This window comes from Lepisosteus oculatus, chromosome 11, assembly GCF_040954835.1.
Source record: "Lepisosteus oculatus isolate fLepOcu1 chromosome 11, fLepOcu1.hap2, whole genome shotgun sequence".
In the NCBI taxonomy this organism is placed as follows: Eukaryota; Metazoa; Chordata; class Actinopteri; order Semionotiformes; family Lepisosteidae; genus Lepisosteus; species Lepisosteus oculatus.
In genome coordinates this window covers 11,341,131-11,629,488 of record NC_090706.1, presented here as the reverse complement: position 1 = coordinate 11,629,488, position 288,358 = coordinate 11,341,131, and the positions used below count along the sequence as shown (strand labels likewise).

General features: G+C 40.6%; 1 protein-coding gene across 1 annotated transcript; it reads right to left on the bottom strand.

Moving 5' to 3' along the window:
* Nucleotides 1–63,191: 63,191 nt before the first annotated feature.
* Nucleotides 63,192–276,991, bottom strand: LOC102687632 (mannosyl-oligosaccharide 1,2-alpha-mannosidase IA). The gene is made up of 12 exons (XM_069195584.1): nt 275,315–276,991; nt 183,140–183,236; nt 147,333–147,448; nt 122,095–122,175; nt 89,404–89,498; nt 82,985–83,108; nt 80,520–80,613; nt 79,250–79,365; nt 76,588–76,807; nt 70,877–71,049; nt 68,360–68,475; nt 63,192–64,585 (listed from the first exon to the last, which is right to left on the bottom strand). Exons 1-12 carry the CDS (start codon nt 275,909–275,911, stop codon nt 64,426–64,428), a joined length of 1,989 nt encoding a protein of 662 aa, XP_069051685.1. The 5' UTR covers nt 275,912–276,991; the 3' UTR covers nt 63,192–64,425.
* Between the last annotated feature and the right edge of the window lie 11,367 nt (nt 276,992–288,358).

Below are 288,358 nucleotides of genomic sequence, written 5' to 3'. Positions count from 1 at the left end.
TAAAACAGTTAGAAAATGGATGGGTAAATGGATGTTTCCAAATCCTGGATCAGCTAGGAAAGCCTCTACACTCTAATAACTACAATGTAGGTACATGTATCTTTTAGTTTGTTTGGAAGTGGTGCAATAACAGTGAAGCCAGGAGCTGACCTTGGAGCTTCTATATGAGCTGTGTTTCTTGTCTGTAGGTCTGCCATTGCTTATCATGGACCAGGGACCTGTCACAGGTGCCAATCCAATCTGTAGAAATCCTGTGCTAGGATTCCTTTAACAATTCAGCTTGATACAGTAACAGAACCAGATTGTTGAAAAATAACAAGCTCTGAGTGGTTGAATGGCCATTTCTCATCATAAAATAGTTTTGCAGCTATGTGCATATTTTTTGTTCTTTCCAAGCATTTAAAATTGGCAAGCTGGTCAACACCACCTTTCTGCTTTTTTCTACCAGTCACTGACATATTTGAATAAAAAGAAGCATTATTAAATTCCTGTTCCTCATGTACACACAAAAGCTTTCAGAAATCTCACCAAACAATGCCTTCTCTTCCATTAAAATTCAAAGTATCAGTTTAATAAATGATATTACATTGCCCGCAGTACAAATAGATATGCCATTAGCAGATAGGCTTTATCCTTGATCTTAATGTGATACACTAAACCATTCTGAGAATCCAGCAGAAATTTAAAAGATTGGGGGTGTTGAGTGAACCTTAATGGATTTAATAACAAAGCCCATTTATTACAGGTAGAGCTTGTCCTAATACTAGGCTTTTCTTTCTAGGTCCCAGGCCCGAGATTGTCTCTTTCACAGCATCCACATTTAGAATATACTGCCCCTATCCTGGATATCACTTTCAAATGAAAATAGCCTTTCCAAAATGAAAGGGTGAAAAAGAAAAGGATGGGAAAGGGGTACATTCCCCATGCATCAAGGTTAGAAGACCTTGGTAGAAATGAGCTTCCCCCAAAGTCATGTTCTAAGTTTGTCCCCTCACAATGTCCCTAAGGACGTTTTAGAGGACGTAAAAGATCCAGCATTCACAATCCATTGAATTGATTATTTCTGCACACTTCACTGTGTTCCAAAGACATGAAGTCTGCTGCATAATAATAAATCTTACCAAAGGAGGCTATTTAGCCCATCTGGTGGGTGGTACTTAATTGATCCCAAGATCCCATCCAGCTGTTTTGTGAAAGAAGTCAGGATATGAGCTTTAGCATCATTGTTGGGAAGTTTATCTCAGACTCCGACAAGCCCAAGCTGGGCATTTTATTAGATCAATCCGTGTAAAGCTCCTTGTCCAGGGGATATAACCCACAAATGCTCCAACCAGCATTTGAACCCACAACCTCCCAGTTATGAGACTAGAACACCAACCATTACCGCACACTGCTGCCATAATGTCAGGACTGAGATTTGAACCCACCTAAGACCTGGAGCAAATGACTTAAACTTTTCAGCCATTGTGTTGAAAAGGGCCAAACTGTTTTTGACAAAATGTACATTACTGTACATTGTTATGCACCAAGAAAATCTTTCCTCTTCCAAAGAGAAGAAAATAACTTATTCAGAATCATGTGGAAGGACAGAGAGTTTAACTTTAAATATTTCTTCACTCACACATAAGGAATAAGTATATATAGTATTTTGTGTACTAATTCTCACTATTTTGACTATTGCGAACTGTAGAAACTCAACATGACTACAATAACCAAAAATAAATCCTTCCACCAGTTTTTTAGCATGGTATTCAATATTGTCTTAATAAAGGTTATAAGGAGTTTAGGCCAGAAAGCTGTAGGCCCTGAAACAAAGTGTTGCGTGCTACAGTATATTCTGCAACACTGTTACTTGTGTGGCACAACATCTATCCTAAGGCATTTCACCCCAGCCTAGAGACAGGCATCCTGGGAGGAGGACGCTGTTGCACTGGCACAGATTCTGCAGGGTGCAGCAGCTTGGGCCTCTCTCAGAGCAGCGCTCAAACCCAACGGGATACTGCGACACTCCTTCCATCTACCGCACTGGCAGTCAGTCCTTCAATCCACAGGAGCTCCCTGATCACTTCTCATTCACAGCTCTTACAGCTGTGCCCACAGCAAACACCAAGCACTAATTAAAGGAGAGCCATTCTGCTCTCCTGAAGGCCCCCCTAGCAATTCATTAACAGACGTGGGAATTGTCCTGTCTCCCTCTGTGCAGGTTGAAAAGGAATTTTGAGGCGTGCACCGCTCCAAAAATGAACACCCCACGACACAGAAATGGCCTGATTGCCTCACAGCATGTATGTGGAACAAAGTAAGTACAAGTGGACTAAAGGCTGCCACAGACAAGGTCAGGCTAAGACAGAAGGATGTTGTTGCGTGTTCTGTGCCTTGCTGCGCTTGTATTGCTACAGCTTTCTAATCGGGTTAGATCTCATGTAATGTTGTAGACCTTGTAGAGAGTTGTGCACACAAGCAGGAGGACTTTCTCTTATGCTGTTGCAGAACATTTGCTTATACCCGCGCTGTCAGTCACAAGCCATGTTCCAGTCAGCTCTGTTAAAGAAAAAACACGTTGCGTGCCACCTTTCAAATAATGTAGTTCCCCATCGCCTAGTGTATTCAAAACATAATTACTGAAGTCCCAATTCTCGAGACCAGAAAAACAATGCCTGTGCCATTGTTTTCCTTCATGCCTGGGTTATTTCAAGCGCACACGCCTCCTTTCTAAAGAAATGTCCTAAACAGTGAAACAGAAATGACTTAGCAGTTTAACAACTGCTTCACAGTTCCCACTGCAGGACTGATTTTTGTACCTTCCTTATGCTTGCAAAGTGTGGGAAAGATGTCTGGAACAAGGCAATATTTCTTGATTAATATGTCAGGCATTGCAATCCAAACTAAAGGAAATACTGTGAGTCACAGGCTGTCACCATCCACAACAATGGCTACCCCTCATCACACTGGAATAGCCGTAAGACTTCATTAACAGTGCAGTGAAAGACAGCAGCATCTAATGAATCCAGTCAGACATACTGTATCTCAAGGAAAAACTGACAAGAGATGAACAATGAGAAAGTACTAATTTCGCTTCTCTTTAATTGAGATAACAATATCAATCTGCTCCATCCAGTGCACCATAGCCTAGCTTGTTCACAGGTATCTGTGGCTCCTCCAGAAGTTTCCTGTTAGTATAGTGCACTGCAAGTTTCCCCACCTCTCATATAGGAGACAGGGGGTTTGAATCTCTGACGGGGAGATATTTGATTTTTCATTTAAAAAATGAAATATCTTCCCATCAGGGATCCAAACCCTATTTTGGGTCACCACCAAACATAAAAGGATTATGGGGCTCCCAGGAATGCATTTTCAGTCCCAAGAAAATGCATTCCTGGGAACTGTCTCACACATTATTGTAAAGCTAAAAGAACTGAACCTTTTCAGTTTTGAGGAGTGAGCACTACAAAGGGACCCGATTCAAATATTTGAAATCTTTATGGGCCTTTTAAAGTCAACCCAGTGGACTACTTTAGATTCACCAGTGAAACATTAACCAGGGAACACAAGTGGAAATGTGGCACAGAAATGGTTAGCATGGCTGTCTCACAGCCCTGGGGCCATGGGTTCGGTTTCTGGGTGCTATCTGCATGGCGTTTACATGTTCACCTAGCTTTCACATGGGTTTCCTCTGGGTGCTCTGGTTTCCTCCCACAGTCCAAAAACATACTGATACTGCAGGCTAAATAGTTCCTGAGGTGAGTGTGCACAAGTCTGTGTTCATGTCTGTGTATGCCCCTGTGAAGGCATTGTGAGTACATTGTTTTGCACCCAATGCTTAATAGGATAGGTCAACTCCCCCATGACCCTAAACGGATAAACGTATATTTAAAACTGAGAAAAGGAGATACTGTGCCTTACACAAAGGTGTGAGAGTATGGACCCAGCCATGTTGTTGAAGTCTTATAAGTGGCATCTTTAAAAAAAATTCAGAACAATCCTTGGATCAATTAGCTCCTAAAAACCAAATAGGCCAGATTGGCTTCCTCTCTTTAGCAGCCTTTATTTCTAAATCTACTTTTTGAAATACAGAAGCCTTACCTCTGAAGCAAGTTTGACAACCACGTGTGTGTTTATCCACACTTCATTCTTCACCTCCAGTTTCCAACCGCTGGAGTCCCATGTGATCAAATCTGAGGGGTGGGGTGTAATATTACTGGAAGCCTATGGACACACAAATCAAAAAGACAGATGACAATTCTGATATAAACAGAAGCCCACATGCACACACACGAAAACAGAAAATTGTCTGCTCTCAGACTGTGACTATTAAATATTTAAAGCCCAGCCTGGAAAACCTCAGGGCTTCTGAACGTCAGTGCACTCAACATAATGATAATAAGAAGCACTAAAAATTGTAAGTTCTATATGCGTGCTTGTCTGACCTCCAGGATTTCTGTGAAATTACAATGACAGTAACATGAACGTAAAAGTTCCCTCAAAGTGGCCTGGAAATTTAAAAGACATTGCCTTGAAGGACTTTTAACTACAAAGTATAAACCACTTCTATCTAATGTATTAAGAAAGCTGTACTGTTGCTTAAGCACAAGTTTTTGTTAACATATTTTTTTATTTTATACTTACCTAATGCGGAATTCCCAAATGTTTCTTTCTATCTTTATTGAACTTGAACTTTATTGCCATATGTAACCGGTACTGGTACAATGGAATTCTTACTTACAGAAAGTCTCTCGATTGTAAAACAAGTGTAAAAAAACAAAACAAAGTGCAAACAGTGCATCAAGACAATATACAAACAAACAGTAGACAATGTGCAAGGAAACATGTAGACAGTTTGAATGTAAACAATACAGAAGTGTAAACAATTACTGGAGATGTGCAATAGATAAGAAATCATAAAGAGGTAGATGGTGATGGTGTAGGTGTGGTCCGAGGGGGATGGCTAAATGTGTTCGCCAATCTCACTGCTTGTGGATAGAAGCTATCGAAGAATCTAGTGGTAAGTGTCCGTATGCTCTTATATCTCTTGCCTGAGGGCAGTGGGGTGAAGAGCTCATGCCCAGGGTGGTGACTGTCCTCTGTGATGGCCAGAATTCTACCACGCAGCGGTCCTCATAGAGCTGTTTAATCTCGGTGAGACCGCAGCCGATGATCTTCTGGGCCATATTGACCATTCTCTGCAGTGCCTTTCTTTCTCACGAAGACGTGTTGCCATACCACACGGTGATCCTGTTGGTGAGGACGCTCTCGATAGTGCAGCGGTAGAAGTTCACCAACACATGTATTGGCATTCCCCATCGCTTGAGGCACCTCAAGAAATAAAGGTGCTGCTGAGCCTTCTTCATGATAGAGTCAGTGTTCACAGTCCAGGTTAGATCTTTAGAGATGTGAATTCCCAGAAACCTAAAGCTGGTGACTGTTTCCACTTCCGTTCCATCAATACTGAGTGGGCTGTGAGTGTGTGGCCTGTGTCTCCGAAAGTCCACTATTAGCTCTTTCGTTTTCTTTACGTTCAAGTCCAGGTTATTGCTATGACACCACCTAAGCAGCTGTACGACTTCATCCCTGTAAGTGGACTCATCATCATCACATGATCAGTCCTATTATAGTGGTGTCATCTGCAAACTTAATGATGCGGTTGTTGCTGTGTCTGAGTGAACAGGGAGTACGACCTTGGACTCAGACAGCAGCCTTGTGGGGTTCCAGTGCTCAGGGTGAGTGGTGTTGATGTTTTATTGCCTATCCGCACCACCTGTTGTCTTTCGATAAGAAAGTGCACGTTTGTGTCTTTTTTTGTCATAGCAACTCCTTCAACAGTTCGGGAAGTTGAGAATGGGCTGATGATCTCCTCTGAGCCACCTACTCCTTAAGCAGTTTGTCTTTCAACATCCTGTAAGCTCTACAGCTTCTTCCAGTCTACTTAAAACTCAGAGAATGTCTGCACACTGAACAAGACAGCCGTCCATCACAGGATACAAAGGTTTTTGGTTCTATTGTATTGTTTTACTTGAGGTTATTGTGTGATTGCAATGCAATGAAATGATTTTCCTAAAAATACATTAAATTTTTGTGATCATTTGTTTAATCATAAAACAAATTAGACAAACTGAATTCAACAAATGAGGATGATTAATCTCTGATAACAAGATTTTTTTTAATAATTGGAAATTATAAGCCATTTTGTTTAGTCAAAAGAATTGTTTAGTCAAAAAAATAGTCAAGGTCATAGACAATTATTGTCCTCATATCTGATTTCTGTTAGCTTGAAAAAAAGAAAAGCTTACATTTACTTACATTGAAAAAATTGGGTTTTGATTTCACCCATAAATTCCACAGAGTGAAATATTGTGCCTTTGCATATTTGAGGAAAATCTAAAGCACAAAAATGGAACTAAGTGGTTTTCATTCTGCCTCAATCATTGAACTGCAGACAAATTGTAAGCTCAAATAACCATAAAGCTGTCAGTGATATCTGTAGTTCCAAGGGGACAGTGATATTGTTTATGCTCTGTCTAAACAATCAGCCATCTGTATGCAATCTGTCACAGGAGCAGACATGCAGTATGTTAAAATCATGCTCTTTATGGGCAGCGTCAATCAGGCATGGGTAAGGTACTAAACTGGCATAAAAATGACCACTTAAACTTTGTTGTACCAAGGTCAACACCCATATCTGATTTATCACTGACCAAAAGCCAGAGTTAGCATACAGTATCTGACAAAACGAAATCCTATTTAATAATACATGTGATAGGAATCTGATATATAAGAATGTCATTTACAAAACATTGAAGCAAGCCAAAAGTCAGCTGATTGAATACCAGTATTTTGGCATTTGAAGTGTAAACACAGAAATGCATTAACAAGCTCCAGTGTCAGTTTACAGAACAGATATACAAGCTGTTTGTTTTTCCTGCCTCTTTGATGGTGCAACAGCACATAGTTGCCAAACATAACAAAATGGACTTTTATAAGCCCAGCAATGAATTGTTCCTTGTCCTTAAAGGTATTTCACAACACAGGTTGGCGAAAGGTACTCAGGCTACTCTGTCCTGACAGAGCGGAGGAGCATGTTGTTCAAGTCATTAGGTTGAGGTATTGTACATTTGGCAAGGCACCAGTACGGTCCACCAATTGGACAACTTCACATGCCAGTCCAGGGTGGAGTGGAAATCATAATAATGGGGAAAAAAGAAGCAGACAAATATTTAAGACCATTTAATAAGGTATATTGAATAGACTGCCCAGTCACGCTTTTGAGTTATTGGGTAAACACTCCATTTACAGCCAAATTAAACATTAGTATACCTGTCAAATATGATTTCTATCTGTGCTGGGAAGCTGTCCTGAAGTCCCAGAGTTGTGCAGTGATTAGGGTTAAAGCTTTGGTTTCATCCCATCTTAAGTTGAAGGACACCAGGAATGTAAGAACTCCCAGTTACTGTACAATGTTAAAAGTTTACGATTTCTTGCTTAATGGCCTTTTCTTGCATATAACCTTTGTGCTTTTCTGTCACTAGTAACGTCTCAACTATTATAAGAGCAATTTTACTCCAGAAGCTGGGGAAAACAAGTTCACGGAATTGCCTTCAGTATTTTTTTTGTTCCACATCTGTCTTCATTTAATGCAAAGTTACTGATCTCCAATATCTGAGAGGATTCCTCCGAGACCAACCGCATAAAGTATCCTAATATCATCTTTAAATGCCTCAACAAATAACATAAATAAGTTCCCCTGCACCCACAAATCACTACACCCTCTCTCCACCAAATCGTTTTGTCAAAATAGTCTCTTAATATGTCATATTTATGGATCATAGACATTCATGGTTTTCGGGTAGCAGCAACAAATTATTAATTTCTCTTTTTTACGGCAGGGCCCCAGGGATTTCAGTATGAATTTTGATTATGTGCTTACTAATGAAAAACTCTATCTTCTGGCAGGTGAATGAATCAAAGAGCAAATTTGATCAGAAACACAGAAAGCAAGATTAAAAAGTGAAAGATTAAAGTCTGATTATAGATTTATGTGTTGCTTATTTTTGTTACTGCAAGGAGGTTGATGGCTCCAGTCTTGAATATGAAGTAATCTTTTAGATTAACACAAGAGATCGTAAACCTTTAGCACTGTAACTGGGACTCCATATAGTACTAATGTCCTTCAACTAAAGATGGGGTTAAATCAAAGCTTTAACCCTAATCACTACAAAACTTCCCAGCATAGATAGAAATCCTATTTGACAGGTATGTGAATGTTTTCAACTAATCCTGGACTAATTTGCAGAATTAAGAAAACTTTACATTGAAACAAGGAACATTTTGAATGGTGAAGTATGTTAATTCTGTTTTCTTAAACAAATGCATTCATCATTTTAGCCTTGAATTGAATTTGCCTTTTTTGGGTCTCAGTGTTCATCAGGCCTATCTGGGACTCCTATCTGCACTGGGCTTTACATCACTCACCTACTGAACAGCTCAATCAAGTACAAGTCATTCAAAATCATTATTGTACTGTTAATGCATTTCTAACCGCTTCTTCCAACCCAGTGTCTTGGGGGAGCCAGAGCCTATCCTGGCAAGCAACCGGCGCAACATGGGACACGCCCTGGAAGGGATGTCACTCCATCGCAAGGCAGACAAAAACACAGACACAACAGGGCCAGCTTTACCAAAAACCAATGAACCTACATGTTTTTGGACTGTAGGAGGAAACTTACACAAACAGAGGAAGAATACAGGAACTCCACACAGAGATCAGCGCAGGTTCAGAATTTAACCCAGGGCCCCAATTACTTAGCCACCACGCTGCCCTGTTATTATACAGCTTTAGAAAACATCTGTTACAACAGAATATGCATATTTCGAAGTATACATTTCCTTCTCAGTATGCCGCATTTTATCACAGTATTACGATGAGTAATAATGCCCAAAGCTGTTGAATTTAAAGGTTATGATTCCATCTTGCCCATACAGAAGGTGAAATCAATTCGGTTAACTTTTCATATCTAAGATGTTCTAAAAATTATTTTAATGTGCTTATCTATAATTTTAGAAGGTGTTTGAATATGGTATCTGCACAATAGATAATTTTTTATAGTCTATAGACTTTAAGTATGTGTGGAAAATGCAGATTTGACCAAGAGTAACACTACAGTGTGGCTGCAGGTTGAATAACACTTGTGCCAACAGCAAACTTGTAATAGTTTGCACTGGACTGTTGTTTAGCTCAGTGAAGTGTTTCACATTCCAGTGGTGAATATCCCAACTTCCTAATATTTTGATGGTTGGACAAAAAAAATACCCGAGACCACTTGAAACAGGGAAATTTGTGCAATTATTTCCCTTAAACATGAGAGAATAAGAAAGATTCCAACATGAGGTGGCCATTTAGGCCATCTAGCCTGGTTGTAACTTAGTGAGTTGATCCAACGTTTTCTTAAAAAAAGCAAGAGCATCACCTTGGTGAAGATCTTCAACAACATGGCTGGATAGCTTGTTCCAGGCTCCCTCACCCCTTAAACATTAATGTCACTGGCAACACAGGGGCTGATTTTTCCCTTATGTGTAGAAAAATGTCCTGTGTTGAAAATATCCTGTCCAATCACAAAGCAGATCTGGTGTCACAGAGATGTTCACAATGCAGGTCTTCTGCAGACTGGGATAAAGCATCTTCTCAAATCAGACAGCTGCACTGTTTGGGCAGGGAGGTGCTCATTTATTCATTTAGTCTACAACACTCAAACTGTTAGCAGCACCACACCCTTGACTTCTTGACTTGAAGTTATAATGTAAGCAGGTTTAGCCCTTGGCATAACACAAAAGCCTTTTGGAAATATCAAGAAGCAAATTTAAGTGAAGCGATGAAGAAACTTTTCCCACATTGTGGGTAATATATCTGTGAATTCAGGCAAAAATTAATCCCAGCAAATTGGAAAAAAATGCATTGTTTGTCTCTGCGTTTCTGCGTTTTGTCCTTTACTGTGCTGTGAATCCTTAAACAAGATTACCAGTGCCATGTTGTCACGCTTTTGAGTTAACTTTAATTAAGGATTGCGCCACCTCATGCTTTGGCAGACCAGGAGGGCTTTCAAGGCTGTGATACATTTATGCATTCTTGACATTATAATAATATTATTCTCCTTGCCATACAGATTTAATGAAAAGTGGAATTAGCAAACAATGCATCCAGCCAAAAGACAGCTGCTGAGGGGAAAAAAGATTAATTACAGTTCCCGAGCCTCCTGTGACACTGGCACTGAAGCTCCTGGGTGCACAATATTTAAACAGTGACGCCAGAATGAACTATACATATACAGTCTGTTTGGCATCCAGGCATCCTTCAGTGGGCACAAAAACCGTCACAGCCTGACAGCTTACACAGCCTCCTGTCCTGCAGCAAGATGCCACTCAGGTACAGTACCATGCCGAATATTTATACACCAGTTCATATCCGTAATCCTTTGATTACGAAATGTCAGATCTTTGAGGTGAGAGTGGATCCCAAACCAGTAACCAAACCTAAGCTCCATCTACATAGGAAAACCTGGGCTGAAAGCTCTTTCTCCTCTCCTTCTTTTGCTGCACTGCATTTTTTCATCGCCGCCCTTGTGGTGACCTCTTCACTGACCACTGTTGTCATGCAGGCCGAGCCGATATTCTGTCTACATGGTCAGAGTGTCCTTCAGGTAAGCGGATTCATGCTGAGACGTATCGCTGGGTGAATCTATGCACAACTATACTAATTCAAAGTGTTTGAACTGAGTTTCAATTATTTCAATAAAATATTTTAGACCACTGATGACTGTGCTCCATACCCAGTCATCGAGTCTTATGTGTTGTCCTGTATTGGCTGTGTTGCCCCAACCCAACCCTATGTCAATCTGATCCAGTGGTTTGCCTGCATGACGACAGTGGTCAGTGAAGAGTTACAGTGACAGCTCCAGTCTTCCACTGCACTTCTGGTTCTGCCCATTGAACGGATTGGAACTTTGTAAACGTAATTAGTTGCCTTTCTTCATCCATTCTGGATTAACTCAAGGGTTAAGAAAAAGACATGGCACAACACGGACTAAGAAGTGACTGTAGTGCTTTGCTAGAAACTTTAGCACTGCAGCACGGATTGTATAACACACTGTGAACCGTGTTTTTGGCAGTAACGTGCAGCAGTGAGATTCTAGGAGGCTGGATTTGGGGTTGATAATATGATTTAAGAGACAGCCTATCATGCATTTTATCAAAGTTTTTCATTACGAGAATAAAAACAATGAATAAATGGCTGTTCCTGGGGAAATGCCTGAAAGCACCTCAGAAGAGACTCTTCCGTTGGTTGTCTCTAAGGTCATGTTTAATTCATAGCAGATGAAACAGACTAAAAGCACATGAGAAGGGAAGTCATGGAAAGTTCAAAATAATACTTTCAGGCTGGAAAAGGCTGTCCATGCCAAAGAATTTTGGTTTGGTTATGAGATATTTAAAGCTACAACAAGACACACTGATTTCTAGGAAAATCCTTTTCATTTCCACTTCAAATTTATAAGTAAATACATAACACAAAGAATTTACCAGTTTGGTTACATTTTTTAAACTGGGCATCACTGGGGAGTGCTGAAAAAAGAGTAACCAGTTTGCTCTAGGTGCCAAATCTCTGCTGAACACAGAGATATTATCAAGAAGTTATAAATGGAGTTTGAAATAGAGATTGCATGGGCAGCTGATACGAGCATTTGAAATCCTGGAAGGTGCTGATGAAGTAAAGTCAGTGTATCGCTTCAGGTTTGACTGTGAACCAACAGAGAAAGAGACACAGACAAAAATAAAAGGAAGTTATTGTCAGAAAACTTACGACAGTAATTTACTGCCAGCCAAGCCAACAAAATGAATGGAAGTCCCTTTTGCTCAGGAGTAAATTTTCATTTGTTTTAATGTAAAATGTATCACCTTAGTTCTAAACATAATGTACATTTCTACAAAGACTTCAAAGAAATTAAGAGTTACTAGAATAGTACCTTTTTTCTATAATGGCATGCCTCTCCTCTGTAAGAAATCAAGTGCGAAGCTTTTCTGGCTGCATCTGAAGTGGAGAAAGTCTCATCATACTTTAGTATACTGTATATATAAATTATAAATATATCCCATTTTCCCCCACTGGGATAAGTGGATTGAAAATGGATGGATGGATTGATTTTTCTTATGTTTCTAACATGATTTTAGGGAAGGAGGATTTAAATTAGTTTTCCAATATGGGTTCATCATTCTGAAGTGATCCAGGGCTTGAAGTCTTTCTCAAGGAACCCTGTAAAAAGACTGAATATTCACAAATAGGATCTCATTTACCTCTTTGTATGGGTTTGTGAAGGGCTGCTGTGCTTATGTGAATTTCTCTGTAGCTCTCAACAACTAAGGGGAAGCGCTTTTAAAATCAAGCCCAGAAGACACTCTTATACACAAAGGGTCATGAGAGTTTTGAACAAGCCAACCAGCCATGTTGTTGAAGGCAATGCCCTGGCCTCCTTTAAGAAATGGCCTTCCACTTCTTTAGGCTCTTTGTTTTTCCATCTGTTTAAAAAATAATTCAGAAATTTTGACCCATCTGAATTTAATCAAGTATATGAAAGGCACCTTTGAATTGGCTTGAGGACTGGAAGGAATGGATTCTGTCAGCCTGTGGTCATGCCGGTGACCCTTTCAAATCTATAGTTACTAGTGGCAGTAAGGGTAAGACTATAAGGTCCAGGAGAGAAGGGAAGTCTGGCGGAGAGAAAAGGTCATAAAAATAATTCCTTACACATATATAACGCTTTTCTGGACATTCCATTCAAAGCGCTTTACAGGTAATGGGGACTCCCCTCCACCACCACCAATATGCAGCTCCACTTGGGTGATGCGACGGCAGCCATAGTGTGCCAAAAAGCTCACCACACACCAGCTATCAGTGGGGAGGAGAGCAGAGTAATGAAGCCAATTCAGAAATGTAGGATTAGTAGGAGCCCATGATTGGTAAGGGCCAATGGGAAATTTGGCCAGGAAACCAGGGTAACACCTCTATTGTTTTCGAGAAACACCCTGAGGTTTTTAATGACCACAGGGAATCAGGACCTCGGTTTTATTTTTCATCTGAAGGATGGCACCTTTTTACAGTTTATTGTCCCCCTCACTATTCTGGGGCATTAGGACTCACACTGACTGCAGGGTGAGCGTCCCCTGCTGGCCCCACTAACACCTCTTCCAGCGGCAACTATAGTTCTACCAGGAGTCTCACTTTCAGGTACTGTCCAGGCTCATACCTTCTGAGCTTCAGTGGGCTGCCAGTTGTGAGTTGCAGGGTGACATGGCAGTTGGCAAAAAGAAATCTCTTCAGTGGCAGCAGTGGGATTCAAACCTAGGCCATGGAAACGACTGGAGATAGGTTTCCTATTGTAATACTGAGCTTGCCAGGTACAATAAGAGAGTTAATTATATGACCACTACTCTAGTCCAAGTCAGCAGTGGTCTTGTTATTATTGCTAGTTCCTGTTAACTGAAGGTCATTCCAGAGATTTCTCAGGTATGACTGTGTTGGGAAATAGGTGGAATGGTCTAGGGCTGAGGATGTCAAGCAAAATCAAGACAAGTAGCTTTGTGCTACCAGTTAAAGAAAGTAACTCTCTTTAAAGAAATACAAGCAGTGCTAGCTACATGAAAGGATGAAAGAAGTAAGAATAGAGTTTAAATAAGGATCCCGCACTGTGTGTGAAGACAGTTAAAAGCCAAGAGAACTAGAAACTGTCAACACAAATGCAGCGCTAATGTGATTTCTTGCTAAATTATTTATAATCTAACTGTGCAATATCCCATTTGCTTTTCAAAGGAAACAGGCTGTATTTCACAGGAAAAAAAATACTTCTTAAAATAAAAAGATTAGAAAAAACATAGAAACTGCTTTTTTGTTCCCGAGAATAGCTAGGTTTAGATGGGAAATTTGTTTTTTAAGGAATCATTCTGTGAACTTCAGGCAAAAATGGGTAAAACTGGCTTTTCTGAGTACATCTTTTCTAAATGGTGCTGCAGTAAGCAACACATGCATAATCCTGCACAAAGGTTAACCTTTTGGTTAACTCAATGTGTGAACATATCCCAGCCTTTTATGTCCTCACTTGGTTGGTGAATATACTGTATACAGTACAGACATATAACCATCTAGTGAATTTGGCTCCCAATAGTTAATTGACTCACATCAAGTCATTGCTTGAAACGAGTCCAGTTATCAGTTTCAACAACATGGCCGTGTATAGTAGCATCTTCCATATTCCTAGAAGCCTTTGTATAAAGACGTACCACATTTTTAAATGCAATTTTCTTAGTTTCTACTTAGTTTTGTTTCTCTGGCTGGTGTCCATTGAGAGGTGTTTATCAGTATTTTGGGAGAATTTGAATGTTATACACAAATTTGGTGGTCTCCTTTGTGAAACAGACACTCAGGCTTTTGTTTTAACAATTCATCGTCTCTTAATGGCCATTTCTTTCTCCACTATATACTGTAGATATACATATCTTTATTTTTTAAAACCTATATTTTCACCTTCAGGCATTCGTGACAGACTTGAATAAGGCCATATCATTCCTCAAGAGGCTTTATTAAGACTGACAAGAATAATTTTTTATGTATCCTCTAATGTAATTATAGTTATTTTTTCCTTTCCCGTAGATAAAAACCTGAGGCATTGAATTTCAAACTTTCAATTGACAGCAAGAACCTATTAATCTTCAAATGCCTCTCTTCCATTTCTGCCGTTGCCACTATAAAAGCTTTAAATAATGTCAGAATGCAGTATGTACATGTGGAGTGACTAGCTGTACACCACCAACTGATTTACCAGTGCTTATTAACTCCAATCTGCGGAGGATGGTGTTAGAGGAGAAACTCTCAAATTTCTTTAAGTCTTGCTGACAGTAACTGCCAGGTCAGCCTACCAAGCTTCAAAGCTGAAATAGTCCTTAAGTGGAGCCCACAACGAAAGATTGAGAGAAAGTACGACTCAAGTTCCCATCAATCAGTGGCTCACTGAGGTTTGAATGTGGGACTTCAATTTATCTTTCCCAGTGCCCCTTGCTCTAGCACATCTCCACCAGTGCCATTGAGCACCACCAATACAGCAACCCTTTGGACTGTTTTATAGTAAGTGTCTGATTTCCCTGTCCGCAAGGCCAGGCTGTGGTCCCTCAAGGCATGCTGCTGAAAGTCAAATCACATTTAACTGTTACATCTGTATCTCCCATAAGCTATGTACTGAGAACCCACCCTTTCTGCTATTGATACCTGTCACCGGCCAAGTGACCAGGCTTGGCTCAAAAGAAAAGAAACTCCCACAAGCAGTCTTCAAATGCAAACAAAGCTGGATTTATTGCCAAAAAAATAGGGATAACAAAAAAAAAACCCTCACAGGAGTACTCTCCACACCTTTCCTCCAAGGCACCCTGCTCCATACTGAGCTCTCCCAGTCCCTTTTATAGCCCCTCCTATCCCAGGGCCCTTCTCTCTTAAAGGGACTTGCTCATATCTGGTGGACAATTTTTAAACAAAGTACTTAATACAAATCCTGAGTAAGCTGTCACATTTAACAAAGTAATGCAACAGCTTTTATACCTTTAAACCAAACAAATAATCATACATTAGTTATTTACAGGTGGCCTGCTAGTAACCTTCCCCTTTAAGATCAGCACTGCTAGTACTGCTGATGTGGCAGTGTGGGGAACTACAAACAGAAAGGTGACTGGTGGGCATGTTGTCCAACACAACACAATACTCCAACGGGGAACACTGCAGTGATTTTAGGGGAACAACAAAAAGGTTAAGTATCATTGGGAAGTATTGGAGTATTTCACATTCAGAAAGAAAAAATAACAAGCACTCTGTCACACTGTCACAGTACCATTCCCTACTCTCTGTCTCTGACAAGACATTCCCTAGGCAGGACAGTCATTCCCTGGAAGTAAAGGAGGAGGAAAATAGGTGTCACTTTCTTCCTTTTCTTTTTTATTCTTCATTGTGCTTATTTCAGGTGTCGTTTAATTAACTACCACTCCCTAAAACACCCTCAAATATTTGATAAATATGATTCTTTAGACAACTTTGGAAAGGGTCTTGTGCTTTGTCTATTTTTTGTTGGAAAGAAAAATTCATATGTCTAAAATACCTCTCTGCTATTGACTGTAGAAACATAGGGGGAGGTGGAGAGCAACAACAGTAAAGTTGTTCACTCTTTGGTAAAACTACAGGCAAGGTGCTGATTCAATTTGCTTATCACTGTGGGCAATTCACCCACAGTGAAAGTAAAGAGCAACATATTTTACATACCAAAACAAATGATCTGTCTAATATTATAAAATATGCTTAAGATTTACAATTGCTCTTAATACATATTTAATTACACATTATAGAATCTGTGTATATAACTCACTCTGAATTTTCCCTGTGAATCAGAAGTGTGCCCTGCTACAGTAGATGATCCCTGCTTTTGCTTACGAGATTCGGTCAGAGCAGCTGGGCAATAGCACATCAGGGGAGGTAAGGTACACACCTGGATTACGTGCAGATCGTTGAAAAGAAAGATGCACATGTTTGTATAGAGACTGGCAACTAATAAATTAACTACAGAGAGAAACTGCAGAAAAGTTGAACATGACCAAAGTAGCATCAATTAACCTTCCATGCCTGACTCTTCTAACTTTACTGACAAAGGCTTTGGCTTTATCATGAGAAATAAGTGTTCTCAGAAAAGGCACATTAGAATTTAGTATCTTCCATCCTACTCAGTGCACAGGTTCAGACATAGTCTAAGCCTTCCAGATGTACTAATTTAGTACTTCCACATTCTTTCACCTCCGGGCTCCATGAAGACCATTCCTATCCTGCCCAAGGCACTTCAGGCTCAGGCCAAACTCCTGAAGCAAATCTGAAATTCTGGATTCAATCCAAAGCACAGTATCCAGGCCTGATGCACTGTCTCTCAAAATATTCAGTTTTAAAGATTAGAAGATTGTGAAGGGACCTGACTCAAGTTTTAAAATCCTTACAGTTCATGTGAAGGCGTTCAAGCTCTTCAACAATGAAACAGTGAAACACAAGCCGGAGGACACAAGGAGAGAAAGATGCAGAAGTGCATTTGAAACTGAGGACACGAGGCACTTTGTTTACACAAAGGGTTGTGGGTGCCTGAAACAAGCTACTCAGCTATGTTGTTGAAACTGATGTCCTGACTCCTGACAACTACAGGCAATTTACTTATATTGAAAGATAAACTTGGAGATACCACAACACATTTGTACAGGTTCTCATTTATATATATTTTTGTAAAATTTGCTGTAACACAAACCAAACTATACAAAGTATAATTTTTCCCCTTTTCTCCCAGCATGCTTGAGTATCAGTTTCACTCTTTCGCTTTCTCTGCAACAAAGGCATTACCTGGCAGAAAGAAGCTGCTCTTAAATATAATAGGTTTCACTCCAAGGATTACATAACTTACTGTAGCTGCCTGCTTAGCTTTCACTCAAACAAGAAGATACAGACACTTGGATGATCCTTTGCAAATGACAGAAACCTCACAAGTTAAAATGAGCACCCACCTACTAAACAAGTGGAATTGTTTTGGTTTTCCTCAGTTAACACCCACAACCATGGAATAAATATCAATATGATGCACAAAGCCAAGCTGTGAGATGCAGATGCATTTAAACTCTCTGAAGGAGCAAACAATCTGCCCTTACATCTCCCTGCAGGGGTATTGAAAAAGCAATCTAGAGTTCTCTTCAGATGAGAGACACGCAAATGGAAAGAGTTGTTTACCTATCTCATTTATATATTACTTTTGTAATACATAGCATGTTTTATTGATGAACACTCATGTCATACTGATATTCAAACAGCAATCCCATTTCCCACAGTCTGGTTATCAGTAGGAAAGAAATTCTCTATGGATCGTGAGATACAGAGACTCACAGTGGAGTTTACAAAGCCATTAGATCTTAGATCTGTACATTTAGACAGGTCATTTCATATGCAAAGTGTTCTGAAAAGATGCGAAGGAGTGATACCTGTTTTAAGTTTAATTTTGAAACTAAGACTGCATCCAAACAGAGAGAGGAAAAGTTATGATAACTACAGTATATAAATGTACATGATCACTCATTTGACCATTTTAGTTTATTAGTATATAGCTTTTTTAGCACTCTGCACTGATCCAGTTTGTAATGGACCAGTTTAATGGCAGTTGTCATTCAGAACTGATGTACAGTACAATGCATCTGCTTCCCTTGTTTTTTCTTTCAATATGAAAATTGGAATGTTACATGTCAGCATATCACCCTTCAACAACCTCAGGAAAAAATCATAATAAACAACATCAAAAGAAGAAAAGAAACAGAGTACAAACATTTTATTACAGCTCCATATCTTTACATTTCTGTTTCCTGCTGCTTTTTGTAATTCTTGGAACAATAATCACTAAGCAGTTGCTTGCTTTTTCATTTGCAATCAGTTAACAGCCTTACTTTTATTGCCATCTGTTATTCACTCTGACTTCAACCACTTGCCAAGAAGAAAAAGGACAAGGACATTACATACACATCCTCTGAGACTCATCTGTAATCATCCAGAAGCTTTTTTCCTACTGTGCTTTTAGAACGCAAAGCAAAGAGTTCTAGTGCTGACCTCTGGAGTTCTGCTAATCATGACGGATCTCACAATCAGGGCAGTAATTGTCAGGGACTGCTTTGTCCATTTGGAAGAGGACTGTCCAACACACAGTGCCTGCTATCACAATCTGTGTTTAGTACTCCATTGGTGCTGATAGTCTCCATCCAACTGTAGAAGTGGTCAGAAATTTCAGCTCTCAATATTGCAAGGGTTGCATTGAGGGCGAGAGCTCTGAGCCATGATTGGTCTGCTGAGATTCCTGTGGTTTTTGGTCAAGAGCTTGTCTCTGTACTCAAGAGTACCAAGGATGAGTCTTACATGAGATCAATGTTTGCTGTTTTTAAGCTATTAACATTTTTACTGTATGTATTGTATCTACTGTATGTACATAATACAGTATGTTATGTCTTGACAGTGTGTCTCTATGTCTTAAAGGAGTTAATAAGGTTTTGACGTTGCAGCTAGTAGGCTTAAGACAAATCCAGGGTAGTGTCACCCTATTGGGATGAGGAGCCTGACAGTTCTTGTCCAATTTTTTGATTCAACTCCTAACAGAAAAAAAAGCTTTCAGCAAATACCATTTTCAACAGCACCCCATGTAACACATTTCCTTTCAACACTGAAACTCAACAATTATGCTGCTGTTGTATTATGTAGCTCATGGTATAATTTGTCTTTGCCAAGTTAATTAACTTTCTGAATTAGTCACAGCACTCTTTACTAATTGCATCTGTTTCGAAGTTCACAAACACAACTCTTAAAAATTAATATCTTTTAAAGCAATCCAAACTCTTGTACTGTACTAGATGAATTGATCCTGCTCCAGTGCAGCACTAGGATCTTGTTTGTAGCAGTGAAGTCCCATTACTGTCAAAAGCAACCCAGATACACGTAAAGCAGTCAATGGGTGGATTTTGCATTGCCAATGGGACCTCTTGGGAATACGTGCAGAAAGATATCAGTATTGTTCTATCAGAAATTATGCCATTGGAGTTGAATTTCAACGATTAAATATACACACCTCCTTCATTTGTCAATCTATTCATCTGGTTAATCAATCAATGTAATCAAGAGTTATAGAATATTGCAACACACTACTCAGCCATGTCTTTCAAGAAACAGTGGATAAGAGCCCCTGATCAATCAGCTACGAACTACTGTACTAGATAGGCTAGATGGGCTGTCTTAGTACAGTGGCCTATCTTATGTTCCTATTATGTTAACTTCATGTGCTTGTATAGCAGAGACGTTCCAGCCAGGCCAAGAACCTTCCCAAGGAAATGAGCCAAGCACCTACTGCAGGTGGTGGTACTGTAGGATGCAAAGTTACCAACCTGTGGAAGGACAGATGACCAACAATTCTCCACTCTCCACACATCCTGCCTCAGCCTGAGACTGAAGCACAAAAGGGAGAGACCTGAAACAGGGAGAAGAATCTTTCCATCGTCCTGGAAAAGGCCAAACAAAAGAAAACTATAATAAACAAAAGAAAACAAATAAATGTGAAGCTCAGCCTTGGTCATATATAAACAGGCACATGACCGGGGAATACAATTGCCAGAGAGTGCACATGCTTTTGTGAGATTTCCTTTCAGGAAAACAGACAGCAGTGATAGCATGGTCCCTCAACAGCCAACCTGCTGCATGTACAGTATTTTGCAATATTACATCAATCAGCAGGCAAACTGCGTTTCTGATGTGTGTTGAGCCCCGTGAGATACAGTACTGCAGAGGACATGCTGCCGACATTGTGACGTCTGAAATGGCAATGCCAGTGCCTTTGTGGTATTTGTTTAAAAAATCCAACAGTATTGAGCTTGTTTTATTATAATATGAATTAATTGGGCTGCCAAGGCTGTGCAGTAGTTAGCATTGCTACCTCACAGAGTGCTATCTGCCTGGAGTTTGGATGTTCTCCATGTGTTCTTGTGGGTTTCAACTGAGGGCATTGTATTCAATTAAACAGAAAATGGGTGGGTGGGTGGCTAGATAATAATAATAATTAATAATAATTGCTTACACTTATATAGCGCTTTTCTGGACACTCCACTCAAAGCGCTTTACAGGTAATGGGGACTCCCCTCCACCACCACCAATGTGCAACATCCACCTGGATGATACGACGGCAGCCATAGTGCGCCAGAACGCTCCCCACACATCAGCGATCAGTGGGGAGGAGAGCAGAGGAATGCTCTCCTCTGATGAGATGAGATGAGATGAGATGAGATGAGATGAGATGAGATGAGATGAGATGTTTTATTGCACCTCTTACTTTAAATTGATTGATTATGCTTGTAATTGTTATCATTTTATCACGTTTCATTTACACTGTCCCTGCATATTAAACTTTCTAAGGTGCCCTGGTCGAGGGTGAGACCATGAAAAGACCGGGGGGTGGAGCCATTAGAGGAAGAAAGCCGCCGCATTCAGGAGAGTTCGGCCAACTCCCTGTTTTTCATTTGTGAGCGAACTGCAGGAGGGAGATTACAAACATAGGAGTGAAGCAAGCAGAAACCATGAGACTAGAAGTGGCAGTTACCTAAATAAACCCGAACTACCGCACTACAAAATTCAACTGCAAGCAATGTACCTGCTCAGTCTATTTTGATATCAGTAGTACAGCAAATGTGAAGGGCATTCTTCTCAGGACTTTACAGTACTTTTTCTCATCGCTTTCAATGGTGTTTATCATATTTAATGGTATACTTCTCTATCCAGTAGTGTGCTTTTGCCACTAAATCATTGTGCGTTGCTGTTCTTCTTTCTGCATCTATCATCTTATTCGTGGAAGACAGAGCTCTAAAAGTAATGTCTTAACAGAGTAAACCTGGCTTTTCCCCTAGCCTGTCGTCTAACACAATTAATCCAATCTTCCCGTAAAATGCACTGCAGGACTCTGGTATCACATGGCAAATATAGTGCAAAACCTGTCTCGGAAATGGCATGAAGGGAAAAGACTGACCCTTGGGTAACTGAATGCTTGGCAGCACCAGCTGAATTTATTTCTGTCATTATTGGTTTTCCTGAGAATTTTCCTCATATCAGAAGCTAAGGAATAGCTTATATGGCACCAAATAGTCCTCCATGGGCCCAGGATTTTCCTGTTCTGCCTGTGAAATATTTTACAAGTTCTCTGTTGCGTGGATTTAAACAAATTATGGATAATATTTCATCTAAAAGTAAGATACATAGCTCTTAGGGGGGCTCCATTTTATTTAAAACAAACAGATGAAGCGCCACATAAAGAATTTTAATGAGGGCTAATGAACTGGGCTGTGAAACTCACAGCACAGGGACCGCATCTTGTGTCGTAGCTCACAAGCTGTGACACATTGTCATTGTGGGCTGATATCTAATGAACTGAAAATGCCACTAGAAGGGTAAGTCAAAGCTAACCCAGGTGTCAGGCTTCTAGCTGAAAATTACATTGAGCACTGGCAATGCGAAAATGAGGATTAAGTTATAAAAGTGGACTCACAGATTGGGTTGTCTCACACTGCGGCTGCCAGATGCTTTCATAAACTGGGAAAAGCTTCAAGCTTATTGCATCTGCGTACATTCAATAGTATTGGCTGTGCTTTTTGAAGGCTTGCACGCTGGTAATTTCACTCTGAAATCTCGCACTTCAAGAGCAACAAAGGAGTATGGACATTACAGTCCTGCAGAGTGAGTGCTCCCCATCTTCTCAAGTCCATTTATTTTGCTGTCAAGTAATCATGATGCTGCATGTAAATCGCTACCCATGCTAAACCAAATTAACTCTGATGAACAGAACACTGGGAACTTGCCTTTCTATAGAATTTTCAGGACATAAAATCATAAGAGATTAGAAATTAAAGCAGACCGTTAGGACTAGCTTGTTCAGTTGCTAGTTTAGTGACCTGAGAATCTCATCAAACTGTTTCTTAAAGATCTCCTGGAGTCAGATTCAATAACATGGCATGGCTAGGGTGAGTGATTCAGATCCTTCTGTTTATGTAAAGAAGTGTCTAGCGTTTCTGTCTTAAATGCTCCTAAAATCATTTATATGCTTAAAAGAACTCCCCATAATCACAGCAGAGTTATCCATGATTTCCTGAAGACTTGCTCAACAGCAGTATGAAATATTATTGGAAGAATGACGATATCAAGCTGATGCATAAGGCTGAGCTACAAGGTACTGCCTATCTTTGGGTCTGCTCCTTTTTATCCTTTTTGATGCAGTTCGTACTGCAGATGACAAGGCTTATGATTTTAATATGGCTAACCTATTTTAATATACTGATGCAGGACAGTATTAAGTACAAGTTACTGTTAATATTGATGTATACTCTACACTAGCTTCTAAGCCAGACTTAGACCTGAAGAGAGCTTAGACACGAGCAGGCTTGCAACGTATTTTATGAGCAGAATTGACCAGGTATGCAAAATGTCAGCAAGCAAATACAGAAGACGTCAGGCGAAGGTGTCTACCAAAACGACAAATCTTCCTTTTGCAAGAAATAGCTTCCACGCAGATGTGCGACATCCAAACAATTCTCATTTCAGTCAATCAGGGAATGGGGCTAATGTGAAGCAATCCTCAGCCCAGGCCAGCTGTTTCCTGCCATTCTTTCTTCCTTGCTGACTGCTTTCTCAGGTCATAAAAGGCACAGCAATATAAAAGGCAGGGTAACATACGGACTCCCTCTCATGTTCTTTAAACTTCAAACTCAAGACGTGGATTGGGATATCACTTTCCATAAGTGCTGTACACAATCTCCCCTGTGAGAGCTTCCAAACCAAACTGCTCTCGGCCTCTTCACATTTCTTCCAATTCTAGCAGTCACAAAAAGGAAATTGCACGCTTTCCCTTCTAATATAAAACACTATCTATACAGTCACACTTCAGCACTCTCTCATCAATCCATCAAAATTGTCTTTTTTTCAGGGCATGACCCCTGGCAAAGAGGGGACAAACAAAGAACAGGTACTGTATCTAAGAAAGAGCCAACCATGGGCAGAGGCAGGCTGGGGTTTGCTGGGTACATGGAGCACAATTCCCCATGCTTGTGCACCCATTTAGAAAGAGACTAATAAGAAAATCCATATTGAAAGCTTGCTCACAGCACTAATAATAAACAAAAAAGAGCTCTAAAAAAGAGCATTAGGAAAATGTGCCTGAGCACTGGTGTTTCATGTAAATGTATCAGAAATTGCCTGTTTTTATGCTGGGTGAGTATCAGTGGAGAATTGCTATCCAACATTGGTGATGCTAACCGTAAGCTTTGTTCATGGTGACCTGTGATGTGATGGGTTCTCTGTGGACTGATGTGCATATGCCTGTGGGTGTGTCTTTATAAAAGGTGCTGGTGTTTGCTTTAATGACGTTCACTGGATTATGTGTGTGACTGTCTTCATGCATGCTTTGCTGACACCTACTGGCAAATTTATAACTGAAGCAATTAAAATAACAGAACATCAACAACAATTAGCCCAGACTGACACATCGGGTTCTCATGCTGGTAACTCATTAATTGACCAGGACCCACTACAACCCTGTGCACTTTCAGCTGTGACAGACCAACCCAAGGGCCAAATCTGTTCACTTTCATCAAAGACTGAAGGGACAGGATCCTCAACGGTGGAGAATGTGCACAGTGTTCCACTGCAGTAAAGAAGGAACTATGACATTTCTTTTATGATTTGATTAAAGTCTGCATGAGACTCGGATTCATCCATAATCTTAGACAGCCAATTAAAATATTCACAATCTCTTGGAAGGAGCTAAGCAGGAGTGATGAAGAGATAGAAGAAAAGGCCAATCTATTCCCAAAAAAATATGCAGATTCAAATATGCAGAAATTTGCTCATTATTTAATCTTGGGATCAGAAATCTTTACAGAAGTCCTTGCATTTACTATACCAAAGAGGGGAACAAAATAACTTTTGGATGGATCTGTTATCATGATGACCTCTTGTAGGTGCAGAGCAGCCATTAAGAACCAGCTTTCATGCATTCTGATGTGATTAAATTAAAATACTAATTAGCTCCTTCAGCCTAGATTGAACTGTGGTTTAAAAAGACCTTTGATTTTCCCCCTCTTTTCCCTCATTCACTTTCTCTCCATCACAAGTATTCCCAGTGAAAGAAGACCTTTAATTTCAGAAAGAAAAAAAAGGCTTTTAAATAACTGATGCTCTGAGTCTTTCCAGTAAGCAGTGTTCTTAAACCAGAATAGACAGGTGGGGTTTGGGGCATTCACTGCTGGGATTTCAAAATTAATTGCTCGTTAATTTTAATGCTATTTGCTGCTTTAAATGTTAATTGCTTTTCTGAAAGCACTTGCTTCAATTATATGGAAGCTGCTCCACCCGACCAAAACCGATATTATTTTCAAGAGGTCTTTTTTTTTAAAGGCCTTAACTTGTGTACCTGTTTCTGCAGCTCAACAGATGAATCTAACGATGGCTGGTGATGCAAAAATAGAGATTGAACTCATGAAAAGATTGTGTGGTTTGAAACATTAACAGACAGGTTCTGAGAGTGTTGTGCCATGTCCTCAATGCTTGACATGTGGCTGCTTTCCAGGAAGGTCACTTTTCAAGGTGGAATAAGCAAGGAAAAGGGATTTGTACATGATGACCATGTGAAAGAGGACAAAAAAGATAAAATACCAAAAGATTTAAGTCCATTAGTTTCTGGTCCCACATCAAACAGGATTAACTAAGGAAATAAAGTATCGCACTCAGTAACAGGAACCTTTCAGCAATTGAACTGTTCAAGAAATATTCAAGTTCAGTGATATATAAATAAGAACAGTATTTATACTCTGAGAATCTATAAAAGAGTGTTCTTTGTTTGGTCTTGTTTACCACCCTGCCTGTATTTGTGTTATGTATTTGTGTGCGAGTCTGGCTGTCTCTCATTTGTTTGGAGGATATCATGTGGGAGGTAACGGGCAAAAACAGACATCCTTTGCTATCAAGGAAAGAAAATGTTGATAGGTCTCTAGAAATCATTTCCTCTGGAAGAAGACAGTTGCTGTATATATAGCATCCAGCTGAAACTCTGTGCACAACTCAAAACAGTTAAAAGTATGAACTGCAAGGTTAATTATCCTATACACAGCAGGGACATGTGCCTACAGGTTTCATTCCAACTCAGCTGTTAATGGCCTAAATTAGCTCATTATTGGAACCAATTTAGCAACATTCCCCCAGCTCTTCAGGTGTTGGTGCTTTAAAGAGCCCTAGAAACCTACAGTACCAACACATCAGCCCCCAGCCACCAGAACTGCCCATTGTGTCAGGATTTAAAAAAAAAATCAATAAAAATGTATATAGCTCATTCTGAATACAGTGCATTGCAATTTTTTTTCATTTTTTAGATTTGTATGCTAAATACAGTTCTGGTGTTCACTAGACCCATGATAGATTAGTAAATTGGAAAGATAATCTTAAAATGAACACCTCTCAGGGCTATGGTGTCACTCAAGTGCAAACAATCATTATGAACTATGGTAATGTACATATTAGCTGCAGCCATTTAAGGATGCTAGAAACCAGAATTGTCGAAACAGATTGGTTGTGTGAATATTAATTAGGCAGATTAAGAGAAATGTAGTCCCTGATGCCTGATATTGTTATTCTATAGGATTTATAAATTACTTAATTTAACAAACAACCTGAAATTGATTACAATTAAACTGTTCCTGTCTTTTGAAATTTCTGAATTAATGGTAAGCTATAAAACCTGCTGAACTTGGGCTCTCAGGACTAGAGTTGCCCGGTCAAAACTGTTCAAAGGGCTATAATTTATTGAACAAACTGCTATTTCATGCTGTGGAAGGTGAGTCATTGGTGCCATTCAGGTAGACCCTTAATGTTGTTCTTGAAAAAAATATACACCATATTTTAAGAACAAGATCTGATCTTTAACCCATCTTATACTCTGTTGTACCGTAGGTTAGAAGAAGATACAGGGCTCCCATCAGCATCTAAGAGGTACTGTATGCACACTATACTTTCAGTAATTGCATTTTCAATATGAAGCTATTAGGTCTGAGGTTAATACATGACTCGGGATTCAACTAAACAGCACATGTCTTTGAATAAAAAAAATGTACAAGAGCAAAACAGAAGTGCTATTAAGTCTGGAAAGTGCTGAGAACACAAGAGTAGGTTTTTATTTGGACTCTAGGCTTGGCGCTGCTGAGATACAGTATGATGAGTGAATTAAAAATGCCAATTGTCACTGAAGGTAGTTACAGAATCATTTTTTAAAAAGGGTAGAATGTTTTTGGGAAAACAGGAACCTTAAGTCCAAGGCTTGGAAAAATTTGGTTCCCTCCAGTGCTTATACAGCCAGGTGTTTACTCAGTTAAATTAACTTTTATGTTAATCAAACATCTGAAAAGCTGGTTGGTACACAGTCCTATAATGAGGTGGATTACAAGGACTGGTGTTTATCTACCCAAGCTTTAAAAATTGCAGGCCTCACTGTTTTCCTTCTTCTTTAGTACAGTATACACGTAAATTATTCAGGCAAACAATGTTGCAATAGTGAGAGATTACATTTGAACTGCATAAACTTGTTGAAAAAAATGCAGGCTTCTTTTGAATAGGCGAAACTGAAAATAGTTTCATTGTCTGAAGAAGGATTGAAGTTTGACACTTTCAGTTTTTAGACAGCTTTAAAGACGCTATGTTTATCTCTTTTCCTTAAAGCTTTCTGTATTAGTCACACAGCATGTGCTAATATGCAATACTAGTTACAGATATCCGTGACTCTTCTTGGACTGTTGACACAATGAAACCAACAAGAGACTAACACTGAAAATAATACTGTGGCCTGTGGTTTATGTAAAACACAAACTGTATTGGAGAGTATTTTAATCTTTTTTAAAGTCTGTGAAGCATGACTTTGAGCCTGCAGTGCTTTAAAATTGGATTGATGCAAACTAATTTAAGAAATTGTATATGCAGGACAGAATTGATGTGCTCACAGTCTAAAGCTATGAAAAATGTTATACATACTGAATTTACAGCTCCTGTACACATTCCCTTTTTGTAAATAACAGGAAAATAAGAATGGCATCTCTTGTCTTTTTTGTTTGTGAATTGAGTTGCTTTGTCTCAAAGATTAAAATACAGAACTAGTCAGACCTTTGTATGAAGATAAAAAGAGTATAGACAAAGTGCAAGCAAATTCAATAAGTGAGCTGCACTGCACTGGAAGTCATAAAGAAACCATGGCAGCACTGTGCAGAAATGTCTCTCGCTCAACTCATAAAGATTGTTACAGTCAATGAAGACCACAGGCTACCCGTTTTGTAAAATAGAAAACAAACTCCTGATGTAACAACATTAAAAGTAAAAATGTCTTTCAGTAACTCTTAAACTGAAACCTTAGTCACTTTGTCCAATACTTACTGCCTTGTTTTCTCTTAAGGAGAAGTGGTCTGTGCAGGACTGGCAGGATGTATCCAATTGTCCTCCTTGCTTGCTGGGATAGGCTCCAGCTCTCCAGTGACTCTGAATTGGATAAAGCCATTAGAAAATGGATGGATGGAAAAACCTGGTTAATTTGATGACTATGACCCCATGAGTATGAATATCTGCCAAGGTGTTGAAAAACATTAGATACAGGATTAGTAATGTAGAAGCTGCAAAAAAAACACGAGAAAGTAGAGTTTGGTAGAACTGGACAAACAACAGGCTGCTGACTTTCAATGTAGACAAGAGAAGAATATACCATGCAGGTAGCAAAAACAAACTATGGAGGCAAAATGAGAAGAAGGAGGTGTGAAGTACATAGTTCTAAAGAAGTCTTGTTTATGTGATGGTATTGATACACCATATCCACCTTCTAGACAAGGTGGGGAAGCAATAAGAAAGGCAAACAGAAAGTTGTACAGTATAATTGAATGCATTGGATTTAAATCAAGGGATGACACAGTATTTTAATATTCTACAGTCCCCTAGTAACACCTGTTTTAGAATACTGTGTGCAGTTATTCTGGTATTTCTGCTCAGGAATAAGCTCTGAGAAGAGCAGCCACATACAACCACATGAATTCCTAGACCCATAGGAATGAGCTACTCTGATTGGCTAAAAGAAACCTCATTTGTTCTTGGACAAAGAAGAATTATAAGTCCTAATGAGATCATGTTTTGGCCATCTGAATTGGACCATCATTTTTCAATTTTTCGTAAACACTCATGTGGGTGTCTTCTTTTTATTATGTATCTAAAACATAAAAAGAACTAAATAAAATGGAAGATTAATAACATTTGAAATACACAAGTCAATATTTTTTGCATAAACATTTTAGCTAGCACACGTGAACCAAAGGCTCGATAGAAGCAACACACATTATTTCTGATGCACCAAAATCACTTAAGAGAAAGAATAGTCATATACTTTATATATATAGTCATATAGTCACACCCAGGCAGTTCTGCACCAGGTCCAATTCATTCTTCTTCCCCAGTCATTGGAGGTCAACCTGACAGAGCAGAGCAGAGCATAAATGAAAGTGGAAGTCCAGTGGACAGAGAGGGGACGGTCTTACAGTATGTATATAATACACAATTTCCCATCCTCTTAACTTTCGGAGAAAAAAGGCAATTTATGAAAAAGTTTAGCTACTGTTGGGCCCACAATCCACCACAAATCTCATATCCTGGCTCAGAATATCGAAGGCCTCCTGCCAGGCAGGATCAGACCCACTTTCCAAGAAGCCGACAATCCAGTGACAGTGCTGAATGCCTTTTCATCACAATACCAGCATGTGGAACTCGGCAGGTGTCTGACAGTTCCTTGACATTGAGAATGCATTTGCGCAGAAGTGGTGGCGAGGAGAGAAAAAAAAGCTACTGTTTGATCTGCAGAAACTGTGATGCGGACTAACAAGATCAAACTACAGCGCACAGCAAAACCTGCACAACGGTGTAAACCGGTGATTTCATTACTTACTCCTGCTGCACAGTGCATTCCTGAACGCGCGCACACACGTCTGGTCTGACCCCTTGTTTCTTCATCGTCACCCTGAGTGTTTCAAAAAGCTGGTGAATCAAAGATGTTAGTGTAGCAACTGTATATCCAGCCCTTTTCATAATTCTTTACTCGACAACATGAGTAGAACTGGTGCACTACTTTCATCAAGTCAAAAACTCTCTGCTGAATTATAACACCAACAACCCAGGCACAGGCATCCTATTGCCAGATGTGTCCATAAAGCACAGGAAACAGAATTAGAAAAGTTAAGTGGAAATGAGTTTCTTGAAAAGCTTGAAAAGGCTTTTAAGAAGTTTTATAGAACTTAGAAAAAAAATAGAAATATAAGTACTGTATATAATTACCCAGAAAATGCTAGAGGGATTCGATCTCTCTGCTGGCATCTAAAAATGCCAGAGATTGCCCAGGAGAAGATGGAGACTGTCTCTGGGGAAAGTGAAGCCTGGTCTGCTCTGTTCAGCTCAACAGGAGTTAGCGGTTAAAAAAAATGGATGGATGGAAGTTCAAAATGGCATCTTATGAACAAAAGCTACCCAACCAACAATGTGATCATGAAAACAAAAACATAGATACAGTTATAAAAGAAACAAAAACATTTGGCCCATTATTTATTTTACTTTTATTTTGTTTAACAATCATTTTCTCCAAGGATCACAACTAGTTCACAAGAGACCACAAGAAGCCAGGGTATAAACTCAGAAAATATAGCAGGGTAGCTAGTCCCATACTTCGAGAGCCCTCTATGCAAAGACGTGTCTCCTATTTTGGTAACCTAGGTCCAGAATCCAGCTCCTTTTACCAGTCATAAAATAAACAGCTGATCCTCCACAACGCTCTTACCAGAGAAATCTCAACTGAAGGAAACCAACTGAACATTCGGAACACCGTTGGACATTTCCATACACGATTGTGCTTTTCCAACCATGTAATAGAATACAGACGACTCTCATATGTGTTCATTGTAATTTAACCTGGTGCCAGTCAGAGGAGGATGGGCTCCCCCTTTTCAGCCTTAGTTCCTCTCAAGGTTTCTTCCTACTTTAGTCTAAGGGAGTTTTGCCTTGCCACTGTCATTCACTGGGGGTTCAGGCCCAGGAATCTGTAAAGCTGCTTTGTGACAATTTCCATTGTAAAAAGCACTATACAAATAAACACTGAACTAAACTATTTTTAGTTCTAAATGCACTTCTATGTAGTTTATACTTGTAATCTGTGGTTTATGTTTCAGTGTTCATAGAATCAACTTTATCAAGTCCCTTGAAGAATACGAATACTTGAAATAGATTCCCCCACAATCTTCTTGAGGATCTAATCGAGAATCTTGTTCGAGATTAAAAATATACAGTTCTTTTGGTCTGCCAGTGCAGGAAATGCCTTGTAAATTATCCCTGTAGTAACATCCGTTTTGTATCTGACACAAATAATACACAATATTCTAAGTAAGGTCTTGCAAGTATATTGTACAATATTAACATACAATTCCCCATTTTAAATACTACAATTTTAACTAAATATTCTAATTTTCCATTTGCCTTTTATTGCTTCTCTAGATGAAGAGGTATCATAAACACCTCAATTTTCCTCAGACTCAGTTTCTTGTTTTATAATTGTGGTTTATGTTCTGCTACCTACATACTGTACAACACCCAGCACCTGTCTACATTAAAAGTCATCTGATCAGTACAATATTTAAATTTATAGGGAAGTATTTTTGAAGTACTGAATTTTAATTTAGAACACAATTTTTCATTGCTTTAAAACCATAATTTTAAACTATCAAAATGCTCATCTTGGTTTCTTCAGAAAAAACAATTAAGAAATATTCCATTGACTTGGAATGCTGCCGTTTTTATTATACACCAGACTGATGTTGTAGCTCATTTCAATTAAGAGCTGTACAGTATGGGTGCTCTAAGATAGCATTCTGAAATTCCAAAATTGAGTAAAGCATATTCCTGTATTTACTGAGTTATGAAACATCGCCCAGCACTGCTTCCAGATAATTGTGGGGAATTGCAATGACAGTCATGTTTCAGGAAAAGAATTGTTCCAAAGAGGTTCTTCATTTTACACTCATTAAATACATAAGTAAGTTATTTGATTTAGGAAATTTCAGATCTGTTTTATTGTGATATTTTAAGAACTACCAACTGGAGAGATGGTGTAAGTCTGTGAACTAGTGACTAATGAATATGCATTAAAATACAAAATACTATAAAAAGACTTTTAGCTCCTGGTGCTGTTTTTCCAAGGCATTCCGTAATTTTCCCCAAGGAAGGAAGGGTTTGAAAGGGGGGCACTAGGAATGGCAATTTGCATAGAAACCAATCTCACAGGACTTGTAGATACAGAAGCAGGACCAAGATCCAGAGACTACTGGACAGCTGGGACCAAGCCCCTCTCCACAGCTTTGGCTGATGTGGCTGGCGATGTCTTCAGAACAATCTGTAAGTGATTTTCTGTAACAAAGATTTACAAGAACCATCCATCTGCTCTTTTTAAGACGGAATCTAAGCTATACAGCTTTTGAAACTGTCAAATCGCTGCAAGTCATTAGCAATCTGTTGCCTTCTGTGATGCACTGGCAGGGTAACATTCTTGGATGTGGTGGCAAAATAAATCAAACGAAACCGTACAATACAAAGGAATACTTTTGGCGGACATACTGTATTTCTTCTGGTAGTTACAGAGTTTCTTCTTTTAGTCTTGACACAGTTCACATCTTCACCTGCAGGCAAAGGTAAATAAGATGCAGAAAACAGATGCACAAGTGTGTAAATATACTGTACATGTAAATGGGAGACTGCATTAACTGGCTGTACAAAGTAAACTAAGGTTACAAATGAAAGAAGGGCATTTGGATCACCAACACCATTTGGTAGTTACTGTACTAGATAAGTCATCTGATGATCTAATCCAGCTGTAAATATGGGTATTTCTTGGGTATGTTTTTTTTTAACCATATTTAAACACCATTTTATGTCATTTTTTACTGCACCTCCCCACACTATTTCTCCTCTAACTTCCTATATGACTTTCTTTGCATCAGACCCATTTGAAAGTTTTTTAAAAAAGGAATACATTCATTCATTTTATCCACCATCTTGTATCAGGACTGCCCCCATCCTGAAACAGCCGAAAAGAATAATGTACGAGCTTGCATTTATTTTTTAAATTGATGATCCTTGTTCGAATTATTTCTACAATTTCATACCAATACTCAAACATAATGCAATGCAATTTCAGCATCAGTTTCTCAGCACAGCTTTCTGCTATTATGATGTTCTTTGCTCATGGTGAATTGGATCTTTCGCCAGTCATCATGTGTGGAGCCTTTCTTTTCTTCAGGAAAGGACTATTCCTCTGACTGCCAATATAATTATTATTAACACTAGCAAATGCTCCTGAGACTATACTGCTCTAAATACAATGAGCCAGAGGGAATGAAAACATTACCCCACACCATGGTTAGATTAAAAACACTGTCTAACTCATCTTTTTTTATTATTAAAAATGCATAATGCAGCAAACCAAGCCAGCTCTAGTTGCTTGGTTTGCTAGTAGAGGTTTTTGAAACTATTAATACATTTTAGACATATAAAGTATCTATCACTGAATTATCATTATTAAAGAAGCGTGATTACATTTGCTGAAACTCAGATACCTACTGTACCTGTTCTCCACTCAACAAATCGCTGTCTTGCTAAGCTGCTAATTATTCTTAAATTAAAAATTGGAATCCTTTGTTTGTTAAGAGCAAATTTCTACAGCATCCCCGTGTATAATTCAATATTAACTTCATACCTCACGTTCTATTAACACTTATCCAATTCAGGGACACAATGGCCTGGAGCCTATCCTGGGAGGCTATGGCACAAGGTGGGATACACCTGGACAGGATGCCAGCCCATTGTATGGATTACACATACAGATACACATACTCAGAGCAGGGCCAACTTGACAGAATCCAATTAACCTATCAGCATGTCTTTGGATGGTGCAAGGAAACTGAAGCACTTGCAAACTCCAAGCTGATAGAACCCAGGAACTGAACGCAAGGCATCATGTGACATACTCTGATAAGCCTCTTTTTTCAAGCTGCTATACTAATCATAGAAGCATTAAAATGTTCTACTTAAGCACAAATGCTAATTAAAGCTTGGAAAAGGCACAGGCATGTTAATTAGAAAGATGGCAAATCATGAGAAAAACATAAAAGGAAAAAAAAAATACTATTGCGTGGTAATGCTAGAGTACCGTGCTGTTCTATATTTGAAAGTTACTTGATTTTTTTTATAAATGCATTTTTATTTTGCAGTAGCAATTTTCTTAGTATAGTATTTTTCATTTTTTCTATACCCATATCTGTTGCCAGACTTTCTGGTTGTGGTCCTGCTGTGAATGTTTCTAGGTATTGCAGAGAGAAGATTAGCTTCTGGGAGTTTCGCTCCAAGTCAGTTTTGAAGCCTGAAGACAATGTGGATTACTCAAGTGAAGCCTGGCATTTCCTCTTGTTATACGAGTGCCATTCTCCCAATCCTTGGCACATGAAGGACTATTCTACCCTCTTCTGGAACCAGGGGTTCCAGTTACAGTTATTGTTTCCAGTTTCCAGATTCCTCACACCTGTTTTGTGTTGCAGCTAAGCTGATAGTCATGTAATTTACAATAGCTCTTCAGTGAAGGTTTAATATAATCCATCAATTCTAGCTCTTTACAGTATGTTGTTGAATATTTTCTTTAAACTGTTAAAGTTTCTGAGTAGCCTACATTCTCCAAACCAGCTTCGGAGTAACCTGGTAACCTGAGAAAGTCCCAGTTAAGCTGTATAATCAGCTGAAACCTAGGCTGAAACTGAAGACAGTGACAACAGTGGTTCTGACATCTAGAACAGGGAGGTTCTATACTGCATAGTATGAGCTCCTAACCAATCGTCTTCCTTTGCTCTCTGGTTGTTTGCTGCTCCCTAAATGTCTTCATGATGCTTCCTGAAGAATCCCATTGTGTTTGGCTTCAACAAGTCTGCAAGGAAGGGCCAGATTCTTCTCTTTGTGACTTCGAAGAGTTTCCTTGGATTGACCAAATATCTCAGACAATACTGAAAACTCACCTCAATCTCCCCTTCTTGGGATAAAAACAAAATCAGCATTCTTATTCTTTGTCATTCCTTTATACTGTACATGAAACCCCATGGACTCTTTTTTTGACAGTGGGACAGGAGTACACAATTAAAATGATGAAAAAATAGCACAATATTCCAAATGAGGGATAGCTAGTATATTGTCTAGTTTCAGTACAGCTTGCTCTGTTTAAAATCATCATTTTCATGTATTCAAAGACTTTCCTATTGCTTTCCTGCATGATCTAAATCAGGACAAATCAAAATGAACAACAAAGTCAATTTAATAGACTTTCTCAAAATTCTGGATTGCTCATTTGAAATACATCAGGTTGAGGTCCTTCAGTGTTTCACCACATTAACCACTGCTGGGCTATATTTTGCAATTGGAATAAGTTTAAAATTCATACTAGAAAGGAATCTCTCAGTATTGGAAAGACACAAGGTATCTTACCTCAGACATTTTACCAACGTGAATTGACTTCTTTTACAAGGAACTCCTTATGGTGAAAGAATAATAAGACTGTACTGTACATGCCACAAAGACACATCCACAAAAACGTACTCACTTGAATCCTAGATTCGTTGTCGTCATAAGATTCATCGCCGGCAGACAAAGTGTGTGGATCAAGAAGAAGGGACACAATTAGCAAAAGACACAATGGAAACATGCTTAAGTTTGTACATGAACATACTGTAAGCCTCATCCGTGTTGATAATGTGATTGCAATGTGTGCCTTACCTGTAACATCTCAATCAAAAGAGTGTGAGTCTTTTGTACAGTCAGCATTATTGACCTCCTGCTTTAAGTCTATATAGTGTAGCAAAGAGTCACTTTGAAATTGGCTCGACATGAATAAGTGGGAGGGGTATTATGTATAAATGTGATGTAATTGGCTGGACATGAACACGTGGGGGGAGTATTGTGTTTACATGTGCTGTAATTGGCTGGATCTAAGCACATCAGAGGAGTATTGTGCTTAAATATGGTTCTGTGTCCTGTGTTAGTTTTAGGGGAGAAAGAAGTAGTTAGGAATGAATGTTAAATTGCAGATGGAGAGCTGAGGTAATAAGTGGAAAATAAGCTTTACTTTTTGGAGGCTTCCCAAGCACGATCATAAAACAATTCATTTCACCATTGTATATTTTTTAGACACTTGACATTATTCTTTTCCATTTACTGCCATGCCATGTCATGCTCCTAAACTGGTCTGAAGTTCATATTTCAAGTTGAAGATATTGTAACGCATACGGACGACAGGCACTGTGTAAGAGCCGGTTAACCAGAGCAGTGACGTCGCTGCCCTTCCCTGTAATAGCAGGACCACAGCCGCTGGGCTGGGGAGAGATCTCTCTTTAGCTCAACAAGCTGGGTCCCTGTTGAGTGATGCCGGAGGCCCGGGCTCACGTCCCCCACGGTGTGGGGCTGACCTGTCTAGGCAGAAGGCAAGGGCGCCCACCTGAACCCCCGCTGCGTTACAATATCATAACAGCTCAACCCTGAGCTTTTGCAGTTCCCTTCAGAAGGGAAACCACATCATGGACAGAATTAAATACTAGAATACAGGCATAACAGAGATCATAGGATGAAAACACTGTCTCTGGTTTCCACTGTAGGAACATCAGTGCAGATAAGAGAAACAACCTGGGAGCAGAGAACTGCCTCCTGGACTCACCTATGCTCAGTAGTACCATCTTGTGGAGAGCTGAAGCAACTACAGCTTCATAGTGAACTTCGACTTGCAAAACTCCTGCTTCATATCAAGAGATTTTACTGGAAAGGACATCTGGACCGATCATTGTAAAAAAAATTAAAAATTGTAAAAAAACACATGTAATACCATTAATGGGTGTATTGATGGTTACTCCCTGCTCGGGTGATTTATTCAGTTGAAAAATGTACAATTCTTACACCTATAAGTCCTATTTTGGCAGAGCCATGGTCACTGCAGACCTGTCATGGGGCCACCAGTCACGATCATGTACCTGACGTGGCCGAGTTGCACATTGTGTCTTTGGATTGCTCATAGGCTGTAAGTGGACACCTGGGCACACACAACACGTAAAGTTCTACAATTCTGTTTCTCCTTTGTCCCCCAGGCCTTACTAGCACGTGTTAGAGCTGCAATGTGTTCTACACTTCTCCTTTCTGCAACAATGGAGTTGAGGAACACTCTCTGCTCTTTTCCCCTTCCAGGTGAGACCATGTATGCCGGTGCAGTTACTTTGTTTTCAATGCAGTCAGCTCTTACAGCAATGAGCACACGGGACTCACACAGGTTTAAAATTCCAAAGCTTGAATTTGAGCCACAACGCATGTTACTATTAACAAGTAAATACGTCTTTCAAACAAAACACGTTGTAAAGAGAAGTTTCCTGTACTGTACGTGACGCTTTCAGCGTAAATGCCAAAAGCGGTCTCCCAAGTAAGCTTCAGTTTCCCAACAACCGATAATGTAAGTGTAAGTAGTGTTAAGACTATAACAATGAAAAACGTTTTTTTTTTTGCAATTTAGTGAAACAACTACAGTAAACGAGATTCTGTTTTGCTCAGTGTCTTATTGTCTCGGTATATCTCAGAATGGCACGAGGGCAGCGCTTATCTCCAAAATTGCACTTCTGTAGAACTACATGTACTGTACGCTCCTACTCTAAATCCTGAAACCCTCTCCAAATGTCACATCGGGCTCTTCATTAATCGGTGCTTTTACTTATGAAAATGAGTAAGCAGCCAATTAACGCTTTTAACGAGAATGCAAATTAAGACATTTACCTGTGAAATGCACTGCAAATTATCTGAATGAAAAAATCTGAAAGGTGGATTTCAGTGCTTTGTGGGCGCAGAATAAGACGAACAGTTTCCATTCCCCGTTGCTTAGTATAGCGATGTACGGTACAGTAGAGGGGTATTTTTTTTCAAACTTATGCGTGCTTTTACTGAAGGTTCTTCCGTTAGTTTAATTTGCTTGTTGTGTCAGTCCGTAGTCACTGGTAAAAACAAGCCGTGTACAGTACATGAAAAACAATTTGAAAGATTTAAGCTTAAACATCTGCTTCTTGCCTTTATGCTCTGCACCTCATTAGCCTGTTTCTATAGTCAGCCTGGTCATGTGGTGTAATACGCTACCAGAAACGACAGGACTTGCGAACTATACTGTATGTACGGTTACAGACGTAAGCCCTGGCAGCCCGCATATTAAACAAGTGCAAAGTGTAATATTGTACACTCAGAAAGCAGCTGCCTGAATTTTACTTTAAGCAAAATTGTATGATCATATTGCACCAGTCTTAGTGGCTCTATGTTGTATCCCTGTGGAGTTCACATTCAAATTTAAAATGCTGCTTGTAATATTAAAGGCTTTGAGGCTTTAAGGTTGTAGGAGTGTGGAACAAGCTACTCAGTAATGCTGTTGGAGCCAATAACCTGTTTTCTTTCAAGAAATAGCTGTCCTCACATCAGTTAACTACTAATTACCAAAATTAGCTATATGTGTCAAATGGCCTCTTCTTTTTTTTGTGACCATTCTTACTGTACTGTATGTTCTTAAATTCACAGGACTACAGCAATGCTCTTTCACCACAGTACAGTGTTTAGATCCTTACAAAGTTCTCCCATTTATTTCCTTTAAAGCTGGAAGTCATTACACTTTGAAGTAGCCACTATTATTTGTTACAGCCACAAAGCGATGCATTCAAACCGAAACAGCACAACAGCACATTGTGTTGCAGGGTTCAGATTTAATGCCCAATGAAACAATATTCGACAGTATTTTTCTCACTCCACAAAGAGGCTTGTGAAGTGAACACAAAACATCTCACATCCTACGTGGGGTTTGCAACAAAGCACCTACAGTAAATGGTGCTGCAAATATAGCAAAAGATTTTGTGGTCCGGAAAGAAGAAATTGGAACTTTTTGGTTTAAATGCAAGAACAACCCAGCACAGTGCAACACTCAGCATGCCTGCTGTCAAGCCATGGAGGTGGCAGCATTATGTTCAAGTTCTGCTTCTCATCAGCAGAGACTGGGATTCCTGGCGAGACCAGATAAACATAGATGGCAACATACTGTAGATGAAGCAAAGTATCCTAGAGGAAAACTTGCTTCAAACCTTACACTGGGACAACAATTCCCCTTTCAACAGGACAGTGATCTACCGCACACGGGAGTTGGTAGAATCTTATCCAGAAGACTTGGAGCTGTCATTGTTGTCAAAGGTTGTAAATATCACAGAGTTCACAGTTAACACAGTCAATCATCATGCATTGTTTTTTTTTTTCTTGAGTTTTTTGCTGCAATTGGCTATAAATTATCTCCTCTTAAGATGTCTTTAGTCTGTGCATTCAGGTTGTGAACACAATATTGTATTTAATAAAAATGTGGATGCAGCATTGTAAAAAGTGTACCAAATGGAACACCATAAAACAGGTTACTTTACAAGACATACTTTTACAAGGCACTGTAAATCCTCCAGAGAACCTTTGGGTTCTGAGCTCTGACAATTCTTTGTGCATTATATGCAGATGTACTATAAATAAGAGAAGTGAAAACAGTTTTTCTGATAAAGAATGCGTTACATTCTCCTATAGCTGGTTTACCTGATGATTATCAGTAGTGTCACTTCTGTATCGCTCTGCAGGACCAGTGTCTTGCTCAAGAAGAACGGAGTATCGCTTATATAGAACAGTACTGAGAAGGCCCATTTACAGATCTCAAGTACAAAATGAAAGTCAACACAAGAGCATGATGCAGTTTGCTATGCCACCACACTATCACTATGTTGAGCTGTAATCCATACTTAATCCATGAATATATTTAGGGAATCCATTCAATGACTGACCAGGTTAATTCCTGACATTAAATCAATGTCATGCACAGACTGATTCAGGGAATGGAATCTGTTAAGATTTAAATTAAGGAGACTTCAAGGGTACTTGATCCCACTATTCAAAATTCTGAAAGATAGTGAGAAATTCCAATCCAGGGACAGCATCAGCATCACGCGTTAGACAAGGGGTCATACCCATGAGTGGAGATTAATAGGAAATGCAGTTCAGGATTGATAACAGGAGGCACTTCTTTATGACAGGTGTCGGGCTGAAGCTATTCTTTCAACGTGAAACTTGAACACCTTTGACACCTTCAGGAAATGGTACTGTAGGTTGAGATCAAAAAGTTGGTAGCGCACCACAGAAGATTAACAACACCTGAATGACGTCCTCTTACCTGCAACCTGCTCTGCGTTCTATTCTGGGGAGGAAGACAAAACGTGTTATCCCAAACAACAATGCATTTTAATTATGTTACCCGCTCAGTAGACTAAAAGAGTAATAAAATTGTAGAAGCTATTCATTTCTCCCAACTGGAGCGACATCCAATTTCTCTAATCAGTCCCATTCCATTTGACATTTGACTAGTTTTTATTTTGTTAATCCCTTTGACACCTATGTTTATATATATCTATACTTCATTAGAACGAATGAACCGTTCTCTTAGTGCAACAAAACTTGCATTATGACTGCCAGGGTGCCAAGAGTCTTCTAATAAAGCAGATGTCATTTAGATGTAAATTCATATTGTTCTTTCCATTTTCTCTCGCCTGCCACAATATTAATCATGAGTAACCAGGGCTGGGACTGGTGCTTGAGAATGGAAATTAAATTTGTATTCAGATTTCTCCTGGTATTAATCCTGCCTTCTAGTTTTAATAAATTGATGAATAGAGCACAGTGAATATAGAACACAAATTGTATTCAGCTTGTTAGGATTAAACAAGTGACGGTGGCTTCACTGTCTTGATGAATGTTGACTCTGACGCTTACTCCGTTTTTCCTGCCTTTATTGATGTGTTTTTTAATCACACTGGCAAGCGAAGGCAGCACAAGTAAGACATAGAACAGTAAACAACACACATATAGTGAATATTTACCAAGATGAGGGTAAAGGAGGACAAACGGCAATGCATCTGAATCAGAACATGTTAAAGGCTCCTGAGGTGCTTAGCCAGTCCAGGTGCCCTTTCGGAGTGAATGGTGTCATTAAGCAACTGAGATTCCCTCAATGAGAGCACAGAACCTACAGTGCCTTGCGAAAGTATTCGGCCCCCTTGAACTTTTCAACCTTTTGCCACATTTCAGGCTTCAAACATAAAGATATAAATTTTTTATTTTATGTGAAGAATCACCAACAAGTGGGACACAATTGTGAAGTGGAACGAAATCTATTGGATTTTTGAAACTTTTTTAACTAATAAAAAAATGAAAAGTGGGGCGTGCAAAATTATTCGGCCCCTTTACTTTCAGTGCAGCAAACTCACTCCAGAAGTTCAGCGAGGATCTCTGAATGATCCAATGTTGTCCTAAATGACTGATGGTGATAAATAGAATCCACCTGTGTGTAATCAAGTCTCTGTATAAATGCACCTGCTCTGTGATAGTCTCAAGGTTCTGTTGAAAGCGCAGAGAGCATCATGAAGACCAAGGAACACACCAGGCAGGTCCGTAATACTGTTGTGGAGAAGTTTAAAGCCGGATTTGGATACAAAAAGATTTCCTAAGCTTCAAACATCCCAAGGAGCACTGTGCAAGCGATCATCTTGAAATGGAAGGAGTATCAGACCACCCTCTAAACTTTCAGCTCAGACAAGGAGAAGACTGATCAGAGATGCAGCCAAGAGGCCCATGATCACTCTGGATGAACTGCAGAGAACTACAGCTGAGGTGGGAGAGTCTGTCCATAGGACAACAATCAGTCTTACACTGCACAAATCTGGCCTTTATGGAAGAGTGGCAAGAAGAAAGCCATTTCTCAAAGATATCCATAAAAAGTCTCGTCTAAAGTTTGCCACAAGCCACCTGGGAGACACCCCAAACATGTGGAAGAAGGTGCTCTGGTCAGATGAAACCAAAATCGAACTTTTTGGCCACAATGCAAAACGATATGTTTGGCGTAAAAGCAACACAGCTCATCACCCTCAACACACCATCCCCACTGTCAAACATGGTGGTGGCAGCATCATGGTTTGGGCCTGCTTTTCTTCAGCAGGGACAGGGAAGATGGTTAAAATTGAGGGGAAGATGGATGCAGCCAAATACAGGACCATTCTGGATGAAAACCTGTTGGAGTCTGCAAAAGACCTGAAACTGGGACGGAGATTTATCTTCCAACAAGACAATGATCCCAAACATACAGCAAAATCTACAAAGGAATGGTTCACAAATAAACGTATCCAGGTGTTTGAATGGCCAAGTCAAAGTCCAGACCTGAATCCAATCGAGAATCTGTGGAAAGAGCTGAAAACTGCTGTTCACAAACGCTCTCCATCCAACCTCACTGAGCTCGAGCTGTTTTGCAAGGAAGAATGGGCAAGAATTTCAGTCTCTCGATGTGCAAAACTGATAGAGACATACCCCAAGCGACTTGCAGCTGTAATCGCAGCAAAAGATGGCTCTACAAAGTATTAACGCAAGGGGGCCGAATAATTGTGCACGCCCCACTTTTCATTTTTTTATTAGTTAAAAAAGTTTCAAAAATCCAATAGATTTCGTTCCACTTCACAATTGTGTCCCACTTGTTGGTGATTCTTCACATAAAATAAAAAATTGATATCTTTATGTTTGAAGCCTGAAATGTGGCAAAAGGTTGAAAAGTTCAAGGGGGCCGAATACTTTCGCAAGGCACTGTACGTCTTGATGGATTCTGCACAATGGTTACAGTCCCACTTCAGTCTGGAAGTATGGTTTTAAAGTCACCCCAAATTATGATTAAAAAAGCAGCCACAAAAGAAACATTTTCTTTTATACTGTGTTTTCATTATTCAGGCAAGAATAATAGCAATCGAGAGCAATGAATCATTATTAACAAAAAAAACTATTTTCACAACAGAGATGCCACTTCCTTAAAATGGGCAGTTATAATGAACCTTTTGGGACAATTAACAAATCCCAAGTGGTCAATAAAAAGGAGCATGGTATAGAAGCAAGGGTTACTATAGCACTAAGAATTTACTAACCCAGTCCACCTCTGTCTCTCCACAGGGATTTCAAACTGCTCTTAGAACAGCTTGGCCAGTGAATTCAACATTCAAGTTAAAAATCTTGAGAATTAAACTACTGTAATATTCCAACAAAATGTTTGATGAAGCTAAGTTTATGACAGTCACTCTGTGTCTAGATGTCTCCAAGAATAGGGATGTATGAGACAGATTTAACTTACAAGGTAGACCATAACAAATGTTACAGATGTATTTTAATCCTGATATTTTTTATTTTTGTGATCCACTAACAAATGATCAGCCATTTGTATCAAGGTATGTTGAATCATGTATATACAATTACTCTTATTGAACTTGCTATGCATGCTGTTGCACTATTAAATTGTATATTTTGAGTCCAACTGGGAAACTGTGCCAATATTGCTTTGTTTTTTTATTTTGTCCAATTGATTCCAAGTAGCACAGGCACAGTGGTTAGCATTTCTACCTCATGTGTGCCCTGGAAAGCACTGGTATCCTGTCCTAGGTGTATCCTGCCTTGCACCCATTGCTTGCTGGGCTAGATTCTGGCTTCCCCAAGACCCCATATGGGATAAAGCATTTGGAAAATGGATGGATAGATTCCTAGTAGCCATGAATGCACTCAGCAATTTATTGTTTCAATTTCTAATTGTACCAATAATTTCAACCATTACTTCAATGGGAAGATGTATGAGAGCTTTCTGCTCTCCATGCTCTTGAGGTGAAGCAGTAACGTTGGTCTCTCTTGTTTTATCATTCCGCTATCATTTGTAATAGGATATAGCAGCGACTTTGGTCACTGGCTGTTCCTGGAATACACAAGGAGCTACAGATATTGCCAGAAGGGAATATTGGTCAAATGTTACAGTTGAAGGGAGTCCTCAGTTTGGCCAGGGTGCTTGAAACACTTAAAAAATCCTACAGCAAGATGACAAAGTAAAATAGACTCCTGCATTGAAGCCATAGGAAAAAGATAGGCCATTAAGTAAATGGTCAATGAGAGCTGCGTCTGTCCATTTCTGTCTATTGCCCCAGCACCCTGGTCTTGCAATGTGAAAGGAAGCCAGTAGTGTGACTGTATGATTTCTGGAAGACCTACATCTGTTTCTGATCACCTCATTCCTGATTAAGTCACTTTGATCATTCCTATTTACAGTACTTCGACACAGAATGAATTCAGTTTTCAAGCTGATTTTGATGTTGTGCACGGGGCTGAATTCTTCCTATGTTAATCAGCCTACTTAAGGGCATCTGATAAGTATCATCATGATTATAGTCATGAATGACGATAATGAAGTTGAATATGAAGGAAGTCTATGACAAGGGGGACAATAAAAATAAGCAGAATGGATCTGAGCTGTTGAGAAGGGTGTAGAGATTTTCTCTCCTGAGCCAATAAATCAAGAGAGTGAAACATTTGCAGAAAGGATGATTAAAAAAAACATTACACTGAAAAGAAAAAAATGTTTTAAAAAATCTTGTGGCGATCCTGTGTCCTATTTAACAAGAAATGCCATCATGATGAAATAACATCTTTAATGTTTCTGTTCCAAGTACAATGTTTTCCAAGATCTCAGAACACAAGACCCCCCCTGCTTCTCCCTCTCAGAAGATTAGTCTCATTTGCCTAATTTAAATTGATGCTGAGATTTCAATCAACTCTGCTCAGGTTGAAAGAGCAATGCCTTCAATCAGCTTCTGTCATTTGATCACTGTAATTACCCCTGTCTTGACATCTGAGGGGTTTGTCTTGCTTTTTCAGTGTATTGCGAGTGATTTGAATATGTGGACATTGGCTTTCTGTGTCATAGCAGACAGGAACACAAGAAATTGAATTAAACAGGGGTTTTAGGACCGCAAAATGATATCATAGACAAATTGAAAATACATTTAGCATGACCTAATCTATTGTGTTTGGACATCATAATGGCAGAATATGATTACTCCACTGTGTATGATTAAATATGAATGCAATTAACATATAGTAAAATTGTTGAGCAAGTAAAATAAATGAGTAAACAATACCTCCTCACTGCCTGCTGCTATCTGTGCTTGAATAAAAGGCTTTGGTAGTGAATTAATTAAGTCAGCAATGTAAATTCGTTTGCACTTGCAGAGATTTACTTATGTGATGTTTATTTCTCTGTAGTATTTAGGCTGATTTGTCTGGTATATGAACCAGCAGTACAGTATTGCACATAGAATACCTTTTAACTAGCCATGTGTAACTGGTATGAAGATTTGTGAATTACCATCTGTGAGCTTTTATTTCTAGTCCTAGAGAAATTCTACAGAAATCTACAGAAGACAGAATGTATAAGTTTCAACAACACCCTATCATGTCTACAAGTTTGCATTGTCTCAACAAGGCTGTACCAAGATGGAACCTTTTTTTATTGTAAAAACATTACAATTAATGTTTTGTTAGGTAATTCACTCTAGTCCTCTGAGGTTGTTATGCATCATGTTTTTAGGCAGTTTTAACTATTAATAGCTTAAGAACCAAATAAATGTAATAACTCCAATGACGTCTTAGTGAGACATGTGTAACATCTCTCCAGGATTCTTAAGATGCTGATGATTAAGTAGCATGTATACTGTTAATCTTGTTGGAATGCAGTCCTCAACTCAAAGCAGTTGGAGTTGGAAACCCTGTCACACAAGGATGAATGAGAAGAGATCTCCTAAACACAGACAAGGAGAATGAAGATATTCATTGAAGAATGAAGAGAGGAGCCATTTGAAACCGCTGAAAATTATTTCTGAGAACTCACATCTGGCTGGCAAAGAAAAATGAGATCACTCAAAAAGAAATCAATTCCTGCCATTGGCGGGCTCTGACAGGATGATCTCCCAATATTGAGTGAAAAGACTGATTACAGTATATAGTGTACTCCGTGCAGCTGAAATTAGGGTTAGCATTACAACTCCAATGAAACATGGCTGGCTGACAATGATACACTTGCATTTTAAATTGGAATGGGTATCTTGTATTCAACCTGAAGCCCTCACACCTGAAGAAGGCTTCACAGCCGAAACATTGTGTTTTCTCTCTTCTGTTTTCAGGATGGAATAAACCTATTACTTGTTCCTTTGTAGTATTAGTGGTGTTTTGCTCTTAAGTACATAAGAGCATTTCATAAAGGTTTTGACTTGCAGAAATATGTAATGTTAGTGAATCCTATATATACGTGCACCTTCAATCAAATTATCATTTTAAAGCCGTGAGAAATATAAACAAACTTTCACTGAAGTTAAAGCTTTGCGGTTTTTCATCACTGGGGAAGTACAGTATGTAAAGTAAGTGTTTCCCATAGTCAGCACCCTACATTCCACAACAATAAAAAATAAGATATACTTGCATTTTATATCTCACTATCACTTTGAAACCTCAAGGAATATAACCGTAACTTTCACTGAAGTCAAAGCTTCATGGTTTTTCTAACCCTAGCCGGGCATTTTCTCTAACCCTTAAATCTCATCAAACACTGGTTGGAATGGTAATTCAACAATATGTAAATATTTGTACACCTTCAGTCTAAAAACACACATAAAACACACAATTTCCAAACTAAACAAATAAAATGTCATTTTGCAGATCAAGGCCAGTTTTAAATTGTGAGCATAATGGTACATATCATGGAAAAGAATGCCCTTACCTTTGGCCACATGATCCCGTCATGCCTTGTCTCTTGGTATTTGAAATGATTTAATTAATAAGTACATTTTTCATGATGGAGTGCTGTGGCCCACTTTTGCTTGTGTTTATTAGTTGCTTTTCTCTTCTTTTTCTTTCCACCTGTCAGTGTCAATACTCTCTGGGCAGGTGGAGCAACAATGTCTCTATGAAAGCTTTGAATGACAGACTCAGTAATGCAGACAACCAGCAAAAGTTCTTCAGTGTATACTGAATACAGCATACGCCAATTAACCTTCTATCCATCTGCGGGATCTAATGAAGTTGTTCAGTAGGCATTCTATCAGCATCAATGTACAATTGATTGAATACCGCCTGGTGAATTGCTCTGCAAACCAATAGAAAACTCTGCCAGTCATCCTGAAAGCCTCTCCAAACCTTATCTCATACTTACATATTTTTAATTTGGAAAGAACTCACACCACACACACCTAAATCAGGAAAGAGTAACAGATCTGGTCTCCCAAAAAAATGTTTCTATATTTTGTAATTTGAGCAAAATCACAGGTGACCTTTTCTTCCACACATCACTCTCCATGTGTCTGGTAAATTACAGATTTCTAAATGCCAAGCTTGGTTTCTTTTCACCCAAACTAAGCTGTGTTAATAATCCAGGGAGAGTTTTAGGAAAAAAAGCAGTACTGGAGACTTTGTGTAAATTATTGATGCATACATGTATGATGATTGTGCCTAAGACCTTTTCACAACCATGCGTGTACAGCTGTTTTAATTGCATAAATTGTAACTTATTTATATAGGTTCAACCATTCATGTTTTTTATCTTTCTTGATTTGCCATTAATGTCCCATTTGGGGATTTGTAATGGAAATCATCCTTAGACTATTTTTTTATAATGGATCTGAAGCTGTGGTTTTCTATACACTAAGTTAAATAATCATAACATAATCACAAATGTAAAATAAAAACTCTAAAGGGTCTGTTACCACCCAGAACTAACTTTTGTGAGAGCAGATCAGTGCCTAAAAACTGGGGAAGGGTATCACAGGCATATTTTTGAAATGAGAAGAAGACAATTTGACCCATTTTACACAAAATGTCTCAGATACTTAATAAACATTCATTTAACCAAAACAATGGGCCATATTCACTGATGCCCCCTTTCCTGCTGAGAAAACATGAGAGGGAATCTTTAAGGACTATAACATATGTTCAACTGTTTCTTGGACATTTGGTAATGTTGTCAATATGTTTTTTTTAAAGCCTCCCATAATTGTGCAAATTTACTGTATGTGAAACAGACTATAAGAACAGAATTAAGGCATGTGGATACAAATCTATTTTATAAGACAAACACTGTACATAGAATTCAAGTAATATGCTTATGGGAGGTCAGTCAAAGTGCTTATTCAATTAAACATCCATCATTATTTAGATATTCCTACCATGTAAAAGAGTAAAAGAGTATAAAAGGATTATTAGCCAGCATTTGTTGCAACTAGTTTCTTTCTTAGAAGAGAAATAGCTGGTCCTTAATAAATAGATATTCACTGCTAATTTGATTTGCTAGACCACCCACTTACTGGACAGAAGAGATCATAGCTCCCTCTACTGGAATATCAAGGTGACAACTGCTCGTGTCCATTTTTGACTTGGCCATGGTCTGAGAAGTACAAGGTAACTTGTTGACTTTTATACACACCATCACATAATGACTACATATGTTTAGGATGCTTTTTGGTTTCAAAATTACAGGCGGTTCAGATGTTAGTGAGCAGATTGTGATAGTTTGTATACTGTATAATAAATACACTGACATGTGAATGGACTCCAGTGCACTATTAAGACAACATCCAAGCTTAAAAAAGCAGAAAACATTCTATTTTTTGTCACTCATCCCTTATCTCTAGCTCTAGCTTTACTGGCATATTCAAAATTCTAAAACTGATTTTAATAAGGCAGGAGCAAATTCTCTTCTTGAGCAAAAGTTTGCAAAATTGTGTTATGCAGCATTTGACTAAGCAAAAGCAAATAATAAAATCAAGTATTTTTTAAAAAGCACCCTTTTAATCGACTCAAATTACTGTACAGTATATGCCATACAAGTTTAAATGGACTATGTGGCTGATGTGCAGTATATAATCTGTAGTACTATGTGTACCATACTGCATACCGTATGTACCAATATAATATCAAGCAAAGTAAACTACATGGTCATTTTCAGTGCATAATTTACTGGTCTTTTCTTATTCCACTTTGTATATTATAGTGAAATTTAGCGTCACACTGAATGGGTGAAAGAGCTGTTCTCTGCTGCAAACTTTGACTTTATATACACAACGCAGAACTAAAAGTCTGTTTAGATGGTACAGCTTTCTAGGATTGTGGACCAGCCTGTGGTACTTAATATTCCCATTCCCATAATTTATAATACAGTATCTGTCTGGATGCAGTTTAAGATCTGTTATGAAAATTAACTCCACTAAATTGGCTATAGTATTTATAATACCTTTGCCATCATTCTATCACAGATCTCATAGGAGGTCTTATAGTTTGAGCATACTGTACTCTGCTGTAAATTTACTTCCCTAGGCCAAGGAAACACAATGGGAACACCTTGATTCATGAAAGACAGAACAGTATGCTATTATATGTGATAGTCTTTTGGCTAAGATCAAGTGTAGCAGTGCTGATTTCACACACGTTTCCTCAGAACCCTCATTGAAAGGACTTGCCCTGTACAACCTTGATCCTGGAGAGCTTCGCTCCAGCAGGTTTGCTAGTTTTCACATCATCACTTTCTAAAGGCCTGGAACAATTTAACTATGATCAATTAAATAGGCGATGTGTTCAGTCGACCAATTTACAGATCATTTGGAACAAAACTCAGAGTATCCTTGAGCCCCGAAGGACTGGTGTTCCCCTCATTGAAACATGGCTTGTAAAATTAATCAACCGCTTAAAAAAGTGTTCCTGGTCTGATCAAGCTATTTAGGGTGACCTGGAAGAATAACTGGATTGAGACTCTCCAGGACCAGGCTAGGAGACACCTAACCTATATTCTCTTAATCAGTTCATTATAACCCAGCTTTTTCAATGGAGTACTGTGTAACTGACAGGACTCCCAGCTGACACATGATGGGTCCAGGTCCTTACTGCTGAGACTGCTGTTGTAAATGTGAGTAAGGAACTGTACCTTACTGCACTTCTATAAGTGGGGCCAGCATATTTGGATGGGGGGGTGACAATCCCTGTGATGGACCTGTATCCCTTCCAGGAAAGGAGTCACATGTGTTCAGTCTGCTTAATGCTGTTGTAACCCGGATGAGCTCAGGCTTCATTATGCACCTTGACTTTCACCTTGTTGACATGCACTGCTAACATATCCAATACCACAAATCAATGACAGGAGCACCAGTTTAAGAATCCTCCTCAAACCAACTTCAACTACACCCCTTATATGAAAATATGTACAGTATACAGTATCTCTATGGTTATGCACAGATTAAAATTAAATGCAGCTTGCACAATTGCCAGAAATGCAATGTTACACAGTGTAGAAAGCAGAGTGATCCAGGGATGCTGAATAGTCTAAAAATAAGAAGTATAATACAGTGCATGGTGCAGAATAAGCAATACTGTTAGATAGTATGATTAAACAAAAAGAAAAGATCATAGTCACCACATACTGTACACATACAGTACATAGCAAGACAATTAGAAATTCAACAAAACCTTCTGTAGGTGATAACAGGCAGTGCACAGCTGATAGCAAGTAGTTTGAAGTCAGACAGGATGTACTGTAGGAGTCACAGGGGCAGTGTGTGATCAGCATGGACACAGTTGAGCAGATAGACGGTCCTGTCACAGTGGAGCCAAAGAAGAAAAAGAGCTACTAGGAGGCTAACAGTGAAAGAGAAACTGACATCGAAAAATCACAGCACAGGCAATGAAATACTGAAGTGCAATCGCTAAAGCTGTATTATGTTCAGTTAAATGGAAAGGTCTCTCTCCATTGCAGTCTTCTGTGCCGAACAGCCTCTTCAGGGGCATGCAGACAGAAGGGACAGGAGTCTGCCGAGCTGGGGACAGGTGGTGCGTGGACATTAAATTCTGAAGCAACAGGGGAGTTGGAGGCGCTCATCTGTAAGCCACAATTTCAGCTCCCAGCTCCTGTGCCAATGCAATTTGTCAAGCTGTTGCAATTAAAAAATTGCCAGTTGCTCAGAATTAAAATGCAGAAATATACAGGACGGTAATTCTATACAGTTATATATGGTAATTCTGTTATTCTACGATATTTTATTGTTATTTATTGTTCTTCCAAATGTTGCAGTATTATGTTTTTTTTTACCAGTTTTATTTGGAATGTGTTTTATCTGCACTGCTTACTGCTCAAACTGCCCGTGCAGTGTGCTGATTGCCCTGCAGAGAGGGTCATTGGCTGTCATCCGCCCTCCATTGATGATCTGTACACTTCCAGAGCAAAGAAGCGGGCAGGAAAGATTGCTGATGACCTCTCTGCTCAGGTTAGCACCTGTTTCATAATCTTCCCTCGGGAAGAGACTACCAGTCTATTGAAACCAGAGCCACCTGGTAGCTGAACAGCCTCTTTCCTAAAGCTGTCTTTTTGCTTCACCAGAATTTATAGGTATACAGTATATGCACCTTCATAATGATAACGTCTTGATTGTCTTGTTGATGTGTGCTATAAAGTATGTAGAATGTTTTTCCAGTACCAACTACACCAGAGTTAATCCCCTGTACATGAAATGCACTTGGTGAATAAAGGTGATTCTGATTCTGATTGCTATTGCTACAATACATAGTGATTTCAAATGAGGCAAGGACCAAATCTGCAATGTGCAAGCAAAAAAACCCCAAATGGTTACAAAATTGTAGATTTGTAGCCTTTAAAAGTTAGAAAAACTTCTCCTAAATTTCCCAAAGTAACATTTCACAACAGAGACACTTTTTGTTTCTCATCCTCATCGTGTTGCCGGCTCTCTGCCCGCACGTGTGTCAAAGAGAACTAGCAATCAATGGGGTGTGACTCTAAAGCTCTGAAGCAGTCTGCACAAAGTCACGTGGATCTTGATAAGTAACTACACCACTACATGCGTCAGCCCGTATTTGCCATGATAATGACTCAACAGAGCCATCTGGTAAGGAATAAAGTGTGGTCTACTAAGTCTTAGTTGAGTTGTTAAAAAAAAGTTTAAAAAAAAACTGATACTGTAAAAATATGCAGATAAAAAATGTGATCTATTAAAAGAGAAGATAGAGATGAATTCAAACTTCATATTTAGACTCATTTTCTTTCAGAGTTGTCTTTTTAGTGGGCAGTGTCAGGGATTCCCATCACAAACCATTTTAACTCTTTTTAGGCCCCAACAAGGTAAAGTACTGTATTTAAGCCTACAGTACTAAAACCAAACGTACTCAATAAAGAGACGTGTATGGTACATCTGGGCTTAACCTTTTACCAATTCAGCTTTCTTGCGAAGCTACCGTGTCGAAATTGAAACGGATGATATCATTTCCATCCCCGCTACTTTGCATTACATAGCTCACAATAAGCAGAATAACGGATCATCCCCGGCATTTAATCTGCAAAGTTAAACACAAGAGAAAAAGGATCTCTTCATACTTGATGTTAGCTGCAAGGAGATGGAGATGTTTCTTTGCTGGCTTTGGGAGGTCTATTTAAACATTAGACAAGCAGCTTCCCGAGTTTCACTTATAATGAACTTTTGAAAGCGCACCTATTCTAGCAAGCCTCATTTGAGCAGTTTATCATCCATTCAGCTTGCCATTTACATGCTAATGTTCTGGTGTCACTGCCGGAGCACCATTAAAACTTAATGCCAAGCAGCTGATGAAGAGGGAGCCCATTTTTTTCACTGGCTTATCAAAACAGACCCAATTAACATTTGTTAAACAGTGTTATGCAAATTGGTCTGCACTCCCCAGTGCAGTGAAGTGTCTCATTTGAACTGAAGCAACAGGGATGGAACTTATGATCTCTCAAGATCTAACTTTGAGCAGTACCGTCTACCGCAGGGGTCTCCAGCCCTGGTCCTGGAGAGACCCAGTCCAGTTATTTTTCTCACACCTGAAGAAGGCTCCACGGCCGAAATGTTGTGTCTTCTTTATTCTCTTTTTAGCATAGAATAAACCTATCACTTAATTTCTACACACACTGCCTTTTCTGATTGTTTCTGGCCTTCAGTAATTGAGGAGTTAATGATTTACCTATAAAACAAGCTAGACTGGGGCTCTCCAGGGTCGGAATGGAGACCCCTTATCTGTGAGATGAATCTATAATGGTAAAGGTGAAGGGGGGGGGGGGCAACACAATAGACTGAAACCAATGCAACAATTCTTATAGCCTAGAAAAATCAGAAATGCCAATAAATGTGGACAACTGGAATACTATTGCAACAATGTTTCATTGGTAGGTAAAACTAACTTGTTCTAAACTCAATTCCTTTTCTCCCCATTGTGGGTGAAGTATCCAATACTTAGTGATTTCTGCTTCACAATGATGGACAGAGCCAATGTTAAAGGATCACAAGGAGACGTCGCTACAAATGCTTGGCCGCAGCAAGCCAGTTATTGTACTTCTCTGGTAACTTTTCTGACACCTCCTGCTTAAAATTCCCACAGCCAGAACGATCGGGAACCCTCAATTTCACAGTCTGTATTCATACTGAGGATCAGGCCTACTGTCTGTGGTCCTCTGGAGCAGATAAAAACACACACTCACTGTAGGAGTGTTTGATACAGTACATGGTCATTCCCACCTGGGTCTGTTCACCGGGAGCTGATCACTCAAGAGCTGTTTAGACACAATTATGGGACTAAACTGTTTTAAGAACTCTTGAGGAAAGACTGCTTTAAGCTCTGTATGCCAAGGTTGCTGGAAACAATGAGCTTGCAGTTGCTCATTTAAAAAAAAAACTAAAGAGTGAATGAAAAAAGAGAAGAACAAGGAATCAGATCAATTAAAGGCTTCAGCTAGCACCAGTGATTTTAGAGCTCGGCAAGCATGAAGGCCAGCAGGCACAGAGATCCCACAGGACCATGGCTGGGAAGCACTAATTTCAACAACATGGGGACTAAACTAGTAGATTCAGCTTCTCGGGGTGTCCAAGACTACAAGAATGTTTGCTTATAATAGAAAATAATGAATAATTTCAACTATTACTCATATTTTCACATATAATATGTTTCCATTCCCATTCTTTCTTACCTATCATATTTTTCTACTCCATTCTTTTTGTTGTATAGAATATTTTGTTTCATCTAAAAGGCCTTTTAATTTACCTTATATCTTTTCTTTTTTATGAAGTTATAGAGTATTTCTTATGCTTTTGGCTTTGGCCATGTTCACAGTTTGGTTAGCTTGTTAACAGGTCATGATTATACATGTCAGTTACAGTAATGCTTAATATATCATGGCACTGCTGTCAGGATTTGATTACATGATGCAGTATATATTCCATCCTGTTGGCTACAGGTGCTGTTATTTTAATATTTTCTGTTATGCATTGTATTAACTTACCGATAGTCTGTAGTAACTAAAAAGTAGTCTTATTCTGTCCCATCTTCTGAATCTACTCAAGAAAAAACATCTTTAAAAAGTAAATTATACCAAAGAGTTGAATCATCAAGGATATAGGGTACAGCAGGGGACCTTTAGGGACCTTCTCTGAACAAAGAAGGTCATCCTGGCAATGTTCCTACTCCAACAGCAAGCCTGTGGCGGAAGGGCTGTCTCGTCCTGCATGCTTACACATACTGTACATAGATTCTTACACATTGATTACTCACCTCTTCTGTATCATTGACATTCACATTCATCCTCAATCCCGTTATTCTGCTGGGTCATCCTAAATTGCCTGTTATTTAAAGATCAGGAACAGTGGAAATGGCTTAACGAGGGACTCTAGTCCTTGAGGGTGGAAGGATATATTCTCATTTGTGTTCCATTGGATCTTTAAATCTTGCCAAAGTCCAGCAGAGGTACATTTTCAAAAATACATATTTATACACATCCATCTAGAAGGAGACTTTGCTCTTCAGCACATACAGTACATAGTTTACCAAGCTTTCTCTGTGTAGAGACTTCACTATATCCTTAGATGTGAGCTTCCCTCAAAATCCTTCATTTTTCAGGCCTCGTGGTAACTTATTACCATATCAATGCAATTAAAGGAAGAGCCGAGATATCAGCATCTGAGAAGCCGCAACTGCACAAACACGGGGGTGACGTAAATCCAGAATCAGTGGCACATCTGCCCTCAGAAAGCAGCAACTGAAATATATAGTAGGACAAGCTGGAAAGGTTGTGCGTCCACTGCTGATCCACCCAAATCTGAACTTCTTCTTCATTGACGTACATGTTAATGCTTCTATCCAGGGTTGAAAATGCTCAATATCTATAAATAAATGGAGTACTCTTCTGTTTATCTTGTGTATCTCTTAAATAACGTTAGAAGCATCTAAAAACAGGAGGGTAGGACAGTGGCACAGCGTTTGGCCTTGCTACCTCCAAGCACTGGGGCACAGGGGTTCAATTCCGGACCACGGGTTCTGACTCTGTGGAGTTTGCATGTTATGCCAGTGCATGTTACGCATGTTTCCTCCATGTGTACAGGTTTCCTCCCACAGTCCAAAGACACGGTGGCAAGTTAAACTGAATTCTGAGAAAATGTGCCCTGGTGGGCGGGTCTTTGTTTGACCTGCAACAGTCCATGAATTACTACTATAATTATATGAAGAAATTGTTTTGACATGCTGTTGTGTTTTTCAAGAGTGATTCTCAACATCAGCTCCTGGTGGCCTCAGCCACTCCAGAGTTTTGTTTAAACCAGATTCAATTTTTAAATCTGGATTGATTTCCACTGAAGACCAAATAAACTCAAATAGAGTATTTTATACTCAGATATGTTTCTGAGGCAGCTTTTCACTCTAATCTCTAAATATATTTCACAGGCTGTGCATTTTGTTTACAGCAGCTGCTCTCAGTCTGATACAGGTGTTATATTTGTCAAATGGGTCAAGTTTTTCATTAATCCAGATTCAAGTAAACAATTTATTAACCGGTAATTTACTTCATATAATACTTAAAAGCTTTATAAAAACAATAATAATAATGTGCATAATCTCTGTGTTCCTCAAAAGACATGAGTAAAAGTTTTGACAACTTGCATTTAGAAGTGAATATTGGCTTTGTTAAAAGTATATTACAAGCAAGATCACTTTCTCAAACACTGATTAGGTAACACTAAATTCATCCACGCTATAAAAGTACAGTACTTGCATGGCACAGCTCTGACAGCTGTGCAGTGTCAGATAATCCATTAACGCTGAAGGTATTGAAGAAAGATATAAGATGTAAAAAAGGGGTTAACTGATTTCTTTCTGCACAAAGACTTCTTGTAACACAAGACATTCCACGCTTAGGCACCTTTGAGTTATGGCAGGGATGGGACTTAATTGATATGAAATTCCAAGTGCAAGATAAAGACCCTCCTAACTAAGGAAAGATAAAACCGACCATCACAAGTGTTCAAGGTCTTGGAATTGTCCAAACACAGGTGGCCCCCCATTACCATGGTAACAATTTGCGTCAGAAGCGGCTGAAATTTGCTATATAAACTGGAAGTTTCGGACCTATATTTCGAACAATACTTTGGTCTTATTGTTCCTTGCATGCAATAAACTCAGTTGTTTAAACTTCATCTCGGATTCTAGAACTTATTTGTCTGTTACTACAGTATCAAGAGGCTTATCTGTTGTACAGAATTTGAAAACAGTCAGAAAAAGAAGATGAGAAATATTTTCTAAATATTTTCCATTTGGGCATCCATGAGGGAATATTGTCATTCAGTAGGGATAAATTGTAGAAAGTATAAACTTCAATTCATTTCAAACAATATTACAAAAAATAGTCTGCCGTAGTCTAGTGAAAAAACGAAAAAAGCTTGCAAAAAAAAAGCTCCCACAGCTCTTGAAAATAACAGTTATAACAGAGTTGAATCCGATAACATGTACATTTCCATTTCAATAAGCGAGTAAAGCTCATCGCTGTGTGAAAAGTGTGATCAGGGCTTATACTCAAACAATAAACCTAGGACTCCATATTTAGGTGTTGGCTTCTTTGTGTGCCTATATGAAGGAAGATTAACCTGAACTGTATACTGTATAACATGTTTAGTCAGTTAGGATTGCTTTTCTTAGCTAAATTTACCAGTAATACTATTTCACAATACAAAACAACTCTGTACTAATCAGAGTGAAATGTTAATTTAATTAAGCAGTTCTGACAGGAGTTTTTAAGCAGTTTTCGAATGCTTAGAACACCACAGCACCTAAATAAAAGAACCAGCGACAGCCCGAAGATCCTCCAGAAAACCATCCCAACAACAAGACAGAACAAGTGCTTGGAATAGTCACTGGGAAAAGAACTTACAGATGAGAACAGTTTCATCGTCAGCTCGAATTAAATGGAATTTAATGTCATCTAAGACATGCTTCATCAATGATCCCTGATGAATTGTGGCAATAAAGCAAAATAACTCAAATCATGCCTCTACTATGTCTTAAGGTTTATCAGAGCTACTGAAACCTACAGAGCTGCCCATGTAGTGTGCTAAACCTTCTCATAGAATAGGTGTCCTTGGTCTGTATGTTCCATCTGAGGGTTTAGCCTCTCTGCTTTAGGAAAATGTACTTCATTTTAGTTTTAAAAGCATTTCACTCAAGAACAAAACTTCCCTCCATTTTCCAAAAGCACCTCCACTTATTTAATGTGGAACCAGAAAACAGATTTCATTCTTCTTTAAAGTCTGTTATTATAAGCTGCTTGATTTTTTAACCCACGCAAACATAGGGAGACCATACAAACTCCACACACTCCAAGAATTGAACCCACCTACCACAACCCCATATACTGTACGTACTCTTCTACAAATTGCTGGTAAACATCTACTAAACTGACAAGTGTGTCCCAACCCAAATTTTGTCTGGGTAAAAGTACACAACAAGAAAAGACCAGTATGCCCAAACTCCGTAGAATTTAGGAAGAAGAATGACAGTTGTCTGTTGGTGTCTTTTTACATGGTAATGTGCATTGATCCATGACTGATCCTGCTGCACTTACTGAAATTAGAAACTGGCGCTTACTTAAGTGCTACTTTAGTTCTAAAAATACTGAAAGACTTTCACTTCTTCCTTTGTTGTTCTTGCTAGTGTCCTTTCATTGTTCTACACAAAGGCTACCTGTAAAGTAAATATGATGTTTGATCCATATTCCATACCGCCTGTGTTATACAAGAGGTCAGAGGCAGGTCAGAATGCATCACATTAAGCTTGACCTTTGGTGGACATCCACTGACTTGCTGAAGGCTTGCACCACAGAAAAAAGTCACAGACCCCTGCTGAAGCCAGAAGATGACAGCTACTGAGATGTAGAGGCCACTTCTTTCCTTGAAGAGAGCCATGCATCAAAACATCATTATATTTGATCTGACAAAGTTTTTGGAAGGGTGGCAAAATCAATGTGCTCTTTTTTTCCCCGTGTACAGAACATTTCAGCCACACTAAAATCAATATGCAATTTCGAAAGCCAAGCTTTTCTTGTATGCTGGAAAACATCAAAGGGTATTTTGTTTTGTTAATAGGATGTCCAGCCTTTATCTACTGTAATAGACTAGAATGCAGTTCAGGGAGATGAGAGATCAATGCACTGAAGAGCAGAAAAAGAAACACAAACAGTGGCTCATCTTTTCCCACGACAGCGAAAGCTCCGTTTGATTGTTAAAATTACCGACATCATTTCCTGTCAGCTTTAATGCCTGCCTTTCTGCCAGTCAATTAAATTTGCACTTAACGTTCCCCAAACAAACAACAAAGCTGATTCCATTACTGAGTAATTATTTTCTCTCTTTCTGAAAAGTGTTTTTTGTTTTTCTGAGACTGCAGCAGCTGGAACACTATGGTTTATATTTCATTATCATATGAAGGAGAAATCAGAAAATCCTGTTTATTACGGTATTCCTTGCTCATGCAATGGGCCCTAATTAAGATGAACATACTGTACATAGGGAACTAGGCTAATTATATTACTGTCACTGATCAGTTTACAGTTCACTCCTGCATTGCTGGAGCTCTCCTACTCTGTGTCTAACAGCATGAGTGGCAGTCTGCCGTGAATCAGGGCTTGTGAAACGTTACCTGAATTCATTTCAGCCTGTGAAGAAAATAGGTTTTTAAAAAAAAAACAGCCTTGAAAGAGTAGAGTATAAAAGCTTCAGGGATATATTATTAAAGCTCTGAATAATAAAGGAATACTCCTGAATGTATTCACCTCTTACAAGTCACGTTTTGGATTCTATTTAAAAAAAGGTTACTCTTTGGGAGAGGAACATTCAACATGCAGCTTTTTGGAAAATACAAGCGGTTATATACCTGGATTTAAACAATTCCATACAATTTCTTAATTATTTAATTGATTGATGCTGTATTTGCTCAGAAAAATACATACATTCTCACAATATTCTTTAAGTATATAATATATTCTATAATGGTGTTGGGTCAGCACTGCCAACCACTGGACCACAGTCCTGACCTATTTTCATAATTATTATCATCATTAAGTATTAGTCATTATTATAAAATAGTGATTATTATTGTTAATGATTATTATTAATCCCTTTGGATGGGTTCCTGAGTGGCTTAACCAGTAACGTTGTTCATTTTCAGCCCTGTAATTTGGACATCACTGTGCCAAGTGACAAATGAGTCCAATAGGAAGTCGATACATGCACAGATCCTCATTCGCCCTGTGCAATACAGAACTGACCTCAGGTGCTGCCTCTGTGGAGTTTGCATGTTATCCCTGTGTTCGCACGTGTTTGTTCCGTGTTTTATTTTCACTTTCAACAACTTGAAACAATAAGTTAGGAAACACATTCAGGACTGTTTTAGGACGGTGGTTTAAACTGAGCCACAGAACTTATGGGACTGGCTTAGAATAAGGAATAATTCCTTACTTTTATATAGCGCTGTTTTGGACATGCCGCTCAAAATGCTTTTTTACAAGCAATGGGGACTTCCTTCCACCACCACCACCCCCAATGTGCAGCCCCCACCTGCATGTTGCAACGACAGCCAGAGTGTACCTTCCTGGTTGGGATAGGCTCTAGCTCCCCCATGACCCTGAACTGGAGGAAGCAGTTAGAAAATGAATGGATAGAAGGATAAATAATCACTGACCTGTTCACCAGGAAGAGACGGCTGGAGACGTCAGGAGTAGGCCCAGTGATCCTGCAGGTCAGTAGCAGCCGAATAATTGACTGGTCCAGAAAGGCTTTCTGCCAGGCCGACAGATACACTAGTCTACACAAACTCATCCAGATAAAAAGAAGAAACTTCTCATACCGTCTCCTAAGATATTAATATCACACATTACACACATTCTCTAAGGAAAGCTCTGGCTTTTATAAAGGCATTAGAGTTAAAATAGGATCAGCGCCTGGACACACAGGGCTGCTGAGCTTGTCTCTGGCTCCCTGCAGAGTCTGTACATTGGCTTCTGCTGCTCCTGTCAGCGAGGTGAAGCTGACATTGATTAAATGCTGCAAATCCCATAGAAAGGGGGTTAGATTTTGTCAGAAATCACCACAAGCTGAACTCCATAATCAGTAGCTCTACAACACTCCATGCACAGAATGAAAAAATGATAGGTCTAGACCAGTAAGAATGTTGCAACTCTTTTAGACATCACTATTAGGCATCTCTTTGGTGTTTGTCACGATCAAGTGCTTAAAATCAAGGATAGCCAGTTTACAAAGGCTTAACTATATATTATGCTTACAGCTTAACATGCCATGATTTAGTGATGCTTAAAACAAAGTACTGTAATAATTTCATTTATAGTGGTCTGTTCTTTAAAATCGTGATGAAAATTGAGATTTATTATCACATAGGTTGTCACAGTAAAAAGTAACAGTAACAAAAAGCTAAACTGAATTACTAATGGGGTGCTTTGCATTGATATCCTTGGTTAGTGCCACTCTTCCTGGGAGGTAAAATTAACAATAATTTCCTTGTCATAAACACAAATGATTGTACTGTACTGTAAAATAAATAGTACAGTATCCATTGCCCACACTTGCCAGCAAGCTTAAACCAGAGGGTTCTGCACAGTTCATTCATGTTGGACTTCCCAGGGTGGCAAAAAGAAAATTAGATTGGTGGGGTACATGAACGTAGAATTAAAATGTCAAAGTTTGAAAAATCTTTGAAAAATAATGAATATGAAAAAAATGCTCAACCTTCACTTCATCACTTTCTACAATGGAGATATGACGGGGCTGAATTGATCTTTATTAAAAATGATGAAATTCAACCTTTAAAAAGGTCTGAAAGCAGGAAATCAAAGCTTGAACACTCAAGATTAGTATTGTCCATCAAGAAGTCTTATGATGATGATGATTTTGCATACTGAAATCACTGATAGCAATATTCAATTCTTAGTTTTCCATAAAACACACTAGTTTTTAAGCCACCGCCAGGAACATTCCATTGCAAAAGTATTCCAGACAAAAATGTAGTTGCAACTAACTAAAGCCAGAAGTGTGCTGCATATTATAGACAACATTTGTATCCGTAAAGGACACCCATTTTATTGAGCCTTTAAGTTGAATAGATGGATAGGAGTGTGTGAAAGACACTTTGCATCACTGCACTAAGAGAAAATGTCCTGTGTTTCCTTCTAAATAAAACTCCCTCCTTCCTCCTCCACCACCCAGACGCCAGTACAGAATCTGGTAGATACTTTCACTGTTAATTAACCTTCTCGGAAACCAGGGCGTGTCCTTTTTGCAAGAGTTGCTGTCTTTCATCTGGAAAGTTTCCAGGAAAATCATACCCGTTCTCCCGTGACGTTCCCCAAGCATATTTCCTTACTTTGCTGCTGTTCAGCCATTCTGATTTAACTCCTGCCTCTTTCTGTTTCAGGTGTTAAAGAGTAATTCCCATGTTGCTACTTTGTTTTCCTTATAAGAAAAAAATCTGGAGTGGGAGTGTTATTCACATCTAATTGCTCTTGTCGTTTTAGGGGTTGAAGGTATTGAAAGACTTGAATGAAAGTGACATTTTACCCAAGTGCACAGGGACCTAGAGGAAAACAAATGGCTGTTTGAATAGCAGACGGGGCATAGCTGATGTATTGAGATAAAGCTGTTTTCTTTCGGTAATTAAGGAATTGTAGTAACACAATAACCCCTGGAAATCCCCCATTGAAGAACATAAGTTTGCTAACTGCTCCTGTGCTTACAGAACATGTTGAGACTGAATGGATTTCTGGACCCAGAAATGACAAGGAGCAAATTGACTGATTTAACAATATGGTTTTCTCTCTTTTACTAACAAAGATTTCTTTCGATTGATCTGTGTGGACAGCCCAATCAATGTTATTGACGACCGGTGAAAAATAAATCTATGCAAATGAAGACAATTCATTAATTAACAGAAGAGCACACTGCCTGGATAACTGCCAAAAAAGATTCTTTCAACATAAATTTGACTAATTTTATTATGCAAGACTTTTTTTTATTATGAAACTGCCTCGCAGCATTTAAAAGCAGCGACCGTTTAAGAAACCACCACTGCTTACTTAACACATTAACTTTAATTTAGCGGGAACTTTCACTGTGCATCAATGCGTCAGCCTAATATAAGTACAGTGTGCAACCTTACAAAACAAAACAGAAACAAGCTGCCCAGTTCTCAAGGTTCCTTGGTGCAACCAGGCAAGAATCAGAGGTGTCTGTTGTGATCGTTTGGTTCTGTTATCAGAAAAATTAAAAATGAATAACGCTGGTTTACAAAACCCATTTAAAACAAAGCTTGACCTCCTCTCTAATTCTAGTCCACTTCCAACTCCCTGTATAAAAATATCATGGCTTCTTATGGACTCACTTGAGCGATTTGCTTCACCTCCCTCATCTTTGCCCTGGCAGAAGCACCCTGTCTCACCCTTTATCAGATGAGGGAACCCCTATCCTACTCTTCTCAGCCAGGTGAGTCACCCCAAAACAGCTCACTATTTGAATCAGGCCTCTTCTCCACCTTAATCAGGAACTAACCAAACAATGGAAAACTGAAAAGAGATGAAAAGAGGTCCTTCCATCAGAGGTGGAAGATCTTCCATTACAGGCTCTACTTAAAAAACAAAACTTTCCAAACAGATCATTCAAGTGGTAAGGCATTAAAATGGCTGGAGCAAGTATCCAAATCAGGAATAAAAACAATAAACTCCTCCTCCATTAATTAAAATGGGCAGCAACTTTTAACACACATAAAAAAGAAATTGCAGCTTGTACTAAATTAAAACAGCAAGCCTCCACCCAGTATGCAGATTACAAACTGTGAGATGGCTGTTCTTAAAGATAGAAAAAACAGGTTTCTTGCAAATTAAGTCACTTCACAGGACACAGGATAATTTGTGATAGGTGGGCGAGTTAAAGTGATTTGTTCCAAGTATTAGTAAGGTAAATAGGTTGCTTTGAGACACTTACAAACACTGTTTGTTTAGCACCATGCTAGTTTACTGTACAGAACTGCAGCAGAGGGAGCAATATCGAGCCCTGCTGGTCCATCTTCAACAGTTTTTCATAGTTGGACCCCAACACAGAAAACCACACGCACAAAGAACAGAAGCACAGAGTCGGGATTTGAAATGTACAAAGTTGCACAAGCCTTTTTACCGGCATTTTCAAAATTTCAACAAAGTATGTGAGGCAAAACAGGTCAAATTAACAACAGAATCCGAAAAAGAACCATCTTGTTCTGTTTTACATAAGCACCTGAGAGAAAAGCAACAAAAAAAAAATACACTGAACAGGAATGCGAAGTCACAGTAAATAGAACACAGAGGCACTGCGGCCTCCCTCCTCAAGGGTCAACAAAGTCAGCTGTAAAATTACTGCTGCCAAAACAGCAACTCATCTAAAAAAAGCTGGTTGCGCTTCATACCTGATAATTATGTCTTCCTGTTTGCGATTCAGTGAGCTTGCCTAGCAAGGATGCTGCTCGTGTGCCAAAATTTCACTTGGTGCTCTTCCGCGTGGTGGAAACTTTTTAATTACTTGTCACTAGTCAAGTTTCTTTATAATGAAAGTCCGCAGTCTGCAGCCAGTCTGCACCCAGTGACAGGATGTCTTAAATGCTCGGCAGTTAGTGGCAGGCTAAGTTGCACTGCTGAGCCAAACGAGAAGAGCATAATTAATGAAGCAAGGGGAAAAAAAAAAGAATATAAACAAACTGTACAAAGGCCCTTTTACTTATCCTGTCTTCCAAAAGAGGGTTATTTATTACAGATGTATCTGAGGAAACACAGTAAAAATGTTTTAAAAAGTCCAGGAGAATTATATACTTTGAATATATAGCTCGAGTTCATTAATATCATATTCCACCAGTCAGATAAATGTGCTATACCTACGATCTCTAAAAGCCAAATAAAAGTTGAAAAAAGGGAAAGGATCACAAAGCTGTAAGGGAGGTACAGTATGGGCAAAAAGTAAAACAATGAAAAAATATCCTTTGGTCAAATCAACACAAAGAAAATACCATACATATATATGCGTGCGCACACACATATACTGTATAATGTATAACTAAGCAAGTGATCATAAGTAGCTCAGTGGTTTTTGATTTCACAATATGGCCCAAAACTCAGCAGCCCCTGTTTGTGGCCACTAGTTTTCCTCATAGAGGAAAGAATGCGAGAGAGAAAGTGCTCTTAACATTGTCTGATTGTCCACGGAAACGCTGGCGTCCTTCACAGTGGACAGCCGGCTCACAAAATACAATCACAGCATAATGACGAAATCCTTTACTGGAAAGGAAATGAAATCTCAACCCAGTGGAGTGGCTGAAGGCTCGTCTCCTCCAGCAAGGGGGGTGTGCTATTGCTCCTTCTGCTGCTGCCCCCACGCCTGGGACTCGCTGTCCCTGTCTCCTGTCATGCACTGGCGTCGGACCACGGGCAGAGGGTGGGCTTCAGTGTTGAACACCCAGTCCTCTAGCGGGAGGAGGCTGTCATCAGAAAACAGCAGGTACAGATACCTGCAACGGGAAGGAGAAAGATAAAGACTAAGCGTGTTGATACATTCCACCCTGCCAATGTCATTTTTATTTTAAATAAAATAATTAGCAGCCATATCGCCTTGTAGCTCACAACTGGCAACCCACTGAAGCTACGCAGGTATGAGCCTGGTCAGTACCTGGATGGGAGACCTCCTGGGAAAAACTAAGGTTGCTACAGGAAGAAGTGTTAGTGGGGCCAGCAGGGGGCTCTCACCCTGTGGTCTGTGTGTGTCTTAATACCCCAGTATAGTGGCGGGGAGATGTGCCATCCTTTGGATGAGATGTAAATCTGAGGTCCTGACTCTCTGTGGTCATTAAAATCCCAGGGTGTTTCTCAAAAAGAATAGGGGTGTTACCCCAGCGTCCTGACCATATTTCCCATTGGCCTTTACCAATCATGGCCTCCTAATAATCCCTATGCTGTATATGAACTGGATTCATGACTAAGTTCTCCTCCCCACTGATAGCTGGTGTGTGGTGAGTGTATCGGTGCACTATGGCTGCCGTTGCATCATCCAGGTGGATGCTGCACATTGGTGGTGGTGTAGGGGAGACCCCATTACCTGTAAAGTGCTTTGAGTGGCATGTCCAGAAAAGGGCTATACAAGTGTAAGCAATTATTAATTATAAATCACAGTTTTGCCCGATCCTTTTGCACTGTTGTCTGGAATCACCAACTATTTACCAGCTCAACTTGCTACAAAGCTGCCACATTGGCTTCTGCCAGGAGAAAAAAGCCCTGCAAAAGGTTTGTTCTTCATGTTTTCTGCTCTGATTCCCTCAGTGAGCCCCATAGCACTGCCAGCAGAGCTCTGGCGTCTGAGGGAGTACAGCTTCAATCCTCTCCAATAGCACTGCCAGCCGGGACACACCCAAACAGCCACAGGGGTCACCACTGAGAAACAACCTGAGGGAGCCCAGGCAATCATCCAGCTTTTGCAAAACCCTGTAAAGTTCAAACGAACGTGCCCTGCCTTTACTACACAATTAAGAGACTGATCAGGGCACAACATCACACAACTCCAACTCAGATTGTCAGTCTGCTCAATTACATTCTCTTAGAGCTATAATGATCAACCCTTCATCCACAACATGCACAGTAATTCACAGAAGTGCTGTTTTCTCTAGCGCATTTAATAAAATAGGCACAATTTAGATGACTCGAGTTTTTACAACGACCTAATTTAAGATATGAATCACTTTTGCTTACATTTTTTAGGAAAGTTCATCACCTCAGAAATTGTTGGGTGAACATACTGTACAGTAATCTTACATGTAACACGTGAAAAACTTATGATACACCATGAACTACCTCCAAATCTGTCACTGGCAGACTCCCAGGTCTGACCTTTTTCAGGTTAGCCTTGAGGAGGCTGGAACAGTATATGTGAAATCATACATTCGTGTTGCTACATGGTCTTCACAACCCTTTTTCAAATCTACAGAGAATCTCTGGATAAAAAAGAAAATCTCCCCCTTTTAATCAACCGCAAATCGTGAAACCAAACTGCTGACTACTGCTCTTTTTATATGACAGACGTGCGATCACATACTGCTGCCAGAGATGCACACAAAGATGTGAAAGTGCTCCAGAGATTCAACAGCAGACTTCCCATTGCCCCCACATGTGAAAACACCAGGTGAGTGGATGATTGTTAAAAATTGTTAAAAATAGTTCACTCAGCTTTCTTGACATCTCTCAGTCACAATTCACAGCAAACGTGATTTCTTACTATCTGAGCAAGCAAACTACACTGTAGTTTTAGAATAGTGGTATTCATAAAATAATGAATTTTCAAAATTCCTCAGCCTTGGGACTCTAGAGAGAGCACTGTTGCCATGGAAATTACTTAACACACCAAGCCCAAAACGGAGCAGCCTCAAACACAGCAGTGGCTAGCATTACAGCTTTTTGTACAAGAATGGGACATAGATCACAAGCGTAGAAGCATTGTGGGAAACCTGGAAGATTACACTAGTTATTACCACGGTTTTGACACCCTTTTCATAGATGGGCACTACAGTACAGTTTCTATTTTTCTGGTTAGTCTTCTGGGTCTTTCCCCTGTATGAAGAGACTACCGGAAGAGATTTGTTTAAGACACCACTTAAATCCTGGAGTACCACTGTTAAAATGTCATCAGGCCCTGAGGATTTGTATTGTGGATCTTATATGCTAATACAATTTAATACAGAACTTTGTCTTTTCATAGTCTGTGTCATGTTATATGTTTCTTCCCTAGTGAACATCTGAGTGAAATACACATTTAATACTTCCCTGTCATCCACTAGAAATTCCTCATCTTTGTCTGAGACATTTATTTAATCTTTTCTATTTTTTGCCATTCCAATACTGAAAAACATGTATTTTAGTCTCCTCTGCAATATTTGTCTCTCTCCGTCTATTTCCTCTTTTAGACTTTTGTTGGTGTTTATTATATCCCTTTCTGTCTTCTGGAACTGGATTGCTTTTGTCTAGAACTATGCTGTTTTAGTTTTCTTCTTTCCCAACAAAAGTTTACAACATTACCGCTGTTTTCAATGCTGATATTCAGGGAACATGTTTAATAAACCAGGTCTGAAAAAAAAAGCTCAGATAAATGTTTGTCATTGCTGGTCACAAAGAAACTTGCCTTAACTTTTTAAAGAAATGAACAAAAGGGTTGTGCTGAGGGATTCACACCAGGAGGAGAAAAGCAATATGATATCAGAATCCATTGCAAGGCTTAAGAGTTCTTAAAACTACTGGAGCACTGGGTGCTTTCCTCAGTCCTTTCAGCTCTATTAAATCTGACACACCATCACAGAGAAGATGGCTCAAATCACTGGAGAGCTGAGAAGAAAATCCCTTTCAGAAAACCGTCTTCTCTTTTTAGGCTTCACAAGCACTAAATTCTCAATGGTAAGGCATTGCTACAATGGTGGGTCGACTAATTCCCTTTCCTGGGCTCTTGTCTGCTTAATTGGTCTCTTTATTTCATTAACTGTAGAAAAAATGAAGACTTCTGCCCAGGCCTGATAAACAAAGTCTTAAAGCTATTGTACCATGAAGCATCTGTGCAAGTCACTAGCTTTAAAAGTTGACACCACTAAGCACATGTAAGTGCAGGCGTTGGAATAGAAATATTTTGGTTATCTGTGCGCTTTGAAATGGGATGACAGACAGTTTAGTTGTGTCGAGTGCTGACAAAAAAGCGATGAGATTTGGACCTGGGGAGGGGTGAGGCTGGGGGGAGGACAACATTTTTGCTAACAAATTAATTCAAGGAGCAAAAGTCTCGCATGTTACCGTTTCTCAAGCAGATTTGAGGAATTCCTATAAATTACACATTTCCAAAGGAGATGTGCAAATATCTGTGGAAAACCAGATGTAATATATGGAAAGAATAATCACATATTGAGTGAGTTTACGATTCAGAGCAATGTAACAATCTTTGGGTCAGAAATTATAAGGGGCCCATATACAGTATTTTACTACACTGGGATCTGGCATGCATTTGTTGTAACGTGACGACAACCTATCATCCACATTAGCCACAAAAAACACAACACTCTTGATGCAGCAAGGCACAACTTGAACTGACTGAGGGAGAAAGAGGGAGAGACAGAAACAGCGAGAGACACAGGCATACGGAGATGAAGAGAGAGCGAGCAAGAGAGAACTGTTGTAGTGTACATCTCAATTTGCTGTAACATGCTCTGCAGACGGGGGAAAAAGCTGCCATTCCAAAAGCTGATCGGACTGGTGCTTACTTCAAGGTTTCTGCTAAAAAGAAACTCTGTTGCATGTTGTCGTGGACAGGCGTACTAGTGTAGACATCTCTGATGCCAGAAAACCCTGCTTCCACTCGACAATGTTTCTCGAGCGCCTGAGGGAGTAAGAAAAATAGGAAATTTAAGACACACAGGAGCAAATTCATAAAGAATTTTTAGCTCTACACTTCTATAAAACTGGTCTATAGCCTGGGGACTGTTAAATTAGCATATTGAGAATCTTACATTGTACTAATACAGTGAAAGGTTATTGGGTTATCATCTGAACAATCTCAAGTTGCTTAAAATTAGCCTAGTCGGATGTGGTCATCTCGTATTGTTTCAACAGTGATTCACTGGAAGAGTAATATAACAAAATTTACAACATAAATTACATTAAAATAATTTGAATGTACAAATAGAGGATTCAATTCAAAGCACATTAAATTCTTTATATACTGTAGGTACCCTGAGGTTGTAAGATGCCACACAATTCAAAATAAGACATTCTTGGATGGATGCTCTCAATTTGCAATATACTTTTTTGGATTGTATTTTCTACAAAATGCTGCTAATAGCTTTGTAGACCTCAACAACTTATCGGATCGCTTATCGGCTGGGACTAAAGGAGGAACATTTGTCTGCCGGTGCATTGGGCTGCTATCTGTGTGCTGTTAATAAACACACAAGACCGCCGCTGCAAGCGAGCCTGTCTGATTAACATGCAGGCTGAACAGGAATGACTAACACATTATTATCCAGTAATGGCAAACATGACGCTCGCAGAGTGTAATTAACAAAGCAAGATATTAGCTCTGAAAAAGTGCAATGTGATGTCTGTTCTCTCCACCCCACTCCTAATAAAGTGTGCAAACATCTGTGCAGGCAAGTGCACTTTCATTCACAAGACTTAATTCTTTCCCCGAAATTGCTTGTGCAGGAACAAAAGCACATGAAGTGCGCAGATCAGCCCAGTGTTCTTGGACAAAAAAAAAAAATATTTTTTTATCTCTTTGATCTCTTTTTCCTACCAAAATAAGGCATTTGACAACCAGAAAAACGATCTTAATTGATTTTTTGTCTTTATTAAGTCTGTCCTTTTAAACCTCCTAAAGTTTAAACCTATAGACAATTTAGGAGTTTGAGCTGAACACGTGCAGCATTCAGACGTTCTAGTTCACTCTTGTTATGAGAGTTTCTCAGTCCCCCTTCTATGGAAAGGAAATAAAACCGTCTCCCTTCCCCAGCCCATACAACCAACAAATTCCTGTATGATTCCACTACAAAATCACTATTGTACTGAAATCCTGTAGGATTTTCTAATCCACATTTCTTACAGATCCCTTCAGGGACTCTTCTGGTAATTATATTCTCTTTTCCAGTGAAAGTAGGGATTTCCAAAGGATCTCTATAGAATCCCAGAAGAGCACAGAAGTACCACACCTGAAGAAGGCTCCACGGCCGAAACGTTGTGTTCTCTTTCTTCTTTTTTTCAGCATGGAATAAACCTATTACTTGTTCCTTTGCAGCCTACACATGCTGACGCAGCTACCCACCTGAACTACTACCGAGCACAGAAGTATACTTGTAAGGGTTTTGGTCTTAAAATGTTAGAATGGAACTATATCTTTAATCAGAGTTGGAAACAAACCTGTTTTTCAACTTTCACTTTTAAGAGTGAGCTGTAGGCTGGTGTAGTAAACCCATCTCCCCTTTGGAATCTTCCTGCAAAATGCTCGCCTTTCCCAAGATACAAATTGCAAGCTCCAAGACTTCATCTGAGTTTCATTAATGTACACAAGCAAAAGCAATTAACTTTAGGGCAGGGATCGACCTTTGAGAGGCTAGGTGACTTAACACTAAACGAGAATCAGACCTCTCTTAAAAGGTCAGTGCAAAATGTCCTGAGTGTACATGCATCCATTTATCTAAGTGCTTTATCCAATACCATATCACGGCGGACCCAGAGCCTATCCCAGCAAGCAACAGGCACAAGGCAGGATACACCCTTGATGGGACAGCAGTCCAACCGCAGGGCAGACATAGACAAAAACACACATACACTCACACCTGGGCTAATTTCCAGAAGCCAGTTATTCTACCAGTATGTTTCTGTGGGAGGAAACTGGAGCAACTAGAGGAAACCCACAAAAACATGGTAAGAACATCCAAACTTCACGCAGACAGCGTTCCAGGAATGGAACCAAATGCCCTAGTGTTGCAAGGCAACAAAACTATTGCACCATTGTGCCACCCTGTTCTGAGTGTGAACAACACAATTAACGTTCTGGTCCAAAAGTTATGTTAGTGGTGATATAAAAAAGCAACATGTATTTTTGGTGATTCAGTGACATGAGATAAGTACCTGGGTTATAAATATAAGGTAAGGGTAGACCTGAGGATTTTGGCTAATGTACATGTACAAGGATTCAATATCTGTAACCTGTAACCTTTTAGTTAAGAGCCCAGTGGCCCAGCTGCCCCCAGGTACCAGATTCACATGGTCCAGTGTCTTACCTGTACAGCCTCCCAGCCCCACTGCCTGTACTTCAAGTCGTGTGTCAGCCTCCACATGTACATATAGCTCTCCACCACCTCGGGGCGCAGGATGTAGTATCTGTCACTGAGCCGTGTGGCCATGGCCTCAGAACCGCTGTCAAATCTGAACGCCTCCGGGCCGAGCTTCGTGGCTGGAACACAGAAAACACGCTCATGAGACACCTCATTCACATCCATGCCAGAGACACAACAGGATGTAACAGCAATTAAGAACCATCGAGTCTGGTTAACGAGCAGGAAAACTGTGTTTCCAGAGAAAGATAAAGCTGCTCTTTTGTAGCGATATGTCATAAGGACGTAAGTTACAAACAAGAGGAGGTCATTCAGCCTAACCGGCCCCGTCCCGCATGGTAGATAGTAGTTAATTGATCCAAGAATCACATCAAGCCATTTCTTGGAAGAAACCGGAGTATTGACTTCAACCACATGCCTGGGTAGTTTGTCCCACTCCCCTTAGGACGTGTACTGCATAACCAGTCTTGAGAACAATACAGAACACCACATTTTGTATAAAGTACTCAAGTCGCTTATTATACATTTGATTAGACAGGGTTATTGCAGGCACATCCTATCGAAATTTAGTTAGAGCAGCTAATGGCGTAGTATAATTGCTTTTCTTACACCACTGTTGTATCTAGCTTGGTTTGAAATGTACACATCTATGATGGCTTGTAGAAATCCAGAATGCTGATTTTGTTTTTGAGCTAGAAGCTTTTAAAAATTTTAAAGTACTTTTTTCAACAGGTAGAAAACGGGTACTTATTCTGCTCAAATATACAGTCTGTGCAACAAAACAGCGCACACATTTGATCTGTTGAAGGAAGAAAACCTATGTCATTATTATCAAAAAAACTAAGCAATGCTTAAAATATCCACCATTCGGAACAAGCAATTGTTGTGTCATGCTTATTTGAACCTGTCAAATTAAAGCGCTTTCTGCTTGCTTCAGTAATATCTCTGTCGAGGCTGCTCGCTTTACCATGACAGGGCTATGTGCAGGACAGGCATAATTGTGATCCATTAAAAATACCCATCAGGAATTCTAGCTATAGCACCTCTTGAGCTGATCAGGTTCCTATCTCAAGTAGTACTGATGGACTGGATTGGCATTTTCTGCGGTGACTTCTGCGGCTAGTAACAGGGACGCAGTAAAACACTTCCAGTCAAATTCTGTCTATAGACAATTTTACAAACTGTGAAACAGGGGGAATCCAGAGAGTAAGAAGCTGCAATTTTCCACTCTAATCATAGTGTCAGATCCAAGTTCTGCTGGGAAAAGGGACATAAAGAGAGAACAGTTTTGAGTTTTATTGGCTTAAGGAGGAAACTAGTTCTTCATGCAACACACACATTCACAGATAGCCAATTATTCCCTGTAAGGGTCAGGGTGACCTAAAATCTTTTCCAAGCATACAGTAACTTCCCAGGACCTTTGCATGGGACGCCGATCCATAATGTGGAACACACACAACTCAGAGATACCAAACAAGCTGGCCAGCATGTTTTTGGAAGGTATATGGAAATCAGAGCACTTGGACAAAGGCCACATTAGTTTGGGGAAAATATGCAAACTATACAAAGCAAGTCCAGATTGTCACCTAGAGAGTCTGTCTAGAGCAGCCCTCTGCTATACTGCTGTACCGCTTGTGAGATCCGTTTTCTTTGGGTTGACAGCAGTTTCTCATCCTGGCAAGGATCACATTCCCTCTCATTGCGTCCTCTCCTTTCTTGCTTAGTAGATATCTGATTTCGAGACCGAATAATTGCTCTTCCTCAGATGGGTGGATCAATGTGTTTGTTCAGTATGTCGGTGTTAATAGACTGGAGAATCAACAAGCCGACACACAGAAAGCAGCACAGATCTCTTTTCTCTGACACTTCCTCCGTGTCTCTCTACCAAGCAGCAGACACAAGGAACAAGGACTTTCCAACTGTACAGCACAGGAGATTCCAAGGCTGTAGCCTCCAGACTTATACAGGTCCTCTACTCCAGTTCAACAGTATCAGTCAGTCATTAGGAATACAGTGTAACCATATTTAGTCCAGTATTCAGTATTCTAGCCTTAAATGTTCTCTTACTGTCTATTACTACTACAGATATACTACATTTAATTCTATCGTTACTAGTTTTCATTACAACAATAATGAAGATAATAGAATACTTCTATAAAATCATATTCCACTATCTTGATGCCTTTTGTGTAGCCAAAAAGAACAATAGTTCTATAAAAAAAAACAATTTGAGATTCAATAAATTGGATTATGAGTTTTGTGGTTTCGATCACACTATTTGATTTCTGTGAGAAGCATTAATTTGTCCACAGCCTTCCTCGGATTCAGAGAGCCAACCTCCTGTACTTCAGTCAGGAGCTGGAAAGTACAGTATTTGTCTTGCACTTCACAGCCTCAAACAATTAATTATCAAGAATAGGTGATTAACAATCCTCTGTTATTGCAAAACTACATATTTTTGTTTTCCTTTTTCCTTGGGTTTCAACACTATTTTCTCAGACAACCCCGAACCTCATCAAACAGTAAAGCCATTAAACTTCAATTCGCTCATCCTAATTTCTTAAGGCCTGGAATTTATCTAAGATCAAATAAAATGGGCGTGTGTTCAGTTTAATAATTGGAACAAAAATCAGAAAATCCTTCAGCCCCCACGGAACAGTATTCCGTCACTAAAATATTTCTCTCTTAATCAGTTAATTGCTTTAAAAATGTTCTCCTACTGTTTAAATAACAGGTAATTTAGAATGACCTACTGTATAATATCTGGACTGGGGCTCTCCAGGATCACATTTGGAGATCCATGCTGTGGAGCTCCTGTTGTTCACTATTGCTCTTCTTTAGTAAAATGTACTTGGACAGTACTCATGATCATGGCCTGAATCCAGCAGCTGATGAAATGAGTGAAACAAAAGGTACTTTTCCCCCTTACAAATGTGTCTGAACAGTCACTTAGCGCCACATAGTAAAATCAAGAACATTTTAACAAAAAGTGAAACCACAGGTACTGACAAGTCTTTCCGATAACAAAAGGTTCATTTTTTCAATATCTCTGCATTTTTTATGATATCGTGGTGATAAGAAGATGAACGCGTCCCTTCACCGCAAAAAAAATGTAGTGTGCCCTCACAGTTTGCTTTCTGAAGGGTTGGTGAGGAAACAGATTTGATGAAGCTACAAATGTTTTGGCCCTTTTTCCTCTGCAGACTGAAGGAGGGTCTTAGACAAGGGCAAATGCTGTTTGCTTTTTTGATCAGTGCCAGGCGCCTGATCCTCTGCAATTGAGCAAGAAGGCACTATCCTCCAGGTCAGGTAAATAATACAGCAAAAGCATCTGATGAACTTCAAAATGAAAACAGAACTAACTTACTGCACAGGATTAAGGACACGACTTTTACTTTGAACAAAATGCAGCTCCCTCCTTCCTCATCCTGTAGGCCACCATTATCCTTTTATTTCAATCTTCAGAGTGGAAGCTGGGGTAGTTAACGGGCGCCACTTAGCAAGCGATTCCTTTTCCAAGAGGCATATTGCAGGTGATTGCCATCAAAGTTACAGCATGCACATCTGTGATGCCACCATAAAAATATGAAGATGAGATGAAGTGATAATGCTAATTCTGAAATGGAGCTGTTTAATGGATAACTGTCCCCTTCCCCTCCAAATTCCTAATTGGTACCTGAGCTCCTAACATTGATTAGATTTTCTCCATTCATATGGAAAAATCTTCCATTTTGAAGGAAGAGAACAGAAATGTCAATTTGCTCTGTAGCAGGCTTCAAATACTTTGGGATAATGCTACTGTATGTCTGCAATGAAGCCCCTTCTGCAGATTCAATAGAGTTGAATTAAAACCCGAGCGGATTGCTGTGCATGAAACCTGCAGAGATAGATTTCTGGCACAGTGTCAGCGAAAGCTCTCTCTTTTGTAATTTCCACTCGTAAACTCAAACATAACCCTAACCTCAATGCTAACCCGACTTTTCTCCTAACCCTAACACTAGAGTGACATTACAACGGACTTGAGATGTGCAGGCTGCAGCAGATAAGAGGAAAGCCAGGAAAGCCGGACATATTGGGCACCCTGCCAATGCACACCTCTAAATCATATTTCCTTATACACTGAATATAAAATCGAGACATACTACTCAGGCTCAAGAGTGTCCAGGCGAGCAACAAGAGAGGCAATAAAATTAAGATGCAAATACGTACTGTAAGAGGGAGATAAGTCAGGGTCAGACAGAGTAAATTTTTTTTTTAACAAGAACCAAAACGGATGAAAAAAGGACCTAATTTAAAAATCCGAGGTAAAAGAGGGGAATGAGGCGCCACACGCTCTGACTGACTTGATCGTAACACAGATTTATACCTGCAGGATTTAGAATCCAGTTGAGATGTCAAATAAGTGTTTGAGATTAATTTTAACAGATGCTGGTAAAGGGCAATTCAAAAGCCTGAAGAGTCTACAGGTAATATACAGAGCCCTGGCACAATAAAACGAACATCCCACAGAAACAATGAGCGGCACAATCAATCAGCTTTCACACCGCTCTTCCCATGGAAAATAAACAACAGTCATCTGCATCCAGCACTGCATAAGGCTGCAGGCTAAGCAACAGAAAATCATTTGTGCATGCTCCTTTTTGTGGTTGGTGTTGTGTCCCAGAGCTCTACACAAAGTGCATAAAAAGGTCATTGAAAATAGAAAATAGTACTTAGAGCTACAGGCACAACTGAAAAAGAATTGTTAAGAGGGAGACAGAAAAGATACTTCAAAGGAGGCAAATAACTTTTCCAGTTCTATAACAGTAAACAATAAATATAGGAGTAAACAGGTTATAAGATAATAGATTCTTAATACTAGAAGATAAAGCTAAGAACCATGACCAGGAGATGGTGGGTTAGACAGCCTCTCACTGGGCCGATGTGAGTAGCAGTGTGCCACAGGGATTCATTTCAAGCTCACTGCTTGTCCTGATACATATTAACAATCTTGATACTGGTATAGTTGGCAAAGAAGTCCAATTTGATGGTGATAAAAAATAAGGGGAGTGGTAAACAGAAATAGCTTGAAGGGAGTCACAATAACACTAGACAAAATCTTGGACTGAGCCACAGAGCTGCGGGAAATTAAACACAAATGGAGTCTGGATTATTCTAAGTCTCAATAAGACCTAGAAGCAATACATAAGCAAACTGAATTCTTGGGAATAGAACAAAAAACAATCCAGGGAAGATATGCTAAAACTTTCCAATGCTCTAGTAAGACCTAATGTACAGTATACTGCAGCGTGGTGTTCAGTTTTGAACAGGCACAACCGAGGGGACTGCTTCACACTCAGTGGTTAAACGAAGACCCTGGGATCACAGTTGGCAACCTAAGAGGAATTCATTTAGGAACACTTCTTTACTCCAAGAGTGGTGGGTGGCTGGAACAGACGTCTCAGCCAGCTGTGTGAGGCCCAAACTCTGACCACCTTTAAGAAACAGCTGGTCAATATTTAAGTCTCATTCCAAACAACCAAAACAAGCAAGACAGGCCAAATGGGCCCCTCTCTCTCTTGCAGGTCTTCCTCATGTTCTAAGTCAGGGCTGTTTCAATTTATTAGGACCACCTCTACCATGGGTAGAGCAGGCGCAGGGCCAGTCTGTGCACCTACTTGACCGCGTGTAGGACTCGTGGCAGGTGTGCGTGATCTCTCCAGCAAGGTCCATATAGTGCTGGTGCTTCTCCGCCTCTCCGTCTTCCGCTCCTATGGCGATCATCCCGCCGGAGAAACATGCCAGGTGACCCATCTTGTGGTCCAGGATCCCCCCTCTCCATTCTGCAAAATAGGTGAGGCCTCCTGGAGACTTCTGCACCAGATTGGTTTCTATAGCCTGCAATAAGAAACAAGCTCTTTAGGGAATTCTTTACCATCATTTGTCTCCAGGCCTTTGATAGCCACTATTACTGCGATCTGGGAGAGGGAGATTAGAAAGACCTTTGAAATACTTGGGGGTTTGCAACATCACAGGCACACATTTATGTTATTTTGGGTTTTTCTTTGGTTGTGTGTGATAAGAGCTCAGGCAAATTAAAATGCAGCACACCTCCCATGACATGCACTGTAAGATTTCAAATGCAAAGAAGAAAAAAAAAGTCAAATAAGCCTCTACAAAGTTTTGTTCCATTCAAAAGCTTTAGTTTATTAGACACTAGAGGACCTGTCTCTAGTTTAAAAAAAAAGTGAAGGGCTTTGATCACAGGTTTTGTTTTTCGCCTGCTTTTGTTTTTTGCACACAGAAATGGAAACAGCCCGAGACAGGAAGGGATTCAATAACCTGTGAGACAGAAGAGGTTATCTGCCTCTTTCAATGATCAGCTTTCACTCTCGGGCTTTTCTGCAACAGCTGTTGCCATGTTGGTGAACTTGGTTGACCTCCTGCAGTAGCTGTCTGAGCTTTTGTCTGCCCCTACTGGGTAATTGGTGCTCTTAACTGATATACTCCATGCTTTCCCTGCTGTGGTCGATGCCCTTTGTCGAGAAGCAAAGGGCTCCAGTCTGCACAGAGCAGGGCTACAGCTGTTGAGCCATGCCCGTCTCTTTCACTTGCGGTACAGTGCAGCAGATCTCATCAAATCCATTGCAGAGATGCCAATTGTCGTGTTGTGCAAGGTTAAGGGGAAAACGTGATTCTGTGGGAATGTTTTGAATGAAAGTACAAGGCCTGTTTATAGCTGAAGAAAAGAGCCACTGATAAGTCTTTGCATCTCAGCTGTTGCACAGGCTCAAGGTCCTGGTGAAACAAACTGCATTGAGTGCAATGACATTCTGATCATTTTGGGTTTTGAGGATAATTTTATCGGAAACCTGTATAAACCCCTAGATTTCCACAACACAAGAGTTTTATGGTAATTAACTTCCTTTAAGTTTCTTAGAGACTTAATCTTCTTGTGCTAATTATGAACTGCACTGATCTTAACTGGGGAAAAGGTTTGCCTGCTCTTCTGCAAGGTTCCTGTACTATAATTCTACTATCTGGGAGACAGTTAAATCTGGGATCTTTATACCAACAGTTAAAGACAGTTAAACTGGTGGGATCACACAAGAAATTGTTACGTTTAAATGGTCAGAATGAAACTGTGACCAATAAATATGGCAGAATGGCCAAGATATTGCGCTGTGAACTCATACCGCCCGCTTTGTCCATTGTAATTCGATTTTTGATTCTCATTTGTAATTGTCCATAGAGAATGACAAACTTTCATTGAAGACAGAAATAAAAGAACTGTTATACTATATACCATGAGAGAACTGTCCCACTATCTCAGTGGCCTTCAAGCACTTAGCCATGATACCACTGTGCTCTTTCTCATTTATACGTTTTTTCCTCTTTCCTTCACGATCTTGTTCTGCAACTCCGCTTCGTAATTTCCTCCTTTATCTCACAAGATTCATTTCACAAGCTATCATTGCATTGTCCCAAGTACCAACAGCCTGCAGTCTCCCAGTGTGAGCGTGGAGCTGCGTCTATCGCCTTCCAGTTCAGCTCAGCGTTTCTCTGATTTTTGAAAACCCTGGTTTCCGAGTTGCTCATCTTTTCCAAAGATTAGATATTCCAGTCAACTGGAGCTGGCGCTTGCTCTGAGGAGCTCAGAGGGCACACTTGCATAAGTCATGTTAGACAACTTTCATCTTTGTCCAAAATCGGAATGACACCCTGCAAAGTCTGATCATACTGAGGGCTGCACAGCTGTTTCTCTTTCAAGTCTCCAGCTCTGGAAAAGCAGAGTTAGGTCTGGCTCCGTGCATGCACCATGAACTCAGCTGGGCTAGTCCCACTCCAGCCCTGTCCTGGCAGTTAGTCAGAAGGGTATTTTTCTTCAGGTCCAGAAGAGGTTCAGAGTTGCAAGAGAAAGCACCAAGACTGATTTCAATTGATGTTTATGACAGAATATCCACTTATATGAATGCTGTTTTATAAACAACAAATACAAAGGGTCTTTGTTTGCCATTCCAGCTTATCTATTTCTTATGCCTGCAATTAAAAACAGATCTATATTATATATTCAATAATTCATATAAATCTATATGACACGGGTTATGCCAACTAGTACAGCAAACCACTATGTGCTCGTGTGTGAAAGAATGTGAATTTGGGACTTTCATCAATAGCTGGGTACATTAGTGTAGGGATTGGAAGTGACTTTACATGTAGAATTTGTTCGGCATTATGACATTCTGTTCAAGTTCTCCAACTGCTCTTAACTGTGACAACACAAGTGCATCACCCTGGTAATCATATTATATAACCTTTAATACTGTGGGGAAAACATACCTCCAGAGCATTATAATACATTTTCTTGGCTTCTTCATCTGTCTTGTCTGACATCAGATATGATTTGATCAAATACTCATAGAAACTGTCCCCAAGGCCCCCGATAGAAACATGATCTGCAGAAGAGAAGAGGAATTATTTCTAAATGGTTGCAAGGCTTTCTTCTATACCTAAATCTCATGACGATCTGCATGTCTGAGGGTCACACCTGCACTGGTTTACTCTCCTTGGACTTTTGTAAAGAAAAAACACAGGGTGCAGGGCACAGCGCTAATGTTCCCTGACTGTGGAAGGAAAAACCTCACTGTCGGAAGGACAAAATCTTATCTTTTGAGAAGCAGAGCTGAGGAATTAAAATGCTCCATGCATTCAAGCAGGACGGCATGCGCATTGTGTCAACAGTTGTGTAAAGGTTATCTTTGTTATAAAAGAGCTTCCTAGTCAGAGTTGCTATATAGTTTTTTGTTTCAGCATGAATAAAATACCAGTAGTTCACCTCAACTTATAGAATAAGGTTTTAAACAGTTAAACATTTAACATTTACACATTAAAAAAAAAACTAAACTGTTACCCCCATTCCAAATCTTTTGTAAAAAATCTACTAATTCTGTTTCTTAATTCTGCTTCTTAGCTACACTAATAAACAACTCGAGACCTGCAACATTAATTATGTGGGGCTGTGTATAAACAACATTATATTTTTACGAAAAATATTCTGTTATATAAAGAGATACTGTACATATTAAATAGTGAAGAATAGCCTTACTTTAGCTAACCAGTGACTATTGTAAAACTGCCTCCTGGCAAATCAATGTAGTGGAAGATCTAATATATCTCTACTAAAATATTCAAAAGCTTTAATTACTCAGCTCAGCTATAATGCCAGTTGTATTGTAGTTCAATGGTGAAAAGGGCTGTTTCTTTAATCAACTTATTTTCTGAAACACATGTGAAACAGTGCTTCACACAGTAGATGACACTTCTTGGGGAGACAGTTATTTAAGGAGTAAAAGGGCAGTCGTAAATCCACAACTTTGGCATATTCAAATAAGTACAACAGATAAAACATATGCAGCACAAAGCCAAGCACAAAATGGAGTATACTGTACACACACCAAAATGTCACTGACACCTACTGTAGAAGAGACTAATACTGTAATAATTGCTAGCAGGTGAGACAAAAGCGTCTCCAAGCAGTTTTTTAACAAATAGAGTTTCGGAGACAATGCCCCAAAAGGAGGAAAAACAAAAAGAGAAAATGTATACTCACGCTGCACCCAGTTGCCACTGACTGGGCTGAGGAAGTTGGGATAGAGCCCTTGGGGCTTGTCAATTTTGTTCAGCACTTTTCGAATGTTCATGACCTGCAGGGACATGGGAAAGGGTTAGCAAAAGATTCCACAATCAGCACGACACAACTCAATCAATCAGGCACACAAGGAGGAACGGCCCCAAGAAAGCCATCGCGCTTGTAAACAGAGCTTGGGCCATTAAATATTCAGCAATTAATTTCCTCCAGATGCTATTTCCTTTTGAAAAACATTCCATAAAAATAAATAAGAGATTTGTAACACAGTTTAACTGAGGAGTCATCCAGCTGTAAGTCTACTCGGGGCCTTTTTGAAGCTGTGGAAAATAATTACCAGCACTATGTTTTCTTTTTGCATTACAGCTGTGGGAGTCTTCTCACGTGGCTTCAAGTACAGTAGTACACATGTGTATTGTAATATAATCACTTTCATTTCTTGAGTTCAGACAATATGTATACTGATGCACAATAAACATGCAGCAGTCCAGGTTTGACATCTACAGCATAAATAATATTATTCACATTATAAAGACAGCTTTCTAGATTGAGTAGAATTTTAGCTTGGGATAAAACGTTGAGCACATTATGTAATTTAATCGAAAAAAACAGTGGTTCGGGATTTGGTATTTGAGTTACAGTAAAATTGCTGAAATCAATAAGAATCTGTAAAAATGGCTATTCAAAAAAGACATTTTAATCCACGCAAGAATGTAAAAAGATACAATTGTGCCACAGTTGAGTAGTTGAAGAACTCTGGTTCCTATCGTCTCGACTGAAGGCAACCCGTTTGGGACAGAATTTGCCCAGAGAAGGAGATGCTCTGCTTCGACAACCAGCAGACTAATTTAAGAGAAACTAGAACACCGGCTTAGTGAAGGACAGGCCACATCCTGGGAGGCACAGGGTCATTACACTGGCCCAGGACACTCACCTCCTGCTGATCCATCTGCACACTTTCAGATTGCAGTGGCAATAGCACAAGAAAATCCAAGAAAAAACAACCTGTGCATCGACAGAATGACTGTACAATAGCTCATTGTCTGCTGGTAAGTAGTGTGCAAGGTCGGAGGCCATTCAGAGATGTTGACAACCGAGAGATTAAGCCATTGCCTTCTGCGGGCTTTAGAACATCTGAGATAGCAGCAAAGGGAGTGATGGAGCATGTTATTCACAGATGAATGCTGTTTTGCCTTTGACTGACCTGACAAGACAATGTGTACAGAGACGCTGTGTTGGATATTGTACTGACTGTTGAATAGTTCCAGCTCACCACTGGGGCAGTGCACATGTGATGTGAGGCACAATCGTCTTTAAAACATTACACACTACTTTTAAAGGCAACCTTTTGATACTGTATTGTACAGTACATTGAAAATGTCCTTAAACCAACAGTTTTTCCATTCCTGGATGGTAATCTATAAATACCAGATTTTCCAGCAGGCCAATGCAAGATCAGACAGTGCAAGTATTATAGTAGCATGAAAATCAAGTCATTGCGTGTGGCTAGCTTTTTCTCCTGACCCGACTCCAAAAGAACATCAGTAATCAATCTGCCAGGGTCACCAACACTGGCAGCTGTGTGGCACAGTGGTCAGAGCTGTGCTTGAGTAACTGCAAGATCACGGGTTCATATCTAAGGTGACACATTGTGTTGCACTGTTGAACAAGGTACTGTATTTCAACCACTTTATTTCAATATAATATTCACATGTGTGCAAATAAGTCACTTAAGTGGTATTAGTAGTACCAACAGGATACAATTGCAACAGTCCAGAGGAGTTCTATAGCAGCCTTTTAAATAGTTTATTTAAAAGCAGCACATCAGAACAGACAGTCCTGTCAGGTCTGTGCTAATGCTCAGGTCTGTCATACCTGATATTAGCTTTAGAATGTTTTCATTTTGACAGTAGTGTCTTACTTCATACTACACATTAATTATGATTCTTTGATATTTGCTTTTTTGGTAATGTTTCCTGTAATTTTGAATGACGTCTCCGTTCAAAATAGTTCATTGAATCCAACAGTGCAACACTATACACAGTGCTTACAACACACGTATCTTCATTTGTAATCAAGTAAATTTAATTTAAAATGTAATTACCTTTATAAATACCTGTCTAACAGACAACTTTTAAGAAGTTTCCACAGAGAAAGCAATTTATTTCTTAGTTGCCTTTGCCTATGAATGTTTTAAATAAAATGTTATTATGGTTCTGTGTAATCTGAGACCAGGGATGGGTAACTGGAAGAACCCTGCATTTATAACAAGTATTTTTAAATTAGAAACTGATTAGGAACTGATGATTTAATAACTTATCAAAAAAAGAAATTTTACTTAGAAGAAGAAAAGTCATAAGTAATGATGATCAAAGTCGTAATGAAAAGTGGATGGGCCTTTCTCCCATTCCTGTGTGGCATTGACCCACCTTCTCAGAATAAAGCGGGTTACTGGTGATTTCACTCAGGTGAACAAACTCCAGGTGCAAGGTGCCAAACTCTGCCAAAATACTGCTTCCTGCTGATGCCCAGCCCCAACTCCAACTAGTGCCACTGGAATTCAAAGCAGAAAGCAGAATCTCAGGTTAATTAGATTAAAATACATCAGCATCGACTGAAGACTGAAGACTAAATCACACAACCTTCAGAAAATTAAATGTGTTAGAAACACAGTCTTTATGCTATGACTTTGTGTCTACATTTAGTGTTGATGCTTTAAAAGACCAAAGATCTTCAGAGAATAAAACAGGTGGCACATCAGACACATTAGACTCAAGTTATTAATATCCTAATCAAATAAAGGTGGAAATAAATTCCACCTGAAATAGGGATTCAGGTACAACATAGCCTTGTAAATAGGTCTAGAAGGTACCATTGACTTACTACTTTAGAACAGAATGTAGGAATCATTTTGTCATAACAGAGCTATAATTATAGTTGGGCAAGTATTTGGCAGGTGATGCTGTCAGAGCTAGAAACAACTGGGAATATTGAAAAAATAAGTAGCTGAAGCCTTGAGGCCTATTCAAAGCATAGCCATTCACTCCTCATCTAGAACACATCCAGAAGGCCACTTACAGCTGGAATGCATGTGATTAAAGGTCAGCCAAAATGGATTCACAGGGCTAGGAAACACCTTGGTCAACAGTGTTAAAGCCAACTGAATAACATGCTGAAGGAGACATGAGTCTATAGCAGATTAATCTCCCCAGAAATTCTGGTACCCATTCCTACACCTGAGCCAAGTGAGGCAATCTGGATTCAAGGATGCAGCAGTAGTGCTCACTAGTTTTTGACAATTGATTTTTTGACATCAGTTAATCTGCATCTACAGCTAAGGGTCCTGGTGAATTCTCAGAGCAGGTTCGCAGGTGTCACCCTGATGCCTTGACAGTAACAAACAAAGCTTAGTCAGGATTTATAGATTGGCTCACACCTTTAATGTGTGGCGAAGAAAAAGCAAGCTCAGGCAAAGTTTCAAAAACACTTCAAAATTGAAACAAATGTCAATATTGTCAGGGACTAATTTTATAGTACAGACTGCATCTTTCAAAGTTATTAACAAAACCATGGTGTTATTGCAAAATCTGTCATTTATCTTGTCAGACCGGCCTTGTGATATGTGCTTTTTAATGAAACTGAAGTGAAGAAAAAACAGTAGCATTTTATATTACAAAAACATATACTGTACAGTATACGAATGTCTAAACCCAAAGGATTTCCTATTATCTCTTTGCTTTAGTTTTTTTAATAAGCAGTTACGGTTTCTGTTCAAGTTTCTGATTTTTTTCAAATTTGCAATCCTGATCTATGTGTGTATTACAAAATCTGTCTACATCATTAGCTGCTCACATTCAACTTGCAAACATCTGTGAAACTAGAAAATCAATTCTTAATAGACTAAAATGCAGAGAGAGAGATTGCCTTGCCTCTGCAGAAAAGGGTTTTTTTGTTATTATTTAGTTTTACACACCCAAAGATTTGGTACCCATAAATTTAATCAGTTCTGAAAAATGATAAATATGAATAAAAGCCAAGGTAGTAATAGGGAACTATGTTGTGATATAAGGCTAGTGTTACCTCAAAATCCCATCAAGCTCACTGCCTACTCTGATTTTAGTTCTGCAAAGTATATCGTCACTGTTATACCCATAACTAACCAAGGGTGTTGACCTCCCTCATCAATCTCTATGCTGCCCCAGATGTCAGAACTAAATAAAGACAAATACCCCTCCCGCTGACACACAGGTAGCACAGTGAGCAGAACAGTGGAACAGGAGCAGAAGCATGGCAAAGCCAAGAGGAAGAGCCTGATAGGAGCCGTGAGGAACAATAACAAGCCAAGTAAGTGCCGGATGAAATCATGGGAATACTGCAGATCTCCCAGGGTCATGCGCTCACTACACACCGGAGCACCACTCCCTAATCTAAACCTGCTCGACTTCAAATGTGTTCCAAGGCTCTGTGACCACATTACCCAGCGCATTCGGTTTCATTCATTCCAAATGCAAAACTTTAGTTTTAACTTTTAAAGCCCTACACACCCAATCCCCACAATACTTGGCATCTCTCATTGCTCTCTCTATATACTGTATCAAGCAGGCTTTACACTCTGTCAGGGCACATCTTTTAGGACTACCTCCTTGTACAGCAGGTGCAGCTGCCTCGGGCAGCACACTTGCAAAGCAGCTCTGGAGCTCACTCCCTGCCAATCTGAGACATTTAACTCTTTTACAGTCTAAGCTCAAGACGTAGCGGTGTAGTCAGGCATCTCTTCCTTTTCCCACATTTTTTTCATCCCCATATTTGTTGCCGTTTCATGTTGTTTAGAGTTTTTTGCCCAGTTTTTGTTTTTACCCTGTAAAGTGCCCCAAAGGCTGCAAGATGTACTGTACATACACCATAGACACTGAAATAAATGTTTCAGTGGTTGAAACATTTCTTGTTAAATAAACAATGTATTATTAAATGTTGGGAATCCTTCTGCACCCCCCTCCCCAACTTCAGCACCACTCATTATCACTCATTTTCGACTACTCAAGTCTGAGAGCACATGGAGAGCTGCCATGGCAACCAGGTGGATACAGTCGATGCTCCACTACATTGACTTTCTGGGCTAAGGCTAACTAAGGCTACTGGTGCTTGACCCCAGTTGACCTCTACCGTCAGGAGGAGATTCATTTCCCAGCTCTGAGAAAACTGTGCCATTGTTAAGTTAGCCTATCAGCACTTATTCGTTTCCCAACAGACTGAAGTGAATATATATTTCTGACACACTGCTGGGTAAAGCAACTGTGACTGGAGAGGTGTGTCTGCTTCTCGCTTATCAGTCTTTTCTTCATCAGCCGCAGACGAACTGTGTCTTGGCCGCTGCTAACTGTGGCAGTCAGAGAGGAGGCATCATGTGCACATGCGGGGAATATAGTGCTCTTGGCTGTCACGGGCCTTGCCCATCTGTGGGTAGCCCTCATTACTAATCTAACTGGAATCAGTTCTTGAAGCAGTTAATTAAATGCTGCAACAGCTGTCCAAAAGATCTGGGGGTCTAATTGAAAGCAGGTGTGTGGCGGATGTGCAGAAACCTGAGTAACAGGCCGCTCCGTGGACATGCAAGCAAAAGGTGCCATTTCCAAGATGATTTCTTAATTGCTCTAATAGTCCAAGAAGAGCACATGCAGAGACTGATGAAGTAAATTAGCATTTTCTTTAAAAAAAAGAAATGATGATTTAGATCATTTAAGAGGTGGAATGGGGGTTAACATTTCTTTCTGACAGGGACCTGGGTTTGATTCATACAGGGGGGGAGCTGTCTGTGTGGAGTCTGCATGATCTGCCCACCGGGAGATCTGGTCACCTCTTGCCTTCCAAATACCTGAAGGTTCAGTTTGGTGAACTGCTTGAAAATTTCTTTCTTGAGGGAGGGAGGTGTGTGTGTGGGGGGGGGGGAAAGGGGGGTATTTGTAATCTGTACAATTATCACTGGCCATGTGTTTATATGATCCAGATGGACTTCTCCCATTTCAGGCTGTTCTGATGTCTTTTTAACAAACATTTCATTATATCCTGAACTGCAGGAGATTAAGGGACTGTTATTCAATACATAAAGGCAGTTTGAATGAGCACTGGAGTATGGCATTTTTTATTTGCTTTTTGCAAACCTCATCACTCAGACTTTTATGAGGGTTACATAATGACCCAAGCATAATTGATGTACTTTGATATTTAAATGTCAGGCGAGAAAAAAATAAAATTGCTCACATTTTTGTTTTTGTAAACTGTTCAGTAATTTCAAAGCCACTTGAATGCTGCAGTCCAGAAAAAAGCAACATAATTAATAAGCATATCATTCAGGCAGACTGGCAAAATGTGATCGGAACAGTTATCTCTGCTACATGTTTGTCTCACTGAGTGATGTTTTGGCTCTGGCGGTGTGAGCTGTCCTACTTAAGACTGGTATAATCTGATATACTCTGAATAGAAGTGCTAGTTTTAATTGATTGAAGAAACACAGGAAAGATATTCTAGGAGATGGACAGTCACTGAGTAGTGCTGGGGCATTCACATAAACAGCTATTCCAATATTCCAGATAGCGGGAATTTGTGATCTTGTGTTCTGTCAAGTAAACTATCTTCATTAAGAACAGTTACTAATGAGGGAAGGTCATTCAGCCCACCTTGCTGATTTGCTAGTTAATAGCTAATTAATCAAAAAATCTCATCCAACAGCATCTTGTGGAGAAAGCACAAAAATTTCTTGTCCGGACTTGCAAACAGTTTTAGTTCCTCTTCAAATGTGTGCATTTCCTCAACCAAACCAGAAGGGAGTCTCTTGCTCCCCTAATTTGTAATTTGAAGTTTAAATCATTTAAAAGACCCTTTAAATGTCAATGTGCTAACAGCCAGCTTACAAAAATACTTGGCATTGGTTTGCTATGAAACATTTGGGATTTGAGCGCTTAACATTTCCAGGAGCTCAGACTCGAACCCCGGCTGCATCATTAGCTGACCGCGATTGGAATTCCCCAAACAGCAGGCCACAATTGCCTGAGCACCACTGGGAAACGGTGTGTTTGAGTCGCCTGTGTAGCCTGCAAGGCACTGTGGGATGTTTAAAGGTAGAAATCACCAAGCGGTAGAAGAAAGTGTGCACTGCCTTCACAAGGGGCTCACGGCAGCGAGCTCTGCTCACCAGCACGCCGTCATTACAATTTAAAAAAGGGAGAGATGCAAGGAGTCACAACACAGCTCAGTGAAGAGTTAAAGAGCCTACAGATCTCTTTACCATTGCTCACAAGCACCTTTTATACTTTAAAACAGCACATCTAAGTACCTTAAATGACATTCAGAGAAGCACGTATTTTAGGATCAATATATTTAGAATTAGGATTAAAAAGGTTTTCATACAGCCGGCTTCCATATACTGTATGTGAGACAACAGTATGCGTCCTCATCCTATCTGTCAGATCCTTTGTGAAAATAACAGGTGTCTATGTTCTTCACACAAGAAAATCCTTCACACACAGCAAATCTCACACACAGAGACAACCTTACACACACATAGAGCAAATTCTACATGATATAAAAAATGTCAAGTGGTAGACCATGTTATTAATAAAACAGTAATCAGTGTAATACTGACGTTGGAAACATAGGACAGAAAACTGCATTACCATGTTTAAGAAAAATTCAAAAGAATGAAGTACTTAATACTTAAAAGTAAAAAATGCTAAAAAAAATCTGAAACACTGGAGACATCACACAGCTTACAAATGTTATTACACTGGATCTATATGGTTCAGCAAGTATTTTTTGAAGAAACCCCTAGCAAAGCAAGTTAAAAGTCATGTAGATCATTAGCATGCAGTGTGCACTCATGCACATACAGTAGTTATCATGTAATCAGTACAGATGTGCACATGGCGTCCTGTAGGAATATTAAGTGACTGCTAGGTTGTACAGAGTAAACAGAGGGAGAAAGTAATGAACTGAGACTCAGGGGTTTTTCTTCATTAATAATACCTGAAAAGGGTTGCTTTTTGAGCACTCATTTTTATATCTGTGGCAGGACAATATCTGGTATCACAACTCCTGTGTAACTCTTCCTGTATCACTACTAACTGTGGACCAGGTGAAGAGTTAGCCCCTCAACAGTCTATCTGAATAATGTTTGATCAAACCTTGCAGAGAACAGGGACTCCAGCAGAGTCAATGTTTTAGTAGAGCAGAAGGAAGCTGCTCCTAAGGAGAGGAAATTAAGAAAGTACAAACTCTGCTCTGGCCATCCTTGTATTAATAATTGTAAGATGTTTTGCATACAGTAGGTACAAATGTGCTGACAATGCATACAATACTACTAATGTTTTTTACAAGACAAGTCTTTGGTTTTTGTACCATGGATATATTTGCATATGATATTTTTATTGAGATTTGGAACACCATATTTGATAACTGTAGCAAAACCCCAACCTTTTGCACCGGGTAATCAACTGACCTTTAACATGACGAGTCTTGAATATGGGCTCATGCGCAACAGCAAATGCAGCTCAATGCTGAGACTGGTCCCTACACTCTATCCATCCATCTTCTATCTGCTTTATAGAATACAGGGTGAAGGAGTAGCTAGACCTATCCTGACTCACACCAGAGCCGATTTTCTTAACCTACTGCACCAGCATGTCTTTGGACTGTGGGAGGAGACCAGAGCACCTGGAGAAAACCCATGCAAACATAGGAAGAGCATATAAACTCCACACAGACAGCACCCCACGAATTGAACCCAGGGCCCCAGCGCTTCAAGACAGCAATGCTTACCACTGCATCACAGCGCCACCCTTATCCTCAGACTCACCTGCCCAAATTGATGACTCCTCTTGGAATACCAGTGGGAGTGTTAAAAGCAGGTAACAGCTTCGCACCCAGCTCTGCGGCTTTTCTCCGGAAAACCTGAAGTGGGGCAAGAAATCTGTGTTTAGAGTTTGTCGACCTGAGAAATGCACATGTACACAATCTACAATCAGCACTCCATGATGGAGTTTTAATCACCCAGCTCTTTTACACTCAACCCCTTCCTGTTATTTTGCATCTTAATCAGTTGTAACTTGTTCAAGCAACAAGCCAGAAAAAAGTCAAGGTAGAGTTGGAATGACACAGGGGTTTACAAGAATCTCCACTGAGCACCACGCTCCACACATCAACCACCCCCACTGTTCCAGCAAAAAAACATCAAGCACTGGAAATTAAGTGCTGTCTAACATATTGTATGTGCTTAAATGGGCTCAGTGTACTGTCTATACACATGTGAACTGCTTTTGGCAAGCCAGGAAGGCAGTTCAAAGCTATATAGCCACATGCACTTACTGTAGGAAGTGTCAAAAGTAAATTCTGCCCTCATTACTCCAGCCTTCATAGCAGACAAGCCAAATGCAGTACAAATACAATAAGAGCCAAAACAGCCAACCAACCCTTTGGTTCACTACACAGGAGCAATGTGTTTCTCCCAGCACGCCCCATTTCTCCACAAACTTCTTCTGTGAGTAAAAGAATTGCAAAATCATCAAACTACACTGTAAAGTGGAGAGAAAAAAAAGGGCCGTCTCACATCCACACCAATCACTTGTGAGACTGAGGACAATGGTAAAAGCCACAGTGACAGGGGGTGAAGACTGCAACGTCTGGATCATGACTTCTACAGTAGATCCCAGCCTCTCCTGGCCCCTTGGAAACCCCTGTAATGTACACAGCCACCTGCTGAAAACATATCGGTGGCTCTGGATTTATTCACATCAAATAGACGCAGGGTCTATTAAGATTGTGTATTCAATTAAAGAAGAGATGAAAATCCAAAAGTGGCATGAAGATTTTTTCCATCCCCATCCCCTGGCATCCCATATCCAGGAACAGTTAATGCAATACACCTTTGATATCCCATCTCCCACAGCTCGGCTAAATTGAACATTACATGTTGGAGCGGAGGTCTTCCTGTGGATTGAGAGGAAGGAGAGGAAGTCCTCAAGAGAGAGCCTGGATTTCGGCAGTTATTAATTACTGGGGTTTACTGAATGTTACCTGGAAAATAAGAACTCGCAGACACGTCAAAACCAAAATATCCACATGGCTCACTACGTCAGATTCCTGTCTGTCTGGGAGGTAAGTGTCCAAGAAACATCCAGGAGTTCAATTTATACGTCTGCTTGAGTCATCTGCTACTGTACATGTGAAATCTTGTAGGTAGTTTAGTTGAACTGTAAGAAGCACGTACAGTATTATGAAAAGAGGACTAAACATCCTCACACCACCACTATACAGTAAAAACAGAACCAGAGAGCGAAGGACACATCATCCAAATAGACAGAATGCCTCCAGGCTAAAAGTGACAAATATTTCATATTCAGTTTAATCCCCTGCATATGACTGTGATATGTGGCTCAATTGTTTTAATCAGCATTCTTATACTTCATATCAGAAATTCATATGCAATTCATGGAATGGAATTATGAGAAGGACAGCTATTATTTAAAGTGTTGGGTAATTGAATAGCACAAAAACAAAAGAAAAAAAGAGAAAAGCAAATGAGAAATTGTCTTAGACTGGAATCCCAAAGCCACAGCAGAGTATGTTCTGTATCCTGAAATATCAAAGCCATATCTTGTTGCCAATATGCTAGAAGGGTTTTGAACAGTTTGTATCTTGTGTAGAGCCTTAGGCACACAGTAACTGCCCTGGAGACTTGTACTGGCATTATTCGAAGATACTGTGTGACATTTTTTTTCTGTAGATCAAAAATAATGACCTACAAGTTCAGTTATTCACCATTAAGTATAATGCTACTCTTAAACAATAAAAGCGCAGATCATTAAACACATACAGTACCAAGACTACTTCATATTCATTCAGGACACAGTAGAACGACGAATGAGATCTGAAATGCAGTTTTGCCTGGTGAATAAAAATAATCAAATAAGCAACAGGATTTACATATCAGACTACATTAAATTCCTCTATCTACAGTGCATTCCTTTTTTAACTAAGGGATTAAATCCATTAGAGTTAGTGACACCCATTAAATTGTTCATATTAGGAGAAAATTGAAAATAATGTTTCCTAATATTTCTAACACTAAATTAACACGCCCTTTATAACGGTCTTTTAATTATTTTGAATGTGAAGAATGCGTTTTGCGTCACAGTTAAAAACAGCAAATTGCAATATATGGAAATACAGCCTACTGTACTTAATGTTTATTTGCAAAAGTGATCTCTCTCAAAGGGAATAGATGCAGTAAAGCTAGCAGAAGTAAATATGAGATCTGGAAGAAATATTTTCACTAACCAATGCAGAGAGTACCTTGAAGCTGCCAATTGGCATTTAAATAGGTCAAAGTTCTCCCACAATTGAAGGACAAAAAAACCAACAACCTTTACACAGTGTTGAACAAAGTGTGACTTTTACATGCAAAACACTGGATCCTGTACTGGCTTGTACTGGAGGAGCAGCACCCCTACTCTTGAAAGTATAATTATACCTAAAATATATTTTTTACTTATATTTTTTTTTGTTTAAAAGCTGATTTATTAAGCCTTGCTCTCTCTAACACTTGGAGGTTGGAAAGAAACAAAGATGTCTGAAGGAGTGTAACCTTTAAGAATGAATAAAGTCACATCCTTCCAGTATTTTTATACTGTTTTGGAGCCATGTAAACATAAGATGAATTCTGGTTTGTCTTATAGTTTACAGCCTTGTGTAGTAAAATGTGCTGTGTTTCTTTTTTAAACTTTTTTTTATTTAATGACAAAAGGATTTACAAACAAAACATATAAAAAGTAAAATAATTTACCATATTCATCTTTTATTTTAGTTATACTATGTTTTTATATAACTATTTACATTATTCTAGCACAGATTGCTTGGTGTTGCTGGGTTTCAATATGACTGCCCTTCTAAAACCTTGTGAAATCTAATCACAAGGCTTCATCCTAATTAAAGTACATAATTGTTTCATAACCACTCAGCACTGACTGTAGCTTTGTGCAGACCATTCAGTGTCTCCTCAAAAGTCATTCTTCTATCACATACCTCAAGGTCAGAATTCAAGTTCTGTAAGTTTTCTGCCTGTAGATTTGAACTTTCCTGGTGAGTGCATTTGTACAGCAGGAATGAATATTTTGCGCCACAGTTCAATACCAGACTCAAGGCTTTCACAAACAGAAGAGAAATAAAGCAACAAACAGTGCTCTTTCAAGGCAATTTCTGTTCAAAGCCTGTCATCTCTGCAACAGGAACTCATTGCGAAAAAGAATTGCAGAGTGTCCCTGTTCCAAGCCGGATATATATATATATTTATATAAAAATCGGCTTCTCCAGCCCCCTTGTCTTTGAAAGACATCATTAAAATGCCTCACATTTCAAAGTGTGCCAGTCTGACTCTCTCCCAACTCCCCCTCATCCAGCCACACAGACACACCATGGCAACAACCCATCTGGACCATCCACTGCACAGCTCCCTTCCAGCATTTCGGACAACCCTGTCATCTCTGGAGAATTCAATGTGAAGTAACTAGATCCACTGTCATGAGTAAGACATAACCTTTAGGCCCAGGAATCAGTTGACAAGATTATTCTCTCAGAATGCTCCTGGGGAGAACAGAGCGCTTTTAAGGTTTATGAAAAACATAATGAGTACTGCATACAGTACTTCTATTCAAATGACTGTTGCTTGTCAAGTATCTGTAACACCATAAGCTTTACACCATATTAATGTTTAGATCTTGTGAAGATCTCCATAACGCTTGAGGTTTCCGGTAATACTTGTAAACAATATACAGCCATTTTATTAATGAGGTTCTAAACACTGGTCCAGACTATAGAACAGAATTAGGGTTAGTTACCCACATCACATTAATAAACAGTAGAGGTTGGTTATTCTCAAGATTCTGTTTATCTATTAATACTTCATGAATTTCTATATTTATAAAGCTTCTATAAATGCCCATTGCAATTCTTTAATCTAAAAACTGTTATGAAGTGCTCAAAGCATTTCCCTTCCCTAATCCTGCCAATAAACAAATATACTGTAAAATAAAATACTGTTTATGCTCAAACAAACAAACTGTGTCCAGATGTTGATTTACATTTAAGCACAGTTCTGTCCAAAGTGATGAAGACCCACTTCACAGTTGTACACATCATGTACAGTATCTGTAAACTGGGATCCTGGATTCTAATAAGACATACTGTATATGTGAAACGCTAAAGTTAATACATGGTTCCATTAACAAGACATCTGCAACAGCAACCAGAAATCATTCTGGTTTAAAGGTGGAAAGAGTGTCAGACTGCATCTTTTTACATTAAAGCCCACACAAGCCATATGAGACCAGCTGGTCCAAAGCAAATATTAAGCAAATGTCTCTGCTTCAAGTCTAAGCTCAACCTTTGATTGGCATGTCACCCCAAGTAAGTCTACCAAGTCTACCAGCATCTGCATTTGGCACTGCACACTACGCAGGGCAAAGGACCAGCTACAGCTGCCTTTGTGTCTGCTTCCTTTCAAGCTCAGCATTGTGATTCCAACATTATCTCTGTGGCATGCCTCCTTATTTCAGCAGGATCGGGTCCTGAAAGCAACAGAAGCTTGAAAGCTCAACACTTATTGACATTTCTGTTACAAAATATAAGACAAGAGAACCTTACTTTAATCACAAGAGAACAACAGCAATGGCAGAAAGACACAATTGCATTAAAAGATGATCATGTGCGAGTGCATGAATGATATTGCTCTGATCAACATGACAGCTCACATTCATTTCTATCCCTTATTTTTCATTGAGCAGAGGAAACACACTCTGCATTATTTATGGTAGGTGCCGTGGCTCTGTAGATACAACCACACAAAAAGCAGATTCAATTTGTTAAATACGACAACGTTCAAGTCATTTTGGGGGCAAGTCTAGATCTTGTCCTTTACTTTTTGCTCATAAAAAAAACTCTGCGGCTGGTTCTGCATTAAGTACTTAACATTTAAACAATTTAAATGACATTCACCTCAAATACTTTCATTTCTATTCAGCTCTGTGAAACCTGACATACTTTTTTCTCAGCTATGGTGTAAGCAGTGCTTCACAGTTCATTGACTATATATAATATGGTCTTCAGATCTGTTTATGTTTGTTATTTATGATGTAATTATAAATGCTTTTCTTCTATGTCATCCTCTGCATTCAACTTTGAGGTCCCATTCTATTCCTGGCTAATTAGCATTGCCAGCTGAGCGTACTTCGGAGAAGTTGTCAGGTTAAACGGGATTGCTGCTGGTTAGCCTACACGGACAGATTGACATTTAAAACCGCAATTTTCACACATGGATAAAATCTGCAGAGTCCCGGTTTTGCCGTGAAATTAACTCCACGCACTGTGCAAAATATAAAGGAAAAATGGAAATATCCAAAAGATTTCCCAGAGCCATTCTAAAGCAGTTTTCAACAGTTTTGCATCCTATTTCATACTTTGCAAGTACTCAATCAATTGAAGGCTCATCTTCCCACTAAGATCACTGAACATTTCCCTAAAATTATGAGCAGCAAGTGTCTGTTAGGGATATTTTACACTTGGCAGCTATTTCGAAGCAGCACACGGCATCAATAATTACTTGAAATTAATTGCAAGCAATGATTCTTAACAACACTTGTAATTAATGGCTGCTGATATTGCAGGTAATTTGATAGTCTTACAGGATTTTCTTGAAAAAATGAAGAAATGATGATGGTTTTCACTTATTGATTGGTATTGATATGCCATGGTGAGAGTTCTGGACTCATAACTAGAAGGTGTTTAACAAAAGCTGCAAACTAACAAGTCAATTCCAGCTGTATTTGTACGAGACATACTGTATGACTGGTAGATCTTATCACTGACTGAGTCAAGGCAGAAGAGGCAGGCTGGGATGCATTCTAAAAAACAACGCATACGTGAACAACGGGTTTCTAATTTGTGCCATTTTGTTAATACAATGAGGTCCTTAAAATCAGATTAGCTGCTATTTTAGAATCTAATTAAGTCTGGCAATAAATCTTCCTAAACAAGACAGCTAGCCTGCGATTCTTCATTTTTCTTAAAATGTGCAAAAAACCTATAGCAAAATCACATCTTCAGAACTATGGGCTATGCACACATCATAAGAGAAACCTTATATTTCAATATATATTTTTAGAAATCTACATGTCTTTTAAAAGATGTTGTCTAATGAGACTCTTTAATAAGTTTTGAATTGCAGTTGAGTTCAAATTATGTCACTTTGGTGTTTCACAGGAGCAACCTTTCTCAGTGGTGAAGCATTAAAAAATAGCTACAGTATAAGCTCAGGTGTTAACAAGGTTCCTCGTTATTAAGACAGTTAAAGCGTGCTTTTCACGTAGATTAAGATCTCATTTTATTTTCTATAAGCAGTTTAGCACATAGGCATTTTGGTTCCTGGGATTTAGCCTTAGCCAGCACAGTACTTGCTACTTTTGCCGATAAGAAATCTCTTTAATAAGACAGGGAATGTAGGCAACTTAATGTGACTGGCTTATTAATTACTAGCAGGCAGACAGGCAAGAAATAAAGGCTCAAAGATAAAGATCCTACACGCAAGCCACAATATTGGCGTTTTAATAGCCTTTGTAGACAATATTGTCCTGAACAAAACTTTCTTAAAGTGAGACTTCCAAGGAAGACTACACAAATGTTTGGAATTGTTGGTTGTCACTGGACAGACATCCCATAGTAGAATTCTGATGTGCAGACTTGGAATATAGATACCAAAACACAAGGAGCATTCACATGCAAATGGCCAATGTAGGCCTGTTGTTGGGTATAAGCACAGAGACACATATTTTGACGGAAAAATTGGAAATGGCCCTGCACATAAATGGCACTCCAAGCTATTTAACAAGATAAGAGAAAAGCCCAAACACAATGGAACAGCTACCCTGGAAGAGAATCAATATGTCAAAGGGAATCAAAGCGCTACAGATCAGATTTGGGTTATCGTGTTCAGCCAGTGTCTTTTTCTAGGTCCGTTGGCACAAAAGCTGTAAATGGTTATTAAATAAAACCAAACACCCCCCCCCCACCACCTTCTCTATTCCCATCCAAATCCTAAAATCTCAATAAAGCATGAGGCCTGGAAAGAAAGCTTTTTTCCCCAAAATCCCTCCTGCTCCCCCAAAGTACCTCCAACACTTTTTTCCCCCCCATAAACTTTCTTTCAAGAACAGAATCTCTCTGGGTGTCTCATCACGGATGCTGCCGTCTTGTCTTGTCAAACGGTTTTTTTTCAAGTTCTCCGTACGTACCCCTTACAAGCCACGGCCCTGAAATAATTTCTTCGACAAAAAGAGTAAAAAAAATAGGCTCTCCTTCTTTCTCCTTTTACATCAAACCTCCCCACTGCCCAGAACAGAACATCCTCCTGACAGCCGTGTGAAGTAGAGGCAGTGACAGTATCACGCCTGTGACATCTACAGTGGACCACATGACTATGGGAAACAGTAAAAGCTGAAATATGGAAATTGATGGCGGCAACTCTTTTTGGTGAGCACACCTAGCCGCATCGAGTTTAAATTGGACATAACAGCAGGGGTCACAAGAGGCTCTGCTTACAAAAACTAAGAGGAAAAAACAGAAATATAAAACTCCAACAGCACAGCAGTCAGACCAATGTCTGGTTCTATGAGCTACAGGCTTTGGCAGAAATGTTAGCAAGGAGGCAGAAAATCAATATATTTAAAACCTTCTTACCTTTTATGCGTCTGCCTTTGTAAATTTACTCAGAATGAGGTCTGAAATATCCAGCACCTGGTATAAGGTTATTCAAGAGCCTGCAGCTTGTAAAATCTTGAAATCGATCCTACTTCTGGGTAATGAGAGCATTAGACATTTCCATTTTTAAATGCATAGGTAAAGCTCAGTTTCTCTTAAAAGCCTGGCCAAAATCTCAGAGCGAACAAGTTGCACATTTTTGAGCTGTGGAACATTTGTGCTACTGTTGCACTGTATCAGAGGCATAGTGCTTATCAACAAGCTCCCTAATTATTTGGAAAGAAATAAACTTTATAGTTATACTGTATACAGGTATAAGGCTAATGGCCTTACTGCCCCAAACTAAAATTATATAACACAGTTCCAGAGGACAACCTCTTCAGTTTCAGATGAGATCACATTTTTCACGTCAGTAAGACTGAGTGATTTCCTATTTTGGAAGTAGACTGATTTTGCTCAGAAGAAAGGTGACTTAGCAGTAGGATATGAAAGACCAGGATGCCAGCGAGCATCACGGGAATTTCCTGTCAAGTTTCTGCAGCAACACCTGCACTCTGAACTGGATAACTTTCCCTGTGTGTGAGCCTGTACTAAGCCAAATCCTACTTGGAGAAGCTAATCACCATAGTATACTGTACAGTAGGACCAAGGCGACAGAATATATCCACTTGTGGCTCAAGTTGATGTACAATCCTTATGAAAGCCTTGTTAATCATCATGATCATCATCTAGGCCATCCAGGTAATCTTTGATGTGTAGTTTTGAATGTGTGTTCCCCATGAAAAAAGGAATTCAAAATCTATACCGCTGGTTCCTTTTAGGTCTGAATCTTTTCCTACAGTTTACTGAGTGTAACTAACTGAAACACCAGAGAAACTTTGAGCTAGTACGCATCTCCTTTGAAAAGCATGCTGAAACCAGAAAAGTAAGGCATTAGTGCTATCTACTAATCCTTGAGCAAAGCAAATGGGTCTCATCTACTTTCTTTTCCCTTAGGGCATCTGAGATGCTAATGTCACGGTATATTGTCTAAGTAGCTCAGACCTACACCATAAAAAAACCCTGTTACGCGTCACTGACTTGCTTATTCTTGGATCTGTGTAAAAAAAAAACGTACCTGTTACCTGAACCAACAGCCATTACGTACTGCAAATATGTTTGAATTTGTGGTTTCAGTTGACTATGCAATACTTTTCACAAAGTTTCTGCCTTCCATTCTGGAATCCACTGTATCCCTCAGCCACATCAACATGATCAACACTCTTGTAGTCAACATTCTCCAGCAGGATAAGCTGCATCTGCCCCTGTGCCACATTCGAATGGACATTTATTTCCACAAGAGATTACACAGAGCTCTGCCATGTGTGTTATCTGCAAACTGTGCCTTAACAGCCAACAGCACAGCAATGTTTAAAGTCACATTAGCTCCATTCTGCACTGCTGGCTCCTCTTTCCTCGGATAATCCCTCTGACCAGCGCATACAGCACGCCAGTTCTGGGTCTACTTCATTAGAACGACAAATCAGAATAGCGACAAAGCATCGGAATGACCCTCAGACACACAATTTACAGGGCATCATTGATTACCAAGCCGAATAACCCACACATTATTGTGCCCTTCAGCTGTATTGGGCTTATTAAGCGCAGAAACAACCTAGAAAGGAGATTTCTGTCTTACAGTCATAAATATTTCAGTAACAGTGAATTCTCTTCATCTCCATCAGGTAACTCAATTATTGTTGGGTAGCAGCATTTGAAAGAGCGTTTCATATTTAATCAGGGGAAGCCAAGTGCTAGACTGTGAAGCTCAGCAATATTTCCACAAAGCATGGCTTAGTGGAATGCACTGGATCACACTGGATCATACTGGATCATGGTCAAGCTCTAGACACTATGTGAAAGTGAGACATTTTTCACCGGGGTTTAAAAAGGATTTTTAAATGCCTTCAGGGCTAAACTGCCACATGAGTAACATATGGATTTTGGTGATGACTCATTTCTTTCTTTATTTTTGAACAAGAGACATTTAATACTCTCCTGGAATGGAAAGATCATCTCTGAAGGCAAAATGTCAGCATCCATGTACCTTATATTACAAGAGCAAACCTTTGATGTTAATTAAATGTTACTTTGCATGCCTTCTCCTGAATCATGCCAACCTTGAAGCTTCAATATGCATATTGCTAAAGAAATTTAGGAATTAGTACTGTACAACATGTATTGATGGAAAATATCCCACGACACATGACTCTTCACGATTAATTTAACATCACCAAGGTACCTATTCAATTCGATACCCACTGATTTAGTCTGCACTTACAATGTGCATTTTGGATTTTCATTTGATATTTACCATCTGCCTTTTTGAAAATTTGGAAACATACTGCATCTCGCCAGTTTTGAAACCACAGATAAGCCAGTGGTCTCACTGCTGCAGTCCTTATGTGAGCACAGGAGGAACGTGGCACCCCTAAAATACACAACGATTGACTTATCCGCCATTTCTTATTCATATTTTATTTTGCTGATGCTTTTATTGAAATCAACTTACATTTGTAGCCCTTCAAACAGGTGAGCATGTCAATGTGAATATGTTCTGCAAGGGTACAACAGCAGTGTGTCACCTGGGACTCAAACCCACAACCTTCCAGTTACATGTCCACTACCCTGACCACTGCTCCACACTGCTGCCCTGTTACAACCCACTGAGCCCCACAGGGTGCCACAGTCAGAGCTGGCACCAAAGCCTGTTCTGGCTTTCTCCTGGCAAGTCCTATTGTCTGCAGTATGGTAAGCAGAGGACATTGTGACTGACTCAAGCTCACTCAGTCCCAGCTGTGCCCTGACATTCCCACCCCACTTCCTGGTGAGTCCTGGTCACCGTTGGCTATCAGTACAGCCTAAGCCTGAATTACTGTAGAGCAAGGCTCCCCTTCAACTTCAAACAAGCACCATGACTGAAAACCACCAGCCATCAATTTAGGTGCTGAGCCAACAGTTCCTAGTTCCTTAAACTAGAGAGAAAAGCTTTTACTTGCAGTTAATGGTTTTCCTGGTCTGTAGCTTCAGGAACCTTTGATGATGATGACAATGCAAAGAAAATTCAATTTGTTTTTGTAAAAAAAAAAGGCATTGATGCTGGTCAAAACACTACATCTAAAAAATTCTTCACCCATTTGCCTATTAATAATAGTCATTAAGTACTATAGATGAGTTTAATGAAGGCTAATTACAGCTTCAAGTGGATTTGGGTCTGAAAAACTGAAATCTGAAAATCCAGAATACCACATACTGCACATTGCATTGTTAGTGTTAAGTCACATGATTCTACTGTATCTCTGTACAAGCTTCTTTAGTTCATATTTTAAACCTCACTACAAGTAAACATTTAAACATTTAAAATTTTCATTAATGGTACTGTTGCTTACATACAGTACAGTACATCCCTGTTACCTGCTGTAATGAATTTAACACCTGCATACTAAATATTTACAGAGCAGCCTGAGATGTAAACCTAACCCCATACAGTTGCTAAAGTTTACCACAGACACCTTAGTTCCTAATTTTTTAGTTCACTACAACACTTATGAATAAGAGCTCATTGAAATAGAAGATATACCACTGACATATGGGGAACTAACTATATTAGACTAAAAAAACTACTGGTTCGGGATACCTTTGCTTTCTGTTTTTGACAATTAGCATTTTGTGGCATGTTTGCGTTTCTAGCTCTTCGATTAGTAGAGCAGAAGAAATGGTTGATGGGGTTTAAAATTGCTCTGCTCTAGTGCAACAGCAGGCCCTGGGTTTTCATTAACCTTTCATCAGTAACACTGAGATTCAAACAGGATCATGTCCTCTGTCCACTCTCTCCCATTGATTTGCAGTGTGGACAGACACATCGCCTAGTTCCATATGTGGCAAGCTGAGTTAAAACAGAGTATATCCAGTATTTTCGGGTGCCGTTTGACCTTGAAAACCTTCTTTCTTAGAGCCTGAGGTAAAATTAGTCTTCAGGTCCTTTTATTTTCATAATCTGATGGGTGGTCATATTTACCTTCACAGCATCCTACTCTGCTAAGAAATCAGCTCCAGCAAGGCTGCCAAAAATGGAAACTGCAGGCGATATAATTAATACTGCCACTCAAGTACGAATTATTTCTTCCTTATTAACAGGAGTAAAATCATAAAATGAAAAACAAGACATATCTTAACATGGGTGTATTGTGGTTATGCTGTAAAAAAATTCCTCAGTAAAAGCAATGACCTTAAAGGTGTATATTACAGTATACTGTATAACATTACGAAAACACTAAAACTCTTCAAAACAAATACATTTCACAACAGTTCAAAGCACAGCAAAGCAAGTCGGGTTGCTCTTCCCCAACCCTTCAAAGTCTCACCACCTCTATACCCTTTAAGGAAGAGGCCTGTCACTGCAGGCGATATAATTAATACTGCCACTCAAGTACGAATTATTTCTTCCTTATTAACAGGAGTAAAATCATAAAATGAAAAACAAGACATATCTTAACATGGGTGTATTGTGGTTATGCTGTAAAAAAATTCCTCAGTAAAAGCAATGACCTTAAAGGTGTATATTACAGTATACTGTATAACATTACGAAAACACTAAAACTCTTCAAAACAAATACATTTCACAACAGTTCAAAGCACAGCAAAGCAAGTCGGGTTGCTCTTCCCCAACCCTTCAAAGTCTCACCACCTCTATACCCTTTAAGGAAGAGGCCTGTCACTGTAAACCACAACACAACAGACTGAAAAACACACAGGATCCTGTAACCAAGCACTGATGTCTGGAAGATGAATTGTAGTTACTGTATTCCCTTGACAAGGCAGAGTTATGCGAAGATGCCACAGCTTCTCTATATTTGGAAGGTGTTATTATTAATGGGTCTGTAAATGGATATAATATAGCCTAATGCTAATAAATTACTGTGAAGTTCAAGACATTAAGTGACAGTACTGTTCTGTATGAAAATCTATACAGATGTGTACAGTACCTGGCTTACAGAAGTGAATCTACAATTGTAACAGCTTATCTGTGGTATGGTGACCAAAACTAAACATGGTATTTATACAGCATTCGAGAGGAGGTGTATGAAAAGGCAAACTTTTTTTTTTACAATTGTTTCTCAGTTACTTTATTGTTGGCATCTGGTAATTAGGAAACTGCTTCATACAAAGCAATTACTGTAGTTCTGTGCTGTGTGCTAATGTGTGACAGGTATAGGAGTGGTTACAAGTAGTGTGAAGACTGTGCGCTTGGGGGCAGATCTGGGTGAGAATGTCGAGCTGTGTGCAAGGAAGACTGGTTAGTAAGTAGTGGCTAGCATTTCTTTTCCTTCCTTGCTTTGTTTGAATTGTGGGTTCTGTTTAAGGAACTAAGTTAAAATCTGTTTTCTTTGTTTGAGGACTTAGTCAAAACCAAAGATTGTTTTTTGGGGGGATTTCTACGCAGGGCCTGAATTGTGAATTTTTCCAGTAATAAAGACTCAGATCTTTATTTTGTCCTTAATTCTTAATATTGGATATTGTATCTTAATTCCCCGAAACCAATGCTGGACTGTCAAAGGACTTACTCATCAGTTGTGGATCTTAAGCATAACTTCCTCCTCGATTTAAACTCCACACTTATTGCTCTTTACTCAAACATGCCATTTGCTTTTTTTATTTCTTTCCCACATTGTCTTAATGAGCACACAGGAAAAAAAGCACATAAGCGCCCATTTCTATTTGGTCTGTAACTCCCCTCAGCTCAGCTCCTATGTAATACAGTATGCGTAGTGTACAGACATGCCCTACTACCAGTGTGGATCAGGAGTTTGTAGATAGGAGCTCAAAACTACAAGTAATATTCCTAAATATAAATGAGTACTTACTATTGCATTGTAAAGCTTGAGGATAATTTCTTTTTATATCAATTTCAAACATTACTGTGTCTGTCTGTGTATAGTAAACCAGTCTAATAAGTACAGTATACTTGTAGGCTGTATGTTGTAAATCCTATAGGTTTTCTATTCTATTCAGCTGGAGGTTTCCTGTCGTTAACCTTGATTCCAAGGAACTGCAGAACTCTGTTCATTACTGGGCATGTGCAAGCATTGGTACGAAGCAAACCAATTTAATTGGCTGCACTTAACTATAAGCCTTCATTGTTCTGGCACCCAGTTCTGTTTACAGGGACACTTACAGTACTGTAGGTACTCCTCTGCAGGGAGTTTCTTCTCACTGAGTGTTACTTGATTTTTTTAACACTTGTGCAGGTCACTTTCTTCATCGTACACACTGAAACATGACAGCATACACAGAAACCTTATAGTTGACTATACTGAACGTAGACCACAGGCAATCACATGCTATGCCTCGTCAGTATTTCTTATGATTGATTCCCTGCTTTGACTTTGCTCCAAATACAGTACCAGCTGCAGCATTATTGTGCCTATTTTTAATTGTTTTAATGATACCATTCTTTGTCAAAGCACTATGGAACTGATAGTTCTTTACCCTAATTTCTTAATGTCATTATGTCCCACAGCTTCTCATTGTAAATTATGAGAAAGAATAGCCTTTAGTCTCCTGTGTGTTACAGAAAATGACACTTGTGCTTCTGTGAATCATAAATGGCCTCTTGTCAGTAATGCAATATGTTTATCTCAGCAGTCAGTAAAACGACTTAAAAAGCAAAGTGCTTTTCCCTATTTTCAGATGATGTGTGCTGTGTATGTGGATAAAAGATGCAGAAAAATGCTCTACACCTACAGTATAGCAATTACATGACTTACTGTAGGCATTTAGCACTTTATTGTCAATCAGAGAGCCTGAGGTCTGGACCTTAAGGATACTGAGGGAATCTGTTTCCTGATGGGGATGATTCTGCCAGCAATGCAGTATACTGTACATCAAGTCACCAAGTCCACAGTAAAACACACTTCATAGCATAGAGAAACTGCACATTTTGCTATTGTGATCACGTCAAGCAACTCATGTGTCATGTAGATTAATTTCATTGTGTCTTAACGAGCTTGATCTCTGGCACAGATAACCAAAGGAAGAGCAAGTCTTCTCTCAAGCTGAATTTCCGTAGAAATGGAAACACGGGACGTTTGCCATATATGGCTCATGAGGGCACTAAACAGAAACCCATTATGAGTTAAACGAGTACTGACACTAAAAAAAAAAAGAGAAAACCAAGCAGGGCAAGTTCTGCACTGCGCATGAATAATTGAACTCACTAACATGGGGATCCACAGACCCCCTGATGTAAGTCAAGCAGTGAGCACTGGGTAGAGACACCGGACACTGACAAGAACACTTGGTTGAACTTGACAGAGCTTTGCATTTAGAGAAGCTATTGCATTCCGGATTCCATCATGTTAAATCTGCTGATGTATTCATACATAGAGAACGGTCGATCTGCATGATTTCCATACTTCTCGAAGGTATGAAACTGGAGTTTCACTGAAGTGCCGCTCTTCTGCTGCCACTGCAATTTGCACATTCTTTGGAGTCGCCCAGCCCTGCTTCGTGCCCTAAGCTTGGCTTGCAGACTTTTTACAGGACATAGATGCAGTACATAGCCGTCCTCATTTGGGCATGCGGTGATTGCCCCATGGCGAGTTCAGGAGGTTGCAATTAAAGCAAGCATCATGTTCTTTCTCCAGCCCCCCTTTTGAAGCAAGCCTCTCATGAAGACATCACCTCCACAACCAGATCTGTGGCAGGCACTGACTTTGCTTTGACTGACAATGCTGACCATACAGCATCTTTGCTTGGTATCGGCAAATGCACTGTGAGCACATTGCCAGTTTCAGAAAGTCCAAAGGGTATGTGCTTCCATCGCAGGTCTAGGTTACATGGAGAAATTCGCCTAAAGCCCAGGCAGTCAGCATGTCACCTCCAGGGCCAGTAAGTGCTCAAACTCAAACGCCGCAAGCCGATTTTATTCCTGTCACAGTGCATTATCCACAAAAGCTTTGGTATTGCTATGATGCAGCTGTTTTATTCATATAAATTTACCAGCGAAGAAACATCAGACAGGCTAATAATAAAAAGAGGCTATTTGCACCCTCTTATTTGGTTGTTCTAGATTATTGATCCATGAATCTCATTGTGCTGTTTTTTAGAGGATACTATAGAGTCAGCTTCAACAATAAATGCCACCTTGAGTATAAAAGATACTGCTGTCTTAAATATGCCAGTGCTTAACACTTCCTTTTCATTGCTGATCTAAAATTGCAGTAATCCTGGCTTACTTTGTCTCTACCTTTCAGAATTTTGAAAACTAAAATCAAAAGTCTTAGTCTCTCATATTCACAACTATGAAAATTCAGTTAAACAGGTGTTTATAATAGGTATAATGGATTACAGATGCCCTGGAAGAAACAGGTTCTTAGTCATATCCATCTTGCAAACCCTAGTCCTCAGAGCCTGCTACCCCATCCTGTGTCTTAGCCAGCCTTTAGAAACATTTCCCTTGAGTCACATATACATCCAAGCTTTAATCCATGGGAAGACAACCACATAGCATGCTTTCATTTTCAGCACGGATGCAGAGGCTCACCTGAAAAAGTAGAATGGTTTGACTCCAATTAGGCCTGAGGTGTCCTGACAAGACTACCAGTGAAAAAAATCCCTGAGGGAATGCGATGGCACTGTGCCTGGATAAGGACATTGCCTATGTGGGATGTGAAGCAATGACTGCTGGGAAGACAGGTTACTGTATATACAGTACACCCAATCAACCTTGTTCTGATTCTTCAGTAGCTGCTAATCAATCCCCAGTCTTAGTTAACTCTTTCGCAAATAAATCCCACCATTGTCTAAACCTGACAAAGAAGGAAGGGCAAGTACAAAGAGCTGCAAGCTGTATATAAATAACATTTGTCATTAAACACACAAATAAGAAATAAAAATACACTTTCCTCACTATGTAATTAATAATAGCTATTATCCAATGTCAAACTCCTGCGCTAAAATCACCTAATTATAATTGCTTATAAACTGTTTAGCAGTATAGTAATTTTCAAATTGTTATGGTGTTTATCAGTTTTATTACTAAATTAATATGCATTTCAATGAGTGTTTCATTAGGTCAGCATAACGAGATAATTATGCAGCCCACACACCCACCCACGTGTGAAATGAAGAGATGAAACTGATGAAGACAGAGATGGCTGCATTTGAGGGCCAATCCCCCAGCTCCAGCAGAAGATACTGCTGAGAAGCGATAGGCAGTGATTTCTACATTCTGCCACCTTACATTCCTATCTGCCTGCAGGAAACAGAAATGCAATAATCCATTTGTTGTAGTTCATGCTTCACTTCAGTAGTTCAATTATAGTTATGCTCTTGACAAACCCCACAAAGCACAGGCCAGGATGTCTCCTGCTTCCCATCAAGAGGGGTTTTGAAATCAAGCTCTGCTTCACTTGACCATGTCTCTCTGTGTTTTCACCCCAGTGTGGACAGTTCCACTCCACCTGGCTCTGGTACCGTTATCCAGATGAGCAAAACAAAGTAAAAAACCTCCTCTCGTTTAAGCACTTGCTTAAGCTCTTAAAACAGCCCAGTAAGTACTAGTGCATGACAGAGCAGTGGAGGCTCTCTCAGCACTATCCTGGGTTTCACTGCTGTGTGTAGACAGTCACTGCAGTGAGATCCTACCCCCATGATGCAGCAGTCCTGATCAACAATGTGCTTTGATGGACCAGTGGAGCTTTTGAGAATCACTTGAAGAAGGCCAAACAGACAAAATGACCCTGGTAGAGTCTACAGTTGAAACTCAGTTGTTGCATCAGTCAGCTACTACATGTACAGTAATAATCCTGTACAGCTGAAGGGTACACACTGCCTTAACGTATTCAAGAGGAGCTCTCAACTTAGGGGGACCAAGAAAAAACCCTTTTAAACCATTCATTAAAAGCCCTAGCTTAAACCTGACAAAATCAAAATATGACAGCAATTTAGAATATCCTATTTTATACATATTAAATGTATTTCAACAGGCCCATTGTAAGCCTTGTTCGAGAACTTTTGTCAATTCATTGCAAAAGTTCCATATTAAGAAATTGAAATTTTAGAGTAACCACTCAGGTTGTCACTAAGTGTTCCCCAAACCTTGACATTTTGGTCATCGTTTGCCTGGATGAATTGAATGTTCAATAAATGTAGGGTCATTGTTAGCCAAGGGCTCATTGCTGTGGTTTAGCAAACATTTGTAATGTTTAATAAAAAATAACAATACTACTTTTCATTTGTGTTACATAATAACAGTTAAAAAAGCATGAAAAGGGACAGTACAGAAAAAATAATGAAAACAATAAAACCATCATTGACAAAGAAACACATTGATTTTCTTTGGCCAAACTTCTTAAATTTGCTAAGCATCCAGTTTGTGTTCCAGCCTAAGCAGGGAACACAAAAGCCTGGACTTTCACACCCATACTGTGAAGATATACGGGGAACAGTGCCATCATATGAGCTTGGAAAAAAATCCACCTGACACTATTACTCTTAAACTGATCTCACAGTAAGGAAAAACATTTGACTAGTTTATTTGACTAGTTCCTCGTCTTCCATGTTGCCATGGTTGCAGAAGCGGCCATCTTGCTTCACAAAAGTGAAAAGGACTTTAAACTGGGAGATAAGGACAAAAACACACAATATGGCCTCTCATCAGGAAAACGTTGGTGCTTGTGTATTTGATACACTACAAATAAGTTGGTGTATCATAAACAAATACAATGACCAGGCATACGAAAACTGCAGTTATACAACTCCAGGGAGTAAATAGAGCAAGCACAAACACAGCAGACTCTGGTAGCCTTGGCTCTGAATGTCATGCAAGACCTGACATGGACGCATGTGCAACAGGCTGATATACTTCCACTTATAGTCCAGTGACTATTCCTCATAATGTTATCCCCGCCTTTAAGGTTACTTCTGAGATGTTACAGAAGGTGTCTGTTTAAAATGAACTCTTGCCAGGTCAGGATTAATGACCGCAGGCCAGAGTCAGATTGAAATGGCTTGAAAATGTCTGTGACAACTCCTATAGGAGCCACCAGAGAGCCCATGTGGTTAATTTGTCTACATTCAACACAATTAACAATCTAGTACGGCTTTGGGCCTTGGGATATTTATGCTTTTTTATTAAAGCACACTCCTCAAGAGGCCTGTTCTTCAGCAGAGCGAAATGTCTCTGGCTATGGAGGTTTGTTCTTCAGTAGAGTGAAATTTCTCTCTTGCTGTAGAGGCCTGGTCTACAGCACATTGAAAAGGCTCTATTTTCCATTGTGTGGAACCTTGTCAAGGCCTGGACTGTGAGAAGAGGCTGTCATCACTGGGGCCACACTATATCCCCATTGGTCCTGCTTTTAAAATCTAAGAATGCAAAAGCAATGTTTCTGAACACTGTAAGTGAGTTTAACAAGATCTGAAGGACCCAAGAAAGGTCTGTGAACTGGTATTGGTCAAATATGTGGGGAATAACAATCCAGAGAAAACTACAGGGACCACTGTTAAAAACTGCATTTAACACTGCAAAAAAGACCACTGTTCCAGTTGAAAAAGTCCATGTTCAGCAACCAAATTAACAAGCAGCCTGAACAAGACTGTCACACACTGCGAGGTACAGGAAATTGACTATGGTTGGCAGCTTCAAAATGTGTTGATTGGGGTCTTTAATGTCTAGACAAGGGCTGACAAAGTCCACAGCAGTCATTGCTGCAGGCACAGTGCCGCACAGAAACCAGCTCCAGAGGACAAATCTATTTTAATACAGATAGCTTCGGTTCAAAGACTGATGGTTGCTTTTTCTCCCTACAGAAAGCAGGAGAAAAGTCTCCAAAATATGCTGTATGCTAAAGTATATTAATAAACAAGAACAGCATCTTACTTCCAATAGTTGCATATTTTAAGTCAAACAAAGCTCTTTGTAGTTCTTGACAATTGGACTGGACCTAATTTCAGTGCTGAAAAATAGTATTTCTGACCTACTCTTGATCCAAAGCAAAAATATTTTGCATATACTGTAGAATTGTTAAAAATACAACGTAAAAAAGGTACAAAGGCTAAAAGTGCTAAAATGCCAAGAGTTTTGTGGACTTTTTTGTACAGTATACTAAAGAGAAGTGAGCATGATGCTCTGGAACACTGTCAAAAACGTATTTCATTTAATTAGACCCACAGCTTTCAATGAGACAATCCTGACAAGCCCTCAGGAAAGGCTGGGAACAGGATCTCAGCTGGGAAAATCACAGCTAACCTACCTGCTGGGCTGCTCCTCTGTAGATAAAAAAGCCAGCCATCTGTGACACTGGACAGCAGGAGACTAGGAAGTGCCTACAGTGCATGTGACACCACGTTTCACAGAGTTATTTCATGCGACACACTTAGCTGTGCTGATCGATTCAGTCCCTGGAGTACCGTACACAGCTTTATTAATATTCTGTGTTGTGTATATATACTGTATAAAGAATGCCTACAGTATGCTACTTATGCATAAGGTGGGAACAGTTGTACAAATGCAACATTAAAAAAAGGATAGAGCATAAAATACCTATTAAACACTTTCAACAGGCCAAATAAGAGAATATTTCAAATTAAACCCCAAGACTGATCATGAAGCGAAAGGCAAAATAAAAAGAGATTAACCCGAATAAATCCCAAGTGCTCCATATCCCTTTCCTAAAAAATGTACTAACCTGAAATCTTTTCTAATAGGGCAGGTTTCAGAGATGGCAGCACTATGACTCCCCTCTGTCCTGATTGCTGAAACTATGTGCTGTTATGCCCGGTTTTACATTAAAAGACTTCAGCTTATTCCGAATGCAGCTCAAGGTTGGTGCGCCCCAACAGAATCCGCAGCACATCACCGTTAAGTGTTTGCATTGAATTGTAAGTTGGTTCACTGACCAGGGCCCTTTGTGTCCAAGAGCTGCTAATTCAACATTTCAAAGGATTCTTTGGAGAGAGGATGCCCAGCAAGCAAACAGCTATGGAGCTCTATGCAAATTTTTCAATTTAACGTCCCATTAGATGAAAGCACTTTAGAGCAATAGCTCACAGCCAGAGAGGGGGCTGCGTCTGCCAGATTTTCAGCTGAACAAATACAAAAACCCACAATTCTCACATCTGAATCATCTTATAACCCTGTGTTCATTCACCTTGCTCTACTGTACATGGCTATTAGAAACTGCACTCTTCTGCTAATGCCATCTGGCCTGCACTGAACTTTTTGCTCATAAACTGTTTGTGGTAGTTTCCCATTGGTTCCAGAGAGTAATAATAATAATTAATAATTCCTCACAATTATATAGCGCTTTTCTGGACACTCCACTCAAAGCGCTTTACAGGTAATGGGGACTCCCCTCCACCACCGCCAATGTGCAGCATCCACCTGGATGATGCGACGGCAGCCATAGTGCGCCAGAACGCTCACTGGAGCTCACTGGGAGGAGAGCAGAGTAATGTGACCAATTCATAGAGGGGGATTATTAGGAGGCCATGATTGGTAAGGGCCAATGGTAAATTTGGCCAGGACGACAGAGTTACACCCCTACTCTATTCGAGAAACGCCCTGGGATTTTTAATGACCACAGAGAGTCAGGACCTCGGTTTTACGTCTTATCCGAAATATGGCACCTGTTTACAGTATAGTGTTCCCTCACTATACTGGGGCATTAGGACCCACGTGGACCGCAGAGTGAGCGCCCCCTGCTGGCCCCACTAACACCTCTTCCAGCAGCAACCTTAGTTTTTCCCCAGGAGGTCTCCCATCCAGGTACTGACCAGGCTCACACCTGCTAAGCTTCAGTGGGCTGCCAGTCGTGAGTTGCAGGGTGATATGCTGCTGGCAGTACTCTCACAGAACCTTTCAATAAGAGCTAAATTCCACCTCTGAGCACCACAGCATAGTGCCCAGTTTATTGAATGCTCCCCAGATCTGTTGATTATTCCATTAAGTCTACTAGGGCTTTTCAGCCTCTGGGCCACTCACATTAGAACTGCTGAGACTTTAGATTCAAAACCAAGAACCAATATTTTTTTAATGCTTTATGCTTTTTTATACAAAACATGATTGTCTGTGGAGTGTGTTTCACTCATGGACATTCAAATTTTGCTTTTAATTATGTGCAGAGCTCCTAAATGGCTTGGATGGAAGGAGACAGTATAAAAAAAAAGTGATGCATCATACTGCCTAGAATCAAAAAGCATTGCATTCAGTTATATTCTAGTGCACTGTGCTGAATTTCATTTGCAAATAATTTATATTTGGCTGGGAAAAATAGCCTATAGGATGGATTGAAGATTATTTTGTTCCTTGTTGAAAATGAAAAAAACAAGAGACTTCCCAGCTGAGACCAATCAAATTACAGTAAATTGACAGGTTGAATGGGTTTGCTCACAAAACTGGAAGTCCAAACATTTTCATTGAGAACATTTGCAGGCAAACAACTGAGTACATGGGATGTTATTTGTTAATTGACTCTCTCTTGTGCACTGACTGCCTGTTCTTCAGGCACCTCCACAGACTATGCAAATGGGCTGCAAGTTTTCGTGAATATGAAAAAATCTGTTGTAGGGCTCTGAATATTTCATGCGCTACAAAGCTCTCTGTGGATCAAATTTTATTTAAATGACAAAAATAAGAAAGAATCTTTGTGCAATTGGGGTTTATGTTTATGTTTCTAGGAGCACATATTTCAACTGAAGAAATGTGCCTGGAGGCGTAAATTAGGAACATGCTTGATTTTCTGATGTGGGAATTAAACATGAAAAAGAAAACTAAAGGAAGGACTGCTGAGGTTCAACATGCCTAGTTTTCATGAAGTGCGAAAGAAATCCAATAGTTTAAGAAAGCAAGATTTGCAGGATACTGCCTCTGAATCGCAACAGTGTTCATATCTGTGCCAGTTGCCAAACTAATGCATATGTATAGTACCTTCCCAATACTGAGCTGAAAAAAGTGCTTGAATGTTTTATAACAGTCCTACTCCTAGAAAACACAGGGCAACATTCTTCCTTATGATTACAAAAGTAAATATCTTATAATCTGTCCTCCTCTTAAAAACTCTATTGAAATATTGTAGTCTTGACTCTTGTCACTGATTACCACAAAACTTTTTTCTGTCAAAACTGTGACAACTAAAGTCCCCAACTGCTCTTTAAAGTCTCAGTTGCTTAAGATGTCATAAAAAGAATTAAACTGGTCAAAACAAGGCTGAATTGGACCAATGTAGTCTCCTCTACAGGTCTAAGTCTGTTTACTAGTTAAAAGAAATACTGTATAGCATTCAGAATACAAAACAGAAGACGCCATTACACAAAGAGTGGCCGGAGTCTGTCATCATAAAATTACTTTCTTGTTGTCAGCATAAACACCCTCTCATCCTTTTTCTCCTCAAAGCCCCCACTAGTCCCCATAATATCACATGACATCCTAGCTCTGTATTTGGCAATTAATATTCATTGATATTGCAAAAAATCCCAAAACAACCACAACCAAAAATGGAACTGGCACCTTATTAAAGACATTCTTTCCGTGTCACTTCGTCTGTGCTAGCATGCTCATTCACCCTTGTTCCTTCTTGCTTTGCTAATTATCTCTTTTGCTTTATCTGCAGAGAACACCAACACAGAAAATCAGTGACACAGAGGTATTATGCACAAAGTTCAATTAGGTCTCTGAATGACTGACTGGCTTAGGTGTGCAATATCCTGTTTACAGGCCCCAGTAGTTTTTGCTTACCTGTCTTTTGAATAATAGCACACTGTCGTGCCTGCCATTCAAATCATTCAAAAGCAAAATGAGCCCAAGTTCAACGTCATGGCTAAATTGTATTGAAAGGAAGAACCCAAGCTTAATTTTAAGAGGCAGTCTTCATTAAGTCTCACATAATTATCTGTCCATTTCCATTCAGCTTACAGTACCAACATCCACCTGTATGGTTCTACACATCATTTCTTTTCTGGCTGTTCCAGACAGCAGTCTGGTTAACACCAGGCAGAACTGTACCACCCTTGTGCCAGATGTCCAGATTTTATTCCACAGGCCATTATCCCAGGTGATCAGCCAGCGATTTAACTTGGCAACAGAATACCCATTTCTAGCACAGCAGAAGCAGAGATGTAAGCTTACAGAGAAGAACAAAACATCTATAACAGAAGCACCGAGTTAAATATTTATCAAGAATTAGAAAAAGAGATGAATTTTGGAAAAGCCCAGTTTCCAAGTCATTAAAACCCCATATGATACCAGAGCATTATAACGATCTCTAAAATGCCTTTCAACCAGCTGTAGGAAAGAATCTTTATTGGACATAGGAAATGTAAGAGAATAGGGGATAACAACTTAAAGTTCGGCATAAAATATTCTATTCATTTTTTATAGTTTTGCTACAAAGCAGTGTATTCATTTTGAGCTGCTCGGTGTGACACGGGCTGACAGACTGAAGATTCAGAGACTCTGGAAGCAAGATGGAGATTGGGAGTAGATAGGACTGGGAGGCAAGTGCAACTCTCAGGCCAGATGCAGAAAGGGATGGCTGTGCTACCATGCATGATTACAGGCAGGGAACTGTATCCCTGGTCCAGTGCTTGAGAAGCAACTGGTTGCAGACAAAGCAGGTTCAGGATAGATGGGGAATCTTTCAGGCAGAGTATCGTCCTGAGACACACTTCAGTATTACTAAGCACATTACTTAAGTCAGGAGGTATCTCAATGACAGAGCACAGGATCAGTGGCAGAGCAGGGTTTAAATGTCATGAGCTTCATAGAATAAACACCCATTAATTGGATAGAAACAATTGGGACAATCGGCTTGAGAGAGTCCAAACAGCCCTGGGTGGAAGTCAACTCCTCGTGAAGATGCATATGGTTTCTGAGGATACAGAGAGCTGCGAGCTATGGTTTTCTTGGGCATAACGCAGTATCAAGGTATCTGAGGATCATAATAATCTTTCCAAAAAAGTATTAAACCTATCAATATTGTCTCCATGTCTGTATATTTAGTTATGGGTTTTTGATAAATGAACCATGACACTGGATCCAGTCATAATCAGTTCTGATATGCAAGCTAAAGACACAGAAATAATCTGTATACTGTAGATGGGTTATGAAATGCAGCTAGGTATTGAAAGGTTGAGACTGCCAATACCCAATTCCAACCTGTGGTGTGTGGGAGCAGTTAATTACAAACAGCAGATACATCTGAGAAGCAGAGAATAACCCCTATATGCAAAGTATACACTGCAGACCTCTCTCCACATTTCGAGAAAGAGTTGTTGGTCAGGGGTTTCTGATGATCTGGCTGACTCAGACAGGAACACTTCCATCTATCATCTGTCCTCCTCTTTCACTTGCAGCTCATTGGCATGCTGTGAACCGAGATTGGGCCATTTCAAATTATGGAAGAAACACGCAAGATTGATGAGGATCATTTCAAAAAAGCAGAAAAAGACCTCTTGAGAAGCATTTGTAAAGACAGTGTTAATGACACATTACAGCACAGTGCCAATTGGCAGCGGGAGAGATTGCTCTTAAAAGCTCAGCCAGCGTACCTCCGTTCTCCGCCCACCATCTCTCAGCCTGGGCCAAATAGGACCAGTGAACTGTTTTCAATCTTGCTGAACTGTAAGGAGGTTTCTGTGATGTGAGTGCAATTCAGCAGAGCAGTGCAGCTGAGCCCAGTGATGCTTTGTTTGAAGGCATGTTAAGGGTCAGCTGCAGGGGAAATTTGAGAGTTGCTATTTGAGGACGAGCAACCAGCAGCTGACATTGTCCTCCCATGGTTTGTCTTACTCGCTAGTTTGCCTGTGATCATTCACATTAATCCAGGATACACTGAGGGATGAGGCCACACCTCAGTCGATTTAAATCTTGCAAAGTCCATCCATTTTCTAACCGTTTTACAGTACAGAGCTGAGGGGTTGCAGGGGGAGCCAAAGCCTATCCCAGCAAGCAATGGTCGCAAGGCAAGGTATCCCCTGGGTGGGACACCAGTCCATTGCAGGGCACACACAGATACATACACCATGGCCAGTTTCCCGGCCAATTAACCGGCCAGCCTGAATTTAGTCTGTGGAGGAAACAGGAACACCCGGAGGAAACCTATGCAAACACAGGGAGAACATACAAGCTCCACACAGATAGCACTCCAAGTATTGAACCCAGGGCCCCGGTGCTGCAAGGCAGCACTGCTAACCACTACGTCACTGTGCTGCCCATCTAGCAAAATGTCAAAAGAAAAATCAAAGCTATTCTGAAGTAGGGGTGGAAGAAAAATCTTCCACGTTTTAGAAAGTAGAGAAATTAATCACTGAGCCTAGTGAGAATCAATACATATACAAGTAACAAATGGGCAGAAAAACCACAGCAAATAATACATAGTTCTTTAAATCCTATGCATTAGCAGATCTTGGAAACAAAATTCAAAACAAAATATTAGGCCCTTTTAGTTCCGGGTTGGCAAACAAGCCTAGTTGTTCACAGATGTAGTGTTGTCAGGTCAGTAGGTTGTACTACTATACCTGGACCATGCTTTCCAAGACACAGTTGAAAAGGGGACACTGTGCAGTACAAATAGTTGCAAAGGGCTTATTTCACTGCTGTGCAGCCTTCCTGTTTGTATGGCAAACAGTATATGAGGAACAGAGCCCTCACAGTCGTTACACAACCATGTGAATTTTTTCAAAAGATACTTAGAATTTAATTTGGCAATAAAGTATTCCAATAATTGAAATTAAGTATAGCTCCAATATAGCATCTGGCAGCATCTCAAGCACAAATCAAAAGACTAACCATACAACAACCCAAAGGCAAGGCAGAGTTCTGAGGACGGACAGCTCAGTTAGCAGACAATCCAATTTTCATAAGGCACAAAACATTAGAATAAATAAGAACTGGGACAGATGCAGCAATATACAGCATAATCACTCTGTTTCAAGAAAGATTATACTATATAGTAAGATTTATATTCGCTCCTTCAGACAACACTCTTACTAATATTTAGGACCTGCCTCCTGCACCTGCAACATATAGGCTAGAAAACAAAATGATATATCATTATAATTTAGCAGAAAATGTTTAACCTAAGACATTTGTATGGAGTAAAATGTGAATTACACAGCTACAACTGCCACTGCATGACCTCTTTCATGGGTCTTTACTCATTCACTCCTCAGATTAAGGGTTTACAATGAGGTTTAGCTCCTTACTCACGGAGGGACACCATGAGTCAGTGTCAAAGCTGGGGTTCAAGGCAGAATTCCCATGGGGAGAAGCCCTAACTGCTGGATCATGCAGCCTTCTTGCATCTTGTATATAAATGTTTTTCCGTTCCCATTAGAAAACAGAATTACAAATTCCACTTCTTTGAGCTCTGCTCTTGGAGCACAGACTTCTTGCTTCCAGCCAAGGAAAACCCACATCAAGGGATTGGCCTGTTAGTGGGTCAGTGACATGATGTGATTTAAGCAACAGCCTTGGTTTACGGTCAATGAATAAACTATCCAGGAAAGTAAAAGTCAAAGGGAGGCATGCTGGGATACCATCAGAAGCCTGGTGGAATTACTAAAGGGAATAATCAAGAAAAATAGCGTCTACAAAATAGTCTAAGATCAGGGACGGCATGGCGGCATGCAATCAAACATGAATGCCAAGTTTTGATCATTGCCCCAGGTGAAATATGATCACAAAATTCATGTCACTGGGCATTTGTCTGATATCCCCAGAGAGGGTGAGAATAATCTGATGATCACCATCATCCTGCAGTTGATAGACCCTCAAGGCTCTTGTCCTCACAGCAATCAGCGTTCTGCTGCGAAATAAAATTCTCAATGATCCACCGGCTTTCTCATCAACAAGAATTTCACACAACAGGGCCCTTCAGTACGCAAGGCAGGAAAGTGGAAAAGTATTAATTGAAAAATGGAAACAAAAAAGTGGAAAATTCAAATATTCAAACTAATTATAATAAAGAACTAACCCGGGCATTTCTTCCAGAAATGATACGTGAGAATCTTTCCTCCTTTGATGCACAGTCTATAATGGTTACATAATGCATGACTGAACACATTCAGATCGTGTTCTGAAATAGTCTCTCCAAAATGCCTGACAACACAAGGTAATTACACCATCTTCTTGTGAATTGATTAGCTTCAAGAGTCCATTAGCGTGGTCACACCAAATGTTTTCAGGAATATCGATCATCACATCAGGCTAAACTTCATCAACCTAGGCTCCGAATCCGACCACAAGACATGGCAATACAATAACCAGTATGGGGCTTCTTTTTTCTCCTAATTAATCGTTTATCTTCTGTCTGGGAAAGTCAGCTATCCATTAAAATCCCGATGTCACAAAACAATGATTCATTTAGGTGCTTCAGCTCTTCCCAGACAGCCATGCATAAGTTTTCAACCAGTCCACTGGGACGGAGCACATGAAAACACGGATTTCTAATGGAGAAACAAACAAAATAACTGGGGACTCATTTGGTACACCCACACCAAACCTATGTTTGCATAAACTTCACTGGGATGAACAAACAAAAGCTATATTTGGAGGCAGAAGTAGGTCAGCGAAAGAAGAAGGCGGGCTTGCAGCAATTCGACAACTCTAACAATTAGCTAGAACATACAATTACACCCTATTTTAGGTCAACGTTAAGCCAGTATTTGTGACAATATGGTCCTAGACTGAGTGAGCACACACACATGTTCAAATTACCCTGAAGATTCCTACAGGAACCCCAAAAGGCTAAGGACTTTTGAAATAAGTCCATGGTGCCACATGAATTTAACATATTGACCCCCAAGAATACAAGTCTCCAGCTCTGTAATCACAAATACTCTGTGATGAGAAAGCCATACAAAAATGAAAGGTTTGATTTTACCGACTGGCAGTTTCAGTCACACAATGTAAAGATGGAAGGTGGAATAGTGAATGTGTGTGTATTGTATATGTATGTGGGGGGAGGGATGTATTATTTTGAAGAAAAAACATTTCCTGTGCAACTTTCTCTTCATTTTGGTGCTCAAGATCACAGTTATGGTACTGTACTTCGGAGAGGGTGCAAGGAGAGGGTGCAAGGACACAGGATTGTACCAGGATTTCTAAATGAACAAAGCAAAGAGCTTCCACTGTAAGGCCTTAATACATACAGTACATAACTACAGACCAGACACAATACCAGGCCAGGGCCATGGAACACTCTGCAGTGTCTCAACCTGATCAGGCATCTGTCTCATTGTGCAGCACCACTGAATCAGGTGCAGAACTCTCTGTCAGGGTGTGACGTTAGGACATAAAGGCCCGACACACTGTGCTGCTGACTGGACAGGTGCTCCTGAGTACCAGGTGAAGTAGTTGGTGCAGCCCCTCCTACCTGTCTCACCGCAAAACTCATCTGCCAGAGGTAGACCATGCTTTACAAATGGCTCTTAAGGAATCTAAATGAAAACTTTTAAATCAAAAATCATTTTTAAGAAGATGAACTGACTCTTAGACATTTCTCTCCCTGCAGTGAACACTTTTCAACTGAAGCTATCACCAGAATCACAATCCTAACGCTTGGGTTACTTCCAGAATGTAGCTAATTCTCTATATACTGTAGTACGTTATTTGTGTGTATAATTGGTAGCAGTATAATTTATAAGGGTATATTTATATGCTAATCATTCCAAATATTTAATCATCTGGCCGTCTCCTTAAGGATAAATTATAACAACCTGGCTGATCAGCTTAATCCAGACCCCCACAACTCTTTATGTAAAGATATGTTCTATCATTTAAGACCTAAATGCCTACTCTATTAATTTAGTTCTGTGCCTCTGAACAGGTTACAGAAACTAAAGTCACCACCATGTAATTTTTCAATGGCAGAGGATTCAGTGGTCATGGAGTGGTGGGGTTCGGTAGTGTATGGGTACAGGAGCTGTGTGCTCTGAACCAGGGAGAGACCAGGATCAAGTACTGAAAAAACAAACATGTTGAAACAGCTGAGCTTCGGATTGTCACAGTGAAACCAAGGATTCCTCAGTTTCCAAATGCAAAAATACAATTAAAAAGAAGGAACACCAAAAGTCCCAACGTACAGTACAGTACATACAGCAGGAGGGAAGTGTTCTATTCTGAGCCCAGAACAATTAAAGCGTTTTCTGAAGCAGAAGCGAGATAATGAGCAGGCTGGGTACCATTTCACTTCACACTCCACTGTACATTTGTAAGTTGCTTTTAAGAAATAAATATTTGCAGGGACTACAGCTAGACAGGGGAAGGATTGGGGGGTGGCGTCCCAGTTTTCTGTCACTAAGCACAAAAACACAACAAATCATCTTGGATAGCATCCCTCCCGTGTCTTCAGCTTGCTTCCGCTTTCTATCTCGTGCTTGGAGGGAGTCTCAGAAGCCAGCGACTTGCAGATGCTGTGCGTCAGCAGTTCGGCTCAAGAAGCTGACTTAATAGGTCTGAGCAGCAGTGGCCCGCACTATCAAACTCCCCGAAGTGTCTCTCTGTGTGCGTTTACTCATCCTTAGAGAGAACAATGAGGAAGGTTTCTGCGTGACTGCCTCCCCCACAAGATTTAATCCCGCTATCGCTATCGACTGCCTTTCACCCCCCCTCCTCCTCTCTCACCTCCGCACTCTCTTCTCCCCCGCAACCTTTTGCCAAGTGCCTGGCAGCTTCTGTCCGATAGCAACTCAAGACTGTCCAATCCATACATCATCACCAGCAGAGTGATAATGTAGTTATTTCATGCTCTAGCAATGTGGCAATGATCATAGTGAAAAGGCTTAATTAGAGCCCAACCACATTAAACTCATCACTCCACCCCATAAAAGAAATAAACTGGGCCCTTTCCTACAACACTTCAATGGCACTTATTCCCCGTTAACACCATAACACTATAATACCTGTACAAAACAGATCCCGATTCTTGTATGTAAAGCACAAATGCACTGCTATTGCCCATATGGGTGTTAAATTAGTGTATTCGCGAGAACATCTTTTCGGCTGCTTCTTAGAATGAATGAGCTTCGGGGAGGCTCTACTGACAAATCAGATTAGCAAAGATCCTGGTTTGAGATAAAGTTACTAAATGGTCCTAGATATACTGCAAACACGTTAAAAAACAGTGAAACAGACACAAATACATGCTTCAGAAAGGTTATATAGTTAAAAGCAAGAATATTTTCTTTTACCCACCAGACTACTCAATATAAACCTTTCACCTGCTCTGCACTGACTAATCCACCCATTTTCTATTCCAGCAAGCAAAGGGCACAAGGTAAGGCAGACCTTGTATGAGACACCAGTCCATCGCTGGGCACACACAGGCACAAACACGCTACAGTACCAATCACACCAGCGCCAATTAACTTACGTATGTCTATGGACGTATGTCTGTGGACTGTGGGAGGAAACTGGAGCACCCACAGGAAACCCACACAACAGGGAAAACATTTACAAACCCCATGTTAATAGCACTTCAGGAACTGAACACAGGGCCCCAATACTGTGAGGCAGCAATGCTAACTACTGTGTCTGTGCCATGGGACTACACTGACCCATAATTTAAAACTGCCTAGTCTTGAATGGCTTACAGTCATGTACAGTAGTCTTGAGGATTTATGATTTTCATAATGTGGGCTGTTTGTGTAGGATTGTCCAAACTCTGGCTATCATCAGCCCATGTGCAGTAAACAGGACTCACGAACAACAATACATTCTTTCACAGTAGATTGCATAGATTGCAAGATTGCAATACACCTTCTCCAGGTACAGTGTTGAGGGATGATGAATCGTTGCACACTAAATTGCATGATAACTCAATCAGGGAAAGAAGACAATGTGCTCCATCTCTTCAATAACTGTGTCAGTGCACTGGTGTACAATGCAGAGTGATGGTAACACAAGCCAGCAAACTACAGCAAACCAAAGATCACTGCAGCTTAGCCCTCCTTTTCAAAAAACACCTTTCACAGGAGGCAGACAAGCAATACTGTGCAGCTTCCTAGAAAGCTTATTTCAAAAGCCCGGTGTCTAAAATGGAAACATGCAAGAGTTTTCCCGTTCAGACTCATCTGAAACATCTCCAGTTCCATCACCAATGTGGACAGGCACCATTTTGAAAAACAGTTCTTTAATGATCACATTGTTTTCTCATTCAAGAACAAACCAGTTGTGCAATAAACCCCAAACAGGCACAGAAGTTTAACATGTACAGTAGCAATCCATAGGATCTGATTGGTGCTTTCTCTGTAGGACATCTTGCAATATTACAAAATGCCATTTTTAACAAAGGGCTTCCCAAAAGATACATGGTCACAGAACATTTTCTTTCAAGTTAACACTGCATGGCAAAACGATTTATTCTTTGATGCTCTGCACTTCCAGATCAATTCCCATTAAGCACAAACCTGAATGCATATATTAACGATCCTATTTTACATTTCCCCTCTTTCAAAATGGATTCACAGTGAGCGTTTTAACAGCACGTGGAATGCCGATGCAAACGTACTGTAGATTTTAAATAATCAATATACTGTACTCTTAACACTTCTCTGCTCGCATTGGTTGTGTGAGTGAGGTGGGGTCTTTGCCATACATCATTGGCAATAAATTCAGCCTGACTCCTCTTCTTCAATAGTTCAGCGACACAAACGACCTGATTCAGAAACAATGGCTGGGATAATGGCTGTCGATAAATCCTACCTCTTCGCCTGTCAGGTAGTATGCTGAAAGCAGTCCACCGACGTAACGGATGTTCACTTCAAACAAGGATGCTTCTCCATTCTGTAAGGGAAGAAAAAAGAAGAATAAATTCCTTTAGAAGTAATTATTTTGCCTGGCTTACACATTTATACACCATGCTGCTATTGCCTTAGGAACTAATTTTCAAAACTGTGTTGTATTTGTTTTTTGTATGCAGTGCTCTCTGTAGTTCCAACACTGGTCCATACCTGGTGAAGCAAATTGTCTCTCACTGGAGGGTTCCCAGTACCCTGGCTCACCACACACACATTGGAATTACTACAGCATCTGCTTTGAGCACGATTTAGGACACTGCTACACATTTTCAAGACCTACTGTAACCTCACCCATGCCACACTTTGTTCATCTGAAACCAGGACACTTCAGCAAGAAACTAGCTGATTTCTCTCAATTTCCTTGATCACGGTGAATACGTATAATTATAATTAAAACAGCCCACTTTACAAATGGTAAAGTTATATTTATGGAACAAGTAATGGGTTTATTCCATGCTGAAAAGAGAAGAAAGAAAATACAATGTTTCGGCCGTGGAGCCTTCTTCGGGTGGCACCATTACAGTACGTTAATGTCAGTTTCATCAGTGCAATCTTTCATATTGATACAATTTCATTTTGGTTAAATACAGGAAAATCCAATCTTTAGGGCAGTCTTTTCAATTCCTTCTTTCAGCCATTCAAATAAATTTACAACCCATCTATGTTGACACATCTGAAACAGGAGCAGAGAGTAGTAGACTATTATCATTGATTATCATTGGATCTGGTTTTGTCCTGATATTTCTAAAAAAAGAACAACTTTGTGGAGAATTTACTTTTAACATTTTGATAATGATACAGTAGTAAATCTATAACAGACATGTGATGGCATTTGTTTAGGCTGTATGCCAGAAAACTGTTCTATTAGCAAAAACATTTAACACTTCGTCTTTAAGTGGTACAACAAAGTGTAACGTTTCCTCACAAGTGCTTTCTTTGTGCTGCGCTTTACTGGTGTAATCCCACTTTTATGAACCTGGGCTAGAACGTAATCTTCACTTAAAACACAAAATGTTGGTGGAGTAGGATTTCTGAATCTGAGAAACCCATTGCAACACAAATGAACACCTTTAGACAAGTTTCACTGTTCCAAACTACTGTATTTTTGTAGAATTCCTTTAGATTTAAAATGAAATTGCAGGTCAGTCGATATATTCAACTCAAAGTTCAAAGGGTGACGTTTCTACAATATTTTAGGTGTGATAAACAGTGTTGACACAATTTGTCATGCCTAAGAGCCCTCAGAAGTTGTGAAGTGTATTACTGATTTAACGCAGGGGTTTATTCCTTGTTGAAAACTTTCACTTGTAGAATATTGTAGTCAAATGTAACAAACATAACAGTCCCACTGTTACTGAGCTGCAAAGTCCTTGTGATCGTTCAAGCCATGAATTAAATCTCCTTCTGTTTCACCTGATTTACCTCTAGTCTACCTTCTAGTGTTCTTGGACTGCAGATGAAAGTATGTCTCGTTATGAACCATTATGAATGATCACATGCCTGTAATTTGCACAAGTGGTTGTAAAGGAATGCACATGTTCTGGGGCAGTGTTTATGGTGATATGAAACACTGCAAAAAATATAAATATTTCAAAGGTAGTGTCAGCATCAGCCATGTGCCTGATGCTTGCCAGGACAGACTCTGGCTCCCCCTCAACCCTGTATTGGAAGAAGCAGTTATAAAATGGGTGGATAGTATCAGCATCAACACAATCTTGGCAGTGTTGTTGTGTTGTGAGATGTTCTGCCACTCTTCCTGTGTAGCTGCAGCTTACTGGCGAAGGTTGGACAATTACAGCTGTCTCCAGAAATGACTATGTATGTTCCCCAAAGCTCTGCTGATGTAAAACAGAAACTGGTTGTGCTTTCATGGTGCATCAGCATAGCAGAATGACTCCAAAATATTTGGCAACAAGCACTGTGCGGGCCAGTATCAACCAAGAGAGGAGACCTGGATCTAGCACAGCTACAGTCGCTGCAGATTCAGAAGGGCCAAGCATGATTTGTTTAAAAAAAAAAACACACAAACCTTTTCAGCAAAGTTCGTGGATGAGAGAAAAAATGTTAAGAAATGTACTGTATTAGTGTTCACTTCTGGAGTTGTTAGGTGGACAATTTGGATGGGAACCTCAGACAGGCTGGTACTGTGCAGGATGGAGGAAGTGTTGCACTGGAATGCCATCCATCCACTATTAAAAAATTAAGCCCCTTATTGCTGGTAAGGGTTGTGGCAACCTGGAGACAGAGATAGGGTAAAGGTGATACCACTCTTTGGGTTCAATGCAGGGTATACAGTACAAGCACTCACACAATTTAGAGACACCCGATGCCAGAGATGCCAATTAACCTGGCCAGCATGCCTAGGAGGAGACCAGAGCACCAGGAGAAAACCCATGCCAACACAGGAGGACATACAATCGCAGTTAGGATCTGAATACAGAACACCAGCACTGACAGGCAGCAGCGCTAACTGCAATACCACCTTTTCATCGGATTTGTGTTTATTTGAAAGGTCTTGGATTTTTACAAAAAAGGAGATCACAAGTCAACCTTAAAGAGAAAAGCCAACATGCATGCTGTTACACCCTCAGAGGTCACCTCATCTCTCGCACATACAGTAAGTCGTATCCCAACAGCAAAGACTGCAAAGGAATTATTCTAATAAAAAGGAAGATTACAGTTATGGACTGGCTGCCGGAGCCCTCAGACACAAATCCTATCAGGATGTTGTGGGTAGACTTGAAATTTAATGCTGCAAAGAGGAAACCACAGCTGACTTCTGAATTCAAGACGCCATAGGTTGAAAAACTGGTAAAAATTTGTAGCAAAATTACATAACTTCAGGCTGTAAACTAATTTCTTTCATTTTATGCATTTTGTGCATGTTGTGAGATTTTTATATGCTTCAGCGAACCAAACATTATTTTTCAGAATTCTTTTCCTTTTGAGGTGAAAGTGAGACTTTTTTTGTGGTGCTTCACTTTAACTTAACTGTACTTTTGGCAGCGACTGTTCTAGATACAGAAATACCTCTTTGCCAAACAGTAATTATGAAGCGGGCTCAGGAAACACTATTCAATAAGAAAAGTCTGGAGCACAGTAGGAATTTGCTGCTACATTATTGGAAAAAAAACAACAAAATAATTGTTTGTTCCGAGTTATTAAACGGTCTGCCACAGTGTGTGAAATCAAACAGTATGACTCAGGGCAGAGAGCAAAATAAACTTCAAAAGATCTGTAATTCTTTTGGGCATGACTGGGTGTTTGTTTTCTAAGGTGCGCAAGTAGTAATGAAGAGGAAAAAAAAATATTTTATTCCTCTCCTCACCACACAGTGGACACGTTTCCACAGCAACACCACCAAGGGAAGAAGTTCTTTCCGCTGTCAGTTGAAATATTTAGCAGTCAGACCCTTTTATTCCATGTTTTTGAGTTGCCACAGCAGAAAAATGAGAAGGCCAATATTGTGTCTGTGAAGCCTCATCCCACTTAAGACCCATATTTAGGGGGGGAGGGTTAAAAAATTAATATAAAGCAAGAACTCTGAAAACTGGATTGGACTGATAAATCCTGTGTTATTTTTTTTTCATTGAGAACCCCTAAGATAGCATTTGAGTACTCTGAACAAAATTGTTTAAAGCATAATAGGCCCAATTAAATCCATTCACTATCAACAAAGCCATGATTTATCTGTGAACTGGACTCTAAATAATACAATTTCAAATGGGAAATTAAGAAGCTAAAGGGGCGTGAAAGAGATACAGAATGTTGTCATAATGACTGCCTATCAAAGACAGTGTAGGCTGAGGGTTGTAGGACTAACTGGCCCTTGTCTGGAATTGTACAGCTACAGCTCTGAAGTGTCCAAACAATGCACCTGGATGTTCACTTAAGTGTACAAATCACAATCCTCTTTATAAGATGTCTCTTTATAGCCATCCCCTTGTCTTTCAACACCCTACTACTGTATACAGTATTTGCTTTTCTTCCAAAAAACAAATTTCCCCCTTACAATTCTTTCACATCTCTTCCAGTTGACGATTGATCATTGTTAACTAACTAATAGGACATCTGTCTTTGATATCACTGTATCACAATGGGGGAAAACTGTGGATATTTCCCTCCACGATGCATTTCCCTTGACATTTCCCACACTGCTTTCTAGTAGACTTCACACTGACTGGATGAGTGATGTGACCCTCACTGACAACTCTGCATGCTCCCTGGTGCCCTGGCTCTCTGTCCTGTCATCGATCCACTCTTAAAGTATACCCAGGGCAAATCAAGCTGACCCAAGAGGAATGCACTCTATTGCAGGCTCCTGCTCGGGGAATCACAGTTCTGACTGACCATTCGCATACAGTACATTACTAGAACACTAAAGAGGGTCTGCTGTCCAAGCCCTCCTGGAATCATCTTTGCAATTCTCTGTGCACCTGTATTACAAACACCGGCTGTCACAGGCCTCATTGAGCACATAGGCACAAGTTGTTGGTGTTAGTTCTGTTTTGTGCTAGGTGTTGGGTTGCAGTCTTGACATTTGCATTAAGTCACAAAGCAAAAGCAAAAAAACTACATTTTTTTAAATTGACATTTACTGAGAGACCATTCATTTCAAATGAGGTAAAGTCAGTTTAATATTTAGCGTGTTCTGCATGGGTGGCAATATCACAATTGTAAGCGCAATATTGTGCCTGGAGCTCCTCAGAGCATTGCTGTAAGGAGAGATCTCCTAATTGTGGTTTAGCAGGAGCATTGATGACTGTTGCAAAGATAGGTTAGGCAATATTCAGAATGAAAGAAAATTAAAAGTCCTGTCCACATTAAATATATCCTAGCATTATTCTTTGCGAATTCTTTCAAGCTCCATGAACCACCTCCAGGTAAAGTGCACATAAGCAAGTACTATGTACTGCAAGAAACTGATGATTAAAGCTGAGATGAACAGAAATGCTTGGAAAGTTGACATTAAACTATTTTCTTGACCACATTGCAGTTCAAAGAGCCTACACTTTTATACTGCACAAACAGGCACGGACTGGTCGCTTTCATTACACATTGAGTCAAGCTCTTTTCAACTACCCAGTGATAACCAGATGCATTTCACTTTGATCTGGATTCATGTAAATAGATAACAATGATTAATTGGAGCCGGAGGTATCGCTTCGCTAATTAATTTTTTAATGCCACTGGCAGATTAGTGCAGTATCCAGTTATGCAGCTGTGTAAGCAACATAACAAATACGCAAAACTAAATATCACTCTGTTCCCTTTCTGCTGACACGAAATGACAGAGCTTCAGATAGAGTACCTGTGCAATTTAAAAGTGGGAGTAATTTTCAATTGAAAAATGCAAGTCAAGACAGGAACATAAAATAATCACTGTGCAGTATATATTCAAAATCTGAAAATGATGCATAAATTCAGCTACTTCATCCAGATCTACTGATTAAATGAGTTTTGCTCATTCAAATGTGTTTGAATTTTAATCTCTTAAGCACAGCAATCCATATGCCATAAGCCATTGGCACCTTATTATAAGATTCCAAATTGAAAATTGTCTCCAAATCCTTGTAATGAGAATCAACATTTGGAAAAAAAAAATTTCTACCTCCCTTTTTAAGTGTTATTGTTCCGATGGTCAATACCAGGGGATTAGTCTCTTCCCTATAGAACTTTTTTCTCTTGTTGAAAATCTGCCCACTCCCAGTTACCTACATATACGATAGAGAACTAGACATGCTGGGTAGCAGCTCATACTGGGAGGCAGCCAGGGTCTCCTACAATCACATAAGCCTGGGTTTTTCCTCTAAAAACACCAGCCATTTTAATCCTGCTCACACACTGTACATATGTACACAGGTTCCGTGCGTGGGTTTAAATCTTACAAGAGCCAAGGTTTTTCCTAAATTAAAAAAAAAATCAAGCTTGATACTTATTTCAGTGTTTATGACTTTTGCGGGAGATGTACTCATCAGCTATCAAATATGTCATCCGGTCACTCTACTCTTTCCCTTTCCAAAGAAATTGCCATCACTCCAACCACAGCTGGAGGTACATCTCCTAACCATCATAAGTTTTGAATTCAAGTTACTGCATGATTTAATTTTGCTTAGATGAGGTACTGTAGATGCATTTGATTGCTATTTATTTAGTTTTCCTTTGCTATACTCACCTCATTTGTAATAGCTAATTGTGTGTTTTTCACATGTCGTCTCTCAGCTATGAACGACTACCTGAACACAGGGGGGAATGAGAAATCAAAACCATTATCCTCAGACCTGCCCACCTTCCCTTGGATTATCATTTACCATGCCACGGGCAACACATGAAGGGTCTCTGTGCCTCTGAAAGAGCCCTATCTAATCCCACCCTCCCCCTCAGAGGCACTCAGCCAATCGTGCACCGCATCCGCGAGAATCTCAGTCACAGTCCGCTAGTGTGACATGGCCCAGACTCAAACTCGGAATCAGAGCCCCACCTGCGTTTGTACAAATTCTATTCTGTATCAGGCCAACTGATGCATTTAATTACAGCCAAGGCTGTATCTCAGAACAAATGCTTAGAATCTTTCGGGCTGTTTCTTGTCTTGGTCGGTAAGGGTCTGTCCACTGCTGAAACCACACCAGTCTCCTGCTCTGTAATCTTCCTGCTGCCAGACCACCTCATATGGCCCCAATCTGGCTGCGCTTTTGATATGGGAAATCTCAAAAAAGAACTTGAACGACTTGAATCAAATCGACTTGAACATCATGCTTTGGATCAGAGGAGAACTCAACCATCTAGCAGCCTCCAGAAATAAAAAGATTAAGAAGTCCTCCAGGGCCTTGGATCATCTAGTGTGCCATGACAACAACTGCATGAAGTGCACTTTCTTAATGTGTTAATGTGATAAGAAAAATACATTGGTAAATAGTTGGCTGCCTAGAAAAGCAAAATTTAATTTATGGAGATCGATAGCTGCTTTCAAAGATAACAGTTAAAGTGCCATTAGGACCCACTTTGGGGGGAAGGAACAGCCTGTTTAATCATTCTTACCAAAACTGGCCTACAACACAACAGGGTACTATTAAGAACTTCCAGTCTCTAGCCTGAAAGAAACCTCTTAAATTCTGGAATAAACAATCCCACCTGAGTTGCAGAAAGTTGCAGTTTTCTGAACATAAAACACCTTTCAGCATGGGCGAGAGCATCTCTTAGAGTACATCGAATAAATAAAAATGTTTAAAAAAGGCATTTCCCTCAAGCATTCTCACAGACAAGAAAGTACCTTAATCGCTATGCTTTCAGGAGTGGTTTGGCTAAACAAGTAAATATATGTGTTGATTATCTTGGTGGCTGTGCCGATTTCAGGAAGATCACCCAATTAATGGAAACCTTTGCTTCTGTTTATATAAATGTGTTAAACTGTACTAGTTTTGCCACATACCTGTACTTACAGATACGAGAAAAAGTGTACTATAGGATCAAATTTGCTCTCTTCAATGAACTATGGAGAAATCAAAGGCTAATAATCAAATGTCATCTAGACATGAGCACTTTAATTAATCTTGAGAGACAAAACCTACATTTCTAACGAAGTTGAAGGTAGTTACAGTATTTGTTCCTCACAGGTTGCTTTGAAATTAACATTCAGATACCAGTTTCCAGTTCTACCTGGTTGTCAATTTGAGTTGGAGATTGATACAATTATCAAACCTAGCCACTGCACAGCCACACAAAAAATAACTGTGAGCTTGCATGAAGCAGACATTATAGTTATTCAAATCCAATTTGGTCTTTGTGTAAGATGGCATACTGAATAACTAATTCTGCTCTTCTGCAGAGGCCTTTGTTCCACACTGACTACTTAAAACTCTATCATTTTAATGTGTGGTAATGATCAAAGTTTGATATGCTTCCAAGTTCAGAAAAACGGTCCAAGTCATCTTTATCTAATTAACGCCTCTTCTGCCTGCTGAACAGCCAGTTTTGGATAGAAATGAAGCTGTTCATCTATCGAGCCACACATACTGTACAGCATATCCCCATTTTTCAATTAAAAAAAGGCCGAATTGTGAAAACTGCAGTTTCTCTTTCCTTTATTGTAAGAAAAAAAAACAATCACTGTCATGTGTTTACAGGTCGCTGTGTTCTAAGCCCGAAGATGTTTTTCTGTCTTGTGCCAATTCTCAATGTTCACTTTCCCGCTTGTAAGAAAGCACTTTTTGTCTCCTTCCTTAATTTCTGCCACTGAGCTTCACACTGTAGTTTTGCACTGTTACGAGTTTCACCACTATGGAGCTTTTGCTGCAGTTTAACTTGCCTTCACTATGTGACATATGGGCCGCAAAATAAAATAAGAAACGTTTTGAAAGGAGCTTATTATAAATCTTGGTACTGTATTTTTGTGGTCCAGTGCAAAGCCCAGAAGAATGCCGAAGGGAACCACAGTGCAGCTGAGGCAACACTGTAAGAAAGTTGCAAAAATCCACTTGCTCTACAGTACATCACAGCATGGATGGATGAAGCAGTTCGAAAATGGAACGGTAAGAATTTTTCCACACATGGCACTATGGTTATTTTTGACAAGGCTATCCCTGCCTTTCAGTTATTCCTGAAATGTCACATGCAATGATGTCCATCTTCGTAAATTTACAATGAACTCCAGGTTCTACACCTCCACATGCTCTGAAGAGAGAGACACAAGTGGAAATAGCACAGAATGTCCACTTGCAACCGTGGAATTATGTGTTCCTCTAAAACCTGAAAGGACTCTTTTAATTGACCCTGCTGTATGATGATGCTCTGCATACTTTCAAAGCTACTGTTTAAGCTAAACTCTATTTGGCAAGGTTTCTGCGTAAAAGAAAAACTGGTCTAGTGCTAAATTATTCCATCTGCCATCCTTTTCTCGGTCATTAAAATTGACTAGTTCTATTAAAATCACAGCAATAGGTGCTGGTATTGCTGGTAGCTGCAGTTGAACTGTGTAAAACACAGTAATTAGCTTTCCTGAGAAATTTACATTGTTCATCCTTGACAGACTGTTCTAGACATACTATGAGTTCTAGCTCCATCTAAGCTGGTGATTGGCCTCTACAGATTACACAGTGTTTGTATCTCTTTTATTTTATGCTTGGTGATGTGTCATAGGCACATCACCTCATTTCAAGAAGAATGAAAAAAGATTGTTCTTCCTGTCCACTTGATATTGGATCATTTACCATGAAGACAGATTTACAATAATTCTTATAATTAATAACACATTGCAAACCTTAGGAAAACCATTGATTGAGGTGGCACCTCCTTAAACCCGAATGAAAAACAAAAATGTTTTAAGAATGCACGCTTTCATTTTGCCTGTTACTGGCACTAAAGAACTTCATTTTTACCATACAAACCTCAACCATAGGTAACATAGTAAAACAGCGTTTTGAAAACCCATAAAACACTGCATGTTAATCTAATCCTTTAGTTGTGGATTTGCTTCAAGCGCACAGCACAAGAACCACATTTGAAATAGCTTCACCTGTGTTTTCCTCCTGTAGAAAAAGAGAAACGACAAGCCCATTGCCCCCTCCAAACTGTTCAAACAACATTGCCACGAGCTAGAAACAGGGATAGCTTGATCTCTCCTCCAGAGCAGCCTGGCAGTAGAACATGTTAATACTTAATCATTTGAAGGCAGTGTCTCTTGGGTATTTAGCTAAATCACCGGTACATAAAACAACGGCTTGCTTAACGTGATTGGAAAATCAAGTTGTCTTAAAGACGCCCCCAAGGAAATCAATGGCAGAAGTCATTAAGGATCTGACAGTACACAGACCTCGGACTTCAGGCGTACTGATGAGTAAATGAAAGTACGATCACGTTAAAAAAAAAACTTAAAAACACTAGTTTATCTCAGGAAGCCCACAGCTGTGGAGCTGCTGAATCTGGATGTGTTGGTGTCATGTTTCTTAGTGGAGCAGAGTGGAGTGTATCGGATAACGGTTCAGCCCTGTTTGGGAGAATGTAATTTCAGATTGGTCTACGTCTGACACACGAAGGTCAGCTAAGGAAACGCGTCAGACTCTCACAGAAACAGCAGTCCCTCCACTTCCCTGTGGTAATAATAACCCCTTTCCCATTAGAAGCTCTGCAAACTGCGTTACAATGAATGGAAGAAGGCAAAGGGAAAAGTTTAGTGAAAGAAAATGGGCTTTATACTGTACAAAATAAAGCATAATGTAATGTAAAAAACAGGAAAGAAAAAGTTTAAAGGTCTGATTTTAAAGGCTTTCAAACCAAACAATGATGGATATTCTCTGCTTGTGAGGCTTGCTACAGATTAGGTGAGGAAACCTTGTCACTTAAATCAGGAGCACTCCATAACACAATATCATTAGAGCAAAGGCATTGTTATGGACTATAGGCACTGAACAGAGCATTACAATAACAAGGAGCCAGATTAATCGGTGTAGTCAGTACAGTTCATGTTATACTTTTAAAGAGAAGAAACGAAAACATTATGCCCTACTCTGTAGTACACAAATAAATTGTGGCGGTCTTTGTGTGGGCTATGTTACTGGTGTGTTCTGGTACTGTGCAAGGCACTAACTTCGAGGACACTGGAACTCACTTACTATACCTGCTGGAGCCTTTGCTCAGATTCAAAGGTTCACTGCAATTTCCCTGCATTCCCTTGTAGGGAGAGTTTCACCTCAGCCCATTAGACAGAACTAAAAAAACGAGCAAAAGGAGGATGATGGACAACTCAGAGTATTACTCTCAATTACGGCCCACTCCCCGTCTAGATGAAGGATGGCTGTCAAAACACCCGTTTCATTTATTTGGAACACTTTCTGGCTGAGGTATGAAAAGGGCAAAGGATATTTTCCCTTCAGAGCACGCATCTGAAGATGTTCTACACAGAACAGATGCATTGTGAGCAGAAACGTCCGTACATACATCAAATGCTGCAGGTGCATTGTGTCTGTAAGCTGCAGACTGAAAAGCCTACAGATACCTCTCTGCTCTTCACAGACAGGAGTACAAAGGTGTCTCTCCACAGTAGCACTGCATGTTTACACTGATTCACATTCTGCTCCGCAGCCGGCTTTAATGAAAATGGTTGGCCGCAATCCAGAACTACAATCTCTAGACTGAATTCCAAATAGTCTCTGGGGACTTTTTTCCTCTCATTAAGAAACTTGACACTGAGCGTTAAGTATTGGCAGTGTACAAAGAAAGACCAGTACTTTTAGCTCAGAGACACAATCCCCCTGCCCCCCCTTGAACCTAAAATCCAGGTTTTTATGATCTGGGAATGTGAAACAGGGCTCTGAGAGGGGGTGTCACCTGCTTATATCCAGAGGTGGGTGAGCAGGTGGGGGGAACTGTGCTTCCAATATGGAAAATATACAATGGTTAACTGTGAAGCTAGAACCAATTTACTCTGCACACATATCGTATCACTGTCATCATACCATCCATTTCCTTAAATAGATGCTTTTACAATTTTTTCTGTGAGCATGCCTGAACTCATTGACACAAATATCTCAGTGGTTTTCTTTGCCCTCCCTCCACAGTATCTCCATTATATAAATAAGCAGCCTTGTCTTTGAATTTCTATAATTACAGCACAACACCAAAAGTAAAATAACACACACAAATACCACAACACTACAAATGAGGCAAGGTGGCATGGTGCTGCAGTGGCTAGCATTGCTGCCTCACAGCACTGGGGCCTTAGGTTTGATTCCTGGGGTGCTGTCTGTGTAGAGCTTGTACTGTAAGTTCTCCCCGTGTTCGTGTGGTTTTTTTCCGGGTGCTCTGGTTTTCTCCCCCAGTGCGAAGACATACTGGTAGGTTAACTGGCTTCTGGGAATATCTTTTTTTGTGTGTCTGTCTGTCCTGTGATGGACTGGCATCCCATCCAGGTTGTACCCTGCCTTGTGCCCATTGCTTGCCAGGATAGTCTCTAGCTTCCCAGCGATCCAGTGATGCAGATGACCACACTCATGGCTGATGTACATGTAATGGCCTTGGGCCAGCTGTAAATGAGGCCAGCAATTCCACTGTGTCTGGGGAAGGGTGTTTGTTTTATAAGAGCAGTGTGGTGTGGAGGTGTGTAACATGTTGGAAAGGGCAGTACCTCTGCTTGAATAAATAAGGATCAGGCTTGAGAGCACAGATCTTTGCTGGGGACAATGGAAGTTAGTCATGGCGACATGAATCAAGCACAAACACTCTCCTGAGCCTTTGGTTGTGGTGGCGGCTTTTTCATTCATTCACTGGGGAAACTCACTTGTCTTTGCTTAGATTCAAAGGTTCAATGCAATTTCCCCACAGGCTCTTGAGTGGATCCGACTGCTACTGAAATATTAGCAAGTTCATATGAAGAATCAATGGATAAATATGATTATTTGATTAGGTACAGGTACTACCTATACAAACTGAAATTCTCGCATCTAGCTGTGGTCAGTCTGACCAAAGAGCTAAAAAGACTGCAAACAGTGAAATGTCAGAAAAGATGCAACAACAATCCATTCAGCTTCTCCCCAAGCTGAGCCATAAAAAGGAGTGCAGATTCTAACTGCTGCTCTTTCAGCCTTAGACAAGTGAAAGAAGAGCTGGGCCCAGTCACACATTTCAATCTGGGTGCCGATCAAAGCTCTCAGAGGCCAGACAGTTTGTAAAGGCCACTGATCTTCACTTTCCAGGTGATTTCACAGGTGGAGGCAAAAAGCCTCATTTTGACAAAGCGTAATTGTGGAATCTGGTTTAGAATTGGTTGACATTGTAAAATACACTGGCTAGAAACACCTTATTTAGAACTCGATTCAATCTTTTGTGTTCATTTTATAAAAATTCTATTACTGCTCAGGAACCTGTTTAAAGAAATGTAACACAGTTGACTGTCCTTAAAGGAATTGCACTAACAGGTTAAAACAACTCAACACGTTTAGTTCTGAAGACAGGAAATTATGAGGGGACTTGATAACACAGATTCAAAAAGAAAACAATTTGTAAGTTTTGCACAGTACATTCACCCCATGTTCCTTCAGCAGGGGTCCCCAATCCTGGCCTGGAGGCAGGATGTGTCCGCAGGTTTTCCAGGTTTCATTTAAGCACTGGGAGATGCTGTTAAACTGGTGGAATTAAGTCACTAATGGATGTGATTCAATGTGCTACGAACCCAGTTGAACAAAATTCCAGTAGATACAGCATCTGTCCAGGATGGAAATTGGGGATCTCTGCCGAATTCTGATTTCCTAGGCTGTTAGCATTCCATGCATGAGAACCTTCCTCTTTGTCTGGCCCAGATACAGGTCAAATCAGGTTCAGGTGGTGGAAAAAAACTTTTAAAGATGGCTCCCAGCTAAGCAGGAAGCCCCGGTATGTCTCAAGATGTCATAATGACTAAAATCACAATCCTGGTGAATTACTGTAAGTATCTCCTTACTGAATTTAGCTCCAAAAAGGGTAAAGGAAACCAATCTGTGAAACAGACTATGAAACACTATGATTTTTTTCTAAAACAACTCTACAGTACTTCCCCCTCCGCCCTCCCCCAACACACACACACACCTCCACCACTCTGAAGTTTTCTATATTACAATCCCTTTGGCTGACTTTGCTTTGTTCAAAGTCCTGGTTCATTTTAATAAAACAAAAACACTTCAGGGCGAGAATCTCATTTGATTCTCAATGGCCAGGCTATCCCCGGATAAGATGTACCATCGAGCCAGCCAGATTTAACATGCAAGCTTTTCACGAGCTGTAAGGCTCAAAACCCAGCCATTATTTCAACATAAAAATGGGAGTTTTATCCCAACAACCGGCTGCAAACTGCTTCACAGGAGGATTACTTAGCATAACAATTTCACGGGCAGATAAATATCTCGGCGACCCATGTGGAAGATCTGAATAAACAGACTAATTCACAGTGAGAAATGCCTGCTCACAAAGTCTACACCAGGGACATCAGCTGTGAGTGAAGAATCTTGAACTGTCCTGAATGTTGCTTTTCCCCCCTCTAGTAATTCACGCTGATTTGTTTCACAGTAAATGTCTGTTTCCAGCTCAGTTTATTATGTAGAACGTTGGGAGGGGGTTGTTTGATTTTTTAAAAATGTTTTATACATCTCACTGTCTGTCAGAGTGCTCATGGGGACTAGGGAGTCATGTCTGAAAGCCATGTACTGTACATCAGTTGACTTAGTTCCTACTGCAAAAGATTGCTTGTTTGAACACTGCTTATATAAAAACAAGATTTTTCATTGTGAGCCAACTATTCGAAAAGAAATTGATTTGTAGACCTGAAAAATCCCTCGCCTGTGTTGTTCTTTGGGTCCTCAGGGGTTCTTTTACATTCTGAGCTTTTTTCCATCATTTGAAGGAAACAAAACTAAAACATTTCCACAACCCCACCTCCTCCTCTGTGTATAAGGGTAACCTTTCCTGCTCGCTTCTGCCCACACCAGGTCTAATCCTTTTCCCAGCTGCAGTGAGAAAGCTGAAAGATTTTCCTGCTAACATGTAGGCTGTATGAGTAAATATGAAAAAGGCTGCACTCCGAGCTCTGTTAAGTTGTAGGATGATAGCATAGATCAGGCAACAAGGGATTGTTTTTCCAGAAGATCAGTAAATAATGTTGTGCTGACCTTTAACCTTCAGGGCCCTCTGGGCCACTCACAGTTCAGCTGCACATTTCCCCTATTTTACTTCCTGTTTACAGATCAGAGCTGAGCTGTTAAATTGTTCCCTCCTGGAATCTGGAGCACAATAGTCTGGCGGTACTTGTAAATAATTAACATCCAGTCAATCAATCAAAGTATTCATTTTTAAAGCATTTTTCATGGCAAGTGTTCCAACGCACCATGCAATAAATACAGTACTTCCCTTATTCAGAAATCACAATTACCAAAAAAAATAATGCAATGGTTAAACAGCAGACAATAGCTACATATGTACATTATAATCCAAAACACACAATAACAGCAATTCAAAGCACAATAATAAAAGCGTCTTTTGCAGATTTTTAAAATACAATGTGTGAGATCAGGATCTTCTTGTTACAACCTGCTTTGGAGAGCTTGTCAGAAGAAACCTTTTACTCCATACAAATACTGGAATCATGTCATGACATGCTAATTAAGTTAAGCGGTGCAACAATAACTACTGTCATTTCCAAAGTGCAATGCAGATGGAACACCTCACCCCCTTTGTCACTCACAATCAGATCCTCCTTCTTTGATTTTTCCTCGCTGAAATAGTTACAGCATGTAATCAAGGAACAGAAAATCAGTGGAAATGTATGGCTCTCGCTTTCCATGTGTTTCAGACACAGGAAGTGCGTCCATTCTTTAGAGCAGACGGGTCATGAATGTGAGAGCAGGGACACCTGCCAGCTAAACTGGAAATCCCGAAGTCAAACTGATCCCACCATCTGGATCCACTAAACTGCAGGAAGTCGGTGGAGAAACACTCCATCCATGGAATCACAACAACCTGCACAGATCCCGGTGGACTCCTCGACAACAGCTCTGAAAACAGTTCCAGTCTGGGTCGGGTCAGATTGGGTTCCGCTACTCAACATCCGGACCTATGGAGAGGTATGGGGGAAGGTCTACAGAAACCTCACTCCAACATTTACGCAGCTGCTTGAGATGAAGGCATTTGAAATATCGAGTCCACATTTGCTCCGTGCCTTGCGCCAGACCCAGGCCACTCAACCGTTATCCTCCACGTGCCTTATCCCTGCAGCAGATCAAACAGCCTTTTCAGAGCACAGATCAGCAGCAGCAGGAGCACAGACGCTGGTGGTGCCATGCTCTTGGAAGGGAACAAGGCAGGCTTTAATTAAACAAAGTCAGCGAGTGTCATGTCTGTGATCGTGTAGTGAGCAACAGCTGCACAAATGGCAATTCTCTATTCCTCTGATGATTTGTGGAAATTTAGTAAGTCAAAAGATTTTACACGTACCGAGTCTGATTTTTTGTATTTTACAGCAAAACTATTAACACTGAAAACACAGGGGTGAATTTTCCTCATACTTGGATACTATAAGCTCCCCCCCCCCAAAAGTAAAAGAGAAAGTTTCATGGGAAATGATACTCTGCAAATTAACACCTATATTATGTACACAGTGAAATGTTAAGATGACAGCTTGTTTTTCTGCTACGGCTGATCGAGACTTTGCATACAGAAGCAAATGATTATGCTTGGAGACGAAACGTAGGAAATTCTGTCCTCCGTATGCCTCTCCTCCTGTATGAAACAAGTTTTTTTTTTGGTGACAGGATGACAGTGCTCGAAACCCTGGTTCTGAAGAGACCGGCCATGCAGAGTTGGCAGGTCTTTTAAATCTTTCGCTCGTTAGAGACTAAGCCGGCATGTCCATTGTGCCCCTTAGGTGAATTAAAGTAGGATGCAACAACAAGCAGATTAATAATGAGAACAGGAGCCTGTGCTCTAAAAAGAATGCTATGTGCCTAAAATGGTCCTTCAGACGTAATATCTGAGCTCACAAATCCATCAGAGAAGCCTCTCAGAGGTCTGTTCTCTACAGGGGCTCAAGCAATACAGACTCCCACGTTACAGACATAAAAAGCAGGTTGAGCTCCGGAGGTCAGATATCACTGGAAATAATAATTCTACAAAATGAGTTTGGGATGAACTCACAGGGCCATCATATGACAGCATTTATCATTACAAGAATTAAACTTCAACTAGTTCACTCAACGACACAGACTTTATATGTACTGTACTTCCTGTTTTCATCTGGGTTTTCCTCTGGGTGCTCTGGTTTCTTCCCACAGTCCAAAGACATACTGTACATGTACTGGTCGGTTCATTGGCTTCTGGTATAACTGGCCCTGGTGAATGTGAGTGACTGTGTGCCCTGTGATGGACTGGCATCCCGGCCAGGGTGTATCCTGCCTTGTGCTTGTTGCTTGCTGTTGCTCCAACTCCCCCCTGATCCTGTATTGGACAGAATGGTTAGAAAACTGTTGGATAGATGATTTGCTCAAATTCAGGGAACAACGGGGAGCAGTGTGCAGCAGGGGGCGCTATCCTATTGGCTTTCATCAGTGTATGCATGGACATTATGGACAGGAAGAGTGGTCACATGGAGATAACACAGGATTCCAGTTTGAACAGTCATTACCCATGGATTGTTTCTCCCATGGTCCTATCAGCATATGCTAAAAATGTTGCTGTTCCACAGTACACAGTTTCCATAATGCAGTTGTATGTCTTTATAATCACCCTTGAACTTGTCTGATTTTTTCAGAGAAAGTTCCCATCATTTCCATCTAGCATTTGAGGCCGGTCTCAGTTCAAAAGAACCCTGCCATGAAGTATAACAGAATATTAAATATTTGCATGACAGAAAAACTGCATAATTTCTTCCGAACATGCAGTACGGGCAAAAACATAACAGCACTCTACAGTTTGGAAGCTCTTGCAGCATACAGAATGAGCTATTAAAATGGATTAAGCCTAAACTTATTATTACACGCATTTCATCCACTTAAGGGGATGCTTTGTCATTTTAAAAAACCTGCCAATCACTATAATTAGCCAGATCTCTACAACAGCAGAAAGTCTCCAAATTATAATCAGTGTTGTCATTTAAAATCAAAAAGGCAAATGTAAAAAAAAGCTAAAATGTTAATCACACAATAGTATCTATTAGGCACATACCTGAAATTGCCCATTAAGGACCTAGGAGAGATTTAGAACATGATTTCAGCCTCTAAAAAATTAAAAGGGATTAATTCCTCTGAATTTCAAATACCCCATGTTGTTTTTTGTCCGACCATGAGTACATGTGTAAAAGCACAAATAAACACCTTAATTTCACTTTAATTTTGTACTACACACTGCAACATTTATCTACTTCATTTATGTCCATCAACTATGGAATAAAATAGGAATACATTTTTATTTTTGCCTCCCTGTTTTGAAAACATTTTCAGCATATTCTATTAATCTACTCATATTTATTCAGTGTCTATATACTTCAGCATACATACTTCTCTATATATATGCAGTATATTATCTTCATCTAAAAAAAATCTAAAATGTCTTCTTTAACTGTCTCCGTAACTGCTTTCTGCCGGGACTATTGGAATCGAATCGTCCACCCATTCTGTAATTACAAAGGAAAAAGCAGCACTAGTTGGGGCAATCTACTTTGGCAGATCCTTTTTCCTTTTGTGGTGTAGATACCTGGCATCGGCTTCTGTAATTTAAACTTGCAGTGGGTGGATGGATCAAATCTAATGCAGACCTAAGTCTGAGAAAGAGAGCGGTCTCAGCTGTCTCAACCACTCAAGGTTCTCAGAGTAGAAATGCCCTCCCATGCTCTGGATGTTGCCAGGTTAAAATTGGCCTGTATTTGTGATCAGTGGTGGTCAGGATCAATATAATGAGTTCCCCAGCTTGTCCCCAGTTTACTGAGCAACAGTGACCCCTGCTGGGAGCCTGTAAGTGTCATCTTGCAGTGTCATCAGTGAGAGAGGCACACCACTCATCAAATCAGTGCCAGCTTTCCCTGTAAGGCATAATGGAACCTTATTTGGCGTGACAGAGTGTCCAGAGATGCACAGACCCGAGAGGAGGATATCAGAGCAGAACACAGGTGTATGGCTCTGGAGTTTTAGCACTAAGCAAAATTGATTGGCGACTAAGCGCTAAATCAAAATTGACTATAAACCAGAAAAGATCATTGCCAATGCTGAATTTTCAGGTCATTCCATTCACCCTGTCAACGTATTCATGGTCATGAAGATTAAACTGAACGTAAGGAGAGAAAAGCTTAGACTCAAATTATCAGCTAAACGGAAGATTAAGTGTTCATTAACTGCAGTGCACAAACAGGCTCATTTACTAATGATCTACAAAACAGATCCATCAAAGGTATAAACAAGATGCTGAAATATGACATCACAATGTTACAAGAAGAAATGGATCGTTCCAAATTTGACAAAATTGTTCAGTTCAGGTGGACTCTCAGACATGAATATCCAAGCACAGGATGTACAGTAAATGAAAAGAACTAGAGAGCTCATTAGGCTGCAGTGTTTTGTTAAAATGTTACAATGACTAAGAGAAAGCCAGCACTTTGACCATTAACTTTTGATCTATGTTTCAATGACCAATGGCTTCACCTAATGAACTGAGGACAGGGGCTTCATTGATCATTCATGCACTCCTAGCTGATCAATACTAAAATCCCTATAACAAACAAAAAAGGCAATTATAAATTTTGGTTAAAATGCCTTCCTGACAGTCCTGACACCCATGCTGGAAGACTGCTTCCCACTGTTTTATGAGGCCACTTTCTTCATAGGGGTTATCGATCACGAATGACGGCTTCACTGCAGCAGACACAGTTCAAGTGTCGGTGTTTGTCCCTTCAGCCGGCTACTTCCCCTTTACTGCCCTGTTGACCGATCATCTCTTTCCCTGCCTGTTCTTTACTTGTCCGTCTTGTTCTTACACCCATTCCATTTCACTCCGCTTCAACAAAACACTCAGGTTTTCCCCCAGTTTTTAGACTGGAATGAATCAGCTCAGGTCACTGCCGCAGTCCTTGCTCGCCAGTGTAACAAGCCATGTAGTAAAGTGATTATCAGAGCAATACCAATCTCTAGAATTCCCAGCAGAAGTTCCCAGTCAGGGAGGTGGCCTGTTATGGCACAGAGGACTGCGTTGTTTTTGGAGAGAAACTGTACGGCTGGGAGATGCCTAAGAGATGGCTTTCGAATTCCAGCTGGAAAGGAGCTAAACGGGACTCAGTGGAGCCATGCGTCAGATCGTTTAGAGGCAGAGAGTGTAACAGGTGTCGTAGTACTAGGGGAATGTTGATGTTATGTCACTCCTATCACTGCTGAAGTCTCCCACAGTGAGTGACCAGCATCTGACAGTGGGCTGGATGGTATGAATGAGGAGTATTTAGCTCTGACAGTGTGTGTTTCTTAGAGTAGCATGCTTAAACATTTATGACAGGGCCATGGCGAAAGGGACAATTTAGAACATCCAATCAAAACTATGGGAGCCAAGTGGAGCACTGTACAAGTGCACGAACACAGAACATGCAAATCCACATAAACAGATTCCTGAAGCCTGAATTGAACCGAGGAGCCTGGAACTGTGAGGCAGCACTGCTACAGTATTTCCACCCCATCACGCAGCCTGAAGGTATTCAGCATTCACGCTTCTTGAGGTGTTATGTTACAAAATTAAGTCTGCAAATTCTGCGAGATTTGTTTCCGTGCTTCAGACAGCCGGGGTCTCATGAATGGTGGTATGGTTTTTGCATCTTATGCCTGATTTAGCTTCATAAAGTGGGAACAAGGACTTTGGCGGATTGCCCAAAGCTGACCACAGTAAACTGTCCAAACTGTCTCATTTTGTACCTTATATGGCAACAAACTGCTACTAACCTATCATAGAAATTTATATTTTTGTATGGAAATTTTGCTCATCTCCAAAAATAAAAGCCTTTTGCTGTTGTTGAGAAAGTGAGTGAGAGGTGAGCTACTGACTGCATCTGTCCTTTCTTTATCGCAATAATGAAATCTCCAGCCTGATTTAGCTCAAGTCAAAGACTCGAGTGGTTTTCTGAGAAGGATTTAACAAGCTCCACATAAGAGCACATAAGAAAAAACATGATACACTGTAAGAAGCCTTCAAGGACACCAAGGTTTCGTTTATTGACAGTAATTTCCCTTAAATTACATAAATAATACATACTGTACCTCTGGCACATCTCTCAGTGGGAGTTGCTCTGCTTTCTTTATTAGCATGGCTAACTGTGGGTTTATAAATTTAGCCATAACAATCATATTATGGTCTGTTCCTGTTTAAACTGCTAAACGAAGCCCAATGAGATTAAAAGCTTTATTAACAGGATTAGCTTGTTAACACATTATGCCTCTAAAACAGATCAACTTCCTCGAATTAAGAGCGCCCAAAGTAAGACAAGCTTGGACATGGATGAGAAGCAAGGCAAAAGTTAAATGGCAAATTTTCCCTGAGCATGGAGCTCAACAGGGCAGACAGGATTGTGACTAAATTGTTTTACAGAATTGTGAGTTTTCTTTTCTCCTTTCTGAAAGCACCTGTACGGGAAGACTCTGCATTCCTTCAAAGAGCTCCTCTACTGCTTCTTGGCCGATGTCTAACTGGACACCACCACAATTAAATCCACAATGGCTTGTTTCTTAACAGAGATCCTGGTGTTGAGCTGTGTCAACACACTACAACATTACTACAACACGCTGGAACACGAAGGGATCCCATCTGCTTAATATATTAATGCACAATTGTGGCTCCACCAGCAACAGCTCTTGTCTTGCCAAAGAACAGAAATAATAGGTCCTGAGTGGGCTGTGTCAGCACTCTGGCTGTGATAAGATCTCCCATAGTGGCTAAGGTCAGACAGGGTACAGTACCTGCCCAAGGTTTACAGCACAGAGATGTTCTTCTGTTCCACCTGTAACTATACAGTACAGAGCTGTCAATGTCAGTCACACTACAGCCCCAGCTAACAGCGCAGGAGGGTCAGGGGAGAGCCTGCTCCATCCAAGCCAACGTGGTTAACAGCTAGCAATGCAACATTCAGAAAGAATAATAAAATGTCAAACAGACTTGAATTGTAGAATTGTAGGAATTGTAGGAGGGGTTCATCCTAAATTTGCTCTTGCATACTGAAGCAGGGAAATAGATGCCTGTTGTGTGTGACATTTCAGACTAAGTGGAAGGCGGGGATAAGAGTTGTCAAAAATAACCATTGTAATAAGTATGGAAATCTTTATGTAAGAATCTTTATGTAAGAAGTAGGCAAGGGTCTCTCTCCTAAGGAAAAAAAGGATAAAAGCTGGTAATAAATGTATGAGTGCAAAGCATGTTTTTCAATTTTCCCCCTCTAGAAATTGATGTTTTTGCAACAAAACTCAGTTCAGAATTTCATTGAACTGTGCTGCAACTTTGTGCGACCCTACATTATGAACCACGAACCAGCACGCTAAGCTACCCATGATGTGTTATAAATGGTCTAGACCGGTATTCCTCTACCTTCTTTGGACCAGAGATCACCTTCCTGAGGTTCATTTCTAATTTGAGGACTGTTTAGGGTGAAAGGGTCCACAGCAAGTACGCAAATCAACCTGTAATGTTAGTAAGGTAACAGCAGGGACTCAGTCCCACAGGCCGGGGCTACAGTATTGTGTCCCTAGATGGCTTCAAATCACTCTTGGCTCATGTGTTTATTGTAGGTGTGTGTCTTTCGTTTCCTGGCCTTACATACTATACAAAGGTAATGCATTAAATCTGTAAAACATTGTCACAAACCGTGTAGAATTCCTGAAGAGGACAAGTGGAGAAACGGATCTTACTCATTTGCACTGAACCACAGAACAAATGTTTTCCTAAAAAGAGATATCACGTACACCTACGCACACATCAACACCACCAATCTGCCCCCGACATTTCAAGAAAATATACTATTAAACCAAAAAAGCACACATTTTCCCTTCTCTATTCCGCTAGCTTATTTTAGAAGACAATTCCTTTCAGCAATGGAATGAGCTCCTTACAACCCAGTCTCCGAAGGCAGTGACAGCCATATTTGTGCCTGTAAAGAACTACATATGAGAGTGTCATTCCGACAGCAGTGTTTGTCTGGACTCTGGTGCTGTTGGGACTGCTGTACTGTATTTTCCAGTCATTTGTTTCTAATGTAACCTTCTTAGGCCTTGCTGGCAAGCTTCTCTATTCCCTCGCTGTCACTATTTGCTTTAAGCAGTATGTTTCTTCACCCTGTGCTCACCTGAGGTGCTTTCCGGCCAGCAGTCATCTTACAATCATGTCTTCTAACCCACAAAGGGGCTTGTGTGACAAAATCCCATATCTGATCCATGAATTAACCATGGTCCAGCACCACAATGAAGCAAAGCACCCGAGGGAAATAAAGCACAGCAACAAGAGGAACACGCCTTCAAACAGGGAGAGCCATTTGTCAGAACATGGGGGGATGTTTTTAAAACTGATCCACTGGTATCAGGTGATTTGGGGTTGAGCTACTAAATTAAATGAACACAATGAGATGAATGACTTTCTCTGGTCTGTTATCAAATTTTATGGCTTAAGGTCTTAAAATCCGCTTTAGACACCAAACACAGAACCAGGTACTGTATCTTGTTAGCGCACTGCTAGTTTCATTGTGCTGTATGATGCCACACTGTTCGAATTTGAGTACTGAGAAAGGACATAAACTGTTTTAATTATAACTTGAAGCATTTACAGTAGGAATATAAGAAGGAGTTACAACCGAGTAAGCATTTCAGCTCATCCAGTTTATTTAGTAGTTAGTAGCTTGATGATTCAAGGATCTTATGTAACCGTTTCCTTGAAAGCAGCCAGGGTGTCAGCTGCAACAAGCTTGTTCCATACTCCTGCAACCTTTTGGATAAAGAATTGCCTGCTGTTCTCGGTTTTAAATGTACTTCCCTGTAGTTTTCACTTGTGTTTTCTGGGTTGCGTTTCACTGTTCATTCCAAAGAAGTCCAGTGAGCTGAGTTTGTCAATGCCTTTGAGGATTTTGAAATGTACTTGTATTGGATCCCTTTGGAGTCATCTCTGTCCAAGACTAAAAAGATCTAGTTTTTCAGTCTATAAGTATAAGTCATTCCCTTAAGTCCTGGAATGTACACTGTATCTGTGAAGCACATAGCCAGTATGTAATGTATTTTACATGTAATGAGTTAAAGCTGAAGTGCTCTTTAACCATTTAAAAAAAAAATAAAAACAATGAGCCCTTAGTTTTATTTGGTTCTAACAGTAGGGATATTTCTATTTGGCCTGGGTTGATGGCCTCTGTTCCCAACAGTCAGAAGTATTTGTTGAAGAATCTGGCTTGCCTCATGTTCATTAAATCCCTTGTCACTAAAGCACAAGAAAAGAAGCCGCCTCTCACAGAAACAACACTGATTGTAATCAAGGTCACCTTTTACTTGAAGTCAGCAAACTCCAGTCAATAAAGTAACCCAATTTAAGGTGAATGAAATTTAGGTTCAAAGGTTAATGTTATTATTCTTATTGACAAAAGCATTTGAGATGGGCTTTTTTGTACTTTTTCATTTACATTATTCAATATTTCATAATGATCTCTTCTGACATGCTTGGAAATGACAGGCATTACTAAAAGCAGAAAGGAACCTATTGAAAATATCTTAATTGGAAAATGGTATTCTCTTGATTTTTCTTTATGTACAAATCAAACTGACAATTGTTTTGAGCTAAATGCCTTATTTATCAAGCCTGGATTAGATTTTTTGACTCTAGGAGAGATGTAACTATATTATTTTTCTAATATAAAAAAATGTTGCCTTTTTTTTTTGCTTGTGCTAGTCTAAAACAGGCACTCCAACCTTTTTTGGACATTCTAACAGTTGTGCTACATAAAAAATCTTCGTTATGATCCAGTTCTGACCTACAGAAGTTCTGTCCCAGTTCAATGCAGTCACTGCAAAACCTATATCAAGCAAACATTTGGGGTGCCTTGATAGAAATACTGAAAATCCTAAAATATTTGGACAGTTTTGATGTAACTGAAATGGGATTTTTTAGGAACAAAGAATCAAGAAACCATGATGACATGTACTGTAAATGAAGAGAGAGTACTTAGCTCTGGAAACGGGGAGTGCTTCCTTACACAAAGGGTGATGCCCTTTACAGATACCCAGATATGTTACTTGAGAAAAATCTCCACCCAATTTTCCAACAAGCCTGTCTCTGACTTACAGTATAGCCTAGAAACAGGTCTTCAGTTCAGTCTTCAGAGGCACAGTATTCTCAGTGGGGAGCCCAGATTCTTCTCAGCAAAGATGTAACATCTGTGAGCCAGGCAGGTAAAGACTAGTTTGAGGAGTGGGGAATGCAGAGGTGGAGATACTGTATGTGTGAATGTGTTTGTGGGGTGGGGGGGGGGGGGGGTAGGAGTTCATCAGCAGGTGTTCATTCCAATACAGCTCTTACCCACCAAACTGCCTCTCCCAGCTCTTCAGCTGCTGGTGCTTTGAAGACACCTTTAAAACCTGGAGACACACAGGCTGGTCTACCAGGACCAGAACTGCCCACCACTGGGCTAAGAGGACCTCTTACCGAGTTCATATCCAGGTGCTGCTCCACCCACTCCTTCGCTTCTTCATACTCCTCCTGCAGACCCATGATGTACAGAGTGTCCAGGGAATCCACAATAGTAGCCCCCTGCAGGCCCCCTGCAGGACACAAAGATCCCAAAATCAGAACAACGAGGGAGGCTTCTTCAAGCCTACATACAATATATTACAGGACCAGACTATATACAAGACCAGTAGGGCTCATGTGGAAATTAAGTTCAGAAGCAGTCGGGACAGAAAGCATCAGACTTCTAAGCATTACACAGGGAGTTTCAGTGGTCTTCAAACACTCCCTAGCTGCATTGCTTAAACCAGGTCAGTGAGATCTTTTGAGAAAAAGTAAAATGTTTTCTATAGCACTAAATCACTAGAAACTTGCAGTGATGAAAAGCCCTTCTTTACACAAAGGCTTGTGGGAGTATGGAACAAGCTAGAAAATATCCTCAGGTCAATTAGCCACTAAGTCACAAAAAAGCTTGATGGGCTAGATGGCCTAGTCGTTTCATTTAATTTTTATTATTATTATCCCTTTGTATAAAAATGCCAGCCAAATAAATATTATCTTATTCTTCCTTTGTTTGGACTGCCTTAAACTCCTGATTGTCACTGACTGAACACAATCCCATTTGATTCATGCGGCATCAAAGAAAATGTGGACGCAATCCCATTCAGGAGTGTCAGTGTAAACTCCCCCTCCAGGGGATGTCCCTGCCCTTCCCTTTGGGGAGTGTCTAGTGTGCCTTTATAAGACCTGCCCAGCTGTGGCAGCTGTAGAAGCCGGGACAGCTGGGACTACAAAGGCAAGGCGTCGCCCTTCCACCAGGGCTCTGCCTCCACACTGGACACACCCCCACATGATGCCACAAGGTCAAATCCTAATCTCACTTCATTCTGCCTGCCACTGTATAAAGATCATGCTTCCAGGAGAGTTGTCCACGCAGCAACTCACTGGTCCATCCTTCCTTGTGCGTGTCTGCACGTGAGGAGAGAGGGGCATTCTGACAGTCAAGTCCTTACAGACAGGTTATCGTTCAGCTTAGCCAGGCAAGTTACATAAAAAAGTTCACAAATTTGAATCATGCCTCTTCACTGTCTTAATTATGGTTTGTCCAAACTACTGAAAAAGAGGTAAGACAGATTTTTCATTAGGACTCCAGACTTGACATCAGAATGTTGTGGGTTCAAACCCCAGAAGGCACACTGTTCTTCACCCTTGACCAAGGTGCTTCTGCCCAGCTCAAAAAACAGGAACCTGCACTGCTCAACATTACTATCACTATGCATAGGAACCAACTGCAATTGGTTTGTTCTCATCCAGAGGGAGTGTTGCACATTCAGTTTGAGTGAAACCAAAGAATTCAGTGTGGCTCTGGGCTGTAAGTGCGAATGGGTTTGAGGAGGATGTGAGCTTAAACCTCAATGAATAAAGAGCAACTGTTCAGCATGTGGTCTTGAGAAGGCACACCATACAATTACTTGGCAAGCCTGTAAACACGAAATACTGCTGAAGGTTTGGATAAAGAAAAAACATGTCCCACTCAGACAAGAAGTCAAAGAAGGCTTTGGCACACACCTCCAGCCTAAAATGCCAAATTAAGACAAAAAACAGGATGACAAACCAGGCTGTCATTTTGATGAAAATGTCACACATTTTCACTTGGGTATAGCAGGGATTTAATAAAGAAGGTTATGAAAACAGAATCTTTTTTCAACCCGTACGACGGTATGCTTTTATTCCCAGGGTAATGTGTCCCTAATGGCTAGGGCTTAACGTTTTAATGATAAAAACACAGTCAAGCTGAAGTTGGAAGAAACCATTACACAGCATTTATCACTTCAGGGTCCTAGACAGCTCCTGTAACAAAAAGGGAAAGCTCAAAAGAAGAGGAATGCTGAAGCAAGACCCATTCCACAAGCAGAGTGCTTTCAGGCTCCTCTCTACCCCAATCTTATCTCTTCGGCTTCTAGGATGAGGTGCTGCATCGACGAAGAAGACAGGCCATCTGTCTTGTCATTTACATCAACTCGACCAGCTTTAAAATCAGCCGGCTTAAGCTTTTTTTTTTTTAATCAGGATTTCCTCTGAACACCATCTGAGTTACAGTAGCGCTTTTCAGATTATCTGCGGAGAAAACCTTTTTTCCATATTTTGCTCCGGTCAGCAGAGGTTTTGTGCTTTGGAAGGTTTTGGCCCATGGGAGGAGAAACAGATTGGCGCTCAAGAAGGTGGAACTTCGCAAGACTCTGCTGGAGAATAGCGTCACAACACTGGATGACCGTGATGCACATTTGAACCATTCAGGGAAAGTCCTGACCTGACGAGATAATAATAATAATAAACTTTATTTTATATAGCGCCTTTAAAGGTGGCTTCTCAAAGCGCCTTACAGGATGACAATAACAATAAATAAGAAGACTACAACAATAAATAAGAAGATTTCACAAGATAGGACACAATTATAATTACAACAATACAACAATAACAATAGAGGAGACCGTGGAAGGTGGTATTAAGAAGAGCAGAGGGGTGAAGAATGGAACAAGTTAAGTAAGTAAGAGATGAGACACACACTGCAAAAACCAGACGCTCCGTGCTTAATTGCTCACAAGGGTTTGTCTCAGAAGCAGATTTCTAGGCATTCGGAATGTTTGACCATTAGGGAAACGTTTCTTCCTCACCTCGAGCTTCGGCGAAAAGGAGAAAAAAAAACCTGACAGATTCATTTATAATCTCCCTGACTCACAGTCTCGGCCCTTCTCACTTGTGGAAGAAAAAAGCTTTTCTCACATGGACCCCTGATATTTATTTTTTATTGTATTGGGGAAAAAACTGGCAGGCTTCAGAGACCATAACCTCACAATGAAGGTGACCTACAAACTCTGTAGAAGTTCTCAGTGTGTGAAGTGAGGCATCTCCTTTATTTCAAAGACACCTGACTGTTTCAAATATTTATGCCTCCATGCAAAGTAAATTTTCCTTTACCCTCCTACACATTTTTTTGCTACACTTTCCTGACTAGTTGTAAGTGCAGTAAACCAGAGAAAGATGCTATGATGATTGATTAGTGACAATGAATGCAAGGATGATTGAATGAATCAGTAAATCTATGTTTTGAACAAGTCCCAATGTGCAGATTAAAGATTTCTATTGATTTCCCAGCTTTCCACTGCAAGTAACGTGAAGTGAAGAGGATGCATTTTATAGGCACAATAAATTAAAAAGCTCTTTGATGATGCGCAAATCATAGGCAGCTTTCTCTGATACCAATTGATATTGAATTTCCCTGCTGAAATGAGGCTAAACTAGTAATTATGATGCACTCAAAACAAATAGAAAGCTGTAAAAGATGCATAATTAAAAAGATTAGGAACTCAAAGTATATGTTTATTTTTTTATTTTGGACTGTCTCTCCTATGTACATGCATGAAAATGTATACTGCCCAGCTTTGAGAGCAACAATTTGGTCCCACTGTAAAGTTTTTTTGTTTTTACTGGCTCATGCACACGCCTCTTCGGACCTTCAAATAAATTAGCTAAATGAGCTACAGTAGAGGAGCAGAATGGTCTCCTCTTATTACAGACCTTTTCTATGACATTTATTTCATCCTGTTTTAAACAGACATTTACCCACCTTTCAAAAAAATAAAAGGCTAGTGGGCAAAGTACGCTCCAGCTCCAATGTGATACATGAATGCACACGTCCAGTCCAGATTACTGGGCCTTCAGTGTTCTTGGACCAAGAAAGAGCTCCACACTGGAGACTAGAATATCTCTTTCCCTCCTTCAGAGCGAACAGTCCTGTGTCATATGAAAGACTCAGCAATCCCAAATGTTGAATGCTAGTGCCTTGTTATAACAGGTGAATACCTGTATGAAGACAATGCCAGGAGAGTGATTAAAGTGCACTAAGCATTGGCCTGATGTAGTGTAGCAAAATACTGAGAGAAAGATTCTTTGTTGTCTTGTAATCTGTGATCTACAGTACAGCACATACGTTTACAAAACCGACTGAAATGTTCCTGGTCGGGTTGCCTAGTAGGCCTACACAATGTCACACTGCATTTAGTCTGCTCACTGCAGCTCACACTGTTATCCTGGCACTTCTGGCCTCGGGACTGGGCTGTAAACCTGCCCATACAGTCACAACAGATCACAATTTATACTCTTTCATACATAAATAGCCACCATGATTAGCTTATCCTTAGGTAAATTCTTAGCATTTTTTAATTTAAATGTTCTATTATTTATAATTACAAATAATACTATTAATCTCTAAGCATTAATCTCTTCTGATTATCTGATTTATTTAATGCTGAAAATCAATACCTAACCTGTACAATACTGTACAATCAGTTCTGAACTTCTGCATGATACAGGAAGTGAACTTTTGATTATTCTCGGGATTTCTCAAAATTAAAAAACATTGATTTCCTTTCTTCCTATCACACAAATTCATAGTAAGAATACAGATAGTAGGGCATTTCATTATGCTTTACTGTATTTCTCTTCAGATAGTGCTGATTATTATTATTATTATTATTATTATTAAATGTCACAAAAGAACTTTCATTCAAACTGACAGTCACTTTTAGCCATTCTAAACTACTCCAAAAGACAATGTCTATAATCAGTCCTTCATTCACATATCTTGAGCTGTCCCAGCTGAAGTGCACCTGTTACATACTGCATCTGTAACACAGGGCACCTATCTGGGCAGCAGCTACAAGTGTGGTAGCACTTGCACGTTATTGTTCATGGGTCCCTAAGAGAAAGTAATTGATTCAGAATATACTCGAAGAGGTCAGTAGGCAAAGACAAGATGGCAGTTCTCATCTGAACCATACTCCCCAGAGTTCAAATGGGAATGACCTGCCATCCTCTGTCAGATGACCAGTCAGAAGCAGACTATAAACCTGAAGGATGAAATTTCCAGAGAGCAGAGTCTCTGAGATGAGAGATATTGAGTTTTTTGGATTAGAGACTTTTTTGAAAGTGGTTTTGTTTCGAAGCCAATAACCAGCTTAGCTGCTCGGCTGTTTCTAGAGAGGGCTACACAATGACATGGAGCTAAAACTCTGAGGGCACTTGATTTTTCATTGTTTTGTTTTTCTTTTTTGTGCTGCAAATAGAGACCACTTTTTCATTTTACAGCTGCATTTCTATGTCACAATATTGACTCAGACTTGTTTGTGTACCATATCCAGATACTTAGGGAAAAAGCCAGACATTGGGACATGCTATATTGGTAAACACCACATACTGTATAGTGCTTTATCCAGAATAGTAAAAAAAACCCTACTAAAACAGAACAGTTTCCTCTGTTGGCCACTTGAGCATATTGCTGACAAATGAAGAGACTGCCCAAAAAGCCATTTTATACCTAAAATCTAGAACATTAGAAAATTTGATTTAAAAATACAAAATTCAGAATTAGATTTATTTAATGCTGAAAATCAATACCTAACCTGTACAATACTGTACAATCAGTTCTGAACTTCTGCATGATACAGGAAGTGAACTTTTGATTATTCTCGGGATTTCTCAAAATTAAAAAACATTGATTTCCTTTCTTCCTATCACACAAATTCATAGTAAGAATACAGATAGTAGGGCATTTCATTATGCTTTACTGTATTTCTCTTCAGATAGTGCTGATTATTATTATTATTATTATTATTATTAAATGTCACAAAAGAACTTTCATTCAAACTGACAGTCACTTTTAGCCATTCTAAACTACTCCAAAAGACAATGTCTATAATCAGTCCTTCATTCACATATCTTGAGCTGTCCCAGCTGAAGTGCACCTGTTACATACTGCATCTGTAACACAGGGCACCTATCTGGGCAGCAGCTACAAGTGTGGTAGCACTTGCACGTTATTGTTCATGGGTCCCTAAGAGAAAGTAATTGATTCAGAATATACTCGAAGAGGTCAGTAGGCAAAGACAAGATGGCAGTTCTCATCTGAACCATACTCCCCAGAGTTCAAATGGGAATGACCTGCCATCCTCTGTCAGATGACCAGTCAGAAGCAGACTATAAACCTGAAGGATGAAATTTCCAGAGAGCAGAGTCTCTGAGATGAGAGATATTGAGTTTTTTGGATTAGAGACTTTTTTGAAAGTGGTTTTGTTTCGAAGCCAATAACCAGCTTAGCTGCTCGGCTGTTTCTAGAGAGGGCTACACAATGACATGGAGCTAAAACTCTGAGGGCACTTGATTTTTCATTGTTTTGTTTTTCTTTTTTGTGCTGCAAATAGAGACCACTTTTTCATTTTACAGCTGCATTTCTATGTCACAATATTGACTCAGACTTGTTTGTGTACCATATCCAGATACTTAGGGAAAAAGCCAGACATTGGGACATGCTATATTGGTAAACACCACATACTGTATAGTGCTTTATCCAGAATAGTAAAAAAAACCCTACTAAAACAGAACAGTTTCCTCTGTTGGCCACTTGAGCATATTGCTGACAAATGAAGAGACTGCCCAAAAAGCCATTTTATACCTAAAATCTAGAACATTAGAAAATTTGATTTAAAAATACAAAATTCAGAATTAGATATCTGGTTAAGTGGTGCTGCTTTCTACTGTGAGATGATGTTCCCTTAAAGGCACAATATAAAAGATAAAATTCATAGTTACTGCTTACTTTTAAGACACCATTACCCTAATAGGTTTTCTTTTGTAAGATAGACTGATGTGTTGAAGAGCATGCTCTTGTTATTAATTAGCTCTTATTCATGGTCATAATTCCTATGTTTGTACTGTATGTGCTCATTTAATTTTATCAGGGCACTGTACTGTTGTCCTCATTATGAACACCTGCCTTGACATGCTCTCAACAGAGCTCTCCAAATGTGGCAGCACTATCTGGAGTCCTGTGCGCTGAATTGGAAAGAGAGTCAGGCCTTGGCAGGGTGTATATATGATCCTGTCTGGAAGATATTCATCCTTCGGAGTTCATTTATCACATGCTGCCATTAAAAAGTGCCCTAGTCAGGCTGTTTTCATTAGTGACCCCAGCGTAGTTCTCTTAGATCAATCTTCCTTCCCCCTTCCTACTCTCACTCAAAAGATTTAATACCATGCAGGACAGACCAAAAGAAATGGTACCGGTAAGTGGATTTATTAATGTGACCGATGAGTAAAAACAGAGTAAGTGTATTTTTATTTCTCAGAAGATTCCTAGCTTCAGTCTTCACATGGAATAAATTTATGTTTCGTACCAGTATTTTATGGAAGATGAATCACGGATCGAGTTCTGAAGTCTTCTCTAATGCATGGACATTGGTCCCCTATGAGGTAAGCAGCTCATTTTGATCAGAACAAAACACAATTCTGTTTAATAAATCACAAACATAGACCTTTTTCTCCAACTCCTAAACCGCTTTCTCATTAAGTCTCTGTTTGTGCCTGAAGCCAAACTTGTTCCATAATTCCTCTAACAGTAAACTTTAAATGTACAGTATAAAAGCCAAACTTAATAATACACTGCTTGTTACTGGCCTAGGGCACCACTTGTATACTGTAAAACACCCTATGAAATCTGTGCATTTCCAAAGGTTCAGCCTCAGCTGACAAATCCAACTCCAGCTACAGTCCTACAGATGGATACAATCAGACTGTGTCCTATTCACAGCCAATGACAGAGTCAATATGTTCTGCTTGATGCAGCTTAGTCACTGCTTGTCTTTCCCTGTAAGAGCTTGTATCTTTAAGCAAACCATTTCAGATAGAAGTTCACATATCTCAGATAGAAGACACTAACATTTGCTTGGAACCCAACGCCAGATTCCCAATACGAATTTGCAGAGGAAAATGCTTTAAAAAATGTGAAAATTTGGAGGATAACAGAGACCATATTGGCTGCAGCAAAAGTGTTGTGAGTTCCGTAAAAAAGCACAGATAGGTGTGAAGTGGTTTCATACCACTGTTAAAGGGAGATAGGCATACTGTAAGCCTTGATTCAAATTCAAATTTAAACTTTATTATTCACCCCTAACAAAACATAGGGAATATACAGTATGTCTTATTCTTAATTCATTTTCTAACTGCTTCTTCCAGTTCAGGGTTGCAGGGGAGCTGGAGCCTATTCCAGCAAGCAACAGGCGCAAGGCAGCATACACCCTGGACAGGACACCAGTACATCACAGCGCACACACAGACACAAACACACGCACTCACACATTGACTCAAGTCAATTAACTTACCTGCGTATTTTTGGACTGTGGGATGAAACCAGGAAACCCTCGCAAACACAGGAAGAACATACAAACTAACACACAGATAGCACCCCAATTCTGGAATTTAACCTGGGGACCCAAGCACTGTGTTTTATTTTTAATTGTTTTATCTGATTTGTAGTAGGAATACCACTGACTGTACACTTCCTCAAACTCGCTTGACTCACATTTCATTCTTCTGATAACGTCATACTGTACAGTTGACAGTCTCTCCTTGCACTCCAGTTATTACTTTAAATAAGAAGTATGTAATGTACAAGAAAACAACCTGGAGACTACCTTGGAATATCAGGAAATAAAGTGGGGTGGGACTACATTCTATTTTATTGGATTCTCGTTTATCACAAAGTGCACAGACAACTTAGAGACACATGGGGGAGATCCAATAAAAACCGCTGCTTCATTAAGGTACTGAAAACCAAACAAACCAGACAGGCCACGTATACCTTCTGTTGTGTTCTTATGTTCTAAGGATACAAGAGAAGGAACAAAGGCTTTGTACCTCCTTTGTACACATTCCATATGATTGAAAAAAAAAACATCCTTCCTGTATCTCAGAAATGTTTTGTTTTTGTATCCTGTATTACTGGAGCATTGCACTGTATTCTGGGGCTGTCATTTCGTATCCAGAAATACCAGAACACCAGGCAGCCTCAGCGCTGACAGACATCAGCAGCACCTGCCCCAGCTCAGTCAGCCAGTGCAGAAGCGACGCTACCGGGCCACGCACACTGGACAAAGATGCAGCAAGTGAGGGAACTCTGAGAACGTAGGCAACAGACCGGGAAGAAAGCAGATGAGACAGGTAGCACAAAACTTCAAACCAGTTTAAAACACAACTACAGCAGCTAGCTGTGAAACCAGGCTCTTCTAAAGCTGTTTCCTTTATGGAAATCAAGAAAAAGAGAAAGGGTACACCACACACTAAGGCAACTTTGGGAAATACCTCCAGCTAGTTACAAAACAAGAGCTCACACATTAAGGTTTCAGTGTTTTACATCATATCACTAAACAAACAGCTCATTACAGAAATAAAGTCAGACCCAATGAAATATTAATTGTACACTACACTGTAGCAACAACAGTAGTTAACTGTGAAACAAAAAAACCCTCTACCTCTGTTTCTTTTTAGGAAATTGCAGACATTTTCAGTATCAGTATTTACAGAATTTACAATATTTTCACACTCCTGAATCAGTGTTTCTGTAATCATAAAGTTATTTGCGATAGGAATGTCACCTAAGAGGGTATTAATTAAGAATAGCATGAAAAGAGGAAACACAAAGGCCCACTGAAAGAGTGTTTTGTATATTCTATTGATACACAACATGCAGTTCTAATGAAAGATACTCAAAACTGTGCCCAGAATATCCTTTCAACAGTGACATTGGATATGAAAACACACACCAAACTGAAATACAAGTAGCAATGATATTTAACTAGGTTAGAATCCTTTAGGTGCTGGACAGGGACAAGATCGTTTGTCTTCACTCCTCCTGTAATGAGGACGAGTCAGATAACATCACCTAGTAGAGGAAGTACGGATAACCATGTGATAACCTTCACACACTGTCACTTCTTTTATTTCAGGCTGCTCAAGCTGCATATTAAATAAGTAAGAAAAGCAAATGATGAGAACAGGCCATTCAGCCCCTCAATGAACATTGTTCTCCTGTTCGCTGATGTTTTCAGAGCAGAATCAAGGCTAGACCTGAACGTTTCTAGTGTTTCAGACACCACAACTTGTCTCAGTGATCCACTCTTTCTCTGCTTGTAAAACCGTGTTTCTGGCATCTGAAAGGACTACAAACACATTTCTAGCGATGTCCTTGTATTCCTCTCACTGATCTGAATTTGAAATATCACAACATACAGTACTCTTCCAATATATCCAATCTCAGTATAGTCAACATATTCAATCTCATTATATCCCCTCTAATATCCTGAAGAGCTCAATAAAACACACGTGATGATGTGTCTACATTTCAATGAATTCACGATCAACACATTTTTAATCAAATTCGCACGCAGGGCACACTCTATCTGTAGTCAGAATAATCAGGTTTTCACCTTCTTTATCAATATATAACACTTTTCTAATATAGTATACTGTATAAGGACAAATTCATGAAGACTTAAAAAGTAAGACAATCCTCTGTCACATGACTATCAGAAGCAAAAATACGAGACTGGTGAGAAAACATTTTCACAGGTTTCTTTTTTCGGGTCACTTCTTTTGTTATGAGTCATATCAGGTAGTAACGTATTCAATGCAATACTGAGAGGTTAGTGCAGGCTCCATAGGTTCAATTCTTGGGGTGCTACCTGTGTGGAGTTTGCATGTTCTCCCTGGGTTGTGTAGCTTTCCCCTGGGTGCTGTGCTTTCCTCCAACAGTCTAAAGACATGCTGGTACACTTGGTTAATTGGCCTCTATAAAATTGGCCCTTTTGCGAGATTGTGCCCTACAATGGACTGGCACCTTGTCCAGAGTGCATTCCGGAAAGCAATGGGCACAAAGTGAGATAGGCTCTGGGACATTTTGACCTGAATTGAATAAGCAGTGATTGAAACTGACAGTGATGATTATAATACTGAGCCAAGCCACATTAAAATGAGCACTTCTGGCCTAGATATGCATGGTCTATATACTGTAACACAACTATGAAGCATAAACAGGAGCAGACACAAACATAACAGGATGTGGTAGTCTGCTCCTTTGTGTCATGCAGGGCTGCAGACACATCCACCCACGGGTGGGAGACCATGTGAGGAAATTAAACCATTTCCCTTCGGTATAGATTTTGTATGAGGAGCTCAATGAAGTGATAGCTGCTTCACACTGTTGTAGAAACCCTGGATATCTTGTTTAATTAAAGATGCAAACACAACAAGAGCCAACAAATGCCACTATTGATGGAATTGATAAAATGTCCTATGGGCCTTATCAAGCTGTTATAATCACAAGAGGCACAAACGTCTTAACTATAATTACTTTATTACAGCAGCCTTTTGTAATTCCTATTAGCAATGTCCATCATCTGATCTAGTTAAGTCCCACACAAAGGCAATTACAGACGAGGTCAAAGATCAGTTTGTATTTTAAATTGCCTTTCAACAGTCTGCAGTGGCATTTTGTAAAACCCTTATTAATTACCTTAATTTCTCATTCATAATCTCAAAAATGTGCCTTGTCTTCAAATGGTTTGTGAAGTGGCTTGAGCTTTTCTGAGCAGCACATTTCCAATGGCATAAGGCTGCAGTCCGTCGGGGGACTTGCTTTTCTGGCTCTGTAGCCTAGGGACTGAAATACAACTGCTGCCTGCACTGCCTATTACAGCTCGCACACCTGTCCGATAATTCTGCAAGATTCGGTTTTTCCACACTGAATCCTATTGAGAATTGCTTCGGCTATAGTTTTCATTTCTCAGACTCAAACAATACCCGCCTAAAGTCGAGGGATTGTCTTATCGAGAGAATTTGTCCATCCTTCCTCTATTTGTGCCCCCTCAAACTAGGGGGAATTGCTGTGGAGGCTCCCGAAACATCAGGACTGCCCTTCGAAAAGCTTTTCTTGGGAAAAGGCCGTCACAAGCCCACACTGGCACACCACAGCTTGGTACAAATCGCACTGCTCTTGGGGCGTCGGGCCGAGACTAAAGCAACCAGGAACATTGCTGGCCTTGCAAAAAGACCCCCTTGAACTGCCACGATACAAACTGAATCTCCTCCTTCTTGAGCCCCGACTTCTACAAGAATGAAAGAGACTGCCACATTTAAAATGGAAAACGGGAGGCTTCTTCAGATGGGCGTGTCTGAAACAGAGCAATCAGCCATTATTATTGCAGCTCGTCCCCCAACTTTCTTGAAAGCACCAGCTTGATGAGAGTTTGATGTCATGACCTGTAAGCAAGCATACTGAGCTAATGTGCATGGGTCAAAAGACTGATTGATCACCCTTTATATGTTCTTAGATTGTTAGGCAAATTGAAGACAAATGTTTCTCAGAACGTCGGAAAAGAAACTGGGGAAAGTGGGGGAGGACAGTGGCACAGTAGTTAACATTGTAGCCTTGCAGTGCTGGGACCCTGTTTTCAATTCTGGACCCAGGGTGCTGTCTGTGTGGAGTTTGTATGTTCTCCCTGTATGTGGGCTTTCTCCATTTTTCAGGGTGCCCCAGTTCCTTCCCACAAGCCAAAGTCTGGTTGGTTAACTGGCTTCTGGGAGAACTGGCCCTGGTGTGAGTACGTGGGTGCCCTGTGATGGCCTGGCATCCCCTTCAGGGGGTATCCTGCCTGGGGTCTGATGTTTGCTGAGCTCCGGCTCTCCTGCAACCCTGTGTTTGATAAATCAGTTAAAAAACAGATGGAAGGATGCGAGGAAACTATCACGATGCCCTGCAATTTTAGCATGATTAATCATCACTTCTCTATGCTGTACAGTCCCTGCAGAGACTGCACCTGTGGATCCTTAGTCTGCCCCTGGCTCCCACAGACTGACTATAGTTCTGAAGCCCCACTGCACTGCACATTTACTCTATTGGTTTTACACTCCATTTGTTGTATTTCTGTATTGTTTCCAGCACTATGTAATCCAATGAACTTTCTACCTCATTACACTTCTACAATTTCAAATTGTGTTTTCAACTGGATTTTTAATGCACTGCATTTTCTTTACATGTTACCTTGGATAAATGCCCTGCCCAATTAGATACATTAGACTGAAAAACGCAATATACTGTATAACAGGACAGAGGGGTTTTCAGCTCGGCGGACTGGATGAGTCTTTCCAGTTCAGACAGCTTTGTGGCCAATCAATTTGTCTGCACTCTCGGCACCTCGAGACAGAATTCTCTGGCCGGCAGCCTCTCTCGCCGGCCAGCTGATATCTTCGTAAATGTGATTCCTTGCACAATGGGGGGTGTTTCTGTTTTATCTCCGCATCCGCTCAAATTTAGAAAAAACATTACAAAAATAGCAAAACAAATTTAAAAGGACTGATAGGTGTGCTCCTTTTCTCACTCTTTCCCCAGTGATAGTTTGAGAGAAATACACATCAAGAAATGGGAAGTTATCAGAAATCCGTTTTATGCTCATTTGTATATGCTATGACCTCTTGTTTTAATAAAAGATATTTGTCTTATCCGCAGGATATTTTTTCAGCTTGCAACAATTCTCTGACCACAAAGAATCAGTGTTAACAGTCAGCAGGACAATTGTAAAACCTAATCTTTGAATTCTGAAATTGCAGGAATTGATTAATATGGAAATGTTCATGCTGAGTGTTGTTGGCTGGACTTTTGGTGCACTTAGCTTGGCACCAAAGTGTGGCTTCTCAGAGCTGGTTACTGGAAGAAAAAAAGGAGTTTCCAAACAACACAGGGAATTTCTCTCCTTCTTGAATGACTTCTTAGTGTACAGACAGTTTTAAAGTGGTCTGGAAAATTCAGGGTGGAAAGGGCAAAACCCTCAGAAACTACCTGAGGGGAAAAAAAATGATTCCACCCATCCTTTGATACACCCTGGACAGGTTGCCAGTCAAAAGCAGGGTAAACATTTTCTCTGAGGCAAATTACCATAACAGTACTGTATGTCTTTGGACTGTTACAGGAATCTAGAGCACTCTGTGAAAACTCTCATGGATGTGGGGAGAACAGACAGCGTCCAGACAGATACTGTAACACCCCAAGAATTGAACCCAGGACCCCAGCACTCCAAGGCAGCATTGCTTACCACTACATTATTAAATTTCAAAATTTCACTTCTGTGCAAGAAATACACACCTACAGTACAGCGTTGGTCTTCAGTTCCTGTGAATAATTATCAAGCATTTACAAAACTCATCCTCATTTAATTGTTACCATCAAAAGCAAGACGTTTTCAGGCAAACAGCAAAGCATTTGCACATTTTAAAAAATGTGTCCAAGTTTAAAAATGTGTGGTCCAAGTCACTTATTACAGTCGTCTTTGATCCAAACCGTCTTGCTTTATCTGAAAAATGAATCCTGATGCCAGCTGTTAAAAATTCCACTCTAAGTGAGCAAATGCTTCCAATATCAGAGATTAGTCTGAGTATGCAAATTCTCAGTAAGGAAGAGCTTGCAAACAAGTTTCATTGCTGTATTGTACTGTTCACGTGGCTTGATTATGGTAAGAATTTCCACTTTGACGTTCATGCTCCTCCTTTGCGTATCAAGTTTATACTATAGTTACCACTTTGCGTATCAAGTTTATACTAATGAGTTTTCTAATTGAGGATCCAGAGGACACAAGCTGAAGCTTTGTGGAAGAGTATTTAACACAAAGAACAGGAGGCTGATTTTTTACACAAAGGGCCGTAGGAGTGTGGATCAAGCCACAAAGTCATGTGGTTAAAACTGCTACCTTATCTTCTTTCAAGAAATAACTTTTTATCACAACTAACATTGCACCAGAAATGTTTACCAATTCAAATCTGTACAAATCTGCAGCCAGACCGGCTAGAGATACAGTACTAGAACATAGTCAAATAAATTTAATTTCATCAGAGAACAAGAAGGGGGGACATGTTTAAAATGTGAATTTAAATTAAAATTGGTTTTTATGTAATCTCTTGGTGTACCTGTGATATGAAAAAATTGTAATGAGCAGTTATTACAAAAAAACGACAAACAATAAACATGAAACAGTAGTCCATTTTTTTTGATTGACTTCTGTCTTCAAGAGAAGTTAATTTGTGCATATAAGATCTCAGATCCTCACTGCTCCTTAAAAAAACACACAGCAGTATGCCTGAGTCAGAATATGTGATTTATTTCCTGATCTAGAAATCAATCGCACTGCTAAGGAATGCGATAATGCAACACAGTCCTATTTATTTCCATACAGAGACAATGCTGTGCACAGAGTTTCTGCAGGTTTTTGGAGCTATGTAAATAATGGTCTTTAAATCTACCTTTGTTACTAAAAGCTGTAATACATTACAGGGGAAATAATGGCCCCCTCGGGCTTTCAGAATCACAGCAAAGGCACAGAGCTCATTTTTTAATGTTAAAACGGCCTTGTTGTATACTGCCTTGTTGGAGACTATAGATCCCTATAGTCCCACCTGTGCTAACACTGCACAGCCACCTGGGCAACAAATAACTTTTCTAACAGTGAAAGAAGAAAACTGTGGGTAAAGGATCATGAATAACCAATGCCCATAAATCTGAGGCCAAGTATAGGAAACAAAATGGACAAAGTGTGCAACGGTGGTTAATAATAATAATAATAACTGTAAGAAGGACAGCGCCTTTTTACAGTATAGTGTCCTCGTCACTACATTGGGGCATTAGGACCTACACAGACCCCACACAGACTGCAGGGTGAGTGCCCCCTATTGGCCGCACTAACAGATCTTCCAGCAGCAACCTTTTTTCCCAGGAGGTCTCCCATCCAGGTACTGACCAAGCTCACACCTGCTGAGCTCCAGTGGGCTGCCAGTTGTGAGCTGCAGGGTGATATGGCTGCTCGCTGCTTAGCATTGGCGACTTACAGCACTGGGGCTCTGGACTTGGGGTGCTTTCTGCATGTTGTGTGTGTTTGTTCTCTCCATGTTCACGTGGGTTCCCTCTGGATGCTCTGGTTTCCATACTGGTAGGTTAACTGGCTTCTGGTATAACTGGCCCTGGTGTGGGTGTGCGTGTTTGTGTCTACGTGTTCCCCGATATGACCTTTCGTCCGCTGCTTGCCAGGATAGGCTCCGGCACCCCTGTGACCCTGAAATGTATGAAACAGTTAGAAAATGGATGGTTGGTGTGCACCTCATCACCAAACAATGAACTCTGAATCATCTTGACGCTTTGGGGGCAGCTCAGTATAGCCCTGTATAATTTTAACAATGTTAACTTCACTCGATTTCCATTCCATTCCACTACACCTCCAAGCATTCGGTTTGCTACTGCGCCACTTCCCTGCACTGTATAGATACTGTCTAGATGAGGACAGTGATGAGTCAACAGAATCACTTCGATCTTTCTCCTACATTACTTCTGCTGTTCGTTTCCAATCCACACTTCTGCTGCCTGCAACTAATATGATGGGAGTTGCAATCTGACATCCGTCACAGAACAAAACACACAAAAACAATCTGAGCCAGAGACAAAAAAAAAAAGAAAAGAAACAATTTGGTAACGGAAAACAAAGCAGACAGAACACAAATAAGACAACTCAGTTTCCCATGCTAGGTACACAGGTTCTCAATACATACACTATATATTCATAGGTGTCATCTTCAAAATGATTAGTCAGACCAAACTACAGGATTTAATCTCCACACTTGCTCTCCTCATTTCTTGGTGATTTCAGTATCGCTCAGCACAAAAGGTGCCCATTTTGTACAAGTCAGTACAATTATAATCAAATACAATGACTCACGCATCACCTCCATATGTTTGTGTTGTAATCATGCTGCTGCTGCTCTTTTCAGAAACAGAGGGAGTTTGCATTGCTCAGGTGCACAAAGGTCAGGCATAAGCACCTGAAAGCACAAGAAGCTCATGACCCAATATGCAGAAACTCTCAAAAATAAGGAATTTGGATGGTTCAGTATTCTGTTTGTAAAACACAGGTGACCTACAGTACCACTGCTATTGGTGTTGTAATAACTTTGCAGATCAGCCTCTGCCCCCATCCCACTGGGGTCATCATGACAAATCAGATGGGAGGTTTTCCAGAACACAACATAACTGAGTGAGGTACCACTCAATTGGCCTGCTAGTCAATTCATGGAGTCAGCACCTACTGTACACCGGTACAGTTCCGCTCAGCCTGATTGAGGTAAACTCACCGAGAGACAAAACAAACTTGGAAAAAAAGGACCATTTTTGTTGGAGGCTATCAGTAGTTTGGTCGTGTTTCAGGTTTGAACAGTCCCATATTCCACTTTTCATAACATGGCTCACAGGGCCTAAGCTCATTAAAACTCATAATGCCCAGAAAAAGTAAAGTGACAATGTCTTTATTGCTGTTCACTCTTCACACAAAAACTTACTTTTCCAAAAATCCAATCACCAACTTCCACCTTGAAGTCCTTTATATAACAAACAGATGTACAGTAATTACCCGTGTGAAAAAGGGCAACTCAACTCTACCTTTTATCCTGAAATTAACTAATAATTACCAAATTCACTCTATATGGGCCAAATATTGAAGCTATTAACTAGAGCTCTCCTGACCCATTCTTCCACAAACGGCAAATTTGTATTTTCTTTGAGAAGTTCTGTTTTCAACAGAGAAGTTGGGTAGTGGATATCAGCAGGATCCATCTTGTAGTATTTGTCAAAGGAAACCCTCCTCTGTCTGCTAGGATTAGGGAACCGTGACCTTAACTCTAAAAGTGCTAGGGTTGCATGGAGCCGTCTCTGTGCCTGGTTGAAAATACAAAAAGAATTTAAAAAAAAGTGTGAAAGCTACAAATAATTATAGAATAATAAGGTTTTGCTGGCATGAAACCAGAAATGAATGACAGTGGAGAATCAATGAGGAGAAGGCAAACTAAAAAAAAAATTCACATCTAATTGTCAATTTACAACAAGGTTTCTTGCATATATGAATACTGTTTTACGTATTAATAAGAAACTGAATTTTTTTGCCCTAAGGTGGAAAACATGGCTGCTACCATAGAAATTAATAACGCACCTCTTCAGAATCTACTGCATGTTCCCTGATGACTTCAATTCCAGCCATTATTCCTGAGGCCAATTAAAAAGGGAAAGTTGGAACCTGCTGAAAGCAGGTGCTAGGTTTCTGTTCCTCTGATCAATTAATCTTAAATCACAGGAAGGGCAGAATGTAGCGCAGGAAGCAAAAGGAGCTTAATTAGTGGACAAGGACAACAGTTTTTCTCATTCATTTTCACACACACATACACAACACAAAAAAAATAATTGCAAGTAATTAAGTACTTCTTACACATGGGATAATACAAACTGCCTGAGCCTGTGCCTAGTTAGAAGGTTCCTGTCATTACAACACTCCCTTTAGTAAAAAAAAAAAAACAACCACGTCTTTTCTAGAGATTTAGTGCTGTATTTTCTTCCTTTTTGCACAGTTCAAAAGATTTCTTCAAACATGCTCAGCAGTGCAGGAATACTGTTTAATAATCAAGGAGCATGCCCAAATATTGTTCACGTTTTTTGTGTGAACGCAAGTTCACATTATCTCGGTTGCTAACTGATTTTTAAAAGAACCTATGGACACTTTGGTCTCCTACTGAAGAAATGTGATTTGTGACAATCACGTCAGCTGTACATAAAAGCAGACTTAAGTATATGAACGTAATAAGCACAACTCCTAAGGAGCTGCTAACACTTAAGAAAAATGGAGATTGAACTGAAAGTGTCTGGGCAAAATATCTGAGTGGCATGAACACAAAGATCATGAGAAAGGTTACAACTGAGAGAAAGCCATTTGGATTTTTAAGCATCTCATCCAGCTGTTTACTGTACTTGACAAGCATGAGCTTCAACAACTTGGTTGGTTCACACTGTCACATCGTCACTTCCAAAGAGCTCTGCTCTGCTCAGGGACATCATGATTGTTTTCACAGTTGAAATTGGAAAAAACAAAACTCAGTCCCCATATTGTGCTGCCTGTATGATGGCACTACAGAAATGGAAGTTTATAACAATGCCAAAGACCTCACCTGGGTGAAGAAGCAGGGAATGACATTCAGTCCCCTTTTTAATTTTATTTTCATCTGAGAATCCTAAAATACAACAGTCCTTGGAAAAGCTTTTGGAATGTGACGTCTACAAAACAATTAACCGTGAAAAATGTCTTGTTTTGCCTTCCCTCAATTCCTGATCCTCTTTGTCTTCAAACCTGCTAAGCACCTGCTGAGCCCTTGCCTCAATAGCCCAGTCTGACACCTGACTCGCTAATGGACTGTCAGCAACTCCTTCTATCAAACAAACCAGTGGGCAGTGGGCGCAATGAATATTTTCCGCTTCGGATCACCTGCTCCAGCACTAATGGAACTGTGGGTCTCCCCTGGCCACAGGCAAGGCTCAGGCAGCAGGCTTGTCACAAAGAGAAAATTGATTCTGGTCACCTCCCCTTCCTTATCCAGAGCTACACCTCACTGCTGGGAATCTTATATCCAGGGGCATGGGGTGAAAAACACAGGAGTCCAACTAACTACAGCCCCCAGAAGTTCTGCGCACTTCCATTTATCTCTCACAGGTTACTGACTGGGGAGCAGAGCTGTAAAATAAATAGATGTGTGATAACTATTAAAAGATTAAGCACCCTGCAAACTCATTTTCTGCTGCACTTGAACCACATAAGGATCCCCAGAAAGAAGAAAGAAAAAAATCCCTGTCAGCATTCTGAGGCAGGGGACAAAGGCAGATGGACTGCAATGGGGCTCGATCGATAGATATAAATTGTACACAGAGAGAGATGAGATGAGATAGACTGACATGGAGAATAACACACAGAATGGAGAAGGAGAAAAAGAGATAGAGAGATACGGGAAAAACACAATTCCACAGTAGAAAGACCGAAAAGAAAAGACATCAAATCACGAAAATGCTCTTGGAAGTGGAAAAAAGGGTGGAAAAGTAAAAAAATCCCAATACTGAGGCCTATACTGTACGTTCAACGCAAAAAAGTGAGTTTTAAACAAAAGTTCAAGTGCAAGTGAAATCCAAGTCTTGCTCATTTCAACTACCTACAATGCCGAGAAACTGTTTGTGAACCCAGTAGGTTGGTCTGTATTCTTATATTGCTTAACACCTTATACTGTACATAATGAGATCTTTCTGAAATTTCTAAGAAAGGATTAACACAACCTGACTCAACATATATCAACCAAAAAGGACTCAACCAAAAAAAAGTGGTCTATGTAATTAACAAAATGATCCAACAGCAAATATCCTATTGTTAATACAGTACATTTGTGTGCCCTTAGGTTACTTGTAACTTGTGGCACCTCCTTGAGCAGCAATGACTTCAACTACTCCTTTCCTGTAACTGTTTATCGGTCTCTACTATCGGCTTTATGAAATCTGGATTATTCTTCCTCACAGACCTGCTTGAGGTTGGTGACACTTGAGGGTTTCGTTGCATGAACAGCTCGCTTCAGGTCCTGTCATAACATTTTGGTGGAAAGTCAGAACTTGGTCCATCTCAAGTCCAAAATTTCTTCAGCAATTCTGTTGTACATCAGTTTGTATGTTTAGAATCATTGTCCTGCTGCATGACTGACTTTCATTTGGGTTACATTGGCCTGATATTCTCCACCAGCATCTGCTGATACAATGCTGAGTTCAAAGCTCCATCAATGATGTGGAGGTTCTGAGGCAGCAAAGCAGACCTAAAGCATCACATTTCTACCACCATGCTAGGTAATCTAATGTTTTTGCCAAGCAGAATGTTTCTAATCTTGGCCCAAAAGTTTTTTACTCATCTGTCCAGAGAACAGATAAGAACTCCCTCCAGTAGTCTTCTGGACCAATTGCCCAGGTACTCTGTGGTGAACTTAAGAAGGACAGCAATGTTCCTCCAGAGAACAGTGGTTTCTTCTTGGCTATCTTCCATGACAAGCTTTCCCATTCAGTCAGATGGTATGTGTGAGCTCTTAATGCAAATATATTTTAAACACCAGCCTTTCAATGTACAGTAGAGACTTGAATGACAGAATAAAAATAATTTGAAGTGGATTCTTGTAAGAGAAGCAGCAGCTACTTCCAAAAGAGACCAAGGGGTGACTAGAGGAAAGCTCAAGAAACAACAGTCTCTGACCTTCCATCAAAAATTCAATTAACATATCAGTCAGGAAGAAAACAAGCCCTAATATATAAATATTCAATTATGAAATCAGATATTAAATTAATATTATAGACAGACTGGTATGGTAAGCGTACAATTACGAACTGTAAGCTTAAGATGTGGGTTAGTTGTACAGTATGGACAAACATGCATATAGATAAAATGAGCTCCCTTTTAAATCAGGGCAGGAATGAAGAGCAATAACTTCAATTAATTGTGGGCAGAATATTAATTAGCTCATCAGCCAATCACAACTCAGCAATGGATTGAATGGTCAGTCACTGTTTTGAACATATGAGGGTTAGTAGCCAAGCACAGATGTCCCACAATTTTTTATAGCTCATCTGCATTACATATTTCACTTTGACCACTTAGATCTGACCCCTCTAAATCCGAGAATGAGCATGCAAGGTTATTTGACTTTACATGTACAGAAATGCGAAACGAGAAGTCATAAGACACTTCTCTTCTCCAGTAGCATTGTGATTGGATAAAGAACCAATTAAAACTTGTACCCACAAAAGACAGACATGAACCAGAAAAATGTTACTAGGGGATATTCACTTTACAAGTCCTGTATTGATGCAGCATGAAAACTACTGACTGACTCACAGGATGCTGATGCCATTAAAAGGGTTCAGGTTACTCCCTGACAGCAGCGCACAAGGGACATCCAGCACAGCAAAGAAAGAAAAAAGAGGCTTTGCTGTTTAAATTAATTTCCAGCAGCATGTATCACTGCTGCAAACTGTTAAGTACACAACACCGAGGCCTGACGAAGCAGGGCCCAGCCTTCTCCTCGTTTTAGTGATTACAATAAAATATGACCCAATCCCCTCTAATCTTTCTTCTTTCCATACATTTGAAACCAGTTTTCATTATCTTAGCTTTAATCCCCTGCAAGTCTCAATGATGTGTTTCATTGGTAGTTTTTTTTTTTCTAAATCCATGGGAGGATTTGACGAGGGTAGAAGCTGCTTTAGGACAAATATCATCCTTCTGCATTACAAGGGGTTTATATTCAGCTCAACAGGAGCATTCTAATAAATTAACGGGCAAATCCAGCAGCGCCAGCATCAAGCAGTTTATCCTAAATCTGCCGAGCTGGGTGATCGCTGGCAGACCACAACCACACACACTGCTTTAGCCTGAAACAGCTGGGAGCTCAAAGGCATGTCCAAGCACCAGCTTCAGACTGGATTCGGGTTTGAGCCCAGTTGTTTGCCCGGTGTATTTCAAGATCTTCAAGCAGGGAGCTGCGTCAGCATGCGTAGGCTGCAAAGGAACGAGAAAAGGTTTATGCCATGCAGAAAAGAAAAGAAAAAAGGAGAAGAGAAAGACTTCTTCGGGTGTCAGCCGAAACGTTGCGTTTCTTTTCTTCTCTTTTCAGCACGGAATAACCTGTTCCTTTGTATTTAAAGATCTGCTGTAGCAGCAGCAACCCTCCCCAAGTGCTCTTCACAATGATGCTGCTCTTTGATTGCCTGTTAGAGAAGAAGACTTCTGCTGCTCAGATATACAGTATAGACCAGCTTGAACACCGGGTTTCTGCAGGAATGCAGGCTAGCCCAACTTGCCATCTCTTCCTGCCTTGAGATAAAGTGTACACCCAGAGGGAAATTAAAAACCAGCAGGTATGTGACTGATTCGAAAGGAAGATCAACCTGGAGTGTGCACACACATGGGGTTTTCTGGATTTCACTTATCATGCAGGGTCTGATGCAGACGCTCAGAACGCCTGTTTGCACAAGCAAATGCATTTTTCTCAGCAGGCTTAGCAGTGCTTATTTCAATGATTTCAATGAGGTCAGGCTCAGCACTGTGCTTTTGCTGACTTGATAAAATTTCACTCTGTATTTGATCACCTCCTGCTCTCCTTATCTCAGTGGTGCCTCTTTTGTTATATAAATCAATAGCTGCCTGATCCTTCCAAATACCTTTGGCAATTATCAACATTACAGTATACAGTAACTCTCACAGATTGCATGTCTCCTGTGTTATTTATAGTCTTTTCTGACGCACTTGTTATTGTTAGACATGGTATCTATTGTGACTGTCCAGGCAGAATGATTTAAGCCATTAACTATCATTATAGTTTGTGAGCACCTTCCTTAATGCATTGGTTTAATCTATATTCTTATCTCTGTGTAGTGCAACCCCTGAATTCTACTACAGTATGTACTGTATGTAAAACTCTGGATTCGACGCGTTCCATCTTCCTAAGTAGCATCCTCTGAGAAAAAGGGTTTATAGACATATTTATGACTCAGTGTCATAAATTCTTGTTTCCACCTACTTTATGACTTGTTTTTCCATTATTGAAATATTTGTGGATTATAAATAGTTCAATCCGTCATTGAGTGGATGATTAGTTACTGCAACACTGAACTGATTGAGAGTGCGAGCGATTAGTTCAATATAATCACATAAAAATGTAAAGATTGCAATGTCCACTGCTTTATTGACATCAAAGCCTACAGTATGTAAAATAAGCTTGAAAAGTTAGCTTGAAGAGTATTTGTGTTTGTCAGCAAAACGGAATGAGTACAGACCACTATTAGGTGTCTCAGTAACTCTGTATCAGTACAAAAAATTAAGAAACTGCTACAGAGTAGCATCACAAGTACAATCATGAGGTGTAAATGTTTTTGCAGCGCAAGGTAGAAGCAGAAATCTATATTCCTGATAGTGACATTGGTAAAAAGGAGAGAGAGAATTAATGTGATGAGGACAGATTGCATGTTAAGTATATTAGTACTTAAGACTTAATAAAAGCCTTAGAGACTTAAATAAAACTTTCTTGTCCTCCCACTTATTTACTTGTGTATTTAATGCCTTCATTTTTCATTATGTCACTAAGATCTAAAAGAGATTACACATGATCCAAATAAGGAAAGCTGTTTTGTCCATTTAAGCTAAAACATTTGTTTTAACAAAGCCAAGATACTCACCTGCATTTATTCATTGACTAATTAGTTAGTTTGTTGAGCTGCTGTAAGTTTCTTCTTTTAGTTGCCAGTCATTATGAATTATGGTACAGGTATAATAAGATCTATCACAACATACAACCCCCTGTCAAGATCACTTTCACAGTTAGTATTTACATCTCCTTTACTTAGGCAAAAAATACCAATTTAAAACATTAAATTTAACATTTAAAGAGGTGAAAAGGAACTACAAATTTAAATGGTCCCTTTAACAGAGCAGACTTAGTCCTGGAGGATGGAAAGAAACAGTGTACTTTCTTCCATCCATTAAAAATTGTGTTTCATTCAATTCAGGGTCACGGGGGGAGCTGGAGCCTATCCCAGCAAGCAACAGGCGCGAGGAAGGTTACACCCTGGACAGGACGCCAGTCCATCGCAGGATACTGTACAGACACAACTACAAATATACAGTACTCACACTGGGACCAATTTTCCCTGAAGCCAAATAACCTACAAGGAAATCTGTATTTCTCTGTCACCTTGGATAGCAAAAAAACAAAAGGAGAAATGTATTATATAATAAAGCGAATATTTTTTAAGAGAGTACAAGTAGTGGAGATGTTTAAAACTGAAACCTTAAGCAGCAAGACAGCCTGTGCAGCTTCTGGGATCAGAGCACCTTGGAGATGAAGGATATTTTTTCAAGATCAGCTAAGAAGGCCTTCAAGCTGACAGCCTCCCTCATTGATCTTCAACATCAAGCTTGTTGGGATTCCTGAAGTTAGGGGGTGGGGGGGTTAGGGGAGTTGGGGGCTGCCAGGATTCGAAGAGATTCAGTACCAAAGCGGAGAATTGCTGTGGCTGTGTTTAAGCGCGATGACAGGGTATCTTGACATTTGCACTGAGTGCATCGGGGGCGTGCAAGACCTGTCACTCTTCTGTGCTCACATGTGTTTGTTCACCCTGCGGGAGCACGCAGGAACGGAGCATGAGAAAACACATCCAGGGCCACGGACCGGCCCTGCGTTTCCTCTCACACAGTCAGGGTGGGCGTCAGGAAACACAATCACCACTAAAAACCTCGTGTTTACTGGCTGGTTGCAAGACCCAGCCCCTTGTGCTTCCATTCAGAAACATGGCTTAGAGCTGAAAAGTAAAGGAGGGCTTTCGGTTTCACTGCGATCCTGAGCTGCGTTACGTGGCTAGTGGATATTAGGTTTCAAGGCTGTAAATCCAACTGGATTATTTTGGCAGGTTGAGGTCATTTAAAGAAAGGATGTGTGTTTTAGATTATCATTGATAAACAGACGCATTAATATTCTGAAATACCAGCGCATAGCCTGTGTTACAGTGTTCTAATCTTTATTACATCACTGCCTTTATAACACACCCTGCACTAATCGACAATTTCAATGTTAAATACTTACAGGCAAATGGGGAAAGAATATTATGTACATACTACAGTCTATTAAAATGAGCAGCCTTTATAACAAACACATCAAACACACCTGTAGGCAGTAGCTGGGTGTAACCAGACAAAACATAATGAAGTTTGCAAACTAGAGGCCATCATCATCATCAGATCATCTAACTCAGTTGTTTATACAGTATGTAGCTTGATCCAAGGATCCCATCCAGTTGTTTCTAGACAGAAGCCAAAAAAGTCCCTTTTTAAAAGAACTTCCCCATAGTTTCCTATTGAATCCTCTTCCTGTTCCTGTTTCACTGATTTTTAATGCTTGTGTTGGGTTCCCTCATGGTCTTCTTTGTTCATCGCATCTAGATCAGGTGAAGGGTGTACTTTATATTATATATTATTACATTTCGTATTTTACTGTATATTATGGCAGCTAAAGAGTAAAAGTGAACATCGTTATTTTTCTAGGTGTGTACATGTGGATGGGAGAATCTTATCTAATGCAGAATTATGTAGTAATGTCTAATTATTATATATAATAAAGTAATATTATGTATTTTGATATCATTGTTTTATGATCTCCGTCTTTACAATATATGCTGATTGACCCGGGAACTAAATGACCAAGCTCTGTCACTCCATTGCAAGTGAAACTACAGACATGGATGGGCTGAAACAGCAAAAAAGTTTCCAAACCCTTTAAATCCAATCTTGTCTCTTCCGAAAGAGAACGTGCTCCTTGTGAATAATAAATAAACTCTACCTTATCATTTCTCGTATTGATCGGTTATATTGAATTCCCAGCCCTGGTTGCATAACCGCCAGACACATTTAGCGCCATATGCTGTGTACTGCATTGTTGGAAGCTCTCCTTGTCTGGGTAAAATGTTCCTACTTAAAAGTCTCCCACACACATAGGGTCACGCTGTCATACGCATTAGCGCAATTTGCATTTGGCGACAACTTTTGGCAAGGAGTGGGCCAGTTCCACTATAATTGACTCTCCTGGGGAGCAGCTGGATAGGAAAAAAAATGCTATAGAGGACAGCATTGTGATAAGACAGAGGGCGCAGAAACTTTCAAACTGGAAAATAAAGTGGTGTCGCTTTTCGGAAGGGAATGAGGAGGATGTGAACGACAGAGGAGGTCTGTGCTGTAATGGACCAATACACTGTGAACAATCCCGTTAATGTCGATAACAGATCTTTTATAAAAGAGCCAACAATATCCTCTCTACTTGGGGCAGTGGGTGTCTGAGCAGCAATTTACTGCCTTCCAAATCCATTTACTAATATACATAGGCAGCACAGAGCAAAAGGTTTCTTGGTTACACGTCTTTTAAAACGCCCAGGAAAAAGAGAATTATAACACCACGACTAGCTCTGTTATAAAGAACAGAGTTGCTGTTGTTTCTCTATGGGATCTCCCAGTCCAGGCACAGCCTTTGTTTTTCAGCACAGGTGATGACTGTAAAACACAGAGGAATCCTCTAAAATTAGATTAACATTGCTTAAACAAGCATACTGTCTTTGACATTTACATTTTAATGTGCTGAATGTACTGTACCCAAATAAAATGCCAGCCTCTTAATCTAAAAGGTTTCTCTGAGTTTTCTCTTTTAAGTTCATTAACTACTCACCACACATGGATGCCTAACAATTTATAATTCGTTTTCCACCCGCTGAAAGTGAATAACACTGTTGTGATGGATTAAGACTGCAAGAAATTAAATACATTCCAAAAAACAATGCGCATTTTAGATTTAATTGTCATGCCCCTTTTGTATCAGCTTAATAAAAACTATCTGACTGGCAAGCCTGAGTCATGCCTTAGATTCAGTTGTATACATGTTAGGATGTTGTATTAATCATCACCTAACTATAAACCGAAGTCTTATGCAATGTTAATAGAACATTCACTAGAACAATTATTCTGCAAAACCTCAATTCATAACAAATTTGCTGATTAATAGAATTCCTTGAATCTAGAGTGTTACCCACAGTTCTCCAGACTAACTGAAGTGTATACTGTATATGGCCACAGAGGTTTTGAAATTGAATCCATGTAATACTTCATTGAACACAAAAAACACAACAAACAGGTGTCAGATTCAGCTCAAAGATCACATGGAGTCAAACATAACTGAAAACCACTGCAGTGAACCCAGCTCTTCTTTACTTCAGACCAATGTTAGTCTCTTTTTATTAATAATTAATTGAATCGGAGCCCATTCCTTGGCCCAGCTGTATGTGATAGGACAACGATGGGATATCAGCTGAAGGTGCCTTTATGTCTCTTAATTTATTCTGAGAGCAAAAAATGAGCTTTGTTTGAGCTTTAAGTAGTAAGTCGCTTCCATTTCAACAGTCTATTAAGTCTGAATTGAAAGCAATTGCTTTACAACTTCTATAAAGTTAACACATCTAGATTTCATTTCTCCTTGAAATAACAAACGCCGTTTTCAAGATGTTGTGGAGTCGCTCCAGAGCCCTTTGAAATAGACGGCTGTTTTATCCCCATTCTTTTTGGTTGAAGGTTGTTTGAAAGTTGGATGTTGTTTTAGGGTTTATTTTTTTATACTTAATGACAGAGAGGAGGGGAGGCCAGAGCTTGAAAGGATGCACAGCAGGACAGTAAGCCTGGGACGCGAAAAACAAACTTTCTTTGCCACGTCCCTTTGTTCGCAGCTCTCACACTGGAACACTTCCAGCAACAAGGGCGTTTTCATTCAAATGTCCCAGTAAACTGGTTGTAAAAGGAACTTTGGCTTGGTTTTCTCTCAGAGCTCTGATTCACTCAGTCAGAAGAAACAGCCGGTGTCACCATGTGTCATTTCAGAACCGAAAATAAATGTTCGGAATCGGATCAAGAACAGTGCAGGGAGATTCAACAGCACGAATTTCCTGCTTTCAAAGGTATCCGATTACATGTGGAAAGGGTTTGCAGCACCATGCATAGCCTTCTGAGTATGTTCCTACTAGTGATGCGCAGGTTAACTCACACCCGTGGGTCAGCTGGGCTCATGTAAAAAAAAAAAATGTTTAGATCTCGTCGGGCACTCCATGCTTGACAATATACATATTTACACTGTTGCCTTAAATAGATCATGCTTCTTTCTCTCTAGGGTGAGCCACAGGGGTGTGTCACGGGGGTGTGCCACAGGGGTTACATGTAGGCGTGTCGAGGGGTGTGGCATGGGGGCATGTCATGGGGGTGTGGTTTATTGGAGGGCTCGACGCGTTTTCAGAAAACTTGCGCAAGGTTGAGAGGAATGTTTATCTGCTACTGCTGAGTTTAGATTGTAATTCTGATTAAAATTAAAAAAACTAGTAGTTTACTTTATCCTAATCAAAAGGAGGGGATGGAAATGCATCTAATGAAAAAAGGATCTAGGGGCACAAGAACCAATTAACAGGAGTAAATATAGGAGGCACCTCTTTACATACACCGATGCCTGGCTATGCTGCTGAAGCTGCCTCCCAGGGAACTTTCAAATCAGAGCTGGCTGAGATGCTCGGATCAATAAACTACTAAAACCCAAATGAGCAAAATGGGCCACCCAGCCGTTCCCATTTGGAAAGTTTATTACATTCGTGCAGCCCCGAAAATGAAGGCCAGGTAAATGTACCGCTGTCAAGTCATTAGTCAAAGAAAGGGCAAAATTGACACTTCAAATTTAATATCCAATAAATTGTGAAGTAAATTCAAAGTGGGGGCCCCAGTCCTAGTTTCATACATAAAACAACAAAATAGCAGTGATTTTTATTGATTACCCAAGAAAAGCTGTAGGGTGCTGTAATGACATGGGACTTTATCCCAAATTATTGTCTCCCTCAGACCATTCTGCATCTTCTGATCGTTACTCTTAAAAGCTTCTCTTCTTTAGGCAGACGGTGAAGATGGATCTAGTGAAAACGTTGTATTGCCTACCATTCAATCAATTCAAATTCAATTGGAATTCCAAAAGGATCCAACATTCAGGGATGAATCTTTCCCACACAAAATTGATCAGCTTAAGATGTCATTTAAATCCTGCACATCTGACATCTGGGCTTTCCAGCACACTTCACTGCTCTTGCCAAACTGTTCCTGAGCTTGGCAAAGAAAGCGAAGGTGAAAAGGGACACTTCAGCAAAGTTTTGTTTTTAAAAAGGTCTGAACAGGCCAAACTCGTGCAGAATGGTTTTTAACAGGCCCTACACTTGCCTTAATCTACAGCAGTGAAGAACTAAAGTTTGAACACAAAGCTTGTGCTATCGCCCAGCCTTTAATTAAAGGAGAGACAGCAAAACTTGGAACAGATTGTGAGATGGAGACCAGGGTGGTTTGATTCATCAGAACAATCTCCATCCCTCATCTATGTTTCATCTGCAAAGGAATCCTAACAGAGGAACACATGTCAAATGAACCCAGAAGTAAAAAGGATGATGGGTTTAGTCTCTACTTTAGAGTTTCTTATCCGTCAACCTGTCAGCACAGCACAAGAAAATATCCCAACTTTTTCTCCAGTTCCTCAAGGGACATTTAGACATTTTTTGCAGCTTTGTGCCTCTAAGGTTTTGCACTCTTGCAAATATCTGCCAGATACCCTCCTACTCCATGGATGAATTATGAGTTGAAAAAGCACAACCCATACAGCCTCCTGACTCAGTGTTATTGCTCTCTGCCCTGTCCCCCCCCATGCAGTGTGGTTGTGTGCCTGAATTGCAATGGTACCTATAGGTTTTGAAGATGGGGGTGGGGGGGGCTTCATACTAAAACCTTCGAACAATGGGAATGAAACATCATTATCCACGCAATGGGTTCACTCGGATGTCAGAGACTGGTATCTTGATCTTGAAACCTCTTGATCACCCCCCCTGACTCCAAGTGCCTGGCTCATGCACCTGTGGGTGTTCTCCAGCAAACTCAGCTCAGGCCAAAAGGCAACAACAATCAAATAAACGTCACAGAAATAGTGTTATTTGTAAGCAAGTTTGATTCTTCTAGAAATGAAATGACAAAAATGCGTGGGGTGTGGTGTACAGCGGGGTGCAGTTTATATTTGGGCGTGTTCATAGTGGGTGCGGTTGGAAACTGGGTGGGGCTTACAACAGGGCGTGGTTTACAGAACCACGTGGTTTCAGCAGAGCATGGTTTACAAGCCCTATTCAATCATTACCTGGACCCAGTGAAGGGTTTAGCTGGTACAGTGGAGGGAACAAAACGCTTAATTATCATTAATCAAAGGTTTGGAGAAATGAAAACCAGAAAGCCTTTTAGCGATCACAGAGTAGACCTGAGTATCATGGGGGATGTGTTAAACAAAAGAAAGAAGACAAAGAAAAGGAAAATATTAGAAAGCTAAAGGCGTCGATTGTGAAATGCACTGCTCACACTGCAAGCAGAGGCACCTACAGAGCAATTCGTCTGGCTACTGCATTTTCTCACATGTGAACGAATGCTTCCTGGGAGCCTCACAGCAGCGAATACTGATCTGTAACGAAGTGCTCTGCCTCCAAAGCCCAGAATAAGCAAATGGCCTTCTCAGACAGGGTTAAGGATAGTTAATCTTCAGAGTTTTTTTAATGACAAGCCTTTCATTGCAATGTCATATTCATTTTGAAAAAGTGGCACTACTGAAAAACGGTTTATTACCCTGCGCAGACAAATAGTCCACATTCCGTTATACTCGTAACCACTGAGGCAGTAATGCTGTAGTGCAAACGGTGTATTTTCATCCACCTCAACACTGCTTTTCAGTGTAAATGTAAGCACTCATCTTTCAAAATGGCAGGCCGGTGATAGGAAACGCTGTTCTCATTCTGCAGCACTTTCATTCTAATATTTGAGATCCAAATTCAATTTGTTTACTAACGCAATTGCTTTCCAGTTCCTTGAGGAAAATGACCAGCTATCCTTAAGCCACTACCTTTGACCCCGTCTTTAACAATAGGAGAGAAAAACTGCCTCACAGCTCCAGTACAAAATTACTCTGAGTTGCTTTGCTGCGTGTTCCTAATCACGCCCAAGCCAGCGTTCCTCACCTTTTGAACCGCAGGCAGGAATAAAAATCTTAGAAGCCCATCGACGTGAGCTGCTAAAGGCAGTCGAGAGAGTGCACAGAATACTAAAAGGAAAGAGCGATTTAGGAACAAACCTGTTTCATCTGCAGTCAGTGGTGTCTGAAATTCTTGAGATCCAAGCAGTTATAATTAAATGCCTGCAAGTGTTTATACCAGTTTGGTCATGTTTCCTCACTTGTGTCCTCTGGGTCTTCTAGTCCTACTCCCATCTGATTTCTTGGTCACTGTATTGAACCACAAATGTCCATTTTCTAAATCAATCAATCAATTGATCGATCAAATATTTCCTGAAAGGATTAATTCAGTGACCTTAGTGAATCAATGGAAGCAAGTGGAAATAAAGAGGTTATGAATTCCAGACAGAAAACAAGAGACATTTCTTTACACAGAGAGTTGTGGGTGACAAGAACAAACTGCCCAATCATGCTGTTGGAACAGATGAATAAGATGTGCATTCATGATCCAAAAAGCTGTTTCTTACATTTTACACAGTCAGGTTTGACAACATGGTTAAGGTGTTTCAGTCTCTAATAGTGTTCCATTAGAGTGACTGAAGATTTAAAGACACTTAAAGAAATGTGGATTGCAGACCCTAAGGGCTGGAGCTGCGAAATCTAACTTCAACAAAATCAGAGATACATTTTTAAACAAAGTGTTTAACCAAAATTACACACTTTACACAACATTTCAGTTCCTTTTATTGCCACAATGTTATCCATAAATAAAAAATATGCAGTATCCTACTTTAGGAATCATTTAATCTGCACATTAGGAGTTCTGGAAGTGTTGATGGAAATGTCAGACAATTTGTGCAGCACTAAGCATAAATCATTTTGGAAAATTAGATCTGATCAGAACTCGATTGGCTTACTGTGATTTAATATCTGCAGTTTGCTACTGGCAGGCAAGGTAACAAGCTGCCCTATTCATAGTCCAAAACTCGTTTTCCACACATTTCCATGGCCTGAGTTTTTGAGCAAAAATGTTAAGAGAAAACTGCAGACATCTGTTGATTAACAGGATACGAACATTTAGACTTTTAGACCAGACACAATTTTTCGTTGTTACATTTATCAAGTTAGCTTCTAAAATGCGTTGAAAAAAAAGAATGATTTGTAATAAGACAAGCACCAAAGACAAGAGAATAAGGAGCCATAATTAACTTGCAGGACAAATCTGTAATCTGCCTGGGAAAAAAGAGAAGATTTGTTTTGTGCACTAAGATTTATTAAGGAATTTCCTCATTTCAGCATTAAGCATTCAGCAGGATTTGCAGACTGTTGAGAATGGACAACAATTTGGTCGTGCAAGAACACAGTTCCCTGTTACAATATTACTGGTGAGAAATGAATATACAAAGAGCAGATGTTCACTCAGATCACATGGGAGCAGTAATTCAGTGTCTTGCGATTGATAAATTTACTGGTGACTTGCAGCATATTGATATTCAATAGATATACTGTACAAGTGGCATAAATATAGACCCTCTGCTGTGCATCCTATACTGTAGGTTAACCAGGGATTAAAGTTAGAAACAAAGTAACCAATTTCATTCCTGATTTGTTCCAGGGAGAACATGGCATTGCAGTATCTCATACTGCGGTAGAAAGGAAGATCTCTTCTGCACTGTCAGTGCCCAAGTCGTAATAAAAAATATGTAAAAGTGTAAAAATCCATTTGCTTATCGGATTAGTAATATCAGTTGCGCAAGCAGTTCCTTTTCAGAGTAGTTCTTCAAATTTGCACGAAAAAGTCATTTCAAACTGCAATAAATAAATTATTCCACCTTCTCTTTGAGTGTGACAATCTTTCCAGTGTGATCTTTTTTTTTGCCCATTAATTTTAATTTAATGATAAAGTGGCAATTAAATGATAAGAGCTAATTATTTAACCAGAAGTTCGTAAGCACTGATTCAGAAAAGAAATGGCTTTACTTTTACAGTTTACTTTCTGCTTAGTTGTTGTCTGGGGTCTTCCTTGCATGAAAAAACTTCTGCTTGCAGAACACACACCTGGATCAGATCCTACGTCTTGCAAATTACACTACTGGGGGGTTTAGTAAAGAGACAGTGGAAACATAAGCTACATTGAGCAAACATGTCTACAGCCAACAAAACATTAGTACAACTCATCAAACATGTAAAATCTGTCATCAGTGACCATAATCACTAGTGCCTGGCAAGTCACATGCCTGTTCAGCGATGCTGTGAAGAGACCTGTGAATGAAATTCATGGAGAGCAGGAGGGGAATGGGGTATCGATTTTGAAAAGGAAATGGAAATTGAATTGGAGTAGGGAAACAGGAAGTGGCCCACAAGCCCTGTTGTCGAGCAAACGAGATGTCACAACATTCCCTGGCGACGAGGGGTTTCCAGAAGGTCTCCCACTTGCAGACCCCATTTTGTTTTCTACACAGCCAAACAGCTTTCCTTTTCTTTTCAACTCAGCACCTCCAAAGCATTTGTTATCTTTAGACTTCAAAGAGGCCTTGACGCCACATCATCTGTGACTAACATCGCCACCACTAAAGTCGCATCTACGAAGAGGAGAAAAGCCAAATCCAGTAATTCAATATCACAGGTGGCTGTCATTCACAAATCGCTCTCGGTGTGGCTGGCCTGACACCAGGTATTCTCCCCATGGGCTTCCTGCTTCCTGTGGGTAATTACTCTGCAGGACACAAAACTGGATAAGAGACTTGAGGGGTGAACATCCTGGCCTGTAACCTTTAGTTCATAGGCAAAAGAGTTCAAATGATGCCTAAAGAAACAGCAATTCTTTAATGCACTATTGCACCACAAAGAGCTGTCAGCTACACAGAAGTGGTCAATGGGCTGCGGACATCTCGTCTTGTTTACTGCACATCTTGTCTGAAGAGGCTGCTTGCTCATTCAGATTTCGGCTCTACACCCCTCTTACTGAACTTTCTGCTTAGCTGCATGCGTCCTGTACCGTACATACCGCTGCAGTGGCTGGTATGTTAGGTCTTGCAGTTACAGTGGGTCACTCTGCTGAATTTCTCCACTGTGCAACTTTTTTTTACTATTAGCTCTAACATTTCACGGGCCCTTGTCAATGCAATTACACACATAATCGCAAGTCAGCTTGTAAAGAGGGTGCCTATTAATAAATAATTATGATTTAGCAGGCAGCAGGGTTGAAAACCCTTGATTTGTATTCCGCTTTGACAGAAAAAAAGAAAGACAAATTCAATCTGGTTTAGCAAATAACTGAAAATCCTGCAACAGCTCCCCATATTTAATAAACCCCACAGGTCCAGTAAAAAATTGCATTCATCGTAAAAGTCATATCTCATTTTATTACTGTTGCAAGATCACTCCATAAACCAGTGTGAAGCCTGTGCACGAAAGCAGCCCTCCAGCTTGGAAAAGTACCGGTTTCCTCCAGATCCCAATGGTGAGGACAGCTCATATCAGGCACCATTCTGCAGTCTACACAAAGCCTGAATCAGGGCTGCCAAAAGGCTGCTCTTTGTCTCTGCACCATTTTTACCAACACTTGAAAACAACCTTCATTGTTACATGAAGGTTACACGGACTTACTAATTGCATCTGAAATGATTAAGGTACTGGCAGTGATATACTACAATGGTCTAGACCTAAAGAGCACAGAGGTTCAGCAGCCTGGATCTAGATTGTCAGGATTAAGTAACGACAAGACGTTGACGTGATTGAAGGTATTAACACCTTCCAACACTGCCCCATTTTATTGAATCACAAATGATGTATACTTGTTTTTTTCCAAGTGAATAGCTTTAATCAAAACAAGAATGTTCAAACTGAACAGTTTTCTTTTTTCTGACAGCTACCTTCTTCCACCCGTGAAAGTGTTCCGACTGCGCATTCACGTTTTTGATTTAAAAATGTTCATTTTCACAGAAACGTGGAGAGAGCATTTGGAGATCAACAATATGGGACGTCACAGGCTAGAAGGGGGTGAATGCTTTTGCAAGACCCCGCATCTGTGCAATTCAAGCTACAGCACATTCTACACAAACATGGGAACACAACGGAGAATAATTAATTACAGGCAAGACCCTGCTTGAGTGATCCTGTGTCTGAACTGTCAAGTGATGGGTATCAGATCTCTGCAGGCTGACCCCAAAGCAAAACTGGAACTGGGTCTACTGAGGCAACAATGGTGGTATCCTTATTCAAAGACACGACAGCAAAGTCTTCCATAGGTGACCTGAGCCCATATGAGCTCAAAGGACCAAAACCCTGAGTGAATATCCCTGTTGCCTTCCAACCCAGGTGGGACACTGTCTTAATTCAATCCCATCAGTCTGAAATAAGGGCTCAGTGCCCAGACTCACCAAACATGTTCCCTACGTGTCCATTTCTGGTTAGGGGCCTCAGTTCGTTTTTCCCCCACGCGTGCCTCTTGTAGTTATCCCAGGCAAACTTCATCATCTGAAAAAAAAATACAAAAGAAATGTTAAAACGACGTTAAAAGTGGGGCGGCATTAGCAGTGCACTGTTTCACATCGCTGCCTCATAGAACTGTGGCCCTGGGTTCCACTCCTTGAGTTCTATCTGCGTGGAGCTTGCATGTTCTCTGTCCTGAGTGAGTGCGTGTTTGTGGCTGTGTGTGCCCTCAGATCAACTGGCATCCCATCTAGAGTGTACCCTGCATTGTGCCTGTTGCTTGCCAGGATAGGCTTTGGCTCCCCCGCGACACTCTATGAATGGATGAATTTTATAAGGAACAAAACACTGTTCCTGCAAGGCACTTTCTGTGTTCCATTCCGAGTGGAGCACAAGAAACTACCTGTGCTTTCGTCACTGCTCTGCTGCTATTGAGGTGAGTGTTACATGCAGGTAACAGAAGCATTAACTACAGGCATAAGATCTGAAGCACTGAGACTGAACCTAAATATGGGAAACACAGGTGTTCATGTTGACACATTCATATCACCTGTTATCATGTGGGGAAGCAAATAAAAGGCAGATAATGTGAGGACATACACATAAAGTGTATCATATGACTCCAGGGAAGATACAGTATATTAGAAGTGCTCGTTAGACCCATTTAGAACACTGAACATAATTTTCATCAACATATTAAAAAGATATGATCAGTTCTAGGGTGAAAGGAGTATCTTAATCTGATGAGAAATAACTGAATAATTTTAGTTATGAACAGAGAAGACTTGGTTAAAGTATTCAACATCTTCAAAGACATTGACAAAGACAACCCTTTGGACTAGGATTGATTTTTTCAGCAGAGAAACACCTGACAGTGGACACAAATGGAAACTGTTAGGAGTGCCTTTAGAACTGAGAACAAGAGGTACTTCTTTACACAAAGGCTGGTGGGAGTGTGGAACTAGTACCATGTTATGTTACTGAAGCCAGTGCCCTAGTATCTTTCAAGAAATGACTGGATAAGATCCTGGAATCTATTAACTACTATCTATCAAATGGGCCGAATGACCTACTTTCGTTTGCAATTATTCTAATTTTCTTATTGGTTTTTGTTTTACGTCATAAATAAGGAAAAGAAGAAACACATTCCAAGAACGTTTTTTACTCAGACTGTTCCTGAGCACTTTTTGAAAAACAATTGCCATCAGAGTGTCAGCAACTATGTGACAATGCCACAGACCAGAGGTATTGTTAGAGACAGCCCAGTATCTTCCCAGGAAAAAAAGGGAATCTTTTAAAAGTCCTGTCCAAAAATCAATATTCTGAAACAGTATTTATCCTCTGGTAATGGACATGGTCGACATATTGACCTGTAGCTGTCACTGGAACATTTTGCAATGATCACAATTATTTGTAATGATTATATACCTCCATCTGCTCTAGTGCTCAAACTGGGGTTTCCTTACTGAACGTGGATTCTCGAAAAGAGGGTTCCCAGACCAGAAAGGCATTCAAACCTCAGTTATCATCCACTTCCACATTTAACACAGACCTATATAAATGAAAAGGTCACGACAGCACAGCAGGTGCTTTGAAGCAGTTCATCATGGAAAGCAGGGCTCCTAAAAAGCACCTGACAAAGACAAACTCATTCTGTACTTTACAGCACTCTCACAGCGGCATGCCAGGCTCCGTACAAGACCGATAACAAAGGAAAAATAACTCTTTCCCACAGACGGACAACAAATAATTTTGGTTTTGGCAACATGTGAAATGTTTGTTCATTCACATCCATCTTTCTATGGAGACCAATTTTATTTCCAATATATTTGCATCTAACAATATTAAGTCCATTTGGCATTTAAGAACTCTCTGGCGAAAGAGTTACATTCATCAAGAAATTCAGATTTTTCCGAGCTGGGCACAGCCAGCCTTGCAGAAAAATACATTTTCTTTTGTGCTCTTCATTGGCCCGCTACTTCACATTCAAGCTCTGTTCCAATTTTCAAGCAAAATTAGCTTACAGGTTTCACTGTCCATGTAATATAATTGCTTTAAATGCGTTTATAATAAGCAGAACTCCTGTAATTTCTTACAGATAAAAGCCTGTTCTGTTCTGAACAGTTCAATTTCGCTGCACTGCAGCGGGGAGGTAAAATATGAGACACTGAAGCACAGAGATGGCAAGGGCTTTAATCATTCTGGGAACAGGCCTCCACCGAAGCAATTCATTCTCGCCTTCGGCAACACAAAGAAATAATTAGCAATATACAAAAAAGACAGTTAAAAGAAAACACATAAATTAAAAGCGAACCTTTTAATTTAGATTTTGAGCCTACACCTGGTGGTTTTGAACCAAAACGAAGCAACATATCGTACAAAACGTTGTAGTTAAAGCTCTTGAGGCTACCCAATGGCAAAAATCAAAATGCTGTTATAAATGTTGTTTTTCTGACAAGCACACCTCCTGAGCCACTCAGATCCAAAGGTCAGATCTTAGATCTTATAACCACAGAGCCACACCTGTAGAATACACACCAGCCTGCTGCAAGATCACCTGTGTCAGGCCTGGTGAACACCAACAGTCCCAGCTACTGCACAGTGCTGTGCTTGTTTTTGTGTTGACATGGTCAAGGGGACATTTTGTGACATTAGGACTCTCTGCATGATGATGCACTATGTACTGTACGTGTTAACTGACGTCTAATGCAATTACCCATCCATCCACTTGCTATCCTCTTCATCCAATTCCGGGTGGTGGGGGAGCCGAAACCTGTTCCGGCAAGCAACAGGTGCAAGGCAGGATACACCCTGGATGGGATGCCAGTCCATCGCAGTGCACACACAGACACAAACATGCACACTCCCAAGGGACAATTTTCCCAGAAGCCAATGTATCTACCAGCGTGCAACCACTACGCCACCCGTACCACCCTCATGCAGTTCTTACCAGAATTCACCTATTCTGTTCTACTGGTTCAACACTGTGGAATCACAAGGCAGAACTTGAGGTGCCAAAACCCCACAAACTGAGGACCTATATTGTCATGGCTTTGAAGGCTCTTGAAGAAAGTGAGCTCACAACAAGCTTGACATCAGATTTCAACAGCACAAATTGCTGCCCTGTAAGTACTCTATATCACTTCCATTGATAATGTTGCTGTTATTATTGTGGTTATTACTACTATCAATATTACCACTCTGAATAATTAGGATGATGCAATTCTACAAGGTAATGTCATGGCTGCAATAAATGCATTGGCATGGGGCAGATATACTTAACACTAAGGTTCCTTATTCTGCAACAAGCTGATTTGTTAATACATTGGATGTAACAATTATTGTTACTGTTATTGTTAGTGTTTAAGCCCTCTGAATTGTTAAGGATATCTCTTTTACATTGCCTGCATGCTCCTTCATCACAACTAAGAGCACATCCGAATGAATTATGATACAGGCTGACAGTATTTAGATCTGCGTCTCTCTCCCCTTCAAGCCATATCCTATTAACGCTCCCGGGATCAGAAAGTGGTGCACTGCAGGTGTAGGACAAAAAAGTCGATAGGCCAAAGGCTGATATACAGTACAGTATATTTGCTGGACCAGGCAGTTTGTCAGATGGAATGCCATGTGAGACCACAGGGTTCTCTTCTTCTAAATGAATTTTCTGGCTAATGGTTACCCCATGTTGGGGAAAGAGAAACAGCAGGCAGTAACTCTACAGCAGTCCTCACTGACCACTGACCAACCGCAGCACACAGAGCCTGCAAAAGAGCTGCCCAAGCCCACTCTCTCCTCGATTCCACACCACAGTTTGTCAGATACCCATTTGTCCCCCAGACCATCCATGATTCCACACCACAGTTTGTCAGATACCCTTCTGTCCCCCTGGCCCAGCTGCAATTCGACATCACAGTTGGTCGGACACCCTTGTGTTTGCTGACAGGATTTACCCCTAGCTCAGGTGGGAAGTGCCTGTACAAAGCAAAAATATCTCACCATTGGAGTAATCCCACTGGAGAACCAAAGTTTAGTTGGGTTTTTTTTTTGTTCCAGTGGGAAAACAATTTTCTTCCCAGCACTTTCCCTCCCCAAACAAATCTTACTGAAAATGATTTAATAACTTTCATTGCATAATCTCCTTTTTACTAGGACTGCACACCAGAAATACATCTTAGGTGCGAAAAGGGAATTTATGTCCTTCAATTATGTAGGTTTTGCTTGAAATGCTGCAGTGGGGGTGGGGTGGGGTTGGCACGAGTCATCCTGTAGGCGTACAAATCTGTATGACACCTCCTCCGTAAGTCAAGGGGGGTGGCGAACTTATCTGGGAGCAAGCGGGACGTATTTCAAATCAACTTATTCCAAGAAGATTTCATTTGCAAATACAAATGCTGATTCTCCTCTCAGCAGGCATTAAAAAAAAATAGGCAGAAGAAAACACTGCGTGGTTGGAACTTCCGTTCACATTTCATCGCCATTTTCCAAACAAAAAATTTTATTTAATGATCTGGAAGAAGACATGAAGGAGGCCAAGTAACTGAAAACAGGGAGACTCTGTAGCTTCATATACCATAGAGGGGTGAACACCCACTGAGCCTGTTGGCTGCTCTTCTCCACAGGACCCATTTCATCAGTCAGGCAGGATTAAAGACATTATTCCCCAGTTATCTTCTGCTCTGATCAGGCCGTGTTGTAAAGTATGATTATCAACCAGGCAACCGTTAAGATTACAGACTAAATGTCCTTCATAGCAGAACACACACAACAAGAGCCGATGAGCTTCAATCAATACCAGGTACAATGGCCCAGAGTTCAGTCTCTCAGGAGTTGCAAAAACCATCCACTCTAACACTTCAAACTAATTACGAGGCTTTCTGCAGCTGCTGGCCCTGCATGCCAATGCACCAGGAGCTAAAATAGTTCTGCGAGCAATGCCATCCTAAAATGCACCAATGCTAATGACAAATAATGAATCTAGCGGCGAGCACATCAATTTGCAGAGACCGAATCACGGCAGGAGGCAGCTGTAAAGGTCATTGTGCAGAAAGAAATGGAGTCCAGGAGCACTGAAAGTATGGAGCTGAATTGAGCCAGAAACATCCATCCGTTTTCAGTCCACTGATACAGAGAGGGTCATGGAGATGCAGAAACATATGGGGGTGGAGCGGTGGTTCTGTGGCTAAGGATCTGCGCCTGTGGCTGGAAGGTTGTCTGTTAAAATCCCACAGCCGGCACAGGAATCCTACTCCGTTGGGCCCCTGAGCAAGGCCCTTAACCCCAACTGCTCCAGGGGCGCTGTACAATGGCTGACCCTGCGCTCTGACCCCAAGCTTCTCTCCCTGTCTGTGTGTCTCATGGAGAGCAAGTTGGGGACTGCAAAAAGACAAATTCCTAATGCAAGAAATTGTATATGGCCAATAAAGGGATCTTATCTTATTTTAATTGTGTAAAACACAGCACTGGGGTTCTGGGGTCTGGAGTGCTGTCTGCGTGGAGTGTGTGTGTTCTTCCTGCGTTCACACAGGTTTCCTCCAGGTGCTCTGGTTTCCTCCCACAGTACAAAGCCATGCTGGTAGGTTATTTGGCTTCTGGGAAAACTGGACCTGGTGTGAGTGTACTGTATGCGTGTCCTTGTTTATGTCTGAAGGGTACAGGGACTGGTTTACCCTGCCTTGCGCCCGTTGCTTGCCAAGGCTCTGGCTGCCCTCCGACTCTAAGTTAGATAAAGTGGTTAGTAAATAAAGGGATGGAAAAATTGCATAAGAACAATTACTGTACATGTTCAATAACAATAAGTTAAAATACATAATACAGTATGTGTGAGTGTATGTGTTTGTGGTGATACTCCAAGATGTATCCCGCCTTTTGTTCTCTCTCATCCAGGTACTGACCAGGCTCAACCCTACTTAGCTTCAGTGGGTCTTTCATTTATTATTATTTCTTCAATTTTTACTTGAAAACCAGAACACTGAATATTAATTCAGTGATATATCAATCAATACCTAGCAAGACATGAAATAAGAAAAGTGTCACATGTGGTTCAAGCACAGGAGAGATCTGGGAAAACTGCAGGACCATCAACACAGCACTTCTTAAACCTTAACTACATCATGAGATCACAAATCTCAAAATGAGATCACCCTCTGAGCCAATCATCTATTTACACCTCACAAGGACCCAGAGACCAGAGGTTCAGTGTGACTGTGGGAGAGGTGTGTCCCTCACTAGCAGCACTGTGAGAACCCAGATTGACTGATCCCACTCAACCCAGGGTGGCGTTTAGCCAATGCCATCATACTAGGCTAGTGACCTTTCTGCTACTCAAATCCGTGACGCACAACTACAGTCAACTACTGTAAACAACTTTCCATAGTTTTATCAGACACTCAATGGTTGTAATCCAAGGAGAATGGAGGTTAAGAATGCAGTCAAGATGTGAAAATACATTCCACACTTTGTTATTTACTGCCTGGACATGTAATTCATGGAGACCTGCATACATGACAGGCATTGAAAGACCAATTTTTGCTGCTTTGAAAACAATTAAGATCACAATCTAGGTGAAAACAGCAGGTCTGACACAGTCACTTGCATCCTGATGGGTAATTAAATAAATATCTTTGAATGAACACCTTTCATGGATGGGGTAATTAAGCTGTCTGTGGCTATTAACTTCAACGCACAAGAAGACAAAATGAGACAGTGCCATCAACTGTGATTGGACGTAGAGCTAATTAATAGTCATTCTCATAATTGCTGCTACTCTTAACCCCCACCTTAACCTTAAGGGCATCCTCTCTGAGATACATAAATACGTCTCTGTCACCAGTCAAAGTCAGACATGATATGTTGATGATCCCTAATTAGGGTACAACAGCTGCCAGTGGCTGCTAAGTTTAAATGATACCAGCAAAAGAGTGGATTAAAAAGTTCTGTGTCCTGTAGTGTTGTCAATGGATGAGGATCTAATTAATATTCATAATTAGAATCCTTATACATTAGATTCCTAGATACAGCACATCTTACTGAGACTCGGCTCCCATTTCTTGGAACCCACATCCTTTGCAATATTTCCTTCCTGCCTGACTGCTTTTGCTCCCTGATACTTCACATAATAAATGACGTTCTGAGTTCTGATGTGATTTTGCCAGGCGTCATCTCTCCCGTGTTTTGAACAACAAACATCTCTTTGGATGATCTGAATCTTTCTTGGCCCCTATCTAACAACATGTTTCTTGCATAGATAAAAGACAGTACTGATGCAGAGCAACCCATGAGTCCATCTCAGCTCAATGTTGATAAACATTTTGAAATTTCAGTCTGGCTTCAGACAATTACCGGGCTGTAACTGCTCTCGTATAAGCTTCTTATTATCTCATGGCAGGTGATGTAGGTGCATTATCTATCTTTGTCCCCTAAGATCTCAGTACTTCATTCAATATGGTACATCTTGGTTACAGTATTTAGCAGTTCTTGAATAGTTTAAATTGTATCTTGCTGAGCACTGCGATTTTAATTCACTTTGTTTAAATTGTAGAAATGAAGAGCACGTTCAGCAGTAGACTGATCCATCCACAGTGCGACAGGGAGCGCTACAGGAGGTCATTCTTGCCTTCTGCCATAAGACTGTACAACGCATGACCTTGCGTCTGGGCAGAGGCAACATTGACAGTGACCTATTTCTGGACTGAACAGTAAACTGAAACATCTGTTCTTTTTCTTTTTCCCGTATAAAACCGTTTTTGGCCAATATATGCCAGGGACCTGTGCAATACATTTAAATTGATATTGTGCAATACAACTTTTTTGTGTACTGTTCTGTTCTGGTTTGTTCTGGACTGTGAGTAACTCTTCTTAGTGCACTTCTCACTGTACTGATTGTATTGTATGTATTGTATTATGATTATTGTATCATTCGTTACACTGTTGCTGTGTTGTCTGTGTTAAGCTGCTGTTGCACTGCAATTTCCCTCACGGGATCAATAAAGTATCTATCATCTATCTTATTTCAGTTATGAAGTTGGGTTGATTGCATTGGGATTTCCATAGCACTCCATATTGCTCCCCTGCTTTTCTTGGTCAAATACTGAACATTAGAAAATTCTAAATTCCATTGCTATGCTTAATTCACACATATATTGTACAGTATGTGCACACTAAACCTCATGCAAATGTAGCTATTCTAATATCCTCTGATTGAATTTCTGATATGAATCCTTTGAAGAAACACAATTTTCTGCATCTTGTGCTTGTTATTGGGTTCCTCCCATCAGTTACATACTGTATAACCAACACTGTAAACTTGCCAGCTGATAGTTCTGTGCTTTGATCCAAAATGAAGAATTCCTGGGAAGGGCTTTTGATCCTGGATTGACTTTTTATATCAAGTGCAGAGTATTGTAAAAGTAAAAATGATTTTTCCATGCTAGAAATACTGCCAGGTCATGGCCTAAACTGCCCGAGTCAATATTAAAAAATTGGTTCGTGTGGTTAATATTCAAGGACTGAATATTGTAACAATCCTTTTTGCAGGAGCCCCTAAAACTACACTTAACAAGTTCAGAATTCAGCAGTGAGAATCCTATCTATATGGGTAGGTCACACTCAAATGATCCCATCACGACCTTGCACTGGCTTCCTGTAGCTTCTGAGAGGATTTTAAATCTTGTCCTTTATGTGATACTTTTTATACATTACAAAGAATTTAGAGATGATTGCTTTTAAATCAGATAAATATACATATACATACAGTATATGAATACAAGTACATGTATGAATTGTTTATATAATTGATCACAATTAGTGTGGAGTGGAGACAATCATTGCTGAGTCACAATGCTGGGGCTCTGGGTTCATTTCCAGACCTGGGGTTCTATCTGTATGGAGTTTGCATGTTCTCCCCATGTTCGAATGGGTTTCCTCCCACAATCCAAAGACATACTCATAGGCTAACTGGCTTAGGCCCTGGTGTGTGTATTTTTGTATTTATGTGTCTGAGCTACAACGGACTGGCATCCCATCATGGGGGTACCCCACATCTATTGCTTGCCAGGATAAGCTCCAACACCCCTGCGACCCTAAATTGGAAGAAGCAGTTAGAAAATAGATGGGTGGACAAAAGAATAAAGATTTGTCTTTGTATTACTACTATGATAACTACACACTTGCTTCATGTCTTCATTAAATGTGCACAAATTAGGACGTGACTCCTGAATACTCAACACTTTGTGTCGTTATATCTTTGACTATAAAATGCATTCAACATACATTTCTAATAAAAATGTTAAAGAAAGCACAGAAGAGTTTTCTGAATTCCTGGGCTTGGTTAATACAGCTGCTGGATTGCACTCCTACAATGTTTTTCTTTGTTTTTGTGATTGTGTAGCTGCAGTGACAAGGGTACAGGTAATTGTATGGTAGTTAGTGCAATTACTTCCAACCGTAGACAAAGCTGGGTGGAATTAATCCTTCACGCTCAGATAGGCCCAAACGCGTCACTGGAACAGGCCTTAATTCAATTTTAAACAACAACGATTATTTAAACCTGTCAGATTTGTGCCTCAACAACCGGTGCTTATGGGCGATACTTAACAGCACAGAACAGATAAAGTTGTCCACATTCTTTCAGCAATGAATGAGACACAGTGGTATGTATACACTTCAACACAGATGACAGTGGGCGCGGGCACACTCCAATAGTCAACGGAAGCACCCTGGGAATAATTATCAGCCCTTGTATTAGATTAAGCGTGCACTAAAGCGACAAACCATATTGCACTGTTACTTTGTTTACATCCTAATTACGAGGGATCGGATTCCTGCGCAGTTTGTGTGGTTTCTTCTTCCTGCTGCACCTCATCAATAGCCACTGGAGTCCGTCTTTTAATTGCTCGCTTGTAAGAAAAAAGGACAGCGACATGCCACCGGGCTCCTACCAGAACCGCTTCCTGTCTTTGGTGTTTTGGGAGGCACTTCAGGGCAATTTGCATGTTAATCGAGGCGGGCAGGAAAATGCCAAGTCTGAAAGGGAATACAAGGGCCGGGAAAAGACATTTAAAAAAAAAAACACGATTAAGGGGGTTGAGGAGCAGGAAATAACAGCACGAGGAGGTGACTGATAACAGGCCTGAGATGCCTGACAGCCTGCAGCTGCCACAGAAAAACAGGCTAAAAAAGGCGATGGAGGGAAAAAGGCCTTGGAGAGGAAGATGCACAGGAAGAGCGAAGCACACACACTGGAGAGCTGGCGGCATAGAGCAACATGGGAGGCTCATTCCGCAGGAAACCTGACCTAGAAATCTGAGAGGAAATGGAAAATAATGATTTTTAGGTAAACTTTGCATTGTCTGTCCGTGAGGCTCATTTAAGGAACACTAATGGCCACATTGGAAAACATGAGTGGGAAAGAGCAGGGCAAATATATACAATGCTGTGCAAAGGTACTCACCCCTTCCAACAATGTCCCATACATACTGTATACTCTCTAACTGCTGTATCCAATTCAGGGGTGTGGGGGAGCTGGACCATATCTTGGCAAGCAAAGGCCACAAAACACTGGACAGGAAGCCAGTCCATTGCAGGCGACACACAAATACACACACTCACACCAGGGCCAATTTTTTCAATTAGCCTACCAGTATGTGTTCGGACTGCGGGAGGAAACTGGAGCACCCAGAGAAAACCCACACGAACGTGGGGAGAACATACAAACTCCACACATATAGCATTCTGGGAATTGATCATGGGGCTTGGAAGTTCCCCTGTCTCTGCTGATGAGAAGTGTGACTGTCGCGGTCCTGCGCGGTCTCATACCCGCAGAACCTGGGGCGCGAACCCGGGTCTCCGGCGTAACGCATCAGGGAACCAGCCGCATGAGCTAAAGGAGATCCCCCCCCCAGCTCAGGCAGCTGAGGTCCCTGCTACGCGCAGGGAGGGCGGTGACGTCACCGTATCTGAACTAGCTCCGCTACAGAAGCACTCCTATAACATAACTCTGCTACCACCATGCTTGAGAGTAAGGATGGTGTTACGATGCTCTGAATAAGATTGCACTCAAGTTCCAAATTTGCCGCATCTGGCCACAAAATCTTCTGCCACATGTCTGGATTTTTAACAGCGGGCGTCTGTTAAAATTCCACTCAAGACAGGACATTTCTACACCCATCTGCTCAGTTCAGGGACACAGCCTGATCTACACAGTGTCTGGGTGGCACAGGCCACTATCCACTTCTTAATGATTGACTTAACCTTGCTGAAAAGAATATTCAGTGTTTTTGAAATGCTTTTATACTGTTCTTCTTATCTGTGCCTTCCTACCACATGATTCCAGAGATGTTTTGAAAGTTCCTTTGTGCTCATGGTTGAATATTTACTTCAAATTCATTGACCCAGGAACCTTACAGAGACGGGTGTATACTGAACGTTCTGAAATCATAAGAAGTACTATTATGGCCCACAGAGGCCCTTCATAATTGTGTGATGTCTCTAAGTAATTAGGTAAATAAAGTAAATAGGTTTGTCATTGAAAAGAGGGTCAATACTTACACAATCAACATATTTTAGTTTTTGCTTATGCTTTGCCATTTATGCTGAAATTTAACTTCATTTACCCACAAAATTCTTCTGTTTGAATTAAACATTCACTTTAGACATGTAAACATCATTTGTAATTCAACAAAATGAAACATCAGTGAAAGAGGGTGAATATTTGAACACGGCAATGTATACTGTATATTTGCATGAAACACCTAAGGATAGTCATACTGTCGAACCCTAAATAAGACTGTTACTGCTGAAGTCCTACTTACTCATTCTGACTTGCTCTCTCCTTACACAGCTCCCTCAACTGATCATTTCAATCTGACAGGGGCAACAGGTCTCTCTCAGAATCATCACCCACTGCACAACTGCAACCAGATAATACAAGACCTAACACAAAATAAAAGTATGAGTCAAGGGAAAGGGACCCCACTTACAAAATGAAGGATAAATATCAAAATGGAGATCTTCTAGCATTCAGAGGCAGTTCTCTGGTTTCTTCCCACAGTCAAAATACATACAGGTAGGAGAATGGCCTTCTGGAACAATTGGCCCTGGTGTGAGTTTGTGTGTGCTTGTCTGTGACCTAAAATGTAGGGTCTATTCACCTGGTACCTGTGGTTTGCTGGGACAGGCTTCAGCTCCATGCCACCCTGAATTGAACAATGTGGTTAGAAGATAGATGGATAAAAAGAAAAGAGAGGCCAATTCCAAACAAAAAAAGCTTCTCTTGGGCTAGTTAGCACCCTCTACTTCAGAAAGGGCCCCAGTTTCCCGTGATAAAGAGAACCTGCTGTATTTATTAATTTGCAAATTAGGTTTTATTCCCCCTCCCTGAAGGATTTTCCAGTCTGGAATGAGTTTCTCAGTAGCCTGCTACATTTCTGAACAATGTTGTTCTTTCTCACTGAGCGACCGTTGTGCTGGAGGCAGAAGATTGCTCCTGCTGTCTATACATCTCTAGGCAGAGAACAAAAAGGCTTCAGCACTACAGCTGAGTTGTTCTCGGCCTTAACACTACTGTGAGTGTGTTTTTGTCTGACTGCTTATGAGTTTTTAACAAAACACCATGTATTACAATTTCAGGACAAAAACGGTCCATGCAATACAATGTTTTTTTCTCTGAAACATTTTGAAGAACTTCATTTACTTTCAGAAGCCTGATTTCACTGTGGAGGATTTTCAGTATTCAGGTGAACTTTTATTTGCTGAAAAGGCCTATGACACACTTTAGAAATTCAACTGACAAACCCAATGCACAGTGGCCTGTGAGCCTGTTAGATATTTGTTTGACAGCAAGGTCAGGTGAAAAGTGTGTACAGACACTGCTTCTCTTTATCAGTTGTACACGAGCACACAACACAGCTCCCACTGCCTTGCAGTGAAAGCGTTTATCCCTTGTGCAATACATGTCTAATGCCCTTTGCAATCGAGTGCTTCCATGTCCTGCAGCAGAAATGTTTGTCCAAAAAAATCTCCTCTTTTGCTTTCTCATTAAGGCATAGAAAGAAGCTGTTTCCAAAGGGTCCCATTTATTCTAGGCTTCACACATAATTGTTTTTGACATTAAAAATTCAAATGTACAAAACCAGAAACTGAAAAGGTGTCTGTCTCTTAGGAAATGGCTGCTAAAATTTCAGGAATTAACATCGACAGTGCTAAGATCCTGTAGGGCATGTGCTTTGAACCTCTTTTAACTTTACAGGCATGTCCAACAGACCTTGGGCAACATGACAAACTTCCTCATAATTCCTCACAGTCCTTCACAATTCCTCACAATCCTTGAGCGAGATTTCTTCTTTTTTTTTTCCGCTGCTACTCGAACAAGAACAAGAAGTGACGCTGCCCAAGCTCATAATTCACTTCACGCCGCTGCCCCACGGGCACAGACCAGTTCTCCCCAAAGAGTTTAAAGCCTCCAGCTACCTGATCTGCCTAGTCTGGCCCCCCAACCTGTTCCTGAGTGCTCATAATGACAGTGGCGCGGTTAAGCTTACTCACTGCCTTAGGCTTTCGTTCCATTCCAAAGCTAAATTTGCAAAGCTAGAAGAGTATGAGCAATAAAAAAGCAAAACCCTTTTACAAATACTGTATATTGGCTTGGCACAACAATACAGAAAAATAACTGCAGGAGAACACTTAACTGTCACAAATGAACAGCTCAAGGTCTCTTTGCAGTAAAGCAATAAAATCAGCACTCGACTTCCTAAGCAGGAATTTGCTTTTCTCCTCATATATAAAGAGATTATATATAATCTATAGTCAAATATCCCCATAAAGTCAAGGGTTGGCTGTTCTCCCCATCTAGCCATTAACCCTCTGCCTCTGCTATCACAAGATGAACTAAAATGAACGCTGGCATATTTTCCTTTGGAGATGAAGAGCCTCTCCAGGAAATTTCAAGCTGAGTGCTGACACTCGCCTCTTGTGGTTCCTGGAGAATTACACCACATGCATAACACTGGGAAAGGAGCAGAGACCTGTTCACAAACTGCAGTGTCAGAGACTTTTGTGTGCACGCAGCTAAATTTGGATACAGACGAAGTCTGACAGAGATGTGTAAGGAGTTGAAGTTGTGCAGCAGTTCCGTTTTCTAGAGCTAGGTGACATCCGTCTGTCTACTAGACTAGACATGGTACTTCTCTGGATGTTATACTATGAGACACATTGCATTGCTCATTGGCATTGACAATTCAGGTTCTGTAATAATTTGATAAGACATAGAGTATTGGAAAGGCCAATAGTATTGGTCCTTCCCTGACCTCTGCACTGATGCGCTTAAATGAGCATCAGTTACTATCTCCACTCAGCATCAGTGCCTAGTACTTCTGTAGAGGCTGCTCATGAAAATACAAAAAAGGTATTGTCTCAGCTTTAGACATCTGGGAAACCGTGAAAAAATATTGCATAAACAATGTAACTAAATTTTGTGGGTGAGTTTCGTGTTCCAGTCTGACTTATAGAAGTTTTTACATGTTCACTCCTACGTTCTTTAAAGGTGAGGTGAGGAGGTGTTCTCGGTGTGCCCATTGGCCTGGATCAAGTGACAGAGACAAAAGAGTGCAGTTGAGGTAAGCATTATGATTAAAGTAGCCAGTCCACCTGCTGGGGGCATTGAACATGGAAAGTTCGAACAGGCCAGGGTGCGTCTTTCGCGTTAAGCAACCAGTGAATGCATTTGGAGGCAAGACACACACACACACACAAAAATACCTGAGTCATCAAAAAAAACTCATGCGTATCAGCAGCTACTTGGCTCTGAATATTTTTTTCTCTTCCCTCATTATGCGCTATTTGAAAAAAAGTGCAGTTTGTTCCAAAGCTGTTGTCTTTTTAACCTTGTAAAGGTAGTACATCCCATGGTCATTGCTCTCAGTGTGTTCCTGAAAAACGGACTCTGTTAACAATGCCCTGAGCCATTCGCTTGGACCTTGGAATCTTTGGCAGTTTGTACACTTCACTTCATAAACTTCAGTGATACTGCAAAGAGCATCTTTCAGGCACAAACCCCTCTGCTTCAGCTTGCAAAGTGGGCTTTTCTATGACATATCTGACAGAAGGTCTTAAACATTAACTCTAAGGCAGCATTTTTGTAACATTTTACTTCACAGAGGATACTTTTCAAATACACCACAGAACGTGCATTTAAAGGCACTATGCAGAGGATTAAAAGGTTGTGTATACAACCCTCTCTGGAAAATATGCCCTCACAAAACAGCACTCTCGACAAAGAGGAGCTGATCATGCATACCCTGCAAGCAGACCCTATCATTCTGAAAAATGAAATATATAAATCACTGTTCATACAGTACTGTACCATCAGGATAGTAAGTACCCAGATCATTAGCAAGTATTAAGTCTGGGCATTTCTTCACTCCATAATCAGGCTGGGTGTCCTGAAGACTGCAGAGGTACAGCTTAGAGACTTCATGAAAAATTCATCGAGCTAAAAAATAACCACTGAGACCATAAACAAAAATGCTCATTTAGTTAGTGAGGCTTCCTGTTGTGTCAAGGAGCCGGGCAAGACCTTCCGTTTTTCTAGGCCTCTCACAAGAATATTAACATTGTTGGAGTGACCTCAGCAAAAACACCCAGAATGTCAATATGGCATTTTGGCAAAATATTCACAATGTGGATCCCAAGTCATGGGCACAAGGAGTTATTTGTAATGTGGTGATTTTCTGAAAATAAAACGTTTGCTTTTGGGCAAACAGAAAGAAAACATGCAGAACATATCCTGAAAATATTCTGAGAAGCACTGAAGAACATAAACTCATGGCTTACTAGAATTTCACCCAGCAAAGGAAAATTCATTACCATCCGGCCCTGTGGGAGACAGGAAAACATTCTCGGTGCCATGCGTCAACATGAGGTTCTGCCAGTTCATTAATTTATTCTTGCAGTAAATTGTGAGCAAAACCAACAAAACGGACAAAACATCACTGTAGCGGAATTTACAGCAGTGGTCTCAAACTCCCAGGGGGCCTTGTGTTTCAACCTGAGCAATCAAACAGACAATTAAAATAACGAATGATTTTCTTAAGACGACATGTGTAGGATTCTTCTTCAGGCCTGATGCAGGGGTTTACTAAAATTATTCACTTCAGGTACAGTTATCTAAAGAAACAAGCCTCGTCAGAAGCATTACAATTACGTAGGAGAGCTCAACCAAAAGGCAGAAAACACTAAAGGCTCTCAGAACTGAGTCTTAATTTCCTGATTTATTGTTAAATTTATTGCACTGTACAGCATCCCTTAAATGCTTAACAACCATTTACAGTATGTTTCACTGCTACCAGTGAAAATGATTGTTATGCAAACCACAACATTAGTCCTTCAATCTAACCCTAAACCATTTAATAAAATGTTCTTGAGAAAAGACAACAGACAATCCAAGAGGACTGCTTGTGTTCACGCCCACAGGCCACAATGGCCAACTATCACGTTTGTATCCCAGAAGCACCTTCTTTAGTAACACTGGTTATCTCCAGCAGTCACCTGTCCAATTGTCAAAATCAGTTATGCACACTGCACCTGGACTCCCCACACTCCCACGACACCCAAGCTGTTCGGCTTTTGCCTTTTGAATGTGTTTGTGGTTTTATCTTCCTGTTCTTTAAAAACATAAGAAAGGTTTTAAGCTGATTTGCTTAGGACGCAACCACAACCACTTGTGCAAAATTCCCAAGTCGCAGATGGTTGGAACAATTGAGCAAGCTGACTTTCTTAATTTATGTTGGCTGTTATTGATCATTAAATGTGATGCCAGCTGGTGCATTCTTAGGAAAATGGCATGTCTGACAGTATAGCGCTCATGCTCATGTTTAATTTCATGGTTGTTTAATTTCATGGATGTAATTAACCAAGTTGCCCAAACATCAACCATGGCTGGCTCGTTATCCCTGTAGATTGCACTCAAGACTCTCAAGACTTGTGATTCTTTGACACTCAAAAAGTGTGCAGTTAAAAATAGGTCAGTGCTAAACCTCATGTTTAATTGTATACATAAAGTCACAAAAGAGGGGAGGAAATTCAGCCATTCAACCTCTTTTGGAAGACTAGATAAAAGATTGCAGCTAACTGTTGCAAGAATCCCATTCAGTCATTTTTGGTACAAGCCAGGGTGTCAGCTTCAATAATATCACTGGGCAGATTGCTCCATGCTTCCACAACCCTATATGTAAAGATATGTATCTTTTTTCTGTTTAAAATCTAGTTTCCATTTATGAGCTCTGGTTCATGTTTCACTGTTGATCTGATGCACGCTAATGCTATTTTGGCTTCATCTGACATCTTGAAAAGCTTACCATCAACAGACTTTATTATTAACATCAATTGTGGAGGTCAGTGATGTCTGTGGTACTGCACTAATTACACGACCTCATCTTGATAATCAGCCTCTCATTTGTTCTGTATTAATTATTCCAGATTTTCATTAATCAGTTCTCAATCCAAATGCCTGCAAACCTTTGATACAGACCCTACGGTCTTCACTTCTGGAAATAACACCTTCTGAAAATACTACATCATCAGTTTGTTCTGAGAACTTTAACAAGTTAGATAAACAATATCTACCATGTCTAAATACGTATTAGCTCCTAATGAAGTCAATTAGAATCCTAATGCAACAGATGATCCTCTAGTTCTAAATATAAATGTCCATGACCTGATATGTAATATAAGTAAAACTAACTGGTCTATCATTTTCATCACTCTTTTCGTGGATAGGTGCGTTACATTAGCAGAGTTCCCGTTAATGGGTGTTGAAAAAGGTTTGATAATGAACTATAAATAACACTCACAATTTCCTTGAGTACAAACCCCACCAGGCAGCGGAGACTGAACTCATTCTGTTTAGCCATTTCCCTGTAATGTTCTACATGTTTCCCATTATTAGTGCTGAGACATTTTACTTCATCCTTTACTGATTCACTGTTATAATGAAAATGAATGGCACCTGGAACATGTGTCCAAGTCACCATAGTTCTAACAATAGTTATAAAAGCAACAGAAAAGTTCTAGAAAAAGAACCACAAGCAGCATAAATGTACCGTAGTATAGGGTGAAAAAGTGAGCAGAAGGAGTGAGTCACAGCCTACAGCCCAAATTCAGCACTAGATTTCTTGTTAACAAACCAAAAACCTCAAAGCCAGTGAGTACTAAAGGGAGCCATCTTATCATTTTTGTGTCGCTATTTAATTTTCCATTGTAGATCCACCAGGTTTGTCACATTTCATGTAGTTGCTGTCATACCCTCTCACGACAGACTACCGGAAAATGTGTCCGAACCGCAGCAACCAAAGTTTCTGTTTCTCCGCCTGTCAGTCGATCTACTACCACAACTACAATAAGTTGATCCCTATTCAATCAGTACTTAATTTATTAACACAGGATATTTAAGATCCGATTTTCCTGTCATCGTTGCTCAGTCTTAGAGACTCCTTCCTCTAGTCTCAGCGTTCCTGTTTTCTCCCTGTGCTTGTTGTCTCTTCTTAGCTACGCACCTGAGTTGTGTTTTTGACTTCTCTTTGGATTTGGATTCTGCTTGGAAATATTTCTGGTTTTGATCTGCGCTTGTACTTTGAATATGCTACTGAATTCCCTTTCCTTGGGCTTTCATGTCTTACTGGCCATGACTTCTGATTGTTTTCTGACTCTGGATTGGATTGCATTTCCAATTGGCTCCCAAGACTTACTGCCTACCTGCTTGCTCTGCCTAGCACCCAGGTTCGCTTCACTGCTTGGACTCTGCTCTCAGTCAAGAACCGTGGTTATTAAAGCTGCTACTGTACATGCATTTTTGATAGAGACCAAAGATTGCTGCCTCTCTGGTACTGGTTCAGAGGGCAGACAGTAGTTTAGGACTACTTCTATATTTGAGTAGGTAGCTGCGCCAGCATGCTCAGGCTGCAACGGAACAAGTAAAGGCTTATTCCATGCTGAAAAGAGAAGAAAGGAGATGCAACGTTTCAGCTGTGGAGCCTTCTTCAGGTATGTCGGTTCACACCACAGTCAAAACGTTGTTTTCCTTTTCTACTCTTTTCAATATGGAATAAACCTCAACTTGTTACTTTAAGATTTTAACCCTTATAAGAATTGATGGTCAATTTTGGATTAAAGTACTCAGTCTTGGGCATCTTGAGGAGAAGGTTGGAGGCTTAGTGATACACTCTTAGAACTCATCTCTATTGTAGGTACTGTAGAAGTGTCTTTGTGTTTGTTAGTTTCATAATACATATCTATCTTCTAATCTATTACATGTTACTTTCTCCAGCGCCAAATTTGCTCACATCTGTCTTAAGAACATATTTAAGTACTGGGAATTCTGTTATTTAATTTTTGGAAATTTGTATGCATGCACACTAGTGTCAAGACTGACTACTTTTAAACCCCTTCCTGTGAAATGACCAGCCTTTTTTCCCCAATAACACCCTCTTCTGTAGTGAAATTGTTAATTCAACAGAAATCCTATAAGCTGAGAACAGTGCAGTAAGAAATGCACATTGCTTTGCCTCTCTAAATCTAGATCAGTGAATTCTTGGACTTGTGGCAGACTGATCCCAATTAAATCTGCAAAGCACCAAACACATACCACATAATAAACTCTTTTATGTAGATTTAAATCATGCTTGTTAATATTTTAAGCACAACCTATTAAACATGCATACAGTCCTAATGGAAATACTGCATAACTATTACAGTTTAAGCAAATCAATTTCAAGTTTTTACAAGGCTTTTTAAACCAGCTGTAGGCTCTTGGGCATAAGTCAAAGACAGCTGGTGGATATTTCATATTTATCATCTTTCTCAGAGGAAATCTGTAGAGGCAGATATGGAGTTAAACTATTATAAAATGTTTAGCTGCTCCAACCATTGAACTTCAAATGGATCAAATTACTATATAATACAAGCCTCTCTATAAAGTAAATAGACACACACAACATTAGCAATTACCGTAAAAAGTAAAGAAATTAAAGAGGATAAAGCAATGAAACATCTCTACACTGCATTTGGTCTCTTCACAAGAAGGTCATTGCCACTCTGAAAGGTGATCAGATGTACAATACAAGAATAAGTCTTTAGTCTTGATTTATTCAGTTCTGAAACGCACAGAAAGCCAACACAATGGACAGTTTCAGAATCAGTAGCAGAAAACTTGACCAAAGGATACGATTGGAAACTCAGAGAAAGGGCTTTGAAGAGTCGTGAGTGGGAGACCTCTTAACACAAAGGGCTGTTGGTGTCTGGAACAAGCCATGCTGTGAAACCTGATTCACTTGACTCTTTCGAGAGACCACCGGATGAGTTCCTCGGATAAGCAACCTACGAGCACCCAAATGATATCTGGCGCCACCTCAGGTGTTGATTGGTGCATTTTACGTAACAAGAATGTCTCCAACACAATGAGAAACTCCTGGCCCTGAGCCGCTGGAATCCAAAAGACAAAAGAAGATATGGTTGGGGAAGGTGTGTCCTGACTCTGGAAATCCTGGGCTGTCGGTGCCTGCTTAGGAGGGACTGAGCTGTAGCAGTGACAGAAAGTACTGCCTTGCGATTTCAATCTCCAGCATCACACTTACAGCTCAGCCAGCTGGCCCTCAGACGCGAAGAGGCATATGGGCTGTAAGCACCCTTTCGACAGGCATTAAGTCGAGAGGCGGCCTTCCAGAAAACCCTGCTGCTCAGAACTCGAGACTGCAGAGCCTCCATTTTCACCTGCCAAAGCTCGGTCCCTCCATTAGCTGTGGAGATAAGGCCTGAAAATGACACTGCCACGGAGCAGACCAACTGACAGCAGGCTGCACTTCACATATACAAGAATAACAGCCAAAATGTTGGAGGATGACTAAGAAATAGCCCATACAGATGAGGGAAGAAAAAAAAAACTAATTTGTGACCGAGAAATTACCAATTTGGCTGGAATAGGATTTCAATTTCTGCTCCATACCTCAATTGGATGATGACAAAGGAAATACTATATTATTAGATAAGTTTCCAAAGATGTGGAAAAGAGCTTTTTTTTTCCCCTGCAGTGTCCTTTGAAAAAATTAAAACTGATCTTGCAGCTACAGCAGACCTAAAAGATGCTTTCAATTAAAAGCCAGAGAAAAGTGGAAGGGGAGATGGGGGTAAATCTGACAGCTTATTGGATGGGAGACAGAAAGATAGAAAGGGAGGGGGGGGATCTTGAAATGTCATTAATGTTAGACTCTTATTGAGGTTTTCAGGGGGCAGCTATGTTTTTCTCTCCAGGATGCCCTGTCGCAAAGTGATCTCTGGATTAGAGATCAACACTAGCAAAGACAGATGAGCTGGTAAAGATTCCAGGAACCGGCCCCAAAAATACAATGGAAATGGAGAAAAGGAAACCCACTTTGTTATTAGACAATAATATGTTATTGGGATGTTTTTAAAGCAAGCCATTTAAGTTGCCTTAGGCAGCTCAGTTTCAAACGTGAAGGTCATGCTTTACATTACAGGGCAAAGATCTGGAAGGAAGTCTTGTAAGAAACAGTGGGTTCAAACAAGATGGAGGTTCTTGTCTGAAAAAACTGTTCCCAAAACCTGCCATCCTGCGTCAACTGACCAGCAAGGCAATTGGCTAGGACATTTAAAACCAGGAAGCTGAGGCATCTATGTTGGCTGTCGCACTTTTTTGGTTGAGAAGTTCTATCCTCTGCTTCAGAGTAAGAAGGAATTGACTGAAGGATGAGCCTAAGCAGAAATGTGATTGTTTTTTGGAACACTCTCCCAGAGAGACTTAATTGTGTATCCGCTAAGCAGCTTAGCTGTCCAGTTGTTTAGAGAGAGGGAATTAAGAAGTTTAGTTCGTAGCTCAATGAGAAGCTTAAGTTTTGTTGTGTATTTTGTTTGGCTTTGGTTTTTCTACACACTGTAAATAAAGAGCACCAGTATTAAGTGTCTGTTTTCCTGAGATCCAGCTCTTTAAAGATTCTGTTAGGGCACCATATGCTTTGGTATGCTACTCTATAACTTCTAAATAAAAAAATGTTTTAGGGCAAACAGATAAGCAAACCTAAACTTTCCATCCTGTATGGCAAGATAGTTATATGCTGTATTATAAGCAGATGGGAATCACTGTTAAACTTCCATCCAAGGAATACTAATATATATTTCAGGAATTTTAGCAGCACATATTAATATTGTCTGGCAGAAACAAAACACATCTTACTAAACATCAGTGTAGCTTATAAAACACGTAGTAAAAATAAACAGTGCACACTCATGTTCAAAATCAGAAAATGATTCCAGACCCTGAGGTTTTGAGTTCAGAAGCCCTACTTTAAGGCTAATAATAGTACATAAACATAAATAATGTAAGCATATGATCTCAGTGGGGGCTCAAACACAATCTAGATTACCACATTTTCTGGCCAAATGTCCTTTGAACTCTAAATTAAACAATGCAATCCAATTGTAAACAAAGCTGCTATTACCGGAAATGTATTAAAATTGTCCAAAGATCCACTGTCAGCATTATCATGACAGATTCATAGTTTAAGAAGCCTGATTTTACACACTTCTAGAAAGCTGAATGTGTTCCTCCTTTTCCTACAATATGGGTTAGTTAAATGAAAATCCCTGTTTCAAGTCCTGATTGTTCACAGCACACTGAACCAAGTGGAATGCACAGTCCAGAGAAAATGTCTGATTTTATTTCAGGTTGTTGCACTCTCTAGTAAGCAACGAAGCATTAAACAAACTAAACATAGTGACATGCCACTTATTCTGGTTTCCTGCCAACACCGACCCACAGTGAGCCAAAGACACAAAAACTTATAAAAAACTTCACGTGAACATTCAATAGAATTCCACACAATGAATCAATTATATACACTGTACAGTAGTTACAAGCTAACACTTTGTGGTCACTTTTTTTGGCCACTCATGGTCATTACAGCCTTGAACCGACTACAAACATATACTTAAACATCTTCAAGTCCAAACCCGAGACTCAACCAGCAAAGGCATTGAGTCAAAGCACGGGTCGAACTCAAGGGCGCAGACATTGAAGGTTTGAGTCTGAGTTAGGTCACTAACTGACCGTGACCACGAATCACATGGTGGCCATGAGCATTTGGTCAGAGTCGCTGCAGTAAGAAACATCTGGCAATTAAACAGGTTGGGTATAAAATACAGCAGTTCAACACTATTTGATGACAAGATCACATATCATAAGCTAAGCACACTCTCCATGGACTATGAGTAACCCAACCCTTGGCACAACAACTGGTAAGACAACTATAAAGAAGAACTATAGTAAGAAGGTTATAACAACAACAAAGTTGCAGTCAGTTGAATTACAATTTAAGTCTTTTTTGTTTAAAAGTAGCTCTGAGATTTCTGAGCCTGTGAAACCAGCACTCTCTCATTCTCCCATGAGAAAATCTTTGTGGGCCTAAACGCCAGACCGTCGTACAGTAAATTTGAATTTAATAACGGCAACGCTACCAAGTGGTGCAGAGATAAAGAAAATAACACACACTAAAACAACACCTTAATTTATTAACAATTTCGGCCTGCAATAACTCTACCACTGCACAGGGAACACAGGGGTGAGTAACGAGCTGCGCTGCCCAGACTCAGGGTTTCTATCTGTGTCTGTGTCTTTTGTTCTGCCATTTCCCAGCATCGGAAAATTATGTGGCAAAACTTTTCTTTAAATTGACTGTTGTGGGTGGAATGGAGGTTCAAATCAATTAATTGTAACTCAAAAAGAAGCCCCCCCTACACACACACACTCTCCGGCTTGGCCGCACATCAGTTATAGACAGCGTACTAGTAGTTAGCATTGCTGCCTTGCAGTGCTGGGGCCCTGGGTTCAATTTTTGGGGTGTGTGTGGAGCTTTTATGTTCTTTCTGTGCTCATATGGGTTTCCTCTCGATGCTCCAGTTTCCTCCAACAGTCAAAGATGTACTGGTAGCTTAACTGGCTTCTGGGAAAATTGGCCCTGGTGTGAGTTTGTGTGTTTGTGTCTGTGTGTGGCCTGCGATGGACTGGTGTCCTGTCCAGGGTATACACGTCTTGTGTCCACTGCTTACCAGGATAGGCTCCGGGTCTCTCTGTGACCCTGAAATGGAAGAAGCCATTAAAAAATTGATGAATGAGCCATTTGCAAAAGGAAAGAGATGGGTTTTGTCCGTGTTGGTTCAATCTGGAAGAGCTGCTGCTGTTGTCATGGCTGTCTCATAGGGGAGGGGATGGATCTGGAGTTTTACGAGGGACATTCTCTCTCAACTGCTGCTGCTAACTGGCACACAAGAGTTTCGTTAGGACTGGCTCCGCATACAGAGCCCGCTGTCCGTAACATTACCTGCCTGGGGTTTTTGAAAGCTCTGGGGACACTGGGCTCTTGGTGCCACCCGTTTGACACTTGAGCGAGTTGTGAGGTTTGGGCCTGACAAGCTGGCTCAGCCTGACTGGAAATGCTGCGAGTGCACTTTACAGTCCATGTGACTAGAGCTGCCAGGTCTAGTCAACGGCAGTGTTGCCTTTTTAAATCCAAAACCAATATGATCGTTTTATAAGACCTCAGCAAGGAACAGGTATGATGAATTCTGAAGGTCTGAGGGGGTTCTGAGTATCACAATTTGGAAAGAAGACCCTAAGACTGTAAACAAAAGTCAGCCTGTTGGCTCTGTATTCTTTTCCAGAAAGTTTTCCCAGACACTTTTCAGAATAGAGATGCAGCACATGGACCACCACAGGAAAAAGCACCCACTTTCCTGACCCCATAACACCCCAAGGCCAAACCTTGAGCATTGGTCACAAACCTGCTAAATATTCCCATTATTGATATCCTCCTTCACACCACTGCTGTATTTTAGCTTTGTGTTCTTTGCTACGGAATGGAGCAAAACAATAATAAAAAAAACTGTTTTCTTGATTTCCTATTTGACATTTGTCCCTCTTTGTGAGTTGCAAAACAATTCACATTTTCTTTTAATAGTAACACATGCGGATCTGCGTCAGAATGCGAACATTATATTATATGGTACTGATATGTCATACACATCATGCTTCAACAAAAGATGGGCAATGGGATTGACAGCTTATATTTTATTTTCATTATGGGGTTTTTTCAAGCAATCTCTTTTCCAAAAGGGGAAAATAAAATTCTCCAAAATCAAAGAGCTTGAAGCATATCAGGGCTCTTGTCATCTTGAGCAGGAGGTGGGGGGGCGATTCGAGTGTCAAAATGAATCAATTGCTGTCAGATCCAGACATCTGTTTGCATTTAACTGCTCCTACTTTACAGCTTTAAAAGAGAGCTTTTAGATACTGAGGCCCTGCACATACTGCACTCGGGCAAAGCCTGTACCTGAAAGAAAGATGCAGGCTGACGAAGAACAAGTCAAGGGTCCCGGCTTGGGCTCTTAAAAATACTATTCAGTTTGTCAGCTTTTGTTTTTGTCAGCTTTGCTTAGCAGAGAGCTTCTAATAAACCAGCAGTGTGTCTGAGAAAAGGGTAATAGAAATAGAAATTCTATCATAAGAATGCTTTTAGGGAACATCCATCCATTTTCTAAGTGATTAACCCAATTTAGGGTTGTGGGAGAACCGGAGCCTATCCCAGCAAGCAGCTGGCACTAGGCAGGGTACACCCTGGATGGGGCATTAGTCCATCACAGGACACACACAGACACAAACACATACACTACGTCAGGGCCACTTTTCCCAGAAGCCATTTAACAACTGACAGTGTGTCTTTGGACCTAGAGGAAACATGGGGAGAACTCCACGCAGATGGATCCCCAGTGCTGTGAGGCAGCAATGCGAACCACTGTGTTGCTCTCCTATGCGAACAGTATCACAAAATTCTTTTCTCATCCCAGTCACAGGGTCCTTGTCTCAATTCACCGATTGCACTGCAAATGAGAAGAAACTTTTGCTCTTAACTCCTCCCATACACAATACAATGGATCTCCAGGAATCTCTTTCACCGGACAGTATTCAAAATTCAGGCTACCTTGTGTTCCTCTGCCTACATACTGGAATGACCTTCTTCGGGGTCCACTCATTCACTGCTAATGTATTCAGTCTTGTTAGCTGTACCGTAGTGACTGGGACTCCACTGCCGTTTTGTCACTGAGGAGCCTCGAGTCCCCTCAGCCACACAGTTTAACAACCATTCCCGTATACTATAATACTGGTTTAAAATAAACTGAGGCCTTTGGAAACTGTCCATACAGTAAGCGCACATACTCTGCAAATAAGGAGAATCCACAGCAGCAATAGTACACTGTACATAAGTCTGATATACCTCGAGCAACAAAAAAGATCAACAAACCAAATCAAGTTACAAAATGTTTATACCTAATAAGCTGATGAAATCACAAAAGACAAGTACAAAGAGAGAGAGATATATGTACATTTTTTCTATTTTGTGACACACCCAACTGTTGGCGTGCCACAACAAGTGATCTTTTTAAATAGGCAGGCCTAGATAAATAGACACAAATATATCCGCAAGGCATTAAAACCAAAGCTTTTATTTACAGTGCAGGGAAAACAATCAAAACCACCACAAACGCAAACAAAAGCCTGAGCTCGTCTATGAGCTACTAGCTAGATTTCTTCTACTGCCTCGCAAAGCACACCAGGCAGCTAAGCTGCTTACCAGCATACAAACGTCATTGCACAAAAACGGCTCTCTTCCAAAGGAACCGAGCCTCTCACCGAGACTGTTTAGAAAAACCTAAGCTGGCCAAAAGCTCAAGTCTCCAATTGCCATCAGGCACTTGGTCTCTTCCTTCTCCCTTCTTCTCAGGTGAAACTGCACAAGAGAGGATCGACCTTCTACCTTCTGTCTCAGGGCAGCAGTTCAGACCAACCTGTTGTTTTTTTAAATCATCATGTGACCAGCTCTCTTCTCCCAGCTGGTCAGGTGGCTGGGGACAGCAGCTCACTCCCCACAGCATTCTGGGAATCTATATCAAGGACCTCCATCTGGTCTGAACCATGTTTCTTTTTAGATTTTTGCCTCTACTTGGTCTATGTTCCCGTAAGTGAACTGATGCAAAAAGGAACATAAACGCCAAATCAAACCCAACAATCACTGGAGCTAGAGATAAAAAAGTTACGAGTAAGAGGAAGCCACTTGTCTGGAGACAGAAGGCGCCTCTTCGCATAAATGGTAATGGGTGTTTGAAAAAAGCAGCCAATCTGTTGTTGCAGTCAGTGCTCTGGAAACCTTCAGGAAACTTCTGGATGAAATCCGGGGATCAATAAGTTAAGAGCACCCAAAGGACCACAATGGGTTAAATTGCATCCTCTCATTTGCAGTCTTTCTTATTTACAGCCTTCTTATGTTTTATTGTATCTAGGAGCTCATTGATCAGAGGATCTCATACAGATGTTTCCTGAAAGATACCAGGGATAAGGTTTGTCAGCTTGACAGGGCAGCTTGGTTCAGACTCCCATAGCCCTTTGTGTAAATAAGCTGCCAGCTGTTATCTGTTTTAAATGCATTTCCCAATAGTTTTCATTTGTGTCCACTGGATCATGTATCATTACTAATTCTGATGAAGTTCACCAAGTTGACTTTGTCATTAAAATGAGAATTTTGAATACTGTAGTCAGCTCCCCTTGCAGCCCTCTCCAATATAAAGAGAAATAATGTGGGACTGGAGAGATAAATATTTGCATTACATACTGTATTTTGTCTCTGCAGAATTCTATTTGGATTCAATACGCCTGTAATACTTAAAAGTCTAAAGCTTCCTTAGTGTCTAACACTCATCTTTAGTCTTCAGTGTACACTGTCAGATGATAGGTTAGAGGGGTTCTCTGAAACTGTCAATAGAATAGATTGCCTTTTAATATCAGTGCAGCTGCGATCCTTATGTTATATGATTTAAATTACATTTCTACAATAAGTTCATTTTCTAACACCGCTATTTTAGAATCACCAGTGAAACTCAGTTCACCTTTGCAGCAGTGGGAGAAATGCACACATCCCCTGAGAAATGCAATGTCTTCATCTGCTCTTTTTTGTGCTGCAGGCAGACTGGAGTCACCGTGGGGCAAAGGCTTTCGATGAAGCCAGTCTTCAAATTCCCTGCTGCCAGAAAGTCATAAGGACCAGTGTTGCAAGGTTAATTGAGAAAAACTCCACCTGACTATCAGCCATTCATGCCTAGTTATATCATGTATAACATAGAATAGTCACAGTTAGCTAATAACCTAGCCAATCCCAAGCCAAACTAGCCAACACTAGACTGCAGGATTCAGTATGAAGTCTGAGCAGATGACACTCTGGAATCCTCAAATGTGCTAAACAAGTTGAAAATGTCTCAGCACTTTCCAGGCAACGCATCTGTACAAGAAATTGGCTTTATAGGTAAAGATTTACAGCATTGTTTCTTTCCCAGGGCTGCATCCTGACTTGCAGGATATAAAGCCAAAACTGATTTCCTCTCTTTTTCCCTATCACAAGATAAGAAGAAAAACATCACAAGAAGCCTTTGTAGCAAACTGTGTTGGGAGAAGAAAAAACAATGTTCAACAGAGGAAAGCATAATAAAACAAAAAACACAATAACACTGAAGGAAAGGAAAAGATAAAAAAATTATAGTCAAGGTCACAGTCTTTTGTTTGCTATAATATCTGGGAATGTAAAAAATAAAAGTTTTGGTGAAATCTTCCTTTTGGTGCAATGGGCTCCTGAAGTGAGAACTTTTTACAGAACAAAAAAAACAGGCCCATCTGACTGGAAATAAACAATTCAGATTTTAAACAAGGAAGCTGAGGCTATCCATCCATTCACTAACCACTTTATCCAATACGAGGTAACATAAGAGCCAGACCCTTTCCCAGCAACCAATGGGCACAAGACAGAATACACACAGGAAGGGACGCCAGTCCATCGCAGGACACACTCAGACACAAACACGCACACACTCACACCAGAGCCAAATTTCCCAGAAGCCAATTAACCTACCAGTACGGTATGCCTTTGGTCTGTTGGAGGAAACCCTCACGAACATGGGGAGAACAAACAGACTCCACTCAGATAGCACCCCAGAAATTGAACCCTGGGTCCCAGTGCTATGAGGCCGCAATGCTAATCACTGTGCCACTGTGACGCCCTAGGCAGGGACTCAAGTTTGAAAAGAATCTCATGCAAAATTAGCCGTTTCCCTCTTTTACCTACTCTCAATTCGTCATGAATTGAACCCAAAATTAGACGCATCACTTCATCTAACAGCCAATTGGTTCCTTCCCTGTCCAGAACACACAACCTTCTGCATAACAGGTTCAACATTCATGAATGGTGGACCTCCTAAAGAGTGGACAGCTCTGTTTTTCAGTCTTAATTGCACTTCTGAGAGCAGCTCATTTAGTGTGCCTTTGTAAGAAGAACTATTTCATATCTCTGCCTCAATGATCTCGCTAATGATCCATCTGTACTCCATCGCACATCCCTGGGAAAAACAGCAGAAGGCTGAACAAGTCTCTAGTAGCAGAAAGGTTCGGTTTTGACCACTCAGCAGCAAAACATCAAAGTCTCAACAGGCGTTGCGTTTCATCTAGTGGAATGCAATCCACTGCAATGAGCACAGTGTGGCTGAAAGATTTATTTGGGATTGCTGATTTTGGGGTGGACCTCAAGGGCAATTTGGGGACAGGCAGCAGCTTCAAAAAAGCAAAACCGGCTTTCAACCACTTTGCAGTATCATTTCTAATGTCGATTAAAGGTTTCTTTAAAATGTTATTGTCTTGCTTTAAGAACCCTTGCACTGTTTTTTACATCATAAGTTCCACCACTACAAGAAATTTGAATTAAAACATAATGAGAATTGAGATCTGGAAATCTAGAAGCAAAAAGGGGGGTTTTGTCTCATAGGAACTTACAACTTTTAGGCAAACCACTTTAGGCATCTCCACATTATAAAAGTCTTTACCAAGAGTAAGGCAGGCATTCATGCAATGAGTACTAAAATCAGGAACAACTTTAAAATGAGCTCTTCTTGGAGGCTGTATTGATTTTTTTTCTCCCTTATCGTCTGGAGTTACCAACTGATTTTATATTTTATGCTCCAATTACTAATCATTAATCAATTTGACTCACCAAAGATCGAATTGATTGAAAGAGAGATATAGTTGTTTTTTTCTCATACTGACCAGAAATCATGCTTGCGATTGAGCATGCTCACAAGCTAGAGGAAGTGACATCACACAGTCAATCAATGTTCCTCACCTAAGCATGACAAGGTGCTGCAATTGCAGATTGCTATAAAACAAACACTAAAGATCCTCCACCTTGTTATAGGGTCCCGAAGAATAGTTTATTTTGTTAGAAAAAAAAATCACAACAGACATCTTACAATGAGTACACACTCTAACAAGCCATGCAATGTCGACTAGATTCCAAATGTTTTTAAATGGGTGATTGTCCTTTCTCAATCTGAGCAAGTGGATGATGGAGCTGGATTTGCACAATATAAGAGTCCCTCCAAGCCCTGACACTTGCTGTTGTCCATGCCTTTTTCCCTGTCCTGCAGAAATAATACCTTTAACAGAAGAGCATGGATAGGTTAACCAATAAGAGAATCAGAAAACAAATAAGGTAACAGACAGAAACAGTGATATTTCCGTTTAGGGGGCGGAGGTGGGGATGTAGTCATAATCTTTTTTAATTACACAAAAATAGGGTATGAACAAATGATGGAATCCTCTCTAGACTCTAATTGCACGTTTCTTTCATACTGGTGCAATTAGTGTCATTTGCCACCAAGGAATTGTGGTTAAATATGATATGCCATTTTTCTGAGAAACTTAATTATCATATACTCTTACAGTGGCATCATTAGCTGACATGACAACCTGAAATTCTACAATTTGCCAACAATCAACTACAATAACGGGACTTTGCTAGATCTGTGTGCCGAGCTAGCAGCTCGGATATCTGCTTTGAATTAAAATTGCAATCTTCTTGGCTCTGCCTTCCGATTTCAGTCTGGGAATGGCAGCAATTATTTTTCCTTTTTGACTCCATGTGGGAAGAAGATACTGCTTAAGGATGCAGAGTTATACAGCTATGTGCTGCAATGACCCCTCACTACTGTGACATCAGAGGCTTGCAATATATATCATATACAGTATACATGAATGAGAAACAGCTACACAGATAAGAGCTAAATGACCCTTCACTACTGTGACATCAGAGGCTTACAGTATCCACTACAGTATGGTATATACAATACACAGTATCAGGAAACAGCAAAAACCTGTGTCAAATCCCCACTATTGTGACATAAGCAGCTCACAAGCATTTCATTAAGCACTCAAACTAAATGATTTACAGTAATGTCCCTGTGCCTTATACCCACAGCAGGGTCACTTACAGCATCTCCCTCGTGTACAACAAATCAATCAGGGGGAGAAACCAAAGGCTCTCTCCTCCCTTTTCACCACCCTCCTCCCTCTCTCCTTGCCCTCTCCCCTAATCCAAGCTCTTTACAGGGGTCTGCTTTCATTGTGTAATCTGATGAAATTTCACATGCAGATGCACATGCAGCAGCTACAGTATATCGATTCTGTACAGCTGGGCTATTCCAGAGCATAGCTGTGTCTGGAGGGGTGTAAAAGCTCAATTATTTAAGACAACATCTGTGGATGAATTTAGATATGTCTCAAGTGGCTGTTTCTTTCTCCTTCTTAAAAAGAACCTAAGTAAGCTAAATACAATATATCAGAAAGAAAGTAACGCATGTGGTTTTCTCCGGATGTTTGTGGTGGGTTTCTATAGCAATAAATAATGTATACATTCTGTATACAGTACTGTCCAAAGATGACTGACAACTGTTCGTTTTGCTTTATAGTCAAGTAACTTGTACCAGTTATCATGGGATTAATATTACTTTATATATTTTAATTTTGGATACAGTAAGTCCATTCATGCCATTGATCATAGTGGTACAAAAACATACTTTATTTTCATGTCAGTGACTTCAGATGACAATAAGTATTGTGACGGCTTTAAGTACATTTCCCGGTGTAAAAGGTCAGTAGTTGTCTGCTCTGTAGTTTTGCAACTGTAACTGTGAAAACTCAGAGACAGCCATTGTCACACTGCATGGTGAAGCACGTTTTAACAAAACTTTTAAAAATTGTAAAAAATGTTTGATTACAATGATTTGATTTGGGCAGCACAGTGTATAGAATTGTGTAGAGTTTCTGTGTTCTGCCTGCGTTAAGGTGAATTTCCTCCAAGTGCTCAGGTCTTCTGCCACAGACCAAAGACATACTGTACTGGCAGATTAGTTGGTTTCTGGTAAAACTGGCCCTATTGTCACCGACAGGCGTGTTTGTGCGTGTGTGTATCCAGCGATGAGCTGGTGTCCCGTCTAGGGTGTACCCTGCCTTGCTTCAGTTGCTTGGATAGGCTCCAACTCTCCCACCCTGTATTGGATAAAGCGGTTAAAAAATGGATGTATGGATGACTTAATTTGTTTTACTTTCTCCTAGAGGTACCGCAGCCTCTTCTGAATTCTGCCCTTGTCCTTTTCTGAAAGACATTTTCACCAGCCTCGCTCGTTCGCCGCTGCTGCAGCAGGTCAGCGCGCACAGGTGGCAGATATAGAGCTAAGTTGATAAAAACATAAAAACATGGTGTTCGATTTTATTTTTTAAAATTACCGACGGGCAACTGCGGCAAGCAGGGGCGTTCACTCACCAATTTTATAAACCTAGGGTGTTATATAAAACGAAGGCCGTCGCGGTTCTGTTTTATTGCTGTTGTGGGAAAAGCTAAAGCTTTAAATCATAAGCGGCGGACTGCAGGACAGATGTGCGGTTCTTCTTTCGTTGTTTTTATTTGATACGTTTTTGGCAGCAGTTTCTTTTTAAGTGTTCTGTTATGCTATTTCCAGAACCTACAGTGCACTCAAAATGTCTCATAACTGCACTAATCGTAGTGTGTACTGTTATTCGGAGCTCATGGCATAAATTTCAATTTCTCGGCAAAGGAGCAGCGTCACGTCCCGCCTCAGTTATCGTAAGAACGTTTGAAATAGTTTTCGGAATTCTCAGAATTTCATATTAGTATAACTATTATTTCGAGTACTGTATGCAATTTACACGTATTGTACAATTTGCACGACTTGCAAATACACATGTTCAATATGGTCACAGGCTGAATAAAGTGTAAGGTCATCGGATAGTCCAGCGAATTTGTTTGATCTCAGGAACTGTGTTTTATTTGTTTCGAGTTCTATTTGTTATTCTTTTTTATATATTGATTTTTAATATCCTATCATCTTTTTGATGAACAATAAAAATAAGGCAAAATATGGCTTTATATTAGACGTGAAACAATCAATATTGCACGTATACGAAATATAAACAATATTAAATAGTATAAGACTTCCAGCTACTTTGCAGACTACAGTATATGACTGTTACTGTAATACAGCAGTTAGAAAGGCCCTGGACTGGGAGCACAACAAAATTTTACATTTCTGAAAAACTGTAGTTTAATTCAAATGTAAAAATACAATTCCAGTTCCAAAAAATATATGCATTGTAAACAGCATTTTTTCCCAAACCGTGAATGGTTCTGACAAATTATGACTTAACAAAAAAAAAATTTAAACCATAATGTTAGTTCAGGAAAATGGCGGTCAGATAAGCAAAATAACAACTCTCCTTTATCAAGACTGGAAGAAAATTTCAATAATCTTCTTGTACTATTTCTTGCAAACGCTGATTTACAATACGCTTCATAGTAAAAGGGTGGGAGGAGGGAGGCAGCAGGTTAATGAAGCTGTTTTGTACTGATGAATATTTGCAGCCTCAGTTGTGACTATTCGGCTTGAAAGCATTTGTGGGATGCATATTAATTCAGCGCTACTGGGACTATAGGATAAAAAACTCAGTTCAGCTGTGCAGCTTTCTAACCCAAATGTACACCCTTGGGGATCTGCTAGGATCCGAAACGTTTACATCTGATTGGATGAAACATCATTTTTGAACAAAATACATAAACCCCCTACTAACATACAGTAATCAAAGTAACTTTTTAGATACATGACACTACTGCATTTCTTTTCTGATCGCCTTCCAGATTTGAAAACCAACGCCATCAAAACTTACTAGATCTTCAGGGAAAACAGCTTAATGAGATAAAAGGGTTACGGTTTACTATACTTAAACTGGAAGTTCTAATATGGGGAAAAATATTCTTTTTTTTTAAAAAAAAGAGCCGTATCACAAACGCCAGACCATCCTGCCACAGTTGTTTTTAAATAATGTTTTAGAAGCAGAGGTCACTTTGAGCTATCATTTCATTTCCATGAGCAGGCTGGCCTCGGCGCCTTGAGCCAAGTTAAGCAAGGTCACTTCACAAAGAGCCGGAGAGCCTGGCACTGTGTTCTCTTGTAGCAGGAGCAAATGCGCACCTGTAATTGTCAAAAAGAGCCCTCCGACTGTGTTGCACTGAGGCTGTCGCTAGAAAACAGGGCCGGCAGGTTCTCGCATCATCTCATTAACGCTCTGCTCTTTGGAAGGAGAGGTCAAATTAGCTCTTTCAAAAAGGAGCCCAAAAGCATGAGCTTAGCAGCTCAACAAATGACTGCAGTCTTGGATAAAGCGTTACGCCTGATTTGGCTTTTTTTTTAATCTTCCCGCTTTTTTAAATAAAAAACAAAAGGTAGACTGAATCAAGGAGAGGTTAGGGAAGTGCTTTTGTCATGTACACTCCAAAAGAAAGTCAGTATTACTATAGTAGAAAACTCCACAATGTAACACTAATTATACTGTATGTGATTTACATGTTGAAGACTTTATTTTTCTGGCAACGCCAACAAAGACTTAACATTTGAAAAGCGCCTGTTACGAACGTAAGCCATTGCATGGTATAGCTCTTCTGAAAGGAATTGAAAAAAAAATAAAATGTTTTAATTCTGCTTATGAAAATTAATCTCTCCTGAGTCTTGCTGTTAATTGAAAAAATGTTTGCTTCTCATATAACAAAACTAAAAGTTCATCACTTGCTGCAATGGTGGCTAACACAAAGCAGCAGCAGGCAGGGTGAGTGTAAAGTGGGTTATTTCCTGGTTGTATCCTTGTAGAGATGTATCTGCTTGCCAGTTTTCCATAATGAGCTTAATCTTACGTGTGGCAGAGCTACTCTATGTCCATTTCTAAAAGGAATCTGTCTAGAATAACTGGCAGACAGCAGTCGAGGAGTCATTAAGAGGCTACACCAATGTTTCTTCAAGATAGAAGCAAAACTTTATTCATTATTACAATAAAACATTATTCAATACTCGATTTCTATGTTTCCATGAATCTTTCCCATGCTTTTCTATTAATACACCTATCATTGTGCCACCCTCACAACATGTACAGGTACATAGCAGTTTCCCAAGAACACTGACGTTATATGAAAACCTCCCTGTTTCAGTATTTTTCACAATACAGCAGACTTCTGCTTTGTAGCCAGATCTTGTCAGAGCTCAGAAGTTAAGCTAGGCTGGGCCTGGTCAGTATTGGACTGAGAGACCAGGTTGCTGATGTAAGTGGCATTGGTAGACCAGTAGATGGCAGCCTCCCCTCCTAAACTTCTAAGCCTATAGCCTAGTTTGGTGACTGATGACAGGGACACTGTGTTGTAAAAGATGCCATCCACTAGATGTTAAACCAAGGTCAAGTCATGAAAGATCTTATGGCATTGCTTATAAGAATATACAGTGGGTGTTACCCAGGTGTCCTGTCTAAATCCACTCTGGATTTGCACAACCTGTCCTAAATAAAGTTCTGCCTTAATTCAATTCAGTACTTTGGGCAAATCCTAATTAATGTGACACAGAGAGAAAGCTTTTGAAAATTTGAAACAAATTTAACTATATTTGATGTAATTCGTCTAGCTGTGGCAAAGGCTGTCTGCTAGTGAGGATATGGAATATAGGATCCCTAAAACGATTGAAGGAACCCCAAAACACCGATGCAGACGTCTTTAATGACGGACATCGTTGTGCTTCGAGGTTTGGATATATGGAGAGGAAGGAGTGGGAGTCGAGACATAAGCAGTAATGATGAAGAAGGAAAGGTGGGGTCTGTTTCTGGCAGGAGCTAGCACTGATTGCGAGAAAGTAGAGCAAAGAGGGTGCTCAGCGGGAGAGATATTTATGTGTGGGAGAGCAAAAGTAGGCAAAATGAGAAATTTGGCCTCTTATTGAACTTCATTTCAAAAAACCCATTTACCGATGTAATTTCTCGCTCTTCCCCTTAATCTGATGTGCAGGGGGCAGCTGGGTCACCCAGGTGGTCACTTCAGGAGTGGGTGATGTGTGCTCTCTTCTGTATGTGAGGCAGCTTCTAATCCTACATAAATGTGAGGAATGATTATAATTATTTTATTCGTACATGCTCTAGTTTAAAATAGTCGCTCTTGCTTAGTGAGTGTCTTCAATCAGCACAACCAAACAAATCCCAAAATTTCTCATGCTCAGGCAAGCTGCTGACATTCAGATTTCTCCTTCAAAAACAAGAGTAAGAAATTGTGTGAGGGAGGTCTAATACAATCTCACAGGGTGATGTTCAGATGCCTCTGTTCCAGTGCAAGATTTGCTCCCTGTCTCCTTAAAGAAAGCTGCAAAAAGTAAAAGAAGAAAACCTAGCCAGAGTAACTACAGGCATGGAAAAATGGGAATGGCATTCTCCTTTTAAGAACATTAAACATAGACCTAAATTCTAAAAAAGTGTGACAATTTCAAATTCCAAGCTCAGCACTTGATGGCGATTTTTTACTTTGACAGAGGCACTCTTTTCTACCCACTGCAAAGTGGCTGCATTTGGATTTGCTGTGGCTGAACAGGTCAAAGTTTGGATTTGATCCAGAGTTGGAAAATAAGTGAATTTCCTTAAAAGCTAGGATACGTAAAGCAACACTTTGATCACATGCAAAATGACGACTTTGAATGTTTGCCCATGATGAGACACCAAAAATCATTAATCAATAGGCAAATAATAGCCCAGGTAAGAACAGAAAGTCTTAGCAATTGTAAATCCTAGAAACACAAGAAAGACTTCACATGCTGAGGATGTCTGGCATGAAAGGTTACTAATGAAACTTTGCAATTTATCTGTCAGTTAATGAGTATTTGATAAATTTGTCTTAAAAGTTATTTGGTCATATTTGAAAAGATTAGTAGCGGGACACTAGGGTTGCGTGTCCCTACAGTATCTCTATAATTTACTGACAAAGCTGCAGGTTTAAAACAAGTCTTACACACAGTAGGAAGACAAAGAAACACCTAGCCAACTGCAACAAAAACACAAAAAACTACTCATCCCTTTGAGGGCTATCTTACATAGGCATCATTCATGCTGGAGGAGATCTAAAATTAAGTGAGAATTTGTAAAACCTAAATGTGATCTCATTGCAATACGAAAGACATCTAATTCCAGCCCTGAACAGTCTGACTGTAGCATTTCTCAACACATTGATGAGATGGAGAAAACCCTATAACCACCAAAAACCCTGACAGAAGCATACCTCCTGTACCTGACCATCTCTCTGGCATTGTCAGACAGACAGCTACAGTACATCAAGGGCACTGCATTATTTCTGCTTGATGATGAAGAGTACAGTCCTAAACTGAACTACACGAGAACATGTTTGCAGTTCCAGACAGAACCACATCTCCCAGGAGGCAGTGGGGAATGACCAACTGTTCTCACTCACCTGACCAATCAGAAGGCAGAGCAGGAAGGAAGTGTCCAACCAGCCGTGGAAACTGTGGTGCATGGGACAGTGTGAGTTTTTGGCTTTTTTTTTTAATTGAGAAAACGAAACTTTGGTTTCAGAGCTGGAAAGCAGTTTAGCTAACCAGCTATTTAAAGAGAGGGTGCTGCAGACATTTAGGTAGAGCTCAGAGAGAGTGAAGTTTTTTTTGTTTGCTTTGTGTGGTTTTGCACCAATTTTCTCGCAGCACACAAAATAAAAATAATATTTTTTTTCAGCTTGCGGAAATGAAAATGAAAAGAAATGAAAAGGCACAGACATCTTGCTCGGCTATAATATGACGCTGGAAAGAACAGCACCAGAACCCCATTACTTCCTCTTTATGAGGAATGTGAGAAAACTACATCTAAACCTACGTCAGCAACCGCAACCTTGCCAAATTCGAAAAAAACATCCATCCATTTTCTAACCACTTCATCCAATTTAGGTCGCGGGGGAGCTGGAGTCTATTCCAGCAAGCAATGGGACCAAGGTAGGACACACCCTGGGCGGGACGCCAGTCCATGACAGGGCAGACAAACACACACACCAGAGCCACTTTTCCTGGAAGCCAGTTAACCTGCCAGTATGTCTTTGGACTGTGGGAGGAAACCTGAGCACCTGCAGGACACTCACAGTAACACAGGCAGAACACACAAACTCCACGCAGATGGCACCCCAGGTCTGGAATTCAACTTGGGGCCCATGCACTGCGAGGCAACAATGCTAAGCACTCGCTTCTGTGCCGCCCTGGGAAAAACATCAAGCACACTCGTTAGCCCTAATTGAAAAGTGTTCACCATAACTTTAAATGGGCTCCGTTTAAACAAGAACACAGATACAGAGCTCTGAATAAAACGGAACAAGGGCACAGATTCCGAACATGCGCACACAACCGGAAAAAGAAAAACATTGTAGCCCCAGCTCTACAAATCATCTTTATTAATGGCACAGACCCAGCACTTTCTTGTTTCCTTCAACACCAGCCTATTGGATGACTTACAGCCTCTTAAACAAGGGGGTCTTACAGGTCCAGAGCCAGATAACCGTCAGAGACTATCGTAGGGTGTTAATCACAGCAGCAAAGCGCTGTGTCAGCAGGCAGGCTGAGACAGGATCGAGGCTGAATTAATTCAGCTGACAACAACTAAAGCTCAGAACCGGAAGACAAAGATTGCAGTTTTGTCTGACAAAGGCCTGTACACGTACCGTACAAGCAAAGACGTACAAGGGGCCATTAAGGGCAATATGATGTCCAGTAGTGAGCACTGCAATAGCTTGACCATTAGTGTGCACTGCAACAGCTTGACCATTGGTATGCACTGCAATAGCTTGACCATTAGTGTGCATTGCAATAGCTAGACCATTAGTGTGCACTGCAACAGCTTGACCATTGGTGTGCACTGCAATAGCTTGACCATTGGTGTGCACTGCAATAGCTTGACCATTGGTGTGCACTGCAATAGCTTGACCATTGGTATGCACTGCAATAGCTAGACCATTAGTGTGCACTGCAACAGCTTGACCATTAGTGTGCACTGCAACAGCTTGACCATTGGTATGCACTGCAATAGCTAGACCATTAGTGTGCACTGCAACAGCTTGACCATTGGTGTGCACTGCAATAGCTTGACCATTGGTGTGCACTGCAACAGCTTGACCATTGGTGTGCACTGCAACAGCTTGACCATTGGTGTGCACTGCAATAGCTTGACCATTGGTGTGCACTGCAACAGCTTGACCATTAGTGTGCACTGCAACAGCTTGACCATCAGTGTGCACTACAGAAAGGTTCAAAACAGACAATGTAAAGTATTATGCAACCTCCTGTTCAAGCATGCCTTATTTTATTTGTTTTTCACATACAGTATAATGTCAGCTTACATACAGTATTTTTTGTCAGCTTTTTCAAGAGCGCTGGTTTCCAAGCATAACCAGCTGTCAACGGAATTCTACTTTTCTCCATAATCAGGCAGGTCAAATTCTCCCAACATCCTGTCGGGTGAAATCACTGTTCAATGGCTCCCTTTAAGTGAATGGGAGAGCCCGGAATATGCCATCTTAAAAATCCCCCAGATTCAAATCAGATAACAGGAGAGGGCCTGCTAACACGTAATGCCTGCCACACATCAACTAGTGAGAGAGGTGAGTCTGTGTAAGAGCACTTAGAGATCCATTGAGATTAAAACACCACACAACTGCAAAGAATTATTATGAGCCATAGTGTCAAAACATGTCTTCGACCGTCAGTACTTCACAAGCCTCAGACTCTGCAAGTCTGCACAGTCATAGGAAGTGGTAAATGAGGCTAAATTTCACTGTCATACTTTTCTTCATAAACACTAGCCAACAAAATAAAAACATGCATAATCCTTTTAGTCAGGTGACAATGATAAAAGACGCCATTAAGATCCTGAGGGCTGACAAAGACTTTTTACAGAATGCAGCACAGTAACACTAGCCCTGGTGGGATTAGGGTGAAATTTTATTTCACGACATCCTGTAGTTTTTATCATGTTGTATGTTGAATGTCTATTGTATTTCACAGACGTTCATGCAAATTACAAAGTATTTCTGAGTTGTGTGTAATCAGGCCTTATATACTGTTAATAACCTGTCCTGAATTCCATCTGTTATACAGTAGACAAACATGAGTATTGACCCTGAAGGATATGGTATTTTAATTTCCTTTGTGTGTAGTCAAGAAAGGCAGTGAGCAGTAAATCAAAGAAGTCTTAAAATCCAAAACTCATAATCAGTATTTTGTTTTAAATCTAACATTTTATCTGTATTGTCTCACAATATGGAGGAGACATGTCTGTTAAATGTTCTGCTTGAGTTTTTGTTTTACAAATGATTTTTTACATGTTGTGAGAGCCTCCATTCTGGAAAAAGAAGATTGAAGCCTAAGGGGAAGAAGATGGCACAACACACAGGAGCTTTTCCTATTTGTGGATCTAACAACCTGTAGGTCAATTTTATAGTAATTACTTCTAGATAATTATTATTATTGTTATTTTTAAGCATTTTGCAGGGCATGCTTTGTGCGACTCATGTCGTGTTAACTACAATTATGAAGATAATGATTAGTAACATTTCTGCTTATTGATTTGACCTATTTTTTTTCCTTCGAGCTGAGCAAAACACCAAGAGAGCACTGATTCACAGTGGCTCCGTATAAACAGCAAAGGTTTCTGCTGTGAAGGCCGTTCTCTTTCCTAAAAGGGCACCTGTCACTGTCTCTCTCTAATGGGACCAAAACTCCAAGGATATGGAGGAAAGGATGTCAGATGAGTGCTGTCCTTTTCAGACACTGGTCGCGCACACAGCCAACTGCTGATAAAAAATGACAACACTTCTGTAAGCAATAGAATACAGACAGTGTAGAGGGGTAAGGGTAAGCGCAGGCTAGTCACGTGATTTCATTTCACAACTACGGTACATCCTGAAAACACACTGGAGTTAAACTCATTTTACGTTTCCAAAGTAAAAAACTATTAGACCTCTACTCTGGTATTGTGTTCAAATTAAGCAGTTCCACGTCGTTGTGAGTAAAAGGGGCAGTTTTCAGAATAGGGAACTTTGTTAGTGCAGTCCGTGCAGCTCACTCAGAGACAAGCTTCTTAATGGCAATTATCCTCAAAGTGTGGTTAGGTTACAAATTGGATACCGGACTCCCCTAAGGCAGAACAGTTTCAGTCCTGTCAAGCTGTAGGCTCTTGTGTAACATACTTGCTACTTTATTTGGCATGAATGTACATTAATAGATATGAATACAAGCATTTGCTTTTAGCTTTAGCATTCAGCACAAGATTTCACATGAGCCTACAGAACAGTGATAGCATAGTTAAGGGAGACTTACAGTACCTCCTGCCCTGGCTCAGATCGGTCTATTTGCTGTAACTATTTTATCATATACTGTTTTGTTGATTACACAACTTCTTATATTATTATGAACCCTACATCTTTTGTAATACCACTCTACACTGTGTATCCTGTGCACTACAACTTTATGAAGAGTTTTTTTTATAACCTGCAACACAGTAACACAGCATTAATAGAACAGACTGTACATAAGACAGCAGTAACTAACCCCTGCAAATCAATAACACGTTCAATAAAACCTAGATTAATCTTGAATCCCCTCAACATATTTATTTGGGCTGATGCTTTCATCCCAAGCATTTCCTATTTGCACCCATTCACAAAAATGATTATTTTCCTTGATCAGTTGAGGCGAAGTCCAAGAGCATTGTCTTGTGGGATTTGAACCCACAACCTTCCAGTTATAAGTGCAGAACCCAGCTGTTCTAAACACATGTTTCAAACATAAACAGTACCTGTATATAAACATAGCAGGGCAGATGTTCTCCAGAACATTACTCTTGGTCAGATAATGAATTACAGGATTTTTGTTATGCAAGGGACTTTGAAAAACAATGACCTGAATGCACATTGAACACTTCTCATTGGGCTGCCTTGAATTCTAGCTCTTTATGGCTCTGATCAAAAATACCATAAAAATATTTTTTGTGGAAACATTTGGTATACACAATCATGTCCTTCCTTATCCAGCTGTGAAAGATGTAGTCACCATAAACCGAAAAGCTTACAATAATAACCATTCTTTTTTCCTGAAAGAAAGTTAGGACAGTTGGCTTATTTATCTTCTCTTTTTTGTGAAAGATGTTTTCCCCGCTTACTGACAACAACAACAAAACAGTCTGCATTGCCGTGACAAAGGGACAATTTAATTAAACTGCTGTCATTTTCCAATGCAACAATCGGTGTGCTGACAGCAACCCTCCCCCACTTCTTCCAAAGAGGAATGTGGAATTACTGCGGGTTAATCACTTCTAAATTGTAGGAAATGTAAATGGAGCAACTTGAATGAAATGAATAAAAAAAGGGTATTTTCCCATGTCAAGAACGTAAATGCAGGCTGACCTGACACAAGGGAGTACTTGTTCCAGGGCTGGTGTCTTTGCTGTTGAATCTCAGATTCCTGAATGGAAAAACCTACATGTAACTAAATGTCACATCTGACAGTATGGCTGCCTCTCATCTGTTGTTTTTGTTAGGTTCTTATATGCTATTAAATGCCTAGCAAAACTGCTAGTTTCAAAAAGCTTTTGAAACAGGTGAAAGTGTGAACAGTGCGTTCTGCAAATGTTTGCCAATAGGGCAGTGTAATCTTTTTGCAATAAACTGATCCTGAGCTGCATGCCACAGCATCACAGTGGTTAGCTGTGCTGCTTCTCAGCACTGAGGCCCTGCGTTCACTTCCTGCTATCTGTGCGGTTAAGTGGCTTCTGGGAAAATAGGCTCTGGTGGAAGTGTGAGTGTGAGCCCTGCAATGGACTGGCACCCTGTCCAGGGTGTATCCTGCCTTGTGCCTGTTGCTGGGCGGCATAGGCTCTGGCTGCCCTGCGACCCTGCTTCAGGTAAAGCAGTTAGAAAACGGATGGATGTGTGATCCTGAGTCAAGACGGACATTTTCCAAACTTTTATCGGGAAAACAAAACTGAGAGCGAGAGACTGAAAGGCAGCATTTCATCCCTCAAATCGGACAGCTGGAAGATGCAACTCTCTGGTCCAGCGAGAACCAGCTGCTGTTTTCTTAAGTCTGACAGCTTCGCGATCGGGTAAAACTGATGGGCCCATTCCTCGTAACGATTGCCTGTCACTGGGAAACGCAAGTACAATGACTCGCGTTCGGGGTAAAGCTAGGCTCACCTGTTTTAAAGAAGGGACATTTGCCCAACGTTACCATCTTAGCCAAGAGGCAGGTGGGAGATGAAAATGTTGAATTTCAATCCACCCTCTTTGAAAGCATCCTCAAAGTTAAACTGCATCAAAAAGGACAGCTAGGAGTAATGCCTGCTGCTCTGCTTTATGCATGAGCAATTGCGACATTCACCTTGTGGTATTCACCCTTGAAAAAGTTTACCATAGTAAATCCATCCATCTCAGAATCACTTCATCCTTCCTACTTCTTCCAACACAGGGTCACAGGGGAGCCAGAGTCTATCAGGATATGCCCTTGACCAAACTCCTGTCCTTCCAGACACATACACACACCATAGCCAGCTTTCCCAGAAACCAATTAGCCCACCAGTATATTTTGGACTGTGGGAGAAAACTGACTCAAACCCTGGGAGAACATACAAACTCCACACAGACAGCACCCCAGATCTCGAATTAAACACAGCACCCTAGAACTGTGAGGCAGCAATGCAAACCACAGCTCTGCCGGGCTGCCTACCATAGTTAATGGACATGGCAATTTGAATCATACTGTATTTGTCCTACAATATACAGTATATGTCCTATGACAACACTGTCAACTTTTCTTTTCCTGAGCAAAGCTTCTCAATGGGAGACCTCTAAGGACAACCAGGTTGCAGCTGTAAGTGGTGTTGATGGACCAGTAGGTGGTGCCCTTACCTCTGAACCAGAAATTCCAAACCAATATGTGGAGAACGGGGACAGCGTGTTACTTTTAAGGGTGTAATTTAAAAATGTTAATATCCTGTCCTGATGCACGGTAAATCACTCCGGAAAAAAAAACACGCAACAAGTGTGTAGGCTGATTCATTTTCCCAATTAAACAGCAGTAATCCCAAATGCATCACAAGGTGCAGTTCCCCCCTGAAATCATTCCCTTTGAGGTTAAATTAATCATCGTCACTAATCTGTTTTTCCATCACCAAGCGCTTTGGGGCTGCGAATATTTCACAGGCTGCAGGCTCTTTAACCAATATGACTTGAATTCGGCCTGTTTAGCTCTCCCGAAATCCAGTGATTGTCAGTTTCAATAAGTTGCCCTGGCATCTGTAGCTTTTTGAAATAACAGCTGTTCGTCTGGGCAAAGTAGCAGGGAGCCCACAAGCTGGGTTCCAGTACCCGCACGCACCAGACTGAGGACAGAAATAGAATCTCCACTCCAACAAGTGCTAAATCACTTAGAACAAAGTTCACTCAAAAACAATCGCGAAACAAAAACAGAATAAGAGGCCTCAATTATTTCTGCAGGAGAAAAGGGAAATAAACCTGTTTCAATAAGAGTAGGCAATGCAAAGCAGATGAGCATAGACAAACAGTGTATTTGAAAATGGGAGCTGAGAACTCTAATTTAAATTTCAAGGCAGGAAAAAATATCATCACAAAGTCACAAGGCTTTTGCATTTGTTTCAAAGCAAATATATGCCACTCCATGGATGGGACGTGATATCCATGCCAGCCAGTGTCTATGACCGTTCTCATGTTTCTCACTACCCACTCCCGATTCGTGAATGTGTGCGTATGAAATGTAATTTGACAGCAGTGAAAAAACTACTCTGAAAGACTTGACTGGGGGGGGGGAGCAGTTTCATTATGGCACTAATTAAAAATAATACAAAATTTGAAATAAGAACACAAAGAAAGTGGGGGCTGGACTGTGGCCTGGTTTCTTTTTGAAAGCCCAATACTAGGTCAAGTTCATTGATTGCAGAGTGAGTTACAATGGTGCATTATGAGGGCATTGCGTAACAGCTTAATAATGGGACGACCAAGCGACGATCAGAGACAATCTGCACATTGTCCCGTTAAAAATTAGGCCAGCATGACATCCCCCTGGCCCACACACCACACTCCAGTGGGAGGAGGGGCAATCACATCCCCTGCGAGTGCACTGTGCAGTAGGCACCATCCCCTGTGAGTGCACTGTGCAGTACGCCTACTATCCTGACTGGTTTACAGACCACTGAGACTCTCTGAGTCTTGTCACTACTTTGCTGTTCACTTAGGTCCATTATTCATACAGTAGGTACAAATCAGGCTCTACACACCAGGTGAGATGCATTTTCCTGGGGGAGGCTTTCGACACACAGCCGAAGCTCCACAGATTACATAACAACAGAAATGCCCAACCTTCGGGGAAGCCCATGTTAACATAGGTTAAACAAATAGAGAGGGCAGCAGGAAATAATTAACACTGCTTTGTATTTCAGTAAATACACACCCACTCCCACAGGAAAAAAAGAATACTGAATCTTTATTTGATTTTTTGGAAAACAACAGATTTCATATTTGGAGTTCCTAAAGCCAAGGGTACACACACAGGAGATGTTCTGAAATGAGCTTGCAAATGACACTGAATAACTAACTCCTGTATAATGCTGGGAACTGATGCTTCTAACTGTTCACCTCCCTAGATATTCTATTCAGTTGTAGTATTCTACACTGCTCTAGCAGTGAATCAGCAAGGTTTCAGCATCCAGTGTGAAAGGAGTCCCTTTGTGTAGCTGATGAGTCATGTCCGGGCACCCCCAACACTACTTTGATCAGTGTGCAAGTGGAAGAGTGATTTGGAAACCAAGCAGCACCCAGAGCACGTGAGATGTACTGAACCGTGTTTGCACCAAACCAAAGCCTGCCAAGCTGGAGGTGGAATTTGATGGCCCATGGTGAGCCAATCGCACACCCATTCAAAGAATGTATATTACAGAGACTGAACGGTCAGCTGTTTCAGAAAGGACCAAATTGCATACATGGCAACACCCACCTCAGACAAAAAACAGTCAAATTGTCATCACCACCATCACGTTCATAGCCATCATCACCATCAACATCGTCACCATTATCACCATCATCAATATCATTGTCGTCATCATCTTCTTCACTACTGTCATAATTGCCATCATTTATGATCATGACGGATGTCCTGATCATCCCTGGTGTGAGTGTGTACATCTTTGTATCTGTGTGTGTGTGACCTGTGATGGACTGGTGTCCCAACCAGGGTGTGTCCTGGCTGATGCCCCATTGCTGTAGTGTCACCCCCCAACCCTGTATTGGATAATGGACAGATGGATCATTATCACTATTATCATCATCATTGTCATTTTATTATGCACCCTCTCGATTTCACTTGAAATGTTAGTACATTCAATATTATACACTATACATGTTTGGGCAGTGTTCTATTTTTTTTTTTGCAAAGAGCACATGCTATTTTTGTTTATTATAATTATATATATATAAGGTTTTTCCTTCTTGCCCAATCAATCAATAATATATGCGTATTAGGTTTCTCTGCTATTAGCTTATCTGTGGATCAACTGGATTTCTGTTATCATGATACACTCACTTAACACCAAATAAAACACAATGAAATAATGGTCTTATATTAAGTGTGTTACATCAATACAAGTTGCAAATTTTTTAAAAAATCTACATTTAATGCTAAAAACCTTAAAAATACAATTCGAGGAGGTTTATTACACAAAAGAATAAGACTATATATCACAACTAAATATATTTACAAATAGTATTGTGTCGGGTTCTGGGTGCATCTGTTTAATGCATCCGGGCAGCTGTGTCCAGTGTGTCACCTCGATTTATTTCAAGACTGAACCCTTGACAGTAATTGCCTCACTTCAATCACCAGATTGATTATGTGAGACAAAACTCTCTGTTACTCTGCAATTACAACCCACACCCCAGCAGTATTAACCCAATCCACACAACATGCCCTGTCCTTACTCTTGCACCAGTAACTCCCCCACATTTCAAGTTGTGCTTTCACACTCTTAACCCCTTTTGATATTTACACAGTGGATGTGCATTTTCAGTGTGAATGCACAGATATTTCCCTGTTCAACTTTTCTTCAGGCATTTGGTTGTTGCTGTCTTAACAATGTGTTCATCTCATATCAAGGCTGATGATAAAAAAAACAAATTATCACACATGAATTCCTGTCTTCTGCAGACCTCTTCACTTGTAAACAGCTGTTAATCGTGTGGACGCCAGCAGCAGACAGGAGTGTATCAGTAGGCGACAGTTAACGCGTGTTGTGTTGTGTTGCTACTTTTTTGTTTCTATTGCTGACGACAGCAGATTGGTGAACATTCAGCCACGCAGGCTTTCCTTCTGGGCCTGTTTTGATCATTTGGTTGCTTTGCTTATTAGTTTGGTTGGAGTGTGGTTCCAATTTCCCATGCATCAGGTGAGTCAAGGAGCACACCCTTATTTCACTCTTAAAATGACTAGTTTCTCTGCTGTAGTTTCAGAACATATTATTCAAATCCCCCCTTATCTCTTCTGTTTAGTCAACGTTCATCATAATTGTCTGAATTTGATCCAAAAGGATCCCAGCGTGCTTTGCTATTACCCATGTGCAGTCCTGTGTCTGCCAGGATGGGTTATAGCTCCCTACAGTCCTCCTTAGGATTAAGTGGTGTTGCATACTGGATGGAAGGAGGAAGGAGCGCCACCTACTGGTCCACCAACAGTTATGACAGCAGCAACTTAGTTTTCCTTAGAGATCACAGACCAGGCCCGGTCTTGCTTAGCTGCCGCTAAGACTCAAGGAGATTTTAGACCTTTATTTCCTTTACAAATCCCAGTGCAGGCACAGGGAACGACAGAACGGGAAATGTTTTTTAGTCACTCTTTTTTTAACTCTGCAACATCATTTTTAATGCAGCACCAAAATTAGGAGTCTTAAGTGCGCAGGGCATAATCTTAAAAATAGTTATCTCCTGCTACATTCTATAATGTACTTTACTTCCAATTCCCAGTCAGTCAATACACTTTTGTCCCAGTATTGATCTGAGGTGCTGTCAGTGTGGAGTTTGAATGTTCTCCCTGGGTTTGCGTGAGTTTCCTCCAGGTGCTCCAGTTTCTTCCCACAGTCCACGGAACTACCAGTAAGTTTATTGGCTTCCTGAAAAACTGGCCCTGGTGCAAGTGTGCATGTGTCGGTGTTCGTGTCTGTGTGTGCCCTTCGATAGACTGGCGTCCCATCCAGGGTGTATCCTTCCTGGTGCCAATTGCTTGCTGGGATAGGCTCTGGCTCCCCCATGACCCTGAATTAGAAGAAATGGTTAGAAACTGGATGAATGGGTAAACTGAAATGTTTTTCGTTGGCTGAATCTCCAATCACAATACCAAATTTGTACATCAGCTTTTGGGGATCCCATTTTTCATTCTGGCAATTGAAAAAAAGTAGATTTTTCGATACTGCACAAATAACGGAGCCATTGCTTCTGGAGCTTCATTTGCTCCTGTTGTGTTGTCAGCGGAGAAGCTGTAAAGGAACAGACAATCACAGCTAAAACTAGATAACTAGAACCCCAGCTCTTGCCACATACTGTATACTCATTTCTGAGCATTCCCATGTGGACACTGAATGAGGTAGAAACCTGCAGTCAGGCTATTAAAGTTTTAAAGCGCAGTAACTCTCAACCCACTCCAAATCTTATAAGACCCTATTTGTTTTGAAAGGAAAGCTTCAGCACAAATACAATGACTTAATAAACTCAAATGACAATAAACGAGCTGTCTGTATTGGCATAATGTCATTTGGCTCCTTTCTCCTGTAGAGATGCCATGAGAAACCCATGTGAGACTTGAGCATGCATTACAAGAGAACATTTCTCAAATCCATTTAACTTAGTTGGCTATTACTGAAATATTATATTAACATATTGATTTTTTTATGTCTGCATTCCTTTTGCTCCCTGTTTACTACAAATGCTACAATGCACCAGTGAAGAGCTATAAAGGGGAACTTTGTACAATTTAAGCATCTGTTCCAGATTACTTAATTACTAATTATTGGAAGGAATGAGTCCAAAGCCAAATGTTGCTGCTGATGTCTTGGCATGTATCTGCAAACAGACCTTCTCATTATGATGTTAAAGTAGCTGCTTTTTCTAAAAAATAAGACAAGTGGATCCCTGGAGACAGGCATGACTACAAGTAATCATTAGCAAGTGATCACAAGACAGCTGTTAGTGGATCACTTTAGAGCATTACAGTTACTATAAATCCAGCCATTTTCTAACCTCTTCATCTAATTCAGGGTGGCAATGGAACTGGAGTCTATCCAGGCAAGCAAAGGGAGCAAAGCAGGATACACCCTGGATGGAACACAGATCTATTTCAGGGCACATAGTACTGTACTGTATGTTTTTGGCCTGTGGGAGTAAACCAGAGGGCCCAGATTAAATCCATACAAACACAGGGTGATCACACAAACTCCACACAAATAGAACCTCAGGTTCCCAGCACTGCGAGGCATCACAGTCACCATGAATTAAAAAATATTTTTCCTACTTCAACTGCTATGCATACACCTATAAATATATTTTTTTAATCGATACTCTCTCAATTGAGAACGTGATGAAATAAAGCTTCTGATGAAAACTAAAGAGATTCAGTTCCCCTACCAAGCCCAGAAAGGCAACCCACTAATAATTAATCAGCTTGACTCACTGCTACAACCTCTGAACCAGCAGGAAGGGATGAGCACCGTGCATCTGAGAGCCAGATTCAAGCTGAGCCCAGCAGGGGAGTTAGAACTGATGATGGTAACAATACTGCAAGATCACGAGTGCTTGGCAGGTCTCCGGGGTCAGTGTTGTACGTCAGACTGAGGATAAGCCCACCAAACCCCAGCAGTGAGCATCACAATCTGGTGACCCCTGGTCACAGTCGCCTTAGGAGATAACCCTGACTTGAACCACCGGAGCCTGAACTAAGAGAGTCAACCTACTCTCTGGGTGAGTCACTCTGGATCCTGGCTTTCTGACTTCATAAAATCTGAAAAAGCTGTGTGTGTGAGAGAGACAGAGCGCATAAAGCTGCTCAAAATAGTAAAAAAAAAAAAGTCAAAATTCTGACGAGTTCCATTTACGTTGTGCTGCAGTGATTAAGAACACATTCAGCCAACAAGAACGGAAAGCTGCTTGTTGCAGTAATGGAAGCACAAGCACTATCGGAGCACATGTTGCCAAACCAGGACATGTGCTTCAGTTTGGGTCTAATGCCACCTGACAAGAACAGGCTGCGACTGAGACAGCCTTCGGGTCCTGAGCTCAATGTGCCCAGTATTCCTATAAGCAAACGTTCGTGCTGACATGAAAACTCCACTGAACCTCACTAGCAAAAGCCCAGAGGAATTTCAAAGCTTTTTGCTCCAGCACAGAATTTGCTCCACTTCTTATCCTCACAAAATCCCAATAAAAAAGAATCCTTCTAATCAAATTCAGCTACAATTACGAGTATGCACGGAAAATATGATATACAGTATGCTTGTCTATTTCTCTGTTCCAGTTCTGCATCATTTCAGTTTAGATTTGCATCTTTAGTCTTGATACAGATGTTTTACGAACATCATGAGCAAAATCATCCCTGGGCTGAAAAGCATGTAAATAAGAAATTAGTCTAGATTTTTCAAGAAACAAAAAAAACATCTTCCACTAAGTTCTGTCCTGCTGACATTTCTGATTTATCTTCTTCTGGAATTACATCACAGGTGGCTCTGGCTAAGAGCTACAGTCCTCAGCATCTAATGATTCTTTGATCCACTCGCATCACAGCAGGAAATTACAAGGGACTGGCAGCGTACTTTCTTTTTCCAGTGAGGTCAAAGTTTTGGATTTGCAATTGAAGGTCTCTTTGCCTGAGCTGCTTAAAGATGCTGGCAATCTGCTCTCATTATGTTCACAGGACACTAGAGAATGAAGAGGTCATTCCCCCGAAACACAGCCTGGGACTCAAACACCAGCACTCCTCGCGGGTCACGTCTGGCCCGGCTCAGCATCGGGCAGGAATCTGTTTCCCCAGCTAGTGCGCCAGGCTGTCTCCTCCATTTGGGTGAGGGACCGCAGTGCTCTGCTCCCTGATGGGGTAAAATAACCACTTTGCTGTGGATTAAACCACAATGCAACATATCCAACCAGCACTGTGACTCTGGTATCATCCAACACGCAGGGATGAAGGCAGATGATGCAATTGCCACCCGTCTTAGCTTTTGACAAGTCAACTGTCTCTCCTTTGCTGAACCTATAAAAGAAGATTTTCCTGCCCCCATCCTTGGGCATCAAGGTATTGAGGTGAAGAGGCGATTTAGAGTTACTGTAAGTCTTGGGGTAAGGGATGTGTTTAGAGAGGTCTTCTAGCACATAGTTTTGCTTTCTGCTGGGCTTCTGATGAAACTGTTTCAAAAAGGTCTAATAAAACTGTCTCATCTACAGTACTCTCTAGAAAAAGAAACAAAGAAGGAAACACACAAACAGTGAGAATTAGTGTTAAAGATGTGCAAATATTTGATTCAGACCCTGTGGTTTATTGAGAATATTGCATAGCAGTCTAGGAGAAGTGTTTGCAGTGAGGGACGCCTCTCAAAAGATGGCCTTTATAAAGCACTGCCCGCTTGAGCTGCACCTAGTGGGTGCACGAGAATCTGCGCCCTCAGATCTCTCATCACAGGATCACTGGCAAAGGTCACAACCCCTGAACACCCCCACAAAGCCAGGTGACGTTACTTTAAGGGCTTTATTTGTTCTGCTAGGCAAGAGACCTCCAATGAGACAAAGAAAAAAATATCTGTACATCCTGTGGATTCCTGAGTGCGGGATACATCCAAACATGACAAATACGTTTCTGCTCCCACTCATGAGATACAGTGAGAAGTGGTTTGAGGTTGTTTATTAATAGTTTCATGTTAACAAGACATTTCTTTTCTAAATAAAAGCTGCTTAGCAGGAACAGATGGAAAAAAAAGACTTTGGGCTATCTAATTGGACATAATTCTCAAGAATTTCTGCATGGGGCTAAATGACAGTTCTCTGTTGATTGGTTATACTATTAGAGCTTGCAACGCCCCATTACAAAAAGGAATGGAATTACAAAGGCAATATTTCTTTCACATATTCCTCAATAAAGCCAGTGAGCTTTTCCTTTGCAAAACGTCAGTTTCTCCTGATCGCCCTGATGCATAAGCAAGCGATAATTTGAGACAGAGAAACAGAAGCCATTCATTTGGACTAGACAAAGGAGATTCAATCATGTTAACCGATAGACTCAAATATCAGAGCATCAGCCAAAGTAGGCTCTGCGGCGCAGAAACATTGGCTTGAATGCACCTCGCATAATTAAAGGGCACCAGGCAAGTCATTTGCACCTTGCTTTATCTTCTCTTGCATAATTAAGCCCTCTGAGGTTTAAGGTCGCAATGTAACATCACTTCCAGAAGGTACAAGCCAGCCAGGGGCCTGTCTGTCTGCCTCTGAGTCTGCTGCCAGGGCAGCATGAGAGAACTACTGTCCTGAAGTGGTTACATTGCCTCACAACGAGGACATTTCCTCTCTCTCTCACATTTTCACTCCTAGTCGTAATTCCATATCTAAGTGCGAGCATTTCCTAAAGGTTTCACTGCCCTTGGAGAGTTTACTGTAATAGGCAGACATCCGAGTTTTGAAACTTAGTCCATTGTGGAAGTTAGGATGGTGAGCATTTAGCTCTGAAAACGGGCAGCTCTTTATGCAAAGGATGGCAGGGGTGTGTAACAAGCCTACCAGCCACATTGTTGAAGATGATTGCTATGTGTTCTTAGGTTTTGTGTTCTTGATGATTACCAACCACCGTCAGTCACATAATGAGAGGTAATGTATACGGCACCCCAACACAGCTGAAGTAATACTGCAAAGATGATGTTCACTCGGGAAAAAGGGAGAGCATAAACAATTGGTTCAAAATGTGATGAAACACCCTACATGATCAAGACATTGACCCAACATTTAGTACAGCAGCTAGCCCACTTCTCTTGAGAATTCAAACAAGTGAAAATATAAAAAATCTAACCAGAAATGATGAGTTGGAAAGCTTACACTCAGTTCTGCTCTCTGAAGTATTTAACAGATTTTTTCCCCACTTCCACAAGAAAAGGCTGCTTTAATCTCAGCGCGGTACTAAATCCTCTCTGAGTATTGCCCCCTTGGTAGTACCTTCATTATCGGTCATCTCTCTCTCTCTCAGTCAAGAAATAAAAAGATGAATAAATAAAACAAACAGACACAGTGGGCTCTTCACCAGTCCAGAACATTGTTGTATGCTCTATTTACTCAGACAGGAGAAGAGGCAACAGCTAGCATCTGACTAAATCTGAATAATCTCAGTACAAGCTGGAGGGGGCGCTATGTCAGGAAGAGAAAGAGCGCATATTCAGTCCCAGAATCCTGCTGTATTTTACTTTTTGCCTGGACTCCACCTGCTATGGAACCTTCAGCAATGCCGTCTCGTGCTCCCATTAGGGAACAAGAAGGCCTTTCTGTCCTGCTCAACACCTGTGCCCTCCAACAAAAAGGCTCTCTTCTAAGGTTGCCCACCTTGCTCCGTGCTCTTTTTTCCCCAATCGGAATTGAAATTAATTAGATGTCAGCCTGGGTTATTGCATCCTTAATTGACCATTTCCCTCATTCATCTATTGCTCCTGCAGCCAAAACGAACAGGATCTAAAAAATGCTGAGGTTCCAAAGCAGCAAAACAGTGAAGTCAGTGCTGAGTTAGCAGTACTTCTTTTCCATAAAAGACAAAAGGTTAAACAATCAGTCCATCATACTGATCAACGTCATTCTCATATAGCGTCTTTCAATTCTGAGCATTTTCAAGACACTTCACATTAATTAGACACATAAAAAATGTACAGCAAGCAGAAGACGAGAATAAAATATATAGAGATATGAAATTAGATAAAAAATTGAAGTAAAAAACAACGACATTTACAAACGTGTGTTTTTAAATATGATCAGGAAGTGTACAGTACTCCAAAGATATGGGGTTGCCACTGAAAAGGCTTGGTTCAGACTGCAATAGACTGCAATAGACTGGCATTCTGTCCATGGTGCAGTGCCACCCTGTGCTTCTAGATCGGGCACCAGGGTGTTGCCACCCTCATCGCGCTTCCTGATAACAGATTGATTGACAGACAGAATTAGGGTACCCTTCAAAAGTTTGGAAACTCTGTGCACAGGAGGCTGCAGGAGACAAAAACATTTTCATGCACTTTGTTTTCCCCGATGTCAATTCATCTTTACTGCAGTCTCCACATTCACTAATATCTTTGCATTCCTGCAGAGATAACTGTCTCGTCTACAGCAGCCAGGTGCGGAGAGCGCGTGTCTGTGCTGCCTGATAAATCAATTTGAGGCGCTTGCTTATTAAATATTTTGATTTCTATGAACACAGTTACTTCCTTCTGTTCAGGGAGGTAAAAACAATGGTGGAAACCCAGGACTGCAGCGCAGAGGGACGAGCAGAGCTATTCTCCTGCCTGGCCTTTCTGGATGCAGGTTACGTGCCATGGTGTAAACCATTCTGGGCACGAATAACCGATTCATAAACCGGACACAAACGTGTGTTCATACGCACAGAAGAACGCAGCGGGGAAGATCCTATAGGAGTCACGTCAGGGCATCCCTCCAGCTGTGTTCTGGAATTCATGAGGACCTTGGTGACTGAGCCCTGCAGTTTTCTTTTTTTTCCGGAAATCTTGAAGGATCATTTTGTGTAGGTGACCAAGAAATATTCACCTGCATCACAGAAAAGTGTTTTGATAATACTGCTCTTCCATAACAACATCACTTTTCTCTATAAAAAAAAGTGAGCATGAATTAGGTCAAATTGCCTACAGTTAACTTTCTATCTGCTTTAACATAATCAAACTTCCACCTGTTGGTATTCTCTTTGGCTTGCAGTTCAGTTTGCTGGTCTGAAATGTAGAGCTCAGTCATGTGGGTGTTCCCTCAGCGCTCCCATGCTCTTGTTATAAAGAGGAGCATTCTGCAAGATCATCTACATCAGACCTCTGCAAGACAACGCCGACAGATCCAGGTGCTTGCTGCTTGGTGTTGTGTTGTAGTGTTCTGTAACGTCCCCTTATTGTGCGCTAGGAAACCTTGCTGTGTGTTTAACAGGAAACTGTTTGCCAAACAATCCTCCCCAGTCCTTTCCATCATGTTGTCCCCTGAGACTGGGCAATTAGACAATACGATTTACAGCACCTGTCAAATTCTATAAAGGTCCCAACTAATAAGTCTCATTTTGGTAAATTAACTTTTGCCCCATGGCTGTCCTTATGTTGGAATGGTTATTATCTGGTACCAATAAATCGCTCTCTTGCCTTAGGTTCCTACTGCTATTAAACCTTTTGCAAGACTTTTCATGCTCAGAACCTAGCTGTGCATATGTTAATGCAATTATTCAATATGGGAGTGGAAGAAAGCGAAGCATTGCTTTGTACTGTTTTCTGCACTACGAAAGAAGGGGGCACATGATGGATTGTCTTAATTTCAAACAGAAGATGCACATGGTACAACATGCTACCCAAAACAAATGAGACAAAAGTAAGGAACTGGCTGATAATACCATGCTATTACCATCTAATTATCCTTTGCATGCAGATTTAGATTTAGCAACTCCTAAGGACAAATGTACATTGTTTTCTAACTGTCTACAAGAAGAGTTGTGGATGTCTGTTACAGATTTTCCAGGCGCATTGTTACAGTCAGTGGATTTGGAGAGGGATTCTTCAAGATGGGGGATATTTCTGAAATTGATTAGCCACTGTCTAAAAATCAAGCAAAACAGACCAAACGTTCATTGTAGCTTACAATACTTATTATACTCTACAGATATACTTAGTATATTATTCTTTAATATACTTACGGTCTTTCTAGATTTGGAAGATTTTAACTCAATTAAGTTGATTAAAATAATTTATTGTATGCCGTTGTTCAGTATTCAACATGCTCGGCTGTCCCTGTGAAGTCAATAATAATTTACCCTGAGACGTCATACATCTCCCTAGATATTTATGCACTCAATCCTGCCCCTGTGTTTGGTTTTTCATTTCACTTTAAAGGTTTAAGATGATGGCAGGTCTCTAGAGCACAGCTTTAATAAATGTCCACTAGAGATCTCGGGATGTGGCATAAACAGCATATAGATGGCCTGCATTAAAAACACGATTCCTCATCCTGTCAGGCCAATAATACCACCCACTTACTGAACCTTCTCCTCTCAGAGAGCCAGCAGGGGCACTCCAGGTATTTTTAGACTGCCATCAGAGGTCACTATGCAACTCTAATCTTTACAAAGTGGCAAATTAAGTGATGTACGCACCATCTGGGGTTTCATCCTTCCAGGGAGGAAAAAAAAATTGTCTCACTACTCCAAAACCAGATTCGTATGTAAGAGCCCCCTGAGGTAATCATCTGGAAAGGGGAAAACTCAGCTGTACATTTTACAGGAGGTGTGTGAAAGCTCTAACGCACAGTGTAGCTGCCAAAAAACCCTGAGGTCTGATTCAGATTTTCTCAGCTGTGGATCTCAAATACTTTCCTTCTAAAAGAAACAGATTACATGTTGAAATACGTGGTGTAGAAGTAGTTAGCACTACTGCCTTACAGCGCTGGGGCCCTGGGTTCAATTCCAGACCTGGGGTGCTACTGTATCTGCAGCTAGAGTGTATCTTTGTGTGGGTTTCCTCCCACAATCCAAAGATGTACTGGTAGGTTAACTGGCTTCTGGGAAAACTGGCCCTGATGTGAGTGTGTGTGTGTGTGTTTGTGTCTATGTGTGGCCTGCAATGGACAAGTATCCCATCCAGGGTGTATCCTGCCTTATACCTGTTGCTTGCTGGATTAGGCTCCAGTTCCTCATGACCCTGTACAGGATAAAGCAGTTCGAAAATGGATGGATGGAAATGCAGAGGCCAATGTGCATATCTATTGTATTATATAACAAACTTTTTGGGGCGGGGGGGATTTCTACAGTATTAAATTAAGGACCATCGTCCCATTTTTCCTTCACCCAGACATAAACATGAGCATTTGTATCAAGTCTTGCATGACAGACAAACACAACTGCCAGCTCCGACTGAATGTGAGCTGCTCCATTTTGTGCAAAATGTTAAGCTGTGAAGCTCTATCAAATCTGCTACATTAACACTTAAGGTTCTCTATAGGGTTAGAAGGCTTGAGAGCAGCACAAGCTCCTAGTACAAAACAATTTAGCCTGGAAAGGTGAATATTATTTCTAAAATGTATCATTATCATTTTCACAGAACCTCACCATTGAGAGATACAACTAGGGAAACCCAAAGGAAATGTACATCCATGCAAAGTACTGATCTCAATGAGGGGATGGCAGAGCTTTACAAGACCCGCATTGACGTCCAGCATATTCTTCTAACACCCTGCATTGGTTCTATAGTGTGCATTAAGTTACTGCTAACCAATCCTGTGAGCTGTGAATTCCCACCTTAAACTGCCAGAGACAAAAGCCTGCTCTAACACCCCGTCAAAACAGCTATTAACAGACTCCCAAGCGAATATAATCTGAACCACTGGCCTTCCTTAAGAGTCTTCTACTCAGACAAATGCATGTCAATATAGATAAACAAAAGTGAAGTTTTATTAGTTAGCTGTCCTTTTACTGATATTCCAAACAGCTTGAAATTCAAGACAACTGCTGTATAAACCATGTCTGTGATGCCTAAATGTGTGCAAAATTGAGCTGTTAAGTCATACATCAAAGATGGAGCTGCTCCCCATCATTATGGTCTTCTTGGTCTTTCTACCCAAGACTTGGACAGATGGACTCAGCCTCACCCTCCTGTATTCAATGGTTTCCTTAAACTTGGAAGATTAAATTCATACTCAAGGGATTACAGTGCCTGACAACCCCTTCTAGTGCATATTGATCAGCTTCTGTCTTCCATCACTCCCATCAACCTCCTGAGACACAAAAACATTTTGAACATTTGTGTTTAATTTTACAACTTCCCCATTTGAATTTGCCAATTGTTTGTTTGCATCTTGGCTCACTGCAATGACCACTGTACCATATGAGGAAAAATATGAGAAAGTTAACAAATGAGAGGCCACCTAGTTTATTTGGTAAGTAATAGTTAATTGATCCTTGGATCTCACCTGGCTGTTTCTTGAAAGGCTTTTAACAACAACACCAGTTAGTTTGTTCCATACTCCCACAACCCTTTGTGTAGTGAATGCCTAATTTTTTCCAGTTTTAAGCACACTTCTTCATAGTTTCCACTTGTGCTCCCTGGTTTGCATTTTTCTGCTGATTTTAAAGAAAACCATAGGATTAACAATGGCAGTGCTAAAGATTAAAAGATAAAGATAAAAGATTCCCATTTAGAATTTGAAATCTAGCAGCCATATTGATATAATAGAAGAGTTCCCCTATTGTTCTAATGGGAAACAGAACAATGAAGTTTAAAAGTGCCACATCAATTTCAGGTTCCAAATTAAGAGTTCCTATAGGCTATGTAAACATCTTCTTTTTTTCTTAGTTTACCCTTTTTTAAAGAAACAAGCAAACATGTTAAGGCGGAAAATAAGCTTATCCATACAGGGCTGTGTATCTGCAACAGCTACATTTAGAACAAAAAAGAAGTGCAGTAAAAGTGGTCAGATTTTATTTTCCTACAGATCATTCTCATGGACGCACCTTATAGATCCCTTGAATAAATTTGATCTCAACAGCAAAAACCAAACAGATAAACAAATTTAGAAAACCAAGACACGGTGAGTATTAGCTTAACTAGAACCACAAAGCCAATCAGCAATTTATTTTTTTAAATTCCTAGTCATCAAATGCTTTTTTATGCTCTTTGAAAACCAGACACCTTCAGGATTCAACTGTGCATTTCACAACACATATCGCCATAACAACAGGCCTATTTAGACAAGCCTCCATAAAGCAGGTGTCATTAGTGCACAATGTAAGCTGTATATACAAAGAGACACAAATGGACGATGTCACGCACCTCATGTTCCCTTCAAAGGGCATTTAATCTTTCGTTGAAGGTTTCCTGATTAATCTCACGCAATTACCTGCGTCTATACATCACTCAGCAATCACAGAGGCCCCGCACTGTCAGCAAAGGGGAACAGAATTCATATGCTGAGATAAAAAGAAAGGTTCCTAAAGTTTAGATACTGGTAACTGAGAGGACAAGTCATTCTGAGGTATGAAGCTGCACCATTCAAAGCTGTTTTGAGGTCTTTTTTTGTTTTGAGGTCTATCCAGACAAAGGAACCCCTCAGTTATGACAGAGTCTTTTTTCACAGCCACTCAAAGCACAGCTACCCCACGATATAATAATTTCCCAGTCGCATCGGAAAACCACATATGTCAGCCTAAAAAGCAAGAGACATCATATTAACAAGGCCTCTTCTTTAGACGTCAGACACACCCTGTGAAAAGGCAAAATGCACGGGCGTTCTGTGTCACTGACAAGTATCCATGACAAGGCAGGGATTCAATGCCATAAATTCAAAAGAACTCAGACGTGTTTAAATTCACTCTTAGAAACTAATTTCAGCAAAGACAAAGATTGAGTTCGAGGTTTTTCAGTTTTCCACATCTCGACTTCATTAAATACCCCAACAACCACATCTGTCAAGCTGACAGTGCAGTTAAGACACAGCTGTGTTAGTGATACCTGCAAGAGGAAATGTTGGCCCTCCATTCAAAAACATTCATTCACAGTGGAGTTTTAAATTTCTGATGCTGGAAATCACCAGAACCACTGGGTCCGAGCGAGACTGGAGGGAGGAGACACTTCCAAGAGAAACAGTTTTGCAGAATTTGTTATGAAAACGTAGACCCATTCCAAGCCAATGTAGGTGTCAGCACAACAGAGTGAATGCAGCAGGACCCTTATCTGAGATGAATTCTCTGAGCATTAGATACCTCTCCAAGAGCTTATTCAGGGTTTGAGTGGTATTTTAATGAACACAGACGTTTGCACTTGCAATTGATTTCCAGATGTCCAATTGTACAAAAAGAGCAAAAGACACTCCTGCCAGTAAACTCCTTCTGCAAAGCTGTTCAGTTCATTTGGGTTTTACAATCTGCTGGTTCTTGCTATTGGGCAAAATGTTAGAAACCCCACCTGGCAAAGCGCTGAGCCTCTGAGCAGCAGGAAAAGAAAGTAACATGGTGCTGCTCAAGATCTTCAAATATTTAACACCCAATCCCGTCCCATTCCTCCAACATGACAACCTTCAACATGACAGCCCTGCTCAAGTCCCTCACTCATTGGTGGCCGCTGAGAAAATGTGACTAAAGATTCCCAACATTATGGCCAGTAACACATACAGCAACAAGTATGAGGTACAACTCACTGGAAGGTTGACTTATACAGTATACGGGAGCATGCAGATAATAAAATCTGAAACTCTTCAAAGCAATGTGTAGTGGGGCTCCAATTTCCATCCCTGGAGTGTAAGAAACGTTGGAAGTGGAACCAACAATATGACTCAGGAGAAAGAGAAATGCATCTGAAATCTGAGTGGCACCACACAAGGTCTGTAAGGGGCCAGTAAACGGCACAGGAGTAAATCACTCCAAGTCTCTAACAAGATGCAACAGGTCAGTTTCCACCTCATCATCACTCCCAAAACGTCCAGAACAAGTGCTAGACAGAATCAGTGCAATGGGACCACATGAAAGTGTCACTGCCCAGAGAATAGCTGGATCAGGATAGCTGCAATGAAGTCTCCCTCATCGGCCTCCTGACTTGAGCACAGGCTGAGCTCTTTGATTCTGGATTTGAGGCCTGGCTGTGTCACTGGCCTACTATGACCAGGACTCCCCAAGAGGCGAAGCATGATAGCAATGCAATGCCCCCTGTGGCATATTGGGCACTTGCAGGTATACAGTGCTGCCTGGGACATTTCAAAGACAAGGGACATGTACAGCAGGTGGGTAGATCAGAGGAGATCTTAAGGGTGAAACCCAATTGGCAATTCTAAATTTGTTGTGCAATAAATAAACAACAAGAATTCGAATTCAATTCCAGCCTGCTGAGATAAAGCACGTTGCCGAATTTTTCTTTAGATTGCATCACAAAGTAAAGCAGTGCTTATGATGGGATAGCATTTCCCCATGGTCGCTGTTTTGTGCAATAAGCTTCGATAGCCACATCTTTCATGTATTTTCCTGAACATCTGGTCCTGATATTAAGGAAACAAAATGAAACAGGGAGTGTTTACTTGCAGGGCTCCTATACATAATAATCAAATCTCACCGACTGTTACATTTACAAAGCATTTATATACAGTATGAGACCAGCCCATATTTCAGTAACAGGGCACAATTACAGACTGCTTTCCGTCCAAAACTCCCGCTGGCTGGAGGATACAGGCAGACTCAGTGGCACCTTCAGGTGAACAGGGTTATCATCCCAGAAGCAGAGGAGCCTGTGATTGCAAGAGCCATACAGTCTCATCTAGTCCACAGGCTGCCTGGAGTTAAGGCTTGGCTGACAGCCCGATATACTGATGCCCTCATGGGCACTTAAAAGCAGTGTACTCCCGGGGGAAATGTCTGCAGTCTCATTAGTGGTGTGAGAGAGAGCGAGTGAGATCCAGAGGGAGACGCATGTAAGTGTGCCAGCTGGGCCAGCTGAGTGGCCATCAGGCTGTTTTATGACAAGTGACAGATGAGGCTTTTAACGGCAATGCCCAGGCAACATCGGCAACGCCCACTAGCCCCTGTCAATAAAACACATTAGTCACTTTTCTTCTTATTCATCCATTCAGTCCTCATTTATCTCCCCTTCTGTCTGTCAGTGCAACGCCTGTGCAGGGATTGACAGGGGGTGGTCTCCTGGACCCTCCTGTACATTTACTGCGAGTAGTGACCAGAAAAAGCACATGAACAGAATCCATGAAAGAATAAATACACAAATGTAAAGTCACTCTGACCCCCTCTCCCATCCCCCAAAACTAGTATTGTACATACTGTACGGTATATAATGTCTTGTATATTGATGCATATTAAACTACTATTAAACTTCAGTAAAATGTCAAGGGGGTTGTTTAACATTGTGTGACTATGTTGGTATTGTAATGTTATTGTGGCATTGATGTGTGTTTATTTGGTTTTTGTTCATTGGTCTATTTTGAAAAGTCAATAAAAACAAACAAAAAAATCCATGTGTTTTCTAACTGCTTTATCCAGCATGGTGTCTCGGCAGGATACACCCTAGATAGGATGCCAGTGCACAGCAGGGCACACACAGACACACACTCACACCAGGGTCAATGTCTGCCAGAAGAGTTGACTCCTGAGCCTGACTCTTCACGTTTGCCCTCTAGAGTCTCCAACCAGCCGTTGGTCACCTAGCAGTGGGACGCAAATCCTTATCCCCGGCTTTCGAAAGTTTCAGTTATTTTTAGCAGGGAATTACAGAAAATAAACAACCCCAAGTTCACAGCAACACCTTGCAGATAAATCGCATGGAAGCTCTGGTTTTGTGAGAAAACACTGGAACCCACAATATGGTCAAAACAGCTGAGGTGACGTTTTTCTGGAAAGGTTAGTACTCAGCCTTTGGTGACCTGTTCTTTAATTAAGCTTTTGAGGACTGCTGAGCACTGTGCTCAACAGCAAGGGAGAAATGGAGGCAAGATAATCCTCTGGTTAAAAGCCAGGTTCTGTTAACCAGAAGGTTCCCAGTTTAAGCCCTGTCTTCACCTCTAACGAATCCCTTCAGCTCCTTCACAAAAACTTTCGTGTGATGTACAGTTGTAGCTGTTTTTAGCTGGCAACCTGCCAAACAGAAATAGCTCCAACCCAAAACATCAGGAAATCCTTTGATCTTTTGCCAGTCCGGGCAAACACACACACACTCACACCAGGACCAATTTCTGCCAGACACCAACCTACAGTACCAGTAAGTCTTTGGACTGGTGGGGGTGAAACTTATGTGAACATAAAGAGAACATACAAACTCCATACATACAGCAGCCCAGGTCTGGAACTGAACCCATGGTCCTACAGTAGGAAGGCTCCAGGGCCCCAGCGCTGTGAGGCAACAATGCTAACCACAGTGCCAACATACCAGCCCATTCAACGAAAAGGGTTCATCACAAAAAAATACTGAAATAATCAAGAGCAGCAACACAACCATCTGGCTGCAATGGGGGGTGACAACAAGTGGTCTTAAGAGTCATGCACCGGTCTTAATGTGCACAAGTGCACTGTAGATTCCTGAATGGCTTTGGCCTCTTCCTCACCCCTAATCACTCTGACCATCCAACAGTCTGCAAGAACTGCCCTCATTCAGAAGAAAGGGCCTTTCAGGAAACGCACTGCCAAATTAGAATAGGGATTCATCACAGAAAACAGACCCCCCCAGAACGAGGTGCCAATCAGACATAAATCTAAAATGACACACTTCCGGACCTACACTCCCTCCCAGAAGCCAAGTTTCCAGAAGAACTGGCCGAGCTTGAGTGGCGGCAAGGGGACTGCGAGCTTCTTCCGCGCTGATTTGGATGGTTTGTCATTTTTCAGGAGGCTCGCAATACCCCAGTCATTTACGAACACCCACAAGCTGCCTTTTTGGCTGACTTCTCACAGGGATTTAAAACTGAAAGGAAGCAAAAAAAAGGCTGTGTTTCACTGCTGCCATCAATTCAGATGAAGCGAGTGCTAATGGGCTCTAATAGGAAAAACAGCTCCCTGGTCTCTGTTTAGCCCAAGTTTAACACATCACTCAACCCAAGTTCAGTGCCGTCTCTTTGATTACTGCTTAAACAGAATCACAGACTGGGCATCCACTCCACTTAGCACTCAAAGCTGTTGAGCTTCTCAGACATGGGTCCTGTTTAAAGATGGAACAGCAGCCTGGCAAGTGTGGCCTCGTGCACTCTACAACGCTGCTTAGCTTTCAGTAGTGGTTTCCCTGGCTCAAAGTAAATTGTTGCTAAATAGCTGTTGGTCTCCATGTTCTGTAAATACATACTGTGGCTAAGAGGCCTTTTTCACTTGGAACTCCCTTGGGACAGTGAGAATGGAGTTTTTCTGTTTTTCTTGAACTACCACACAAACAACTCCAAGCAAGGTCACTTCTGTGCACGTTCTGAGGGAGGATAATCCTATTTTGTACTCACACAGTAAGGTTTACAGCTAACATGTGAAATGGGACCTTTTCCCAGAAGAGATGCAGAAGGCACTGCAATAATGTGGCTTAGTCAGTTCGGACTGTAGTTGTTTTTAAAGTAATAAAACAATAGCAGAACACAAGCATTTTTTGTGATTTTAGGTCTCTGTTAGAGTGGGTGAAGGACCAAATTGGAAACTCCTTAAAATGTCTTAAAAGTAAGGAAGCTTAGACATTTGAAGAAGAAAAAAACAACAAAGTGGAGATAGTAACTCGACTTTCCAAAGGCCAAAAAATTAAAATAATGTCCTCAGTACAGCAGTTGTGGAAATACAAACCTGGTTTCTATTTTAAGACTACAATATGGCTATTGATTATTTTTACACTGGTCAATTTAAATACAGAGAATGTAACCATCAAAAGGGCACTGTGGGTAGATGCAGAAACCCGAGACAAAAACATGACAATATACTGTATATCAATAATAACTCTCACACACACACAACTTCTCACTAACAGATCTGATTAACTTCTGTAACAAACTGTACATGTAGTGAAATCGTGTTCTGTAAAAAAAAAAACTTTAGCTTAGGATATCTATCACTGCACTCTCAAATTGAGCCCAACTTGACAGGAGAAATTCATGCCATTGGCCTTGATGAACAAATGCAGGCCTTTCAGAAATCAGAAATCAACTCCAGCAACTGGCTGAGCAATTCTGAACTATTCCAATACACCTGACTGGTGTTCAGTCCAGGACAGGGAGTAAAAGAAGGCAAGAAAAGACTTGAGGTTTGACTTTGAATTTGTGAAAGATTTTTTTTTAAATACAATCATCTCATGTTCACTATTAATTCACTGATCCCTGTCATTTTAAAACAAATACAGCATACTAGAATTGTGCTACATTGCCAAAACCCTTAGAAAGACCCAGGCTTGGCTCCCAGACCAGATGTGTTTGTTTGTCGTTTTTTGCTTGGTATTATGCCACTTACATATTCTCTCCCAAATAACATACAGTATATTGATTATCTTCCAAATAAAGACATGCCAAAAGTTTTGTTTATATATGTAAAGTCTATGTTAAAGATGTAAACTGTACTGTCCTTCCAGATACCACTAATCCATTCAGTTTACATCTGAAATGTGACACAGCCTAGATTTGAACCAGCAAAGGGGGCCCTCAAATCAGGACCTCAGGGCAAACATTTGGCCCTTTAAATCTCTTCAAATGGTCAATACCAGAACCCAGTTATACAATTAAAGATCTGATAATGCCACAGTGCAGCTCTAAAACAGACTGGCTCAGGTATTTGCTTTTACAACGGAGGCCCCATTTCTCTCTGTAGCTCTAGACATGTTCTTGTGCCACAGTCTAGAGCTACAGCCCTCGACAATGGTCCTGTCACAAACAAGTGTCTATTTAATCTACCTTTTCATGAAGCGACAAAGAAATGCACTGTTTGCCCCCCCAAGTGTTTCTCTGTTTGGTGCTGTTTGTGTGTGTGTATCCCCCCCAAACCCCCAACTGATAACTAGCTTGTCACTCAGCTGGCTGGGCTTTGTGTGGACTTGAAAACCACAAGCATTGTTTTGCAATGCCACTCTGTCGCGGGCTCAGAGATACAGACAATGGCTTCTCTCAAATTGAGCCCAACTTGACAGGAGAAATTCATGCCATTGGCCTTGATGAACAAATGCTGTCTTGTATTTCTACCAAGCACTTTATACCCAACTGGCAACAAATACATCACTGCCTTGACAAAACTTACACAAATAAAGCCTGGCTGTGTTTTCCTAACTATAGTAGCGGCAGAAGTTGTTTTTTTTCCGCAATATTATTGAAACTCAGCCCCCACCTCCCATCTCACATACACAGAAAGTAATGTCGTTGGAGATTCATCTGACAGGCACCTTTGATCAAGTTTTCAAAATTAGATGCCGAACGTCTACGGAACAAAAACACTAGCATTTAACCATACAACAAATTACACTTAATTGTATATGGTAATCAAGTTTTCAAATTAGGGAGCTATTTCTCAAAAGAGGAAATTGTAGGTATAGACCAAAGGCTACAGAAACAATGGTCTTCCAGCAATCCTCTCTCTCTCAGTTTGTTATATGCAAACATCCGCCTTCAGAAATTCATATTCAACACTCTTCTTATACTGTATATCAAACTACACAAGCATCACAAAAGAACATCACATTCTCTCTCTCCTCATATGAGCATTCCAATAGGCTGTCTCCAGATGCTTAGACAGAACAGGCATCATATTTGGAAAATAACTGGGGAAAAGATTCCATCTTTCAATGCACTCCGTTTCAATTTCCTCTTAATGTGGTGCAGCTTAAATAAATTAGGTCCACAAATGACTCAGGCTGCTGCTTACAAATGTTTCATTTACATGAGAACGAATCTTTCTTTCTTTCTCCCGTCACAAATGTGTTAACATAACAGAGCAATTTAGGCTCCCATTCACTGAGGGTTTTTTTTAAGCTGCTAAAAACTTGTTTTGAAACACTGAACCTGAGTGAAGATTGCCAAGTTCACTTAATCAGGTTCTCCGCAGTGCTTGTTACTGGAGGGTTCAATATCCAGAATTAAAAAAAAACCTTAGAATCACTGACCATTACGAGCCATTTTAACACTTTATATAAGTGATTTACTGAAAGTGTCTTAACATGCTGTCTCAGGTGTTGGTTTGGCAACACCAATAACTGCAACTGTTAATTGTAATACGTTGGCAAAATTAGTGAAAATAAGGAGCAAAACAATTGGGGCAAATCAAATTAATTAACATATCCTCTACAAGAAAAGGTTGTAAAGGCCAAGAGCATGATGGAGTGTGTGTCTCACCCCTCCATTGTGAGTTCACAATATTCATAATATTGAGACGCCTCTGTCTCCCCAGGTGTAACATCAACAGGCTCAGGAAATCTTTCATCCCTGCAGCAGCATCTCTCTCAAACAATGTAAAATAACTCTCGTATCTCCTGTAGCGCTATTGTACGTCTTCTCTGTTGGTAATCTTTGCTTTGCCTGTTTTTATTGTTTTATTGGACTGTTCCGTAAAACTAATTTCCCCCAAAGGATAATAAAGCTTGAATTGAAATGAACTGAAAAATAGCCAAAGTGGTTCATTTCCGTCTGGTAATTCTACATACAACAAGACGGACAAATTGAGAATGAGAATGAGATAAAACGCTGTGTGGCAACATATTTGCAGCAATAAGGCAACACATCAACATTGTAACCTATTATTAAAGCTTCAGTGCTTTGTGGACAGCGCAAGGTCTTCAAGCTCAGTTTTATCCTCAGCCATGTGTACACAGTGAAGCAAGGCCTCTATTCAGTGTTAAATGTCCATAATGTACATGGGAAGGATTAAGAAGGAGTCTCTCCCCAGTCACCACTGAAGTAGCAAAATCTAAAAAGCGCCAGATTGATTTCTATTTATATACGGCTACTTTATTATTTGATTATTTCTTCTACTCAGCACCAAAATATATATTTTTAATCTACAAAGAAGTAACTCATTATTTAGCCATAAACTTTTATTCTCATTCCTGCAGAGTATGTATTCAGCACATTTGTACTGATGAACTTCCAGCCCATAGTGTCCCATATATTTGGTTAAGGGCTAATCTAAAAAACAGCTTAGCGATGGTTATACTGTTAGTCATACTGGCATGCAAGTGCACCAAAGGCTTCTGAATTACACATAAACTAGACATGAATGAGCTAGCATTCTCCTTCTGCCCAAATAACTTGACCTGATTTGTTTTTTCTAAATCACTTTGATTATGGAAAATTGAGTTTCACCTCTGCCTGTTAGTGAAGACATTTGCGACTTAAACCTACAGTATATGGAACATTAGCTGTAATGGAATTCATCCTCAGTTCTTTTTCAGAATACCACCATTCAATGGCTTTAAACATTATAACAACATTGATTACCCCCTTCCCCCATGTCCAGATAAAACATAATGGAAATTTACACTCAGTTCAATGTAAGAGACTCAGAAAGGGACTTTCAACAGCCTATGAATGCCACCATGGGCAACTAAATACAACAAAGTAGATAAAACAGACTGAAAATCAGACCACAGCATGGTGGAGCATTGGTTAGCATTATTGTGTCTCAGCAATGGGCCCCTGGGCTTAATTCCTGGGGTGCTATCTGTGTGAAGTTTGTATGTTCGAACTGCATTTGCATGGGTTTCCACCAGGTGCTCCACAGTCCAAAAGAAATGCTGGTTGGTTAACTGGCTTCTGGAAAATTGGTCCTGGCATGCGTGTGTGTGTGTGTCTGTGTGTACCCTGCGATTTACTGGCATCCTGTCCCAGATGTATCCAGCTCGGTGTTCGTTTTTTGCTGGGACCCTTTGGCGTTTGGGTGAAAACCAGTCTCGCCATTTTGTACGAGACCGCATCATAACTGAGAAATAGAGAAATAATAATAATAAAGAGAAACGGCTAAAATGTCTCTGAACGCAGAGACATTTAAAAGTCTACTAATTGTTTTGAAAGAGAAACTTTAATCTTTTAGAAAATGATGCCCCCTTAGGCCTAAAACATACCTGTACATAAAGGATGTACATTAAGTGGATTGATGTCTTTATACTAATAGGCTTTGCAGAATTGCATTATTATCATGGAAAAAATGTGGAAAGACACACTGGCAGCAGATGTATTCTTTGCGTATGTCATCTTGGATAAAGGCATCTGCCAAATTAATAATAAATAAGAATAAATACAGCCATTTTTGCTAACTGAGAACTCCAGGTACTTGTTTTAAGTACTGGCACCCTGTATCTTACATTAGTTCACTAGAACATGTTAACTGCCACCTGCTATGTTGATTAGGTATTCAATTAACTTAGAAGAGGAATGCTGGATAAAGAGAGAAAATGAACAAACACTACCTGTTACTCCTAATAAATAAGTGAATAACCTTGTTCCTGACAGAGGATGGCAAGAGAGTCTGCAGATAACGTGCATTGACTGACCTGATATTGCCCTGACTAAAGTCTGTTCAAAAGGCAGGGGGCACACTATTTATAAAAGACTGGATACAGTTCCTCTTTCAAAACAATCAATAGTCCTTTTCATTTATTTTCATGAATGAAAAATACCCTTCTTTGACATTTTAATTAATTTTTTCCCAAGTTACAAAATCTGGCAGATACCAAGCTGGGGATGAATGAAGCTATCCCTGGCATTCCTGAGACAATCTGACACCGAAAAACATAGCTTAGGTTCCAAAGTAGAATTCCAGAAGACCTGGAATGGTCAAGCAATTGGGGGGAGGTGATGTCCTCACTCAGAAATAAAGGTGACTTTGTCAGAGCTTATTCAGAACTTCAAAAAACCTTTAAAATGTTGACAAAGTCAAATTCAGCACCTACTTTAAGAGTAACACAGGACCAAAAAAAAGAGAGAGCAAGAGCCAGGATATAAAGGACATCAGACCCTTACACTAAGAGATGTGGAAGTGTGGAACAAACAGCCCAGCCATGTTTGAAACTGATGCTCTAGCTTCCTTCAATAACTGACTGGGTAAAATAATTTGATCAATAGGATAACAGCAACCAAATGAGTAGGATCAAGTTTTTTCTGATCTTTAACTTTTTTCAGCGTTCTTAAGTAGAAAATGCTTCCTCACTCAAAGAATTGCGGGTGTTTTGGCACAAACATCCAGATTAAGCTGTAAATGCCCATTTGCAGGGATTCCTCAAACATTCCTTAGGTTCTTTTGACACAGATTAAAGTTATATTTATTCTCAAACCTACAGTATATTGGTGGTAGTGGAGGGGAGTCCCCATTACCTATAAAGCGCTTTGAGTGGAGTGTCCAGAAAAGCGCTGTATAAGTGTAAGCAATTATTAATTATTATTAATTATATGGAGCAAAGGACTGCAGCTTAACCTGAGGCCTAGAATGCTAACAAAAAAAGAGAATGTTCTACTGCCCCTGGACATCGGTCCATAGCAGGTTAACCTGGAGTCCACTGGAGTCTGGCAGATACTGTATCTGAAAAGGACAGTTGTGTATTGAGGACAGAAGGAGGAGAAGGTGCAGTAATAGCTATTGTTCAACACTCAATGCCAAAATGACTGACTTGCTAAAAGCACAATTCACAATGTACTTGAAACGTCCTATAGACTCTATTAGATTTTATTCATACGCAGGCTCCTGGTTTAGGGTGTCACAGCAGCCTAGCAAAAATAAAAAGGCTGAAATGGCTTCACTTTATGCACCATTACACACCATCACAGGAACCTAAGATGTTGTTTCAAGGATTTTTCTAAAAGTGAGACAAGAGGCAACTATCGTCCTTTCAGCACCAGATTCCCCCTGGGGCAGCTTGTTCTGCAGCTACATGGGCGCTTGTGTTCTGCCCTTCTTTCTTTCTTCACAATCCCTTCGGTTCAAAAACAAAAAAAACGAAGGCGCATTTTCAACCTTCGGGCCAAATCAGGAGCTTTGCCAAACGCCAAAGAAAGCAAGTGTGAAATACTAAAGTAAGACCTCTTTCCCACAGCGGACAATTAAAAAACAACTGCCAAAATATTTTAAGACTCAGGTTTCATGACAAAGAGGCCGATCAGCCTTGCATACTTGATTCGCTTTTTGAATCCAGCAGACACCTTCTGCGACACTTCCAAATCTACATTTTCTATTCTCTTTCTCGGCTCTGCAGGATCCATGAGCAACGAGAGTCTGAATTTTTATTAGATCAGGAGCATAGAACGATATCATCTGCATGCTGTGCAGGACAGTTTCACCAGCAGAGAGAATCCCTACCAAGGGACAGGATGTAAAATGCTGAAGGCTTTAACTTCACTGTACCCTCTATGCTTCTCCTCTTTCTGCATGGCTCCTTCTAGTTAGTACTGGTGTGCCTAAGGCACGTTTTCTATCCTGAAATGTAGCGTAACAATGTAAAATTCACTGTCAGCCTTGTCATGTTGCCTCCAGGGCGTGTTTACAGTCTCTACAGGATATTTCATACTCATCCCAACTCTTTAGTTTCCTGACATCTTTTCATTTTCTTCCTTGCTTCATATTTGTTATCTAAGGAAGCTGGAGAAACTGCCTTCAGAGGCTTATCAGAAATAATAACTAGAATCACCAGCACACCAGCCATGGGAAACACACTGGCAGTGGTGTGCGCTGCGGCTTTCATGAGGAAGCATTGCCAGACTGGCCCTGTCTGTGATTGTGTGGAGACTGTGAGCGTGGTTCAGCCTGTACCGTCTTCAGAAAAGTAAACGGGCAGAGAGCACAGCGAACATGGATTCAGCTCAAGACTTCTTCCTCTGGGGGAAGGGAAGCGCAGGCGCATTGGTTAGCCTTACCGCCTCACAGCACTAGGGCACTGGGTTCAATTCCCACAGTGCTATCTGTGTGGGGTTAACGTGATTTCCCCATGTTAGCGTGGGTCTACTCTGAGTGCTATATGAGCGAGTGTGTGTTGCTGTCCGTTTGTCTGTCCCACCATGGACTGGTGTACTGTCCAGGCTGTACCATTTCCTGCGTCTGTTGCTTGCTGGGATAGGCTCCAGCTCCCAGACCCTGCATTGGATGAAGTAGTTAGAAAACAAAATGGATAGACGGAGAGGGAGGTGCTCACTGATCCAAGATGCTGATTGCAGACAAATGTGCTGATTACTAATACAAACACAGTTTAATGCCAAGCACAAGGCTTTTTGATGGCCTTTAAATACTTCTAAAAAAGGCAATTAAATCCATATCCAAATCAGATTTAATTCTCCATGCAAATTGAGTTATATTCAACCCTCTATTTTGTACTGTAATGGGCTTAACTGTTCCAGAGTGCTAAAAATCAATGTCTCATAATACCAACTCATCGTCAGACAGTAGTCATGACTATTTATCCCTCTAAAGCTTTTATTGGAACTTCAGAACATGGGTATTTTTTAAAGGTCAGGGCACTAATTATGACTGGATTTTGATTTGCACATTCAACTTCAGCTTTGGGGAAACTTTACGTGTAGGAGATCAGAGAACTAAAAACACTGGAAAACTCCTCAACACAAGAGAATAGGGCTAAGGCATGAACTATGTCTTGTCTTGGCAAGAAATCCGGAATGCACAGCATCTGCCATAAATCTCTAAAACTTCAAACGTTCCTTCTTCGTTTTTTTCCTGTTTCAGCATAAAGTGATCCAACAAAAAGTCAAAAGATGTAGGGGATAGATGCTGAAGCTACATATCAGCTCAAACATAACTCCATAAAACTGACATGGAGGTGCCCTGGAACACGTGGTGGATAATTCTGTTCTGAAACCTAGTGGAAAGACGCATATGCAAATACATACCATTTTCAGCTCTGCAGTCTTAGCTTTTTGGCATAGAATCACCCCTCCCTGCACACTGACACAGCTACCCACTGTGACCTCAAAGGCAGTGTCCTGTCGGCCTTCCCCTGCAGAACGCAGAGAGGCTCTTAACAAACATGGCATTACTCCATCAAAAATTAACTCTAAATCCCTTATTTGCATGCTTCCATGCCCTGTATTTTCCTTATTTTTGCCTTTTTAAGCACGCCTTTATGTTTCACATCCATTTCCTCATTTTAAGATGTCCAATTGCATTTGGTGAAAGAGGTGTCAGTCCTCGAACCCGCAGCCAGTCCTCCCCTCACACCAACCAGAGGAGGATCCTTTCTGCCAAGCTTGACGCTGGTGTTTAACAAGCAGCGGTGGGTGATGTGCCAACCATGAATCTAATGCTGCTTCCTTCAAACAAAGGAATCACCAGTTCGTTTGTATTTCATACCCAGCCCATTCTGAATCACCAGCTGTATATGATTTGCCCTTTTGGTTTCACCTTTTTCACCACACAGGAAGAAACCCTGTGGCTCTCAACATGCCTATTATTCGGCCAGCAGCCACATCACCCTGCAACTCACAACTGGCAGCCCACTGAAGTGCAGCAGGTGTGAGCCTGGTCAGTACCTGGATGGGAGACCTGCTGGGAAAAACTAAGGTTGCTGCTGGAAGAGGTGTTAGTGTGGCCAGCAGGGGGCGCTCACCCTGCGGCTCATGTGGGTCCTAATGCCCCAGTATAGTGACAGGGACACCATACTGTAAACAGGTGCCGTCCTTCGGATGAGACGTAAAACCGAGGTCCTGACTCTCTGTGGTCATTAAAAATCCCAGGGCGTTTCTCAAAAAAAGAGTAGGGGTGTAACCAAATGTTCTGGCCAAATTTCCTATTGGCCCTTACCAATCATGGCCTCCTAATAATCCCCATCTATGAATGGGCTACATTACTCTGCTCTCCTCCCCACTGATAGCTGGTGAGTGTACTGGTGCACTATGGCTGCCGTCGCATCATCCAGGTGGGGCTTCTGACACTTCTGCACATTGGTGGTAGAGGAGGGGAGTCCCCATTACCTGTAAAGCGCTTTGAGTGGAGTGTCCAGAAAAGCGCTATATAAGTGTAAGCAATTATTATTGTTATAGCGCGTCCTGATTCAGGTGTTAAAAACCCTGACAAACGCCGTGACAAAGGCTGTGACCCACAGGATGTCTGCAGAGCCCCGAGCACATGACAGGAAACTACACAGAAGTACATTTAAAACCGAGAACAGCAGAACAGGAGGCACTCGTTTACACAAAGAGCTATGGGACTCTATAACAAGCAACTCAATCACGTTTCTAGAAAGAGATGGAAAGATTCTTGGATCAATGAGGTACTGGTACTGTAACTAAACAAGTTAGATGACACCCTGCAAATTCCACCTCTCAGTTTAAAAGACTCGCAGGAGGTGAACAATCAAAACAGCACTGTGCAGGCATTTTATACAACAGTTGTATGCACAATATTGCAATACAGTTTTGGGCCCGTCCCTACTTGTGCTTTCAAGAAATTAAAATTTAACCGGAGTCAAAAATTTGGTGAGCGCCAGTCCACGATGTAGGCATGTTTACATTTCGGTCCTCAAGAAAGACACAAAGCCTGTGTCTACGTCTCATGTTCGCTGCAATGTTTTGATTGTCTTCCTGTGCAGCTTTTCAGCACATCTGTATTCTGCTAAAAGAGAACTTTAGAAAAGGTGATAAACAGGGTCAAAACACTTCTGACAAGCTCAGGCACGTCTGCAGCTCATTTCGTTAATCATACTTCAATGCAATGAGAACATTTCTGACACCAACCCACTGCAATTTCTTATTGCTATCTTTTTTTAATCCTATTTTGTCTGCTTCACATGATAACAATATGAGCCGGTTGTTTATGTTAAGATCCTTTCGCATCCATCCATCCATTTTCTAACTGTTTTATCCAATACAGGGGTTGTGAGAGAGCCAGCACCCAGCCAGGCAAGCAATGGGCATGTGACAGAGTACTACCTGGACGAGCTGCCAGCCTACACACACTCCCACTCGGACCAGATTCCTCTAAAGAAAATGAACCCACCAGTATGTATTTAGACTGTGAAACCAGACCACCCAGAGAAAGCCACTTGAACACAGGGGGAACATGTAAACTCCATACAGATAGAGTGGATTTGAACCCAGGGCCCAGCACTGTGAGGCAGCAATGCAAACTGCTTTGCCATTGCGGCCTATTTATTAATGATTGAACGTTAAAATAGTAATGGCATTGTGTCGATAACAATAGACCCGTATCCTGTTCAGGGTGTACCTGTGTTGCAGGGATAGGCTCTGAGTTGCTACAATCCTCACCAAGAACAAACGCTTTCCTCACAATCAGTGGAAGGTTGAATGTAAAAATACAGTGCCTCTTCTCAAATCCGATCTGATTAAGAGAGGAAAGCTAGAATGAATCACAGCGCTCTGAAGCTCATCAGAGGTACACTTTGTGAACCAAAACCCATACTGTATCTCACTCTCATCCCCCCAACCCACATACAGTACATTCACCTTATTGCCTCAGGTATGTTTCACAGAAACTGAGACGTGTTGAGCACAATATTTATAAATATAAAATAGTTAAAACGTAAATAAAAACCTAGGCGGAAACAACAAATGATCAGATCACACAAGAAGTACCTGGGAACAAGAGACTAAATAAAGCAGCTTTGATCCATTAAGATGCATCTTCTCGTGCCCAACTACAGTTCCCAAATTCATTCGCTTTTACATTCTAATACTCAGTTTCATGAACTTTGTACAAAAAACACATTTTGTCCATCACGATTAGGTTTAAAAAGATAATAGCTGGAGGACTTTGTCAAGAGGATGAAAACCCCAAACAAACAAACTGGATACACCTCCCTACTGGGCCTCTGACACTCCCACAGCCTTTGTCCTGGCTGAAGGTCACAGCGAGGAAATGCGATGCAGGGTCAGGTGACCTCCTGTGCCTTTCCTGCTCAGGTTAATAGACAACAACAGTTCAAACGGTTGATTGAACCATCAGGTCAATCATCTGCAATCTAAGAAAGCATAAATGGGGGTTATCCGAGTGACATTGTGCCGGTCTTGTTTCCGTTATGCTTATTCTATGAAACAGGCTACCCAAGGTCTTGAATTACAAAGTAGCAGGGACACAGTAGTCCCCTCATAGCCCAGCTGCCATGTAGGCCTACCTGCAATCCGATATCATTAAACCCTCCGGCAGGTAACATTACTCTTAAAGAAACAGCAGACTATCAGTCTTCTTATAATCTGTGCTCCATCTGAGCAGTGCGGTATGGATATCTGTGTTCTACTGTACATACTCATCTGTGATGATATCAGTTGAATGATCACAAAAAAGTAGAGAAAATATAGAGAACAGTAATGTAGCTTATCTACACGTGGATATCCAGTAAGACATCCGTTTTGCTCTCAAGAAGTGCATGCTTAAACGTGAAGAACAGAATGCCGCTTTTTAATTAAAATTAATCAAAGAGCACTCGACAGTCCGATGATGTTCTCCTTGAAGGGGCGGGTTATTTAAATCTCAATCCACAAGCATGAAAAATCTTTCATTGAATTCAAAGCATGTCCTTCCAGGGGTTTTCAACATCTGGTGCAATTAAGGCAGCATGTTCATGCATGTCACCATGAACCCTCATCCCAGTGGTAGGCTGCTGCCCAAGTCAGCCCAATTGATTGCAATGCAAGGCAGGGGTAGGGGGTTCTCTACAGGTGCTGACAAATCCAGCAGCCATATCACCCTGCAACTCACAACTGGCAACCCACTGAAGCTAAGCAGGTGTGAGCCTGGTCAGTACCTGGATGGGAGACCTCCTGGGAAAAACTAAGATTGCTGCTGGAAGAGGTGTTAGTGGGGCCAGCAGGGGGCGCTCACCCTGCAGTCCATGTGGGTCCTAATGCCCCAGTATAGTGATGGGGACACTATACTGTAAACAGGCGCCGTCCTTCGGATGAGACGTAAAACCGAGGTCCTGACTCTCTGTGGTCATTAAAAATCCCAGGGCGCTTCTCGAAAAGAGTAGGGGTGTAACCCCGGTGTCCTGGCCAAATTTCCAATTGGCCCTTACCAATCATGGCCTCCTAATAATCCCCTTCTATGAATTGGCTACATTACTCTGCTCTCCTCCCCACTGATAGCTGATGTGTGGTGAGCGTTCTGGCGCACTATGGCTGCCGTCGCATCATCCAGGTGGATGCTGCACATTGGTGGTGGTGGAGGGGAGTCCCCATTACCTGTAAAGCGCTTTGAGTGGAGTGTCCAAAAAAGCGCTATATAAGTGTAAGCAATTATTATTATTATTATTATTATTAAAGACCAACAGGAAGTCCATGAAACATGTAGATGGAGATGATCGTGGATTATATCAAAAACACCGGAGAGGAGATCACATACTTATTTATATCAATGGGACTGCAGTGGAGAGGGTCAGCAGTTTTAAGTTCCTGGGAGTTAACATCACAGAGGACTTAACCTGGACCCACCACACCAACATCGTGGTCAAAACAGTACGGCAGCGCCTGTTCTTTCTCCGCAGGCTAAAGAAGTTCGGCATGCCCTCACATCTCCAGGCCAGCTTCTACAGGTGCACTATTGAGAGTATCCTGTCTGGTTGCATCACTGCCTGGTATGGGAACTGCTCCGCCCAGGATCGCAAAGTACTGCAGAGGGTGGTGAAGTCAGCGCAGCTCATTACCAGCTGTGAGCTACCAAACATCCAGGAAAGCCAGGTCCATTCTCAAGGACCCCAGTCATCCCAGTCATAAACTGTTTTCTCTCCCACCATCCAGTAAACAGTATCGAAGCATTCAAAGTCCAGCAGATTACGGAACAGCTTCTACCTCCAGGCAATTAGACTGCTAAATAGCCAAGCTGCAGTTCCTTCAGGAAATCACTGTAATTGCTACATGGACACACAGTTTTCATTGGCATACTGCACTACTTAGACATAATGTATTGCATACACACTGGACACATTGACTCCTATACATACACAGCCATACATACCCCTGCAGAGATTAATCTGAACAACTGCTTAACAGTAAATGTACATTTACCATCTACATGTACATGTTGGTGGACACACTGATATTGCTTTGCACAAATCAGTTTATTTTAAACATTATTTTGAACACCCTGTATATTTTGAAAGGAACAAGTTCCCCTCCAAGCCAGTAGATGGTGCTGTGGTGCAAGTGAAAGCTAAAGAAGGAAGTACTGTAGCAGGCCCTGCTGCCAGGTGGGACTCACTCTCTTCTCTAGTAAGAACATAAGACCATAAGGTCAGTTGGCTCATCTTGCTCGTTTGGTACTTGGTAGCTTGTTGATCTAAGAATCTTTTCTGGTGGTTTCATAATAGAAGCCAGGTCATGGGCTTCAACAACATGGCTAGGTAGCTTATTCCATACATCCATAAACCCTTGTGTAAGATGTGCCTCCTGTTAAATGCACTTGTGCTTGTTTCTACTTGTCTCTTCTGTATAACAAAGAAGAAAACATAACTTGGATACTTTGTAATACATAAGGAAGCAATCCTACCATGCCTTATTTAATATGTATCCAATGGATTTATAGCCTCTCTTTCCTCTAGGTACAGTGGAGGGAGCAAACATCTGGCAAGCTTTGTTTGTTTAGAGTTTGCCCAGGCCTAAAGAAATAATGCACATGTTCAGGCTGTATGATGGCCCTATCACAATGTAAATGTAGGTTAACGTGGCCAAATTCTGTCTATGCGCCCAGTGTGTCACAAAGACGATACACTGAAATATAAAAAGGAATTACAAAGGGAATACATGTGCTTCACCTGAAACCAAGCAAGAAAGTTACAGTACTTAGCTCTGGGAAACGTTCTGGGTTCTCTGACATCCTAGATCAGCCACAGGCAGTAATCACATGGCACCTTCAGGACCTGCTGCCCATGCATCTTAGCTTGTGCCACTAACACATGTCTAACCTCCTTCAATGCCCTGGATTTCTCATGTCTTATAGCTAGTGCTCTTGAAACTGAAGATCAATGAAGAACAACAAAGAAAAACACCCAGAGATCCCTCCTCAACAGCCCTGTCTTCCAATCAAGTATGTTTTATTGCACGGGTCAGCCACAACAACACGGACTGTCAATCTTTGCAAGTACAGTAATTCACAAAGAATGTTTCCTACAAAACTGGTTTCCTGGAAATTCTGGCTTTCAAGGGATATTGGCTCTCACTGGGGGATTTTTCTTATCCTGATTTGTCTTCCAGTGCTAGTGCTGTATTATACTGATGAACATTACAGAATGCGATGGAACTACACATTTTCCATCATGTACTGTAATTTAACCCGCTTTGGTCATATATCTTCTAATGAAGGACCAGTTCGAAGTATTGATACCGTATAGCCGCTACCTGAACCAGGCCAAGTAATCTGAAGCTCTTCTGCTTAAAGGCAAATGGAAAGTGTCACATCAGCTGGATGGCATAAGATTTTCACCGAAGTGGGCTTTTACTCTGCATAGCAATGTTTAAAGGGAATGAGATTTTTCTATCTAATTTTTACCAGGGATACTTACTGAAGACAAAGAATCATTATAAACTTAGTTTACAAATTACTGGTATAATGGATTGCTTTTTCAATTAATACATTTAAAAGGAAATTGCATGTAAGAAGTAATGCATTATCGGACACAAAAACTACACATGCTACTGTATTTAGAGTTGTCTAGACTTTTTATAAAATTACCTTCCCCCAATATCTTGCGTAAGAGATTACTTTTGAATAACAAGTTCCTTGGAACTGTGGTGGATTACGTTTTAATACGCACTTTCCCCAGCTCTATCTGGAAATGAATATATTTGTTCTTCGGAAATCCAATGAGATATTTTTGTCGATGACTTTGGGTGTTAACAAGGTAAAAAACAAAGCCAGAGAAGAACAGACCCTGAGCACTGCAAACTAACAAGGACTACAGGAAAAAGAAGAATGCAGTAAGGCAGGGATAAATCTGAATACCCTCTCTTTCTTGAACTCTATAAATTGTTAATGAACACAAAGCAAATTAACTTACTTTGCTGGAAAAATAAATAGCCTACTGTGGATTCCCCCAAGATATAGGGGCATTAGTACAAAAGCTCAGCTGAAAAACAGATGCATAAATTCAGTGTTTAGGACAGGGGACTACAGCCTTGGTCCTGAATCGCCCCAGTCCAGTAAGTTTTATAGGTAGCTATTAAATCAGCAGTTTCTAAAGGCCTGGAACAATTTACCTTTGATCAAATAATAAGATGATTGTGCAATTAAGTAAGTCAGAGATCATTTAGACACAAATCTGGTGACTCTTCAATCTTCAAGAACCAGACTTCCCTTAACTGAGCAAATTATTTGTCCAGTTGATCAATAACTTACAGCTATTCCTGATCTTTAGCAACAGGTGATCTTTAAGACTAAATGAACCAGGGCCCTAGGGGTGTATTTTAAGTCAAGCTTTTACACATAAATACAAATGCTTTTAAGACACTGAAGCTTATAAGGAAAATCTAGAACAGACCTGTCTATTGCCTATTACCACTCTGTCTACCTTCTCCTCCATCCATCCGTTTTCTAACTACTTCATCCAATTCAGAGTGACGGGGAGCCGACAACTATCCCAGCAAGCAACAGGCACCTCGAGCAGGAAGCCAGTCCATTACAGAGCACACACGGACACACACACACTCATACCAGGGCCACTTTTCCCAAAACCCATTAACCTAGCAAGATGTTTGAATTGTGGAAGGAAAACAGAGCACCTAGAGGAAACCCACATGAACACGAGGAAAACTTCCACACAGGTAACATCCCAGGAATTGATCCCAGAGCCCCAGCATTGCGTTTCACATTTTCCCCCCGGTTTTCCCAAGTTCAGACGCTGCACCATCTTTGATTAAGACTTCCCCAACTTTACTGCGCATCTCTGTGTTCCCCCAGCTTCTATCACGGTTCTACTGAACTTAACTACACTTTAATGTTGCTCTTCTCTGATCACGCAATGACACAGTACAGATCTAAAAGGGGTTAGTACTAAACATTTATGTGCGCAGTATGCAATGCACTTATGGGCGTCCCAGTCAAAACACATTCACAGTGGGAATCCACTTTGATGCTAGGAAAGCTCGTTGTGTGCTTACAGCTATCAAACAAGTTGAAGCCAGCTGCAGAAATGGCAGGAGATCCTCTGTGACGTGCATTTTGCTGCTTTAAGAGCTCTGAAGAAAGCAGGCATCCCTGTCCTCATGTCCAAACATTTGTCACGCTTTTCTCTCACAAAAGCTAGACTGGCTATATCAAAGGTCTTGTATTTTTCAAAGGGGACAATTTCAAAAGGAAGTTGCCTTGCAGGAAAAAATCCAGTCAATTAAGGAGCAATACTTTATGATGACACCTCCTTAACGAAGGGGGGGTCCTTGTAACTTAGCATCGGGCATCTGTCCTGATCACGTTTCTCATACTGTAGGTGTAAGTTTCGTCCCCGCAAACCACGATCCATGTCAAACCACAAAGAGAAACAGTGCCGTTTCTTTACCACCAACTTTAAGGATCCAGCCCTGGGATTTTTTTTTTTGTATTTGCCTTGTTTAGTTGAAATCTCATTCTCTCGGAAAGTGCGACCTTTTAATCTTTCCTGGAACGCAACCAAAAAAGAACAGATCATCATTTGGAAGGCAAGAGCGCTGGGGGTCATTAAAAGGCAATGGAGGATTGTGAAAGCCCCCAGAGCTTGGTAAATACCAGGCACTGCACAAATATGTTTACACAACCAGGCAGCTTTTTACTGCTGATTAGAGGACAGAATTTGGCAAAGTCCATTACAAGTACTGCTTTTAATCATCTGAAACATTAGAATAAAACAGGCCTCCAAGAAAACAACTGAAGATAAAGTGTGAGGCTTGAAACTCTTCCACAATCTCTTTACAGAATAAAGCCATCAGTATAGGCAAGATTGGGGAGTAGTAACACATTGTCTGTACTGCATTAACTCTGTTATTTTCACTAACATATACTGTAGCTATAATGATTTATATGGGCAGACAAAACTGGGGTAATGGACACTGCATTTCACATGAAAAGACAGTACAGACGCTTTTAGTTACCTTTCCAGAAGAATGACAATGCTGACAGTTCAGCCATTTTTTTTAGTCATTCACCTCAAAGCCAGAAAAATAAGAATTGCAGCTGTCAGAAAACCTGTTCTGTTGCTTTTCACATAAGAAATTGCACTTTTAGAGCTCCAGAAGGCAGGCACTAACAGGAAGGACACAATATGAGACTAGGTTCAACCCTCCCCCATCCTTAGCACTTACTGCATATACTGTAATTCTGTCCATCTGTTGAGAAAAAGCACACAACTCTGGTCTCCGCTCAGGAAATCCAGATACATTTTACTCCTTTATTGATCTGGCCGAGTACAAATGAAGTATGGAAAAGGTACAAATTGTATCCACTCACATTTACCGAGTACAAAATAATTAGTAACTAACTGCTTTATGCTTTGGTTCATTAGACTTGTAAGTAGAATGGACACCTCTTTAAAAGTGATTCCTCTCAGCTGGAAGGGTTTTTTTTTTGTACATGCAATTCTGTAGATCCAGTCACAAGACATTGGTCTTTCCAGGAAAACCTCAAAGGTGACACTTATGGTGTACAGTGTACTGGGGCAACACCAGTGATAAAAAGGCTTCCGACGTGCACTGTTTCTGTGCTGTGATTTTTTTCCCATGTCCAACAGCCTCCTCATTAAGGGCACAACTCAATCTCCTCGAGACAGTCCACCCGCTGCTAATTAGACAGCGGGATTGAGACAGCAGATAATGTACGCTGCAGGAGCGGATCTGAGGTTAATGGCCATTCGGATCCTAGCTCCAACTTCTGAGAAGCTCGTCCGATCCTCAGCTCCACGGTTCATCTGTTCCACGGCTCATGTGCGTCACACTGAAATGCACCACACAGAATTAACTCCAACTGCAGATCTTTACCCAAACTACAGGCGGACACAGCACTACAGCTACATAACATCACTGCACACACCACTCCTCATTTTGAAGACAGAATACAAGCCTTTGCAATGGAAACAGGAAGCCCGGTGATGACAGGGCCACATGGTCCTCTCAACAATTGGCCACTGACTTCCATTCCGAGTGTCCCTGCACACCCAGAGTTGCACACTACAGGCAGAGTTAGCCTGGCTGTCCCTGGTGTGCAGATCCATATCGCCCCACCGGGACTTGCCAGGTGCCTGAAAATATGTAAAAATGTCAGCAAGAGCCACGTGGCTCCCCCGGCCGATGCCAACTCTGTCGTGGGTGGGACTGGACTCAAAGATGTGAAAAAATGCAGATGCATCAATGGGTCTCAATCCTAAAGAAAGAGCATGTGCCGTGTGTCGCTGACCCAGGCCAACTGACAAACTGGGGGATGATAAAAGTAAAACTATATGCCGACATCTCTGGGGGGTCATGGGTGGCACTACTACCTCAGAGATCTTGGGTCTTGGCTTCAGTTATGGACCAGGGTGGCCTGTCTAGGAGGTAGTCCCACCTTGCACCTTGGGATAGGTTCGGGATAGTTCCTGCTTCTGGGATAGATTCTGGATTGCTGAGAGCCTTGTCAGGAAACTGCATCTTTTTGAAAACGAATAGGTGACACTTTTTTTTAAAAACGTAGGCTACAAGCAAAGCATTACAAGATAGTTCCCTCTGTCTCTGTGTCCCCGGCCTTCAAATTTAATTTAACGTATGCAGGATAAGTACTCAAGTCGTGGACCCTGGAGCTGAATTCGAGATCATGCCTCAGCTCGCTCTCCTCTCACCGAGCAGCCACGGGCCCACGAGCTGCAGAGCTAGACCTCCACCCCTTCTCATTTCCTCAGCAACCCCTGCGATAACGGTCACAGTTCCTGGAGACGCCCTTCTGAGGCCCCGCGGTTTCCTGACCTCCTCTGCCGCTTCTTCTTCTGTCACCGCCTCCCTGCCAGGGGACCTAAAGGACACGCCGACATACAGGCACAGCAGAGCTGCTTCACAGCCCACAAAGCTGAGGGTACAGGCTAAATTACCTGTATTTGTATATATTGTAGCAGGAGAGAGAGGGGGACAGTGTTAAGAGAAATAAAACAGAACTGAACTGATATATGTATAGACAAAGTGGTTGCTGTGCTCACCAAGCACATCCTTTAAAAGTGCTAACTTCACTATCCACTAGCTCAAAAATAATGCTCCTTCCCCACAGCTAGAGAGCTCTGTTATAATTAGCTGTGCTGAATGCAGCCCCTCAGAAAACACGTTTGATTGCCACATGATCTATTACTTGACTTTATCAAGCAAACAGTTTGTGGTTTCACACCATCCTCTCTGACCTCTTCGAACTGCAATGGGTGGAAAAACAGTCAAAAACAATCTTATCTCCTTGTTTGATTATATCGAGGGGTGGTTGCAATGTCATTGTTACTACCCGATATGAGATGTAAAATCAGAAGGGAATTTTATTCAGTTCCCTTCTGAAAGCTTGTACTCACCTGGAAGAATTTACCCAGGTTTTTCCAAGTCCAGTGACAATGATTTTTGTTTTATTCTAACATCTCACTGAAATCCCCTGAGTTTATTCCAAAGAGGGGCTGAAATGCTTGAAAGTAAGAATTTTCTTGCACCATTTCCCCCTTCGCCTGCGTATCAAGTATATCCCACTTTTGGAGAAAAAAATTACGGCTATGTTCATTGCCCAAAAATTCATCCTGTGCATTTAGTCAAGGGATTAAGGAAGAAGAAACCTAATTATTTTAGAGCCACATGCTAGTTATTGTACAACATATAATTTGTCCATGCAGTCTTTGAGTATCACTTGCTGTGCTGACGTTGTCTACTCTCAGAGGCGAGGCCAAATTCAATAAAATACAACACAGTCTGTTTTCATTTAAATAATACCATGGCCCATCGCTGGGGCTTTAATGAGCTCGCAGAGCTATTACTAGGATTGGATTAGTGCCTTAATTGTGATATTAACAAACAAATATATTCTCCCCTAGGTGGAAATGAGGCCTGAAACCCTTTCAGCCCCAAGTTAATTAAAGTTCATGCTGGAGATAGATGCTGACCTAGGGGGAAAAAACTGCAAAGGAGGAGGATCTAAGCCAGTGAAAACTGACTTTTATTTTTGTTGTTGTGGTGGATGCTGGTGTTGTTGAAATAATGAACCATTTTTCATTCCATTCATTAAAAGGAAGCGAAGATTTACTGCAGGACTGTGCTGATTCAGTTCTTCATCTGGACTGCTCATCGCCCCTGACCCTAAATCCCTTCATCCCCGCCTAAAGGAGCAGGGGGATTTGTTGGGTTCACTTAGATACTGGTATATACCAAATTTTCAGGTGGATAGCACGTCAGCATCCGTAGGCTGCAAATGAACAAGTAATAGGTTTATTCCATGCTGAAAAAGAATAGTGAAAACAACGTTTTGGCCGTGGAGCCTTCTAGGCTCCACAGCCGAAACGTTGTGTTTTCTCTCTTCTTTTTTTCAGCATGGAATACCAATTTTTGCCGTCTCTTTGTCAAAAACTGTTTTGGTTCCTTTCCTGAGGTTTATTAGACATTGTTTCTAACAAATTAGCCAGGACTCACAGTATAATACAAGTATTATAAAAATAAATGATTTTCTTTTTAGAGGCAGAAAACAGTCACAGCAGAAGGGCAGTTATCCATGAGAGGGGCAGGGCAGTTTTCACAATGTGGCACAATGTGTCTAAAGCTCATCATTGTATGTCCCCTCCCCGACCTTTACTAGCGATCTGATCCTTACTTAACCCTCGCCCCCCGGAACAATGACCCGCACATATTCCACAAATGAGTCCCGCGTTTATCAGGTCCCAGGCGGACGCTGGCACGGTAGTGGGAAAGTTTCTACCCCATGTCCGGGTCAGGGAAGCAGGCAGTGCTGGAGGCTCAAAGAGGGAAAAGTCAGGGCTCTGCCTGCTCCGTTTTCATCTCTGTCCCACTGAGAGTGCCGCGTGCTCACTCATCCACTTCAGAACCTGTTACTGCACAGGGGGTGTGTTTGAGGGAACAATAGAGGTTGGAGTTTGGAGTTGGTCCGAGAGGACAAATAAGAGTGAAAAAGAACGAAGGGACCCACAGGGAGGTCAAAGTCATCTCACACACACAATCTCAAATTGCACTTAGGGCTTAGGTGCTTAGAAAAAGAAAAGGAGAAATTAAAAAAGAAACTCTTAAATTATTTCAGATGTTTTGTCATACATAAAATGCATTGTATTGCTTATTTTAGCCCTAATATGCCGCATTGATTACATTTTTTTTAATTGAAACTAATAAATGCTAAGCATAGATCCCACAGAACAATAACATGCGCACTGTTTTATGTCAGTGTTATCTAATCTACCCCAATATTTACTGCAAACATTACTGATGTAGCACCTTTATTTTTGTTCGAAGTCAGAAAGGTGTGAGTAGATGTGCTAATCATATCTGTCAACTGTACAAGAAATGTTGCAAAGCTAGATAACCATTTTTAGTCTTTTGGGGAATATTTTGGAGTTTGGTTCATGCAGGGAAAAGCAATCTACAGTACCAGATCCTGAAGGTTCATTTGTCCAAGACTCGCCATTAGTGAGTGTGAACAGAACACAGACCTCCTCACTCTTACGGGTAATTTTTGTATTCACTTCAAACATAAAATTTGGATTCAGGATCTCAGCCTCAGAGGCATACAAGCCTAGAATAAACTTCCCCTGTGGGCTTCAAGTCCTTCAAAATAGCTTATCTTGACCTGAAATCACAACCAAAGGAATACAATCTAGTAAAGCACGCTCCGACAGACGTCCTAGACTAGAATCAGCCAGCAACATCTTGCAACAAAACGCCCAGACCACTGAGTCCAAATCACCAGCCTACCAGCCTTTCTAAAACAAATCTTTCTAATACAAACTTTGTAGCTCTTAAACAGGGGAAGCTGAAAACAAGCTGAAAAGGTTCATTAAAAAGCCATTCCTTTTTGGATTGTCTTGTTTGAATAAAAGAGCACAGAAAGGCACAGTTCTTCTTTCTGAAACCTATTTTCTGATTTCTTATCAGCTCTGCGAACAGATGCACTCTGCAGTAATAACAGGTGTCTTCCTCCTGTGTAATTAGTTTAATCACTCCCACCGGTTTGCACCTGGTGCTGGGCTATTACACAGCAACAAGTAGGGATCCCTATAGCCAAGCCAAGCCCAAATATTTTGCCAAATAGCACACAGATTTGGGAATTGGAACCTAGGGGATCTGGGATCTCAAACAGTTACAGATATTTGGCTCACAACCCAACTGGAAAAGTAAGAATTTTGTAGAGAACACAACTATCCGAGTGCCTTAATATAAATGTATCAGAATTCTCTTAATTAACAGAAGCAAGTCCAGCTGAACAACCCCTCATAGCCTTCACTTGATCACTGCTTAAAGCTAACTAAGATGCAAATTGCCCTAAGTAAGAGGTGGGATTGGAGAACATCTACCACTCTTAAATCGTTGTTGCTCTTACGCTTTGCAATGCAACGCTAATACAGTATTTATAGTAAATGGAGAGAAAGTAAAAAACAGTTTTACATTAGAATGATTAAAATTTGAATGATTAAAAACATCACAGCAAAACCGATTCCCCCAGTAGAGGAACAGAGAACAGGGGGCTTGAGAGGAAGCACAGGCGTGTTGAAATGAGTGCGTTTTACACGACCTGAAACAAATGCTACTTCGTTCAAGCCCCGTCTTCAAGATAACTGTCCATCTGGGCAGAGCGAGAAAAACAGCTGCCTTGGGCTTGGGCTCAGCCTATTCAACTGTAGGTTTCCCCCCAATCTGCCCCTCCCCGACAACCCACTGTTCGATTCTCAGCCTGCTGCGCCCGTCAAAGCACAAGATGAAGATCCGGCAAAATCAAAACTCGAACCCCGATTAAATCTGAACTCAAGCCTATCTGTCAAAAACGAATTACAAACACAGGACGTCTGCCCCCTGGAAACCAGGTATAAAAGGAACAGGCACTTTGCAGGTTGATCATGTTTTGGTTTAGTCCAAGCCTTACAAGCAGGCGCGTTCTGTAGGTAACAATCCCAGGTGGAACACTGCTTGTTAAGAAAATCTTCATTTTCTAGTTATGCTTCTTTATCGCTCTCTGGCACCATTTACATTGAGCCCTATTATGACTTCCTACTACCCTGTGTATCTGAGGAGGTGCCCTTGATGTTTTTAAGAGGCAACTGGCGGCGTTTCGCTGAAAACAAAGCCTCCAGAAACAATACCTGGTGATGTTTGCAAGGCCGATGCCAGCAGGTGAGGTTTTCACCTCGTGCTCCACCGAACAGAAGAAAGAAAAGACGACACGTATCACGTCTCAATTATGCACAACTCACTTGCTGCCCCCGTAACATCACAGCTCACAGTCAACATTCTTGTTTGCTTAGCAACAAGCCCAGCAGAATATACCGCTCCCGATTTACAGATTCTTCCGCCTGTTCTCTTTTTAAAAAAAGAACTCGGTTCCAACTATCCCCCTGCCACCTTACTCCTACAAAATACAGGGCAGTACTTCCACTTTAAAATTTCTCATCTCCTTGTGGTGACGCCATCATAGACCTGATCCCAGCATGGCTTCACTATAACTAGGCAATAAATTAATGAGTCATGCCCTTGGATTAATAAAGCAGGAAACCTTCACCAGCGACTTTTTTTCTTCAAGGGAAGCTACCTCTTAAAATCCAGTCCCTTGGGGGAACCGCCATACATCATTAGCAAAGAGACAGACCCTCAAAGCTGAACGGTGACTCACTCTAAGGCTTGAAACAAAATCTTCATTCATGCCGCAGAAGCTGGAAAGATTTGTACTGGGAATCAGAGTCGCAGCCTTGTTCAGTGTAGCCCTCAACATGCGGTTTCTCCGTTTTCATGATTTCCATCGCCTTACGAGAGCATGTTTTCCAAGGAGAGCCCTCTCAGCTTTCCACACCATTTCAGAAGGAACTGAGATGCTACCTGCAAGTGCAGAACGGGGACCCTCTCTTGTTTGTACTTAATAATTGGCATTTCTTTTCTTTTTTGTACGACGATGGAACACTCCATTGATACATCATGTGTCGTAGTGGAAAGAGAACGGCCCAATCTAATTTTCAGCATGCAACAAGGTTAAAGTATTACTATTTCATTTATACAGAAGAACATCCATTCCTCCATCACCTCTCTTTCCAATACAGTGTTGCAGGGGAGCCAGAGAATATTCCTGCAAGAAATGGGCACAAGGCAGGATACACCCTGGCTGGGACACTAATCCATCGCAGGGCACAGACATAAAGAACATCTAAGTAGCAATTTTACAGTTCTAACTCTACACAACCACAGCTGGTGAACTGTCATCCCTAGATATAATCCTGCCTATACATTATCCCCGAAATAGACCATAGGCTTGGCTAGGACCCAAACTTTGCCACATATGAGTTTGTTTTTAACTCAGTCACTACAGAAAAATAAGAAGTAAGAAAAGAGTATAAAAAAAACGTTTTTAATTTTTTAAAGTATGCTGCCTAGAGAAAAACCTTTTTCTTTTTAATTTTCTGAGCAACTGCTCAACCTTCAAGTGGAAACACCACAAACAAGTGGTAATCTGCAGGGATTTTTTTCCCCATGTAAAAAAGCAGCAAGTTTGTGTTTGCAGATAGAGGAAAGAGGGCATAAATTTACACTGCAAGGAAAACTACTGCAAGTGCTGCAGTTAGTCTGTTAAAGTACCGAAAGAAAGGCACACACGAGAACAACTCATGAAACCTTAGAATAACTAGTGATTCACTCTGGCTCATTTCAGAACAAAACTTAAGTCATGTTTGGTGAAGGTACTGTTGCAGAAAGTGGCTAATCGGAACACTCACTGTGGGCACAGCGGTCACAATATCATTGCAATAAAAAGTTCTCACAAGGATCACAAACTGATTTTTCTCAAAAGAAACATGCTTTATTATGGAGTGCTCTCCGATTAATTAGATTCATGGAAAAAACATCCCAGGATCTGGCCTAACCCCAGGGCTCAAGAATGCCAGATGAGGGTACCAAGGAGCACTCCCCTCCTATGTCAAGAGGTTGGGGTGCACTGGTACCTTCCAGGACTGACCTGACAGCAGCATACAGACCTGGAGTGGGAACCTGGATCTCCCAAGTCCAAAATGGTACAGTACATATGGAAAATATAAAAAGAGAAATAAAAGGTGACACCCTACACCTTTGGCCTACTGGAAGAACACAGGCTCTGTCCGCACAGGCAGAAGGCACTGGGCAAGCAGAGCTATGGACAGAAAGATGTAATTGAGCTTCCCAGGCCTGGGTTATACCACAAAACTGAGGCCCAACGAGCCATCCCAGGAGAGAGAACCACGCCACTCCCCATGGGTGAAGAGACCCACTTGAGGCTGACAGCATTCCTCCACCTGGACTTCAACCTCCACACGCCACAGACTTGCGGCCTGCGATGAGCACACCTTGTGTTTGATCTTTAGCCCAAGCAGCCTTTACCTTTACAGAGTGCCAAACACTCTGCCTTCAAAAGGGTCCCCCGAAAAAGACGGCAGTCCAAAGACTCCCTTTTGTGTCCCCCTGACAGACCCTTCTTCACCTGGAAAGCAGGGGTGACGGAGTATAATTTCATCCACACCACTTTCTTAGCAAGAACGGGAAAGGTACAGGAAAGGGGGGTGACTGCTCCTCCTTTAGGGGCGATTCTGACTGAGAGGAATTCAGTCATACCTGCGGAGATGGCAGCTTCACATCGCTGTCTCCACAGCCAGGCACAGACAGCATGCCTGAATCTGGTGCCTCTCGTACCGAAAAAGTACATCAGCACATCAGCAGAGGAGTAAAACTAACCTCTCATGACGATCTGAACCCAGTCCACATTCCCCGTTAGCAGGTGAATAATCCATAGCTTGGTGAATCCTACTTCACAGTAATAGGGAGAGCCTTGATCGAAGGATCTCAAAAAGATGTCACAATAAACACTTGGCTGCCACAAGCCAGTTACGCCTGTGGAAACTTTTCTGATGTCTCCTGCTTAAAACCCCCAAAAGCTAAGAGCCCCGCTTTCGTGTTTTAACTATCTGTTTTCATACTAAAAATCAAGATCAAGCCAGCTTTTGCCCTTCAGCTCCAAGAGGAAGTTTCTATCTTCCTGAGCTCACCTTGTCAGGATCGTGAAGGCATCCTCGAGTTCTGAGCGAAATACAAAACTGCCTAATCGGTTGTACCCTGGCACTTTTATGGCCTGGCACATTTATTTTCCCTTTTGTACTGCTGCATCATAAATGAAATGCATTCAGCAAGGAAGATCACCCTGATAACTTTGAACAGAATCAGTTCAGTTTCTTCTAAGGACATCTTTTATCTTGGAGGAAAAAAAGCACAGTGTTGCCAAGGTGATGTGATCACCTGGAACTGACAAAGTTGTCATTTCTAAGGGTTTTTGTTTAAAGGTGTTTCTCACTGAGGAAATGACTAAGCAGGTATATACAGTGACACACATTTTAGTGGTGTACAAATTACATTACTGTATATCCAAATAGCAGCCCCTGCCTTGACAGAACCTGTACATAGCGGACTTTGAACGACACCTCCCGCTCGCCAGTAGGATTAGAATCCTAATGAGTTTTATTCCGTTCATATTGCAAAGCGATATCCTGACAGAATTGCTACTACGTATCGGCCAGGCGGATACCAGGTCTGCGTTAAAGCAGATGATGAGGATTCCCTTCTAAATCTGCAAGTCAGAACGATTCCAAAATATCTGGATAACTCCACATCCACTAAACGTGTCATTGTAGAAATTCAATAAAGGCTGTCGCGCATATACTGTAGGACAGACAGATTTCGATATTTTGGTTTACTTCGGTACTTCTTGTCGAGATGTCGGTACTCTTTAAGATGTGCAATAAAGCCTAGCAATGTAACACATCATATTATATATTTAGAAAACAAAAGTATTTAGTAGCTTGTTTAGCCTGTAGTTGCTACAGTATATGTCAAACCGAGACATCACACAACCGACAGCGACAGCGGGTTTAAATCACTGTGGTTCGCCTATTAAACCCTTAGGATTCAAGCGAAATGTTTCTACGTTACCTCTTTGACTTTCTCCCTCCGTTTCTGTGTCTGGACGTCGCTCGGCTTGCCTCCATCGACCCCCAAAGGAGGTCTCAGCAGACATTTTTTAAACTTCTCGTAATCAAAGGAGGATCCGTGTTCACTGTCTTTGGAAAAGACTGTCCCCTTCCCCTGCTCTCGCTGCTCCACTTTGTTCTCCGGGAGCCGATACTTGACTGGGGCGCCTTTCGATCGCGACTGGTTCCAGTTCTCCTGGGTTTTAACTGCGGTTTTCTCCGCATTTTTTGCCTCCCTGGTAGCGGAGGATTTGCGGCTGGTGGCTTTCATTTTTGTGCTCGTATCCCCCTTTCCTGGGGTGATTCCTGGCAAGTGTTCGTAGTCCTTGTCGGGCTTTAGACCGTGCTCCCCTGCCCCGTTCTCCAGTTCCACGGCCAACGGTGCATTTTCCCTCTTGGGTAAAAAAATGCGTTTTAAGCGAACCGAGTCAGGTAAAAAGAACAGGGCCCCGAAGCAGAGAGTTACCAAACCCGATAAGAAAAGTAAAAACACAAATTTCTGAGATAAGCGAAGCCCCATACCAGATGCCGAAACGCCGGGTAACTTCCGAAAAACCATTTTTTTTTGTAGGCAGTTAATATACAGTAATTTCAAAATACAATCCCTTGCTGTCTTCCCTGTTATTGCTCCTTATTTATTGCGTGCAACAAAAAGTTAACACTGGGCATGCAGACACTGATACGGTTGGGGGGAAAAAAAGGTAATTTTAACACAACTCGGAAACTGGAAAGTTGTTCCCTCGTGTTTCAATAGGTTGTGTTACAGATGCCTTGCTTTACTGTCAATGGAGAAAAAAAGCATAACGAGGCAACAGAAAATTAACCTCCACAAAGATGGGCTACCCTTCCACCGTTAAAAATGAATATGCAAAGTAGCGGATCTTTCCCAAAGATAATATAAGTGATCCAGCTGGCTTTAAAGCGGCGTACTATATAGACAGCAGTTTGACCGGGCTCGCTGTGAAAAGCAGTCCCAGTCCGAGTTCAGCGTGGTAAGTTCTCCGTCAGACCTCACCATCAGTTGAAAACGAGTTAGGACTTTGGTAGGATTTGATCACTCAGCAAACACATTAACTGCATTAACTTTATTTCATCTAATTACAATTTATAGCTGAACTTAGAATTATACGTTGAAGTGTAAATGGTGTCAGTTAAAAAGAGCCCCGGCATGGCTTTGAAACCAGCATTAAGCGTCTCTTCAGCCTCCTGCTCCGTGTCTTGTCTGTGATCCAGCGGTGTAAGAAGACAACTTCTCCGGATTTCTTCTCTTCAAAATCGCCTATTATGATAACCCAGAAGTGAAGCAGGCGGTTACAAATTCGTGGATTCGAGTATCCAAGTTGGCAAGAGCCTGCCACGGGAATAACGATTCGGGGTTTCCTCTCTGAAAACAAAACGGATAAACTCCGGTCCTGCACCGCTTCCCTACAGACCCCGCTAGCTGTGGAGCTTCAGAATCGCGAGCGCACGGAATCAGTCATCGCCTTATCGCAATCCTATCAAAATACAGCGTTTCCAAATCCTCTCCCTCTGTTTTCTCTCTCATCCGCGCTGGAGGAGAAAAAAAAAATGAGCGAAACGTACGCGGCTGTCAGCCCCGGTAGGCTGGCCAGCCGGCTGACGGATTTCTTTAGCAGCTAATGAAAACACAGCTGGGCCGGCTGGACTTCAAAGGAGTCGCAAAACAGAGCCGCCTCCCGCGTTGAAAGACTGCCTTCTGGGCGGTGGGATCGCAGAGTTGCGGAGGGCGATTTTCAGAGGGAAGGGGGAAAATGATTTCTCACAGGTTACAGCAGTATCCAGTATGTAACAACGTGTAACCGTCTTCTGTGCGAAGCGTGTCTCGGCAGATTTCTAAAAAGCACGTTTATCCGTTTAAACGTTGCATGACAGATTTTAGACTGAAACGTACATTGAAAGACTTCCGCATACGCTGCAGAGGGCTCGTGTCCTCAATCCCTTTCATTGATTTCCTTAAAAATATCATTGTGCGAGATCGGTTCCATGACACTAACGTAACTGCTTTAAACTATTTAGGTATGTGCGTTAACTGCGTGGGATCAAACCCGACTTCCTAAATGCGTTTGTCCAACAACCGGAGCTGTGGTTGGCAATGCAGTTGCGCTAACAAGTTACATTTTGTAAGAGAAAAATAAGTTTGATTAAAGATGTTGATTGATACGTGTTGTGTCAAAACCTATGTGTTAATTTAAGATTACGAAGGCGTTCTATTCCAGCATTTTGAGCGACTACAGTGAAGCAGGCCTCTTTTTAGAACATTTTTGGTTCACCGGGTCTTTAAAACTAACCGGTGCGTTTCAGTCACTTAATGGGATTAATAATTGTTAATGACGCCCTTTATCCAAGGTAACTTCAATTCAAGGCAATCATTGAATTGTAGAAACTAACAGTGCAAATGTGGGGTTTGGAGCCGGACTCATAATCTAATATTAATAATAATACAGTATATTCATTTCAAACCGCCATCCGTGTCCTACAATCAGAAACGATAAGCGTACCGGGGTTTACAATGATCCTATCTCTGTCGACTCCAATGAACGAATAAAAAAGGGTTTAAATTTGTATTTTAAAATGCCGCATCTACTCTCCATTGTGCAACCGGACAAAATTCATAATTCTTGGTATTATTTCGCCTCCAAATAAGTAAGAAATCTAGTGGCTTTGAATTCTGAACACGAGTGTGTGTTTGCCAAGAATATGAAATTCTTGGCAATTTTAAATGATGAAATTACCTTATTTGTTTTTCATTTAAAGTAAAGCTGCGATATGATCCTAACGGCTGCGTTAGTTTGGAGCGTATTGTTAGCTGTACGGACATGTGTTTCCTGTGCTGGGTCAGTGTTCTTGTCAGAGGCTCTGAGTTTCCAGTGAAAGGTGATATCGGGGGTCCACTGTTGTAAAAAGAACTGCAGCCACGTCACCTGCAGCGATTTCAGACAAGGACGACCTGAGCAGCGCACCGGTGTCTTGTTATTTGATGGTAATCATCAGATCGTGGCGGACGATGGATTGCGCTGCTATCAGTTCGTGAAAGCATTACAACAGCGATTTTTTCCCACATTTAACCAATATCACACAGTTTACCACTTTTTGACGCTACCTTTTTAGCGCTTTGGTATTGTACGCTTACGGCCTTCTGGCAAGACGTTAAGTTCTAACGTTACAGCGGTTTACGTTCGCGATTAACACCTTCAAATTCACAGGTTCATCATGGACCTTGATAACGAGGAGGGATTGCAGAATAAGGCGGATTCACAACAAAATACAAATCTCACGCCGTGTGCTGGTGTCTCACAATTGATGTCTCCCCCCCTTCGTGGGTCTTATGTACGGAATGGGAGAAACGGGTCAAATTGCCAGATTTTGTCTGAAAGGGCAGTTTTTGCTCAAGGGCAGAGGCACACCCCGATTAATTTTCCGCCCATTTATCCCTCTTTCCCGCCCGCTTTGTGGCTCACAAAGTGCAGCTTTTAAACTGAATGATTCGGGGTTCCTCTCCTCGAGTCGTTGCTCAAGTTGAAGCCATAAACGGCAACACTCAAGACCAAGCTGACAGAGCTTTGTTATGATAGCTTTTCAAAAAGCTGTTTGCTTTTATTTGCACCGTCTGAGGCGAAAACGATTCTCCTTATGAATACACTCTTTAAACCTTGCAACGTCATATTCGTTGAGATGGTTCTCATGTACGTTTGTAAGAAATGAAGAAAAACCCTTATGTACAGTACTAAACTGTACCTTCACACACACGGTTGCCGTGGAGCACCGTGAGAAAATGTGTTGTCAGCAGCCACCCCTACTGTTTGTCGACCACAATAGTTGGGCTAGAACATACAGTATGGCTGTATGTATGGCTACAGTATTATTATTATTATTATTATTATTATTATTATTATTATTATTATTATTATTATACAGTATGGAGAGTAAGCCTCTGTCTTAATCAGAGTCCTCTCCATGTAGCCCAATCAATAATAACGTGATTTCATGCTTCAATAAATCATTCATTATCTAGCGTTGCACCAAACAAGTGGATATCCTTGAGTAAGAGAGTCACGCTTTTCCGTTTCGCTTCTGCCGAGGGAGTGAGGGCATCAGCGGGGTCGAACAGTTACACACACAGCTTCCCATTTGTCGGACGGAGTTTGTGCTTTGTTTTTGCCGGGAACAGTACATTCAGCTTCCAAAAAAATAACGGCCACCCACGGTTTCTAAGAAAAAGCCTGCCTCTTTTCACGCAGCTGTGAGCAGCACAGGCTCGTCGTACTTCCCCTGCCTTTGAATCCAGGCGAATGGACACCTACTGTGGGAAGACAGTACTGCCAGCGCGGCTTCATTCCTTAGCCAGAGCTCGCCCGTCTCTCCCTCTCAGCTCATTCCACGCAGTCAGTTACAGTCAGTTCAGTACATTGGATACGGGTTTGTGAGATGAGGATTAGACATACAGTAGTTGCTACGTCAACTTTCCATATCGTTGTTCTTTGGATGTGAATAAGGGTTTTCTTCAGCAAAGTGTAACAACATTAGCGCCTCCCTGCAAGTTTCACCTTTATAATCTATAATATGTAACTATGATGATGCACATAATTACATACACCTGTACAGTATACAGTATGTCACCCCAAAGGAGCCCATGTCATCATACGAGGGAACTCGGGTCATCTCCCACTGGAGTGCAACCCACCTGGGTAACCCAGCCCTTACGTAGCAAGTCAGGAGGAGATGTGAGAAATTACTTCACCATGCCAGGGGAACTTTAATGGCCAAATATTTAAGACCTTGACAAATCTGTCCAGTGAAACAGCATGCCTCTGTGCTTCAGTGGAGTGTTTTCCCATTGGAGAGGCTTAAGTGCTGCTCTTGACTGTCCCGGCCCTTGAACCTGAAGACTTTGAGCACAAGGGAAAATGCAAATGGTGAGACCTCACACCCCAGCCACCACAAGACATCTCTGCGGGTCCTCTCTCGATCCAACAGCCACATGGGCAATATTTACTGAGGAGCACTGAAAGCGCAGAAATTTGACTATATTTGATTCATGTCTGATGGGCATCATTTCCTCAGAAGAGCATGATTCGCGCTCTGGAAGTCATCAGATCAGCAGGTGTTACTGGTCTGAAGGTGTGGAGAAGGCATGTCATTAGTTTAACTAAGCAAATAATTTGTTTCATTGTGAATTGAGATGGTTATAAAGAACAAAAATGTCCCCAAGGACTGGAAATTTTTAATCTGTGATACAGAGGCTGACATCATAATGTCTAAGGCCAGTCTGTCCAACATAGTGGAAAACCAATACAACTAAGTCTTGTGTTACAAAAACGTCACAGAAAGAGACCTGTATTATTTCTTGCTGAGCAGGAATATAGTTTTACCTTTTCATAACCACTTTTTTTTATCCCAGTAGGTGATTCCAGAAAAACTGGAAAAAGGATGTCATGACACTTACAGTATTCCCTTTTGAAACACTGGTTTCAAAAATGTTCAAGTGGGACAATGTTCTTTTAATACTGGCTGTTCTGCACATACTACAGAGCCACCTGCTATTTACATTCTCAGTACTGTATGTTCTTATCTCAGTTCCAAAGTTTACCATTGGTTTAACTTTGTACTTTTGTGCTGGAAGAAAGGGGAAATAAATCAATAATTTCTGTTGTTTGTTGCGGGCTGTCGGGCACTGTGTCTGCAGCACAGTTCAGAATCTTTTAATCTTGTGATCGTTTTTGAAAAAGTATCTCAAGGTACCATCCCTGTATTCTTTCTGGAGGAAGATAAAAGAATAAATAAATATAAACCATGCGTACAACTGTATTGCACAATGCTGTGTTACAATTGCACATATTGTATTATCTAATACTGTGTTATTTTGCACAAATACTTTGCAATACTGTGTAATATTGTGCCAATAAAGCTTGTTGTGTTATACTGTGATAAATAAGTAACATACAACATATAAGACAAAAGCCAAAAAAGGAAAATATTTTCAGGACATTCCCGTTCCAAAAGCCCTGACTAGCTCTGTTGGTACAGCACGAGACTCATAATCTGAGGGTAGTGTCCCAAGTCGGGCGCAAGGTTTTATAATAACCCATACTGGGCAGCAGCTGTACAGGGCAGTGTTGGTGGTGGAGGATCACGTCTCCATGACAACGGAAAGAACACTCGCACTACCTGCGTGGAAAAAAAGGCCTGGCCATCTACCCCCGTATCTTGCCATGAAAACTCTATGGATAGTGACAGGGGAACTATCCATAGGGTTGCCATGGGTTGACACCATCGATGGTACCCCCCCCCCATTGTAAGACATTGTAAGGTAAGACAGCTTATTATACCCTATATGAACCATCGCACTAGTATAATGTTACCTTTATAAACTGAAAATATTTTAAAAGTAGACTTACTACAGTGATATCAGGTTACCAGGAAATACAGTTACCTTAAAAAAGTAAAAACATATAGACACACATCCATCCATTTTCATCTAGCCTGAGGTGGATGAAGTCACAGGGGAACCTTAGCCTGTACTTGCAAACAACAGACAAAAGGCAGGGTACACACTGGATGGGATACCAAGGGTCACAAGACACCTGTGTCAGTTTTCCCAGAAGCCAATTAACTTACCAGCATTATTTTGGACTGTGAGAGGAAACCAAAACACCATCATGAACTCAGGAAGAACATACAGACTCTAAGCAGATAGCTGCCCAGGTCCAGAATTTAACCCAGGGCTTCAGCACTGCAAGCAACAATGCTAACCACTGTCTCATACACACATATGCATGGTTATTGAAAAACAATTCTTTAAAATATATTATAAATGCCTTTGCAATTGTAGACCTCAATGATGAATAGCACAAATGCAAACAGAAGTCTTGAGAATAAATATATACAGTACATTAACAAACCTACAGTCAAAGTGTACATCTCTTCACATGCCGCACATACTGTATGTTAAGTTAGAAAGGCTATTATCAATTTTATGATGGCAGGCATCGGTGTTTGAACTGTATGCGGTAGCAATCACAAAACAAAGTGTACAGCTGTTTTTCATTTGTGGTGATTCATAATCAGAATTTGACACACACCACAAAACTCAGTTGTCTGCTGAAATAAACATTGTGCTGAACATAGGAGCACTGATCTGTCGGGATGATAGATAGTCACAGCATGTCAAATGTTCATCCTACTGTCGTTTTAAGAGCAAAAACAGATTAGTATGAAATAGTCATTGCTCAACTTTCAATATACCTTGAAGATGTACAGTATAATTTGGAACAAGGAAAGGTTAATTCCACACTGAAAAACAGGAAGGAGAAACACAAGTTTTGGTCTGTAAAGCCTTCAGATGACACCTGAAATAGAATTAACCTTTACTTGTTTCTTTACAGCTAGAACACACTGGCATAGCTCCCCACTCAAACACTATTATTTTGCAAACAAAGAGAAAAGACAGTTACTGGGGTGTGATGAAAATAGAGCCCAGCTATTGAAATTGTTAAAAAAATGAGTTTATACTGTTTATGGTTTAGTTTATAGCATTTATGGTTCTGCCCATGGATTAAATATTATTGGCTATCCACTCACATAGCCCTTATTAAAATAGTAAACTCAGTTATACCTTTTGAATTCTCAGTGATGTACTTGGGAACTTTACCTGTTAATCACATTTAACCAGAAGATAGATATACTGTATACTTTGAATGTGTCTAGATGCTAGTAAAAAAGCAATCACAAGAAAATGGCTTACTGACAATGAGAAAAGTGTGACCTCCAGTGTCTGAACACTCTGTTAATACCGTGAATGAGATTTACAGTTTACTGTATTATCCATTAAGATAACAGTTTTTCCTAACATATAGTCTGAAAGGTTTAGCAAATACTGGTTAACCTGCAAGACATTTATATCCCCATTAAGACCCAAATTCACATTCTGAAATAAAGTGATGTAATATTTCTGTGTGCACTTTTTTGACCAAACTAATGCAGATTTGAACAAGTAATTATATTTCTATATTTAATCTCCACTCTCTACTGCACGATATACTGTATACCTGTATATAATTCTAAAAAAATGCAAATGAAAACTAAAAGAAAAGATGGAAGAAAACAAAAGTTAAACATTGTATGCGTGTTTTACGTGCAAACACTTTCTTCAATGTAATACAATAAAATAATAATAATAAAATCGAAAACGATATAGCACAGAGGTAGGGTTCAAGAATGGCTCAGAGCTCAGATCCTAACCTGTGGATGTCATCAGTGTGAGACAGGGTCATGTCACAAGCCAGCCAGAGAGATTCACACACAGCTAGCCAAGGGCTGCCAAGGTAGGCTTTCAGCAAAACGGTGACTACTGTAAATTGTTGGCCATGTTTGAACTAACGTCAATGAGAGACGTGTTGCTTGCAGTGCATTAAAAAAGCTGAACAGTTCTGAACAGATAGGCATTTCAGCAGTACTGTTCTTATCAACATGTTCTCTCTCTCTTCATTCAGTTAGGGGGTTGAGCTACAAACTTAAACAATTGATGATTCCAAAAGTAGCAGGCATTTAATTAAAAAAATGCCAACATCTCAAATTCAATTTATATAATGTTTGCCATCACACTCAGTCACAGGGCATTCAAATCCAGTGGTATACAGACTTCCAAAAACCCATGGAAACTGACTAGTTCAGAAATGGTTCATACTCAATCAAACCCATCCACTCAACCTTTCTGTGAAGAGCTTCCTTCTCAGTGGTTTGGCTTCTGTTCATTTTTAAAAATAATTTCTAAAGAAATGAAAAGAAAACTTCTGAGAAGAATCATGTTTACAGAAAGTCTGAGTGGATTGTTTTGGCTGGGCACAGACCATCCATGAAGTGGTCTTCACCTCTTTCTGAGATAGTGCACAGATGTGCACACATCCGCACGTTTTGCAGCAGAAGGTGTTACTGTTCATTCACAATGAACAAAAACAAGGTAAAGCTCTGGGCCTAGAATGAGATGGATGGTCTCAATTACTGCTGCAGTGAGAATTAGCCAACAGCAAGAATCCTCTGCAGAAAACCTGGTAAAAAATGGCAGACAGGCAGAATCAAGGGATGGGGAGGCCAGGAAGTAAAGAGAGTGACTCTTTCTGTCAGGTCAGTGGTCATTTAAGCTGTGGTTTCAGTTATTTTAGTGGAGCAGCATGAAGAATACTGTGCTCACCTTACTCCTGACTGTGTTAGAACTGCTACAAGGATCCAAGCAGTAATGTGCACAGGAATTTAAAAGAACAGTGGCTCAAGAAAAAGAAAGCGCTTGGCTTGATCTCGGGAGGAGAGCCTCTTGAAGAGTGTGCTCTCCTCTCAGCCCGGCCCCTTGGCATGTTTTCGGCTGACCACCCTGACAATGAATACCTTGTCCTGCCGGCTCCAGGTGCAGAACATCCACCCCTGCCTAGTCTGCAAATCTCCACCCTAAAGGGAAAAACACTCTGCAGAGCCCTAGCTACTGTGACGCCCTTGTTGTTTGGCTCCGTGACACCACCTTGCATGCTCTGTTGTCCTGGGGGGCAATGTGTTGTTTAATAAAGCCAAGACCCTCACCCGAGTCTCTGATTAGACTCTTGTGTGGAGAGGTTTCATGCATTAAAGGTCACTTGAACCAAAATACCTGAGCCATGTATGGTGTTAGCAGTGGGATAACATCCTAATAGCCTGACAAACAGATAACATCAATTCACCATTCTTAGAAAGCTTTGGGTCTATTGTCCCCCATTTAGTGCTGATTTATCTATTCCTGAGCCACATTCCTGTTATTTTTAACGTCAACAACATTTTTTAGTTTCCTAAGTAGTACACAATTATACTAATCTTTTTAACATATTTACATTAGTCATTGGAGTTTCTGTTAGCTCGAGACTGCCTTGGCCAACCCTACGCCAGATGGAGCTTTGACAATTGTCACCACCACCTCACAGTGTCGCAACTGACAAAATGTGTGCACCAGTCTCGTTCAGTGATGTCTACAGGCAAAGCCTTTTTATAGGTTAGCTTCATTTTGGTAATTTATCTAACCTATACCACTATAATTGCAGTTTCAGTTTATTAGAAGCACAGTGCATTCACAAATGAGTCCAGTTTCAATTTCCATTTACTAGAATTAAATACAGACAAGCTTTCTTGTGATAATATGATTCCTGCTGTCAAGGGATACATTTTCCATTATGAATAGCAGATACTGAAAACACCACTTAGACTGAAAATGAAGGAAGAGGCAGGGAACCTTGTCTAGTCATTATTATGTTTTCCATGTTTTCAATTTTAGTGATTGGTGGCTAGTTAAACCACTTTTCAAATGTATTTGAAAATTCCTCTAAAGTAGCCTGTCCTTCACTTCAGGAGTCACCTCTGCTTTATAGTGAAGAAAGTATGCTTTCCTCTACCTCAGAATAAGAATGTTAGAAAGGCTATGAGCAAGAGGCGGCCATTTGGCCTGTCTAGGTTGGTTGCTACTAGCTAAGTGATCCAAGGCCATCAGCTGTTAGCTGTTAGCCAGTATGATTAGACAACGTAATCCAGAATCCTACAACCTTTTGTGTAAATAAGACTACCTCCTGTTCCGATTTACCATACAAATGTACATCTTCATAGTTTCACCTGGATCTGGTTCAAGTTTTACTTCTGATTCTTCAGAATTTCAGTGTGCTGACTTTGTCAGGATTTAAAGGATTTTGACTACCTCAGTTCCCCTCCTTCTCTGCTTAAGCCTAAAAGGCTCCATTCATTCAGCCTGTCAGCAAAGGACAATCCTTTAACCCAGGATTGTAAGATACCACATATTTTGTTTACTGTAGATAGCTTACTCTACCATAAACTAGATTGTTGCTATACATTTGGAAAAGTAGTAGCCCCAGTCAAAGTAACCTTTAATTTTTTAATTTGTGCAAAATTACTTTTTAATTTTTAATTGTGCAAAAATTTCAAATTGTGCAAATTGTTTCCCCAGTGACAAAAACTTGTGCGCACTAAATTGAGTGTATGCAAAACTGTAAACCTGAAATTCTTTTTTGTTAATATAGTCATTCTCATATAAGCATGGAGATCCAAAAGACCAGGACAGTGATTCAACGAGCACAGTCATAGAGACTGAGTGTCGAGCGAGTATAAGCAGTGAGCAGTGCAATATTAATGCACACAGCCAAGTTGGGCCTCTCTCAGCCAGTCTCTTGCTCAATTTAGCATTTCTCAATTGACGACTGTGTTCATTTTATAATTATCAAATCTTGGGAGAAATTTAATTTTTTGTGCGCGGTTCAATTTCCTATGTGCGCTGATTTCATAACCTGCGTGTTTGCACACACGCACAGCTTAGAGGGAACATTGGCCACAATACAGATCAGTGTGGTAATCCAACAATTACCAGCCAGTTGGTAGAATTGACCCTTATTGGTATACTAAGTTACTGTATATCCACTACCTAATTCTCAATCCACTACACTACTGTCTACTGTCTGCAATTTAAGAATTAATCTTTAATGAGGATCTTTACCAAAACCCTCCAGAAAATTCAAATATACGAATGTTCTGTACTGTGCATTACTGAAGAAGATCAATTTCCAAGAGGTTTTCAATCGTTTTGATTATTTTAGACCCATATTTTCTCTTTTGAGGAACATTTTCAAAGCTAATGATTCAAGGGCTTCAGAGACAGATTGGTGCTCTTTTGAAACCCGAGCTAGGGATAGAGTTAGGATTCCCAGACTACTTAGGCATACATACATATTGTTGTACTGTGTAAACTTTCTTAATTTTGTTAATTGAAGAGCAACTAGAAGCAGAACTGGAGTCAACATTTAATGATTCCTCTAACCCTAACCCTACTCTCGTCTGAAATATAGTTTACAATTATTTAAATACCATGTTTACAACAGTTTTTAGATCATTGTAAATTTGCCTAAAGAACTTTCCAAGAGCTTTTTTCAGTGGTTTTAATTATTTTAAACTCTTATATTTTGCTTTGAGGAACATTTTCAAATCTGTAACCTTTCCAGTTCTCCTTCCAGTTGCATGTTAATTGACAAAATTAAGAAAGCTTACACAATAAAGTATTTATAATTTCTATAGCTTTACGCGTACTAAAAGTAATATTTTCTTTTCTGCAATTATTTGGTTTTGTTTTGTCACATTTTTTTGTGGATAGGAGATATATTTTGTGGGCATAACCCCTCTTTCTGGAAACATTCTGTTAATAGCCTACGAATAGGATCTCTTGCTTCTTCATGTAGAAATTCATAGAATACCTTGAGGTACCGGAGATACGTTTATCTTAATGGCTTCTAATAACTAACACTTTTGCCTCTTCTGAGGTTATTTCAGAGCTTTGTGCTTCCTCAGTCTCAGGCATGTTGCCAGTTTCTTGAACGCTTGAGTGAAATACTCATTTGCCAGGTTACAAGATTTAAAAGCTTCAGGACCAGGAACTGTCCACAAAGACCATTGTGTCAAGTGCTAATATGAATGACACCAAAACTGAATGAATATATTGTATGTCAGGACTTTAATTCTATCTGACCCAAAAACAACCATGTTCAGTGACATTTGAAGTACACTGAGATTTTTGTTTTCCAGACTCCTCTAGTGACGTTGCAAAGTTTTAAGACTGCGCACATAACACCTTTTTGTGTTCTTGACGTAATGACGTTTTTCCTGCAGATACTGTATATTTACCTCTGGACTCAAGTGTTGATGACTGAAGACAATGACTGATGATCTCCCTAACCAGCTGTCTGAAATGATGATCGGCAGTATCGTACCGAGTTCCATGCAAGCTTGGAGTCGCCCTACAAGTCACAGGAGTTGCCGTTGCACTGAAATCCGACAAGACGTTTTGATCATTTTTGATGATATCTGACAAACACGAGCTTCAACATAATTGGTTTTCCGAACACAGATCACACACTTACTAGGATCATTAGTTATTGAGCCTACATGTATTTATAATTGTATAGGAACGAATCTGTAA

What these genes read in the sequence shown, in the direction of transcription:
- LOC102687632 (XM_069195584.1), bottom strand. Translation starts at nt 275,911, where the DNA reads ATGGTTTTTCGGAAGTTACCCGGCGTTTCGGCATCTGGTATGGGGCTT. An exon ending in ACACGTAGGGAACATGTTTG is followed by an intron (nt 147,449 to 183,139) that starts GTGAGTCTGGGC and finishes TGTGTCCTGCAG; the next exon opens with GGGGCCTGCAGGGGGCTACT. An exon ending in GGAGTCATCAATTTGGGCAG is followed by an intron (nt 83,109 to 89,403) that starts GTGAGTCTGAGG and finishes TTTGAATTCCAG; the next exon opens with TGGCACTAGTTGGAGTTGGG.